Source organism: Rhyacophila brunnea, unplaced genomic scaffold (assembly GCF_057557595.1).
Source record: "Rhyacophila brunnea isolate RB1 unplaced genomic scaffold, BYU_Rbru_1.0 scaffold_7, whole genome shotgun sequence".
Lineage (NCBI taxonomy): Eukaryota > Metazoa > Arthropoda > Insecta > Trichoptera > Rhyacophilidae > Rhyacophila > Rhyacophila brunnea.
The window spans coordinates 41,981,737-42,224,168 of record NW_028233339.1 but is presented as its reverse complement, the minus strand read 5'-3'; the positions used below and the strand labels follow the sequence as shown (position 1 = coordinate 42,224,168).

At 34.2% G+C, this 242,432-nt stretch overlaps 4 protein-coding genes across 13 annotated transcripts; 3 read left to right on the top strand and 1 right to left on the bottom strand.

The window, feature by feature from the left end:
* Positions 1 to 24,953: 24,953 nt before the first annotated feature.
* Positions 24,954 to 38,194, top strand: mEFTu1 (mitochondrial translation elongation factor Tu 1). The gene is made up of 7 exons (XM_085957437.1): positions 24,954 to 25,092; positions 28,698 to 28,889; positions 31,392 to 31,558; positions 32,470 to 32,713; positions 35,703 to 35,894; positions 36,628 to 36,994; positions 37,829 to 38,194. Exons 1-7 carry the CDS (start codon positions 25,053 to 25,055, stop codon positions 38,019 to 38,021), a joined length of 1,395 nt encoding a protein of 464 aa, XP_085813563.1. The 5' UTR covers positions 24,954 to 25,052; the 3' UTR covers positions 38,022 to 38,194.
* A 4,984-nt stretch (positions 38,195 to 43,178) lies between these two features.
* Ran (RAN, member RAS oncogene family) lies at positions 43,179 to 51,650 on the bottom strand. 2 transcript variants are annotated; one of them, XM_085958267.1, is made up of 3 exons: positions 51,545 to 51,650; positions 50,765 to 51,222; positions 43,179 to 43,760 (listed from the first exon to the last, which is right to left on the bottom strand). In XM_085958267.1, the coding sequence occupies exons 2-3, from the start codon at positions 51,194 to 51,196 to the stop codon at positions 43,545 to 43,547; spliced, it is 648 nt and encodes a 215-aa protein (XP_085814393.1). In that variant the 5' UTR covers positions 51,197 to 51,222; positions 51,545 to 51,650; the 3' UTR covers positions 43,179 to 43,544. The 2 variants fall into 2 exon arrangements, with proteins under 2 accessions (XP_085814393.1, XP_085814394.1); XM_085958268.1 differs by lacking the exon at positions 43,179 to 43,760 and adding an exon at positions 47,509 to 49,996 and having other exon boundaries at positions 50,644 to 51,222.
* A 231-nt stretch (positions 51,651 to 51,881) lies between these two features.
* Syx1A (Syntaxin 1A) lies at positions 51,882 to 239,267 on the top strand. Of its 9 annotated transcripts, none has more exons than XR_015071947.1 (9): positions 51,882 to 52,063; positions 64,835 to 64,924; positions 116,528 to 116,627; positions 204,732 to 204,806; positions 207,475 to 207,731; positions 209,142 to 209,279; positions 213,743 to 213,853; positions 219,434 to 221,193; positions 221,973 to 222,369. XR_015071947.1 is itself a non-coding variant. In XM_085958258.1 (9 exons), the coding sequence occupies exons 1-8, from the start codon at positions 52,031 to 52,033 to the stop codon at positions 231,198 to 231,200; spliced, it is 882 nt and encodes a 293-aa protein (XP_085814384.1). In that variant the 5' UTR covers positions 51,882 to 52,030; the 3' UTR covers positions 231,201 to 231,223; positions 239,131 to 239,267. The 9 variants fall into 9 exon arrangements, 7 of the variants coding, with proteins under 7 accessions (XP_085814384.1, XP_085814383.1, XP_085814386.1 ...); XR_015071946.1 differs by lacking the exon at positions 213,743 to 213,853 and adding an exon at positions 212,569 to 212,679; XM_085958258.1 differs by lacking the exons at positions 213,743 to 213,853; positions 219,434 to 221,193; positions 221,973 to 222,369 and adding exons at positions 212,569 to 212,679; positions 231,123 to 231,223; positions 239,131 to 239,267.
* LOC147064913 (uncharacterized) lies at positions 166,105 to 168,703 on the top strand. Its single transcript, XM_085957629.1, has one exon. The coding sequence runs from the start codon at positions 166,751 to 166,753 to the stop codon at positions 168,701 to 168,703; it is 1,953 nt and encodes a 650-aa protein (XP_085813755.1). The 5' UTR covers positions 166,105 to 166,750.
* Positions 239,268 to 242,432: the final 3,165 nt, after the last annotated feature.

Genomic DNA, 242,432 nt, shown 5'->3' with positions numbered 1-242,432 from the left:
CAATATCAAAAACGGTCAAGTCAGAGGCATCTTGTTATCAAAGCGGCCAAGTCATCAAGGAGCCAATCAGATTCCAGCATTTCAATCAGCTGTTTGCAATCAGGCAATCTTTTGTATGGAGTTATTTTTTCCTGATGTTTAGCAAATTGAAATTTGGTGCCTGCTTGTTTCATAATTATTAAAGTTAATTAATATTAAAATGCAACAAGATGTTGCAGAAGTTACTCTCGATAAAGCACGGAAGTGATTACTAAACCCATCTCAGTGGAAAAGAACATTGGAATAGCAAAAAAAGTGAATTATTTAACACTACAATTTTAGTGTAAATGTTAAACCATGCTTCTTCTAACATAATTTCGCCGAAATAACATTAATCAAAAGTACCTAATTAAATCTTTGTATTTATTTTACAATATAAATGATAATTGTTACATTTATGAGTTAAATTAAATACATATGAAAACGTACAAAGTTTTTTAATGCCATTTTAATAGTTTATTATGGCAATCCATTTACTTGCAACTTCTTATGTAGTTGAGATAATATTTACCAATTTAATTGACGTGGTATAAAGATGTCTTCGATAAAAATTCTGCTTTACCCGAGGTAAATGATAACCTCCCGGAGTGTTTTACGAATAGTCATATCCGCGTATTTTATTATGTTTAGCCTTAACTATCCAATTCCATTCTTTGCTCAATAAATAATAATTTTATTATAAGGATAATAAAAATCAAGCATTTGAATATATATTTTTTTTTTAATTAATAAGAATAAAGGAATGATTGATAATTAGCTAAAATAACTACTGTAAGACTGAATTCCCTATGTAAATTTTAATTTTAAATGCCATTCCAACCTATTTTAGTTTCAAAAGCGGCCAAGTCAACACTTTAGTATCAAACACGGCGAAGTCATGTATTCATCCTGATTTTCTGACAAAACTAAGCATCTTCAATAAAATTTTATCTTTTCAATTGTCTTATTGGGAGTATAGGAAGCTGTATAGATTGCATAAAAACATAAAATGTCATGAAAAGGTAATCAAATAAACTTTCGCCTCTCCTGAAAAACAAAGTGAACATGACTTGGCCGTGTTTGATAATGAGCTCCTCAATTATAAGGTACATAAAACAATACGGACAAACAAAACTATGTGACGAGAACTTCACGTCCTCAATAAGACGCCGCAAATTTTTTAAATGTAATATAATTGGCCTTTGTGGCAACAAGTGAGTCTATTCTATACCTATCGACCGCTAAAGTGATAAAGTGATAAATACTATCAAAATTAGGGTAGGTTTGTATCAAAGTATGATATAATAGTATTTTGTAGTTGTGATCATTCTCGTCACAACTACAAAATAAAAGGAAGTTTCTAAAATAGGGCTTAGAATAGAGTAAAGTGTCAAGTTAAAGAGAGCATGAGACATAAGCAAACAAGGAAGGGCCATGGGTTACCTGCATCCCTTTCAAGCTGAACAATAATTACTTCCGCAACCTCGCAACTGACAACTGTAAAATTTAATTAGAATACAAGAAGGAATTACACGGCTGAAGGCACGTGCAATCTTTAGTTAAAAATGTAAATAATAAAGTCCTGGGCGCCACACGATCTTGAAACCGTGAAAGATAATAATTTTATAACAGTGTGGAATAAAGTGGGAACAATAAATAAAAGATCAATTTATATATTTGACAGAAACTATATTATCGTCAAAGCAAGAAATTAGAATTACATTAAAAGGTTATTAAGCGGCTTGATATTGAAATTTGGAATTACTAAAAGAAATACGAGCAGCTAAGTTAGAAAAGAAACATTGAAAGAGTAGTGAATCAAATAATAATAGTTTTAAAATACCAAAATGGAACGACAAGAGGCCTCCAGCACTGCGACCGCAATCGTGCTCCTTTAAGTGACGTCCATTATAAATGTTGGGTAAAACTAAAGCGGAGCACGACTTCATACTGAATGACAGACAGAATCAAAAAGCCCTGTTGCTTGTCTCACACCTCGCGACGTCCGTTGCGGCCTGAAATTCTATCAGCGACATCTCTCAAATTGCGAACGCTCCATCGACGTGACCATAGATATTCGTTGGGGTTGCCAGAGGTATGAATGTTAGTTATGTTCATTTTGAACATAACAAGTATTAGCATTTATTCTAACAATTATTTATTATATGTTGGTTGTAATTGTTGCTTTAGCTTGCTGGATCGACTTGAGCAACTCTTCCCTCTCAGAGCACATTCTCGGACATTTCCAGAGGATGCTGCGTGCATCCTGTAGTTCTCCGCCCCATAGATATGTTGGCTGGGTAACAAGTCCAAACTCGTAGAGCTTGGCAGCGAATCGAACATGGCCAGTCAAAAACTGACAGGTGTAGTGGTCAGGAGTCAATTTGGTTATCTCCAATCGCCATTATATATTCAGAAAGAAAAAATATGTGCGCCTCTCCTTGGTAGCAGCATCCCACTTTTACTGCCAGGTATTTTGACGCCGCATCTAGCATCATAAGACGTATTGTCCGTTTCCTCAAGGATACTTTTCCAATATCAAGGTTTGGAGGTAGGGCAAGATGAACGTCACCAACGACGGCCTTCTCACCTTTGAGGAGCATTGTGGATGCACAGCGTACCTGAATGTGCAGGTCAAAAGGAAAGATTTCAGCCATGACAAGGAATGTGTCCATGGAAGTTGTGCAATAGGCCCTTGTGATAGATAACAGGTTATTGCAATAACAGGGTGGATGGTGTGTACCTATATCAATTATTTAAAGAATGTCAGTGTATTTGTTTGTTTAAGAGCATAGATAGATAAGTGAAATGGCAAATAATTTCCAACAATAGGTGGGACGAAATTTCGCATCGTCGCCAATCGCCGAGGGACATTCGAGGTGGGAGCACGTCGATTCTTTTTGTGATGGCGTCGTAAGAATATATTTTTATAATGTGTCAAGAAGACTAAAAAGCGTTATGCCTGCACTCGAAAAAGCTAACAGTCAATGAATATATTATTATTGTTACTAATATAACAATAAACATAACACTAAATGGACGCATGTTGAATTTTTATGAAAAATTATGTTCCGTTCAGCACGTGTCATTAGCACAATCCGCGCGTCGAAAAGTTACGATCTTTTTTAGCCAAAAATAAATAATAAAAAAGGTCTAACGAATTTTCAGACAAATTGAAACAAGAAATGAATAGGACGGCATTGTAAATCTGCTTAAGGGCGGCACTTTGTTTAGGGACATCATTGACTGCAGCTTTATAAACCTAGCATGTGTTTGATTTTGGTTGATGGTTTTGGTAAAAAGCGTATACCTACATTCAGTTGTAATAAAATAATATGATTTCATTGAGATTTTGAAGGAAAGACATTAATCACTCGTCGTATAACTTAATTCGTATTACATGTTACAGGAGTGGGAGAAAGAGAAGTTATTAATCCCTACGCTCTAAGCTGATGGGTAGTTTCCTTTTACCGTTTAGAATGTGGATAAATTATCTCATATTGTACCGAAATCATTCGTCAGTGCTTTAAATATATAAGTATTTATTAAATTGTCTAGTGTTTTCGTAGATTGCATTTAAAAAAAATCATTCCCGAGTTTGACGTTTCTTCAAAAATTAAAAATTATCAAAGCTTGACCTTTCTAAGGGTTTCATTTAGATTTGAATACAGCAAAAAAACTTATATTAGACATTTTCACAACAATTTATATAATAAATATTCATTTTTAACTGGCCGTTATACATTAAACAAACTTTTTTGTTGGCCATGCGTATTGTTTGCTAAAGAAAAGTGGAATTCTACTGCCATAAGTGATTTAAATAATTTGACAAATTCAGCGGTGAAACCTATGACCAGTGTGTTGTTGTCATTAGTGTGCACCCATTCATCAGTAGTAAAATCGTAATTATTATCTTCTTATTTCTCGTAAGTTACCTGACAAGTGTGCTCTTTTTCTCTGATCTCCACAGCTTACCTCTTTCCAAAAGTCACCCTTCGCCACTGCTCCCTAGAGATGTAAATATTTTTGGCGATGCATTGTGTATTCTGTTTTTGAAATTCTACTTTACCGTTTTTTTGAATTATTGTTATATAATTTTATCTCTTTTGTATAAAACTATTTTTTACTTTGTTTTTTTTTTCTCTAACGTGTTTTTCTGATTACTTGTACTTTTTATTCTAAATGTCATGTTATGAATTAATACTTTGTTGTGTACCCATCATGTCTTTTTTAAATAAATAAAATAAAATGATCTATGCAGCCTGAATCTCGGTAAAATATCTGAGGATTCATTACTTGAGTTGATACGCACCGATTAACAACTTTTCTATTTCTATTTTAACGATTACAAATGAATCATTTGTGAAGGCTGCCATCCCATTGTCCGGCCGCACATTGCTAATAAGGATGCAGGGCCACTGATTGGTAGTGTTGTGTACCCTAATAACATAAATAAAAAAGGTTTAAATTTTTATCACTTACTATGTAGATAATAAATTATACATTATCCTTTTATTGGAAATAATTTTGCTGTGTAAATGAAAATGGTATTAATCTGTGTGTCCAGAAACTTGTACGTATGCAGTTTGCCGTGAAATGTTCTATCGGAAATATATGGCCGTATATTAAAGACAGTCAAACCTCTTCGGGTCGCAGACATAAAATAAAATTCATGTCTAAATAAAGCACGGTTCTTGTCGGTTTACACTCTACAGGAAGCCAGCACCAAACAAATTTTGAAAATTGCTGATATACTGGATTATATTTGTTAGGTTAGGTTTTCATTCTTGAATTGTGTCGCTTTTCAGTTTCAAAACCCGCTATAACACTTTTTTGAAATAATTAAGATGTATATATCGATGGATTCATTATTAAAATCTCTACATGAAAATTTTATCGCCTCTTTCAAAATCCGCTACGATTATCTGTCATTTATGAAACAAAATCAATGTGTCTATCAATACCCGCTATAACACTACTGAAACATTCAAAAACCTTTTTAGTTCAAAAAGTTTTTATTGATTTTCTCAACATAGTGAAAGTGTTATAGCAGGTTTTGAAACTCAGCGACACAATTCATGAATTTTGTGAAAATATGAAAATTGAATTATGTTCATATTGAATCTAAAATTGGAGACAATAGTAGTTGTCTCTTCCCGATAAGAAGGCGAACTGTGCCACGGTGAAATGTTTTATTTCTATTGTCAAGGTATCTCTGCACGAATAATAAAAGAAAAACAATAGAAATTTGTGTAAAGGGTTTCTTTATTTAAAAATCATTTTTCTTCACAAAACAAGACATATTTTTAAAAACATTTACAAATAAATAAATTTCAAACCATACAAAACAAAACTTGGTTCAAATCATCAATTTTATTTAAGATACAAACTGTTTCGGTCAAAAAGTTTTTTAATGTGTTTTCAGATGTGATATCAAGATTTACAAGAATCAAAGTCCAAAGATTTTCATTTATTATTTAAAAAAAAAAAAAAAAACTATCAATGTAATTTTGGAAACAACTTGAAAATTATCTTTCATAATAACCTTTTCTACATATATTTCGTTATGGTGAGTCATCGATCATACAATTGCTACCAAAATTATGTTAAATCGGTACTGTGATGGCAGACGGTTGTAACTGCAGTTTTTTCACTTTGTAAGTTTTCTTCCATAATATGTTACAAATTGTATATTCTATGTTGCATTTGACCAAATGTGAAAAAAGTTGATATGACAAAAAGATATATCTGCTTAAAATGCAAGATAAAACTTCAATCTTTTCAAGTTGGTGTTGAATTCTGCTTATTACTGCTATACTAACTTTTGTCAGACTGATTTAAAAACTTTGTTTTTGCTCTCCTGTAAAATTGTGTAAATAGCAGTAATCACCGTTTGCCATCACAGTACCGTAATATTAAAAACACATTAAGAATTGTTTAAAAAATATCGAAACTACTGAGGAACATGTTCAAAAATTGAGGTACAAATAAAACTATTATAAACTTGTTCCAAATTGGGCCTAAATGATGTTTTCAAAATGGTAGTTACATACAATAATTTTGTTTTACAAATGGGTACACATAGGAAAAATTTCAGATTACACCAATACATAATATCGACTGTGTTTAGGAAAAGGGCGTAACCCTCACAGAACAAATTTTACAGGAGGTATGAATATAATTATTAAGTATAATTCTTAAAACAATATAAAAATAACACATCCAAGCCAGATTTACATTTGGCAAAGGATCCACCTGTTCAAATTAACAAAAAGAAAACATAAGATATGAGTTATCCCTTTATTGCAATAAAGTTTAGAGAGTACCAGCCAAATGGCTTTTTCAACATGATACATGGAATTCAGCCAGTCATTGCATGCATGGATCCTGTGGCAATAGCTAGCATTTCAATTATACATAATAAATTAATGAAAGGTGTTTCGTTTACAATTCAGTAAAATTTTTGATATGTGAAAAATAACATAATACCTTCGCAGATTAAACAAAACATTAAAATATTTAGGCGCTATCGATCTTAAAACACTAATTTTCTGCAGTCTCATTTAAATATTGTCCCGCTAAAAATGTCAATCTACCTAATAAAAATGTGGGAATTTTGATATATTTTTTATAACCATTCCAAATAAACAATGTTGATTTTACCCAAGATGTCATTATAATACATTGCAGCCATTGGATTGAAACCCATGGCCTGTTTAGCAGAAACAAGAGAACCATTACGCGCATGACACAACATCAAACCGGTTTGAATGATAAATGCACCATTCAGACCCCGACCACATGAACATTGGACAAACATTTGCAGCTTACAAAAATTTAAAGTTTATGCATGGTCAAGAAGTGAAATGAATCATGACCCCTAATTCTATAGAACAGCGTATAGCTGGGAGAATGAAGAAGAAAAATATTAGTTATCTAATAAAGAATAAACAAAAACTATTAGAAGTCCCCAGGTACCTTCTTAACGGCTTCTTGAGTATTTCAAAAATGTACCGAATGTATGTTGATTTTTGTAAGGAGAAAAACAGTGACGTCCCGTGGGGGTAGGCAGACTGAGCGTCGCTTGGGGGTGGCAGATACTCGAAGGGCGGCAAATTGAGGAGAATCATTAGGTATTATATAGAAATAGGTACCTAAACTTAGTTATATTATAGCCAGAGCGTTGGAGCCGAGCTCAGAACAGGAGCTCAAGAGCAGTGGAGCAATGAGGTTTTACCCGGAACAGGAACGGAGCCGAAGCACCGAATATTTGTAGTGCTCCACTGCTCTGGATGTTTTTTTTTATTATTACCCAGTAGTTACTCGCGGCGATTATAGTATGATGTCACCATTCTCAGCGAGTGATTTTTTCTTTTATTTTTAACTGCTCCGTTTCGTAATACAAATGCCAATAAAAAATATTTTTTATGAATCTTTTGGCACCTCGACACATTATGAATATTATAATAATGTTACAGGTACAACACAAAAAATCCATAATAAATCAGTCATAATAATATAATGTCATTTACGCAGATTAAAGAGTTCCTTTCATAACAGTGATATTACGTAGGTATACTGAGCAAAAGCCAATTATGTGGCGCCGAATGAGCGATGATTGACGGCTGGTAGAAGTAGGTCAAACACCGAAGTTATTGAAACAAAATAATATTATATAGATGTCAACGTTGGTAACGAAACAACGACAATTATGGTGGAGATTTATAGGTAGGTACATACTTCCGTATTTTTTAATTTATCCAAGTCTCGCGAGTTTTAAAAGTTGCCGGATGTACCTATTGCAAAATCGATATTCATAATGATTATTAATCCTTATTGACATTTGACAAATCAATTAGAATTCATGCATATAATAGGTATTTACATTAAGTACCAGCTAATTGTAATAATAATTAACACTAGTAGGTACCGACCTAGATTATATCATATTTTAATTTGACTTTACTACTATTTGTTAGTAATCGTGCTGTGAATAACAATACCTTCTTTTAAGTCGTTTTTTTTGTAAACATATTTTTTGCTGATTGTGTGAATTTGTGGTTTATTTCAATCATCAACATGAGTGCAAGACAGCGATTTTCAGGAGCAGCGTATAAAAAGATAAGACAACGAAAGGAGGCAAATGCTACAAATCATACAGGTACCTACACAACAACTATATTATCAAGAGTGAAGAGCAAAATCTGAAAGTCAGCAAGGAATATCTATCGTCTAAAACTAAACAACCAATTCAAGAATCAGGTGTTACAACGCTAAGTTCTTTTTTTTTTCTAATCGAAACTGAGAATTATTAAAAATTATCTGCGATCTAGGATGACGGAAGAAAGGCTAAATGGACTTGCAATATTGTCTATTGAAGCAGAGATGACATTTAAATTAGATTTGGATGATGTAGTTACTGACTTTGCAACAAAAAAAGCCAGGAAAGTTCGTTTATTGTAATAGTTGAGTGTTGAGACTATTAATTAACCCATCGCGCCCTAGCGGCGTCAATTTGACGCCGCTGTTGACAAAGTACTTCTGGACAATCGGCGCCAATTTGATGCCGCTGCGACAGACCGCAGTAAATGATAATTTTTAACCATATACTACCATCTATCGAAAAATTCTTAAACCAAAATAGTTCAATAGATAATGTATCCAAAAATTAAGACTGTCGGTAATACAGTGATCGATATATATTTTCGGAATAATATTGTTTGTAAGTCGATTCGTACGCGTCATATTTAGAAATAATCAAGATGGCAAGTGGTTCGGTTATCGATAAATTGTTGCGTAACAGTGGCGGTAAATCATTATCTATCGATGAGATTCGCGATATATTGAACCAATCTGATAATGACAGTCTTTGTGACAGTGATAGTGAGCCAGACATTGATATTTGCAACGAAGATCTTCATATTTCGTCGGATGAAGAGGGGGCCCGAAGAAGAAATAACCACGCCGTCCGTAATTACATTGGATAATCCTAAAACCTATAAATCCATTGTCATATATAAAACACAATAATTTGAAAGAATAATTCAATACCTACACAATATCACAAAAATAATTTGAATCGAGTATATAATATAAAAGTTATAGCAATTTTAGTATAACATATACTCTTGTAAAATTTAACTACAAAATTAAATCTGGCTGTTGGTCCAAAGTATTTCCCATTTTAATCTGTCTTGGATGGGTTAATAGTGTATTTATGATTAAAAGTAGGTTTATATCAAATAAATAATGAGGAAAATTATTTTGTTTACATGTTGTAGGGTACAATAATAGCATAGAAAAAACGGTGTGAAAATAATACATCTGCGTAGGTATTACTAAATGGTACAAACCAAATGTGTTAGACATATCATCCAAGTGACATCTCAGATCATCTCTTCTTGCCTCAACGAAGTGATCACGGAATTCCGCGGCAAACAGGTAGGCGCCAAAGAACGGATCACTTACGCCCTTCTGAACCTGTCAGAGGCACAGGGCCTGGCAATGGCCAAACTGGAGAGGAAGAGCATTGTCCAGGAAGCCCGCATTAAACACCTAGAGGAACTGCTGAAGGACAGAACTATCGGCCTCAAAATACAAAAAAGGGCAATAAAAGACCTGCACACCCAAACAAAAACTGTTAAAACCATCCAGACGCTACCACAACAGGCGCCGACAAACGTCCACACCACAACCGCTACGACGACACCTGCACCCATATCATGGGCCACAGCTCTCGGCAGAACAAGCCGCCCTCCCACTGCCACCACCGCAACGCTCGCCCTACCCCCAACCACCGTCAACCAACATTTCCCGTCCCTCCTTCCTCTCACCCCCAGACCGGGCGTTCTTTTCTTCCCGACCGGCTCCGGGGAGAAAAAATCAGAGTCTACCAAGGAGATCATTAAGAAGGCCTTCGACTCCAGGTCTCTTGGGGTTCAAATTACGGGGATCCGCAACGTAAGGAATGGGGGCACCCTCGTTCCGAAGTCGAGAATGAAGAAGTTGATGGACCAATATTACGACAAGGTCAATATCGCGTGTCATACACATATCGACTACCTCATAGAATAACACACCAATTCAAAATAGTGTGTTTTATGTTTTTCGAGTTATTGTTGCATAGAAAAAAATACCACACCAGTTATTTTTTTTTGGATTTCTTTCTTGAAAAACACCCAAAATACTGTTTAAAATAATACTCGTAAGTAGAGTTATGATTATATAAATTTTTTTGTAAAATCCTAAATAACATGGAATAATAATCCACCTGTAGTTGGTATCACAAATTATTGTTATTAATTTTTATGTGACACTGAATATGACACTATGGCGAGTTGGTGTGATATTACTCGGAAAAAATATACATGTTCCCTACACAAATCATTTTAGTGTATCATTTAACTATGATTTCACCATGGAATATGACACTAATTCAACTTTCACCTTCAACTCTCGCCTCTATCAACATAGAACAACACTGTATTGAAAAATCATTATCCTTTGTAATGAATCGCACCTACTTTCATTATCGCAAATTGCTTTTGTGACAGTAAAGTTGTATTATTTTTGTTATTGTGAACAAGTGACTAATTATAATATTAGTATTAATACTATCCACCGATGGTAGGTTTATTTTATCTCTTATTTTGTCTATTTTTCATCTCCAACTAGATGTCGGCGAATATTACAATTAGCTCAAGAGGCTAATAAAATAAAGGATGGAAACAATAAAGGTAAATAATATGTAGCTTTAATAATCTCTCTCTACTTCAGACAACACATTTATAGGTTATAATTATAAATGATTCAACTGTAAATATTCTGTCGGTACTATTGACTCCTACACGATTTTCAACGTTTATAATATTCTGTATCTCGTTATATAAACTATAACGTGTTTCTATCATTAGTAAGCATCGTATAAATGCATATTTGCACAATTAGTTTATAATTTACAATCTACATTAATTATTCTTCTTGTATCGATTGTATGACGACTTGTGATAAGTAGGTAAGGTAATGGGATGGAAAATTATACCACCGCCATGTTAATGAAGGGAATAATTTCGAGGGAGACTGCGTGCCCATGGCAAAGGAATGTCTTACGTTTTTAATTTAATATAAATGTAATAATAAATGTGGAAACCCATTATTGGTCCTTGTATATTATGTAAAATGTTGTAATATGTACTTGCAATGTCGACTGTGAGGTTTCCCAAATAAAATAAAAATAAAATAACATTGTATCCCTAAGGAACATCCACAGGTATAAAACCTTTTAAAATTAATTGTGCACTAAAGGTAGGGACCTTCAAGAGGAAACCACCACACTAGTGATCATCTGGCTTATGGGAATATGGGAAATATTGGATAAATTTCAGCAAGATACGTTTAAAACGAAGGAAATGAAATTAAAAGACGTGTGCAAGACCAACAGCACTTTGCTTCGGGAGACGTTGGACACACAATCCCGTAGTACTATTGCGCTTGAGTCAGCTCTAAACATGGCTCAAGGTGTCATAAATGGCGATAGAACAGCATCTCGCAAACTGATCGCATCAAATTTACATATAGCTACAGCATTAGAATTGATAAAAAATAGTCCCGAAGATTGATGTATTCATGCATAATAATAAATGTTTCTCTTAAGATTGATAAATATAAAATATATCAACCTTTCTCTAACAGATCATTCAGAGAGGGCTAGAATGCTTTACGAACTGGGATATAATGATGGGGCTGAAGAGGAATGAATGCTTAATACAAATTGTCCAGGACTCGTCACACATAAGATACTCTAATGCTGATTGCAACGATTCATTGTTTTATACGCCACAAATATGGTGAAACTACTGCCTACGTCTTGGCGGTAGTAAACAGAAATCCACTTCTTCAAGAAAATAGGTATTCGGCAATTGTAATTGCAAATTTTGTTGAAATTCGATTCGAGTGATGAATCAGAATATTTGAAATTTTTTGTCAATGAAATAATATCACACATAGTATAGAAAACAAGCATGCAGCCTTTTCAACTACGCCAGTTCTTCCATCTCCTCATCAAACACACCTTCGGACAATACCACCCCCATCCTGGAAGGGATCAGTGAATAAACGCAGCGATCGATGTCACTGCAACGTTTCCAAGCCCAGGAAATTTATTTGGATAACTTTCTATAAATTATAGTGTAGCCTCAACTGTCAACAGTGACCGCACACTGACGTGCTCTACCAACTTAATCCCTTCAAATGACCCACAGGCTAATGTTGAGAAATCATTGAGAAAAATAGACTAAAAATTATTTGCATCTTTAAACACAAAAATATGTTAAATTAATATTTGTCTAAATAATTTCAAAATCCAGGAAATTTATTTGGATAACTTTCTATAAATTATAGTGTAGCATCAACTGTCTGTCAATAGTGACCGCACACTGACGTGCTCTACCAACTTAATCCCTTCAAATGACCCACAGGATTAGCCTGTACTTGGCGTCGAGAAATCAGAAAAGGGGAGAGACACTTACAACATACAATTGCTATTCAACCTTCGCATCAAAGTTGAACAACTCAACAGAAAACCCGCTTTATCGTTATCGTTTGGGTGGGAATTAATCGTGAGGTTTTCGCGGAGGTGTCAGACATGTCAGTCAGGGTCACTCCGTGATAGCGCCGGTTCCAAGAATAGACGTCTGGTGTTGGAAGTGGGACCTTGAGTTCTTGACCGTCGTCTTCGCGCACGTCCAAGGCGTCGAAGCGGTTTGGCCATCGGTGTCGTGGTTTTAAGGCGGGAGTGACAACCTCGCTGGTGTCGGATGTTTGTCTTGTTGGTCGATTAATGCTGGGGGTCTTGCTGCGTCACTGGAATCTTGGCTTCCGCTTCAGTCTTCTTGGTCCCTCAGGTTGCAGATCCGATGTAGCCTTGGGCCGTCGGCGATTGAGGCGGTGTCTGATGTATCTGCTGGTCACCGCCGGTTGGGCAGAGAAGTTAAAGTCCCTCCACAAAACCCACCCCGTACCACCCTCGGTCTTAATCGAGAGTATCACGGGACCCGTCAATTGGTGATGTGAAGCATCTAAGAATTGGCCTGGGAGTGTCCTGGGAGAAGATGCCCAAGACTTAGATTGCTACGCTCAAAGTGAGCTCTGACTGAGTTTACTCTAATGCAAAGTACCAGGGAGAGAAAAAGCACATGGAAATTACTAAAAAGTAAATGAAGCTTCTTGTTTATTAAATTAAAGAACGAAGCGAATCATACAGGCAGCAAAATTTATGTGAAGAGATCTACACGCCCGTAGTAAGACGCCGCAAATTTTTTGAAAGCAAGATAATTGGCCTTAGTAGCAACCAAGTCGGACGGGCCGATGGGTCCAACAGCTGGTTGGACCGACCTGAGCATTTCCTCCCGTTCGGAGCACATACTCAGACACTCCCATAGGAAATGGTTGGCATCCTGTATTTCCCCTCCGCATGGACATGTCGGACGGCTTGCAAGTCCAAGCTCGAAGAGCTTGCCAGCGAATCCACCATGACCAGTCACAAATTGACTGGTATAATGGTCTGGAGTCAGGTATTTGGTTATCTCCATTCGCCACTGTATGTCTGGAAAAAACGTATATGTGTGCCGGCCCTTGGTCGATTCGTCCCACTTTCGCTGCCAGGTCTTAATGGCCGCATCGAGCGACATGAGTCTAATTTTGCGCCTCAATAATGCTACTCCTTAGCCAGCTAGCCGAGGGGTGGGGGGGACGAGGTGAAAATCACCAACGTCAGCCTCCTCGCCCTTGAGGAGCAATATTGAAGCGCCGCTGACCTGAATGTGCAGGTCAAGTGTGAGAATGCCGGCCAGGACCGGGAGCGCGTCAGTTGAGGTAGTACGGTAGGCCATGGTAATGGACAGGCGCGCGATGCGCTGTCCTCTTAAAAGAGAGATTCTAAGTTTGACACTTTTGAGAATGCGCGGGCACCAAGCACTGGCGGCATAAGCCGCGATTCCCATAAAAATGGCGCCGTAGGCGATCTTGAGCGCCCTTACTTTTAAGCCCCATCCTTCACCAGCCATGCGGCCGATCCTCTGGAAGGCCACCCCAGCCTTGTGGACTTGGGTTTCGGCATGGTGTAGGAAATTTAACATTGTGTCCATTTTGACGCCTAGATAGGTGACGATCTTCGACACTTTCACTCTCGTGTCACCGAATCGGACTGTGGGTAGTCTCGAACAGCTAAGAAGTCTCGGTCCTTTGAGGACAATGGCTTCTGTCTTGGAAGGTGCGAATGATAGTCTAGTTAATCTACCCCAAGCCTCAATTGATGCTAAGGCTTCGCCAACGGTGCTCTCAATCTTCGCCCTGCTGTCGGCCTGGACCAGCAGCAGCGCATCGTCTGCATAAGCGATGACAGTCCAGTCGGTTGGAAGCGGAATTCTAAGGAGATCGTCGAAGAGTACGTTCCAGAGAAGGGGCCCGAGGACTGAGCCCTAGGAACATCCCATGCTGGTGTTCCTCTCTATTGTGGTTCAGCAATGGTAATCACATTCCTTATGGCGTCGACTGTTGATTTGCCTCTTCTGAATCCAAATTGTTTATCGGAAAGCGGCGAGTGTGTCTCCAGGTGGGCTTCAATCCTGCAGCACAGTAGCTTCTCCAGCACTTTGCCCAGAGCGGGCAGAAGTGTTAGAGGGCGGTAGGCTTTGGGGTTAGACGGTTCCCGGCTGCCAGCTTTGGGGATTACCTTAAGTAAGCCCCTCTTCCAGCAGTCGGGGAACGTGCCGCTCCTGATGCAGTCACTGAAGAGGGCTGTAATCTCTGGCGCGGTGATGGCCCATGTGCGTTTGACAAGTAAATTGTCAATGCAGTCCGGGCCTGGGGCTTTGCCAACAATCAACGTGCGTACGATGTGGTTGATCTCCTGTTCGGAAGGCAATGATGAGTGATCCGTGTCGATGGGAAGAGAAACCTCGAAGCGGGCCATCCTCATGGCGTCATCATCCCTGGATACATCATCCGGGGGGATGAGAGCCTCGAGTAGGACCACTGGTGAATCCGCCACCCGGTTTCTCGATACCGCACAAGAGGCTCGTCGGTCTGAGTCCCAGCCTCAATGCGCGGTATGGAGGACCCCAGGGGTCCGAACTTCCCTCGACGGTGACTAAGTTACGCCATTAGTCTTTCTTGGCTTGAGTGATTGCTTTCTTGTATTCCATTCGGGTGGATTTGGCCATGGTTGCAAGGGGATCGATGGAGGCAGGTGGTTGCTTACCTAGGCGTGCACGTTGATGGGCCTTGCATGCTTTTCTGAAAAGGTCACGCAGGCGCGAAACATGCTGCGTCCACCACGGCGACTGGCTTGGCGGCTTGGGCTTGCAGCGTCCGAGTGAAGCTTCGACTGATCTGGTGATGTCTGCAGTCAGTCGTGAGGCGGCCGAGTGTAGGTCCGGAAAACGGGTTCTAGATGTCCTGTCAAGCTTTTTGGAAATCACCTCTTCAAACTTTTCCCAATTCCCGTCACGCGTTCTAAATCGCGTAGGCGGGGGTAGGGATACCTCAGAGACGCCATCGTGTGAGGAGTCAGCGGCCAGCTCAAAAGTGATCAACCGGTGATCACTCATGGAAGCGCTCTCATGGACTCTCCAGCCGCTGATTCGTCTCGCGACGGACTCAGTGGCCAGGGTGGTGTCGATGTGGGTGCTTCCGCGGTTTGCGTGCGACACAAAAGTCGGCATGCTGTTGGCGTCGTTAAGGACGACCAGGTTGTGCTGGTGCACCAGCTCCTCGATGACGTCCGCGTCGCACATGGGGATATCCACGGGCGCCCAGAGGGGGGATTGCGAGTTGGCATCCGCACAGATGATGACATCCCTGTCACCAACTGCGCGTAGAATGCCGTCGAGCAACCAGAGACCAGGCGACCTACCTCGGTCTGCCGTAAGGTATATCACGAAGGTGCCAGGCATCGCGCCGGGGCACTCCGTGATAACGCCGGTGCCAAATGGTAAGCGGCTGGTTATGGGGTTCGGTACTGAAGCTTGACCTTGAGTCTTTGCGAGGAGCGACGTAAGGCTCGCTAGGCTTGATAAGGCTGGTGGTTATGCTAGGCGAGACATCCGCACTGGTGGCAGATGTTTCGCCAGGGTTGGAGGTACGAGCGCCATTGGCTGGCACCTCGCTGTGCTGGGTGACGTCGGTCACGAAGAGCGTCGGCGTCGGTAGCCGGGGCATCTCCGTGTAGCGTCGCGACGCCGTTGGCCATGACATCTTATGTATTCCTCCGTGGGCCAGGGTCGAGGGATGATACAGCTGGTTGGAGGAACATAGCGATGCTGCTGATTCATGGTGCTTTCACGTCTTGTGATGGAGCCGATGTCCATGCTGATTTGCTATCCAGGCTGTTGCTTCTGTCAGGCGCCACTGGTGTGCTGAATTCCAGGTTTCGGGACCACGCGGTTTTTTGCGCGGCCCCCAGCATTGTCTGGCTATGCTTTCTACATCGAATGAACTCGCGGGAGTACGTTCCGCGCGATCTCGTGTGTCATTTCCGCTGCGAGGAACGTATCGCCGCGTGTCTCGATGTCGCGATTGCACGCGCGAAACAAGGTCAATTTGACACTGTAAATACTGGCCGTGTGTTTCTCCCCCGGTAGAGTGAGTACTCGCAAATGTCACTGTTTGACTCACTCTGCTGGCGTATCTCAGGGTCGATGCTGGCTCCGGTGGACACAATTCTGCCCACAAGCCCCACGTTGACGGGCGATCAACTTATCACCTCCGAAAGGGGGGGTGTGTAGGATGATGCGCTGGATCCCCCTGATGATGATGTAATGTCACGGTGATATCGTCTGCTGGCTTCTTTCGGGGACATGCTTATGTTGATTGACAACGCGGAATTATAGGCGAAAACAGGGCGTTTATTTGTCGGAATACATTTACAGTCAAGTAGTACAGCGTAGAAAATATTTAAAAAAAAAGATAATTAAATTTAAAATGGCGGGTGACGCCAGTGGCCGCGACCGACGTCTGCAGAGAGTAGAGACCAAAAACCGAATGAATCAACCTTTTTGTAGAGCAGGTCAACTCTAGGCAAGAATAAAATTAAACCTCCAAATTCTGTCACTGAAAAATGACAAAAACACTCTGCATAATATGTACCTGGCTTGTAGGTAGGTACCTTGGATCTCCTATTTCTGAGAATTTCTGCTCACCACAGAAATAGTCAACCCAACCTTTTTTGGGTACCTACCTGCTTTGAAAAGGGACTGTATTTCTTTGCTAGGTAGATACATATTTTGAAATATTTGAACTAGGTACAAATACATGTTATGTTTTTCAAAATAATCTCAAATCAGATATACTAGGTATTCTAGGTATTAGGTACATTGTATGGCTGGGAACTTTGCTTCCAATATTTATATCGGTAAGTGTACGAATTGAATACCTATTGGTCAAAATTGGATGAAATGTAGGTAATAATATTACTAAATGATAGGTATTAATAATTACTATTTTTGGCATCTAAAATATTGTGCTGACATTGTTTTAAATTATATAGGTAACTACAAAATCGTTTGCTATTGATTGGCTTTAAAATTACAGCTTGCTTCTAAGTATTTTTTTTTAAATTGACTAAGTATAGAATTTATAATGACGCTAGGTTTTACTTGGCTGGCTTATAGAATTAATGTAGGTATAAAAAAAATGCAGGATTTTATTTATATTAAGGGCTAGACTGATTCTATTACATTTTGTAGAACTTGCAAAAGGGTGACTATAAATTTTCATACATCTAAGCTTACGGGCTAGAAATTTGTTTCGCAGTCGATCTGTTCATGTTTGCATGAATCAGCCCAATGATGATTCAGGCCTCATGGCCTTGGATCCTCTGAGGATGCCATGGTTTAGGCGGTATCAACCCCCCTGAGAAAGAACATCTCATGCTCTACGCCATAAGGTGGCAATAAGGTGGGTGGATTGATGAGCAAGGTCCAAGAGCAATAATATCTCCCTAAGTCTATGGTGTGTAGATAAAGGTTAGGTAAATGATATCTCACAAAGTCAAACATTTTTTTTATTACAATATATCAAACTATGTGCTCAACAATCATTATCAATTTCAGCATACAAATTTACAAAGATAAAAATAGGTACACAAGCATTTTCAAAATACAAATAACAATATGTAAAAAGATTACCATAAATTCCAACATGTATTCCATGTTGCACTGTGAGATTAGACTGTAAGCCATTCAATCTACGAAATTAGAGGTAGAAAATGCATAGAACTATCTCATCAATGGCGAACTTTTATTAGACAGTCACACAAATATGTTTCAAAAATCACTATATTTTACATATTATTTACAATTTCATAAAATATTTGCCAGCGAGATGTTTAAAAGAAGCTCTTTCAACTGTAAATAATGAATAAAAATGTAATAAAAGCACACTTACCCAAGCAAAAATGATTCATAATAAAGACGTACCTAGGATTGATTTGCACTGTTATTGGATAGTTTTTTTTATACAACTTATAATATTACATGTTCTAAAAATAATCAAATTTAATCATATTTTTTCTTTGTATGATACGATTGGAAACATTTACCAACATGAAGCGGAATTTTACATTGTTTGCACATGAATGCACTTGGTTTCCGTATTTTGAGTTTTGCACAAACTCGACAATTACGTCTCACTAATTTTTTTGATTTTTCATTCATAATTTTAACCAATTCGTGGTTTTTTAAAATACCAGACAGTCTATCACTCGGGTCAAAAAAAGGAGCCGCGACAGAAGTAGAAGGTATCGACGAATCTTGCGTAACTGATGAGGACGGTGTGGCTGGTACAGAAGAACCATCTTCGAGCCAGGTCTCTGCAACTTGTAATAAGAAGTTGTGGAATGGAAGTTTACTTGGTACATTAAGTTTTTTAAAAATTAGAAAAGCATTGAAAATTCTTTACTTTAAAGATTTTCTGTATATTAAATTGTAAGATAGATATTGATCTGCAAGATCAACGCCATTCATATAATTATTGAAATCCACAATACATTTTGGTTTTTTGATAGGTAACCCAGTTCTTCTGTCAATTTTTCCGGTATCCACTATATCTGCTTGATGTATCGTAGAGATCATCCTTACATCTCTCTTCTTGTTGGTTTTCCACATTTGAAGAAGTACATCCCCATTTCGTCGATATGTGGTTTCCTGGATTTTAAGGCGTATATTTTTCAGTATTGGCGGTATACCTCGATTTTTTCTAATTGTGCCACAGATACGAGTTTTTAACCCCATTAGATAATTAGCTAAACGCACGCTATTATAGTAATTATCTGCGTATACGTTATGCCATTGATTTAGGTATGGTGACAGCAATTGAGTTATTGTGGAATCTAAAGTAGCGCATATACCTGAATATAATTTAAAATTGCAGATATATCCTCTCTTTGACTCACAAATCATTCTATTCAGAATGCCATATTTTATTATTTTCATCGGATTGTATACTCGACATTTCAGACGACCTCTCCACGGAATCATCCCTTCGTCTAGAGACAGGTTTTGATTCAGCTTATACACTTCCTGAAATTTCTTCGTGAAGTAATCGATTATGTTTTGAATCTTGATTAGGTGGTTTGTGCTGGAGGCCGGAATTTCATCATTGTTTCAAAAATGGAGATATCGCAAAATTTCTTAAAATCTATCGCGGCTCATTGTTTTTCTAAAACATGGTGTCTCTATCCGAGCATTTGTGGACCAATAATGGTATTTTTCCTAACTAGCGCCATTATGAGAACCAAGCCAAACCATTGTCCAGTTCTTGGATCGTCACATCTTTCCATTTGAGTGCGTGAGCTGATCTCGGATTGTTGTGGTAATTTCTTTCACGATATGCGTTCGTTTCTTTGGCAATTGTATCAAATAAATCGTCCCCGACAAATAGAGATGTGACATCCCCCACACTTGATTGGTCTTCAGGAAAAACTTTAAGACCCGGTACACCTTCGAAATCAGGCAAATTCCTGGGAGGATCAAATTCTGACTAATCCAAGGTTGTATCAGGGATGTCTTCTGAGGATTCTTCAGAGGATGATATGTGTATGACACGCGATCTTGACCTTGTACGTAATATTGGTACATCAACTTGTTCATTTTCTTCAGCGTCACTAGGTAAGTCGGAAAGGTGGTCTTCTAAATTGTCTTCGACTAAAGTATCTCTCTCCCTCTCTCCCTCTCTCCCATCCATTTTGGGTTAATAAAAAAAATCACAATCACAAAAGAAAAAAATTGAAAAACAAATTGTATTATTACACAATAATGCCGAGGTCAAACTTGAAAAATATACAAATACAGTTAAATAGAGTTAAATGGATTTAAAATGGAAGTCATTTCACATTACAGATTCATTTGTAGCGATCTTCATACCATGTATTATCGAATTGCGAAGTAGTCAAATATCTTTGTTTATTATTAGTTCCATAATATTATGACATCTATGGTATATTGTTTTTTTTTTTATGATATATTTGCATATTTTAAATGAAGAACATAAACATAAATTTATTTTCTGTCTTCCTTGTTTGCAATATTTTATATCTATCATCGATCTGTGGTAATTAGGTAAGTATACCTATTTAAAAATAATAAAGTGTTCTCTATAAGGCATCTAATTTTGCCCTACTTATTTTATAGTTATTTCCACATTTATCTTTTACTGTAATGGTTTGCTGCTTTGATCTTGATTTACTGATTTGCATTAGGATAGAACAAGGCTTTGTCCGGAAGAAGATTAAAAATCTTTAGTTTTGGCCAATTTTGACATTTCAACTGGTATGTCATGGCAACAGAATCATTGTATTGAAGCATTTTTCATTATAAAAAATATATAAGTAAGTATATAATATTTTATTTAATTTAAGCAGGCTTGCACATTCAAACCCGACACAACCGTACATAATTTAGTTTATAGAATACATGTAACTTAATGCACTAATGTACAGAGATTTGAATCATCATTGTTGACACAAAATAATAGATTGTCTGTGTAGTTTAATAGCGCCCGTAATTGTGCATGGATTTACTGACAGCAATAGTGCGTATATTGCGGACATAACAAGAAAATGTACGTGACTGTAGCATGTATTATCCTGCAGTAGGCAAGATTGCATGCATGAATCTAATAAGTTCGGAAGCAGTAAATCCATGCACGTGTAAAGGGGGTATAATTATTCATTGCTTTCGAATGCAATAATTATTGGCACTACATATTACCATTTGTTAAATACACAAAAAAATATGCGTCTGCATGTAATATCGTGATGTTAATCAATTAGGTTGGCTTTTATGAATTCATAATTTTACACTGTGTTGAGTTTTTGTGTGCGAACTGCCCACCAGTATTAATATGTACTAGCTGAGCCAGCTGGCGGTCGCCAGTCTGTCTCGCTAGGTCTTGCAGACGGCTTGGCGGTGTTGAATTTTAATATAATTGTGAAGTATGGATAGATGGCGCCATAGTTTTCCCTTCAGACAGTTTGATATGCTTCGCTAATTTGTCAGTTTTACGATTTGCATATCGTCACTGCCAATATAAATTTGGGCTCATATGCGTAGTCTATTCAGGAGTCTGGCCTTCACAATATCGTCTTACACCACCTTAGGCTGCTATGCCTAGCAGAACAGCTGGCAATTGCCGATTGCTACCACTGACATTTTAATTTTAATACAATATAATATGTGTAGGTATGTGCAGTTAAATATGATAAATAATTATTATACATCTCAATCATTCGAATATGTATAAAGCAATAAATTATGTGATTATCATAAATAGCGATCCAATATAACGTGATATTAATCTCCTTCGGGTCCCATTCAGATAATAGAAGAAGGTTAGCAGTGTAAAAAATAAATTTAAATATTATTTTGTTTCATTGTCTATAAAAAAATAAGTGCTTGCAGCCATAGAATAATATTTAAAAAATCAAAATTTGAATTAAAAATTAACATTAAACAATATAGTTTCCCGGTACGGGACATTCATACCGAGACAAAAAATGTTGATAAATAATGGAGCAATACATATTATATCTGATAAGAATAGGAATTTATAAGACCTAAAGATGTGGAATCAGTTTAAAGAGGCCTTCATCCAGCAGTGGATTGATACAGGTTGATGACGATATAAATGGGTAAAATCACAAATTTAAAAAAATATAGCAGTTTATATGACCAAGATGAGTAGAATTAGGTTGGGATAACCTTCATCCAGCAGTGGATTGATCTTGGTTGATGATGATAATGACGATATTATGAATGGGTAAATATAATATCAGCAATTTTGATAAATATAGCAATTCATATGACCGACAGAAATTCAAACAACTTAGAGAGGCCTTCATCCACCGGTGGATTGATTCAGGCTCATGATGATAATGGAAATATAAATAGATATAATATAATATCACTGATTTTGATAAATACAGCAATTCAAATGATAGAAAGGAGTAGAATCAGGCATGCGAGGCCTTTATCCAGCAGCGGATGAGTTCAGGTAAATGATGATAAGGACGATAGAAATAGGTATAATATAGTAGTTGAATCAGGTTGCGGAACCCTTCATCCAGCAGTGGATTAATCCTGGTTGATGATGATGACGATATGAATATGTAGATAAATGTAATATCACCGATTTTGATAAATACAGACAGAAAGGTACTCGTACATAAATAGATTTTACGTATTTTCGCATAAATTTGGATTTACGGCGAATTTTGAATTAACGGTGTTCTTATTAATTGGGTTTTACTATATTAATAATATTATAAAACATTCTCCTTATCTACATAGATAAATAAATTACATTTAATATAACAAATTGTATGTATTAAATCAAATAATATATTAATAAACTATTTTTTATTCAACGAATAATTCACAAATTTAATAATATTACATACTTTTATTAAACATGCACAAATATCATTATATGCACAAGGCGGTAATCGACGGTAGTTTATCATATTTATGTATTTAGGAGTTAAAAAGTGCTGTTTTAACAGCTCTTGGCTGTGTTAACTTTTAGAGCGAGGTAGATAGTTTTGGCAGTTTAGACGGTTAACCTATCGTAACAATTAACCGCCTCAATACATAAATATGATAAAGTGATAATATTTATCACTTTAGCCATCGATAGCCACCTTGTGACCCACTGAGAAATATATAAGACACCCAGCAAGATTTTTCTAGTGGTTATAAGTTAAAGTGTTTTCAAATTACTTATGTATGTTTGATAAAATTATAATTTTATAATATATTATACAGATGCTTTTTAATTATAGATTAAAATACTACTATATACTATTATATACCTACCATTATATTAGTAGCTACCAATATAATAGTTGTCAGATTTTCACAAATTAATTTATATATCGATGTGCATCTAATTGTAGAATGTGACATTATTACAACATGATAATATAAATTATATTCAATTTTACAGGATATTTTTTAAGTCGATAGCTATTTCGTTTGTAAATCCATTATCATGACCATCTTCTTATGTTATAAAATAACGTAATGCGACCTTCCACTAAGAAAATTTTATACATTCTTGTAGTAGACTTTTAGTAGATTTTCATCTAGATTCATGCTATCTCAAAAAAAACTTCTCGAAAATAATGCACTTGCTACAATATGAGGTGAGCTGTCGGTAGAATCAGTATATTATTTTTTCATTTCGTGTGTCGTGAGTCGTGAACGCCCGCCAGTTGTTAATAGACCGTAAAGCCTTTAACATTTTTTTCATCATATAATCCGCAGGGATGACAACTCGTAATATTTGGTCGGAAGTTGAATGTCGGTCCAAACGAGGAACTGTTTCTTCCAGATGGATGGATCAAATCAACAATGCCACGAGTTTCCACTGATACAGGATCTGCGTGCTGCTTAATAATGGATAGGATGGATCCAAGTCGTGGATAAGGCTGTCAGATAGCAAAATGATCTCACGATCGTCAGTATTGAGGTGTCAATGAAGAAGAAGAATATGTAAGAAACGAAAGAAAGTTATATTAAAAGATTTTTTTTCTTTTAGATTTCTTTTTGTCCAACCATGGAAGTGAACCTGCGACCCATACTTCGTAAACGGCCGCTCTACTTGAACGATCATCTACAGTTATAACTTGTTTTGTTTAAGCACACTAATAATAATAATATATGAGTGTTACAACATATCATACATAAATGTATCAATAAAGTTATTTTTTAGAAGGGCTGTTTGTTTGTTAGTCATTGAATTTGCAGAAAGTTGATGTTTTATGAAGAAGTATATCACATTGTCCAAGGCTGAAATAAAATATATAGGGACTGATATACGTATCGACACATAATAATAATGAACATAAACTAAAAATAACAGAATGTCTTCAACTTTCTGACATATTATTATTAATCAGTATTCAGAAAATAAAATAATACACAAATCAAATTTGGCGCACATTATTTGATAGATACCATAGATATCGGTAAAACAAGAATCCTACATTATGTAATAATAATTGAATAGTAATGCTATTTCTGACTAAATTCCATTTGATCCGGCCAAATAAGTTACATAATATTACTATTCTGAATAATATATAAAGTAGAAAGTTATGCGACAAAATTAAAATTTTAAAAATACTTTCGTCAAACGTTGTAACATGTAAAAAGAGGCCAAAGATTGGCATAATATTAACATAGTAATTGTATTATTCAACTGATTTTAATATTCCAGTGTATTTATGAGAATTTTTCGGTGGCTTTTATTTGATTTTACATGTCATTTATATTTTCATCTGCCTGTTTTCTCATTTTTCGATTTAAATCGGGCTATTTAACGCTCATATTACGTAATAATTATCATTCACCTACATACCATAGACATTATAAATGCTCAAAAGCCAAACCACATCATTTGTCTATTGGTCTATAAATTCGATCCGGAGGCCGACAAACTTCTTTTTATATTAAAAACGTAGTATTATTCTTATAAGCATGTCTACATTTTTTTCAATACGGAAGATTTTCTTCCCCAGTAAGTATTTAATACATTTCGTGAATTTAGTCCTCTAGAATATCTAATTGACAATTTTTAGGTTATCTTTTTATCTTCCGTCTATAAGCTGGAGAATCACTTATTATTCAACAAAGTTCCGCGCCGATGGCCTGGGCGGTCGAATATAAAAATGTATACAATATCAGACTTCGTTCAATTGGAATTTGATATAATTTAATTAGTATTTTCCATCGTTATCATTTTGCGCAATATTTTTTTCTGTTGTCAATTTTTATTTCATCCCTGTTTAAATTGCGTACACTGAATAACAATGTATTTGACAGAACGCTGGAAGAATTCCGTGTAATAACTGTTATCTATGTCTAGACATAATCACTTTTCTTTATATTTCCTCAATGTGATTAGTAACATGTACTTAAATGACACCCCACAGCAGTGATGCCAACCGTACTATAATTATAGTACAATACTATAATTTTAATTCCGCGAAAAATGTAAAATACTATAATTTTACACCAAATATACCAAAATACTATAATTTTAAAGAATTCAAGGCGAAAAATGTTCCTGTACTATATATTTTTCAGAAATACTATAATTTTTACGCCTTTGTACTATAATCAGCATTGAAAAATATGGCAACACTGCCCCACAGCGTAACCCTTTGGCTGCTACGATGTTGTGCAAAATCCGGTCGAAGATTGCTACCAATAATTGTCTATAAATTAAAGGATTGTATTATTTTTAGACACCTTACCACTCTTATTGATTCTGCGAAATCGGAATATTTTGAAAACACGTTTTGTAATTAGTTTATCGTTTTGAATAGATAATGAGGCTATTAGATATCCCCCGCTTCGTCTGCCTTTAAAATTAATTGAAATTCTCTTTCTCGCTCTATCATACTGACGACCACATGTGCGAGCGAAACGAACTATCGAGTTTTTATTTTTAACAGCTATTGAAAACAATCGGTTACTTCAAAATATTATTTCAATTCCATTCGATTGCGTTAGCTAACAACACGTACTCCCCATAACATCTTATTGAGAAAATAATTCCTCATTTGGATTATAATTTGAATTCCTGCAAAATGATTAAGGACAGCGAAAGTGATATAGAAATAATGGCAGCTTTTCGAGGGACTAGAAGAATTAGCAGCTCTACCGATTCTGATAGTGAATTTGTGGATAATAATCAACTTATGGGTGATAGTGACAACACTTTATATGACTCTGATAGTGAACCTGAAATCGAAGAAGCATTTTCTGAAGTGTTTTTAGATGACGATTTTGCCTATAATACTCATATACCACCATTTGAAGAAATTCCGGGCCCAAAACATCCACCACCGACTGATGCGTTGCCAATATCATACTTTGAGTTATTTTTTACGGAAGAGTTGTGGGAACTTATTGTCTTGGAAACTAATCGATATGCTCAACAATATATAACTTCTACATCCGTATCTACTCATTCAAGAGTAAAAAAATGGCGTCCGACAACAGTAGGAGAAATGAAAGCTTTTGTGGCTATTATCATGGAGATGGGGTTAACAATACGACCAAATATTTTAGCATACTGTTCCACAAACTCCAGGTGCATTCCGTGGTTTAGGAAAATGATGCCTAGAGATAGGTTTTTACTGTTATTAAAATTTCTGCATCTCACAAATAATGATATCTTATATCCTCGAAATCATCAAAAACATGACCCTTGTGCAAAATTTGATGCAATGAAAAAAAATACAATAGTTATAAGTTCTAACCCTACCCAGTCACAAAACATAATATATAAATTAAGTTATATTACACAACAATAAAACTAAATATATCAAAAATGTTTCATACCGCTGAAGCAGTAGTATGTTCCAAAATTAACTTAACATTTCAGGCATCAAATGCAAAACGACGATCGTTGTGGCTAATATCAAAAACAACGATATATCGTTGCGTAGCATTCTAAGGGTTAAATTCAGTAAAAATGACACTGGTATATTAACAATGAATTGGACAAATCTAGTGATAAACAAAAGGTAGAAAACGTCGTAGTAATAAACGAGGTGGTTAATTTCTGCAGACATGTGGCAACAGGGAATGTTTGGAGGACACAGGACAGAGGAATGCATGGAGAGGTTTTCATCCAGTAGATTAATCCGGGCTGGACGTGATGACAATGTTTTATTTATTGAATTTTGGTTGCCAAGCGCCTTTACCGGTTCTGTGCCAAAGCGAACATGTTCGCGGATATGGCCGGGCGTACAGTGCCAACCATACAAAAACGCGGACTTATTCGCCTGTCTTTAAAGACAGAATGGCAGTCTCAGGCGTTTGTTTTGAATAATTGAAAATTCGGAAAAATACTGGTCCAATAATGAGACATTTAGCATATGATTGGTAAGTAAGTGTTTATGATAAACTTTCAATAGGTATATTTCAAAAAAAATAAAATAAGATTTATTTTTGCTAAAAAATTCGCATCCTCACTTGCCGCCATACAAAACCTCCCGGCACAGATCAGGTTAAACATTGGCTGGCCTTACAAATATATTACCTTTTAACAAATCATTAATAATTATGGCACTACAACCTGTGGTGGATCTTGGCCTCCTTTAAAAACTTCTTCCATCCTGGAGGTTCCATCCTGGCACTCTCCAGTTGCTTTGACATATAGCACAATAAACCAGTACTGAATACGTGGTTCCTCATAACAGCTGCAGTATAGTGTGGCTTGTTTTTCGAGTGTTGCTTCTTCTAGCCATTTCATTTCTTGCACAGCAGTGATGTCTTTTGTTGTATTTATTCAACTCAAGTAGCAGTTTAAGTGCTCCTAAGTCTATATAGAGAGAGAACATTCCACGTATATCGTTTAAGTTTAGATTCATTCATGAATCAGCCTGAGGCTGTTTCTGGTAGGTTTCGTAGCAATGGTTTTACAGGGTGAGGTTTTCTGCCTGACGCCTACTTCCTAATATTGGAGAGCCATTTCTACCTCCGCCGTTGGCCTGGACTACCCTATGCACCGGTGTTGGTTACCTGATCTCCAGGGCTGCTACCGGGTTTCACCACGTGGAGGTGAAGGCAAGAATTGGGTGAAAGAGGCTAGACGATAGCAGATGATACTGCATCATAACTTGCGAATGCATCACACCCTTAAAAAAAAAAAATATTTTTTACCAAAATGCTTTTTGCACAAAATACTGAATGTATAGGAGCTGTTCTAATATAGCGTCTATGTAAGCCGCTAACAACGGTCAATACCGCGGAAGAACCATTTGTCAAAATGTTCAGGAGGGACACAAAACTTTGCAATTTCGTCAATGAAAAAAATTTATATTTAGTTTATTGTGTCTTTTTGTTTTATATTAGAAAATATATTTTTACTATCGTATGCATCTGTGGAAATTAAGTTGGGGCACATATGCAGTATTGCCATAGGATTATTTTGTAAACCAGTTGGACCTTATGCGGTACTGCCGCAACTCTCCGCTCGTCTCTTGCTCCGATATTATATTTTGACTTCTAAGATACTTAATCTGACTTGGTTGTCTAATATGGAAATTATTGTTTGCATTGCCAGCAATTTCTTGAAAAGCTGTATAAGATTTTTTTATTTTATTTCAGCTTCACAGATTCTATTGAAGCAGAACTTCTTTCTTCCTCATTCTGTGAAGGCGTTGGCACCGTTTAATGGCGTCATTTCGAGAACATTCGCCGAGAAGAAAATATTTGAGAGGAATAAGCCTCACTGCAACGTCGGCACAATCGGCCATGTTGATCATGGAAAAACCACATTGACTGCAGCTATAACAAAAGGTAAATTAGCTTTTGTAAAGGCCTGAAATCATATTTCACCTGAATTTAATAATAAGATGATTATTGATTTTTTTTACACACTGACTGGATATGGATTCGTATCAAAGTTGTACGACTTCATCTAAAAGCTTTTACAACTATGGTGAGAATACGACGTTGGACTTGGCTACTTGCTATGGATGCCTCAAGAGTCTCATCTCCTCGTTTCTAATAAAGTCACATACCTGTTGTCCGCTGAAAGGATTTGTTATTGAAGCTCAGCATACAGTTATCCCGAGTCTTCGTAAGGTGTCACATAAAGCAGTACCATCAGAATACAACCATTGAACAAGTATCTAAAGATATCGACACTCCTATCCGTTGCTGGTTTTATGCATGCATGTGAAACATGGACCCTTAATATAAGATGCAGAGACTGCAATATGTCGATGTTGTCTATGGGATTTAACACATAATAATAACGCATGTAAATGTAACTTGAATGTTCTAACGCACATAAGTCAATGCAATATTATTTGTTGGAAAAACAGCCATTCCAGCTTGCGACAAAGTTAGATGAAGCTCAGCAGGAAAGTCACTTTCGGATAACTCAAAAATCGTTGCGTCAAAAAGCACAAACTTTTTAAAAATCGAGGAAATTTACTTAGATAACCTTTCTATAAAAATAGTGTAGCCGTGCGATCACTACGAATAAAAATATAAATGAATGAAATTTAATTAATGTGCGATCACTACGAATAAAAATATAAATGAATGAAATTTAATTCATATTCTGCGTAGTGATCAGGCGTCATTTTTGTAGTTCAGATAATGGAGACACTAGCATAATAACAACTTTTTTGTACAAGAGGTGAGAAAAATCATTTAACAATTGAAACCAAAGATGTTGCAATAAATCTTCTTCTATAGAGATGGAGTCTAAACGATAGCGAAGCAAAGAAGGACCTCTGCAAGGCCTATTCGTAAGCGGGGTACTCATTAGTGAGCCGTAACTGTGGCCGTTGCAGATACAGTAATAAACACCAAATAATAAGTTTGCAAGCCTGCACGCGCAATTTTATTGGATTCAATATGAACATTTAATTCAATTTTCATAACTGATTTTGGCAAAATTCATGAATTCAAAAATGATAACCTAACCTAACCTATCCAGTATATTGGCTATTTTCAAAATTTGTTTGTCTTGGCTTCCTGTGAAGCTTTCCCAACAAGAACTGTGTTTTATTTAGACATTTTATTTGAGATATGACCCAAAGAGAGGTTGGACGGTCTTTAATATACAACCATATTATATTTCCGATACAACATTTCACGGTGAAGTGTGATACGGCGAACTGCATACATACAAATTTCCGGACACCGTTAGAATAGCCCTGCTGGTCTACTGATTAAGTTAGCTAGCTACAAGTGACATTGTATTGCAGGTTCATTTGAAGAAAACTTCACACTTCTACTATGACATTCCACTATAATGTCAGATTCACCCATTTAGTGGCTGTTTTAATGTGTAAAACAAGGTTAAAATCCAGAAGAAGCTTTATGACGACAACCATACCTCTGACCGTCCCATCCGAAGAATATAGACTATATGCATGGGAAGCAAAACCTAGCCTTTGAGGGTCTCGAAGACTGGGTAAAGCTAGCAGAGCATCTCCCGCCCGGAGCCAGTCTCGGGTACTGTACATGGAAAGCCCTAAACAGACTGAGAACCATGGTAGGGCGCACTCGAGACAACATGGTGAAGTAGGGGTTCTCTGATGACCAAACCTGCGAGTGCGGTGAAATACAAATCATGGAGCACGTCTTTTCATGGAAGGCTTGCCCAGTAAACTGCAATTTCGACGAGATCCTACAAGCTGAGGAAAATGGTGTTTCCTTCGCCAACTTCTGGAGAGACACGTTGTAGCTATTGAAGACCCGACATGACGAAGAAAAAGACCTATTTAGTTTTACAAACGTAGATATTGCCAAAATAAGCCTTGAATTCTCAAATTCACAAGGTTAGAATGATATTGTATAATTAAAGTCAACTTCATTCACATTCATTTTTTAAGATGAATCATGTAAAAAACTAAGATATGTGTACATACATAGTTAAACAAAGCAACAAACTTCAAACCAGAACACGAGATGTCAATAGAAGAAGATAATAGTGAACTTATTACCAATATACAACACATTATAATCGTTTGATTCGAAAATCGCACTGCCTTCAAAATTCCTAATACAACATAAGACGCCTTCTATCTAGAGTTCAAATTATTTGATTAAGACACGTCAATATAATTCTAATTGATGGATGCACCCAATATTTCCGCCTATTTCTTATTTTTCTGACGTGCAATACAGAACCAATGTATGTATCTTTTTCTGATAACTGTTGGTTTGAATATTTGGCGGTTTAATTTTTTCATGTTTTGCTTTGAATGAGAAAACTTGGTATGTTTTATGAAGCATATTTTATGTAACTGTAAATCAATTGTGGTTTTTGATTTGTTACAGTACTATCAGATTTGGACTTGGCGACACAGAAAGAATATGCTGAAATTGACAATGCCCCCGAAGAGAGAGCAAGAGGAATCACAATTAACGTCGCACACATAGAATACCAAACAGAAAATAGACATTATGGACACACAGACTGCCCCGGCCATGCTGATTACATTAAGGTATACTTTCTTGCTTCATTACTCATGAGGCTTCATGGTCTGCTGTCTACAGTGAAACCCTGATTTTAGGTTTTTGACAGAACTGACAAAAATAAATGTTAATAGAAACATACGAATTGATTTAGTGTTCGAATTTGAATTTTTTGAATTATATTGTAAACATGTCAGGCTTTTGTACCTATAGCCTCAGGTTTTGACATTGTGTGAGTGTATTTTTTACAATACCTGTGTAATCGTTTGTAGACTGCGAAAATTATAACTTGAAGTGTCATGGCCGCCGTCGTGGCACTGCGATATATTATGAAAGGATTGCGAGTGTTTGGAAACTTTTTTTCCTTACTTTGGTTCAAAATGTTAATATCGAATACAATACCAGACGACAATATTTTTCCAATCTGTCAGGATATTTTTAGTTATGTGGTAACACTGAAATGTCAAAGAATATACCTGTCATTGCAGCGTATTGTGGATAGTGGAATTCCTCCGTGCTGTCTGGTTGACCAAAATGATGATCAAATTATAATACATACTTACAGCATATCATTAGAAGATTATATTTTTTTTCTAGAATATAAAATAATGGATGTTATTATAATATTAATATGTATTAATCCTTTCCACGTGGACGGTACACCTGTTGTACACTAATTAATTGGCCATTCGATATAATTAGCATGTTATTTAAATGCGGTAATTAAATAGTAATGAAATGCTCCGCGGTCAACAAGTTATGGCAATTGAAAATTATTTATATTAGAATGTAGGCTTTAAATAATCGCCTAGTATGGAGTCTTCGCTACTAGGCACTATTTTTATTATTTTGGAGTAGTGAATCGGCGAGTGGGTTTTTCGAGGGTTGATTCGGGTAATCTTTTGTCTTACTATTTAAATGTTATTCTGTTGCTTTTCAGAACATGATAACGGGCACAGCGCAGATGGACGGAGCCATTTTAGTCGTGGCCGCAACAGACGGTGCTATGCCACAGACCAGGGAGCATTTATTATTGTCCAAACAAATTGGAATTACCCATTTAGTTGTATTTATTAACAAAGTTGATGCCGCCGACGAAGAGATGGTCGAACTAGTCGAGATGGAAATCAGAGAACTTTTGACCGAAATGGGATACGATGGGGAAGCTATTCCGATCATCAAAGGTATGCCGACTACTTTGTTTTGTCAACAAATACATCCTCCGTCCTTATGACTGCCAGATCACACAATTCGATCACCTTTATATGCTTTCAAGTTTCATTTTCGCGAAACTGAAATAATTGGTTTTAAAGTTTTGTCATTTGCCATTTAAATTTAAAACTACATGTATTCAACAACTTCATGAATAATTGGACATAACAATGATAGTACAGTCGAACTCGGTTATTACGATCTCTAATGTACCGAGAAATACCGTTGACATTCTAGTTTATGATTTTCTCTATACCTTTATTCATTTTTATAACGAGCTACTTAACGGGTATCCCGAGCTAAAATATTGCCAAAAATTTTCTTAAAACTATTAATGTGTCGATCGTTTCGACCATTTCGACCCTAAGCAATAATATCCAACCGGACAGGATGCTGCCGGGATCGGATTACGTTTATGACACTAGCTAAGTGTCTTAATACCTACCTAATTGGTGTTTTCACCAACAATATTGAAAAAGTGTCCACGCATATGGTTGAAATTGCATGTAAAAAATCCAAAGTTTGTGAAGTCAGTAGGTACCTACCAGCGTTCATTACAATAAAAAACTTCTTTTGTATCCATGAATGCCATGCTTGTTTCGGGGAAAAATTCTAATTGTGTATTTTTGTTTGAATTGCAACTTTTTATGTGATTTCATGTGACCGCTTATTTATTAACCTTTCAGGGAGTACCTTTATTAGTACTGGTCATGCTATGGGGAGTGAGTTTTTTTTGCATGAATATTATTTTTTTTTAAATCAAATCAGTGTAATATGAAGATAGAAATGTTTTAAAAATAGTAAAAAAAAAAAACTCACGTTTTAAAGGTTTTATCATATAAAAACCGGTTGCGTATTCCAGGTGTAACCAACCATTGACACCAAAACATTCGAATTTTTTTCACAATAACTGTTTATAACTTAACACTATTATCAAACTTAAAATAAAATGGTGATTCGATAATGGCATTATTTGTCTAGTATATTTTTACGGATTTTTTTTAAACCAAGCTCATTAAAATAATGGTGGCCAGAAAAACATACATTTCTTCTTCCGCCGTCTTCACCCACTTTTTCATTTTCGACATCGCAGATGATTTCTGGGACGCAGCCGTGACATAAATATTTGTTTCAGAAACTATTGTGTTGACAATATCTTCCGTAAAAAAGAGCTGAAAAAGGTCCAGCTCAAGGTAATCCCCTTCTACATTTATATTCTCTTTTATACCGGACTGAAAATCACCAAAATCGTGAGGTGTTGGAGTGAAGGTTGAGTTATTCCAGGTCCTTGGTTCTTCCCGCCTGTATTTAGCACTTGGTTGGATGTCTGGATCCTCGTCATCAGAAGAAGAAGATTCATAAAATTCCATCGATATATCATCAATGTTTTTGATGTTCTCCTCTTCATTGTCACTGTTCATCAAAATTTCGTCAATGTCTTTGCCTCTTTGGAAATCCATTTTAGGAATATAGATCGACACAAATAAATCACGGCAATAAAAACACCACTAAGTCCCTATATCAAATGTCAACACAGAAAAACATCTAAAAATCGCGGAAAAAGTATGAGAAAACCCAATATAAAAACTTCCAACGCATTAAAATACCGTAAAACACAGTAAAACATCTAAAAATCGCGGGAATAGGTAGTATGAGAAAACACAATATAAAAACTTCAAATCACAATAAAATACGGTTATAAACTTCGAAAAATTGCGAGAAAGGTATAAAAACACAATATAAAAACTTCAAATCACAATAGAATACGGTTAAAAACTTCGAAAAATCGCGAGAAAAGTATAAAAACACAATATAAAAACTTGAGATCGCATTAAAATATCGTAAAACACAGTAAAACTTCTAAAAATCGCGGGAATAGTATGAGAAAACACAATATAAAAACTTCAAATCACAATAGAATACGGTTAAAAACTTCGAAAAATCGCATGAAAAGTATGATAAATCGCGCGCGCGGAAATCGATTGTTTGCGATTTATGTACTTGTCCGAACTGGTAGGTATGACGTCATATTGGTGTCATGTGACATACGAAAAAGTAGAATTCTGCAGTTTGTTAAGTTGAAATCTGTTTTGAAATGGTATAAAAATACACCCAAGTGTCTATAGATGGCGTTGCAATTCATACTTGAAGCATAGACACACCAATAAACCCATACTACTAGAAAACGTACATGTACGTCCATACTCCTGCATGCGACAATCGCGCCGACGTACATGTACGTCCATACTCCCGGAAAGGTTAATACCTATTCTCTGATATAACGAGCAAATTCAGTCTGTCTCATCTTTCTCATAATAACCAAGTTCAACTGTATAGAATTACTATTTCAATTAATCTAAAATTGTTTTGAAATGTTGGAAGTTATTGACTGATCCGAACGAAACTAATGAATTTTGCTGCAAATGAATCCGTAATATGACAAATAGCAGTTAATTTAAACAGTAAACTATGAATTCTTTTTTTAGCATCAGTCCACTAATATATTTAAACTTGTGTACTAGAGGTTTTCTTCAATGTATCTGAGTTCTTTACGAATTTAGAATTAACCGTGTTCATAATGAGGTTTACTGTAATCTATAAATGATTGATATGGTCTAATTAATTATTGTTCTAATCATAATTTACAAATAATTTCAATTTTATTAATTATTATTAGTAAAATCGAATCGGTCAATAAATAATATGATGCTAAATAATGACAACTATAACTTGATGCTTTAGGCGGCAGTGCTATTGTCACATGTATTGTGCGAGCTATTAATTATCCAAACTGCAGCACCCCAAGTTATAGTTGTCAGCATATTCATTTAATTATACTCTTTCCTACAAAGTCTATGTGATTGCACATTATAGGCACATTTTTTTTACTGTGAACGCAAGCCTTAAGCCTGTCAATATATTTTATTTAAGGTTAATTATTTCTCGTTCGTTTTATTTCAGGTTCCGCTCTGTGCGCATTGGAAGATAAGAACCCCGAAATCGGGTCTCAGTCAATCTTGAAGTTACTTGCCGAGGTGGACCGATATATTCCAACACCCACAAGAGAACTGGACAAACCTTTCTTGATGCCTGTCGAGAGCGTTTATTCTATTCCCGGCAGAGGAACTGTAGTTACAGGAAGATTAGAACGAGGTAATAAATATTTAAATTGAAAACGGGTAATAATTATTGTAATACAGATAATATTATCAAAATTATTTATTCAATTATCATTTTCATTCCAATACTGAGTATAAACACCTACACGCTGTGCACACACACTTATTTTTGTGAGAATTGTTTAACTACACTATAACCCCTTTAAAATACAAACACGGTTGATTTGAATGAACAAGGAAACACTACATTTTATCCGGATTTCGAAATATGAAATAGTTTATGACTACTAAATAAATTCGTAAATCGAAATATGTTCATATATTTTTCACATAAGTTAGTGATTGTACCTATTGTTTATTTTATTACGGGAATAAAAATATCGTCGATAAGGTTGGTGATAATAGGTATGTTTTGTATTTCGTAATTCCAAATTTTTGCGTATTCCAGTCCCGTCAATTTCAAGTTAACGGGGTTTACTGTAGTCGCATAATCAATTTTGTTGATGGCCAGTTTCAAAATAGATATACAATCAGCCTGAATCTATCCACTGCTGGAGGAGGGCCTCTCCAAGCTGATTCCACTTTTCTCGGTCCTGTGCGTTGCGTTGCCACGTACTTCCGCAGAACTTGATCATTTCATCGATCAAGTTTGCCATAATGTCTATTTGTAGGTGACAGCTTCATCTATGACATCTAGATAGCATTGTCTCTTTCAATTTTTGTGGTTTCTTTGTATTCATTTGTTTGAATGCATTATATTTTTTCAGGTGTGCTCAAAAAGGGAACAGAATGTGAATTTGTCGGCCATAACAAACAATTGAAAACTACAGTTACCGGAGTTGAGATGTTCCACCAGATTCTAGAAGAAGCTCAGGCTGGCGATCAGCTGGGAGCGTTAATCAGAGGAATCAAGCGAGACGAGATCAAGAGAGGAATGGTCATGGCGAAACCAGGAACGGTCACCGCTGAAGATTCCATTGAAGCGCAAGTTTATATTTTAAGCAAAGAGGAGGGCGGCCGGAGCAAACCTTTCACCTCGTACTTCCAATTGCAAATGTTCTCTAAGACTTGGGATTGCGCCACACAGGTCCATATTCCAGACAAAGAAATGGTCATGCCCGGAGAAGACACCAAGTAAGCAATGAAAATTTATAAACTAATCTTAATTTCCCTCGTTTTCAGGCCAATGATAAGGCAGGTGTTTCTGTTGATTTGCTTGAAGCTTGTAGCAACCGTTGATAATTATCTTTTTAAAACATGAAAATGAAAAAAATATAATTCAAGGATAAAGTTATACAGTGCAACCCCAATTTTACGTGCCTGGAATTCACGGTTTCCTGCTTTTTATTTGTGTATTTTCTGCAATCACATTTTAATTCCTGAATTTATGTTTTTGTTTCCCGCAATTTACGTTTGAAATATTTAAAATTCAATTAAAATTACATATTAAAAATTCAATTATTTATTTGAACACATTCAATTCAATGAATGCATGGCAAATCATTGAAATGAATTCTAGACACAGGAATTCATTTCTATTTATAGCCATGTCTGCAGTGCCCAAGACCAAGATTACACAATGCAATTGTACAATTTTTTTTGTTTACACCCATTCAAATGTCTCTGCAATGCGAATTGTCAGTCCAAGAGAAAAAGAACATTATCAAAAGGGTGAAAGAACATGTTGACATAAATATGCTACAAACCAATTTGTATGATATTTTTGTCAGTCCCTTCAAAAGTGTAAAATCGGGGCTTCACTGTAATTAATGATTTCATTGAACACTTTCATCTAATTATTCCATATTAATAAGTTACTTTTTAGTTAGTTAGTTTTTAGAATAATTCATAATTTTAATATATTAAATTTATTATATTAAATGAAAAAATAATTCATATCAAATCGAGCTTCGCTATTGTGGCTATCAGGTGTGTCAATGATTAATTTCAATGTTATTTAATTTGCAGATTATGCTTGAAACTGTTCAGACCTATGGTTTTAGAGTTAGGCCAGAGATTTACCCTGCGTACTGGCGTACTCACCTTGGGTACAGGCGTTGTCACGAAAATCTTGCCACGACTCCAGGAGACTGCCCGCTTGTCGCTCACCGACGGCAAGAAGAAGAGGGAGAAGAACGAACAGAAAGAAAAGAAAGAGTAAAAGATGTGACATGAAATTTATGTGCATTTTATTGTCTACTAATCTAATAGTCAGTCGTGTGTCTGTTTATACGAAGCAGAAATGTTGATAATATGTAAGATAGTTTTAGTTATACAGAATAATAACGTTATGTAATATTAATTTAAAATAGATTAAACGATATAAAATTAAAATATATTGCCTTCTTATTCCCAGACGCACTTTTACCATTACGGTAGGGGGGGATTCTCAACCGCTTTCAAAGGGTAATTTTAAAAGCAATATACATATTAGATATTTATAAACCACATATGTACCTATGAAACAAAATATATAAAATAAAACAGAACAATAATAATAATACAAAATCATAGAAAATTAGTTATGTTAAAATTTCATTTGTTTTCTAGCGAAACGGGGTGAATAGAACCACCAAATAAATAAAAATGCAAATTTGAATAAAAATTGTGATTAAATAAAGAAACATTTATTTAATTTTTTAGGCTTTCACATGTTATGTTTACCTATCTGTCTGATAAAATTTTCAATACCAAGTACAACATTACATATTTTTTGCCCATGGCATGAGCTTACCATGAGGTGATCGTAATGTGTTTCTAGCATAAGGAGTTGAATTGTCCTACTCACTGTAAAATAAAGCAGAAATTTTGTAAGGGCATCACTAGCAAATGAGAGTAAAGACTATCCACAAACAAGAGAGTGAGGGGCGCCAAGGCGATACGACAGGAATCATCTATAGAAAACCAGCAATAACAAACAAACACACTGCCTACTTCTGCGTATGGGAAGAAATCACACTGCATAACATAAGTGGTTTCATCGTATTTGTATTTTCAAATTTTGCAATAAAATTGGACATTCTCTAGATGTCTTCTGCATGTCATTACTCATTAGGTATGTTTAAAAACAAGTTTTGTTTTTAATGCAGAAAAATATTTTCTTTATACATGTTCAAACACGGGCAATAACATGATCTTAAAGGCCGGCCACACGCTCATGCTTCACTACAGTATTGCCTGCGCAAACCGGTTTGCACAGGCAAACCCGTGCGTGTGGACGGCAAAACTGTACACCGCGCAAAACAAAAACTTGCTTGAAATTTTAACTGCGCAAACCGAGTCTAACAAGCCGCGCTTAGTTCGTCGACGGTTACGGTCTTTTTTCATTCATACTTATTTGTTTTCGTTGGATTAAGAATACCTAATATTACACATATTATTGTTGGAACGTTTTTTAAATTCATTAAACTGTGCCTAAACAAAATCACAATAGATAAAATATATCGATAGATCGATTATAGATATAATAATATTATATCTATAAAATATTCATATTTATGTATGATTTAATTGCAAAATTTCAGATATTTTATAGACTAGTATTTTTTGACTATTATCTATTATGGCTTGGTTTTCGCAGGGTTTAATTGAATTTTAAAAACTAACCAACACCATCTGTAAATTGTAGTCTTATGTCAATGAAAACAAATACGTATGACTGACCAAGTTTAGTGTGCACCATTTATGACGGATCTTAACAGTGTACCTCCACCCTTCACCACTAGTCAGTGACGTCCCTAGACATAATGCCGACCCTGGGCAGTGCCAAAATCTCGCCCCATTTTTTCTACAGTATTTTGTGCCATCCGTGCACGGTGTCGTTTCTTGTCACCATGGACATCGAAGGGCAGCGGAAGTAAACTAGACATCGCGAACTCGACAAAAAATACAGTCATTAATTAATACATTTTGTTTCCAGTCAGTGAGCTGAATTTATTAATGGAAAGATATTTTCGTTATTACAAAGTTTAAGTAGCTATTTCTATATAAACGAAATGATTCTCCTCGATTTGCCGCCCTTCGAGAAACTGTTGCCTCCAAGCAACGCTCTATCTGCCTACCTCCATGGGACGTCACTGTTCTTATTCCAATAATTGTTGAATATTTCTAATGCGGTGGTATTTAGTTATTCATGGTGGGGTTTATTGGCTTAAGATACTTTTAAAAATTTGCCGAGAAAAATCAATGAAATACATATTTCTTTTTATTTAGATTTTTTATGTAAATCTTACAATTTTCAGTTTTTTATTAATTATTTTGATTTATTAATAAAGCAATAATATTATCCACCGCTGTATATTCGAAAATTAATATATCGATTCAGCGAACAGTCATACTTGCGCTCTGATACTAGTAAATAATTCCGATACAATTCCGCCACCCTCGCCGATTCGATTTTAATACGATCCCGCGACCTTCGTTGAAACGATTTCGCCATTTTCGCCGTTTCAACCTGCCACCTATAGACACTGCATCACCGTTATTATCGCCCATCCGGAGGGTTCCTGACGAACTTCTTCCCCCACTAATAGTCTTTTTTAAGATAGTTATCGACGGCCGAATGATTTAGAACTCTTCTGAAGCCGTAGCACAGCGCCAATAATCACATTCAGTTATTGTTACCGGTATTTGTGCACCAGTTCGTCAAAGCAAGCCAAGATGAGCAGGATCCCCTCGCTCGCCAGTTTGCTGAACCCGGACTATTTTATAAAGTCTCTGTTTTCTGTCCATCTCATTTAGCTAGTCGCCACACCGGGCCCCCAGGCTAAAGCCCTATCAGCCCCCCCCACTTGTGGGGGCCATGACGTAGTATATGTAGGTAACTGCAATTACATATTACTAATATTATCATATCGTTACAGGTTGAACCAGATGCTCATAGAGACATGGTGATAAAAAAAATTAGCTCTGCGAAGCTCATACCGCAAAGAAATGAAAAAGGTGAAAGAATCTGAAAGATCAGGCGCTGGCACTGACGACATATATACACCATCGTTGTGGTACTTTAACCTGAAATGATATGATATGATTAAAAACCTATACATTTTCAACCGAAAATAATGAGTAGGTAGCTAACTACTATTTTATTTTTGGACAAAATACTATAATTTTTGGGACCACGTACCTACTATAATTTTGGTCCGCGTACTATACTATATACACGCATCAAAAATTTGCTCTAATAGTAAAAAAAGTCGCCTGTTTACTTCAAGATTATTAAAAGTGTAAAATACTTATATGGTTGTGGAATACCTACAAATTTTTGATTATAGTTTGTCGATATTAAATACTTCGAGTAGATGTAGGTAGGTACTCAATAATACGCTGAATACTAATTTTTACCTCGCGGAACAACATTTGGGAAACTTTATGGGTAGGAGGACCCACCAACGATCTTGGCCTGGGGGCTCCGCTTCAGGATGTGGAGGCCATGGCCTACCCCCCACGGGACGTCACTGCCACTAGTATATATTATATTTAAGCAAAAAATGCTGATTTATATGCGAGTGTATGTTTCTTCTAAATAGCCATTGTTTGGTCCACTTGGATCTGGAGGATTATTTCTCTTTTATTAACCAATAAACAATAGAAAAGCGCTTGTGACAAAAACAAATCGTCACTTGACACGACATTGCTGCGATTCCGAAAAACAGTGTTTTCACGATGACGACTTCTGTTGTAACGTAATGAGGTTTGCGCAGTTTCACTTGTGCCGTGTGGCCACGTGAGAGTGTTCCGTCTTTTTTGCACAAGCAAGACCGTGCAGGCAAGCCGCTGCCGTGTAGCCGGCGCATTACTCCCCACTTCAGTTGTCGTAGGCGCAACACATCTCACGTCTTGGGTCTTGGAAACATTTAAAAGTGCATCACTCAGAGCTGAACCGAAAACCCTAATTTTTTTCAGAGCGATAACCAGAAACCAATATATTAATATTTTTACTTAGGCACATCCGATTTTATTTTTCATGGTTAATGGAAATATGTATATTATTCTAGTCTGAAAATAATTTATGATGGAAAAATGAAACTAACATTAAAACAAATAGTTTATGCCTGACGCACAAAAATACAATTTCCTATGTACTACAGTATAACCTCGTTTTTACGTGCCCGGAATTCACGTTTTCTCGGCAATTGCGTGTAATTTTTTCAGTCCCGATGTATTTCAGTACATTTAATACCCGCATTTACGTTTTTCTTTCCCGCGATTTACGTCGGAAATATTAAAAATATGCGAGTTACGCGCGCTTGACAATGATTGGGTCGTGACATTTGAACGGCGTAAGGTGTTTGGAGGGAAAGCTCCGTGTCTTTAGAATGGCGCACGGTGATTGGTCGGCGAGCGACGCTGTGATTGGCCCGAGTTCGGCGCATAACGAGGTGATTGGTCGCCATCTTTTCTTTTGGCATCGTGTTTGTGTTTTGTATACACCCGTCTGTCAGTCTTACAAGTTCGCGGTTTATTTATTTCATATTGCTTTCGGTTCGATTATTATTCATTTTTACGTCCTCATTCTTTCAAACACATAATGTCTAACCAAAGGAAAGATTTGTCAGTGCAAGAGAAAAGGAACATTCTCGAAAAAGTAATAATTTTGAACAAAATTTAATAAAACGTTATTTTTTTAGAAACATAAAATTTTTTTTCAATACTTACATTTTCCCTCAAATTAAGTTTTTTTTTTCAGTCCCTTAAAAAACGTAAAATAGGGGTTATACTGTATTTTGTATTAACTTGGTTTTTGTTATTAGACATATCACACCCACGATGGCCGCACAGCTCTTTTATATTTTTTAAAGAATATTATATTCTTAAATCTTGTGAATTATTCGTTGAATAAAAAAAGTTATTAAAATTATTAGCAAGTTCAAGTTACAACACAAAAATATCTTGGGAGTAATCCGTGACGTCGGTTAGTAATCAAAGTAATGCCTAATTTGATTTAAAATACAAAAGTCGATTGCCAATCCTAGCTCAATTTGGGAAGCGCTTGAAGAGCCAATAGTTAAATTTATCGTAATTAGTATGACAGCTTTAGCATAGTGGTCTATGTGCGGTGGGCGCGATACCTGGAGAGATGCAGGTTCGATTCCTGCGGGTTGTCTTACTTTTTTCAATTGGTTATAATACATTTTTTCAGAAGTGTTTTCAAAATGATGTATGTTGTTCAAAAAGACACCTTATATAAAACCAAAGTTGTTGAATCTTTTTCCAGCTAGATATGCTGTCTGTGTTTTCATGTTTCCTGAGAGTTAGTGATACTTTTTTGCCATCACAAAGAATGGCGGAGGACTATGGGCGAAAATAATAAAATATATCGGGTTTTCAAGTTTATTACATTCTTCAAATACAAATTTTACATCAAGCTTAAGAATTACAGTTTAAAACTAATTAAAATTAAAAAAAAAATACCAATGTTGGAATTGAGAATGTTGACCTCAAGTCGTTTTTAGACTTTACTGAATAATAACTGAACTGGGCTGTCATCAATTAAAATTCTAAGATTCAATCTGAAATGTGCAGTTTCCAGAATAAATTACAAAACATGTTTTTATTTTATTATCGGCATCAGGCTGACATGACAATACAGCGGAATTATGTATTGCAGATACCAATGGAGAACGATACAATTCGAAAATGAACAAATAAGGTATGGTATGTCTTAAGGCTGTTGGATTGTTTCCTAGAGATCTTCGTCTTCTTCTGGGAGGGCTGTTTCCTGGGCTTCTTTGAGGTCCTTCTCGAGCTGTCTCTGCCATTGTGGGTCCATTTGAACTTCTGGGGGTACGAGGGCGGGTGTGGCGACGAATTCCAGGTTGGGGTCTCCGATGAGCTTCCTTGCGAGCCAAAGGAATGGCTTTTCGAAGTTGTAGTTGGATTTAGCTGATATGTCGTAATACTGGAAAAAAATTGAACAAAATTATTATATGACGATCGATCCATTTTGCTACTTGGATGAGAAACAAAATTTACCATTACCAAAGGGGATTAAAAGTGCTTTTAAACCATCAGTTTTGCTATCCAATCAGTATCCGTTTCTGTCGAACTGTCAGATAAACTGACGTGTGAATATAAATGCAAAACTGAAGCGGCCAACTGAAACCAAAACGAAGACGAGATAGGATGGACATTGTATCTGTATTTAGAGTTGCCAGTTAAATTGACGTGTAAATTACTATGTATGTTGCCATATTTTTCATACTACTTTTCTAATTTTGATTGAAATATTATAATATATTTAAATATGGGTACTGCATTACAACAACCAATATGTTTAGAAAGTAATTATAAAAATTATATTCATTTTTAGTAGATAAAAAATACGTAAATATACACCGCCGATTCTGAACTGACTTGGCAACTGAAACGTCGACTGAATGGGCAACTGATCGTCTAAATACACCGCCGTTTCAAAACTGAACGGACGACTGAATGGACAACAAAACTGACGTTTAAAAGGACCTTCAGATATACTTGTCGAGTGTGACTTCTATACTGTAACTGATGTCAAATCTGCCATCTAGGGAACATCCCTATCCTCTACTTCCATCTTTTATACTGCATAAATCTCTCTGATGCGTGCCATAATGGAAAAGTCACATTGTACAGGTAACCTCCCAATGATCATGGGGAATAAGTTTTGGGCATGTGTCGTGTTACATTTCAACATGTCTACAGTCATCTTCAATACACCTTTTTACCAAATACCGTTAGTTAATCAACTAAAAATAATAATTATTATTTGACACATCGTTGTTAATAATGAGTATCAACCCTGCATAAACATTATCCGTTATTTTGAATAAACCAATAAGAAATCTTCCCGCCCGTTCCGGCTGATGCAATAAAGCTGTAAGTGGAAAGGGTCACGGCCAGTTACTTGCTTCCGCCCAAATAATACGTACTCATTAATTAGTATTCAGACAGAACTGACGTCAATCGGATAATTTTAAACAACAGTACTACCATGACGCCATTAACATTCCCTTTCGGACAGGGGAGAGTTTTATCAAGATTAGAGTTTCCAGCCCAGCTGAGAGTAAGCAGAATTCAACCGACATTAAAGTTAAGTAACATTTAAACCATTTTAGTCTCAGTGTAACATTGTGCCAACCAAACGTATTTCATCGCTTTATTAATTTTCATTTCTATATTACAATTGGTACATTTTCATGTACCAATTGTAAAATTTAAATATTGTAATTGTGTTGTATTAACAAACAACCACATTATTATCATTTCTATTTCTAAAAAAATACACTTTCTAAAGGCGCTCAAATATAATATTTTTATATAACAATCGAGGTTACGATGGGCAATTATTAAAGTCAATTAAAAAATGAAGCATTCTACATGGAAAATTTAAGTTCACCGAAAGCCGAATCTATACACTCTGAGATTTAAAAGTACTATTTCTTTCGAGTTCTATCGACAAACTAGCAGGCATTTCTTTTTAACTTTATAGCATTTTAACACTAAATTTATTACAAATTTACACTAACTATATCATTATTTTCCTAAATATAACACATGGTCGTGATCTTAATAAACTAAATAACAAAATAACTTCGCAATTAAAAAAAATTACATTTTGCAAATTTCAATGTTACAAAAATTACAAAAAAGAATCTAGTTTACCTTGCCCGTATTGTCGGTTTACTTTTGTTTCAATGGTGTTTAACTTTATTATATGTGAGCGAGATTTATTATGAGTTATGACGATTCCTGGCGCATGTCAGATGCCAAAACAAGTGCAGGACAAAAAACCAAAATATTAAAAATCAATCGCGATATTATGAATTCGCAGTCACCAGTGTTGCAATGAACTAGGGTTACCCCTTACTAGTAAGCATAACATAACTTTGAAATTTACCTGAAAATATAAGAAGACTACGAATGTCACCGCAAACTATTGGATATTATATGTTTGGGAACAGCTAATAGGTAATAGCGCCTGTACACATGCAAGGATTTATTGTCAACAATAGTGTGTATTTTAAACTATCGTGACAATAACTGTTTACACGTAAAAGTCCTGACTGTCTCTCCAATCTCATTCTTCAAGAGTGAGACGCGATGTTGTCATTTTATGGTACTATTTTGACAGTTAGTGAAAATAGGGTAACCTCAAAATTCGTTCGTAGTTCATTTTTTTGCTGGCAGGTTCGCCACTGTCGTTCTATTGCGCAGGCGCAGATCAAAAAATTCTCAACTGTCGCATGAAAATTCAGAAGTTTCCGAACTTTTTTGATCCTTGCATGCTATCTTGCAACTGCAGGATAATACATGTTTACACATACATTTTCTTGTTATGGCTGCGATAATACGTACTGTCAGCAGTAAATCCATGCACGTGTAGATGGGGTGTTATAAATGATTATATTTAGTAAATTGCCTGTTCAAGTAATTAATAATGTCAAGTGAAAGTGGTGCCAAAATCGCGTGTAGTGATCGGTGTTAATCCTAGTAACGACAGTGTTGAGTCGGGTCAGGTAAGAAAATATAATTTATTGCATCGCTGACGTGCTGTGACATTTTTTGATAAAACGGTCAACGGGTCATTGCTTCGTGTAATTTGAGAATTAGTAAAAATAAATATTACTATGCTCCACCAGTGTAAGTTGTCAGCTGAGTGAGGGCGCCACATGCCAACATAACATTCAATACTTTTACACTGTGATAAGCTTAGTTCTAAATTCCAATATGGGACAATGTATGGTGGTATAGTACAAAAATGCTATGAAATTGTGATGTGACTTTGTAAAGAGAAATAATAGGTGTTTACATAATACACATTCAAAGAATTAACATAATGTATGATATTGGGGTTAAAAAATTTCATTTAGTCAAGAAAAATATAGTTTCTGAAGTCAGATGACAATATTTGGTAAATGAGTACACCTTGCATTTTTGCACATAATTTGGTATTGTTTAGAAATAACATTTGATGTTTAGGTATATTGTTAAATAAATCCCACGACCCATTGCGCTTAGAGGCCAGAGCAAATATAAAATATGTCGGTATGTCACGAGTATTATTTTTTCAATATTCGATGCATGGCAGAGTTCTTTTGAGAATACCGTTTGTAAGGGATCTTGGCATTGCGTTAGTGAGTAAGCTGTCATTTAGTGGCCATAAGGCTACCATTTGCAAAAAAGGGGCTTCATCTTACGTACTGCCCGGGTCTTTACATATGTTACGGTATTAAAAATCCTTTATAACCCCTTAGTTGGAGGCCGGCTTGATTGTTTGGGGCCCGCATCAGTTGAAATATGACCTTATGGTGGAGCGAGTTTATATTTATCTATATATCGCCATGTTTTTTTTTTTTACTTAAACGCGGTATAAATGAAAACTCTGCAGTCTTGGTAGTATTGACCTGTGTGTCCCTGATAACTATCGTGAGCATCGTTTGTTCTCCCAACGTGCAGAACTAACCTGCCATAGGTGATTCCAATTAGGAGTGCAATAACTCTGTTTAACCAAATCGCTTTGGATGTTGCCATATTCCACCCACGTGAGGATGAGTAGGCATAGGTGGGCATTATTTTATAATTTTTAAAATGCTATTATTTAGCTCATTCGGTGTATTTCCTTGTATCTACTTTATACTTTTTGTATTTACTCTTTCTATTTTTTTGTTTTTAAATGTCATGTGAATGTCTTAAATTTATAATTTGTAAAGTTCACTATAATGTAAAATAAATTTGAACCTATCATCGACGCACTTGTCTGGCAATTGTCATTGCCACTGAAAGGCACTCGGAGGTGAGAATGCAATGTTTTGTATGACGCAATCATCATTCGTGGTTTCATATCGTAACCCTGATCTATCCAACCTGAGATAGATGACGACCAGTTTTGCTCTGATGACAGAAATGCATGATGGACAATGTATTTTCACTACATCCGACATTGGAAAACCAATAACAATAGACTAATCAGTTTCCTTATCGATGGCTTATCGAATTGAAACATTAATAATATGAAAAAAGGGGTAATTTCGTGGGCAAGTCATTTTATCACATGGCATTATGTACTGAGCTACAAATTCATCTGGAGAATGGCCAAAAATAGAACTACGAACTACCATAGGACGCCATATTGAAAAACATCATTCGAATGTCAGATTTTGCCAGTTACGAGTCGTGATTGGGTAGTTTTCAACAGTGGCTCTCCCATCTCATTCTCTAGATAAGTTTGTAGGTCTGTACTGAAAAATAGTTAATTTGAAAATGGCATGTTGGAAATTTTTTGTGAAATTGTCCTGAGCCCTGTCCACATACGGGCTTCTCCCTTTTCGTTTCATGAATTCATCACAGTGCATGCGTCGTCTGCACATTGCGTGCCTCAAACCGGTATCAAAATGGTCATTATTTGCACGCAGGCAGATCTGACAGGCTTGAATTTCTGTTTAACACTCCAGCAACTTTGTATTTTTTCGAGAAGGTTGGGATATTGATAGTATTTTATTCTGACAGATGACGTTTACGGTGGTGAATATTAATTCATACAAGAATATTTACCACTCATGTAACGCAAAGTACAATAACTAAATGGCAGTAAACTTTTGTCATTAGGACACACACAATTATCATTTAATGTGATCGCGCGGCCTAAGAGTCGGCCTATCGCGTCGTGGGTCCCAGGTTCAAATCCTGGGTCTGGCAAGTACACATATTTTTTTTCAATTTATGTACGAGTCAGAGTATGGACCTGACATGCATTTCTCGTAAAAACAAAATCTGTTAATATAAACCTTCACTTTTATTAGGATCGGAGATGGTCGGATCGGATTGTGTAAAGTAAAATAAAAATAACAGTACAAGTCAGTTATGGGGAAGTTAGGCGGGAACCGCGCTAATTATCATAGCCGATTTTGGCAAAATTCGTGAATTCAAGAATGAAAACCTAACCTAACACATAATCCAGTATATCGGCTATTTTCAATGTGTTTGCTGGCTTCTCCATAACCGACTTGTACCAAAATAACTAATATAATTAAGTGTTTGTTGTTTCGAACGTTACTGTTTAACTTTTTCAGTAGTTTTACAAGTAAAGGCATTGCATTACCTACCTACCGAAAATAAATATGTGTGTCACATGCGAATCGATTTACGTGTACATATTATCTATGACTTGACGAAGTGAAAACTTTGATGAAGAATGCAGAAAGCGAGACGAATGTCTCCACTTGAGGCATGCACAAAACTACTCAGTGTAAAACCATAATAAGACAAAGTGGATGATGAAGTGATTAGATGTAGATCCATATAATACGGATGAATTACAGTCAAAGTAGGTTATTATTATCGTGGATATAGTGAGATCTCGGATGTAATGAGGTAACATTCGTTGACATTTTAGTTTATGATTTTCTCCATACATTTACTCACTTTTATAACGTGCTACTTATCGGGTATACCAAGATAAAATATTGTCAAAATTTTTCTAAAAACTGTTATGTCGATCGTTTAAAAAGATTTTCACCCTAAGCAATAAAATCCGACCGGACAGGATGCAGCCAGGATCGGATTACGTTTAGTACACTAGTTAAGTGTCTAAGTACGTACCTAATTGGTGTTTTCGCCGACAAGATTGAAAAAGTATCTATGCATATATTTGAAAAAAAAATCGAAGGTTTGTGAAGCAGCGGTCATTACAATAAACAACTTCTTTTGTAGTTTATGAATGCCATGCTTGTTACGGGGATTTTTGCGATGGTTTTCAGATTTTTTATGTTCTATAACTACATAATTATGCTTACTCTGGACAATGTATAATACAATGGACAATAATAAACATTACAAGGTGGGGAATGTCAGATCAGTTAAAAACTAACCCGCAAATTAGAAACATGAGATTGAAAACAATGAAACAAGAATCAATTTTAAATTTTATAAGAAAAGTGGATTGACAGAAAAATGTAATATGTGTGTAACGGGTGTGTAAATAAATTCTAATTGTGTATTTTTGTTTGAATTGCGATTTTTTGTGTTATGTGACCGCTCATTTAAAAATACCTATTCTCTGATATAACGAGTAACGCTTATAATGAACAAATTCAATTGGTCCCATCTTCCTCGTAATAACCAAGTTCGACTATATTTAAAAAAATAACTGTCATTATGTACCTACCAATGACATATTAAATGGACAACTCACTTCATACCGGCGCGCACGAGAAATTGTGCATGAAAGTCATTCACAGATGTATAGGTAGATGTCACGTGACCATATGACGTATCCATTTCCATTATGCGATACAAGCTTCGAGAATTTATAGTAATATAACCTTTATTGTAATGGCGTATGACTCATGACTCATTGCGTTAGAAACAAATTCTCGGTTACTTACGACTTCTCGGAGATTAGACGCAAGTGAGCCAGCGCATCACAGGCGACTATCCAATGGTTTCTGTCATTCAATTGCATTGAATGAACATTATCTTAAAATGGCATTTTATAAATAATAAATAATACTAACACATGAAAAGTGATATCCCATCTTTCTTGGAGTGTTAAGTAGATTTTTTTTACAATTTTTAACTAGGCACATTGGCATTTTGTAACACAATAATAACGGTCGAGTCGAAACCTGACAGTCAGAAATTTTGTATGGGCAGACCCAGCGGTGTCGCCAGACCGCTTGCAAGCAGAATGTTCATTTGAGCGTAGGATACCGATATTAAAATATGAATTTCGCCATCCGGCAGACCCGACACAAAGTGAGTGTCATTTTATTTTCTAGATGCTTCGTCCATATTAATGTCATTGGTACCTACCTATAAAAATATTAATAGTGAGTATTGTATAAGTTTGGTGTAGGACAAAAGGTTTTCTTTGAAGCATTCGGTAAGCATAGTAAATCTATAGAAAAGAAAATAGCCCAACAGACATACCTGTAAGTTCTTTTTCCGGTGGAAAACAATGGCCTTGGCTTTCACTTTCCTATCCTTAATGTCAACTTTGTTTCCGCAGAGGACGATTGGAATGTTTTCACACACTCTGACGAGATCCCTGTGCCAGTTGGGAACATTTTTGTACGTGACTCTTGAGGTGACGTCGAACATTAAAATAGCGCAATGGCCTTGGATGTAATAACCATCACGTAGTCCGCCGAACTTCTCTTGGCCGGCCGTGTCCCACACATTGAACCTTATGGGGCCTCGGTTGGTGTGGAATACCAATGGATGTACTTCGACTCCGAGGGTGGCCACATATTTCTTCTCGAATTCACCCGTGAGATGTCTTTTCACGAATGTCGTCTTTCCAGTTCCTCCGTCTCCGACGAGCACACACTTAAAGTTAGGCATATCTAGTTCGTTTGCCATTTTAGTGATTTCGAATTATACGCCAACTGAAAAAAGAAGTGTTTGGGTACAGTAAACTGTCATCGGCTGCACTGTCAATATTTCGCAACAGAAGATATAAACAGCATAATATATGAAAGCGAAAACTTTAAATGCTAACAAATAATTGTTATTTTGAAGTTTGAAAGGCCCGATGAAAACAACTGAGAAAAGCTTTATTCAATTTCCTATTGAATGGCGCTCTAAATGCGTCTCATAGGAATTTCGTACAAAAGAGCCGCCTTTGCAAGCTCATATTACGGTATATACGAAATAATTTACTGAAATATTGAAGATGTTTAACAATAAATATATACAAGTTTCAAATACCTGAGCAAAACTGTCAAAATCCAAAGGATTGGAACGAAAATAGACGATTATATGCAGAGCCACAGATAGTCGTTAGGGCTCACAATGGCGTTTCTTTGCTGAGATCGGCTAACGGACATATGAGTCAGAGGTCAAATCATGTTTGTAATATTTTAAAAATATATTAATAAATTATTTTGGAAATCTAATAAATCCCCATACACTGTTTAATTTTTGTAGTAATTATGACATTAGAATATGTTACTTTATAAATTTATTTTCGAATTAAAAAAAATAAAGATTTTATTTTGATCGACAGGGTTTGACGTCATATGAGCATGCGCAGCGCCATCTGCATGACTGCATAAGTAGTGTGTTTCAAGGAATCGTATCGATTTTTGCGAACGTAGTGACCGTGTACTTAGTTTAGTGCTGTTCGATGGAAAATTTAGTGAATGGGACTATTTTATAAACTAAAACGTTTTCACATTGAGTGATCGCACCAATATGACGAAGGATCGATTAGAAGCGCTGCGGGCAGTAAGTATTACGCTATTCATACTATTCCTTTTGTCATTTTAATTTCACATAATCCTCACAGAAAGTAACCAATTACTGACATTTCGTTGATACTGTTCAAAGTTTGAACATAATAGAGTAATGCCACAACACGGTGAGAAAGTCACCACCTATTCTTGTCATTCTATCTTTATCAGGAAGTAATTGTGCCAACTTCCTTTTCTTGTGACATTCGACCGAGTTTTACGTCCGCCCCACCCCTTAACTCAGTTAGGCGGTACAAAATAAAATCCCATTCATAATGCCTGTTTTTAAAACACATCATTTCATGTATTAAACGTTATATGAATTTATAGCATTAGATTTCCTGTGTGTTTTGTACATTGTCAAACCTTGAAGTTTTTGCCCGCTGTACTAGATTAACGATTTACCATACAGTTTTTTCTATACCTGTATACTTCGATGCTTACCTATGTTTTACGATGAATAATTCTTTATCTATCCCAAAACAATGAATGCATCATTCATATGTTGTGAAAATTACCAATTAATACGATGTGTTTTACAGTATTACTAAACTACACTTATTTCGACAAAATGACAGTTCTCACATAAAGGTATCTGTCACCTTTACCGTAAGATCGGATGTAATAGCATGATAATATCGAATGCCAGTAATGAATCATAGGAAATGAATGTTATTAACATTATTTACAAACATTGTTGCATCGGTAATCTTTGGTTTGAAGTTTGGTGTCGATATTGTACTTGTAATAAATTTGTAATCTCATATCAATCTAATCTGTCAAGTAAGTGTGTAGTGGTGTGTATTCATAAATTTTATTGTCAATCTTCATTATTTGCAACTTGCAACCCAGACGAATAGTTGTGGGTTTCATTTTTAATTTCAATATGGCTATAAAATATGTTTATTTTTAAAACCTTCAAACTTAATTTTTTGTAAGTACCTAGGTACCTATGTACCTAGTTGAAAGGTGTACAAGTTTGAACAATAATATTTTTTAAATTAAATTTTCGAGTATAATCAATACAATAATAATTACTAGGTACCTTGGTGTTAAAAAAAAATCATAAGATACCTATCTAATCTTTATCAATAATTATTTATCAACATACTCACTCTTATGATTGTACTATTTAAAAATCATTTACCTCTATGGCAATTTCTGTAGGTTTTTTGACGTTTTCTATGTACCTGCCTATCATTAATAGCTTCTCGAAATTCTTGACCATTTCCAGGATAGAGAAGTGAAATTTCTCACCTATGCATGGAATTTAATTTCTTAGTCTAAAGTCATTAGAAATTAAATTCTAATTCCATCAATTACCTTCGGTCGATAATATTTAATATTAATTAATATCCATAGAATCTAAAAATATACCCTCTTTACCCTCTAAATATTTTGATTCCATAGTGTGAATATTGTCTAATATTACCATATATTTATTTATATATCTAATTAAGTAGGTAACTTGTCACTCTGTCATATTTTCAGTAGCTTCAGCATTTAAGGACTTAATTGATGATATTATGTAATTTAGGTATACCTACATCTTATTTTATCTCTTGGTTACATTGCCAATTTGCAAAAATTAAAACATTACCGTGACAGAGACATTATATTTTCCAAAAACGTATCAATACGTAACATATTAATTACTTAATAATATATCCACCACATACTTATTCACACACGACATGTGTTTCGTTCACATAGTAAAATTTATCAAGTAGTTATGTATGTATATTCAACTAGGTACCTAGGTACTTGAAAATGTTGATTGTGTGAACGAAATACGTTTCATGTGTAAATAATTTCATAATACTTATATAATGGGTAAACACCAAAATTAAAATATATTAATTTCTATCAATTAAAAGCTAAATCTTTGAAAGAGTTCAACCTTTTTTATTGTTTGTGCATTCATTGTTCTGGATTAAACCAACGTATATTATATTATATAATCTAATTAGATAGGTAGATATCGAGATTGCTAAGCTGAAAGGGCAACTTTACAAGAGAGCAATCAAGGTTTTATTGATTTAGTTATAAGTATATTTTTCGTTGACTGCAAAACCAAAAATAGTTGTAACTTCGTCGTGGTATAGATCTTTTTTAACATATTGTGCCCAGACCAGTGCCCATTGTGACAATTAGAAATCATCAGGCTTTATAATGTTTGAGGCTTTCACGGTTGTTTTTTATCGTAGTATATTCTTGGGTTTTCACCGTGTCTCCTTCTTCCTTCTTTACTCGACGTTTCGGGCTCGTTGCAGAGGCCATTATCAAGAGATACACTACATTTCATCATAAAACATATCTCTTGATAATGGCCTCTGCAACGAGCCCGAAACGTCGAGTAAAGAAGGAAGAAGGAGACACGGTGAAAACCCAAGAATATACTACGATCATCAGGCTTTGTTAGGGATGAGTGTAAACCATTCACCAACGTAATGGCTCTGGATCAAATAAAAATATATATGAATTTTGCCAGACGCGGGATTCGAATCCGCGTTTCACAGCTTACGAGCTCTGTCCATTATACCGTGGGTGTTGGATGATAATAAATGAGTCTATTCTTCTAAATATGCTCCTATTAAAAAAAAAAAAAGTGTAAATGGCTAATTACTAACAATTTATTATAGGGTCTGTCATGGTTTCAAATTGCAGCATGAAAAATTTCACGTGTAATCTAGGTTTCAAACTAAACGGTAACCCGTCATGTTATCCAGAGCATTTCAACAGGCTTCACGACATTGGTTGTTATCCATTCGCTCTATTCAGGACCAGTATTTTTAAATGTATTTTGTGCATATAATGTTCTTCTCTATCTTCCTTCAATATTCGTAACATTCACCACCATATTGTAGGCTCTATGATAATATCGTCACCTCAATACTACAACTAGATAACTCTGATTTGGTCATTGTTGGGGAAATGATATTTAAACTTTACGTGATTAACATACATCTAGGCTATAACTATTATTTATAATAAAAGTGGAAAATTGTGCTTATCTAATTGGGAACAATTAATATAATATTCAATTGTATGAAAAAATATTGTAGTTAGTATAATATGTATATTTATGGTTTTAATTTTATCTAATATTTTCAAACACAAAATTAACACAGTTCCCATTAACTTCTGGCTTATCTAAAAAAAATCTTTTTTTTTTAAACGGTACATGTTCAAACACGCGCGTTATCATGATCTTACTCCCTACTTCAGTTTTAGTTTGTCAATTTATGGCTACGGCCGTATGTTGTAGCTTAACCACTGGGGAATGGCAAAAGAAATGGCGTATTTCAAAAAACACTACCTTATTCTTAGGTCAATAATTATTATAAAGCAATCATTATTCGTATGATGTTTATCACATTTGAATGGTCAAAAACATAGTTTATAATCAGCATCTTTAGAATTATCTTCAAATGTGTTAATCTTGCCGATTTTTTGAATAATAAAATGCCTAATTCTTTTCAAATATGGGATCACAGAGATTATCAGTATAATTTTTTATCGTAAATATTTCACTATAATAATGTCGACAAATTATACTAATGGTTTTATAAATGCGTTTAAAAATTAATAAATGTAAAAAATCCTAACACCACTGCACATGCATGTACTGAAATATGACTATATTCTAAAACATTAGAGCGAGAGGTTTAAAAGAATACTATTTTATGTAATAAATATACTTTATGCAGTCATCAAATGTTTAAAATAAATATAAAGGATAATAAGGCTTCAAAATTATATAAATATATTATCTACAACGTTTAAGGAATGTCCAGGATCATGCTTTCAAAATGCAATAAAAGCTCCATTTTGACCTACGCTGAGCATGTCCCCCCTTAAGCCCTGTCTAATCCAAGCTATGTAGATAATAGTCAAAAATATTCTTCTATCTATGATGTATATCTAAAACTATGTAGGGTTTAATAGCATAATTTTAGATATTTTATAGATAAACGAATATTTTTTTGACTATTATCTACTATAGTTTGGATTAGGCAGGGTTTAATTCAATTTTAAAAACTAACAAACACTATATTACTATAATAAAGTACAAATTGTAGCATTAGTTCAATGAAAACAAATAGTTTGACTGGCAAAGTTTATGCATTAGATATTTATGTCGGTCCTTAGTAGCCTACCTCCACCCTTCGCTACTGGTATATGAATATTATATTTTATGGTGGTTCCTTAAATTGGATTGTTTTAGAAGACATTCAGGATATTTGGATGACTTCCTTATTCATTGTGTACATCAGGATTTCCCAAACTATGTTCCGCGGAACACCAGTGTTCCGTCGAACCTGAATAGGTGTTCCGCGACACTTTGGAAAGATTTTATACACTGCAACACATTTAAAGATCTTATAGGTACTAAGTAGAAGTAAAATAAGTAAAGAATCTACTTCATATTGAAAGGCGAGTGATGATCAGTGATGTCAGAGTGCTATCAAGAAGATATGCAATTCAAGGACTCAAAATCATCAAAGTCATTAAGTGCTTTATTTATTCATATTTTTATGTTCATATTAATATAATATCATAGTTTTATATTTAAAAATAATTACTAAAGAAGTAAGGTGTTATAATAACATTTTTTTAAAATTGTTACTAGTAGGTATCTATTACCCAACCTAAAAAATAAGTGAAGTGTTCCGTTAAAATTTCCGGGTTTGCAAAATGTTCCATTTCAGAAAAAGTTTGGCAAATCCTGGTGTACATAATACTTTTACATACTTACGCAAGACATTTTATTTGTTAGTGGTAAAAATGTAATGGCAGTAGGTACCAACCACAGAACAGATACTGAGAGAAATGAGTGGTACCAACGGTATATGGGCACTTTAGTTTAGTTTAGACAATCCTGTTCTGTTATTTTACATAATATGCGTGTTCCTAAATTATAGAGATTACTGTAGGTACATATTATAAAGATCACAAGAATTAACAAGAAATTAGATATTGTTATTTACATCCTTGAATGGGATTTCCACTTAGTTTATAATAATTTACTAAAAACATGAATAAGCTCGTCATTAAATTAATATAATCTATTTTACTACACAATATATTCACTTTAGTTTATGAAGACTACTCCCCAGTTTTCTGTTATAATTAGCCCTACACTGAAGATCTGTGGTTCGATAATTTTCTATGTTTATGCCTATTATATCACCTGTATTATATTTCTCGATCACTTGGTTTAGTTACGTCTACAATAGTATATTTTTTTTTTTTACGAAAATGTCTGATTTAATTTATTATTAAAATATTTTTTTAAAACACTATCTATTTACTACATTTAAAATATACACTACACACGGACACAGTTTCAATGTTATAAATTTTTCAACATTTCGTGTAATTACATATCTGTGGTCTTGCATAAATTACGTCATTTTGAACCTTTCATTTTTCCATGTAAACCGAGAATACAAGCTGTTCTGGTAAATTTTATAAAACTTTCGATCGAATACCTACTGTCATTGTTTAACATAAGTAATTTGGAATGACCAAACAAAAGAACTTACAAATATGGTAAAATAGTATACTTACAAAAATTACCAGTTTTGCATACATACATACATAATATATATTATATTATGAATTGGCCAAAGAACAGATAGGTATATTATCGTGGAATAATGACTCAATGCTCTGAATTTGAGAAACGTTTCACTTTTCGATTCAAACTGCCAATAATATTTAATTAATTCGTTGAATACAAAAATAGTTAATTAAAGATTATTAGCAAGTTCAAGTAAGTTACAACAAAAAATCTCGGAGTGATCCGCGACGTCGGTTGGTAATTAAAGTAATACCTACCTACTTTGATTTAAAACACAAACGCCGATCGCCAATAGTAACTCAATTTGGAAAGCGCTTCAGAGAGTATTTATTAACCGATTCGCTGCGGACCTTTTAGTTAATATTTATTTACCACATTTAAATGACATGCTAATTATATCTAATGGCCACCTAATGGGGAACGCACCAATTGCATTGGACGCAGTGAATGGGGAGCCATTAGTTAAAATTTGTCGCAGTTAATTATGGCGACTATAGCATAGTGGTATAATATACCACATATTATGTGCATAGGCGCGAAACCCGAGAGATGCGGATTTGATTCCTGCTGGGTGTCTTACTTTTTTCATAAAAAGATTTTTTCTATTGAATATATTTTCTCAGAAGTGTTTTCGGAATTATGTATGTTTGACAATAATATCCTGATTACAAAAAATACTTTTAGCTTATTATTGTATTGTTTTTTTGGCTTGCTTAGGTGAATTTACGTTTTTAATGGAGTATTCGATGTAGGTACACGTGTAGTGAAAATTTTTCGAATTTTTGAGAATGTTATTTAAAATTTTTTCGAGAAATGAGAATCTCAAATAATCTAAAGAAATGAGAATGAACAAGGCTTCGATTGAGACCTCTAGTTCCCATCTTACAGAAAACCAATTCGAAACCTGTGCAATATTAGCGGTGGTTGGTACCTAATTATACTAATTCACCGAGCTATTCAAAATTAGTGGACAGTGTTTATCGACGGTTTAGTGTACCCACCTACGTTCATGATTTCATTTAGAATTCATATTTGATAGCCAACAGTTACCTATGCAAATTTTAATCATATACTGTTGTAGTTATTATTAGAATGTACATGTACCAGTGGCGAAGGGTGGAGGTAGGCTGTTAAGATCCGACATAAATAGTGCACACTAAACTTTGTCAGTCATATGTGTTTGTTTTCATTGAAATAAAATAAAAATTTACAGATGGCGTTTGTTAGTTTATAAAATTCAATCAAACCCTACGAAAACCAAGCCATAATGGATAATAGTAAAAAAAAGACTTGTCTATAAAATATCTAAAATTTTGCAATTAAATCAAACACAACTTCGGATATTTTATAGATAGAACGTTTTTTTTTATATATTATAGTTTGGTTTAGACAGGGGTTCATACATTTAAAAAAATGAACCAACGATATGTGTAATATGTATTCTTAATCCAACAAAAACAAATATGTATGAATAAAAAAGTGTGCACAATTTAGTCGTATCGCCCAAAGTATACCAAAACTATTATGATTTGGGATAGGCAGGGTTGGATTGATTTCTAAAACTAACGAACACCATTTTTGTAAATTGTAGTCTTAGTTCAATAAAAAAACAATGACTAACAAAAACGGCGGAACTTAACAGCCTACCCCCACCCTTCGCTACTTACATGTACACAAAGTATTTGACGAACTGCAGCAGAAAATTTCCTGCAAAAGTCTGCCTTACATTGAAAAAACCTTCTTCTATAGCAGTGCTCCGCAACCTTTTCTCAGCCACGGCACACTACAGGTCTTCCCAGAATTCCGCGGCACACCACACGTAAAACAATTTATACACCAAAACATTGACCCCAGGCCAGAATATTCGGCGCCCCCCTACCTATCGCTAGGGTTAAACACAATGTGATACTTTAAAATAGCGTTTTTTTCAAATGATGTTCGATGTAAAATTAATCGTATTGATTCTATTTTTAGCGACTTTTTGTATTTATTAATACATCCACTTGAATTACGGTTAGTTGTCGTTTTAACAATAATTATATGTCGAGTATTGACATAATTTGTATCTAACAATCGTATGTGCGAAAATAGTAACGGTGGCGAAGTAACTTTTTTTGCTATTAGAGCAAACATGTAATTTGTGTTTATCTCACTTATCTGCTTGACCTGCCACGCCGCCCTCCTGAGCTTAGGCGCCACAATACCTACATATTCCCATGTATTTGTGTTAGCAATAGAATAACTAATTAATATGATACCTGAGTTTGTTTCAATGAACGTAAAAGTTGTTAGCCTTACTTACTTAGTTTGGTAGCCTTGTCAATAATACGAGGATATTCTTTATTAACCGAAATCCATAAAATAGCATAAGCGCTTCTATAGAACTTTCGGCATTGGTTGCAAAAGGGTTTCGAATGCAGTCGTATTGATTGTATGAAAGTTATGATGAAATTTCTTTTAAAGCGAAGTTAAATGTTTTGGAGACGGATCCAAAATTAATTACTTGTTTTCATTGGTGGTCTGGTAGGTCCTTTGGTACATTTGTAGAGATCCTTGTCTTAAATCCTTCTAATTTGTCAGATCACGTCAATATATTTTCATTCTGACCTTGCATTGTTTTATTAAGTTTATGCAGGTGCTCAAATTTATTTATCACCAGTCATGTATGCAATTTTGGCTACCAAGTAATTATTGTATAATATACAAAATCATTTGTGTTTTTTAAGCAATGCTCCGCGGCACACCTAGCAATGTCTCGCGGCACACCAGTGTGCCGTGGCACACTGGTTGCGGAGCACTGTTCTATAGTACATAATATTATTACAGATGGTGTTGGGTTAGTTTTTTTTTTAGTTATTTTTTAAAATTTATTAAGCCCTGCCTAAACTAAACCACAATCGATAAAAAATATTCTTGTATGTCATTAAATCATACTTATATAATTTTCGATATTTTATAGATAGACAAATATTTTGTTGACTATTATTTATTATGGTCCGGTTGCTCAGAGTTTAATTGAATTTTAAAAAGTAACACTATCTGCAATGTGTAATCTTAGTTAATGACAACCATTAGGTTGTATGACTGACAAAGCTTAGTGTTGCACTATTTTTGTCGGATCTTAACCGTTTATACAATTTCACATAACATGCTGATATAATAACACATATTTTTTTTAAATTAATTATGATCATATTTTTAAATGAAACAAATCATCGCTCAGCAATCAAATTCTTTAAATTAGATAAAAAGTTTTTTCAAACATTGGCCTTGCGATATGAAATTGAGTTTATTTTTCATACAAGCAAACTTTACAGTAAGAAAAATGCATAATATAATGTCTTTATCTTATGATTTTATATTAATTAAAGTACTTACATAAATATTCAAAATATGTTTTGACATACTTACCCTTTTCTTTGTGTAAATTCCAATAGACCAGTTCAAATCACTTGTCAATATACACAAATGACAGAATGCGCACAGGATACAGATATAGCCGGCAGCGTCAATATGGTTACGTTTATGCTCTGCGCGCAATTCCCGCAGTCATTTTAAGCAATACGGGTGACGTTTCATACAGATTTGGTTTAAATATGACTCATAATGCAGGAGGCTACATATGTAACCAGAATTGGCTTATGCCCGCTAAAGGGCAGTCTACCTCCACTCTTCGCCACTGAGTAATACATTCTTAATATTCGAACTTCTTCCCTTTCACACGTGATATAATTTAAATTTAAATTAATTCATTATTTAAATTTATCTGAACATTTCATTGCATTGATTGTTTAGATATCGACGGTAGAGCGTGTTATAAAAAGCTAATGAAGCTTGCACAGTGAGTGGTACAACAGTAATATCGAATATCAAACTAATGTATATTGCTATAGCCGTAGAAATTTAGTGAGTTGAACATTACCCTCCGAATTAGCATCACTAATGGGCAGGTTGGTTCTACACTTTGGGGTACGTAAGAAACAACTAATGCTCCCGGTTTCTTAGATAGTTATCACTCGTTATCAGTGACACTCAGATTAACATTACCCAGAATAAGAGAGTTCTCAGTTACATCACGCATATGTCGGAAAAACGGTAAAGGTTTATGGCTGTTCTGTATTAATTGAACTGCCATTGACGTGGGAGAGCGCTGTTACTAAAGTAAAGTTTTTGTCATTCTACATTTTTTTAGTTTAACCGTTAACCAAACCGACTGTTAACACAAATGTCTATTTTTTTATCGATCAATTATAGTTCTGGGTGCAAACAAATACTCAACGATTTCTGAAAATCTATCTTCATGCTTTCGCAAATTCGTGTTATTTTATGTATATGGTTAGGTGTTAGGTACATATACATTGTACGTAAAACATTTCACCGTGGCACAGTTCGCCGTGAGCTTTCTTATCGGAAAGAGATGACCGTTTGTCCGTTTACTATACGGTCTCCAATATTATTAGATTCAACATGAACATTAATTCAATAATTGTCATAGCTGATTTTGGCAAAAATCATGAATTCAAGAATGAAAACCTAACCTAACAAATAATAATAATCCAGTATATCGGCTATTTTCAAAATTTGTTTGCTGTTTGCTTCCTGTAAAGTGTAAACCGACAAGAACCGTGTTTTATTTAGACATGAATTTTATCTCAGTACTATACGACCCAAAGAGGTTGGACGGTCTTTAATATATAGCCATATTATATTTCCGATATAACACGGTGAACTGTGATACGGCGAACTGCAGACGTACAAGTTTCCGGACACGTATGGGACATAGTAAAGAAAGATATTGTTGTAAATAAAATGGCGTGTTTAAATTATGAAAAAAATATTTATTAAATTTAACCAAATTAACATTTGCATTAAACACAGAAAAAATAAGCTAAAAAGCATAATTAGAATAAAAGTTAAAAATAGCATTAAAAATAATTCTAATAAGAAGGATGAACCTAGTTCCTTGCTACCAATTTATGAACGACTGTTCTGCTCTTTTTTTGTCAGCAGCATTCTTAAATCGCCGTGATTTATTTTCTGTCAGTTTCTTTATTTAGTTAAACTAGTAGTAACTATTGCAAGTATTCCATTTTGTGTGTCTATTTGGAAAATATAATAAGTAGGTAATAACTGGGAATTTAACTGTATGTTACATGAAACATGTGCGGACAGTTTTTCAAATAACTCTTCTGTTTTCTTCTTGCCCCTGAGTCGCTCCAGCACCCGATGGGAGGCGATATCGCTCAATTTAGAAAACACTGTTGTAAAACATCAATATTTATCGTTAAATAAACGAATAACGGGGAGAGTTTGGTTGTGTTGTATCGGTTAGAGATGCGTTTTTAGCCAGCCACCTTATATCGGATCCAGGCGTTTTGCGCCATTATTAGCACCTCTCTCGATCCTCTGCTAGATGAAGACGTCTCCTTGCTGTCACGACTCTTATTCGTCCTTAGTGTAAAGTCTCAGTGGCAAAGTTGAGCGGGGCGGGCGTACGGCGTGCATGTTAACCAGCACACTGCACGCTCCTCACTGCAAAACGCTGCCACGGAGGCCTTACGCTTAGTAGGTATTTAAGCCTTCTTCTGTTTAACACGTAATTTCACTAAACTTGATTATCTCATCGATCCAGTGTGGTCTTGGTTCCCATGCATGTGTTTTAATATCCCTTGGGTACAGTTGGATGATCTTTTTTTATGTTTTTACCAAGGCTTCGACTGCGACTCCTTGTCATGTCGCCTCTTCTCATCTAGAAGAGGATCCGCCGATTAGGCCCTCACTCCAATTCTGTTAAAGAACTTTACAATTCTGCCCTTTCAATTCGTCGACACTCTCTAAGATATCCGCAATTTGCAGCTGTACTCTGTGTCATTCATATGTACTGCTATATGTACAATGTCCCCCAAAACATTACATTCATCGCAGAGCTGCGAATCGCTTCTTCCCATGAAGACATCAGATCTTTTAACCATTCTGTGTCCTGTTCTTAGCCTCAATATCAGCTTAAGTTCATTTCTCTTCAAATAAGACTACTAACCAGGGTACCGAACGTGGGGATGGAAAATTGACTTTTATCCATTCTTCGAGTGTTGTCCCATATCCTCTACAGCAGTGGTCTCCAAACTCAATAAGGATGTGAGCTACTTTCAGAAATTGAAATTGTCTGGCGAGCTACTTATACATATCCCTCCTTTATATTTTGTTATCGTCGTCCTTTATCTTACCATACATAATATTAGTACCTATATTACTTGAAATAAATTAGGACATCGAACTTACAATAAAACATAAAATGCGTACTTTAATTATTTATTCATAAACTAAATAATAATTGAAAAATATCTTGAAATAAGTGAGTAAAAGTAAAAATAATTAATGAACAGTTTCTATATTTACTATCAACTACCTCCATAGTGGAAAACGTCTGTTCACATTAGTAGGTAGAACAAAACAATGCCTTCATTTTGAGCGCTATTCGAATTAAAATTTGATAATTTTCTGTTGGGACGAAGTGCCATACAGATTCTACAGTTGAGGTAACACAATCACTGCTAACATTTTAATTACCTTTTAATTACTTACCACATTTAAATAACACGTTAATTACATCTAGTAGCCAACGACTCCAAACGCGCCAGTCACGGTGTTAGCACTTAATGAGTTAAGCGACAAATCACATTGAAATTCTATAAATTCCATTTCTGATGAAGGGCCATCTTCTTAAAAATTTTTGACGATACATCTGAAGATAACTGTTTTTCATGTCGGAGTCCAATAATAAAATTTGAGAGGAACATTTATAAATGATAAAATACCCTTCGCGAGCTACCGAAAATGCCACCGCGAGCTACCTGTAGCTCGCGAGCGACCGTGTGGCGATCACTGCTCTACAGTCTACAAGGTCTGAACGCTTTGAATAATGCCAAACATTATAGTTTGCTCCATCACCAGTTTATTTATTATCCGATTTATGTGGATTATGCCCAACATCCCAACATCTTTCCATACCGTGTTGTGTTGTTTCGCTTAGTTTGTTGTTTTTTTAAATCTTTTTTGAATGTAAGATCAGTAGTGAATGTTAGTACCTACCTACTGAAAAATTGGACACTGTGCTTTAAGGATTGTACTTGAAAATGTGTATGAACTCGATTAACGTGTGTATTCGTCCAACTATTGCAGGCGCAGAGCGACGAGGATGACGTCGGTCCGGACGATGTGGCGGTCAACGTCGAGGGCCGCGATGGCTTCATGGACGAATTCTTCAGCGAGGTAAGTCTATTTTACCAAAACATATTTCAACGCACGTACCAGTTTGGGAAATACTGATCTAAATCAAATCTTTCTCGTTACACAGTTTGGGAAACACTGAATTCTAAATCTAATAATGAACGTTGAATCGTTGAAAATAAATGAATAAAGTTTTTATTTAAACTGCGGTTTAATATATTTTATTGACAACTTTTCATAATATTAATTACGTACCTAATCATAAATACGCAGATGAGAACATAACAATATAATATTTTATAAGTTAAAAAATAACCTTTAAAAAGTCTGATTCTTATTGGTTCGTATTTTATGAATATTTTTATAATTAAAATGCACTTTGATAAGTTCTTTAGAAGACAAAACTATTTTTAAATTCATGGTTTTAACGTGTTTTAAAAAATATACAATATCGATTTTTATATAAAAAAGCAAATGAACAAAAATCTATATCGAATCGTCCTTTGATGCGGTCACAATACCCATCAATGCTCATACTGCTATAAAAGTCTAAATATAAATGATTTCAATTAACTATTTCTCTCATGAAAAAACAATACCTCGTATACCATAAAATATGAGATGAAAAAAACTCTCTATAGTCACTATTAATGCATTACAATTCATAATTTGTTGTATCTCACTCACTATTAAGATTAATAGTACAATACGAAAAATACGTGATAAATTTGATGTAATTTTTTTTTATGTACTTTTATGTAATTTGATTTCGTTTATTCAACGAATAATTCACGAGATTTTAAGAATGTACCATTTTAATTATTGAACATAGAAAAAATCTTTTTGAAAAAAGTAAGACCCGGCAGGAATCGAACCTTCGTCTATTAGGTATCGTGCCCTGTGCATTACCACTATGCACCATGCCTAATTGCGACAGATTTTAACTGTTAGCCTTTTTTATACCTGCTCATAAGCGCTTTCCAAATTGAGTTACGATTGGCTATATTTTCTCATGAGTGTTTTCAGATTAATTATGTATCTTCAATAAATGATTTCAGTGTATATTTTCTAGAAATCGTTTTGTCATCTTCTGGAGAACTTGTCAAACTACATTTTAATAATACAAACGTTCATAATGATATGTACTAATAAAATTCTCACTTAAAAAACGCATATTTTATATACTTACTTAAGTAGTTTATTTTTTAATTTAAATATAAAAGTGAAGTAATATTTTTTAACATTTTAGATGATACGTGTTGATTATTTAAAATGAAAATTATCAACGAAATGTATTTATTAAATTGCAGTTTTAAACTTTGCTCGCAGATGCAACAATTTGTTGTTTCGCGCCGACCGAAAAACACCCTTCGCCTCTCGAGTGCAGATTTTACATGTACCTAAACGCCGACTTATTGAATTCTCGATTCGTTATAAACGGTATCAATGGTGACAGCCCGTGTCAGCAGTAGCATTTCTAGAATTGGCAGTATTTCTATTCACCTGTACCCGACTATGGCGTTCGCATGTATCGGGCGTGCAGGGCCGTCCCCAGACAGTAGACATCGACCACAGCTGTTGTCCCAGGGCGTCGTGTCGTGTAGGCGCCGTTATCCCGCTATCGATTCCGAACGGCGTCGCTCGTGGGAAATTCTAGAAAATAGCTCCGGATGATCCGACCGACCACGCACCATTCGGAAAATAACGCCCTTGATTTAATTGGCAATAGAAAAGCGTTATTTAAACTAATATTTATTTAAAATATATCGTTCACGAGAAAACAATACCTCGTATGCCAGAAAACTCGAGATAAAGAAAACTCTCTATAGTCACTATTATTAACTTAAAGCGAGAAAAGTTACTGTGATTTTCCTCTCAATTAAAGTTAGTAATATGGATTTACCATAAATTTACACTCGCATAGAGACATTCTGTCCAAGAACAAATGAACTAATATTGTAGGTATATGTGTATATGAATTGCCTTGTGACATAACACACATTTTTCAATTTTCTCATTTTTACAACGTTTTTATTAGCTCGTATTCTCATTTGTCCGGTGGTTGTTTATCCAGTAAAAATCTTGCAATCGATTTTTAACTAACTTCCCGACTAGCTAGACATTTGAAACTTTTAGAATATATCAGAACACGATGCCAATGCATTCTTTTAATACTTTTAGCCATCTTTAAGTAGAATTGAATTCATTTTCATTTAATTTTTGTTTTGTATGAAAAGTTATTTCGACACCATTATTGGTTGCTAGGGGTCCTATCAACTAAATTATTAATATATACGTGCATTACTATGGAAATCAATATGTCTTGTCAAAATGACATTTCAGTATTATTTCTATAAGTACATTTTTTTGATCGTTTAAGCTAGTCAAGTCAAGTTTATATGGTTCAACAGAAAATTTAAAGACGTTGTAAGTATATAAAAAGTTCTTTTTATCTTGTAATTATTTGTATTTCACTATTAAGATTAGTTGAATACGAAAAATACGTGATAACTTTGATGGAATCATAAGAGATAATATAGATTTTTTTCATCTCATGTACAAATAGTGTCATGTGGCATACAAGGTATTAATTGTATTCTCATGAGCGATATGGACAATATACAAATTATTAATAAACTATTTTTTCAACGAATTTATTATAACCAATAGAAAAACCATTTTTGATACAAATACGACGCTCAGCAGGAATCAAACCTGCATCCCTCGGGTATCGCGTCCGTGCACATATACCACTGTGCTATAGGTACCATACTTAATTGCGACAAATTTTAACTATTGGCCTTTTTAATACCTGCTCATAAGCGCTCTCCAAATTGAGTTACTTTAAATTATTCGTTGAGTAAAATAAATAGTTGATCAGATTATTAGCAAGTTCAAGTAAGTTACAACAACAATCTTGGAGTGATCCGTGACCTCGGTTGGTAATTAAAGTAATACCTACTTTGACTTAAAAATACAAAAGCCGATCGCCAATAGTAACTCAATTTAGAAAGCGCTGGGAAAAGTTTATAATTCGACACTTACCAATATATTAAGTTAAAATTTTTGAACTTCTAATGACTTTACGGTATTTCTTATATTTGTGATACTATATGTCAAAATAAGTTATGGCAAAAGTTTGCAACTATACTTAGAGTGTTTTATGTAATACCTAAATGCTATTTTTAATGCATTTTGTCATCCCTGGAAGACATGACTTTCTAGTTGCATTATAGTTGTGGATAAATTGAACGGTTGATGTGTACTTACCTAATTTTGACTGACACGACTTACGGTGCACAGAAAACTATCAAAATGTATAAAAAAATGTTTGCCAAAGATTGGTAAGTGTTACCGTTTGTGTGTATAATTCTTAGATAATGTGGATTATTTAATGATAATGAAATAATCGAATATACTACAATGTGTTTAAAAAAGCCTAAAATCAATTAGTGTTAGGTAGGGATTCCAATCCCGGGATCCCGAATCCCGGGATCCCGGGATCCCGAGCTATTTTCGATACCTATGTATCCCGGGATTGATAAACATGATCCCGGGATTTCGGGATTGATTTTTTTTATCAATTTTTATGGAAAATAAAAGCGAAAATGAAACAAAAAAAAATACTTGTAATAAAAAATAACTACATTAGAAATAAACTGAGTTTGAATGAAGTTTCATTTATACCCATGTGTAGGTAGCCGATTCATTTTATTTTTTCACATGAATTATTAAAAATGAGAAAGATTGGAAAAAAACAATGCTTCGCACTTTTAACAAAGTAATTCTACCATGATATCATACGTTTTACGGCAGTTTCATATTTGGCTGACTAATTAGTTTTTGCAGGTTGGTCGGACATGGTCGAAAAATTAGATTTATGATGCGGAAAGGCCATAAGTACGCCATGATTATTTGCTTTACTATTTTAAATCTCGCTAATCCATTCATTATGTCTTTACTATCAGAAACAGCATTCTCATATTAAATTCACATTATTATTTATATTTCAATATTATTTACTCCATTAAACTTGTGTATTTCCAAGATTGAACGTATACAATATTAACAATAAATGTCTTAAATAGTATAAATTATACTAGATTTATTTTTGACCGATTTTATCAATGTTATTTGTAAATATAAACATTTTATATTAACAATGGAAAAAATGCCAATCCCGGGACCAGTCCCGGGATCCCGGGATTGTCAAATTGTAATCCCGAAATCCCGGGATCAGAATTTTGGCTCGGGATTGGATTCCCTAGTGTTAGGCACTGGTTTTATAGAATATGTCAAACTTTAAAATATCCATAATAACATGTTTTTTAAACTTTTGGCAGTAATTTCACTATTATTATTGTCAATCGATAAAGTGGCCCTGGTCAAGTCATGGGTTGTTATCCACCGATGATAATATTGTCGCCCCAAAAGCAAAAGGGCACATGTGCAATTTTGACGGTTTTGAGTTATGAATGCAGTTTTCTTCGTATTTTTTTTCTCTACATTATGGGCAAAACGGCATTTGTGAAACAAAACCGATGAATCACAATTGAGCAAAGAAAATAAAGGTTACTTGTGTATTTGTAAACTGATCTTCATTTAATGTATAGGAAAAAGGTAACATGTACACGATTTTAGGAACTACGTGCAATGTTTACAAAAATAATATAGGAAAAAGGTAACAAGTGTAATTATTTAAAAGTGAATAAGGGCCTTTGTACAAAAAGAATAATTTCGTTGCAGAAAAAGGGCACTTGTGAAATTTGTGAAAGATTTAAAAATATTTTGGCAGTGGACGAAGAGGCCCAAATAAATATTTTGGAAGATCACAATAAGCGTAAAGCGGACGCTCGCAAATCAAACGATGAAGATAAAGCTATTCATAAATGAAAATGGAAAAAGGTAACATGTGACTTAACCCTTTATAGGTCATAAGCGAAAAACGGATAGTTTTGAGACCGGCAACATTAAGGTCTATATTTCTATAATTTTACAAGTTATAAACACCCTTATGGGTTTTAATCATTCTCAGATAATGCACAGAGGTCTTGAATCTGACCAATCGCCCTGAAGTTCGCACATATTGAGTATATTACGAAAAATGTGTCCCGGTCAGTTATCTGACCGGTGTCCATTTAGCGACATGATAGCTGCCAGTTTTTCAACAACAGTGTTTTTAAGTTCTTGTTTTTTGAAAATTGTGACTTGTTTACTGAAAACAAAGTATGCACATTTATACTATACACACAAATATATAGTTTTTTGTATTTCACCTATAAATTGTATGTGTTATAGTAAAATAATATCAAATTATTGAGTGGCATGTCGAAAATCTAACCTCAAATTGTATAATTTGGATCCTTTTTGATTTACATAATATAAACACTAAAAATAATTTCTAAACCACAATACATCTAATTTCATATAACAATATAGTGAACTTTTACAATTACTAGTTAGTTTTTGTGGATAATTAGTCGCTATCGAGTTATTTGATGATATGTGTCATTCTTTGAAAAAATGTTTTCCATAAAAATCGCGGGTAAAAATAATTGTTTTTGTTTTCATTCAAACTGTAATAATTTTTTGAAATACATATCTCAGAATGAAATAAAATAGTTATGGAATGTTATATGTATAAGTAGAAGCCTATATTGCCAAACAAAATTTTGTTTTTATTGTCTGAGGATGGAAAATGGGAGAAGCGGAGGTTTTAGTGCGAAAGACCTTGAAGACATGGATAAAGACGCATCCCTGAGATTATTTGAAGGAATAACAGAATACCAATGTGTGTTGGATAATGAAAAAAAAACCTATTACACATCTTCACTTTAGAAACAAGTTGGCTGATCAGCTGATAGGATCTTTTACTTCACGAAAAAGGGTTGGTCGATCTCCATTTCCTGACGATATCAATTCAAATCATTATCCAGAAAAATGTACACTTCGTAGATGTGGTTATTGCAGCACTATGCTGAAAGTGATACGAAGCTCAGTGACAAATTGCAAAGTATCCCTTTGCATACCGTGTTTTATGCCGTATCAATTATCTGAACAAAAGAAAAAGCCAACAAGGCCTTAGAAATGTTTATTATTTTGAGAAATTTCTATAAAATTGATAAAGTAATTATTATTGTTACAGAAATAAATGAAATTATAATTTTTTCCTAAAAAAAAATATTAAAAAAAAATTTTGTGAACAAATATTTTTTTTACCTAAATGGACACCGGTCAGAAAACTGACCGCTGGGAAATCGATAATTACGAAAAAACTATATACATTTCAAAAAAAAAAATATTTTTTCTGTTCATCAAAATGAATATAGAATACATAAAAAAAATAATTAAGCACATATCTTAAAAAAAAAAGTTGTCCTATAAAGGGTTAAAACCTCTTAAAAATAAAAAAAATAACGAATTATAAAAAAAATTAAAAATTGCATATCAATCTTGAGTAATTAGGTCACACGTATTCTAAATTTCATTAAAAAATATTAAGTATTAACCACTCCACGATTTTTTTTCACTCCAAAAACACTTAAAATTAGTTTTTCTCAAAACTCAATTTATGCACATGTGCCCTTTTGCTTTTGGGGCGACGGTATTATGAAGATTCATTATTCCATGAATATTGTCTATTAAAAAACCATTCAATTTAGTTTACCTCGCTTCACAGAATACTTAAATATAAGTGAGTAGTTACTAGTAGTAGTGATTGAATACAAAATGAATAAAGTCATGTAAATAAATCTGAGTTATAATATCATTACAACGAAATCAATCAATCAAAACTAATAGCATAAAATACTCAGGGTTATTAACATAGAATTCATGGACAAACCGATATTATATCATGTCCAATTTCTATATTGGTCTGTATTCCGTGTTCCACTATTGCTTACTTGGCAATCGATAGTACTGGCACGGTAAACTTACACGTCCAATGCTAAAATAAATATAAATTATTAGTGATGTCTACTAAAATGTAGTGAATCCACCAGTGTTAATTTTGTCAATATAGGGATTATCATTTCGTTCACTGGATGATTGGAATATAACGTTTACATGTAAATTGTACGTATTACATTTTATCGTAGCACAGTTCGCCTTGAACTTTCTTATCAGAAAAAATGACCGTATAATATACGGTCATCTCTACAGCACCGAGATGAAAAAAAATACGTGTTGTTCGTGGAGCATTGCAGATAATAATGTTCCAAGTTTACCTAAACTGACCTAATAAATAAACCAATATATCCGATATTTTCAAAATTTGTTTGTCGCTGGCTTCCTGTAAATAAAAGAAATTTAGACATGCATTTCATCTCTGTACTATACGACCCAAAGAGGTTGGATGGTCTTTAATATACGACCATATATTTCACAACATTTCACGGTGAAGTGTGATACGGCAAGCTGCATACGTACAAATTTCCGGACACGGAATATAACATGCCTTTTAGAAAATACATACATTTGAAAAGGTCTTCACACATATTAAAAAATATATAAAATAAAATCTTAAACGTGAGTCGTTTGGTCACATGTCGTTAGCTTGCCGGGCGAGTGCTCTTGTCACTGAGTTAGCCGCAAGAAAGGCAGAAGGGTTGATGGTTCAGTAGCTAGAACACTCCTCTGGTAGTGAAACATGTGTATTCGAATATCACTCAGGCCCAGATGTTTTCTAATTAAAGTTTTCTGAGGCCTTTTCAAAGTGTTGTATTGTTATTTCTGTTTTCCATGTCACGTGCTTGAGTACGGTAAGCTAGCGAGGTACAATCTACAATAATTAATTATTGTGTCTGATTTATAATTGTAATAAAATAAGTCTAGACATTTCCTGAGTATTTTGGGGATTATTGCATTATTAAAGTTATAACAATAAACGATTTTAAGATACTATTTGTCATAGGACAAAGTCTTTGACTGTTGAGTATTAAAATGTATAATGCAGTGGCATGCGGTGACTTTTGCTTGAGGGATGCTGTCAAAGATAAATCATATATTATCACTAGTATTAATTGTCTACTTAGGGTTTTCTAACTAATCGAATTTTAGTGGGTGACTGATGTAATAATATGAATTTTGGTATTGCAACAAGGTCTGCTATAATATTCTAAATATATTTATGTTCTTGATATATTTTTCACTTTAGAAGAAGTAAAGTTAAGTCACATTTGTCGATTACTTAATGGGTACTTACCCATTGCTTTATTGATTATTTCTGGGGATGCTGTGCACTTACAGCATCTATGAAACGCACGTCACTGGCATAATGGACAGTATAAAAACAGAACTAGTCCGTTCACTTTACATTCACTGATTTGCAGAAATGAAGAGGAAATTTTATTCATTAAAATAAAACACAGTATGTAGCAGGTATTCTACATAGTTTAATAATAATTAGGACCAGTTTTCTCCTTTTCAATGGGATCATCATTCATCAGTAATTGACAATTATTATTTAAATTAAGTAATACAACATCTTTCCATCATGAATTGACAGTTAAGAAACAGCATTAAAGACAAATTAGCTTTAGTAATCCAATTAATTCAACTGGCGTTTATGTGATAGAGATAAATAAGTAAAATGGTTTTCTAACTCGGTTATGGTTCATTATAATGTAATGGTTTAACAATAAAAAAATGATGACCCTCTTTTTGATGAAGGGTTTGTAGCATGTTATTAACCCAAAAATTGCATATATTTCGATTTAAGAAACACTAATTATTTTGATGGTCTTAAACAAAGCAATAGACTTCAGATTCAGTAAATTCAACGTACACCGTCATTTTGATTTTAGGGCTGCCAATAGAAAGATAAAAAATAATGAACTTGTTACCAATACAACCACGCGTACAATTGTCCGATTCGAAAATCAAACTTCCTTCAGATTTTCTAATGCGGAATGCGTATAAAGCTGTAATCAAATTGAGTTGCATGTCACGTCACTTTCACGCTGTCACGGCGGCAAAATTAGTCAATGGTTTCGTCATTTTGCAGAATATTTTGAACGATCACCACCTCTAAATTTAATTATAGAGAGTGCCAACTCTAATGTATTAGTATTTTTAATTATTATTAATTATTCATGCTAATTTCAATTAATTTAACGGTTTCTACGTGTGCGTACGTTGAAATTACTTGCAATATTATATCCATAGATAATATTTTGAACAGAACCCAAACTGCAGACCATAGATAATAAATAGACAATATTCTTATAAAAAAAACATAGAGCCAACCACTAAAAAAATGTGATTTTGACATGATTAGAAAAAGTGTAGACATCTAGAATATGATGAAAACGTTCAAAACGTCATGCATGTGTCGATGCAGTGTGTTTCAACGTGGGGTGATCTCATTGTTGTTTTGGTGACTTCGGCAGATTTTGCCAACTGACAATGTTCGTTTAAAGGTTCAAAATGTGCCACGAGATGCAACCATCAGTCTGATAACATTTTCCAAGAAAAACGACATTACACACTTTTTCCCCCGTAGCGGCAGCTTACTGTGACATCACATGAACCGCACTGAATCGACACCTGCACGACGTTTTGAACGTTTTTTTTTTATCACTTTCACATACGTACACGTTTTCGAATCATGTCAAAATCGCGTGTTTCTTGTTTTTAGCGGTTGCCACTTTGTATTTTCTATTCGAATGTTGTCTATCATCTATAGTCTGCGCATTGGGTTCCGTTCAAAATATTATTGAATTTACAGGGACTCGTTACTAGGTTACTCCATCATTGAACACAGAGATCGTGTTCGTTGAAAATATTCTGCAAAATGACAAAACCATAGACTAAATTTGTCGCTGTGACAGTACGCGACATGCATCTCAATTTGATCACAGCTTAAGTTTCCTTTTATATAATATAGTCCAATATTTGGGTTTTCACCACGAAGACCTTCATTATTTTGACAACACCCGTGAAAGTTATTTCGCGCGTTAACACAATAAATGCGTCTGAGACTGTAACGGAAGTAACGATGCTGTCACTTCTTTGTTTTCTTTTATGATCCTCAAAGAGTGGGAAAATATGGGGCAATAAAACGGATATAAACATTAAAATGGTCTGCGAGTGGCACAGGGGAAGCATTTCGGTGGGATTTTATTCGTTTTGGCGGCGCATTTCTTTCCCGTTTTATTAAATTTTCCGCCAACACGCGCAGAGTTCCCTCGTTAGCGGTAACTGACTTTTTTAGGCGACCCGCAACACACCTACTCATTAACAGAACCTCGACAAATTGACAAGTTAAAACTCACTCGGCCTAGTAATGAGATGGGGACGTTGTGATTTTATTTTAAAGTTTCGGCTATATTTAGACGGGGAAAATAGATTTTCAATAATATGAGATTTAAAACGAAGCATAATAACGCCTGTACACGTTCATGGAATTACTGTCGGCAATTGTGCTTATTTTAAACTATCATGACAATAACTGTTTACACGTAAAAGTGAAGACTGTCTCTCCAGTCGCATTCTTCAAGAGTAAGCGAGGCGCGATGTTATCATTTTATAGTAGTATATGACAGGTCGTATTGAAAATCGGTTAAGCTCAAAACAACGGGTATTAATACCCCGTGTACACGTGCATAGCTTTACTGTGCACAGTAAGAAAATGTATGGGGAAACATGTATTATCCTGCAGTTGGCAAGATTGCGTGCATGAATCAAACGAGTTTGGAAGGTTTCGAATTAAATGCCCCAGTAAGATTGTGCAAATTCATCTTTCAGTTCCAAAATGTTTTATTTTCAAACTATCATCAAATTCTGTCATCGATGTTTAAAAATTATACAAAAGTTTCAAAATTAAAAAAATATTTGAAACTTGTTTATTATTTTCCAGATGGTACTAACTTATTCCAAAATTTCACTTTATATTTTAAGGATCGGGATTTAATTGAATTTTAAAGACTAACCAACACCGTCTGCAATTGGTATCTATTATTAGTTTAGTGAACACAGAATGTCTGACAAAGTTGACTGTGCACTATTTATGTCAGATGTCCCAGCCTACCTCTGTCACTGCTATTTGCAGTATACGAAAAGCTTAAATATGCTTAGTTCTTTAATAAAATTATTAGTTGTATTATACTGCATAACTTATTGTGTGTGTTTATATCTCATTTTTTCAGAGCCTAACTTTGTGACAATCGTTCAACTTCGTTCTCGCCCGAACTACGCGTTAATTCGATGCCATATCATACTAGTCACATCTACTACATAATAAAATATACCTACTATTTCATTATAATATTTAATAAAAATCATTTACGGCTTTTTGTGTGAGGTAAATTAAATATCAACTGTGATAAATTTTACGTTATCCTTTGTGAAATCCGCCCCTGCCGGCAACTTTTCCCGATTGTAACAATTGCCATGGCACGCATACACGCACACAATGGAAATTTATTGCAGAGAGGTTTTTCGCGATTTGACGGTGTCTGGTGTCGTTCGGTATTGCCAGATCGCAGGAAATGGGAATACGAGATTCGCGGGTGACACGAATTATTATGATAATTCAACCGTAAAAGGATGCTGTATTCTAAATATAATAATAATATAAAATACATTTTTTCACATCATCCGATTTAAGTGTAGTATATTATACTCAACATATTGACATATTTATATGACCTGATAGACCATATTAAATTGAATTTGCTTTTGGAATTGTAGGAGTGGTCGATGGTGTTGTAGATGAAAGACGATCGTGTTTATTCGCAATGATGGAGAAGTGAGAGTTTATTTATGGTTACATAACGTACAAGGGTACAATCGGTACAATAATATAAATAACGTGACAGTACATAATTATACTGAGATAGTAACGGTCCAGGTACTTAGATTCGAGTGACCCTTTTGATGAATTATTCGCTATTTATACATCAAAATAATATCTAAACATTATAATTTAGTAAATAATTATATTGATCGTGTCAGCGAATAAATGGTATTTGCGTCAATGGACATACGAGTAGCTGGGAATTTATTATTGCGTTCATATGATTTGATACTATGGGAATGGATATTAAAATAATTTGTCATTGCGATACAGTATTTAATATCGTCGATCAATCTGCTGACACAGGTAATGGGTTGATTATCGCCATAGAATTATTATTGTTTTGTTGCAATTATGAACTACAAAATTAATCTGATAACAAAACAAGCATTTAGACCACTAAACCAACAAACAAAAAATAAGAAAAGTCGATTCTTGTTTTTTAAAAAAACCGCGCGCTAAGATTAGCGAATCTGGATTTTGAAATTTGAAAAAAATAAGGTCGTGTAATGTTCGTCTTTAATTCCGGATGGAAATCTAATTTTAGAATCGGAAAATCTAATTTTCGAAAATCATATTTTTTAAATCGAAAATTATCGAAATCTCAAAAATAATGATAGCAGGAATCGCTTCGCATAAAATAAATAAAAGTCCTGATTGCCACCTGGAATATTTATGTTGTCCTATCTGGCAACACGAGTCAGGTGAACTATTGTCAAAGTCGATTGCGCGAATCGAAGCGCCCGCAAAAAATGTCTATCCATCCGCGGCGAAACGAAAAAGTTAAACACACTTTCAATATAGCGAAAGTTGCGATGGAAAACATCGACATTTTTTTTCTCTCTCGATTGCAATAGTTTTCGATCATATAACATGAAAGTTAGGGTGAATTGTAGATATTTGTTGGCAGGTTTTTGTCACTGGAAGTTATTATTGCCGCCGTAGGGATATTTGACGCTGAATTTTCTTCGAATTTCATATTGTGGCAGTGTTTCTCAAAAAAAAAAAATTGCGATGTCTAAATTTATATATAGAGTTAAGATGATGGCTACATGCTGTTTTTATTTTGCTTTGTTGAAAGAAGTTTTGTGAATAGTTGTGAACAGTTTAAAATTAAAATGTCATTAAATGTTGTAAAATGGATTTTTATCAAGGAATGAAATTAAATACTGAACAAAGGCAATACACGCTAAAAAAATATGAACGCGCCAAAAAGTGTCAATGATTCTTGGCATTTTCTCTAAATGCCAAGAATATAATATAATCTAAATGTGCAATCATGAATCAAAACAAAACGTGACATTGTGCCAATCTTTTAAAAGAGATAATATGTTAACCTCATGACCAATGTGTCGTATGTTATCATTTTGCAGAAAATTAGTGGAATAGAGATTTTAGAAGTTACCAATTATGGTTACCAATTATGAAATGATACATATTAATGTATCATTTCATTTACAGCCGGCCCAACCTGTCTTTACATAGTCTTTAACATATATCAACATAAAATAGAACCAACGATCTCTGACGACCATTAAGTTACTTGTTACTCGAGCTTATCATATAATGATTGGTCGCTATCAAACCTTTCAGTCAAGCAGTTGACAATTAATCTCTCAATTGAATAGTCGTTCCACACATTCTGTGTTTGTCCGAGAATGACGTAAAACTATTAACACTAAATTCATAGAGATACCTAACTAAATTAATATTATCTAAATCATATAATATAGGTACATCCTCAAAATGTAATACAGTGTACAAGTGCATACTATCATGTTTTATTAAAATGGATATGAAACAATAAATAACTATTAAAATAGTTCTGTCTTTATTAATCAAATGTGTATTCATGTAAAATTAAACTTAGTGGTTGGACATCATATCAAAATACTACAGATGTGATCCCGAGGAACGTGATGAACAAGTACACTCTATTAGAAACCTAAAATTCTTGAAATCAACAACCCGCAAGGCTAAAAAATCTTAAATTGCGTTTTCCCTAAAGTGTTTTTTTGACATACCATACATACACTGTGTCTCAGATGGGTACATAATATATACTGCCCCCTGCTAAGTAAAAATACAGTATTTTGGCTTTAGTGAAGTCGGAGAACCCAAGTTTTAAACTACACTTTCTCTTAAATTATGTAAAATTATTGAATTGTTTTAACATAATCTCTAAATATAAACGTCTTTTTAGAGATTATGTCAAAATAATCCAATAATTTTACATAATATAAGAGAAAAAGTAGTTTAAAACTCTGGTTCTCTGACTTCACTAAAACCAAAATACTGTATTCTTGCTTAGCAGGGTATATAGTTATATTATGTTTTTTGAAAGGCAGTGTTTTTCAGTAAAGGTGGTGAAACCATTTAGTACCCACCTAAGCGAGACACCCTTCTGTAAAATAAGAAAACTTGCGAACTGTTTAATTTAACTATTTTTTTTTATTTAAATCATAATATCCGCACGATTTTAGAATTTGGAATATTTTCATTAAAAACATATATTTAAAAAAAAAATTGACCGAATGAAACTCGAACACATATTGCTTTCTGAGTCAGTGACATTATCCAAATTATCTACTAAATAAAGTATATTTAAAAAAAAAAATTACCGAATGAAACTCGAACACTTATTGCTTTCTGAGTCAGTGACATTATCCAAATTATCTACTAAATAAAGTATCCTTGTGAATATTTTCTAATAACTGTGCTATCTGAGGTATCTCCAAATTCCCAGAAGAATTACCATCATCGTAATTTTAATTCAAAGCAATGACATTGATGGCGTCAGGAGTAAATCAAAATTTTAGTTTTGACGTCCGTTCAATTGGTAATATTTTTCTAATGTCACATTATTATTATTCAAAAATACATTTTTTATTTTATGCAAACATCCATCCCATCAGTGGGCGGCGCACTTTGAGGAACACTGTAATATACCTACAAATCGTTCGGCACCATTTCACCTGCCGTTGGGGATTTTTTTTGTCCTACGACGTTTCCGCTTCCTGTCGATTGTAAGAAATTTCTTTTTAGGAAATTTTACATTTCTAAAAAAGGGTCACTACCTTAACATACCCGTTGCCGTTTATTAATTGGAATTCCCACGGAAGAAGAATAAAGAAAGTAATGCAGTAGGCTACTTACGTATTTTCTTTGAAAAATATATCATTAGCTCTAATTGCCTGTAACTATATTGTGAAAGGCTGGTCTACGCCAATGGGAGGTACAATGGCAATGTTTTCACTACACTTCTTTGTTGTTTATTACGTAAGTGAACCCTTTTCGCGCGCGAAGGTTTTTCCGGCGAACCGCTATGCAGGCAGACGGTTTTGGAGAGAACTGGAAAAACATCGCAGACATGGATGTTGCGGATACAGTAACAATTATGATTAAAATTTTTACATAATATTGTCATCGAATCGTTTACTCAGTAGGGAATCCAAAACCTATAAAGTTTTTGCACGCCAAGGCACTCCATGGATCGTAGACTATCCGCACGTACTGAACGTTGGGTTGCCAACCATATTATTTTACATACTTACATAATTTTATAATAACCAATAGAAAAAATCTTTTTGAAAAAAGTAAGCCACCCCGGCAGGGAATTGAACCCTGCATCTCCTGGGTTTACGTCCCGTCCGTCGCATTTACCTCTATGATACAAGGCGACGTACTAATTGCGACAAATTTTAACCATAGGCCTTTTTAATACCTACTCATCAGCGTTCTTCTAAATCAAGCTACTTTGGCAATCGGTTTTTGTTATATTAAATCAAAGTAGATACCTATTACTTCTTATGATGTCACTTGATTTATAATTAACTATTTCTTTTATTCAACGAATAATTCACAAGATTTAAGAATGTACAATTCTGATTATTGAACATACGTAATTTTGTAAAACACTTTCTGAGAAGATATATTATAATCAATAGAAAAAATCTTGAAAAAAGTAAGCCACCCCGGCAGGGAATCGAACCCTGCATCCCCTGGGTTTATATTATTTTAATTGAGTACAATTTCTTTTATTCAACGAATAATTCACGAGATTTTAAGAATGTACCATTCTAATTATTGAACATACATTATAATCCGTAACTCGATTTAGACAGCGCTTATGAGCAGGTATTAAAAAGGCCAATAGTTAAAATGTGTTGCAATTAAGCATGGCAGTCGTAGCATAGTGGTAATGCGCAGGGCACGATACCCAAGAGACGCAGGTTCTATCCTGCCGGGTGTCTTACCTTTTTCAAAAAAGATTTTTTCTATTGGCTATATTTTCTCATGAGTGTTTTCAGAATTATGTAATATATCTGCCAACTTTATAGGCAATCTTATATTATTTTACATGAGGTATGTTGCCAAATTACAGATGCCGGCATCGCATACCTGTGTATCCGTTTTATTAAAAATATATTAAATACAAATGGTCTCCATTTGTGATTACACAAATTGGATACGATTGGTTTTTCTATTTTATATTCCATAATACAATGTCTTTTTAATTTACCATATTTTGCTGTATCTACATTTATAATCACACGGGGTTTTCGCTTATATAATTCATTGTTCTTGTCTTAAGGGTGGAGTGGGATGGAAATGGAGGAAACGGATAATGACTAGGAGGAACGCGAGGGCTTGTGTGCGACAGAAAAAATCTTTTAAAGAGTGGGATGATATTAGTCGGTGTGTTTCTCTAACGTTTTCTGTCCCGATAACCGTTTCAACCCGGTTGCTGTACAGGGTCTTCCATTACGGGACGATTTTCGTTGGTCCGTCACCAACAAAATAAACGTTTGAAATTGGTTCATTGAAATTACGATATATTAGAGCTTGCGACCTTCTTTTCTATTAATTTCAGTGTCCAACTCACGTGTTGCCGCAATTTTACAAGTAGACCTTCGAAGTATCCACTGACGACAAGCATATCAAAATAAATTATTATTTATTTATTCTGGTTTTTAAATAAATGCCACTTTAAATCGTTCATGATACCGCTTCGGGAAAGTGGTGGTCAATGAAAATGCCATTCGGCTTAAATGCTTTTGTAATGTTATTACGCTGTTCTTTGCTAATGGTTTCGTTTCAATTTCCGTCAAACACATTACGTAGGTACCTAAAACTATTTTCCTCATAGTGATGTAAAACATAATATTATGAAGTCAATATATCCCAGTTATAAGTGTGACCAGCCGTGGTTTTCTTTGACGCAGAGGACGCAATCGATTCGTTAGAAGGTTTAAAAATTGGGCCCGAAACAGTTCATACCGGTCATACAATAATAATTATTAAATCCATTAAAATTCAAATTCCATCAAGTACCTTCGGTCGATAGTATTAATAATACAATTATTAAATTATACCAAAATCTTAAAACGATACTTGTCACAAATGGTGTAGATATCTGTACAATCCAAACAGTTATCATCCCTGTAACTGACATGAAAAGGGTTTATAAGACAACCACTTGTATTATTACGGGTTGTTAATGTCACCTTCAATAATAATTGGACATATAAAAAAAAACAATGATTCGGTAGGTCGATGGTGTGCGTGCAGGTGTCCGAGCCCTACTAATGGTACTAATTACCTGGCAGCCGATGCGCCCGTAGCGCTGACAACGGTACACGTATTCGTACGCATACAATCCACGAACCGAATCTTTGTTTTGTTTTTACTGTACATTGTTGTTTTTTACTAAATACGTTGCTAGTTGAAATTTATGGTTTTTATTTTCTCTTGGGATCGAGTGGGGGGGTCAAAATCAGTAAATGCCTTTCTGCTTCACAAGTCCCTGAACCCTCCACTGAGTGTGACTCCGTAAGACCAGCTTTCCGTGCCGCCGGGTTTCTTTTCAAGTGTCTAAAAAGTAAAAATACATTGGCATCCCTTGCGGAGTGAGATGCGTCACCTTTTCCCCGCCGGTTTATCCCCGTGATTCACTGACGCCGAATAATAGAACCTCCCCCGCTGGAGTGGCGATAAGTGGCGCCGCGGTTGGGGGCGGGGGCAGGCGGCCACGCCGGGCGCCCGCATCTGAATAAACCGATGACTCGGCAGGATTTCTCGTTTTTTTCTCTTTTCGTTCCTCCGTCATCCTTCAAGCATCGCGACTTTGCCTCCAGCCAGCGCCATCTTTAGATTAATAAAGCCTGAGCATATCGTTTTGCACAAGCAACGGGTGGTCCACTGTTCAGCTGTCAAATCAGATCCCAGATTGCTTGACATATAGATTCGCCCTTTCTTGTTTCAAATTGAATTATAAAAAAATTCTCAAATCAAATATATCGTCTCTGTTCTGGCAGAGCACACTAACTGGAGAATACTAGTTTTGAGTAATTTGAAGTTGTTAAAATGTTTGAAATGGTCTATCATGTGAGTTTAAAGTAATCGTAAAAAGGATGACTTTAAAATAAAGACTTTATTTAGAAGGTTTCCAGACGGTAATGTTTAAAATAAGAAACATTTTGGTATAACTAACTCAATATGTAATTTTTTTCGAATTAGTGTCTTCTGCCAGAACAGTGACGATATTAACTATCAGTGTGATTTATAAATACTATACATTCCTGTTATTCATCAGCTGTCAAATCAATCTGACTAGTCATTCACACAAAAACCGGTGGTAATATCGATTTCCAAAAAATATGTAGCATTGATCTATGCATTACATTATAGTAGAAGGTGTGTTAATGCTAGTGTATTATTTATCATGTAACTCATCTATCCAAATCAAACAATTCCCTGTGTGAACACGACAGACGCGTCAGTATGAGCGCTCTATAGAACAATGGCAGGCAATGGCATGTCATCCATAGACAACAACGGGAGGGGCGGAAAAGGTAGGACCAGTCTTTGTGAATGTATCGGCTTTCTACGTGAGTCGGCAATGCTCCAGCCGATACACTCATGTGACACTTGACGCGACGTAACGATCGACCTACTGCCGGTGGGTCGTCTCCGGCCGCGTGGGGGTCACCTCCCGCCCGGGGAGAGCAGCTTGTCCCCCCCCCGGGGGTCGCGTTTTGTAGGATTTGCATGGATTATGTTGTCGACTCTTTTAACATTATCGAGTCATAATATTATATTTAGTCTCTTCACCAATATAAGACCCGTAAGAACTACCTTATCGATTACATAGCATGTATATAAATTTAGGTTCCATTAATAAATAGAACAGCGATAAACAGAACTATGAATTTTCAGAACAGAAAAAATAACAGAATAAATATATAGGTATCATTAAATATTAGAATTATCGTAGGTAATTCTATAATATTATGTCGTATAGATTTTGAACAACACAGATTTTCAATACGCCGTAAAAATCAAATTATATAGTTTGTGCATTCCTATTTACTGGAAAGCCCTAATTAAACGGGACTCATCTCGGTATTGCCGGAAAGCTAGGTAGGTATATCTGACAAGCTATATCTCGTTCAAAATGCTTGGGTGACGAAATAATGTGTTTAATAATTCTATGTAGATAAAAAATGGAAATTAGCTATTTGAATATGTATTGTATAACAACATAATAATATTTATTTATTTGGCACACGGTTGTCTTTTTTCAGCAATCACGCTTGAATTGAAATGTTTCATTTTCTCCCTGTTCTAAATTTCCACAGTTCCGAATTTACATAGTTCTGTTTCTTCGTGTTATGTTTTGTCCGGTTAATGTTCTAATTTTATTAGACTCAATAAGAACATTAATTTGGTATTGATTGATAACAAATATCCGATAATAACGCTGTCATTATTATCAAGGTACAACTTGATGCTCGGGAGCACCTTCCATAAATAGGTATATACGATATGATTGTATTTCTAATTTACCTATCTATTTTCTTGCCTTTCCCCTGTTTTCTGGTGGTTTTTATTACGTGTTTTCTTTAGACAGAATTTTATCTCAATACTATTTCCGATACAAAATCTCGCGGTGATACGGAACTGCACAAGTATCTACAGATTTCCAGACACGCCTCGGTGTTTTGGGCTCGTGTTATATTTTAATGTGTTTTTTTTTTCTGTCGATACCATACAGACGTAATCGCCCTTATATTTATCGCGTATATAGAGGCTTTGCTTGAGTTTGAGGAGTACAACCAGGGTGGCCGCAAAGATAATAAATCATCACACCAAACTCCCACACGTCGGTTTATCTCTTATTCCAGGCAATGAGGCAATACTTGTAGTTGGCAAAGCAGCCCTGTGCACAGTGTACCAGTACAAAGTACTAGTACAAACAGAACCGTGGCGCCCTGTACAAGTCTAGCCACTGGTGAGGCTAGACCAGTGGTGGCGAACCTATGGCACGCGAATGTTTTATTTTTAAGAGAATAATCTATAATTAGACTTATCATAATTATTATGTAACTCTAAACCGGGACAGGAACGGGATATATGACGAAGAAACAAATTTAACCACCAAAAATTGTTTTATGATTAAAAGTATGTACAGAAGCAGAATGCAGAACGGCTGCTGCAGCACAAATAAAATTATTTTATTTATTTATTGTCGCTGGAATGAACTTTTTCGCACCCGTCCCCGTCGACAACGCGGAACAGCCGGGACAAAATGCCAAACCGGCCAGGACGCCGGTATCAATGTGTGAAAACGGGACAATCCCGGTCAAACCGGGACGTATGGTAAGCCTACCAATAATAATAATGAATGACAGATCACATTGTATAAAAAATAGCAGGCAAATACTTTTCAAGAATAAGCATTACGTTTAATGTAAATATATAATTGCATAGGTCGGTGCTTAGGCTTTTTGCGTCACAAATAATATTATCGCACTAACCTTATCAGGCGGCCGGGAAAACAACGCTGCAAACCTCTGATTTTGATCGATTTACAATGCCCGAGTTGAGACCACTGTAGCGAGAGAATGTTTCATCTATCGGAGTAATTCTTATGTCAATTTGGGCGTAAATAACCAAATTAATTAATACATTAGCAAACAATTACATTTCTACCCATAAAAAATGAATGCACCAAATAAGAAACAAAAACTAGTAGGTAGTAGGAATTCTGGCAGACAGTTTTAAAATTGGTGGATCGAAATGTATGGCGTAATTGAAAAAAGTGATAAAGTTATAATATGTGTGCTATTTTTTGTGAGTAGTATCTAGAATATCATTATTTTTTTTATAGAGTTTCTAAAAAACTATTTTTTTTCTCCATGAAAAACTGCTTGGCACGTCAGGTAGTCGAATAATAATATTTGGGACATGTTGGCACGCGTACGTGAAAAGGTTCGCCATCCCTGGGCTAGACGTTTTATTATTGAGAAAATTCACTAAATAATTATTGTAGAAGTTTTCGTTTTCGTGAGATACGCAAATAGACGTTGGAAACTGATTTGATCGCTGCTTGAAGTATCAGAAAATGATTGTACATTATTTATTACGAACTTTTCTGTTGTTTTGGAAAACTCAAGTACCCAAAATAAATTTCTCATATTCATTGTGTTTACACTATTGACGACTTTTCTGTATTTAACAACTAAATAATAATGCCGAATTGTTGTAAATAATTAAGGGTGTCCACCTATTTGTTATTGCGAGATATGAACTGTCAATAATTATTAGGATCATTGATGTATATTTGATATGATGCTGTATTTGAATATTAAAGTAAGCGTTTGATGTCCCAAGATAGTCGCACCGATTTATAGGTACCAGAGGTATACCAGTGGCCTTATAAGCCTTGCATGTCGTATAATGCCGAGAGTAGGGGACAACTCGTTGAGAAGTCTGATCGACAGCCAAATCCTGAGGTCCTGATACAGACTAATATTCCATTTACCTCAATAATTAGAGTAGATTAGCAGCTTATAGGTAATACTACACGTCGGCATTATTATTTAGTTGAAAAATCCCGTAAAAATTGTGTAAACCCGTTTATAACTGCAGTCAAGTAAGTAATCACAATGAACATAAAAAGTGGTAGCCATTGCAGTGTGTCAGAAAATTGGAATACCAACTGAGCGATGTTAATATTTGTGTAGTTCACCAGTTCAACCATGCTTGATGCGTCTGTTAAAATAATTTCAAATGTCGTAATCATAAAACAGAAATAAAGTATTAGGCTCCGTCTATTTATACGATAACCCATTTCATAAACTACTATGAAGAAAATGCTGAATATCTTTAAAAAAAATCAAGATATTACTTACTTAGTGTTAGTACGGTACGTGTACCAAGGGAAAAGGTGTCGCTTTTTCTATATATATATAAATATTTACAACTATTTATTTTTCTTTTATTCAACTGTGTCATAAATTCATTTTTAATACAATGGTGTTATTCATAAAATCCAACCGGAATAGATTTGTTTTTCAATTAGCTTGCGTGCGTATGATATTGAGCAATTACTGTGCTTTTGTATTGTAAATAAATAATATAAAAATAAACATATCGTCGATATAATCAATACCAATTGAGTTGTTCAATAACACAGGTTAAACCTCCATAAACACTATTTGGGGAAATTCAAACTATTTTTCTAACTGCCGAATATATTATTAATTTGTGTGTACATATATATTTTTTAAATACAGGAAGTTGAAGATGTATCTATCTACATTCACTGGTGATAGTTGATAATATGACGGGGTGGGGGTTACTTGTAGTATAACAGAAAAAAATATCTTTGATTGTTTTATAGACTATGAAAAAGGTTTTGACAATAATATTAAACATGCCATACCCGAGCAATATGCTTCCGTCGAAATTTATTATTATCTGTCTGTCTTTTGCATCATCCAATCCAATTATTTTTAATAAAGCTAAAAATTATCTTGTTTAATTAAACTATTTCTTTTATTCAACGAATAATTCACAAGATTTGAGAATGTAACATTGTTTATATTGAACGTCTCTTCTTCGTCATCCCTTCTCGGCTAGGGATCGTGACCACCTACCACCAACTCGATCCTCTGCTTCTCTTAGGGCAGAGTGAATGCTGCCCTCTTCCTCCGCTTCGAATTACGTGGAGGTTACCCACAACCACCAGCCTCTTCTCCAGGTTATTCGGTCCGCGCCGAACAACGTGTTCAAAAAGCTGCAGAATGCGTCTCAAACATATTGTTGAGAGCCGTTCCTTTATCTGTAGTCTCTGAATAATTGACTGATTTGTCCTATGTTGGGTCCTAGAAATACGAAGTATTCAAGCATCAATTGCCTTCCGCTACCTTTGCACATACATAATTTGAAACACCCCAAATACCTACTAGAAAAAATACTACGCCCGACAGTACTTCAACCCGTATTGACTGAATTCGCGGCAATGTGTTTTACGAATTAAGTTACGGGCGTCCTATCTAATTACGGCTAAATTAGCTATTAGTTGTTACATGAATAATGTTTATCAAATTGCGTTAATTGTTGTCTATCGGTTTTTGTGTTTTACTTGAATTAATGAAGTGCCCTAATTACTAACCGGATCACTCCTAATTTTGGTTATAACGTACTTGCTCTTGCTGATAATTTAATAGACTATTTATTTTTATAGGAAACTAGCTGAAGTACCCGGCTTCGCACAGGGTCGCTTCGTGGTTATATTTATCTTAGATATTTGAAAAATAATAAGAGGTAATTATTTTTTTTATTATTAAAATATCTGTGTAATAAAATATGGCAATATGTAAATAATTCTAATAGGAGTAAAGGTCAAACATAAGAACACTAAATTAAAATCGAATCCAAAATATGAAAACGTTATTAATGTTATTAATATGTAGTAAAAAAAAAATCAAAATTGGATGGGACAAACAAACTACAAACTTTGTATGTTATATAATAATAATTTAGAAACCTTCGTAGGTGTGCGCACACAACTGACAAAAGTTTCATCGCAATCGGATGAATGGTATAGGAACGCATACGAATAGTAGAAGAAGATGATTTTCTAATTCAGAAATCTTCGTGGGCATGCGCATGACAACTCACCAAAGTTTCATTGCAATCGGATTAATGGTATAGGAACGCATACAAATAGAAGAAGAAGAAGATGGTTGTACTAATTCAAAAACCTTCGCGGGCGTGCGCACAACAACTGGTCAAAATTTCATCACAATCGGATGAATGGCATAAGAACGCATACAAATAGAAGAAGAAAAAGATGGTTGTACTAATTCAGAAACCTTTGCGGGCGTGTGCACAACAACTGGTCAAAATTTCATCACAATCGGATGAATGGCATAAGAATGCATACAAATAGAAGAAGAAAAAGATGATTGTACTAATTCAGAAACCTTTGCAGGCAAGGGCACAACACTTGATCAAAATGTCATTGCAATCGGATGAATGGTATAGGAACGCATACGAATAGAAGTAGAAGATGATTTTCTAATTCAGAAATCTTCGTGGGCATACGCACGACAACTAACCAAAGTTTCATTGCAATCGGATGAATGGTGTAGGTAGGCATTCGAATAGAAGAAGAAGATGATGGTTGTACTAATTCAGAAACCTTCGCAGGCGTGCGCACGACAACTCACCAAAGTTTCATTGCAATCGGATCAATGGTATAGAAACGCATACGAATAGAAGAAGAAGAAGACGGTTGTACTAATTCAGAAACCTTCGCGGGCTTGCGCACAACAACTGGTCAAAATTTCATCGCAATTGGATGAATGGTATAAGAACGCATACGAATAGAAGAAGATAGAATAGAAGAAAAAGAAGATGGAAATGGTTGTATCAATTCAGAAACCTTTGCGGGCGTGAACACAACACATAATCAAATTTTCATTGCAATCGGATGAATGGTATAGGAACGCATACGAATAGAAGAAGAAGAAGATGGTTGTACTAATTCAGAACTCTTCGCGGGCGTGCTCACAACAACTGTTCAAAATTTCATCGCATCGGATGAATGGTATAAGAACGCATACAAACAGAAGAAAAAGAAAATAGTTGTAACAATTCAGAAACCTTTGCGGCGTGAGCACAACACTTGATCAAAATTTCATTGCAATCGGATGAATGGTATAGGAACGCATACGAATAGAAGATAGAATAGAAGAAGAAGACGGTTGTACTAATTCAGAAACCACAACAACTGACGAAGGTTTCATCGCAATCGGATGAATGGTATAGGGACCATACGAATAAAAGAAGATAGAATGAAGAAGAAGAAGAAGAAGATCGTTGTACTAATTCAGAAACCTTCGCGGGTGTTGGCACAATTACTGACGAAAATTTTATTGCAATCGGATCAATGGAATAGGAACGCATACGAATAGAAGAAGAAGAAGAAGAAGGTGGTTGTACTAATTCAAAAACCATTGCGGGTGTTACCACAACAACTGACGAAGGTTTCATTGCAATCGGATCAATGGAATAGGGACCATACGAATGAAAGAAGATAGAATGAAGAAGAAGAAGAAGACGATGATAATTTTTCTAATTCAGAAACCTTCATGGGTGTGCATACAACCACTTACCAAAATTTCATTGGAATCGGATGAATGGTATAGGAACCATACGAATAAAAGAAAATATAATAAAGAAGAAGAAGAAGATGATGATTTTTCTAATTCAGAAACCTTCATGGGTGTGCATGCAACCACTTACCAAAATTTCATTGCAATCGGATGAATGGTATAGGAACGCATGCGGGACAGATACACAGACAGACAGACATACAGACAGACAGACATTCATTTTTATATATTAGTATAGCCTATACTCTTCCCGCAAGTGCAAGCAATAAGTTTACAAAGTTTTATCGCAATCGGATGAACGGTATGGCTGCGCATTAAATACGAACAAACAAACACACAAATATTAATTTTTATATATTAGATTATAGGTTCAAGTCCCGTCGGTAGTCGTATTTTCAAAAAAAGATGTTTTTAGTAAATCTGAGGTGTTTTCGAATTATGTACCTATGTTGAATGATTATCTATTTTTTGTTGTTGTAAAAGTATTCTCGATTAGCGGACAAAATTCGAGCAATCGATCGTCGTTGGAAGATATTATAAGCATGTTGACTTCTTTGATAGACACAATCATGGCCCCCACATCCTGAAGTAGGCCCCAGGCTAGGATCTTTGTAGGGCCTCCGTACCTATCGCTAAGGATAAAGGCACTGTGATGCTCTACAGTAGCGTTTTTCAAATGGTGTACATGGGAAAATTAATGTGTATATCTAGTGTTTTTTTTTTTAGTATAATACATCTATTTGAATTATAGAGTGGTCGAATATAGATACACAATTAATAATTGTATCGTACTAGCACATAATTTTAAATTATAACAGTAATGAATTTTTTTTTACTATTAGAGCAAATTTTTAATGTGTGTTTATCTCACTTATCTGGTCGACTCGCCACGCCGGGCCCCCAGGCTAGAGCCCTGTCAGCCCCCCTTTGTGGGGGCCATGGACACAATACATTGGTCAAATAGGCAGTGCCATTAGAAAACCTCTCTTAAATGACCAACGCAGTTTAAGTGAAACAACTGTGTAGGTAGTTTTGCATAAATTCCACGTGCTCATTTATTGAAATTTCCCCCTAGGTTTGGACACAGACCTTATCTAGGCTGGAGAGATTTTCCGATTACGTAATGTTATTTATTGAGAGGCCGAACACGGCGCGGCGTTCTCGCCAGGGACGTATTTTTCACCGGCTGTGCGAAACGGCAATTCCGGTATTTCGACACGCTTTCGTGTGATACCGGTGTTACAAACATTATTTAAAACCATATAGGAAAATAGTAAACATTCGTTTATGCCACAATGGTAGTTATTGACCTGTGTCTTTGATAACTATTTTAGAAAAGCTCTTAATGGCCCGGCCCGATGACATTAATGTAGTGGAACAGTAGTTGACTTAGTGGTGACGCTTTTGTAATTTTAAGGATGATGTAGATTCCTGATCTAGGGGTGGGGGCGATTTTACAGAATGCCTAGAATACACTGATCTTTATGATGGCTCTGTGGTCTGGTTGCACTGTCACTCGCGATGTATTGTTTGTTTGGGTTACCCGGTGTGCGGCACTTGACGGTACACTGTTTATGGATGATATAATATAGGGTTGATGAATGATAATGAGTTCTATGATTGATGAGGATGCGACGTTCACCCAAGCCGTAACAGACTTAGTGCAACGAAGGTCGAACAGATATGTTTTGAGTCACGCTTTAGGTAGGAAGAGACGGTGAAGTATAACAACTTGCCCACGTCCGCTTGCTGGATGTCATTCGAGCTAAATCTTAAATCACTATATCTAACACGTATCGTATCAGATATAGCTCGGCAGCTTTAGCAAGTCTTACGTGCTTGGCGGTTTTGGAGTAACTGAACTGTTGTTCGCAATTACATTCTTCTTTGATCCGTAATTGCTCATCGTCCATTTTTTTAACAATACTAAATAAGGGGATTTGAGTACGGGGGACTAAGGATGAATGCTACCACAATATGACTCAACCACTTAGTGAATAAGAGAAACAATCACAAACATGCAAGGTTTTGAGAAAATCACATAAATATATTGTGACTTCACCGAGAATCGATGTACGGACATCGTCTTATGTACTGGGCTACGGCCGACGAGGGCCGCTGCCTCAACATAATTAACCTGCCAATGGTGATGCTAATTGGGAGGGTAATAACTCTGTTCAATCAAATCGTTTCGGATGTTGATATATTTCACCTACATGAGAATGAGTATAGGTGGGCGTTGTCTATAAAATCTTAAATTACGACTTAGCTCATTCAGTGTTCTTATATGTTCCTACTTTATAATATTTACTCTTTATTCTGTTTTTTTTGATACTGCATCTGTCTTTGTTTTTAAACTTTATATTGTGAAAGTCTTGAATTTTTTATTTGTAAAGTTCGCTATGCATAAATAAATTTGCCAGATGGCGGTGCCACCTGCCAAAAATCTTGGATATGGCTTAGTTCTGTAACATAAATTATTTTGATGAACACCACTAATCAGACACCATATTAATTTATACCATTCCGTCAATCTGTCACAAATTAATTTTCTGTAAAGACTTTCTATATAGATACTCGATACGATAGTATTGCACCGTTAGCATCTGTCAAACTATGTAGAGAGTATCCTATCATTTGTTTTTTTTTTCACGGCTCAATTAAAAGATTAATTAATTTGGGTACCAGTTTCTTTTTCAAATTTAGAATTTCCGTTTACGTCTATGTTTTCTGTCAACTTTTTTAATACGTCTTCTCTCTGTGTCGCTCTTTCCTACACATCTATATACACTTTCTCTCATGCGTTACAGATAACTCGAGACAAATATATTAGGTAATACTAGATACTAGATGTTTTTCCACCAAGTTATCGCCACTAAAATAATTAAACTTTTTTATTAGCTCGTATTCTTGTTTGTCCGGTGGTTGTTTGTCCAGTACAAATCTTGCAATCGATTTTTAACTAACTTACCGACTAGCTAGACATTTAAAACTTTTAGAATATAATATCAGAACACGATGCCATTACATTCTTTTAATACTTTTAGCCATCTTTAAGCAGAATTGAATTCATTTTCAGTTAATTCTGTTTTCTATGGAAAGTTATTTCAGAAAAATCCGTAAAAAGTAAAAGACTATTATTGGTTGCTAAGGGGCTAGTTGTCCTAGCAACTAAATTATTTATATATACGTGCGTCACTATGGAAATCAAAATGAAATGTCGAAATGACATTTCAGTATTCTATTGTTGTTTGTTTTTTATTTACTTCATACCTATCTAGTACAAGTTTGGGCATAATAATTCAACAGAAAATTTAAAAACGTTGTATATAAAAAGTTCTTTTTATCTTGTAATCATTTTATTTGTACTTAAATGAATGAGTTAATATTGAAATACGTAGATGTAGGTATATTATATTAGTTATTTTTTTCCGAATTCCATATTATAATATTATATCGTAAACAAACCAGTAAGTATTGCAAAAGTTCACTCCCTAACCCTTCTCAACTTTCTCGTTGGCCTATGTGATGACTGATGATACATTTTCAAATTAAACCGAAGTGTTTATTTACCCTGGGTGTCTGGTGCTTCGGTACACTCCGGTGTGATCTCGTCGATTGCCTGTATAATTATTTTATCAATTTAGTTGCTTTTAGTGGAATACTCACCTTGCTTCGTGCAAATTAAATATCTCTCCAGATTCGAGTTCAGTTCTTATTTGAACCGGCGTTTAAGTCGTAGAAGTATATATTATAAGTCGGATACATAAAAATATATATGGTTGAGGTTTTTAAGTGGACTGTAATTATTCTGAGGGATGATGAGGAGATCGGATCTAGGGGTGGGGGCGATGGAATAGAATGCCAGGCACTGACCTTTTTCCTCGAATTCCTCGAATGAAATAAATAGACGTTCGTTATGATTTTATACAGAAAGTAGACGAGGAATTTTAATCATTTTCTATCTACTACTTGGTAGTTTTAATTCATTTTGCTCTTAAACATGTTTTTTTATTACAGATTGACAATAATTATCATGCCTGAGGCTTTATATAAAAATAATTACAAGATGAAAAGAACTTTTTATATACCACGTTTTTCAAGTGTTGAATCATAATATAAACTTGACAATTCTATGTATTAATAAATACTTTTTTTTGTACTTGATAGAAATACTGAATAAATATAGAATACTGAAATGTCATTTTGACATTTCATATTGATGTCCATAGTAACGCACGTATATATTAATAATTTAGTTGCTGGGACCCCTTAGCAACCAATAATAGTGTTTTACTTTTTACGATTTTTTTCCGAAATAACTTTCCATAAAAAACAGAATTAACTGAAAATGAATTCAATTCTGCTTAAAGATGGCTAAAAGTATTAAAAGAATGCATTGTCATCGTGTTCTGATATATTCTAAAAGTTTCAAATGTCTATCTAGTCGGGAAGTTAGTTAAAAATCGATTGCAAGATTTGGACATACAAGAAAAAAATTGTACTGGACAAATAAGAATACGAGCTAATAAAAACGTGGTAATAAAAGAACTCTCTTTTCGTTGGAATTTAGACATAATATGCACAATTGAATCATTATTTACCTGCTAATGTTTAAATTCTCACCAAGTATTAATATTATTAAATATATATTATAAAAGTTCCTATAATTCACGAACGTCTATTTATTTTCGAATTTAATTCGATTGCGTGGCGCCCAGTTGTCCCGGCGCCGAATCATCCTAGTAGACCCTGTAGACGCGACTGGTGGTTGAATATAAAGTCGGTACATATACTGACGCCCACGGTGGCCGCGCGGCATAAGCGTTGGACTATCATGCCGTGGGTCCCAGGTACGAATCCTGGGTCTGGCAAGTGCACATATTATTTTTCAAAATGTGTGTGAGTCAGGGTATGGACCTAATAGGTTGAGCAAGTAGCTGACACCCATTTCTCGTAAAAAAAATCTGTTAATACAAACCTCTACTCTGTGGAGGCCCATATGATCCTATTAGGATCGGACATGGTTAAAAAAAAAAAAAAAAACATACTGAAAACTGAATTATCAATACAATATACAATGCAGTACATTTTCTTTACTAATGATGCCAGAAAAGGTTACAAAAATGTCAAAGAATTGTATGACTACTTAAATAGATATTCCTCAAAACTGTCGTGTGAGGATAATCACAAAGAAACATTCTTCTACCAACCCTCTCGGAATGGTTTAAACATAACATCGATGTAATATTATTATTATTTCCATTCAAAAGATTGCCTCTGCGAGCTTAACCGTCTGTGGATATTTTTGGCTGCGAGACGTGATATTGAACGTAAAAGAAATCGATCCCCTCTCTTTATTTTCTCATTAAGTAAATATGTGTAGGTATTGTATGGCCTAAAGGGAAAATTATTATTTTCATAGATATTCAGTTGGAAATTTCAAGAAAACACATTGAATATTGAAAATATTATTTATGATACGCGTTTGGTTCAAATCTCAGCGTACATGCACTACGTTCATCAGTTTCATATTATGGTTATAAGAACAATACATACATGATTATGATTTATTATTCTTCGATGGTACCAAGGCCAGAACAAAAACGAACCATACGTGCGAGTGAGTAAGTATTCGGCACGCTTATATCTCCGCACTATGCGTTTAGAGTTAGATAAAATTTCTATGGCTGAATTAAACATTTGTTGTAAACGTCGCCGGAAAAAATGGATTGCTGTTGCTGAAATTTATTATTTTTGTGTTAAATATAAAGTTAGTGGTAATTATTTTTAGTTATTTTAGTAGAACATATTATGGTTAACTATGTTGTGTTTAAATTTAGTAGCCGTACTCGGAAGCAACACGATTTTGTAACATTCCATAGTTAAGTTGATAATAATTAAAAATCGGACTCTCAGAATCATCTTTGGTATCTTAGTCCCTACTCTACCGTTTTATTATTGAGAATTCATATTTTTTCATGTTGTTAGCAATTTAATCGTTAGTATTAACAATGCATCATCATCACACCGCGTATAGTCTGACAATATCCTCAAACTATTCTTATTCTTGCTTCGAGGTACAATCATGACCCCCACATCCTGATGCGAGTCCCCAGGCTAGGATGATTGGCGGGCCCCCCTACCTATCTCTAAGGGTAAAGTCAGTGTGACGCGCCATTATCCAAATATTGTATTACTAGCGATTTTTTTTAAATATTTTTAATATCGAGTACATCCATTTGAATTATGGAGCTGTCGAATATCGGCATACAGTAAAATTGCATCGTATAACCAAATAGTTGTATTATTAATATCATACAAGTAAAATAGCGCCAGGCGACCTTTTTTTTACTATTAGAGCAAATTTGTGATCTGTGTTTATCTCACTTATCTGGTCGGCTCATCATGCCGAGCCCTTTCTGAGCCCGGGCCCCCAGAATAGAGCCCTGTCAGCCCCCCCCCCCCCCCCTTGTGGGGGCCATGTGTACAATCATATACATTTATAATGGACATACATTTAGCAATCTCGTTTTTGCATTTCCCGAAAATTTTACCTGTTTATCGCAGTCGTGTAATAATAATTATAATATGTATCCAGATAGGCATGCACGTCATCGTATAAATTCATCGTGAATACTCATTTATTTTTGACAACTTTACTGTGGTTTGTTATTATTAGGGTGACGCAGTCTTTGCAAGTGATGATGTTATGCTATCTTGCAACAATGTATACTGTCTAGTATGTTGATAATCGCTAACCAAATAGTGAATGCTGATTTGACGTTTAAAAATAAACCAAAAACCAATGTATCAACGATTTTTTACACAGTGTAAATAACTACTTAGTTATGTAAATTTCTTATCTGTCAGTCATCACGTATTTATCTCATAACAAAAAAATTCCTAACTTGCTATCAATCCATAAAAATATCGTTGAAAAAAGAAAAGATAATGTGTATTCCTTTTATTTGTTTATTTATTTATTTATCAGTGAGAATGCCATAGGTACCTAAATACTAAAAAATCAGTGGAATAATAATAAAATATTACAGTAGATAGATAAGTAGGTTCCATGAATAAACATAACATGAAGAAACAGAACGGTGACAAAACAGAACACCGATATTTCAGGAAAAATATAATATTTAATATTGAAATTGTCGTATCTCTATATTATGTTGTATAGATTTTTAATAACACAGGTTTTCAATACGCTGTCAAAAATCAAATTATATCATTTCTGCATTTATAATCGCTGGAAAGCCTCAATTAAACGGGACTCAACTCGGTGTTGCCGGCAAAGATATGTATATCTTGTCTTAATCATGTTCAAAATGCTTAAGTGACTAGGTACAACGAAATAATGAGTTTAATAATTCTGTGTTATCAAAATCAAGCAGATAAATTGAGGGTTTTGCGCCGAATAGCCAACGTGCAGTGATTATCTATAGTGAATTATATATATTAAATATTTATTAAGATACTTAAGATAATAATGTATGTTTTATTTTTCTACTGGCTGTTCTTTTTGTCACTGTTCTATTAATTTCTTCATGTTCTGTTTTGTCACCGTTCTGTTTCTTCATGTTTAGTTATATCATGTGTTATTTTGTCCGGTTACCACCTGAATGTACACGCTTTTGCATTTGAACGATTACATATAACATACAGGCCTATGGTGCGAACTGTTACGTCCCTCGGGGAGGAAAGCAAAGGAAACAGGTAGCTTGGGTTGACAGGCACCTGATTTGGCGTGATGGTATTACCCTTCCTTCATCTCCTTACCAAAGACAAGACTTCTGTGCAACTCCTGATGTAATATTCACAGGTGTTACGTTTAGAGACCGTCGTCTTGAAGGTGACCGTTAGGTAATTTACCTTCAAGGATTTATTTAGACTAGATGGCGAGAGAATGATCGGGAAACAATAAACTTTCACGAAAGTTAAAAACATTAAAGTTTATTCAACGGAAATGCAAGTACATAAAACAGCGGACAGATATACGTGCTACGAAGACCGCGAAGTGCTTGGCCCTTTTTATACATTTTTGGTGATAATATTTTTATTAGTTTATTGACGTCTCGTGTGTGAGATCCGGCGTCGGTACATTGACTGTCTGATGTCATTTACATTTGTGTTTTTCAAGTTAGAATATTATGTAAGTGAAGCGCGAATCAAATTGAGGTGCATATCGCCTACTGTCACGCCGTCGTGGAAATTTAGTCTGGTTTCGACATTTTGCAAAATATTTTGAACGAGCACCATCTCCGTAAATTCACTGAAGAATGACACTGATGAAGAGTGCCAATTATAATGTATTAGTAATTTGAATTATTATTAGTTATTCATGCTAATTTCAATTAATTTTAACAGTTTCTATGCGTGCGTACGTTAAAATGACTTCCGACATGACATCCATAGACAATATTTTGAACAGAAGCCAACCTGCAGAACATAGATTTTATACATCATTCTTATAGAAAATACATAGTGCCAACCGCTAAAAACAAAAACGTGATTTTGACATGGCAGTTGAAATGTGTAGGCATGTGATGATAAAAACGTTCATTGAGTCATACAGATGTCGATGCGGTGCAGTTCAACGTGAGGTGACCTCATTGTTGTTCTGGTGATTTCGGCAGATTTTGCCAACTGACAACGTTAGTTTAAAGGTTCAAAATGAGCTAAGGGATGGCAGCATCAGTTCGATAATATTTTAAACACTAAGAAAAACGACATTACACACTTTTTTCCCAAGCGGCAGCCCGTGACAGTAGACGACATGCATCTCAATGTGGGTCGCGCTTATTTGTATCATATTACATGGTTATAGTAATATAGTTTAACTTGCAAAGCTTGGTAGGTATAATATACTCGTATAACAGAACAACCAAAATCTATCCCACGATCGTTGCGTTGGACATCTCTACTCTACGGCGTAGACTGGCGTAGAGGTTTCGTAGCCATATTCACATTATTATATTATTATTTATTATATTAGATTTATTGATGACTCGATGATATGGCGGCCCCCGTTTTATTGGTATTTTATTAGTAAGTATATGGGAAGATGCTACGGAAGGGAAGCCGCCGTAAAATTCGTGAAAATTTTATACGCTGAGGCGTATAAACGCTACGCATCTTTCAGTTGTGAATTTTTTAACAGATTCGCTCACAACCGCGTGCGGAAAAGTAACCCTTTCATTTCAAATGGCTATTACTTTTTCGAATTTTCGCTTTGTACGGCAAGTCTGACGACCTTTATGCGGCCTGCAGTCGTATTATTAAATGTATTTTTGATACTTCGGCGTTCACGGCGGCATGTCGCCCAAATATCTGACAGTGACGTCCCCAGTTCAGTGTTGCCAATTGTCATTCATGTAAATGTGCAGGTAACCCTCATTCATCGTGATCCCGAGGAGTGCGTATTCATGATGTCGTGATCGATTGTTAACCCATTGCAGACAGAATTATTTTTTCAGGATCACTTAAAAATGCACACTTATTACTAAAATTGATATAACTCATGTATTATTCTTTCAATTCAAATAAATCTTTTAAATATTTATAGGTTTTGAGTTTTTTTTATTAAGTATTTACATTTTAAGTAAACATTGTGTATAAGTGGAATGAAAAAACATGTCAAATATAGTTTTTTGGGTTTTTTAAGCCTTTTTTTATACAAAATGACATAGATAAAAAATCCATGATATAAATAAATAATAAAAGGAAGATAAACTAAAACTGGAGCTAAATATAATACTCTTCAAGATATTTAGAAGATGGAGGGCCATTTTATGTTTATTACTGTCTCAAACACCCCATACCTAACGAACTGATCATTATTTTGACAAATTTAAATAAAGATAGATTTTATAAATCAAATGTTTCTTTAAAAATATATAGGACTGTATATAACTAACATCATACAATGATAGCTACATCTATTATTAATTTATTTCAACTGAAAAAAAAATCAAAATGTGATTATTTTTTTGATTTTCATCATGTCTTGCATCCTGTAACATCGGCGCGATGGGCGCGATGACATTTCTTTTTATCCCCGCCTTATTTTAACATGGCCATGTTCCAATAATCAGTATAATGTCTGAAATTACACTCGTACGATCGGATTATTTGACAGTGTTATTGATATTTTTTCATATCAAATGGCGAATGGAGATCACCGCTTTGACTCCAGATATCACACCAGTCGATTCTTGACTGGTCATGGTGGTTTCGCTGGCAGGCTCTTTAAGCTTGGTCTTGTTACCCCACCAACATGTCTTTCTGGCGGAGAAATACAGGACGTAAACCACATTCTCTGGGAATGTCCTAAAATGCCTACGGAAAGGCAAGAGCTGCTCAAGTCGGTTGCGCAGCTGTTGGGCCCATTGGACCGTCCGACCTGATCGTCGTAAAGGCCAATTTTGTTGCATTTAAAAAATTTACGACGTCTATTGCCAACTTGAAGATCTCTTCACTCAGATTGTTCAGCAGTTTTATATTAGTTTTTGTTACTTATTTATACTTACTATAATTTTTAATTTTACCTCTACGTGCTCCTCTCTCCCGTGGGTACTCCTAATTTAAAGTATTGTAAATTCAGTCAAAGCACATTTGAGTGCATGGCCTTCTCTTGTCTTGGGTAACTGCTCCTGAGATATTCCCAGGCCCAGTCCAATACCGATGCTTTACACCAAGCGTGTAAACAAGGCCACGTGATACGGCCGGGGTGCGGGGCGGGTGTAGTTTGGTCGGGCCATTAATTTAAATGCCATTTTTTATAATAAATGCAGGCAGGCCAAGAAGGGATACATTCTTTTTTATACGTTTATCTATTATATCTAATTATAATTGTTTCATTTTATGTATGACGTTTATTTTGTTATTTTAAATTGCTTTGTTGCGAAATTTCGCTTATCGCGACCGTGTCCATAACGTATCTATCACCCATCATGGTGTTATGACCGAAGAACTATCGACTTTAAAAACAACCTGTAGAATTTAACTTAATAATATTTTTTTTTTTGACCGTGTCCGATCCCAATAAGAGTAATAAGATAATATGGGCCTCCACAGGGTGGAGGTTTGTATTGACAGATTTTGTTTTTACGAGAAATAAATGTCAGCCACTTGCTAAACCTATTAGGTCCATACTCTGACTCAAACACAAATTGAAAAACAATATGTGTATTTGTCAGACCGAGGATTCGAACCTGGGACCCACGACACCATAGGGATAGGCCAACGCTTAAGCCGCGCGGCCATCGTGGGCATAATATATTATTATTTTATTTCATAGTTTCCGCAACACATACATAATAACACGAATACAATTAAAATAATATACTTAGGTTTATTATTTATAGCTTGCAACCAATGACATTAATTATTGGACGACGCACTCAATACAGTAGCTAGCAAGTAAATTCGCGCATTCGCATGTATAGATAGACGTCACGCAATTCCAGTATGCGATATCACGCATCGGGAATTTATAGCAATATGACCTTTATTGTAATGGCGTTAGAGCAGTGTTTCTAATGTCAATGTTCATTTGAGCGAACCCGTTCGAACCGAACCATCCGGCAGACTCAACAAAAAGCATCAGGAATTTATAGCAATATCACCTTTATTGTAATGGCGTTAGAACAGATTATGCCATTCGGCAGACCCGACAATAAAGTGAGTGTCATTTTCTTTTCCACATGATTCGTCCATATTAAATGTCATTGCTTGCAACACACACAATAAGTATATCCATAGATTTTGAAATGATACTCTCAATTATAGATATACCATCTCAGGTGTTCGAATTTAGAACCAAGCACATTACAATATAAAAAAGTATGTAAAATGTTGGCACGTGGCGCCCTTACTCAACTGATGACTTATACTGGTGAATCTAATTATGAAAATAGATTGTTACCGATAATTAGGGTATTTACCTAAATACGGGAACGCTCTGAACGGTCAGCTTTATTGGGAAAGCGAGACAAAAAGTTCTGTAAATTCGGGACGTCTGATAACCCACCCTTAATTATATTGGCTCACTGCTCTGTGATACGGTAGGAATAGGTTGAGGAAGGTGGATCCAACATGACATTAATTGGCTTAATAAACAACAGTATTATTATGTTAAATCCTAAGAATGCGAGACCAGTTAATTAATTAGGCATTGTTTGCTGGGCTGTATCGCACTAAATAGATAGAGGCGAGGGGGGGAACCTATTCTTAACTAATCCAGACGAAACAATTTGAAAACTTTGCGTTTATATCTGTTGTTTAAAGTTGAAGTTTCTTGGCTTTGGCAATTTCGTGAAATTATACATAACCAACGATTTAAACAACCCCGGGGAAGGATAAGAAACGGCATTAGTTAGTTCCTCGGTTAGTAAACTATTGTATTACTACTTGAATAATATTGCACCAATTTTCTTCTTCTTTCACCCTGTCATGTCCCAGCATTGGGGCTAGAGCAAGCATAAGTTTGCGCCACTTCCCTCGGTACATCGCCAACTCTCGCGTATCCCTCCATGCCAGACCTGCAGCACGTAGATCGCTTTTGTAGTATCGCTGCAGGGTGAGGCAGAGCCGGCCACGGCGACGAAACCCATGAGGCCGTGTCACAAGGGTACGAAGTGTCACATGAACACATGTCCCAATCACTAAGGCGTCTTTTCATGATTACCTCAATTATCGAGGGCTGCCGTGTCCGCTCACGAACTCGAGTGTTTGTAACGCGTTCGTACCGGTGTACCCCTTAGATTTGACGGAGACATCGATTCTCCTCAAAAGCTGAGACCTTTAAAGCTTTGTAAAATGCCACTTGTCACAGCCATACAGCTGGATATCCATGCCCTCCATACCCATGCGGTTTCCAAGTTCACCAGAAATACCAACATTTTATTAAATTTACTTAAGGCACACAATGATATAAAATGTTTAGGAAGGTTTGTAAGACTTTTTTAATGCCACTATCTCTGAATTTTGCAGGTGTGGGATACGTCCATTCACTGCCAAGGCGACAATAATATATGAATGGATAGGGTTTCTTCTGTAAGTTTTGACGAAACTTTTAGTAGCCTACATAATCCTTAAAATTGCGTATGCACACAGGCTTATTTGAATCCGATCGGATCAAAATCTCTCCCTTAATCTGACCCAAAACTCGGTCAGGTCAAATTCGGATATTCTTGGATTTATCCAAAGCCGCCGGTCCTTAAAATGAAATAGGCATCTCACTGTATTTGACACAGCTGTGCGTGTCACGAATGCCAAACGACCGCGGTGAAAGTTTTGATTCCCTGACTATTTCACGTAAGAAATCGCTCCATTAATTATTACACTAATCGGACTACATGTTACAATTAGTAGGTATATATAACCATCTTATTGTTACGTATTAAAATACGTGTATGTCACAAGTCACAACAACGTTTCGGGAGAACAATGTCTAACTTTATAACTTGTGATATAATATATTATTGATTAATTTAATACTGGGTGTTTGTTTGGAGTTTTGTTTTTCAAATAGGCAACACTTTTTCCAGCGACAGCCAATTTGACAACTGACAGCTGGTTTGTGGTCAATTTGGTTTGCCATTGTACCATGAATAGACTTACGCGAGAACAACGGTTGTAAATTGTGCAGATTTATTTCGAAAATCGTGGTTCAGTTCATTTAGACCACAACATTTTGTTCATCGATTAGGCTCATTTTTGATTGAATGGCTACGTCAATAAGCAAGATTGCCACATTTGCAGTGAAGAAAAACCACAAGCCATTATTGAGACGCCGTTACATCCACAAAAAGTCACTGTTTTGTGTACTTCATGGGCAGGTGGAATCATTGGTCCATATTTCTTCAAAAATGATGCCAAAGGCCAGAACGTGACAGTCAATGGAGAGGACTATAGATAAATGATTACTGTCTTTTTCTTTCCCCAATTGAATGGCATTGATGTGGAAGAGCTGTGGTTTCAAAAAGACGAAGCAACATGCCACACAACGCGCGCCACAATCAATTTAAGGAAACATTCGATGAGCACATAATTTCGCTTTATGGACCTGTGAATTGGCCTCCAAGATCGTGTGATTTAACACCTTTAGATTATTTTCTATGGCGATATGTGAAGTCGTTAGTCTACCCTGATAAATCAGAGACGATACACTAGTTGCCGCGTTATTGCCGATATACGGCCCCAGATGGTCGAAAATTGGACTTCCAGATTGCGCTATCTTCGAGCCAGCCGCGCGGCTCTAAATGGCTTTAAACACTAATGGCATAAAATTATCTTTCGAATAAATCCAATAACATGTCTATCACCACAATTTTTATGCGTTTTATTTCATTTTAAAGTTCTACACCTAAAAAAACATCCTATATGATGAAATAAATTTTGTTTAATATTGAACATAAAAACATGCATGGCTTCAAATGTGGTTACCGAATGAGACTCGACCTGCATATTCTGTTGTATTCCAGTCAATGTGCTCTGACAATAAATTATTAAGCAATCTGTACCTACCATACAAATCACGCCAAAATTTACTAACAACTAGGAATGTAATTAAATTAAATTTAATAAAACGCAAAATTTTTATAGTACTTTTTCCACTTTTAATAAATAAATCTGCGCATCTATTCTATACACAAGACTGCTATCGGCGGTTATCGAGGGTAGTTTATGATAACGTTTGTATTGAAGTATTATAATTGTTACAGTCAATAAGTTAGCCGTCTAAACAGTCACAACTGTCTATCTCGCTCTATAAAACAGCGAAGAGAGGTGCCGTTAAAATACAGCACTTAATGTAACAATTACAACAAACTTATTGTAAAAATTATAATACTTCGATACAAAAGTATGAAACACTACCCTCGATAGCAGTTTTGTGTATAGAATAGATGCGCTGGACCGGTTTCGTCCACCTCAGAGGGACATTGTCAACCCCTTTCCGGTCCAGATTTATTTATTAAAAGTTGAAAAAGTACTGTAAAAATTTTGTGTTTTAATTAAATTAAATTAATAAAACTTACAATGCATTTCCACCATGAATTGACAGTTAACACTATAAAAGAAAATAACAACTATGTGTCCATTGTTTAGCATCATTGCATCAGTAATACATCCAGGACAAGTGCCTATGTGCATATATCTCAGTTTTACCAAAACGTCGATTGGTGTACAAATGCACAACACAGTCATTTTTAAACTTATATGTTCAAAAATTTATTTCGTTACAATGTTCACTGTCTCATAAAACACATACAAAAAGCCGATTGAATCCCTGCCAAGTTTTTACTTAAATGTTGCATTCAGATTCGCCTTCGTTTCCCACAACGTTGGATTGTAATGCAAATGTATTTCCAGCAGTCGGGGGAACGATTTCTTCAGACTACTTGTCGGGATTATGTAAATTTATAAAGCGGTGAGTGTTTACTGGACGAAGACGCTTGTGCAGTGGAAAATAAAGTCTTTTAAATGGGGTCAACGAATAATCTCAACGGCTACATTGTTAAGCTTAGTCCAGACCAAGAATATCTTTGACATAGCTTTCGTATAATTTGTAATATGCAATGTTCACCAAATTGCGTATATCGGACAAGGGTAGCTGAATAGTGGATAGAAATGTGAAGGGTTTCGGTAAACCAAAAAACCCTAAACGCCCTTAGGTTACCTCAATTTTCAGGGTTTCGGTAACCTAAAAAATCTAACCTAACCTAAACGCCCCTAGCTTAGAGTATACGTTTTATGACTGCACTTTTTTTGCACTTTTTACTACACTGATTCGCCTCTTTGCCTAATTACCTCGCATTAAATTAGATCAAATGATATTCACTTGTATTAATAAATTTAATGTAGTAATAAGAAAATAAATAAATAAATAGTAGGTATTATGTAAATAGGTTGAGCAAGTGGCCGACAACCATTTCTCGTAAAAAAACAAAATCTGATAATACAAACCTCTACTCTGTGGAGGCCCATATGATCTTATTAGGATCGGACATGGTCGAAAATAAATGTAAAAAAATGTTTTTAGAATATATTACATCATTTTCATCCTACAGCCGGGAGTGCTAAGTTATGAAGAAGGAACTCTACCTCAATTTTCAGGGTTCCGGTAACTTCAAAAATGTAGATTTTTCTGTTTGTAAACGACTAGTCGAGGGAATGTCTGCATATTAAATCTTAACTTCATTCAAATCTTGACATCGAGTGATGACCGCAATACAGATTGTACCTCCATTTTCACATCAACCAATTTCCAATCAAGGTCACTCCTGGGGCATTTCCGGTTCAGATTTGAAGGGCGCCTAACTTCATAACTACGGTATACGTCGGAATAGCGATGAAGTTCGAAATTATTATTAAGCTGTGCGTTGGAGCGGAGCACGGGGCAATGGGTTTTACCTGTAGCAGGAGCGGAGGCGGAGCACTGTAAATTTGTAGAGCTCCACTGCTCCGGATGTTTTTAATATTATTATTAAATTTTCGTCCTAATTCCCAATGAAAATATAATATTATTTGACACTTCGCAACACTGGAATTATTTGAAATACGGCAACACTGCTGAGTGATAAATAACCTCACGTTTTTTTATAATGAAAATGGCGAATTGTTTTAAAACTACTTATTTTTTTAACATTTGTCTACATAATATAATACCTATTAAATCTTTCGGTGCGGACCAGACCATGGAGCGGAGCTTGAGCAAGTATTAGACCCCGTAGCGGAGAAACTCGAAAAAGGGCCCGCTCCAACCGTCTGGTAAATAGGACCTTGACTTTGAAATGTTCAAGTGGTTTTGGGTTTGGTGGGTTTGGTGAGTTGATTAGAGTTAATCCCAGCGACTATCATCATCATGAAGAAATTTTATACCACATGTCATTAATTAAATTAACAAAAATGACCTACTTATACAATCTCTTTTTGAAATTCTAAAATAATTTATTCTATGCCGCTATTAGTCAGGGTTACCGACGTCGTGTGTAAACCGATTCACGTATAACATGGCAATATTTTTACCTTTAGTATGGCAACATTGTTGCGTTTCACGAAAAGAATCCTGTGCAACAGTTACAAAAAAACCGCTCTCTCCTTTTTACGTGATATATTATCCATTTGGTAGCTACTTGTTGCTGCACTATCTATTGGTGAGAAGGCGGCATTACGACCGTATTACACCTGCTGTCTCAATTCTCTTTGACCCGACTGGGCATTAAGAATCATGGATATTGCCTGTTACGCCTTACGATTCATATATAAATCAGATCGTTCGGGACCCTTGTTTCGATTCGTTATCCGTTGTGTTGTCAGAGTTTAAGCATGTGTAAACCAAACATCTTTATATTATCGTACTGCTGGCTGCAACAAATAGTTTTACATCACTGTATTTACTAAGTTTACTGGTAGCATACCGATGTACTGTTTGCAGACAATTAAGATAATTTTTCACAAAGTTCTAATCAAATAATTTGAAAATGTCCGGGGATTAGCTACAAAATGGGATGATGTATTCATGTCAGTTCAATCGGCTAAACTGCTTGCTATGCTATGACATGCTTGATAATGCTAATTACCGGGGCATAAGAGTTTGGAGTCATGGTCAGCATTTTTTATCGGATTCCAATCATAAAAATCGACTCATTTTTTAAAACGATTTTAATAAATAATATGTAACAAATTTAATGGACGAAAGGTCAATGTCGGACATTTTTATCATTTATTTTTGAAGTTATACTTCTTTAGGCGCGTTTGGGAAATCAGATCAGAGTGTATTTTTGACGTGTGACATTTAACACATAATTTATTTTTCACACGAAAAAAAACGTTTTAACACATAATTTATTTTTCACACGAAAAAAAACGTACTCGATTGGTTTCGAACCACCGGTTGTTCGGTTATCAGCCGAACGCACTACCTTTACGCCACAGTATGATAACGCAATCGTGACGATTATACAGTATAATATTATAGTTAAGAATTGTTCCGATGCCTAGGCATCGAAGTTATTATTGTCGGCCATTTGCAATTCCTTACGTAAACAAACGATTAAACGTCAGTTAGTAATATAAGAAGTGTATAGAAATAAACCTAAGGCGTTCCAATAAGCGGTCCTTTCTCTTGAGTGTGTAATTTAACAAGATAATTAAGAGCTAGTCAAAGAATCTAGTTTATCACAAGTTTTGTTTTTGTTTTGTTACGCCAAAGAAGTATAACTTCTAACGCGCGTACATAAATACACACCGATTTTTTTTTTAATCCTTGTTCGTATTGTTTTAATTAACGGCCCAACAGTACTACTAATTATTGCACTGTTCATATATTTTGCTCCGATATAATGTAAAATGTAAAGCGAGTGGATTAATTATTATGAACATATAATTATTGACCTGCAATTGAAAAAAATCAATCAGTGTAATGGATCCAAATAGATTATTGGTATTTGGAGAAATTCCACGAATGCAATGTCTTCTTCGTCATTGAAATGAATGGTTTTACCAAACCGCATGCTGTCAGGCGCATCATAGGACTTTATGTTTGGATGTGAAGCATGTGATGTAACTGGGAATATCTCGGTAGCAGTCCACCCAATACCGAGATCGTTACGCAATCGAGTGTGCTAACTCATTCAGTGCACCGCGACTGGCGCGTTTGGAGTCGTTGGCCATTAGATATAATTAATGTGTTATTTAAATGTGGTAATTAAAAGGTTAACAGTGATTGTGCTAAGTTCACGTGGTTAATTTAAGAGTGCCCATGTAAGACAGGAGCACAGATAGGCAACAATGAAAAAATGTAAAGTTTATAATGTATGCCGAACAATCTACGTGGACTTCACGTTCGTATTATCACTGCAACAAGATCAAAAATGCTCTTTGGATTGTCTTCTTTGTCAGTTCAATTCTTTCCTTTCGATTAATTTCTTGTCTTCTTCGGATGGTCGTACGAGGTTACATGTAAATTGTACGTAAAACATTTCACCGTGGCACAGTTCGCCGTGAATTTTCTTATCGGAAAGAGATGACCGTATACTATACGGTCTCCAATTTTATTAGATTCAATATCAGCATTAATTCAATTTTCATTGATGATTTGATTGATTTGATGATTGCAACATTCATGAATTCAAGAATAAAAACCTAACCTAACAAATAATCCAGTATATATAGGCTATTTTCAAAATTTGTTTAAGTGTAAACTTACAAGAACCGTGTTTTATTTAGATATTAATTTTATGACAGTACTATACGACCCAAAGAGGTTGGACGGTCTTTAATATACAGCCATAGTATACCTATTTTCGATACAACACGTTGAAGTGTGATACGGCGAAATGCATACGTACAAGTTTCCGGACACGGTCTTATGATATGGTCGGAGGTCATCGAATTCATTTCGCACATGTAATAATTATTGACAGGTTGTTGTTCTACCATAATAAAAAATACTCCATTTTGACTTGTTTTAGTAATAAACTACAACTTTACAAACAATTTTACGACACCTTTCATCGTCCGGTTGCGTCGAAGAGAGGTAGGATTAGAGGTCTAATACGGCCATTAGGCGCATCGGCCGTAGTGATGTCATTCCGGTCCCGACGCGTTCGTACTGCTAGGCGCTAATACTCAGTTGACCTTTCGGTATTACATCGAGTTAACCTTTTGGAAAGGGGGAAGCAGGTGTGCCCGGGAATTGGCCGGCAGATTAGAGAAGAAACTATTGTTTCAAGCCCGCTATTATATTTTGTCAGACTGAAGTTATATTTGGTTTGAGATCTTAGTTACCTACAACTTAAATTACAACACGGGTGGGTATAATAGACCTCTCTAGAAACGTCGCAGACATTACCTTTATGATCAAATTCTTCTGAATGTTCTGCTATAAATAACTATGTCATGTTAATAATAATATGTATTTACATATTTAACTAACAATGTAATAGGTTAGCGAATAATATTATACCTATCAATATAATATATAATACTTATTATATTCTTTAAACACTGCAATATGTATAAGGATTGCCATACCGGTATTTTAAAACTAGTATCACAATATTTTTGAATACCGAAATACCGGTATTGAAAGTATGAAATACACAATAAAGTAAGAAGGACACAATGTAATAACGTAAAAGGTTTAACAGGACTGTAATTGTTTTGTCGGCTTTTACGCGATGTCTAGCTTACTTCCGTTGCCCTTCGATGTCCTTGGTAAACAGCAAAGACGCATGCAGATTAGCGAAATACATTATAGGCAATATCTCAAAACTGGGCAAACATCACGTCCTGTATAGGTAGATACCTATCTACTCCCATCGATGCACACTATTGCACGTGCATAATGCGTGCTTCATTTTCGTAGGACACTCACATTCAAAAACCCTGCATTAATATGCGGCGTATTGAATATAGCCTATCGGTATTCTATTTTTTATCAAAATTTCTTCTGTGGTTCTATGACACGGGTATACAAAAATGTTACACCGCATGCAAGAATGCATAAATCGCAATGGGGATTATGTAGAAAAATATTATTAGGTTCAAGCTTTCCAACAATGTAGAATTCATTGCAAATAAACTTGTTTTTCTTTGTGAAAAAAAATTGAAGACCTTATTTTACGGACAACCCTAGGAGGTGGATGTAATTAATATTAACGGATTTATGTATTTGTGAAGTAGCAGAATGATTGTTAGCTTTTCGACCAACTTATTGGATACTTGCTCTGGATGAAACACACATTGAAAAATAAACCAATTATATTTTTTTGTTTGCCAAACGCGGGATGAAACCCGAAACCACGGCTTTAGAGACTTGTGACATCTATGACGTCATGGCATCATTAAACTATACATGAAAGTTGATCATATGAAATATTCTAAGAATAATTAAAAAGTTAAGATAAGTTAAGTTATTCAATTTACTTCGCAATTTCGTCGCTCTAGGATTGGTTTGTTGAATGGCAAATGTTCAGGAGACGAAAAACAAATTTCATTATCCTATATTTAAATACTTGTAGGTATTTAATTCGTTGTTTTTATAGCATTTGAATGATGTATTCATTACAAAGTAATTTAAAGAAAAGGATGGTTCTGATTCACTTAGATACAAAAATCATTATGCATTTAAAGGTCGATTTCGACAAACCAATCCTATAGCGACGATATGTCACCCGAATACATAGGTACATATCCCGAGTCACAATTTATATAGGAGGGTTTTTTCGGAAAGGTAACACAATAATAGTATGTAATTATCTGTCTTTCAAAACCACCCTCCAAATTTATGCAGGAAAAAAAGGTTTATACCGAAGAACGTTGACTATAAATAGAAGAAGCCTTCTACGTTATTTCGTTTGAAATTATTAAGCAAACGCAGAGCATGGTTAAGTTGGCAATCTCCACAAATAATATCATCGCTCAGTTGCCATTCCGATTATAATTAAAAAAACACATACTTATATATTCTTTATAACACCACAACAAGCCAAGATGCCCAATGACAGTAGTGTAGTGACTACAGTAGTGCATTTACTAATAAGTGAAACAATCCCAAACACCTAGGCTTTGATAAAAGTCACATAAATATACTTTGACCTCACAGGGATCGAACCTGGAGCTCCCGGATGAAAGGCCAGCGCCTTACGCATTGCACCACGATGTTCTTATTCACGTAATATGGCGGTCATTTTTTATTTCATTGTGATTACTTACTGGAGTTCAGTTGTTATAAATGGTTTTACACAAATTTTACCGGATTTTTTAACTATATTATAATGATGCCGATGTGTACATAGTATTTCAAGCTCATCTAGGCGGATTATCTCTTTATATGTCATAGAAATAGTGTGAAGTTCTTCGCAAATAAATTTGGGATGCGAAGTCATTTGTAGATAAATTAATCAGTGGACCACCTTCCTTGTTTTTGCTTCAATTTCATACATTTAGGTTCCATCTCTAAAGAAGGGGGTTTTCAATATCTTTGGTTTAAACCAGTGGTTCTCAATCGGTGCACCGCTAGCTTGTTGCAAGTGCACCGCGAGAAAAGGATAAAAGCAGAAAAATCCGCAAAATAGTGAAAAACGAGAAAATCCTTCGCGAAATTATGAAAATGTACGAAGAAGAAAAAGAATTGGTCACTTTGTCAACAAATCGTACTCTAAAAATTATTTTTTCTGAAATAACTATGGAGAATATTGGATTTCTGTACAGCTATCTACTTGAAGGCTCTGAAAATCTTGTTAGAGTTTTCAACATCATATTTGTGTGAGCTCGGTTTTTCAACAATAAGTGACTAATATAAAAAACTAAAAAACGAGAAAGACTTAAGAATTTAGACGAAGAAATTGAGGGTAGCTCTATTTGGTATCAAATATTCGACCTAAAATTTCTCAAATCTGCAAAATTCGACAAGATCGGGTATCACATTAATTGAATTTCACATCAAATAAATTCCATTTAGTTAAGGTTAATTATAGTTACAGTTTTCCATCCTATGTATGCCGGTGGCTTAAGCGTCGGCCTATAGCGTCGTTGGTCCCAGGTTCGAATCCTGGGTCCGGCAAATACACATATTGTTTTTCAGAGTATGGACCTAATAGGTTGAGCAAATGGCTGACATTCATTTCTCGTAAAAACAAAATCTGTCAATACAAACCTCCACTCCGTGGAGGTCCATGTGATCTTATTAGGATCGGACATGGTCGATTAAATAATAATGTATATCTACTTATATCTTTTTCATTGACTGTTATGTAATCTGTTTAATTTGTAATAATAGTTATATCCGCATATTTTTCTTTGTTATCTGACCGTGGTGCACCCCGATCGTAAAATTTTCCATTTCTAGCGCTGCTAGCAGTAGACACCGATGGTTTTTATAAAATAATTAGGTTTCTTGTCATATTTTTTAAGTATTAACCTGGGAGCATAATGTATGGCGGAATACTGACTAAGATTTATGGCAAAAGATGAATGTCGGGATGCGGCCTCCTGCCTAAAATTTGTTGCCAGAAACGTTAAAGTCCATTTCAGGCCGTCGGCGAAGATTTAGTGTGAGCCGTTAAATTACCATAAACATAATATTAAGATAAATCCGGAGGAACGCTAGGGATATTATTTAGCAGGCATTTCACTCGGCTTATTATGAACGAGAGAAAAGTCTTATCCCCCTCCAGTTTCAATTGGCGGAGTCGTCGGGTTGTTTAACCAAATTTAGTTAGTTAAAAAATTAACTCCTTATGTTGTAATTACACTAGTAATTAAAACTGGATAATTTTACATATCTACTGGATTAGTTAATTATACAAAGTATTAAACTTCCTTGAAATAAATTACTATATGCCCAGATGTATTAATTAATCGTTGTATGACATTGCAATAGTTCTAGATAGCCGTAGCGACTAGCGGGGGTCGGGTGTTAATATCCGACACATTAGTGCACATTAAACATATCAGTCAAACGTATTTGTTTTCATTGAACGACCACAATGTATAGATAGTGTTTGTTAGTTTATAATATTCAATTAAACCCTGCCCAATCCAAGCCATATTACTATAGTAGATAATAGTCAAAAAATATTCGTTTATATATAAAATATGTAGAATTACGCCATTAAACCTTAGATAAATTTAGATATGTTGTAGATAGAAGAATATTTTTTATCGATTATAGTTTGCTATTATAGGCAGGGTCATGGCCCCCACAAGGGTGGGGCTGACAGGGCTCTAGCCTGGGGGCCCGGGCATAGAAGGGGCCCGGCGAGGCCAGTCGACCAGATAAGTGAGATAAACACACAACACAAATTTGCTTCAATAGTAAAAAAAAGTCGCCTGCTAATAATAAATAAATAAAAAGGATTTCAAGTTGTACACATTTATATTTTTTATAAAAAACGATGTTTTTTAAAATAGATGTAAAAAATATTAAAACTATGAATTAGTCAAAAATCTCTTTGGTGATGCTTAGAAAACTTAATAAACTAAATTTTAATAATAAACATGACCATAAAATATATGTAATAATAGGGTGCGGTCCGATTCAACAAATTCACATTTCATTACATTTTTTACAATTGTAAGTTTATCTTTGACTTAAAATAAAAAATATTTTTTTTTAATGTTTTCAGATACATATTTATTCATTAATACAGTTGAAATTGTAAATTATCAAAAAAATGTCTCAAATTGCAAGCTTCGTATTTTTCCGCTAGGTGCCTCTTTAAAAAAGGCTCAGTGAAGACTTCGCCTTAATGTGATCAACATTGTACCAATCTAAAATATAATGCTAGTAAGAAAATGCATCTCAATAATTAATAGTCAGTCTTTCTTTGCGTTACTTATGTCCTTCTTGAATTTTTCATTTTCGCGCCATTTTGCGGGAAACCCTCACCGTGAGAACGGCATTGACGTCAACGGAGGCGGTGTCAAGTACTCGCCAGGTATAATGGCGTTTTGTGCGAAATCCCCAGGATAATAGCGTTTACTTTTCACTCTCAACAAGTGACTGACGTTGCCCGAGCAACAGTTCGAACCCAGGCTACACAGATACCCGCCCCTCCCCCCACCCGACGGAAAATGGGTTTGATCGCATGACTCAGCAGTTTTCCCATTATTATTATTATTATTATTTACTCGGGTCTTTCCGTGCATATCTCACGGTATTGTAATGATAGTACCATTACGCCGAGCGATGTAGCCCGGTCAAACCCTACCGGACGACGATATGACTTGTAATAGGTTTTAAATTAAAATTACACTTATATTATAATATGGATGAATTACAGTATTTCCATATTTCTATAGTTACGCGAAATAACTCTTACAAAAAAAAATCGTCGTTCATAAGAATACGAATTTGTGTGTAGGTGGGCTCGCACATCAGAACTCGCCGCATGCGTCTTACGACGAATTCGTCGATGTGACGTCATCGTAAACCAAGAAACAAACGTTATTAAATGGAGCTTCGCAGATTGGCCGATGCAACTGCGACTCTGTGACGCTGCGACATGCGTCGAGTTGCGTTGGCCAAAGCCTGCATGTCGATGTCCGGCCAATATCGACTCCGCGCATGCACACAGCTGCACAATCGGCCATTTCTCTCCAGACTGTCGCCGCGTTTGGCAGAGCTAGAGCTAGCAGCGCTAGGCAGATGTGCGAGGTTGTGATCATGCAACATTCGCCGGCAGTCTCGGAAGTTTTGATGTATGGCCCTCAGGCACACAAGGCGAGTTGTGATGTGCGAGCCGGCTAAAGTCACCAATCATCGTCCCCTGTCCTAATACCGCCGCGCCACCCCCTTCTATTTCGGAAAGTATGAGTCGCCATCCTGCGGCGAACATTTTAACTAATGATAACAAGTGGTTTCATCACTGAATACCCACTGTTAATCAATTATTATTATATGCCAAGATAAGTACATACTATAATATATGTGTATTTAAGAAAAAAAAACTCACCGTTGCCAATTTTTTTAATATTTTAATTGTCGACTAGTGCGATCGTTGTTGGTCAATATGTTGTTCGCAGGTGTATGAAACCCATAGACTAAATTTGTCGCCGTACTAGCTAGCATGTGACAGAACATGATGTGATCATAATGTAATAACAGCATAACACACTTATTCCATTCGAAGTCTATTGATGTCACACAGTGTCAGCTATCTCACTAGCGCTGACATTGTGTCTCATCTTGTAAGTACTACACGTTATATTGTACGTATTTAATTAAAATTTAATAATATGTATAGGCGATTATCAGTGGGGTGTGTCCGTGTGGTGACTTGAGGTTTTGGGGATGCTGTTGAAAAATATAATATGTACCCAGTACCTACTATTTGCTATTGACGGATTATCGATGCTGTTGTGTAGTGTGTGCTATTACGGGGAGCTAATTTTAATAATGTAGTCTGTAGAAAAAGTACATACAGTTATATAAAATTTATCATATAATTTTATAATACGTATGTACATAATTAATAGTATGTATTATGTATAATATGGTACTTGATCGATTGTTTCTATGGACCGCATGTCACGGGTGACAATATATTAGTATCATCGACACCTGGACAAACGACCCGTGAATAATTAGAATAATAATATAATGGCCATACTTACATAAAGTTTGTGTATTTACGTCATAAAAAAGTGGTATCATGGCGATGATAATATCTGACTCGTTATTTAAAAAAAAATATTAAAAATTCTTAATAACAATAAATCTATAGATATTAATTATATGGTGTAATTGTGAAAATCTCGTCGTCGTCCAAAAACCCTAAATCCTCGGTCTAGTGTTGTAATATGGTTGCCGTAACGAATGATTAATGGACGTGTCCGTTTGTTTGTTTTTGACAGGTGGAGGAAATTCGGGCGATGATCGACAAGATCCAGGAGAACGTCGAAGAAGTGAAGAAGAAGCACAGCGCCATTCTCTCGGCGCCCCAGTCCGATGAAAGTGAGTCAATATTTTATTTGTATACATTGTCGACGTGAGGGGTTCGTAACACTTCGTAACATTGTAAAGTGCGTTTTTATGGATGTTTACTTAGCTCGGCGTTTCGCAACATACGTATCACGGCATAAAATAAAAGCAATGCGAATATATTTATATGTATATTCGAAAAAAGCAAGCGTTACACAAACTTTTTACATTAACCAAACTATTCTTGAAAGTAGGTAACAGAAGGAAATTAATAAATTGTTCGCACCCAAGCATAGCATGGCCCCCGCATGACCAAGATGTTTGGACTGCCCCCTACCTATCTCTGAGGTCAAGGGCGGTAGAATATTCTACAGTAGTGTTCCCCGAAGGGTATTCCGTGTATTTTTAGCGGTTTTTTTTGTATTCAAAGTTCATTTGAATGATTAAATGGACGCATGTTGGATTTATATGACAAATTATATTTCGTTCGGCATGCGTCATTTGCACCCGCGACCCGCAATCCGCGCATCGCCTAGCCACGATCTTTTTATACCATGCCTCAACTGAGGTATAGCCTTAAATAATTGAATTATCAGCTGTCTATCAATATAAAATTTTCTGACATTTTACACATAGGTAATTTTGAAATTTGAAATTCGCAGAAAGCTCCCCTTATTCCAGAAATTACTCACCTACAAATTGGCGTATCGTATTAAAAATTCAACGAACGGGCTTTCTGATTTTACCACGATTTCTGAAAACCGAAATTATTGGCAAAATTTTCGTGAAACCCTTTCATGTTATTATTATGAAATAAATTTACCCAAATACCTCGGTAATTTTTAGCAGGTTTTTTTATAAATTTCAAAACATTTAACCATTTTTACGCTGCGTGTGTGTTTATTATTGTTTTTTTTCTTCAAATAATTTTGCTGATAATAATTGAGTACATACATTCTCCTCAAACGCGCCAGTCTGAAGTTTACGGTCACGCGACTTGCCACGCTTATAGTCAAATCATTTATTTACCTTCTTCCATATTTATTTGTCTCTAGGCATAAATACCTAGCTTTTCTGATCGAAATCTACCCAGTCGCCTGGCCGAATCGATTCAATGTTACATTATCATGCAGCAGCCAGCGTTAAGTTTCATAAAGCATCTTGCAGGTTTCCATTAGCATGGGTGTCCGGCAAGTCTACACGATCTCACCTAAATTATTCACCGCCACTTTAGAAAATATCCTCAGGCGAAACCTCAGTTACATGCGACCCATTAAACTAACTAAACCCTCAGAAAAGGGTGTAAGACCTTGCAAATGTTAATACAGTGGAATTTAAATTGGTGGTATTTTCCCTTGCCTTGTCCAGATGGCGCGATTTGACGGTGTGACGTCTGTCGCGCGACAAGCGCAATCGAAAGCGAGACTCTCGAGAACGCGACGTTTATAGCCATTCCGAAATGAATTACGACCGCCAGCTACTCCAAAATAAATTACATCACCTATCTTGTAAAGTGCCATGAAATACATGTTTCAAGTTATCGCGAAATGCAAAATCTCATAGAAACCGAGTATCACAATTGAGTTGTCGGAATTTTTCTTGCACTCGCGTTTGTTTTCTATGCCGATTCAAAAATGAATTACGTCACCTTGCTTATTCACTGTCAAATGGAACGCGCTATATGGACAATGAATCCATCTAAAATGATCTCGTAATATTAAAAAAAAAAACTTGAATTAATAGCTTATACTTAATGATACTAACGAATTGAGAATCATAGTATAAATAGGCGAAATAATCTCATTCTACCTTTTGGTCGGGTTCTCTTGACTGAAGAACTTGACCCACTTAATTAGTTTTTCGGTTCGTCTTATCTTATCTATGGGTTGCACGACTTTGACGACAGTCCGCTTCTGATGAAATGCACAGTCGACAGTCGATAATAAATAAAGGGGATAACTTTATATCCGCTTGCGTTTTTATAGTGTTGACAATGAATACAATCCGATGAACAAATACTGATGCCTGTAATGAAAAGATTCTTATACAAAATTTAAAAACATGATTCCATCGACGATATGTATTTTTTCGTGGGAATTGGTTATTTCTCCCCTCCCAGTGTTATAATGGTAAAGGCAAACAATACTAGTAACTTCGCTTGGCCTGATTTGAATTTATGCATTTACTCACGAACGCCGTTCAACTCGACGACATTCGTACAATAGAATTATTTTAAGATACGCGATAATCACATAACTTTATTGACTTTGTGAACTCTTGGTTAACTAAATGACGGTGGCGAAGACTCAAGGAGTGTAATGCAGAGTTGTCGACGTTAAGCAGCCGTTTTAACAATACTAATATTAAGAAACACGTCGCTTGTTCTTTCTCTCTTCTACTAAGAATAATATAATATGTTTTTCTTACTGAACTTAGGTCACCGAAATTTGTCTTTCAAATTTAGGCATATATCTTAGGGACTTGCGCGTATAATTGTGGTTCTGCATCGCGCTCTGAGACTAAGTGAATATTCAACGATTTCCCCGACTCACAAAACAAAAATAAGAGATTATTCTAAGCATTTTTTACTCAATAAAAAATAAAATTACAATGCCACCTTTAAATGCTAAAAAAATCTTAATTTCTTAATTGTAACATTTTACCTTTCTTGGAAATAATTCTCTTAAAGCGAAGACTGCATATGCATAGTGCTCGTGTACCAAAAATCAGCACTTGTATAATATGATGTGCTCCGGCCGCCATATTGGAAAAATGTGGACGTTTTTATTTTTTCGGCTACATGGCTAAAATATTGAAAAATATTTCAAAATAAAAGTTTATGAATATTTTAAGAATACACACATTTGAAAAAATATATTATTTTTTATATATGCAACGGTTACCGAGCTGTATGCAGGGAAGCGATAAATAAAAAAAAACATATTTTGAATTTGAATTTTGAAATTTTAAATTATTAAAGTGACGATTACGTTAAGACATTTTTTAATTCACTATAAATCTCAGGAACGTTTTAAAGAAATTACTCAACATTTAATATCAGCTGCTGTTTTTCAAGATGGCGGCTATGGGAATTTTTGTAAAAATTGACATTTCACGGGACATTAATTTTATTAAAAACAGAAGAATCCCAAGAAATCCAACACAAATGTCACGTTCTATCAGACCCCTTTCCTCTTAAGGCCGTACATCAGTTGAGGCACGGTCTAAAAATATCGTTGCTAGGCGATGCGCGGATTGCGAGTCGCGGGTGCAAATGACGCCTGTCAAACGAAATATTATTTGTCATATAAATCCAACATACGTCCATTTTATGTTCTGTTTATTGTTCTATTAGTAACAATAATAATATATTCATTGACATGTTTTCTTTTTAAATTAATGGGTAACGTTTTTAGTCATCTTTACACGATTTAAGAATTAATTGGCCCGTCGCAATCACGAAGCAAAGTGACGTGTTTCTAGCTCGACGTTCTCTCACTGAATGCGAGCGAGTCCAAAATTTCGTCGCGCCTACAGTTGAAAATTATTTGCCTTTTCACTGATGCGTCACCTTAAGTGTTATAGCACGGCTTAACCAGGCTGCTATAATTATCCAAAATTGGTAATTAACTAGTTTATCTAATTAAAATAGTTTATTGGATTCAATTAATTGATAATTGTAAATCATGTATTTAACATAACTTAGCGATATGGATTCTGATACAAGAGTCCTCCTTACATTGACTATATGCTCAATATATAGATTGAATACTGCACATTGGTTTACTTGCGATATTGCTATGGACAAGGGTCACAGTGAGAATATCTAGATCGCTTATAAGCAAGTGTCCACAAAAACATTATAACTATAGATTTTATGATGTGAACATTACAATTCACGATATTACACTCTATACAATATTTTATTTCTAAAGGGATTGATTTAAAAACAATACCATCGATAATATAGCTAGTTCTTAAATTTACGCAATAAATTTTAAATTAGTCTATTCAGTACTTATTCTAAAGTTATCTCTTATTTATTTATATAAAAAACATTCCTTGCAATAATATTTAAAAATTTAACAATACTGTGGGAAGTGAGTAATTCTTACATATTGATTCATGTATTAAATATATCTAATAATATTTTATAACATAGGGGGGTGACATATTCTATTTACGATCCCTCCACCAGACTTTGTTTTGACAGTTGATATGGAATGATGGTGAAATTCGGCTGTATTCTGGAGTCACTACGATCCTCAGTCAGGAAAGTGGTGACGGGGAGGATAATAATTAAATTTCATGATCTTAGTTCGTCAATGATTTATTTGTTAATTGTTATAATCTCTCTGTCACCGGCGAATTGCCCGAACAGTGTCTCTCCGCACACCCATTGTCTTATTACTGAATTCGACTGAAATTTTACAATAGCTATTCGAGGCGACATTGGAATTACTAATTTTACCCTCCATTCAATCTACTTACATTGTCACCGTACCCCTATTCTGTGCGACGTCTTAAAATACGCCTTATTGCACAAGCCAGTGAATGCCTCAGTTTCCCGCGCTTTATTATTATTTCGTCATTTCCTTATAAAGTAAATCCTCCGTGTAGATTTTCATTAATCAAAACGTTATAATATTAAGTTTTCTCATTTTGGAGAAAATAGAAATTACCTACACAACAATATAATATATATATCAGTATATTTGAGATCACACGACATAATCTCAACCAAATTATTCACTGCTATTCTGGGAGATCTATTCAGGTGACTCGAATAGGAGAACAGTGCAATCACCACGGCGAATACATCAGTCACCTGCGGTTTGCAGACGACATTGTTGTCTTTGCGAACGACCCAGAATACCTCCAGAACAGGATGCAGAAGCTTACAAATGAAAGGTTTAATGATAAATGTCCTGTAGACAAAAGTAATGATACATCACTAAATCAAAAGTAATCATCATGAGTTAGTTTCAGTCAGTTATCTTCTCGTGTCATCCTTTATCGGAAATCGGCTACCATCAGGGCGGTGTTCGCTCTGCAATTGTATCGATTTCAGATGCTCGTAATCCACGAAATGCAGCATTGTCTGCTACGTTTACCGTCTACCTTTCCTTGGATAAGAGTTGGGAAATGCTGTACCCATGTCCTCTCATATTTTTTTCTAAAAATCTTTAGTTTTCTGGTTTTATTACTACGCAGAACATCTCGGTGTTTTCCCATTCGTTTGAGTACGTCAAAGTTTGAGATTACACCTCGAAAGCATCTACTTTCCCTGATATATCCAAATTTCGCATCCATACTTGAATGTCATGTAAAATATAATGGATTTAAGTTTTGTAGTATTCCATTTGAGTCCATCCTCCATCCATCCTCAAATGGAATAATACAAAACTTAAAATCCATTAGAATTTTAATTCAAATTCCATCAAGTAGCGTCGGTCGACAGTATTGATATCATATAAAATGATTGCGAGAACTTAAAGAGGTTTAAAATAGGGAGAATATAACAGCGAACTGTACAGTCTCAGGTCTTGATTAAAGCCTCGATTGTCAAGAGGATATCTCTTTTTGACAAAGGTTAGGTTAGTACTCACTATCTCAAGCCTTGTTTTTATATCTTGGACTGGTCCGATTACTCATTGACTCATGCCACATGTTGAATTACAAAACATGGGTTTGATGTCGCTATTTTTCGCAACTGTTTATAATTTTGTTTTTTTTTTAGATTAGTCAAAAGTGCCTTTTTCTATACATCATCAAAACTCCTATAACTCTTCACAGTTTGTATGAAAATTATCGTTTGATTTTATATATTTAGCCTGCATCTCTATATAAGAAGTTTTTCCTCAACATATTTGATTGTAATGAATAGTTTTATTAAGTACACGTGTAGGTAATTTAAAAAATTACGTGCCAAAAGCAGTGCAGTGCGATTTTTGTGATTTGCTCTCTCTAGAATGTTATGCCTAAATAGCTCCATCTTCGTCTAATGAAGTCTGAATACCCCGTGTATGAACAACCGCAGTGACGTGCATGCCGACAATACGGCCGATTAGACCGGGCACAGTAATAATGAAAATGCTATGAAAATAATAAAGTTTTGATTTAATTTCTAATAACGTCAGAATCGGGAATTTAAATCGCGAGGGGCTGACGACCGACGGCTCACGGACCGCCGATCAATCTCCGCGCTAGGAATTCGACCGAATAGGGGTGGCCGGATGAATTGATTTAGGAGAAATAATAACTTTAGATTTTTTAATCGCGCCACTGCATGTATAATGTAGTTGTAGATCATTGCAGTGTTATCTCAACGTGTAGTGTAGTGCGTTAAGGCGCTTGCCTTTCATCCGGGTTCGATCCTCGGTGAGGACACAATATATTTATGTGATTTTCTCAAAACTTGGTTTGTTTCACTTCTATTAGTAAATACACCCACATTACACTACTGTCATTGGGTCTCTATTCCTTTTGCAATCTCCCGTTTCCAAATGTCACCTTGTCCATTTTGTTTTGAGATATTCACAAAAAAGTGTATGGAATGTCTACATAAAAAAATCACCATTTTTTTCTTGGGCCATTGGGCGGGTTTTTGAAATATTTTAACTACAGAGTATTTCCAATCAAACACTTGAAAGTTTTGAGGAACATCATATACTTTCCTCTATTGAGCGAAAGATTCGAAATACTCACTCTGTAACAATGGACAAGATGATATGTATTTGAAAATGGCCACAAGACGGATAGGATGTTATGGTTGTAATTATACGATATTTAACATGGAACATGTTTTACTCATGATCTCCGACGCAAAAGCGTTACGAAAAATAGACATAGAATAACTATAGACGCGCAGCCCGCCCGCGGCCCGTGCCCCGCCCCGATTACTTACGCGCGCCGATTATTTTCATTTTACGTTCAGTAGCCTACATTCTATGCGACGTATTGTTCGTCTGTTATTACTTATTTATTTTTATTATTGTAATTACATAATCTTCAGAACGTACAATTGTTTGAATCCTTTAGATTTGGTTACTTTTACAAATAAATGTTCTTTCGAATTTGGACAACCAGCATTCAGAGAATGAGTAGGCAAAGCATGTTCCATGTTTAATAATTTTAGCCGTCAGCGTTTAAGTAACCATAATCAACGGTTATACTGACTGTAAACGACTAGTTTTGGAAATGTTTATAGAATGTTGTGTGCCCCTTTGAATAGGGAATACAATTGTATATTCAGTTAATTTTCGGTCAAAACTGCACAAGATGATTTTTGGACAAATGCACATAATATATATTTTAATAATCGGATACAATATAAATAGTTGACGATATTGTTATTAAGTATAATCATTTGTTGTTTACTAATGACGAAAACCTTTTTTCTTATGAAATCATTGAATCTCTTGTGTTTGTGAAATAGAACATAAAACAATTTTTATTATTTTTATTTTTAAACATTGTGTACTTTCTAAATCGGAGAGTTGTGTATTATGTTTAAATATTATTTATCTACAATACACACATAACTATTCTTTAGTTTAAACCTACCTGTTGGGTGGGATACCTACTTGTTATTATGTTTGTGAATATACATTTTCTATATTTATTACGAAATAGTTCGTAGCCTCTTATTATTTTCTTTCTCGCAAATATTAACGCGTGAAAAACACGACATTTTCTTCTCCTCGCCGTGATGGACATTGATTCGATAATAATTGATTCTAATATGGCGTGCGTGTGAGCAAATTACACGATTCTCGTATGCATCGCCATACTGGTGTTTTGTCGATAGGCATTCACTATCGACCAGATCTGTTTGGCCACTTTCTGTAAAAGTAATCACCAACACCACTATCGCTGCCAAGAAGTTTTATTCTGTCGGTGCCAACATCACAAAATTTATTCCGAGGGTCTGTTGCAAATTACTTTGTAAATATTACGTGATATCTCATCGAATTCCGGTCAAAACATGGCTATTCCTCAGCCATCAGGTTAATCATCTGTCAACACAAACACGCCTTCCAAACCAAACCCGCCCCGCGCCACACTCGGTCTTAATCGAGCGTATTACGTTTGACGTGAAGCATCTGTACATTTGTTTACGCCTGGTAATGTCCCAGGAGCAGTACTCGAGACTGAGGTCGCCACGCTCTCAAGTGAGCTTTGACTGAGTTTACTAGTTTTACTCTAATGCTAAGTGCCGAGTAGAGAAAAGGCACAACGAAATTAACAAAAGAAAAAGGAATTTAATAAATATAACAAAAAAACGAAGCTAATCATACGGACAGCAAAAATTATGTGAAGAGATCTTCACGTCCGCAGTAAGGCGCCGAAAATCTCACTTATCTGGTCGACTCGCCATGCCGGGCCCATCCTGAGCCCGGGCCCCCAAGTTAGAGTCCTGTCAGCCAGGATCCCATGTATATGGTGTATAAAATATCGTCCTTTATATATTAATAAAATACATAAAGAGATATTCATATTTTATCACGGATTTACAAAATATTGAAAACACTTTGTTTAAATACCATGGATGTTGCCAGACATTTTTATCCAATTCATAATATCGGCGATACAACACCTGCCTGTTATTTACCGTAATAACGTAAACCAGCTAATATTCATAGGGTCGTTGGTTGCGCGACCCCTGTGCATAGCGAGGGTGGTTTTGATTACGCCTAGTTTGCATGACGCTGCGTATGCCTAATGATATAATGAAAAATACCACAAGACTCAGCCGGGAATATAGCATTTACGAAAAGAGATCAGCGAATTTTTGTTTTTAAACGGAAGCTAACGGAATTTGTTTGTAGGTATTATTGGTAGATATTATATTCTTTGGGGTTGGTCCTAATTAGGGAATCAAATCCCGAGCCAAAATCTTGATCCCGAGATTTCGGGATTACAATTTGACGATCCCGGGATTGGCATTTTTTCAATAGTCAATATAAAATTTTTATATATACAAATACCGTTGATAAAATCGGTCAAAAATAAATCTACTATAATTTATACTATGTAAGACATTTATTGTTAGTATTGTGTACGTTCAATCTTGGAAATACATAGGTTTAATGCTTCCGCTTCATAAATCTAATTAGTCAGCCAAATATGAAACTGTCGTAAAACGTATGAGATCATCATCATTAATTTATGTGGCAACACTTAGGTACCTAATTAATCAAACTTCATTCAAACTCATTTATTTCCAATGTAGTTATTAAAAGTATTTTTTCTGTTAAATTTTCGTTTTAATTTGATTTTCCATAAAAATTGATAAAAAAAATGAATCCCGAAAGTTTCGGGATTATGTTTACCAATCCCGAGATTTATAAGTATCGAAAATAGTTCGGGATCCCGGGATTGGAATGCCTAGTCCTAATTATATTTTGATATTACTATCTAATTAAGCCGAATTACACAACGATGAATATTCATTGTAGTTGTTGTCGTCAGTATTTTTTGTCCTGTAAATATATGAAATTTTGTATGTGTTTTATTCCATTATATTTAAATATGAATTATTTATTTTCACATGTTATAATATAATATGAAATTTATCATTACAATAAATTTAGGGGGTCACCAATTTGTAGTTTGGTTTTAATAACGTTTACGTTTTTTGAGATGTGGAGTCAGAATTAATTAATAGATAGAACCGTTTTTAATAAATATTATTAATTGTTTGACTTCTGTGACGTGACTGAGATAACATTACGTGATCTTTTTTAGTCTTTACTGATGAGCATGACCCCCATGCTGATGGCTGCTACATTATCATTATTTACAGTGTTTGTCGACAGAGGTTATTATACTATCTAGTCCAACATGTAGATACTAGCCATAATTTCCTGAAAAGCTCCGTTGATTGTCAACCTAACCACTATAAAGGTTCAAATAGACTATGACGATCGGGCACATATATGCTAAGAGCGATTTAGTGTCTATGATCATATCTATGCCATTCCGACATAATATTATACATACATATTGTATGACAGCTATGACATCGTATTTACACTCTGTGACACCCTGTGACACAGGACGCCAACATAAGAAACGGGTTTTTCGGCATTTATATGACCGATCGTCATAAAGTCTATTTGAGCCATAATACACACTAAGAAGAACCAGTGTTATTGTCATAGCTAGGTTTACCATACGCCCCAATTTGACCGGGATTGGCCGGTTTGTCATTTTGTCCCTGTTTATAATGTTATAGTAATTGCGTATTTTCTGATTCCCACGCAATATACAAATAATTATGCACCCCTAAAACATCATACTTATATTGTATTTTTTATATATAAACAAAAACTATACAAATAGTAGGTAGTTACTTATACATATTTAGTGACAAGATCTTTTATAGATGGCGTCCCATCATATCGCATGAATTGTATGTGTTTTTTAATATTGTTATGTTAGTCATGAATCATGATACTCATTGCCAGACAGCATTAACGAGGTTCTCTAAAAGTTTTGTTTTGTTTTTAAGACATCTATCTAGTTTGAGCTAATAGGTTGAGCAAGAGGCTGACATCCATTTCTCGTAAAAACAAAATCTGTTAATACAAACCTCCACCCTGTGGAAGCCCATATGATGCTATTAGGATCGGACATGGTCGAAAGAAGACAAATAAGTTTTCAACAATTAGACCGTAAAATGTCAAAAAGAAAATATTAGCTATTTATACTTTAATAAAAGAATATCCGTTTGAAAAAAATAATAAGCCGTTCCTTATAGAACGTTAACAAATTAATAGATAGGGAATCAAAATCAAATGATTAATGTCTGATTTAGACCGTTCGTAATTTATTGTTTTCAATAAAAAATATTATAATCTTTGGATACATATTTTTTGTCCTGGTTTGGAAAAAAATTATAATTACAGTAAGCCCTAGACTCGTTGCGACTTAGTAACTTATGCATATTGCTTGATTTTTCAACCCTGCCGTAAAATTAATCAATATTTATAGCATGTTTATTATCTACATATTTTAATTACAAACGATCTGCTATCTTAGAATTTATGACTGAATTGTTGAAAGTATTTTTAAACTGTCGTTCGAAATACGTTCAATTTTCACCGGGCAACAGCATTTTAGAGAGTATTTTTCTTCTTCAATTAAGTTAATTGGATTTCCCAGATATTAAAATCTAATTTTTAACCTGAAGGAAGCAAAGTTGTGTTTTATCGACTTATTTTATTATACTGTAATAAATATTACATGTAATAAATATTAGCTATCGGCTGGCTATCACTTACCTAGTTCACCGCGTCACGATTCCGCATCTAAAGCTGCATTTAGACCAAGCGAGCGAATGTTTGTTCTTCCCCCACTCCAACGAAATTCTCTCTCTTTATGTTGAGCGAGCATAAGAATTTCGCTGGAGTGGGGGAAGAACAAACATGCGCTCGCTTGATTTAAATGCGGCTGAAGAATTGCGTAATTTGCCTGCGTGCAAACTGCCGGTATGGCAGGCAGTGCATAGATCGATCGTGTAGCATTTGTTGCGGGGTGAGAGATGGTCAGCCATGACGATGGACCCCGTGCGGATGTTGCCACAAGTATGCGTTCAGTGCCGCTCTTTTGTGCGGCTTCTCTCGAAACAACCTTTTTTGATCACATCTGTCACCAAATGACGGATTAGTGTACTCGCAAGATTCAACGGGACATCGATTCTTAAAAAATTGTAAGCCGTTACTTATACAAACGCAGGTGTATTATATTGTTTTCGTGACGTCACTCTAAAATAATTACAAGATAAAAAGAACTTTTTATATACCACGTTTTAAATTTTCTGTTGAATCATATAAACTTGGCCCACTTTTTTCTCCTTTTAAATGGAAATGTTTTCAATGTGTTAATAGAAAATCGGAATGCGAATCTATTTAGTCGATGAAAAAGCTTTATTTAGTAAATCTTAATAATATAATATAAAATCGTGTATTTTTACATCTACCTATAGTTTATACGTTTGCAACGTTGTATCATTCCATGACTAATATAGAGCCTAAAGTCTCCTGCGTGTGTTTATCTCTGGCTTTTCTATCTCATAAGTTTGCTGGTACCTGGCATATGTTATAGGGCGGTATATTCTACGTAGACTTATGAATAATTCATATTTATTTTGAGCTTTTATGAACGATGTTTCCTACCAGGAGATTTAAAAACATAGTTGAGAATGAATCGTATGCAATGTTTCGCGAATTATTATTGCATGCGACGACGCACTTAGCATCTAGGCATAGCGTGACCGTATACACACTGGAAGATATTATGATTATTTTTTTTATGAGATTTCAGAGATATCGCAGACGTATTTGTATACAATTGTGTTTGCCAAACTTTTGTATCTGACGGGCACACTGGGAAGGGGAATTTATTTCGAAAAACAAACACCAAATAAAAATCGAAATACATGTAATAATTTATTTAATTATTGAGAATGATCCTATCCATCTAGTATCACTCTGTAATAGTTCCCGTATTTTAAATTCTATTTCCATGAGCGTTGTGAAAGCTAATTCGCTAAAATGCAAACGGCAATATAGATTTAAGGCTATACCTCAGTTGAGGCATGGTCTAAAAAGATCGTGGCTAGGCCATGCGCGCATTGTGAAAATGACGCGTGCCGAACGAAATATAATATGTTATATAAATCCAACATGCGTCAATTTAATGTTCTGCTTATTGTTTTATTAGTAACAATAATAATATAGTCTTATAGTATATAGTAAATGGCTAACGGTTATTGGTCATCTTTACACGATTTAAAAATTAATACCCCTGTCGCCATCACGAAACAAATTGACGTGTTCACATTTCGACGTTCGCTCTCCGATTGCCAGCGAGTCCAAAATTTCGTCGGACCTATAGTTGAAAATTATTCGCCGTTTCACTGAAGTACCCTCTTAACGGCTGTAATAGTAGTGAACCGAATCCAAAATGTAGACAACTCTAGCTCAGAAAATGAGGCTGTGTATAAATAAACACAGAATAATTTTTCATGTGTTCTAAATTATCTTCCACTGTTAATATTACGTGTATACCATCCTATCTTGCGAAAGAATTGATGACCCACTTGTACACTTGTGGCGGCTACCGAGGGTAGTTTATCATATTATATATGTATTGAAGTATTATCATTGTTACAATGAGTTAGCCGACCAAACTGTTCAACTGTTAAAACATAGTTTTGTATTAGCTTTAATTTGTTACTTACTACAATTTTTAATATTACCTCTACGTGCTCATGGTACCTTAACTGGACATAGTTATATAGTCGCCAGTCCACAAAAAATAAAAAAATGAGATGTATAGATCAGATGCGAGAAGGTTTTCTCTACATTCTGCTGAAAATAGCCAAGCCGCAAAAAAAATATTCTTGAAATAAAATACTATTTACAATTTGACATTTTACATACATTTTTAACAATCATGTTGTTACTAAAGTGCCATTATCTCAGCTCGACATTATTGTGGACTGGCTACATTCTGCATAACTACGTTCAACTTAAAGTCTTGTTAATTCAGTCAAAGCTCATTTGAGTGCATGGCGACCTTAGTCTTGGGTAACTGGTCCTAGATATTCCCAGTCATAAAAAATGATGCTTCACATCAAACGTAGGGTCCGGTCTCGTGGTACCCCCGATTAAGACCAGGTGTGGTGCGAGGCGAGTGTGGTTTGGTGGGGCCATTAGCTTAAATGTTAAAATAAAGCACCCTTGACAGTTTATATGGTATATTATATTAGATAAATAATATTATGATAAACTACCCTGGATAGCCGCCGATAGCAGCCTTGTGTATGGAATAAATACGATAATATAATATAATTGATGGAAAATACTTACAATATGATATAAAGAGGCTTTCTACCATCTTCTCCACTTCTGATAAAATTTGTTTGAGGAAATGTCTATGTATGGGAAGGAATCAAGGTGTGAGTTTTTATTTTTCCTGGTTCACAGTTATAATATTTTGTAATACAGGGTTCTTTTTTCACGGCACCCAATTTGGCAGACACTGTTAATATAAGAAAAGATTTATATACACCCATACCTGTTTTTTGAGAATTGTGAGCCGCTGATTACCACACTTACACTATTAAAGCATATTATGAATTTTAGACGAAGACAATACTTTATAATGCATCCCACTTCGTAGATGGTGCACAGCTTAATACAGCGATGGTGAACTTTTCTCCACAGGTTGATCAAAATTGAATTCGATATTTTATACCTCTTAATCGCGTCTCAAATATTTAATTTGAGTGGGGATACCAAGTGCTAAAGTAACACGTGGTAGTTGTAACAATTATTATACTACTGGACACAAATGGTGTCACCTGAACCTGACTTTTATACCTTGGACGTTCATTAATAACATTCGAAGCGATCTGTTGTGTTTAGGGCTGATACATTATTGTATTCGATGTTGTTTTTCAGACAACAATTATTATCGTCAAACTAAATTTAAAGAAATAATAATTTTCAAATGTTTCACACACAAATGATTTAAGTACCTATTTGTAAAAAACAATAATTTACATATTATCTGAGGTAATTTTCAAAAAAAAAAAAGATGTAGGATTAACTAGGTTTGATATTCGCAGGTTTAATAGAATTTTAAAAATTAACCAACACTATCTGCAATTTGTAGTCTTAGTTCAATGAAAACAAATACGTATGACTGACAAAACTTAGTGTGTAATATTTATGTCGGATCTTAACAGCCTACCTCCATCCTTCGCCACTGCTATTTTCTATGCGTTATTACAACGACAGCACCGACAACAAGTACTACTGCAGTGTAGAAAGGAACCGAAATTCGGTAGTCTATTTTCCCCTGAAAATCACCGAATTTATGAAAAATTCAGTGGCCACTATCTTTAGCAATGGGACACAGGATATGAACAGCAGCAATGGCTTTCTTTGACGCAGATGACGCAATCGACGATTTGTCAGAATATTTTAAAGGGGGCCTCGAAACAGGTCAACTGAGTCATACAATAATTATTAAATTATACCAGCAATGTATATTTCTCACAAATTAAGTATACAATATTACCTACCCACAAAGCATACTAAAATTACTGCATATTATTAATTGAGTTAGCATTTACTTGGTAGAATTCCATTTTACAAGAAATGAAAATATAATTAATATTAAATTCTACAGGTTTTTAAAAAGGTTTGTCGATAGCTATTTCGGTTGTAGTCTATAGATACTATAATAACTATATAACTGTTATTATAAATTACTGCAGTTAACTTCAAAAGGGCCTATCACATAATCACTCAAACAGATACGTACTTGTACATAAAAAAATAAACCCCCAATACTAGTGTCATCAACCACGGTCGTCTTTGAATAATTGTATGGGGAATATAGATATATTGTTAATTTTATTAGGTATGTGCGTGGGTATTCGTAATTTATGGTTTTTATTTTATTTTTTATTGTGGAGGGCCTCAAAATCAGGCAGTGCCTCGAGCCTCCAAATTTACCACTGATGGAGAGAGATTCATGAACAGAAACCCAAAAATTACGGTTATGTTTTGTAATTAAATTCAAACCAATGGGCACACCATCTTTGTCATTACGTATGTAGGTACTATATTATTATATTCGTGCTGGTGACTATCGGAAGTTTACTATCACTAGCGCCTTTCCCCCTTTGTTTAACTTCAACTAGGAACATTGTCTCATGCCTTGATTAAACCACTGCCCGAGTTTTCCATCTACTTAACTTCTTCGTGGTTTTCTTACATCTTAAATTATTTCTCTTGTATTATTACTTGGAGGGTTCGAACTAAAAAGGTGCTGAAGGAAAGCCTTGTTTCAAAAAGTTCGTACTTAGGCCCTTATTTTTTTTTGGTTTTATCAGTGATATCGTGCATTAAATTACAGATGTTTTCAGTATAGTGGATATGTTATAGACGTTTATTTATCATTGACTCAACATTACTGTAGGGCTGCCCATACACGATTAGTACTACTTAACTGTCAGTATCACAAAACGTCGACTGTAATATTGATCGTGTAAACGTAAAGGGTGGAATGATTGAGTGATCGAATGGACCGAAGAATATTTTGATAATTGATTATCTGTATGACATAGATTAAGATCATAGACAATATAATATTGACAAGGTTTTTCCCTCGCTTTCTAGGATTAATCTGTCTATTTATTTATACCTATACTTATTCTCGATTCAAGGGATAATATTTTTCTTGAAAAAAAAATCAGTTTGATTTGTTTCCTGTGACTGTCACGTCGTTGGTAGACAGACGAAAGAAACATTTTGACAAATTCTAAAATCACTGTTTCTACACCGACATTAAATTGTCAGAAAATGAATTCCCCATTTTCTCGCTAAGCTTACTGCTTCTAAAAACTTGCGAGTAATATGTAAAACGTGATGTAAATATTGTTATGCTCGTGCGTCCGCTCATGTGCATAAATAAAGACGTCGGCGGCGCCGATAGCGTCGGTCTTATTCCGAATGACTGATCTAAAAACATAATATTGTCACAATATTCGTGTAACATCTTCAAAAGTCTACTCTTTGCTGTTCAAAAGAGCGCAATTTTTGTTTTGAAGTTATTTATTTTTTAACATAATATAATATCATATCACAAATTGATACCAATTCAATTCGAAGCTACTATAATTTATATTATGCAGTCTATCGAATAAGTCCAACTGTTCTTTATCAAGAATATACTACCAACACATTCTCTTGAGTCGAGAATATTATAGTTATTTTAATACAAATACATCCTAATTCGAATTTATAAAAGTTTTATCTTTTTCCATATGAGTATTTTTTTGAGACACAGGTTTCGACTTTCGGCATTTTAGGCATGGTGCACACTCAAAATAATTACATGATAAAAATAAATTTCTATATACTTTAATTTTCTGTTGAATCATCTTGACTAGCTTAAACGATAAAAAAAATGTACTTGATAGAAATACTGAAATGTCATTTTGACATTTCATATTGATTTCCATAGTAGCGCACGTATATATTAATAATTTAGTTGCTAGGACCCCAGATCCCTAGCAACCAATAATTGTGTTTTATTTTTTACGGATTTCTTCCGAAATAACTTTTCATACAAAACAGAATTAACTGAAAATGAATTCAATTCTACTTAAAGATGGCTAAAAGTATTAAAAAAATGCACTGGCATCGTGTTCTGATATATTCTAAAAGTTTCAAATGTCTAGCTAGTCGGGAAGTTAGTTAAAAGTCGATTGCAAGATTTGTACTGGATAAACAAGAATACGACCTAATAAAAACGTTGTAAATAGCAAATACGCAACTGGCAATAGAAAAGATGTATCGCTCTTCGAAAATACCTATTAGAAAAGAACGTTTTAATGCAATTTAGAAAGCGCTACAGAGAGTATTGTAAAAACATTAGTTAACTTCGTCACAATTCGATAAGACACGTATAGCTTAGTTACCAGGGCATATGGGCGTGAATCCCGTGGGGGTGCAAGTTCAAATTTGGCTGGGTGTCGTATTTTTTCATTTTTTTTTTCTAATGGGTGTATTATTTCTCAGGATTGATTTCAAATTATGTATGTTCAATAAAATAATGGTAAATTCTTAAATTTTGTGAATTATTCGTTGAATAATTTTCAGTCAGTTCGATCACGATTTCGGCATACATGGCTAACAAACCCGGACTTACAGTGTGATAATATTCTATCACAATGTGTGTCGAAAGTGCTGTGCCGAATAGTGGCTACATCGTCTGTAATAATGGCCTGGCATGGCCGTCGGTTTTGCGCGAAATTTCCCCGCCAGAAATATTACGTTCGTGCCAGTGGCGCGGGGTGGTAAATAGATTTTTATGAAAATTCATATCCCGACACTTACGGCGTAAGCTCCCGCCGTACGTGTGCTTACAGTCCGACGAAATTGAGTCTGCCGCTTGCTCTTTTTTATTTCGTGGCGTTAGATAAGTATTATTCATTCATTCACACGCCTGCTTTTTGGTGGTATTTTTATTTTATTTTATTTAGCTAGAGTTGAAGCCTGGTTATGCGTGAATTAATGTCATGCGAAATCACGTTTACACAGTTATCATGGAGATACTTATGTGTAAATAAAAGACTACGTTAATTCACTTGTTCTTTTATATAGAATAAAATTATACAAAGTAAAACATAATTGAGTACAGGCAAACTGCTGTATTTTTACCTCGTTTTTATTAGCTCGTATTCTTGTTTGTCCAGTACTTACATTTTTTTTTTGTTTGTCCAAGATTTGTATTAGATGATTGAAGATTTTTAACTAACTTCCCGACTAGCTAGACATTTGAAACTTTTAGAATATACCAGAACACGACGACAATCCATTATTTTAATACTTTTAGCCATCTTTAAGCAGAATTGAATTCATTTTCAGTTAATTCTGTTTTGTATGGAAAGTTATTTCGGAAAAAAATCGTAAAAAGTAAAACACTATTATTGGTTGCTAAGGGGGTCCTAGCAACTAAATTATTAATATATACGTGCATTACTATGATAATCAATATGAAATGTCAAAATGACATTTCAGTATTTTATATTTATTCAGTATTTCTATCAGGTACAAAAAAAAGTATTTATTATTACACAGAATTGTCGAGTTTATATGATTCAACAGAAAATTTAAAAACGTGGTATATGAAAAAGTTCTTTTTATCTTGTAATTATATTGTGTAGGCTGCTGCATAATAACTTAAGACATTTTCTTCCTGCTCAAACCAGTCTCTTGAGGTTTTGGATGTTCTTCTTCTACTAGGACCTTGCTTACTGGAGATCTTTCTTCCCTTGCATGATAAGATGCAGAAATAAATATCTCTCGCGATGCCGCATTATATGGTCAAAGTTATTTCTTTGGTCTTTCTTTTCCATCCTCGTAATTTCCTCAACATTCGTAACTTTGTTTTTCAGCTGATACGGATCATGCGTCTGTACACTTGCATTTCGAAAGTTTCAATGTTTCGCAATGTTTCTGTGGTTGTCTATGCGTACACTCTATAATATGACTGAAAAGACATACTGTCGAACGAGATCTTTTTGGCTACGTGTTAAAACTGTGAACTAACAAGATCCTCCCATTTTAACCGCACTTCGATTATAGCGCCTTCCGGTTAGCGATGAGTTGTTCACGTGTTAAACTTGTGAACTACTAAGACTCCTCCTATTTAGTCGACTACAGCGATTTCCGGCGTGTGCCTAAATCTTGTTGGACAGTAGCATCTAACATTCTAACCATTCTTATTCAGAATCCCAAGTTTAGATCACGGCTACATTAGCCATTTAGTAGACAAAAATAATAACATTTTTGACTTCGACAGTCATATCAGTATGTGTTTACAATACAGTGATTCCTAACCTTGTCACGACACATTTTTCCAATTTTTAAATGTTAGTGACACACTGATGAATTTAAATACCCATCGTTTTTTTCGACAATGTTACCATGTTTTGCTCATTTAAATTTAAAAAAATAAGAGTTTGCGATTTCACAACATTTTTCGTGTGGGTGAATCGATATCAGTGGGAAACGGTGGAGGTAGGCTGTTACAATCCGACATAAATAGTGCACACTAAGCTTTCTCGGTCATAGGTATAAGTTTTCATTGAACTAATACTACAAATTGCAGATAGTGTTGGTTACTTTTTAAAATTCAATTAAACCCTGCGGAAACCAGGTCATAAAAATTATGTATGATTTAATGGCATAAGAGAGATATTTTATAGATAGATGAAGATTTTTTATGTATTGTGGTTTGGATTAGGAAGGGCTTAATGAATTAAGCCTAATTAATCAATTAATTAAAACTAATCAACACCATCTGTAATATGTATTCTTAATTCAACGAAAACAAATAAGTATCTCTGAAAAACTGTGCACTATTTTTGTCGGATCGCCCATAGCATACTTAAACTATTATGGTTTGTTCTAGACAGGGTTTAATTGAATTAAACTAATCGGCACCATCTGCAAATTGTAGTATTAGCTCAATGAAAACCAATAAGTACGACTGATAAAGTTTACTGTGAACTATTTATGTCGGATCTTAACAGCCTACCTTCACCCCTCGTCACTGATCGATAGCCGTAGTGAAATTAATATTTTGGCTACTATAAGGTCTTGTCTACAATCGTCATTCTTGATGGCATATTATACTAACGTTGTGTTATATACAGAATTTGTTATTTTGAGATTATTCAATCAAAAATGATACCCAGCAATACACTCCGGCAATCACTGGGAAACCAGTGTTGCCAAATAAGGCTTATATAATAATATTCTTCAAAAACTTTAATTGACGATTTTAGAAAGTATTTAGGTATCTACTATCGCGCATGCACGACCTTTTCCACTTTGATTACATACGAGTAGAATACATTTATGAGAAAAGTGTACGAAAGTATTACTTTTTATCAGATTTTTTGTGATCAAGAAAATGGAATGAAATCATGCGACCCGCCAGTTGGGAATCACTGAATTGAAATGATATACTGTGATGCCGTGCCATATGTATCAACTGAGATGTCGATCGACTGCTGGATGAAAGCCTCTCCTAGTTGCTTCCATTCTTATCGGTCCCTAGTTCTTCACTGGTACGTTCGTCAAACTTGCCGCCACTATTGGGTATCACTTTATTACGGCTCTTGTGGGTCACAATACATTTATGTGATTGGTACTGTTCGGTTATCAGGAATACAGCGGAAAACACATTTTGAAAATAGCCGATAAACTGGATTATTTGTTAGGTTAATCTAACCGAACCTAACCTAACCCAACCTAACCTAAACTAACAAATAATCCAGTATATCGGGTATTTTCAAAATGTGTTTTCCGTTGTATTCCTGATAACCGAACAGTACCTCATTAGACCTCTCAGGAGTATTGTTATAAAATAATATATGTGTATACTTATATTATTATACTGCTTTACCTACTCTATGAGTTAGCATATGGGATGTGCATAATATTATGTCGCCAGACTGTTGAAATGAAACTTGTTGGCCAGCATATTCGGTTTAACTCGAAAATTTCATTATTAATGAATATGCCCAGTTATATACTTAACTGTTCTTTTACAACGTTTTTCTTAGCTCGTATTCTTATTTGTCCGGTACAAATCGTGCAATCGATTTTTAACTAACTTCCCGACTAGCTAAACATTTGAAACTTTTAGAATATATCAGAACACGATGCCAATGCATTTTTTTGATACTTTTAGCCATCTTTAAGTAGAATTGAATTCATTTTCAGTTAATTCTGTTTTGTATGAAAAGTTATTTCGACACCATTATTGGTTGCTAGGGGTCTGGGGTCTTAGCAACTAAATTATTAATATATACGTGCGTTACTATGGAAATCAATATGACATGTCAAAATGACATTTCAGTATTATTTCTATCAAGTACAAATTTTTTTGATCGTTTAAGCTAGTCAAGTTAAGTTTATATGATTCAACAGAAAATTTAAAAACGTTCTATTTAACAAGTTCTTTTTATCTTGCAATTATTTGTAAACATTCTGTATATATTACAAAGTGCGACATTAGGTATGCATTCTTCGAGACCCCCGGGGCTTGATTATCTTCTCTCTCGGCCCTCTTCGGGTAGAACGGTAGTTGGCATTAACTATAAAGCTTCTCCTGGGTTTAAGCCTTGTTTTGTTCATGAAATTATCGTCAATCAACACTATTTCGTTTAAATCTACAAGTAATACTATTACGTAGCTACCTCGGTGTTTAAGAATAATTTAGAAACGACCAAACTCTGTGCAATAGGTATCCGCAATCTGATTTGATAAGATTTCTAGAATTTTAGTAAAATGTGTAAGTCTAAGAATTAATACGTAATTATCTATCAATCAAGGAAATCACCGGGTGTTTCTTAATAAGTACATGTACTTAGTCATTATCAATATATAAGTATTTATAATATGATCTACATCCAGCAGTATAGACTACTATTCAATATAGTAATAAGTTTCAGTTAAACGTTTTAGTCGGTGATAATTCACCTGTTTCATTTAAACGCGCTATCTCCAAAATTTGTATAAATATATATATATATACCTATATATTTTTATGTTACCTTTTTTTGTATATAATTTAATCATTCATTATTCTTCATCATTTTTCTCATGTAATTTTTCTTATGTAATTTCTTTATATTTATGTTATTCTTACTCTCTATCTTGTTAGGCTTAACTGTATTATAATGTATATATGGAAACTTTGCTGGTTGCAATAACTTTTCATTATTATATTTTAAATTTTTGTAATCAATATTATGTAACTGTTTGTTTCCTTAATAAATAAATAATAAAAAAAAAACAAATTTATCGGGAACGTAGGAAACAAAGGGAGATGTTCTCACCTAGTAATCAATATTATTGTGTATCATTATAAAATACCATTATATTATTCAGTAGGTATATTATGCTACTGCAGTGGCGAAGGGTGGAGGTAGACTATGAATGTCAGCCAATAGTGCACACTATACTTAATCCGCCATACGTATTTGTTTTCATTGAAATAAGACTACAATTTACATAATTATGGTATTGGTTAGTTTTTGAAATTCAATTAAACCTTACGAAACCAAGCCATAATAGATAATAGTCAAAAAATACTCGTCTATCTATAAAATATCTAAAATTATACAATTAAATCATACATAACTTTGGACATTTTATAGCTAGAATAATGTTTTTTTATCTATTATAGTTTGGTTACGCAGGGCTTTAATTTCTAAATTTAAAAAAAACTAACCAACAATACCTGTAATATGTATTCTTAATTGAACAAAAACAAATAAGTGTGAATGAAAAAGTGTGCATAATTTTGTCGTATCACCCAAAGTTCACCAAAACTAACATGGTTTGGTTTAGGCATTGTCTAATTGATTTTTTAAAGCTAACCCAACACCATCCGTTAATTGTACCTTAGTTCAATAAAAACAAATACGTATGACTAACAAAATTTAATGTGTACTATTTATGGCTGATCTTAACAACCTACCTCTACCCTTCGCTACTGTGCTAATGTTATTTATTGCTCAATTTTCGCACAATTTTCTCACCAGAGCAAAATCATAAGTCTTAAAACACATTGATCATCAGCCTGGATTAATCCTCTGCTTGATGAAGACCTCTTCAAGCTGATGCCATCCCTGCAGGTTTTACGCATTCTATGCGTATTACAGCTGCCTTTATGTATACCTTTCAGATGTTTTCATCAAATCAAATTTATTTATTTTACATAATTGAATACGTGTATTAAATAAGGCTCTAAGTACCAAAAAGTAGTACTGCCTGTAGTTACAAAATACCGAGTCATTGCAGTAAAATTTCATGAAGCAGACCTTTTGAAAAATGTAGTTTTACAGTGTGAAGCAATCACGGCAGCTTCTATAATTTTAGGTACCTATTAAGAACTCGCAAGTGTCAACACACCATCGTCAGCTATTTTATATTGAATGCCGTTGATCACTGCAGTGCTACTTACACCATTATAAATAAAACACGCCAACGGACTTACAACGTCGACAGGTTTAATTATTTTGCTGTATTTTTTTGACTTGCTTGAGGCACTTAGACTATAGTTGAAGTTATTGGCGTTGGTATGTAGAACATTTTTCTATAAAAATGTCAGTTTTTATTTTTTTGGTACTTAGCGCCTTAATTAATACACGAATTCATATAATGAACTTTCAATTTAAAATGATACAAAAACTGTATGTGATACATTGCATACCCACCTTTTATGTTAACCGTTCTCTGAAAACGTGAATTTTGTAAGATACGATACTATTTAACGGAGACAATATCAAACAGTTCGAATTTCAAAAAGATCATAATCCATATACAATATTTTTTGCATTTGTTATTTGAACACTGGCGCAATTTTAATGGCATTGTCGAAGCACTCGCACCCTACAGTGTACATGTCGCGAAACATGGAAAACGCGACGCCTTTCCCTGTCACCTACACATTGTATAATAATGTTTTGTATATCGTATTCGCTTGCTTGCTCGCTTCTCAATACTACATACCTACTACATTACGCCGGTGTTGCCAGCACGATGTATCTCTCCAGTTTTGTGTTTTCATTCATTCTGGACTAGGGATTCCAATCCCGGGATCCCGAGCTATTTTCGATACCTATGAATCCCGGGATTGATAAACATAATCCCGGGATTTCGGGATTGATTTTTATCAATCTTTATGGAAAGTAAAATAAAAGCGAAAATATAACAGAAAAAATACTTTTAATAAAATTAATAATAATATTTTTAATAATAACTTCTTCTTTTTCTTTCGACCATGTCCGATCCTAATAGGATCATATGGGCCTCCACAGAGTGGAGGTTTGTATTGACAGATTTTTGTTTTTACGAGAAATGGATGTCAGCCACTTGCTCAACCTATTAGGTCCATACTCTGACTCATACACAAATTGAAAAACAATATGTGTACTAGCCAGACCCAGGATTCGAACCTGGGACCCTCGACTCTATAGGCCGGCATTTAAGCCACTCGGCCATCGTAACTACATTAGAAATAAACTGAGTTTGAATGAAGATTGATTTATACCCATGTGTAAGTTGCCGATTCATTTTTATTTTATCACATAAATTATTAAAAATGGAAAGATTGGAAAAAACAATGCTTCGCACTTTTAACAAAGTAATTCCACCATGATATCATACGTTTTACGGCAGTTTCATATTTGGCTGACTAATTAGATTTATGAAGCGGAAAGGCCATAAGTACGCCATGATTATTTGCTTTACAATACTGTATGTCGCTAATCCATTCATTATGTCTTTACTATCAGAAGCAGCAATCTCCTATTAAATTCACATTATTATTTTTATTACAATATTATTTACTCCGTTAAACTTGTGTATTTCCAAGATTGAACGTATACAATATTAACAATAAATGTCTTAAATAGTATAAATTATACTAGATTTATTTTTGACCGATTTTATCAATATTATTTGTAAATATGAAAATTTTGTATTAATTATGGAAAAAATGCCAATCTTGGGACCAGTCCCGGGATCCCGGGATTGTCAAATTGTAATCCCGTAATCCCGGGATTGGATTCCCTATTATGGACTATATGTAACAAAGAACGTTTGATTATCTATAATCTTCTTTTAAGTCATGTTAGGTTTTCAACGACTACAAAGTCGCTCTAGAAGTTATCAACGGCAATCATTTTATTGTAAATTATCTTTTAAAATTACATTTTAGTGGCCTTGCATTAAAACGGGTATTCACCATATTGTTTCGAGTTCGTTCTACCTATCACTGTTCTTTTTAACACTACAATTGGCCATGTGACCCAATGACAGTCGTGTAGCAAAACAGCACTGTTGTTTAGTTAGTAATAAAATTCAAATAATCTCAAACACCCAGGCACTGAGAAAATCAGACAACTATTATTGTGACCTCACCGGTCGAACACGGGCCCCCCGGATGAAAGGCGAGTGTCTTACACACTAGATTACGAGGTCCAACTCTCAACTATTGAAGGATTTCTTACCTGGTGTAGTTTTTTTCCGAGTGTAATACTTGTTCAGCACATTTCACCCCTGCCTGACATGTTGAAGATCCCTCAAAGGAAGGGCGAACTTCAGAAATCGCGCATACTTTGCTGATTATGCTTAGACTTCAGGCACCCATCGACATCAAAAAATCTTCAAACCTACCTGGTGCAAAGAAAACTCCTCATCTATGACGGTGACTTATTTCCGATGCAATTATCTATTTATCACAATTTTAAATTCAAGGCGTATCAACGTAAGCAACTCCCATTTTTCTAATCTATTAGTTCCCTTATAAAGTTTAACCAATGTGGCCTAGTTTGTACAGCGTTTGTCCCTATAATGGCGGGTCGTGGGTTCGGTTTAGTCCTCATAAAAAGTCATAACCTCCACTCTGCGTCGGACAATATGCTCTGTTTAGAAACGAACATGATAATTTACTTTTTTAGTAGATACTTTAATACATTCAGTTTTTTGGAAATTATTATTTAAAAATTGACACTGAAAAATCTTAACCATTTGTTCATGCTTTCGTTTTATTACTTCGGGGGTTTGTGTTTCTGTATTCTTTCTTGTCACTGAAAAATAGAAAATCTTTGCAGTTTTTTGTTTTATTGCTTCGGGGGGTTCCACAACAAACTTGGCAACACCGCGTATTTAGCTGTTATGTTACTAGGCACCGACCCCGATACATTTTCATTGTTGCGATTAATCTTTAAAGTCTACATAACAACTCCACCCCTGCTCTTTCCATGTTCGCCATAATTCTTTTTTGGGCGAAACAGTGCTCGGGAAAGCGCGCACAATACCTCGTATCTCGCACTATCACGATATAACAATATGTATGTAGGCACTTCTTTGAACGTATTTGTGATCGAAAGGTGATCTATTGTGGCGATTCTCATAAGATTTCTCATGCCATGGGTTGGTTACGTTCTTGGTTTCCGGTGAGGTCACAATATATTATTATATACAGCCCGAGTATTTCTGTGATTGTTTCAATTGGGCCTTGTGGACTGTTGTATTCAAAATATATTTTCAATATATAATTGAATCATAAATATTTACTGTGCCAAGTTTGCCAATTTATCAATACATAGGCAAGAATTAGTTAAATGAACAATCACGAATATGTCATTCGTATTGTAAATCGAAAACGAAGATAGCGATTTTTTTCTGTATAAAATTGTATGTTTTTTTGTTTTCAAAATTTTGTTTTTCTGTATAAATTTGTACTTATGTTTTATTATTAATATTATTATTATAATTCACTTCCTCTCTCTTGTGAGGGTAATATTTCGTCATCTGAATGCAGAACTATTCACATTTGAAATATTTTGCAGAAGAGTTTTTTGAAACAGCCTACTTCAGTTATTTATTATTTATATGGACAAGTGTATGCACCATTTTTTTGATCAATAATCCTACTAAAATATGATGCATCCATTTATCCATAAAGATAATAAATAATTTCAGTAAGTTGTTTCAAAAAAACTCTCCTCAAAAATTTCAAATGTAAGTTAGAATAGTTCTGCATTCAGCTGACGAAAATTTGTTATAATGCAAATCTCATGTGGCGAACGTCTTCGATTTAGATTTGTTATGTCCACAATGTTTTGTTTTCTTTTAAATAAATAAACAAGCCGCTATGATAGATTTTTTTCTACTAGGTATGTTTCTGACGTGTTTCGAATTATTTATGTTTTTATTTTATTTAAAGGTTTCAAAAATTATTTTTTTTACCACCAGTTGTCATTTACAACTATTTTTTTTTGTCGATACGTTATCTTATCACTTAATCTAATTAAACGCGTCTACTTCCGGCGGTATTATGTTATTCGTGCATGTGTTTTCGGTGTATTGTTATTTCCGAATAATCGAATGATATCCGTTGTTTCACACGTTGTACCTATATTCGGTGGGCAATATAAATAAGTGCCCGCTAATAAACATATGTAGAATAGCAGTCCACGGACCGCGACTCGTAATCCCGCCATTAGGGCACAAAGCACACAGTCGACAAACAACATTGTTACCCACTGTCACGCAGTCCATTGTGTCGCTTATCAATATGAAATTCAATTTGGACGGACAGTCTAAATCTGGACATCAGGGGATAGTGAAAATTATGAACAATTTCCGTGAAATTTTATTTGGTAGATAATATGCTTTTCATTTTCTACATCAGTGGGTCTATTCTATACTAATCGACCGCTAAACTGCCTTTCTAGGGAAGAAGGCAGTAGCTGACTCACACACTTTCGAAATAAATGACATAATGTGTTTTTTCTCAAACTTTAGTACTGTGAATTAATAAAAAACGGTGGTAATTTTTATTAGTGGGATGTTAAAATACAAAGTAATAATAAACAAGCAGTAACTGCAATGAATAGGTGCAATTACTGCCTTTTTGCTAAAAAAATGTATTATTTTAGAAGATGTCCATTTTTTCACTAAGGATTTTAACGGTATTTTAGTGATAATACTGATTTTAAAGTGAACAGAATATATAGCTTTCAAAATTACCTAACGGATGGCATTCATAACTCAATTTCACATATTTTGCGAGTAAAGTTAAGTTCTTCCTTAGAAGGGCAGTAAAAGTGATAAAGTGATAAATATTATCAAACTGAGGGTAGGTTTGTATCTAAGTATTAGCACGTACTGTAACAATTACAATAAGTTGTTCGTAATTGTTGCAATACGTGCTATATTTCAGCCCTGTAATACATTTGAACTTAACCTTTGATTTTTTTTTAAATGTTTGCTTTACAAGCAAGTAAATGAAATGTACTATTATTTTAATAAAAATGTACCTATAATAATGATTATTAATGGTAAATAAAGTACTGGTGGTCACTAAAGACTAAAATGTTTGGAGGGAGCTTTGCATTTTTTTTTCTGATTTGGAGGCCGTGGTATCAAAAAGTTTGAGAAGCACTGCTCTAGATCCCTCCCATCTAACAACATGATCGGCACATCTGAGTATTCGCACCATCAAGACATTTACTATGTTGAGTTTAAATTGTTCGAAGAACTCAGCATTCGTACGGACGTGGCCACCTTTGGATTTCTTTAATCGGTCCAAGTATTCTTCGGAGAATTTTGCCTTCTCTTGTTTATCCATTTCATACACAAACAGAGCAATCGGTTTCCCGGTCACTTTTTGATAGTAGCTTGCAACTGAATACTCCATCAATCTCCATCTTACTTTGCGTCGGCTTGTGCTTTGGTTATTAGGGGTCGTCCATATATGAGTCGCTTGGAGTCATAACTCATATATTGCAATTTTGACATTTTTTAGTTAAATATGCCAAGTGATTCTAAATGCATTAATCTATGTACAGAAAAATAGTTGGGTATCACAAGTCACTTTAAACCATGTGAAAATCGTTGACAAAGTTCACTGTTGGTGTTAAAACTCACATATTTCAAAGAATAATGTGAGTTTTGTCACCAATGCCTTTCTAACCAATCGGGGCAGCTTTATTTCTCATAGTATGCCGTATGTCTGCAGCGTTAGGAGTAGTACGTATATATATTTAAAAAAAAATAATGTGCATCGACTCACTCACTCATTAATATTTAAGGGAGTTCAATACTTTTCTTCTAATTACAAAAATAAATGCTCTGGTGGTTTTTTGCGATTATCTCAAAACTTGATTTTTGGAATATGTGAGTTATGATTCTAAGCTACTCATATAACGTCATAATGTAATGAGGTGTCTGATATAATGTGATGAACGGGATTGTAGGGGGTTGTATAAAATGTGACAGTCATTGCAAATGGAATAGTAGGTATTATCTCATTTTTAATCGATCTATGCTCCGGGTTTGGTAGATGTCTTATCTATTATTAACCTGACTAAATCGTGTTTTACTTTCTCACCCATTCATTCATTTATCCCTTTACACGTCATCGCGAGAGGAAGATAACAATAGCATGAAAACGTGAACGGTCTATAAAACAATATCAAATCTATCGCAATTCTCTGGTGTAGGCAGTGATTGCAAATCAGGTGTCCGCGTAGGTCTGGGGTGCCGCGGAAACTATACCGCCTACATAAGGAAAAAGGCAGCTTTTCGACAAAAATCACAAACGGAGTTACGGATAATGCTCTGCGTGCAATTCTGGACCATTTGACATAAAGTCAAAAGCAGTATAAAATTTATTTCAGTATAAAAATCAATATATTTTTTTTTTATTTTTTTCGTGAAAACGGCGATTATTCTAAAAAGACAGTGAAAAGAGATTCATAAGAAAAAACACAGCTTCGATTGAAAATATGCTGGTTTTTGCTTATAGGTACCATAAATCAAAATATTCATTAATATTATTTGAACAATTGAACTAAGGCAGAACATATAAGTAAGCGCTTGAAAGTGATGAAGACATGAAGACATACATTGACAGGTGGCACTGCTACCTGATAATATTTCCGAGTTATAATATAAAAAACAACGTTTGTCTGCAACTAATAATCCAAACGTAAAGTGAAAATGTCAAATGTCGACATCACGTCAAAACCGACATTGAGATCAACCTATTCGATTAGGTCCATGCTCTGGGCCTAATCAATCACACATATCATTCGGACACATAGTCAGCACTCGAAATGGAAAATTTTACGAACCGGAGCGCTCGACAATTTTATGAAGATATTAACATAGTTATCAAATTGTATATGTATTTTATAAAAATAAATGTATTAGGTTTTTTGTTGTATGCCTTATCAGTTCAGATGGTCAAATTATTTTTTCAACGAGACGGAACGATAATTTTACCGTTTTCATGAACCGGAACGGAGCTCCGGTCCGGTCCATTTCCAGCCCTGCATACGCTACCACTCGTCCATCGCGAGCACTTTTTTTACCACCCCCCCCCCTAAAACTCACCACGTGTCGGCCAGACAGGAATTCCCTGAAATTTTACAAAATATTTGTGTTCCTGCAAGAAAAAGGTTAGGAACCACCGCTCAGGCGTCTGAAGTGAGAACGCATCAGTCGACGACCATTTTTAATTGTTTCCGTTGTGAGCGTTTACGAAATTTAAATACACGTCATGAATAATATAATTGATCGTCTCAGGTATTAAAACAATATGGCGTCGTCGCGGATTTTACCTCCCGGGAGGTTTAATTTCGCGGCGGAGGTGAAATTTTCTTTTGTCGTTCTCTGGGGATGATAAGGCTTCAGCAAAAATAGGCACTCAAACCTCGTAACGTAACGTCTTCAAAGTTTTCCATTGCTTTTTAATGAATTCGAAGGTTTTTTTTTCTACCTGCACTCTGTTATAAAAATAGCTTGTGTTTTATTATTTGGTGAGTATTTTTAGAATACCTCGTCTGTGTTTATTTATAATTTTTATGAAAAAAATATTACTCTTTATTCAGGTTATTAAAAAGACGTTTCAGTGTAAATAAGTTGCTAACATGCGATGGCACGTCTTAACACGATATGAAAAGATCAAGGCACTCATACTACGGCACCTAGCGGAAAAATACGAAGCTTGAGACATTTGTTTGATAAGTTAGATTAATTAATATATAATATTGGCTCTACAATCCGTTGTGGATCTTGGCCGCCTCGAAGAGGTTTCGTAACATTTTTTTCTTCAAGAAATGGATGCTAGCCACTTACTCAACATTTTATTATTTAGGTCCATGCTCTGGATTCAAAAACACATTGAAAAGTTTGTGAATTATGCGATAGATTGGAATCCGAAACTATCCTGAAAATTATTATTCTTAAAATAGGGTCTGCTTAGCTTATTCGAGTATACTTCCTTGTATTAATTAATATTTTTTGTATTTACGCTTTTCTACTGTTAATTAACTTAATACTGCTCCAATTATTTTTTTATATATATATAATACCTTTATAATATTTCTTTATTTATAAAGCTCATGTTGTGAACGTCTTAAATTAATAGTTTGTAATGTTTACTGTATCTATAAAAAAAAATGAAAATATTTTTATTCAAAGTCAAATGTTATACTTAAGCAACATTAAAATGTAGTGTATTAAGTTTTCTCTGATATTTTATAATGATATTTGACTAATTCATAGTTTTAATGTTTTTTTTATGTAATATGAAAATGTGTATAACTTGAAATCCTTTTTATTTGAATGGAATCAGGCGCCAATTAATAGATTAGTGACCATACCGAAATTAGATTTGATATAAATAAAAATGATTTCAGGTTATACATGTTTTTTTATATAAAAATCGATGAACCGATCCGGATAGTTTATTTACAATATGACAGTCTCTAGGCTGAGACTCTTAGGGGAAATAAATAATTAACATTAATGAGTAATAAAATTAATGATTGTGTAACATTTTACACCTACGAGTGACCTTTTATCTGTATTCGAAAAACAATAAAGTAATTCAGGTGAAAGTCTATGTTTCCATCTCGTTTGATATCATTAATTCGTTTAAAAAACCGAAAAGAATATTTAAAGAAGTTGACCTTTCACCCACATCAGTGTCCAAATGCAATCACAGCTGTCAGACTATTTTGATCAATTGAAGATTGCCTCCTGTCATATGATGGAGACGTCACTATGATAGATTGTCGTAGCTTGACATATTATTTTTTTACGTCGTCTCCTCACTAGTAGATAAATGAAAGCGTAAAAGAGACTGACGCGATCAAAAGAATTCATGTTTATTCTATTATAGGAATCGACGTACGTTTTTATATCTTTATGATAATGTGTATCCTGGATGAGCTTATTCCAAAGACGTTATATAGATCTACATTACGCAGGTCACGATACATATGAGTCGCTTAGAATCATAACTCACATATTCCAAAAATCAAGTTTTGAGATAATCGCTAAAAACCAACAGAGCACTATTTTTTGTAATTAGAAGAACAGTATTGAACTCCCTAGAATATTAATGAGTGAGAGAGTCGAATAACTTTTTTTTTTTTTTTTTTTAAATATATATACCTAATACTCCTAACGTTGCAGACATACAGCATACTATGAGAAATAGAGCTCCCCGATTGGTTAGGAAGGCGTTGGTGACAAAACTCTATTCTTTGAAATATACGACATATTACACCAACAGTGAACTTTGTCAACGATTTTCACATGGTTTAAATTGACTTTTAATACTCAACTATTTTTCGGTATATAGATTAATTCATTTAGAATCACTTGGCATATTTAACTAAAAAACGACAAAATTGCAATATGTGAGTTATGATTCTAAGCGACTCATATGCTTCATTTCCTCAAGTGTTTCTGTGATTGTTTCACTTCTGCTACTTTACCAGTGGCGAAGGGTAGAGGTAGGCTGCTAAGATTTGACATAAATAGTGCACATTAAACTTTGTCAGTCATACGTATTTGTTTTTATTGAACTAAGACTACAATTTACTGATGGAGTTAGTTAATTTAAAAAAATATCAATATTAAACCCTGCCTAAACGAAACCATAATAGTTTTGGTATGCTTTGGGCGATCCGACAAAATTGTGCAGACTATTTCATTCATACTCATTTGTTTTCGTTGAATTAATAAAACATATTACACATGTTGTTGGTCAGTTTTTAAAATTCATAAAGCCCTGCTTTTAAGCAATATATAAAAAAAATATTTTATCTAAGTATAAAATATCCAAAATTATGTATGATTTAATGTCATAATTATAGATATTGTATAGATAGACGAGTATTTTTTGACTATTAATAATAGATACTAGTTGGTTTTAGGCTTAGTTTCGCAGGGTATAATTGAATTTTAAAACCTAACCAACAAGTATGCACTATTTATATCGGATCTTAGCAGCCTACCTCCACCCTTCGCCACGTTCTATACTATTGTAATAATTGGACTTCGTGGCCTATTAATTGTACCCACTGCTAAAAACTTTTTGAAAAAAGTTTTTGGCTGACAAGTAGCTTAGTGCCCCTTTGGCATCACTATATAGCCGCAGTCAGCTGAGTGAGTTTTGCATAATAAAAATATTAGTTACATGTAAATTGTACGTAATATGCAGTTCGCCATGAGCTTTTGTACCGTAACAGGTGGCAGTATGTTTTTGTAAAATACGTACAAATTACTTCGGATACATGTAAATTGTACGTAAAACATTTCACCGTGGCACAGTTCGCCGTGAGCTTTCTTATCGGAGCGAAAAGACCATATATTATACAGCCTCTAATTTTATTAGATGCAATATGAACATTAATTCAATTGTCATAGCTGATTTTGGTTGATTTCATGAATTCAAGCCAGGATATCGGGTATTTTAAAATTTTGTTTGCTGCTGGCTTCCTGTAAAGTGTAAACCGACAAAAGCCGTGTTTTATTTATACATGAATCCATATATCGCACCCTCGCAACTAAAATCCAAAAAATGTCAAATAGACAAAATCAACTTTGAAGTTTTTACCTTTTGCATTTTTGTACTGTGTTTTTGAAATATGTTCAGATATTGAATGAAGTTTTGACTTGAATTTGATGACTTAGAGATATGAAATTTTTGGTACATATACTATGAACGATAGACAATGAAACGTTGTAATTAACACAAAACACTTAAATATGGACTTGTGGCGGTTTAGTTGCGAGGGTGCGATATTTCCGATAGAAAATTTCACGGTGAAGTATGATACGGCGAACTGCATACGTACAAGTTTCCGGATACGAATTACTTCACCGTGAATTGCTATACTGCGATTTGTTTCCGTTACAAAAGCACACAGAGAAAATGTATATGGCGAAATAAATTCACAAATTTTCCGGACGCGTACAAAATTAGGTAGATTTTCTTAAATCATTGTATTCATATACAATGTATTATTAAAATATATTTATAATGGCGTTACGTTAATAATTAGTGTGCCAACATTTTATGTGCGTAAAAGATGCACTTTTGACTCGAATACGCCGGTTATCTACCGCTGGTTCAACAGTCTAACTAAGCTGTTCTATTTCATTCTGTGTGTATAAATTAATATTTTTATCAAAGATATTCGGTTCGAAGTACCTGCGTCACGTACGGTTGATTAACGTCACCTGTAACGTGTCTCGATATGACACCTTTGCCAATGACGGCAGTCACAATCTGGGATTTAGGAAGGTATTAGTTGAAAAGGACAGTGATTATAAAAATAACAATGCGTATTTATCTACTTATCTTTTTGATCGTTGCAACGGGATGTTTTACTACAATACTTAGAAACACGGTACCTAGTAGCATTTATGTAAATATTACGTTTTTTTATTAGAAACTAGCGGCCCCGTGACTACGTCCGCGTGAAATAAGGAAATACGATATTTATATAGTATCGAGTTGTGGACCGATATATAGAATGAAGAGATAGGTATATTGTATAAATGTACATGACTACACCCGCACCCCACACTCCATCGCTGTTATATAATATATATATTTTTATTTAGGTCAACCAACAGGATCAATGACAGAGGATAAATATATGTAGTTGTTATAATAATATTATATTCGACCATGTCCTATCCTAATATCATCATATGGGCCTACACAGGGTAGAGGTTTGTATTAACAGATTTTGTTTTTTTTTTACTAGAAATGGATGTCAGCCACTTGCTCAACGTATTAGGTCCATACCCTGACTCACAGACAAATTGAACCACATTATGTGTACTTGCCAGACCCAGGATTCGAACCTGAGACCCACGGCGTGATAGTCCAACGCTTAAGCCGTGCGGCCACCGTGGGTGTTATAATAATACATATATAAAAAATAATATGTGATGGTCCCAATAACAGTTCGCCGTATCACACTTCATCACCGTGAAATGTTGTATCGGAAATATATGGCCGTATAATTAAAGACCGTCCAGCCTCTTTGGGTCGTATAGTACTGACATAAAATTCATGTCTAAATAAAACACGGTTCTTGTCGGTTTACACTTCACAGGAAGCCAGCGGCAAACAAATTTTGAAAATAGCCGATATACTGGATTATTTGTTGGGTTAGGTAAGGTTTTCATTCTTGAATTCATGAATTTTGCCAAAATCAGCTATGAAAATTGAATTAATGTTCATATTTAATCTAATAAAATTGGAGACCGTATAGTACCTATACGCCATACGGTCATATTTTTCCTATAAGAACGCCCACGGCGAACTGTGCCACGGTGAAATGTTGTATGTACAATTTACATGTAACCTAACAGGCGGACACAAAAAGCATAATAAATCAAATTAAATTAGATCAAATATTATGTACAACTTGTAATGAATATAATTGGAGATTTATAATTGGAAAACACATTAGTAATGATAATAAGAAAAATAGAGTTAAAAAACAAAAAAAAAATAAAAGAGTATTTTTATTATATAGATAAGACAGGCAATATAGGAAAAGAAAAATATAATTTATTACAATTAATCTTATCTGACCAATTTACCTACTCGTGAAGAATATTGTTGCATAGCGCTATTTTTGAGAAGTTATTATCTGAATTTAGGAAAATTTTGAGATATCTGAAGCGGCGTTTCTTAACCTTTTTGATCTGCGACCCAATTTTAATAACAGCACGTACTGACAAAAATTTATTTTATTTTAATAATACTAAATACACTTTTGGTAAACAACATTTCATCCTATTAATGTGAACTTTGGCTTTGGATAAGCTTTGAGAGCTCATCAAAGTTTGGTGTTATATTAGTCAGGTTGCATCCGCGATCATTAATGCAGGTGAAACCTATCCTTAAAAAATCGGTGTGTGTGTACCTACTGTACGTGCGTTAGAAATTATACTTCTTTGGCGTAACAAAACAATACAAAACTTGTGATAAACTAGATTCTTCGACTAGCTCTTAATTATCTTGTTAAATTACACACTCCTGACCTGTGATATGGTACCACAAAATGACAAACATCGCGTCCCGCTTACTCTTGCAAAATGAGATTGGAGAGACAGTCAGGACTTGTGTAAACAGTTATTGTCACGATAGTTTGAAATACACTATTGCTGCCAGTAAATCCATGCACATGTACAGACGTTATTAAGGTAGCTAATTTAATATTGTGCGTCAGTATCGTTTTTCACATAAATCAGCTTACGTCTCGGGTCCAGATAATGTGTTGTTTAGTCTGATGTGTCATACATAAAATGATTACTTACTATCTATACAATAGTGTTATACCAGGAACACCCACGATTTTCTATTGCTGGTGTTTTTCATGACTGTCTATAAACAGCTGTTCGGGTGGGTGAATGTGCGCAAGACCTTATCCGGGCGTTTCAACTGCCGCCCACATGTCTGTCGATTATGCAATCTTTCTGTACATTTTATTCTCACCGTTGCCCAGCGGTCAGAGTATTCGATTGTCATTCTAGCGTTGTCGATTCAAATTTCTATTGTTACAATGTAATGGTGTGAGTAGGATCGTCATAACAAAAATAAGGCTTAGCACTAATAGTTAGATTCAAATAGTTTTGAAATAGCATGTGTCTAATCTCTGACCGTTTTACGGTACCTGCGCATCTATTCTATACACAAGACTGCTTTCAGCTGCTACGGCAGCTATCTAGGCTAGGTTTGTATATACGTATTAGCACTTATTATAACAATTACAATAAGTTAGCCGTCTAAACAGTCAAAACTGTCTATCTCGCTCTAAAATGTAGCATAGCCAAGAGAGGTGCTGTTAAAGTTAAAACATAGCACTTATTGTAACAATTACAATTAACTTATTGTAATTGTTACAATAAGTGCTAATTCTTCGATATAAACCTACCCTTTACATAGCGGCCCAAAGCAGCCTTGTGTATAGAATAGATGAGCTGAATTTACTTACACGGTGCTTGGTTAAATAAAAGGTTGGATGTATTTGACACATTGAATAAAAAAAACTCACAAGTGTGTTATTCATCCGATATTATTTATGTCAAAGTTTCAAATGATATTGATAAAATACTAGTATATCGAAATATCGATACGTTTTTTACGGCTATATGTTAACTCTATTGAACATACATAACTTGAAAACACCTCAGATATACGCACTAGAAAAAACAAATTTGAAAAAAATACCATGCTTGACGGTTTTAATACGTATATTTTACTGGTATCGCGCCATTATGATTTATCCAATTAAGCTACGAGCCTCCTACCTAATAGTGATTATTTAAACTAGTAGGTCCTACACGAAATGCTTATCAAATTGAGTTATTGCTGACTATTGGTTTTTGTGTTTTAAATTAAGGAATATTATTACTAACCGACGTCTCCGGTTCTCGCCAAATATTTAGTTATTACGTCTACTTAAACTTGGTAACAATTTTTAATAAACCATTTCTTTTTTTCAACAAATAATTCATAAGATTTGAGAATATAAAATTCCATATTATATTGAACATACATAACTTGAAAACATCTCAGATATATACGCACTAGAAAAATCACATTTGAAAACTCTATTGTGTATTGTTTTTTTTTTTTTTTTTTTTGGATTGATTATGTTTTTTGAATGGCCAGATAGTCTTCTTTTTACCCTCTTTCTTTCACTCTTTGTATGTAGTAGGATAACTACAGACAATTAATGTGATATAAGGGTGACCATCTGATTTTATTTATCCCATGATTTTTGCGTTGAAAATATTGGAATCTGTTAATATCCGGGTTAGTTCTCGTGAAATAAAGATATAAACATAAAAAAAGGCACGAAATATTAAAAAATGAACATGTTTTAGACATTGTTATTTATATTTTAATAATTTCCTCAAACTATGGTGGTCGACCTTGCCATTTTTTCAGATTACATGAGAGAATTTTGTCTTGTTATTTTAAACCGTCGTGCGTGTGCATGGCAAAAATCATAATGAGGGAGTTTGCCATGGACGTGATGATATGCATTTGCGAAACAGGCAGATTTAATCATCCTCTGTCAAATTATTTGACATCTTTTATTTTGAGTAGGCAGGACTACTAGTATTCTAAATCAGTGCTTCCTAATCTTTTTCACAGCACACTATTGAAGTTACACAATATTCGCGGCACACTGAAGAATAGCCTTCATGGTTTTTGCGTAAAAAAATACTGCTAGTAATTCCTGGCCAAGGATGTTTAAAGATTACCAACCCTTTGTATTTTTGTTAGTGACCTACGGCGAGAAATATTGGTTACAAAATTTAGTTTATAATATCGCACCAAACGCAACGAAGCGCGCTACGCTGAGTTTACGTATACATTGTTATGTACTCAACGATATCTCAGTTGGGAAGTCCTGCTTCAAATGAACAGTTTTGTCGCCGTCATCAAATCCGCTAAACACGCGGCCCTATTTGAAACAAGACTCTCGATAATTTACCATCAAATTTCTACTGTTACATATCACCATTTCAGGCGGCGGCAATAATGGGTATCTACTTGCTTAGGGCGGAATCCCACGACTGGTTACTTGATAAATAATAGTTTCTTAAATGTTGAGACTTAGTCAAACAAGGACAGCGAATATCTTCATGACTTGATCATGTATTTTCCCAAATACATACAACAGTCTTGGGAAAAGTTACCAATTTTTCACCTGCGAAATTTTAAAAGTAGATCTTCGAATTAGTTCATTTGTCACAAATCACGACATGATGGCCTAGCATGGTTAATTGTCGGCTTACAATGTCGTGGTTTGAATCCCGGGCCTGAAAAATTCATATGTTGTTTTTGTACGTGTGTTGGGGAGTCAGAATAGACATAATAGGTTGAGCAAGTAGCGTATGTCCATCTTTCGTAAAAAGAAAAATCTATCACCACCACTCTGGTCTCGTGACCCATATGATCTTCTATGTAATGGCAAGTACAGCAGTCGTGGGATTCCGCCTTTAGAAAAGCGACTGATTACACCTTGCTGAAGCGACAACTTTGATTGTACTTGTCAGGTAATGTTTTTACAGCAAGATTAATCCAATTGCTGTAAGTATTTCCGGCGATTCGTTTCGCTCCAGTTTTAATAGATGTCGTCACAATTCGCCGGGAGCGGCGGCAGCCGGGGGTGCGCGGTGGAATGATGGAAATGCAATCAGGCTGCGGACAGTAAAGAAAAACTTTCCCGTACTTTTAAATTAAGGTTTATGTCGCCGCGCGGGGCTTACCTTGGATCGAATAACAGGGCTGCCAATTGAGTTAGGAAGTAGGTATTCGAATTATGTATGGGATTTTATTCATTGGCGATACGACTGTTTTATCTAATATGACTTGGAATTAGGGTTCATTTGAATTTTAAAAAGTAACAAAACACTATCTACATTAGTAGTCGGTAACCTTTTGAGAGACTGGGTAAAAAATCAATTTTGAAAAAAATATTTGGTTAATGGGTAAATTCTGAGTACCTCCGCTACATGAAAGTAGGTACATTGGAATGTGGATATGTGTCTTCAATTGCTCTCAGACATTTACATGTTCCAATGTACTTCCATGTAGCGGAGGTACTCAGCATCAGGCTACTGATGCATTAAAGTTTATATATTTTTCAAATATTAAAACCATAAATAAATAAAATAAAAAACATTTTTTAATTTACAGTTGGATATTTTAAAATCACCAATACTTATTACGGTGTAGATAGACATTGGAAAAACAAATTATAGTCCTCACACCAAGACTTGAACCAGCATTCAGCATTAAGCGACCTGCGCAAAACAAATTCGTTGGAATCGGGTGGATACTGGGTCAAGTCCAGTTAAATTAACTGTGTTTTAATAAAGTATGTTGAATTCCCAAATTTTGTGAAATAAAAAAACTAAGCAGCTTATCAAATTTACTTAAATTTCAATCTTACACATAGGTATTGTTTTCAACATTTATTTATTATCCAAAATATGTCCATCATCTCAATGCGATTTCGCATCTGACTAATAGAGCAGGTGATCACCCGTTTCACACGCAGCAAATTTTCTGAATATTTTCTAGGAATTTCTTGAAGAAGATATTCACATCTTAGAATTTTTAGGTATGTTTTGATATACAAGGGTTTTGTGACCAAAATTAATTGGGAAATACTGTATCATTAGACTCGCTGGCAATGCTGAAAATGATATATATATATATATAGAGCTCAACTTTGTCGATATTTTTTTTCATAATTTATCATAGAAATGTAAGATTTTATTAAACACATTCAAAAACAAAACTCCAGAGGTTTTTAATTATTTTCCAAATTACATAATAGTATATTATGTACCTATCTACATAATAACATTTTGATAGCAATTCTTAAAAAATACAATCTTTTGACCTTTTAACTCCTACAGTATCAGAAATTAATGTATTTATACGGAAGTAGGCGAGAGAGTATGCGATGTGATAAATGTAAAAAAAAAAAACAAAACAGTTTATCAAATACATTTTAATTTGAATCATACACATTGTTTTTTGATGTCTCTAATGTCTCTAACACCCCATTTCCCCATTGCAATTTCGAATCTCAGCTGTAGGTATCTATAGCAGATTAACCCCGTTTTACATGTAGCATTTTTGTGAATATTTTTGTTAACACTTTCAAGAATTTTCCGGATTGTTTTTTTTAATTAACTACCCGACCATGTCCGATCCCAATAAGATCATATATTATATGAGGTTTGTATTGACAGATTTTATTTTTACGAGAAATGGATGTCAGCCACTTGCTCAACCTATTAGGTCCATACTCTGACAGAAAATATGTGTACTTGCCAGACCCATGATTCGAACCTGGGACCCATGGCGTTATAGGTCGACATCGTGGGTCACAAGAACACGTTTCTAAAATCATTAAAATGTGCATTCATTAAAGGATTCTATTTTCTACTTAACATATTATTTTATGGTAATGTTCATTATTACAATTCAGTTAATTATTTTTCTCTAATATATAGAGACTTCTGACTATTTCATGGTTTTACTAAGTATAAGTAAGTATGTGCTAAAATAAATTTATTCAAAATAAAAATGTGTATAATTTGAAATTCTCTATTATCAATTTTAAATTATCGTGAATCAGTAAAATTTTATATTTTTCATTAGCAAAGTCGTAATAATTATTTATTTCTCCCAATACACCGATAATAGAGACAGAATGATACATTTTATAAAGCTACCCTGCCTATATTTTTTAATAGTCAAACGAAAGAGCCCAAAAAACATAGCAAAGCTGTACACCTACATATAAATATCTCATTGTGTTTAATTAACAATAACTAATCGTCTTTTCATCGATGGCTGTTTCTCATCGTCATTATACCAGCAACGATTTTACTTGATCGGCTTGTAGTTTTTCCCCGTGTTTTGTTTTCGTTTAACAGGGTTCACGGCTATAAATGTTGGCAACCCTGTATCAATGATTGATTAGTGTTAACTCTCAACCGAGGAGTGATATTACCATTACGCGATCGCTGTCGGTGAAATACCTCGTAAGTCGCTATATCTTCAGATAGCTACTGTAAATAATTACAAGATAAAAAGAACTTTTTATATACAACGTTTTTAAATTTTCTGTTGAATTATTATGCTCAATATGCTCAAACTTGTACTTGATATGAAGTAAATAAAAAACAAACAAATATAGAATACTGAAATGTCATTTTGACATTTCATTTTGATTTCCATAGTAACGCTCGTATATATTAATAATTTAGTTGCTAGAACCCCCTTAGCAACCAATAATAGTCTTTTACTTTTTACGGATTTTTCTGAAATAACTTTCCATACAAAACAGAATTAACTGAACATTAATTCAATTCTGCTTAAAGATTGCTAAAAGTATTAAAATAATGCATTGGCATCGTGTTCTGATATATTCTAAAAGTTTCAAATGTCTAGCTAGCCGGGAAGTTAGTTAAAAGTCGATTGCAAGATTTGTACTGGACAAACAACCACCGGACAAACAAGGATACGAGGTAATAAAAACGTTGTAAAAAAGAATGATGTAATGCTTCTCCACACAGAGCAATGGTCACGTTAATTTCTTCTTGTGATATCCCCCTATAGGGGCGATTATCATTCTGCTGTCTGCTATCAATCACAGAGGTTCCTCTACTACTGGAGAGCTGGGGAATACTGTTCCCAGCAGCAGCGAAGGGTAGAGGTAGACTTTTAAGATCCATCAATAGTGCACATTAAACTTTGTTAGTCATTCGTATTTGTTTTTATTGAACCAAGACTAAAATTTACAGATGGTGTTGGTTAGTTTTTACAATTCAATTACACCCTGTCTAAACCAAACCATAATAGTTTTAGTATATTTTTGGCGATACGACAAAATTTTCCACACTTTTTCATTCATATTTATCTGTTTTCGTTGGATAAGGAATGTATATTACAATATTGTTGGTTCATTTTTTTAAATTCATTAGGCCCCGCCTTTATTTATAAATATATATTTTTGACTATTATCTATTATGGCTTGGAGTTCGCAGGGTTTAATAGAATTTTAAAAACTAACCGACACCATCTGTAAATTGTAGTCTTATTTCAATGAAAACAAATACGTATAAATGACAAAGTTCAATGTGCACTGTTTATGGCGGATCTTAACAGCCTACCTCCACCCTTCGTCAATGGTACCCAGTATGCCAGATAGGGCAAGAAAATGAGGTAGATCTAGACTGAAAAAAATGGTAGATTTTCTCAAAATTAAAATAATCTGTAGAAAATAGCATTTTAAAACAAGTCATCACTATTACGTAATATTGTTTTTACCACAACAAAGATTGTAGAACAATTTATTATTTCATAACTAATTAATGAATAATATTATCATACCTAACTAAGAGCGCGATGCAGAACCGTACATAGTAGCTTAAGGCCCTAAGAGACCCGTCTATCATTGAGAGGCCAATATCGACAAGTTAGATTGCGTCGCCATCTACAGTACCCATACATAATAATACGTCATACAGCAGGTAGTAAATCCAAAGGATTGGAGCGTAGCAACTCAAAAAAGGGTCCTGTTCCGGGACCTAATACTTGCTCGAGCGCCGCTCCAAGGTCTGTTCCGCTCTGGGTAAAAAGGGTATTGTATGTGATTTAATTTAAAAAATATATATAAATAATAGTTTTAAATCATCATTTTCATTATTAATTCTATTAAACAAAACCGACAGCAAATCATCTTTCATTATTTGCATCTTCTGGCAGTGTTGCCGGATTTCAATTAATTCCAGTGTTGCAAATATAATATTTTCATTGGATTTTAGGACAAAAAATTAATAATAAAAAAATTCATCCGGGGCAGTGGAGCACCACAAATTATTCGGTGCTCCGGCTCCGCTCTTGCTCCGGGTAAAACCCCATTGCTCCGTACTCCTGCTCCGAGCTCCGCTCCAACGCTCTGAGTAAATCTACGCAAAAAGGCAGTAGCCCACTTTAGTAGCCCCAATTTAAATTTCTTGACTAAGTCGAGGTAAATTAGCAACTCTGGATGGTGTTTATTGCCAAGATAATCCAGATGCAGATTTAAAGCAGTTATGAAACGTGGTCATCAGTTAAATTAAATATTGCAAATAACATTTTATTTTATTACTAAGGTATAGGTACAGAAGGCTTGCTTCGATTTTCAAACAAATCTAGTGTAGGTAATACCTATTTTTGTTTTTTTGTGCGAAGTTTTAAGTTGTGTTGGGTGGTTTTATATATTTTTTTAACCATAATATTAGTAGTGGTAGGCTATGGAGATTCGGCAAAAACAATGCACACTTTGTCAGCCATACCTATTTCATTTAATCAAAATTAATAGTTACAGATAGCAGATGGCTATGTTTAGTTTTTTTAATTCACTTAATATACACAATATTAGTTATTTATAGATTCATAATTTTAATTTTAATTGTATGTTTATAAACGAGTTGTACATAAGCCGCACGAAGCAAGAGATTTAATATAGATATAAATTAATTAACTTTTATGAAAATCAAATAATTTTTAAGCCTAAACCAAATGGTGATTGATAAAAGTTATTCTTCATTCATTAAGTCCTGCCAAATCCAAATCATGATGGATAAAAAATATTCTTCGAACTGTAAAATATCTAACGTTTCATATGATTTAATGGCATATTTTTAGATATTTTATAGATCGAAGAATACTTTTTATCCATTAAATCTTTTTTAAAGGCGGAATCCCACGACTGCTGTACTTAACATTACGTAGAGTATAGAGGATCATATGGGTCACCAGACCAGAGTGGTGGTAACAGATTTTAATTTGTACGAAAGATGGATATAAGCCACTTGCTCAACCTAGTAAGTTCCACTCTGACTCCCCCAACACACGTACAAAAACAACATAATACATATGAATTTTTCCAGACCCGGGATTCAAACTACGACATTGTAGGCCGACAAGTAACACCCCGCTCGGCCGTCGTGATTCGTGTTAAATGTACTAATTCGAAGGTCTATTTTAAAAAGTCCGCAGGTAAAGAATTGCTAAACTTTCCCTTTCCCACACTGCTGTATTTTTTTTGACAAATATTTTTTTAACTACCATCTATTATGACTCGGTTTACGCAGAGTTTAATTGAATTTTATACACCAATATGAAATTTTTATTCTTAGTTCAATGAATAGACTGCCAAAGTTTAGTGTGCACTATTTATGTCAGATCTCTGTGGCGAAGGGTGAGTTTTGGAAAGAGGCAGGCTGTGGAGATCTGATAAAAGGAACACACTTGTCAGGTATACTTACGAGAAATAAGAAGATAATACTACTAATGAATAGGTACACACTAATGACAACGACACACCAATTTAATGAAACTGCAAAAACTCACTGACGACATAAAATTAAGCGATCAGTTTAAATTAAGTACTTACGTATTTTTTCAAAACATTTATACACATCAAAAATCATTAGATAAAAGATCTTTTTATTTTTAAAAACAGTTTATATTTATTAATATTCGATTAAACACCATAGAAATTATCTAATTATTAATATTTAGGTTTAGGCTCTGCGATCGGAGCTTATCTTAGTTCATACAATTCGATAGACTGGGCGGGGGGCTACATGACGTAAAGTCCATATGAAAAAAATTGAGAATTATTTGAAACATAATCCGACCTTTATTTACTTCAAGACAGATGGCGCGCTGTGGTATATATTTTAAAACCTTTGCAGATTGTTTTGTAATTATCTGTGTAATACATTTCTACACATACGGCATCTCTCGTTGGCAAAATAAATTATTTTATAAAATATATAATCAACTGATTATAAATAAGTCAATATGCAATTAAAAAATATTTTTCTTAAGAAGGTAGGCTTCAAATAATTGCCTAGTATGGAGTCTTCACCACTGTCAGATCTAGCCTACCTCCACCCTTATCCTCTCCTCGATGTAACGCATCCATAAACCTTTTCTCTTCCACAAAGCCTTGCCTTCCGTCAATGTTATCAAATCGGAGACATCTTTTGTATTCGGTACATTTTTTTTCGTAAATCTCCGATCGCATTTTCTCTGCGAGATTTCGCGATTAGCACATAGCCGGTATTGCCATTCCGCCAATATGCCAGGCCCGCTGACCCAGTGAACCGAGTGATCCTAATGTCACGGCTAACCGACCAAACACGCTCGATTCGAATAATACTCAAATTTATAACTCCGTAATTGATACCGATAATCTTATTGATTGAAATTTATTATTTTGTTATGTAACCTGCCACTCTGAAAACCGACTATGTACAAATTGCCAAACAATTTTCGTAAATCAAAAACCCGTAAGTGTTTTTTCTATGCTAAGTCCAGAGCAGTAGCGAGGGGGTAGGCTATTATGATCCGCCATAAATAGTGCACATTAAACTTTGTTAGTCACACGTATTTGTTTTTGTTGAACTAAGACTACAATTTGCAGATGGTGGTAAACCTTGCCTAAACCAAATTTTAGTTTTAGTATACCTATTTTGAGCGATACGACAAAATTGTGCACACTTTTTCATTCATACTTATTTGTTTTCGTTGAATTAAGAATACATAATATATATTGATGGTTATTTTTTTTTAAATTCATTAAACCTTGCCTAAACCAAACTATAATGGATAAAAAAATATTATATCTATAAAATATCAAAAGTTACATATGATTTAATTGCATAATTTAAGTTATTTTATAGATAGACGAGATTTTTTTGATTATTATTTATGGTAGCTTGGTTTTCGCAAGGTTTAATTGATTTAAAAACTAACTACCTAATACCATCTGTAAATATTGTAGTCTTATTTCAATGAAAACAAATACGTATGACTGACAAAGTTTAGTGTTCACCATTTATGCCGGATCTTAACAGCCTACCTCCACCCTTCGCCACTGGTCCAGAGTGACCAAACCATGGTACATATTATCTGCATGCGACAGGTAAAATGGTAAAATTGAGCCCAGGCTCGAATCCTAGGTCTGGAAAATACCTACACCTTTTTTCAAATATCTGTCTGTAGTCAGTGTGGACCCAATGATTTTTACGTAATTAAAAGTGATTTTTGATTTTTTTTTATAGATTGATTCATTTACATTCTTGGCATTATTAACATAAATAATTACAAGATAAAAAGAACTTTTTATATACAACGTTTTAAAATTTTCTGTTGAATTATTATTCTCAGTATGCTCAAATTTGTACTTGATATGAAGTAAATAAAAAACAAACAAATATAGAATACTGAAATGTCATTTTGACATTTCAGTTTGATTTCCATAGTAACGCTCGTATATATTAATAATTTAGTTGCTAGGACCACCCCCTTAGCAACCAATAATAGTCTTTTACTTTTTACGGATTTTTCTGAAATAACTTTCCATACAAAACAGAATTAACTGAACATTAATTCAATTCTGCTTAAAAATTGCTAAAAGTATTTAAAGAATGCATTGGCATCGTGTTATGATATATTCTAAAAGTTTCAAATGTCTTGCTAGTCGGAAAGTTAGTTAAAAATCGATTGCAAGATTTGTACTGGACAAACAACCACCGGACAAGCAATAATATGAGGTAATAAAAACGTTGTAAAATGAGAAAATTGAAAAATGTGTGAGGCAATTCATATACTCGTATATATACAATATTAGTTCATTTGTTCATGGACAGAATGTCTCTGTGCGAGATACTAACTTTACATGAGAGGCAAATCACAGTAACTTTTCTCGCTTTAAGTTTGTGAGTTGATGTAAAGTTGGTACCTACCTATTTACATTTTCTTTCCTGAATTATATTTTTTGAAACGTGTTTTTCTTAGTTTTAAAACGGCTTTTTAAAATATATTTTTGATAAGATGTTAAAAGTTACTGCTATTTGTCATTTTTTTTACCTATGTCCGATCATATCGGCCTCCATAGTTTGTATTGACAGATTTTTGTTTTTACGATAAATCGGTGTTTAACCACTTGCTCAACCGTAACAAACAAACCGTGACAAATACACACATTGTAAAGCAATATGTGTATTTGTCAGACCCATGATGCGAACCTGGGACCCATGACATTATAAGCTGACGCGTTAGCCGCTGGGCATCTGTTATAATATTATAAAATTACTATTTAAATATTTTTTGTGTTGGTAAGCTGGTTTGCACATCTAAACTCGTCTCGGCTGCAACGTGTCGAATACGTCGATGTGACGTCACCGTTATTTACAAAACACACGTTGTCAAATGGAGCTCAGCACATTGGTGGAATGCGATTTTTTAGTTTGAAAAATACATCTAGTGTTGCTAGCAACAAATCGCATACGTCTCGGGCTGCGAGTCGAAGCCGCCAGTACCTACGCATACTGCATACGCACACACTACGAATTGGTTATTCATATACCTACCGGCTCGCCGGTCGCCGCATCCCATACATATCCACGTTTCGAGAGGTTACGTGAGACTTTCGCTAGGTAGATGAGCGCGGTCTTCATATGCAGCATCGGTGCTTCGTTCCCAAAAGGTTTAATTTATGGCTTTGCGGCAGACGAGGCAAGTTTCGATATGCGATCTGGGTAAAGGGGTTGGGAAAAAATGATGTTGAATGTTAAAACTAATTTTGATTTGATAGCAAAGATTGCAGGCGTTAAGCCCGTTTCAGACGGGACACCGGTTTCGCGTTCGATATCATATTATATGAGGCCTTTATATTCAACGCATAATTTCGCGTTATAAATTAGAACCTAAAACTGGCTGCGGTAATAAAAACAAGTGTAGCGCGGCTTGAGTATGTAGCGGCTGACGGAAAAGTGTACCGGATACGCGTTGTATCATTAGCTCTGGGGCGTTCATAAACATAATACAAAGGCATCCTTATTATATACGAGCGCGACACCGGTGTCCCGTCTGAAACGGGCCTTAGTTCCAAGCAAAATGATCCTGTATGGACGTGTTGTGTTGGGACAGATACCCTATTGACAGAACATTAATTGTGTAATTTGTCATGGACCCATATAAATCCAGGTTTAGACTCGGCATAAGTCCAACGCACCGTTGAATCTAATAAAATAATACTAGGTATATACATAGATACTATGCAGGCTTCTTTTATAATGACACACCGACTTCGTTTGCAGAACTTGTCACGTACATAATTAATTTATTTCTATGAAGCCGAAGTATCGCCTCACCGGTGATATATTTTTTCACGCGAGATGAGATCATAATATTTTTCACCGTTGACGCAGAAAATACAGACGATGCACCTATTAATAATAAAACTAAAAAAAAAATACAACACGATGATAACGTCTGTTCCAACATTACAAATTGCTTTTTCTCCTCGCTTCGTTACTATGCATATTCTCCCTTTTTTGGACTCCAAAAAGTGTATATATATATCTACCTACATAACGACCTACTAAATCGCATCTTTTCCTGCGATGTGCTTCATTGTTACATAAGGCCTTTTAGGAGTACATCACGCGTAGCGATTCCAATCCCGGGATCCCGGGATCCCGATCTATTTTCGATACATATGAATCCCGGGATTGGTAAACATAATCCCGAAACTTTCGGGATTGGTTTTTTATCAATTTTTATGGAAAATAAAATAAAATACTTACTTACTAATAAATAATAATACTTTTAATAACATAACTACATTAGAAATTAGGAATAAAAACATTTTCGCGACAAAGCCATCAAAACAAGCGGATCGGGTGACCAAAGTGCGGCGACGTATTTTCGACAGAAATCTTCGCCCTTAGTATTTGTTTATTAGCAAGGCGCGTTAATGTTATTGTTATTATTATAATATGTTGTCCTTTGTCGGCTCTTATTCATTCGCTTGCGATTCATGATAATAATAATAATGAAATAATACAATATTTCATTATCTATCATTCTATCTGAATCATTTCTTTGGCGGCACATACCTACTTACATTCTAAAATAATAATTATTTTAATATTATTATTACTAATTTGCAAAGACTGAAAATATTGTAAGCGCACATGTTTTTTATGGATGCAAAAAGCATTATTGTCGGAACTCTATCATAACATCCGGAAGTTAATGCATTTAAAAAAACAGCATCAATAAAAACGTTATTTATTATCTCTCTTTTTAAAATAATAACAATTGAAATTATGACGAATCAACAAAAAATCACTCCTTTCAGATACTATATAAATAATCTGGCATCATTTTTTATTTCAATCAGTTCTAAGATCGCACTTCAACAGGACACCTACAGAAAAATGAATGAACAATTAAAATATCGCATTCACAAGAAAGATGGTGATATCAATTCAATATGGAAATACTATTTGACATCAGTTGATGGAGCTACAGCTAAGTGTAAAACATGTAATGTGGTGTTAAAAACTGGCGGAGGAAGTACCAAAGGACTGCACACACATTTGTTTTCAATACACAAGATGAAAATTTATGATCCAACTTCTGTCAATAATTCTCTTCCATCAAGTACATTCAATCCTATTACGAAAACCACCGAAACTCCTGAACGACCGCTGAAGAGAAAATTTATATCCGATTATTTTTTAACCAAAGAAGATCAATCACTTGACGCTGTGCTGGCACGGATGACATCGCGAGATGATTTGCCATTCAGTGTTTTTACTACATCGATTGATTTGAGATCAGCTCTGTTGGCTAAAGGATACCAGTCCCTCCCTTCTTCTGCTACTTCAATAAGAAACCGTGTAGTAGATTACAGCAAGAAAATTCGAAATAAAATTATCGAAGAAATTTATGAATATAAGAAAAACGGAAAGCGTTTTAGTTTGACATTGGATGAGTGGACATCGGGGGCCAATAAACGCTACATGAACATTAATGTGCACAGTGAAAATGGTAAATTTTGGAATATTGGTTTATCCAGAGTGTATGGATCAATGCCAGCCGATGCTTGTGTAGAATTAATAAAGAAACGCCTAGAAAAACACCGTATTTCATTGGATAATGATATAGTTTCCATAGTAACCGACGGTGCAAGCGTTATGGTGCGCGTTGGAAAGCTTGTCATCTCAGAACACCAATTATGTATCGCTCATGGAATTCACCTTGCTATTTCTGAAGTCCTTTATAAAAAGATTCCAGCTCAATCCACAGAATCATGCTCTGAAGAAAATGACGAATTTACTGATGGCTATGAAGAAGGAGTATTTACCATAGCTCACTGTGAACCGGAAAATATTATTTTATCGGAAGAACACTCTATCAGCGATATAGTAAATAGAGTCCGAAAATTTGTAGTATTATTTAGAAGATCACCCTCTAAAAATGATGCTCATTTACAAAAATTCGTTAGAGATGAACACGGGAAAGAACTTTCACTTATATTAGACTGTAAAACAAGGTGGAATAGTCTTTATAATATGCTGGAGCGATTTATATATTTGAAATCAAGTATACAAAAAACACTAATAGATTTGAGGAATTTCCCCGTGACATTTCATGAAAATGACTGGATGAAAATTGCAGAAATTATAGAAGTCTTGAAACCCTTAAAATTAGCTGTCGAAGCACTCTGCCGACGTGACTCCAACTTGTCCGCAGCCGACGCAATTTTAAATTTCAGTTTCAAGCAATTGACCGAGCTTAAATCTGCATTAAGCAAAGATATGTCAATTTCTCTAAAAAAACACATTCAAAAACGAAGACGAACCGATTTAACTGATACACTTAAATATCTAATAAATCCTCAATCATTCGATGATAATGAAAATGACAAAATGTTTTCGACAGCAACTCCTAAAACTATGAGGGAAACAATTAAAAAATTAATTGAAAGATTAGCTGAAAAAAAGGAACAAGGTATGCTGCAAATACCAGAGCCACTCGATCGTACAGCATCTATTGAACCCTCTTCAACACAGTCATCTCGTATAGAATCTTTATCAAGTGAACAAATAACGATGAAAGAACAGTTACAAGACGCAATAACAAAAAGCATGATGACGTGCGAACCGAAAGTTCAAAATGATACTGGCCTCATGTCTGTAATAAAAAAGAAATGGTATTATTTGAAAATGGGGGTTCACGTGGTCATCACCTTGAATTGGTATATAAATATCTGATGACGATACCCCCAACGAGTGTGGAAGCTGAACGTGCTTTTTCAGCAGCAGGCTGCCTGGGTACCAAAATTAGATCCAGATTAAATGACGAAACAATTGATGCGTTGGTATTATTGCGGGCATATTATCGGGAATAATGTTTAATTTCTTAAATCTTTAATTTTTTTAAATTGTTATTGTCGACACAATATGTTATTTTAATTGAACTTGTATTTCTATTTGTTATCTTTTCATAAATAAATACAATTTTTTTACTATGACATTATTATATTATTACAATATTATTTACTCCATTAAACCTATGTATTTCCAAGATTGAACCTACACAATATTAACAATACAAATGTCTTATTAAATAGTATAATTTATACTAGATTTATTTTTGACCGATTTTATCAATGTTATTTGTACATATAAACATTTAATATTAACTATCGAAAAAAATGCCAATCCCGGGACCAGTCCCGGGATCCCGGGATCGTCAAATTGTAATCCCGAAATCCCGGGATCAAGATTTTGGCTCGGGATTGGATTCCCTAATCACGCGACAATACAGTCAGTAACTATTATCACAAAATGAACATATCACCGCCTACGATACAATTTTAGCTTCAGCCTGTTTAAATACCTACCTAGTAAAATTTTGTAATGTGTTTCAATGCAATTTGTTGTTTATAAAAGGGCATGTAGTTTATAAAGTCACGCCTTTCCCTCCAAGCACTACGGCATACGGCCATCGTTTGTTTAATATGGAAGAGACTGAATTTCTTTTAGATGACTGTCGTGCATCCCTTATAGCGCTTGTACACGTGCATGGATTTACTAGCAGCAATAGTGTGTATTTTAAACTATCGTGACAATAACTGTTTACACGTAAAAGTGCTGACTTTCTCTCCAATCTCATTCTTCGAAAGTAAGCGAAACGCGATGTTGTCATTTTATGGTACTACTTGACGGGTCGTAAAAATCGGTTAACCTCAAAATGAGTCTCCGCGGTGCAGTTCGTTTTTTTGCCGGTAGGTTCGCCACTGTCGTTCTATAGCGCAAGTCGAAAAAATCACGACTGTCGCATGAAAATTCAGAAGCTTCAGAACTTCTTTGATTCATGCATGCAATCTTGCAACTACATGAGAATACATGTTTACACGTACATTTTCTTGTTATGGCCGCGATAATACGTACTGTCAGCAGTAAATCAATGCACGTGTAAACGGTATTTCTGGCGGACTAAACCGCGGGTGGGTATCTGTCATAATTTGTGTAACTCAATAGTTTTTATATCTTTTATCACGTCAAGTGACTTAATAAACCAACAGGACGCCACCAAATATAAAGTTTTCATCATATAATCCGCCTTCTCCCATCATTTTTAGGAGTGACTGGAATTAGAAGTATCATTATTCCAAGGGTTTTTCTTCTTTACCTCTACAAAGCCATGTATGATTTATTCCAGTTCATAATGCTCTGGACAGTATTAGGTCAGGAAAACGTTGGCGGATGAAGATTCTCTTGTAGTCTACGCAATCTCTTATACGTCTGGCACAAAATTGGGAAATGTGACAATTGGAAGGATTTTCCAGTTGGTTTTTGCGAGTCAAAATTAATAGTTCCGCCATGGATGTACAATTGGTTAAAGAAAAACAATATTAAGTACTTAATTGTTGTGGTATTTACATCAACAGTGAGCAATAACTCGAACAGTTGAATCTCCTTTCCACGACCTCAGATTGACCTTTGAAGTGGGCAATCTTTAGATATATTGTCGAACAAGAACTTCTTGTCTACGTGTTAAAACTGTGAACTAACATGCCTGTCATATGCAGTTAATCGTATTTCCGTTTCAAATGAGTATCTCCCATAAATTTATCATTTCATTTTACGCCTCCGTTGTGTACGGATCTATCAATTTACGTAATTTGATGCTTTTTATAATAAAAATATGTATAAAACGATCAGGAGTGATATTAAAATTATTATTAGTAAATTTTTGGTTTATTGCGAAGAAGAAATGGAGTCGCATCTAAAAAGAGAACTGATACATTATTTTAACACGCGTTGCCGCCATGAAAAGACGTCACTGAGAAAAGTCTTCCATATGCGACTACAGCGACTTCCGGTTATCGACAAGATCGGACAGTGTATCACCCAATTTAGTCATTCTCGTCACTTTCACGTGGATAAACGATAAAACGTGGTAAAACGCTTTCCGAGTAGGTACCTATTTTTCTAGAGTTTTATTCTAGTTCAACTGGGAGTGTATATATTTATCTGTTTCGCTTTTTGAGTCGCTTTTCGCTTCTCTTTCGGTTTCCACATTGCAACGAAATATGGAGGACACGTTGAACCTGCGGATTTGATTTTTTTTAGAATTTCAATGTTGCACATTTTATATCGTGATGCAGTGACTTATCTTTCTTGTCGCATGCATCCAAGTACCGACCTGCATTCCACAAATTAGTAACCATTCTTATTCGTCTGATTCACGAGTGTTTGTTCACGTGAAATCAGATGGCTGTAACGTTTGTCTTGTTGTGACTTCACTTTTATTATGAAAATACAACGAACCGATGTCAAAAGTGATTGGGCAATTCAACCGTGGTGACGTCACCCGTTCTGCTACGGCCACAGTTTCGCAGAGTTTGAAATAAGTATTGTATTTTGGCTTGGTACAATTTCACATTGCAAATGATTTGTATTTGTATATAGTTTTCAACACACGAGAAAATGGCTACCAATTTTGCTTCGTAAATATTTGATTTTAATTTTCTTTAGAAGTTTATATTATAACAAGCCAGTCGTTCGGAATATCGATAGCCTTTGGAAGATGGATATCTGAACAAAAAGCAGTGATTTCAAACCGCGAGTCGTGTAAGGAGTTCCGCGAAAATTCTCAAAGGATTGTTAAAAATGTTAAAAGCATTTTCAATCATAAGAGTATTTTACTGTACCTACTTAAAGGTAATTTATATACCTAGGTATATTACTTGAGACTTAGACCTATATTGTAATTTTAATTTTCTTCGCGTGTATCCAGAAATAATAAAATTCAATATAGCAAGTATGTAATGCAGTGGTGAAGGGTGGATGTAGGCTGTGGAGAATCGACACAAATATTGCGCATTAAACTTTGTCAGTCATACCTAATTATTTGTTTTTATTGAACTAAGAATACAGATTGCTTGATGGTTTTGCTTAATTGTTAAAATTCAATATAACCCAATCTAAACACACCATAATAGATATTACATATTAAGATAAAAAATATACTTATATCTTTTATTTTTCTTCGACCATGTCCGATCCTAATATCATATGAGCGTCCACATGTTGGAGGTATGTGTTCACATATTTTGTTTTTTACGAGAAATGGATGTCAGCGACTTGCTCAATCTATTAGGTCTATATCATGACTCGGCACAAACAGAAAAACAATATAATATTGTGTATTTTTCAAACCCAGGATTCGAACCTATAAATTATCTAAAATTATGCCATAGTGATTAAATTTAATCATAGTTAATTATAAATATTTTATAGATTGAATTAAAAAAAAACCAACGAATACCATCTGCAATTTGTATTCTAAGTTCAATGAAATCAAATATTATGTATGACTGACAAAAATTTAGTCTGCACTATTTATGTCAATAATCTCCACACCCTGCCTCCACCCTTCGCCACCGATGTAATGAATATATAATGAATTCAATATGATACTAAAATAGTATGTCATAATGGGGTTGTATTTTGTGTCTGTTAATGGTTGCAAGTTACTAATGTATGTCAAGGTCTACTGTTTTACACGTCTTTTTTGTAATTTACCCATCCGTACCGTAATATTATAATATCGATTGCCTAACATTGACACCTCGTATCTGACATTTAATATGTTCGATAGGTAGTGTGAATTAAAACGTTGTAAAAAATCAGGTAAGTAGTCAAATGAAATAAAAACGAAAATTCAGTGACGACTATTAAACTAAATTATATTTGCACCAAGCGTATTTTACCACGTTTTTTTTTAGCTCGTATTCTTGTTTTTCCAGTACTAATTTTTTCTTGTTTGTCCAAGATTTGTATTGGACGATTGAAGATTTTTAACCAACTTCCCGACTAGCTAGACATTTGAAACTTTAAAAATATATCAGAACACGACGACAATGCATTCTTTTAATGCTTTTAGCCATTTTTAAGCAGAATTGAATTCAATAAATATACAATGCAATTTTTCTATAAATATGTAAGGTGCATTGGGGTAATTCCGAATATGGGTATATTCCGAAAGTTTAAAAATTCTACCAATCGAAGCGATATTTTCCTATTGACAACATTTAGTCTAGAAGCCATTTTCATTGTGATCGCCTCGTAAGTCGTCGCTAGTCGCTAGTGTCAACAATGCGTGCATACCATCAAGTTTTTTCGGAGAAGTGTTTTTCGCGCCATTTTTTGCTGATTCGTAATTACCCCAACTTACATATCTCGGAATTCTGGTAAGTTGTTTGAATAAGTGATTGCTTTTACGATAGATTATCGTTTTTTACGAATTTGTGAGAGGAGCACAACGTCCTAGCTGTGTTTTTAATTTTTTTTCGGAAATACCCCTTTGGGGTTATTTCGATATATATTCATTCCGAAATAGCCCACTTAACTTTTCCATAGTAATTGGCAGTGATTCTCAATCTGTAAAGAAACTAAAATTATATCCAATTTAGATGTACATAATATACTTAATTAAATTAATATTAAAGTAAGTAAATTTAGCGTCGTCCTAATAAGAAGTTATCGCACGCCTTATTATAATTTTGGGTAAGTGCGGTAACGTCAGCCTTCACTTAACAGCATAACTAGTGTATCCGACATCATGAGCGAATATAGCAATGCTGATATTATAGATTATCTTGATTTTGGAGAATTGATGGATGAATACTCTGAATATGATTGAAAAATATACAAGGAAGAACCAAGGTCACAAAAAAAACAAAAGATGTAAAATATGGTGAAAGTTTAACTGACGAAAAGATACTCACCAACAACGATTCAAATTCTCTCTGTACTAAGAGTAAAGGTGTTGGCAAAAAAAGTAAAGGTAAAGAAAATCAAACGGATAAAACAGACAAAAAAAACGAAGAGAAAAGACACATTGAAAGAGATGATAAAGACAACGTTGATGTTTTTATAAAAGGAAAAAATATGACAACCAGAATAGACTCAAAAGAAAAAGACAAAGATGAACAACTGCTACTAAAACTGAAAAATAAAGATATAAGTAGTATACAAAACTCAAGATAAAGACCCTGGCATGAAGGAAAATGACAAATTAAATGATTCAGTGCTTGTCAGATATTCAATCAGAAAAAATCGAGGTACTATATTGGGTTCATAGAAGAAATAATAAAACATGAGGAAACATACTTCTCTATCAACTTCTTAAAAAACTATGAGACCACAGCAGCAGCTAACCTTTATTACGACCAAAAGAAAAGATAGTGACAACGTTCCAGAGTCATTAATAGTGAAGAGGATAGATATACAAAAAAAGTGCTGATGAAAAAGAATATTACTTATGTAATGATAAAGATAGAATTTATTTTGACTGATTGCGTATCAAACTAATAGATCATTATTATGTATATGTGAGGCTTTCAGACCATGTCGTAAGCAATTCTGTTATATTTTTTTAACAGTGTAGCCCGCATTTTAGTTTTAAGATTTCTAGCAGGAATAAATTATAAGATTATGCCATAAAAGTAGATGAAAATGATTAAAAAGACAAGTTCCGACTTTGATTTAACATTTTTAATGTTGACTAATTTAATTGTATGGGTATGAAGAAAGTTTATTTTGCTATGTAAAAAGCAGTAAGTAAACAAAATATATCTTTATAAAAAATATTGTTCTATCAAGGTAGTCAAATAAGAATGTAGACTCAAATAAAAATTGATTTTTAAAATTATCACTTTCTTTGATTTTCTTCGTCTTTATTTTATTGATTTAAGGTGGTAGGTACTTGTGTCATATTGGGATATTTTTCTCATTATTTGTCACCGGTGGGAACAAAACTGGTAGTAACAGGGAATAAACCTGCTCTGCTCCATCCCGTTCCACAATCCCTTTAATCCTAAGTTCTTAACTGAAATGTTGAGAACCACTATCTTTTTTTGGGGTAATTCCGAACTAATAGTATCAAAAGTTAGGGATTATGGATACTATTAACAAAATTGATGATATTTTGTGTTCGGAGTAATTACTGTCGAAAAAGAAAGGTAAACCTTCCGTCAAAGTGCAATAAAATCAACTTTTGAATAATTTCGGAATTACCCCAAGATATTTCGTAATTTCCCCAATGTAAAAAAAAATGACTCAATATTTCAAATTCTCAATTTAAAGAACCCAACTATATATTCCAGAATCTAATATATATTTATCATACATCTTTTCTTTAAGTACACAGAGGTAAAACAATAATGGCAGTAAATATAAAACACTTTGAATAATTAACCAAAATATATAACCTCTAGTCATCTCATAGAAATTCCTGTCGGAATTACCCCAATGCACCTTACATGCATATGTATTTTTATTCTTTTTAGTTTTTTTAAACGGTATTAAAGCAAAAAAAACAAAACAGTGTAATTAAAAAATAATCGGTCCTTGTTTTAAACCGTGTTATTTCGAAACCGTGCAAAAAAAAGCCATGCAAAAAGAGGATCGGGTGTACATTATACCTACATAACAGATCGAACATCTCACTGTGAACAATTTTCCGGACATAGGCAGTACATAATATAGAAAATGTCGACATTTCGTGGTTAAGGTGACGCATCAGTGAAACGCCAAATAATTTTCAACTGTACGCGCGACGAAATTTTGGACTCGCTGCCATTCACTGAGAGAATGTTGACCCAGGAACACGTCACTTTGCTGCGTGATGGCGACGGGTCAATTAATTCTAAAATCGTGTAAAGATGACTAAAAACGTTACCCATTTACTTTAAAAAGAAAACATGTCAATGAATATATTATTATTGTTACTAATAGAACAATAAACAGAACATAAAATGGACGTATGTTGGATTTATATGACAATTAATATTTCGTTTGACAGGCGTCATTTTCACCCGCCACCCGCAATCCGCGCATCGCCTAGCGACGATCTTTTTAGACCGTGCCTCAACTAATGCATGGCCTTAACACCGATGACTGTGTTTAGTGGGTGTGTCTGCGCGCCTCGGAAGTCAGGAAAATACGTCGCTGTACCCGGCACGTTTTTAAATTCATGTGCCGCCCTCCTGATTAATTGTATTTTTCGTAAGGCTGTGTATATTGACGTATCGTACGTCGAATGCGCTTTCCCCGTCGTCGCCCGTACTACGAAAGTATGTATTTCATGAAATTACATAATTTGCTTCTCCTTCGCACGTTTCGTCCGAAGGCAGTAAAACTAAATATAGTCCCCAAGAGCCATACGAACACGCCAAAAGAAATCTCCAACTTACTACACCAGCCCGGCAGCGTTGCCATGTCTACTGAAATTTCAATGGATCTACTGATATTTTGTGTTTGTAATAATAATAAACTTGAAAAATGATTAACGCACGCCTTTTTACCACGTTAGCTCGTGTTCTTGTTCGTCCGGTACAGATTTTTTCTTGTTTGTCCGAGATTTGTATTGGACGATTGAAGATGTTTAACTAACTTCCCGACTAGCTAGACATTTGAAACTTTTAGAATATATCAGAACACGACGACAATGCATTATTTTAATACTTTTAGCCATTTTTAAGCAGAATTGAATTCATTTTCAGTTGATTGTGTCTTGTATGGCAAGTTATTATTGTTGGTTGCAAAGGGGGTCCTGGCAACTAAATTATTAATATATACCTGCGTTACTATGGAAATCGATATGAAATGTCAAAATAACATTTCAGTATTCTATATTTATTCAGTATGTCTATCAAGTACAATAAAAAGTTTTTATTAATACATAGAATTGTCAAGTTTATATGATTCAACAGAGAATTAAAAAACGTGGTATATAAAAAGTTCTTTTTATCTTGTTATTATTTATATATAACGCTTCGAAATGGGCAAAGATAGCATTGTAACTTTACTCAAGAGTGCTATTTTACCCACTGACACCATCATTGCTTATAATAAAATAATCTTATTTGAATACCGGAAACTTAAAAGGCTGTAAGCGCCAGAAATTATGAAAACGGTTTTATTTAGGAAATGGATAGCATGTGCCAAGGCCAATATCCTACTGAAGGGTACAAGTGCCACTGATGCCCGGAAATAATTCTTAAAAATTCCAGAAGATGGCGTTAGTTGTACGAATTGTATGGTTGGTGTATGAATTGAATGTTGAGTGTATTTTTAAATTTCCTCTACCTTATTTTTTGAAAATTGAACTTATACCCTTTTAAGTTTTCGGTATTCATTTTTTAGGTATTGTTTTACATATATGTAGGTACCTACTTACAAATCTATGACATCAACAAATAGAATTTAACGAAGATGAACAATTATAACAAGAGGCATTATTCAAAGATTTACAAAGGGCTCATGTCTACTGAATGGTTTTATTATTGTTATTTTTCGTAATTATTATACGAGCATATTATGAAGTGCATGAAAGTCGTTATCTGCACAATGTGAGTTCTCTACATATTTTTAAATCATATCTAATATGTTGCATTTTCCAAAATCTACTGATATTTTAAATTTTGACTTGGCAACACTGCTGAGCCCGGGCCGTCGCTGTGTTATTTTACTAGCATTTTGCTTATATTTTAACGAGGCGCAAACGCTTTGCGACCCCTGTCACCCCACCCCCTTCATTTTGTCAAAGCGCATAAAATTATTTTTAAGTCCCCTTAAAAATTCAATATTGCGTGCTTAGTACTAAATTTACGTTCCGTTGGACGTTAGATCCGAGATTGCAAACACCGGTACAATATTAGCTATTTTATTTTTATATTCTCCCCCCCTCCCCAAAGATTGATTGTGCGGCAGCATTCTTTTGGAATAAAATTACAATATTTATTGGGTCTTTTAAAATTATAATATTTTTATAATAGGCCGCTCTTTGCTCGTTCCGCATCTAATTTAGAAATATAGATACCTACCTGAAAAATCAATGTTTCAATTGAGCGTACAAAGTCAGAAAGTATCCTACCAACAAAAATAACCAAATATGCTACAGGTCAGAGAAATAATAATAATAATATTGTAGTCTGTCAGGAAACGTCCAACCCGCAAACTACACAGAATTCCACTGGTCTGAGAAAATGATTTTAATTTAGCAATCACTACGAATGGTTGTTAAGGTGAAGCCTTTACTGGGCCTTTTTTAAAGAGGCACCCAGCGGAAAAATACGAAGCTTGCAATTTGAGACATTTTTTTGACAATTTACAATTTCAACTGTATTAATTAATAAATATTTTGTATATCAAAACATTAAAAAGAAAAATATTTTTTATTTTAAGTCAAAGATAAACCTACAATTTAAGAAAAATGTTATAAAATGCGAACTTGGTGCAAGGGTCCCACGTTATTATTACATATTATTTTAGTCATATTTATTATTAAATTTAGTTTATTAAGTTTTCTATGTTTTGACGTAGAGATTTTTGACTAATTCATAGTTTTAATATATTTTATATTCATTTTAAAAAACATCGATTTTTATAAAAATATAAATGTGTATAACTTGAAATCCTTTTTATTTATATCGAATCGAGCTTCAATATTGGGACCATACCTAAATAAGATTTTTCCTCTAGGTGCCTCTTTAAAAAAGGCATCACCTTAACGCGAATCCTATACCTACCAGAGGCACCTAACGGAAAAAAATACGAAGCTTGCAATTTGAGATATTTTTTTGCCAGATGCCTTCGGTACCTTAAATCCAGGAAGGTCAACCCTTTAACCACGGATTAATTGATTAACGAGTTTGCTACAGTTTGTTGTTTTCTATATAGATGGGAATTTATTTGCATCAAGTGGATTTTAAAATTATAGCAGACATTGACAGCTGTGAAGGACGCTTCATCTTGGTTGCACCACGGTGTACCTACATCGAACTACCGTATGTACCATTAGCGAAGGGCAGAGGTAGGCTGTTACGATCTGCCATAAATAGTGCGCAATAAACTTTGTCAGTCATACGTATTTGTTTTCATTGAAATAAGACTACAATTTACAGATGGTGTTGGTTGGTTTTTAAAATTCAATTAAACCTTGCGAAAACCAAACCATAATAGATAGTAGTCAACTATCTAAAATTATGCAATTAAATCATACATAACATTGAATATTTTATAGATAGAATAATAATTTTTTCTATTATAGTTTGGTTAGGCAGGGCTTAGTGAATTAAAAAAAATCACTAACAATATGTGTAATAATATGTATTCTTAATCCAACGAATTTAGATAAGATGAATGAAAAAGTGTGCACAATTTTGTTGTATCGCCCTAAATATACTAAAAATATTATGCTTTGGTTTTCGCAGGGTTTAATTGATTTTTAAAAACTAACCAATTCCATCTGTAAATTGTAGTCTTAGTTCAATAAGAACAGATACGTACGACTAACAAAGTTTTATGTGCATTATTTATGGCGGAACTTGACAGTCTACCTCCACCCTTCGTTACTGGTAAGTAGTAAAAGGAAAATCAAGCGTGAATGACTTCGCCGATATCTTAAAGTGCGGCCACACCGAAAACAAGTCGCGCGACAACTCGTGAAATTTTACGATAAGCATGATAATTATCGTAAAATTTCTTAAGCAATTATGATAATAATCGTAAAATTTAACGAGTTGTCGCGCGACTTGTTGCCGGTGTGGACCAGGCATTAGCGTGACTTGTCGAAACATAATATTATTATTTATTATCATTGTTTTGAATTGATAGCGAAATTCTTGTAAATATACTGTTATGAGTTGTATACCTACATACAATTAATAATAACAGATTCCAAGTAAGATTATTCAAAAGCTAAAGCTCTATCACAATCAATTATTTGTTACCTGTCGCGATAAATCGCAAAATTTGGCGCCATTAATCTTTCATATCGCGGATACACTCTCAGTAGGTAGGTACCGTATGAATAAAATTATCCACCTGAAGAAAATTGCTTCTCAACGTTTTTTTGGTTGCAGGTGTCTTTCAAATATTTTGTAAAACCTAAGGGAACTCCATCCTAGCTGACATGTTATTAGTTTTAACTAGGTTAAAAAAAGACAATCACTTTCACTTTAACTTTGGTTTAATAATGGTGACAACAAGCAAACCTTATTGTATGTATTTTGTAATGTGTTTATGTGAATATGTTGTAATATTTAATTCTTATCTCCGTGAATATTTAATCCGTGCTCACGTATGGCTGCGAGACGTGGACCCTCAATACGAGAGATGTCCAAAGGCTAAGAGTCGCACAGCGAGGTGTATGTTGGGCATCACGCGAACGGACGGTAAGAGAAGCGAATGGGTTAGGAAGCAGACAGGAGTGCGCGATGTAATAGACGTTGCCAAACAGCTGAGATGGAGATGGGCGGGGCACATTGCTCGCCGAAAGGACGGCCGCTGGACAAATGCCGTCATCCAGTGGTACCCAAGGGGCACGAAACGGCCACAGGGTCGCCCTAAAAGCCGCTGGATTGACAAACTGGTAAAGTTCGGCGGTCCTACGTGGCAGCAAACGACACAGGACCGAGAGAGTTGGAAGAAGCTTGGGGAGGCCTTCATCCAGCAGTGGATTGACCCCGGCTGATGATGATGATTTAATTGTCACATAATTATATATTGTTTAATAATAATCATCTTCAGGATTTTTTCCTGAATAGATGCTGTATGTGTTGAGAGTAATGGACCTCGTCTCTTTCTGTAAAATTTACAGAAAGAGGGAGAGGATGGGGATCGAAAATCTGAAACATATTATTAAATACTTTATATAATTGATTTAGGTAATATATTTACACATTGACAAAATATAAAATTAAGTTCATTTGGTATTCACGTATTTAATAAATGTCTAGGTTAGGTATATTGATATGTTTGTTATACAATAAATATATTTTTTCCGACCATATCCGATCCTAATATGATCATAATATGGGCCTCCACAGAGTGGAGGTTTGTATTAACAGATTTTGTTTTTACGAGAAACGGAAGTCAGCTACTTGCTCAACCTATTAGGTCCATTACTCTGACTCATACACAAATTGAAAAAAATACGTTTACTTGTCAGACCCAGAATTCGAACCTGGGACCCATGACGGTAAATGCCGACGCTTAAGCCGCGCGGTTAACCCGGTTAAAAATATATCCTTTAAGTAAAAAATAAAAACCGCTGATACTCATTCGCTGCTGACTAGATAATGATTTTTTAATTACCACCTTTAAAATGCACGTTAATTACATCGATCGGCCGCCTGGTCATTACGCGCCAGGTGCGTCTTCAGCGTCCAAAGTTTTAAATTGTTACCGGGTATCCTCCCCTTGGGTCTTTACGGTAGAGTCGCCACTACTGTAACGTAAACACTTACGCGGAGACGAATCGTTTCTATTGTGTATTGTCATGTGACAGAAGAAATTGCCATCAACCAATAAACTAACCTGTAGAATCTAATATCATTATTTTTATTTAAAATCATTGTTGTTAAAAAATGCAGCAAGGCTTTTTTCGCTTCCACGGGCGCAATTTTAATAGCCTAAACTAAATCCTGATTACATTCTATTTTTGAATTATATTCTTTTTGGGCCTTTTGTTGAATATTGATACTAAGTAAATTACACCTGTCCTTACTGTACAGTGTAGATTAATATTGTATGAGAGTAGATACTGAAATAAAGGTCATACGTATAAATAATTGAAATAAATTATACACTTACGTACTACATAGTTATACCGTATCACGTTTAAAGGTGGTAATAATAATATTATTATCTAATTAAGTTTCATTCACGCCATTGACGGTCAATACTTAGCTTTAGTTAAATGCCACTAATTAATACTTAACAATTAATACCTTGAGCAAGCAGTAATTACGATTTCACGAAGTACCTGGCTATTATGTCACCCAGCGAGCGCCGAGTTCTCGTGGCACACTGAATGGCCCAAAACGCGTTTTCAATTAAAATTGTGTTTATTTTTACTTTCAGTCAAGTTTACAAATTATATACCAATATATCGTCACCGTTTTAGCAAAACCATCTATGTGTCACTTTTATCAAAAATGACTTTTAAATACCAAGTCATTCCTTATTTTTTTCTCTATAGGCCAGTAAAATGATCTATGTGTTGGGTAAACTCGCTCCGAAGTTATTTCAAAAAATAAAAAACAGCTATGTGTAAGGTTCAAAAACCACGGTTCACAAAAACAACTATGTGTATATTATAGTAACATATAGATGGTATTTTGATATCGAGAGTGTAATGTTTTTTTACAGTTTGGCTAAACATAGTTTGTTTCTATGCTATATGCTATGCATTATGGTCTTGCACGACGGTTTGAAAGATGCTTCCTCAAAAAAAGAGACAGGAAATATTCAATAATTTCTGGAAGATGCCTACATGGTCAATAGGGTATAGGCGAGAATTAATTTAAAAGTTGGATAAACAACTACAAACGTCTCGATGACAGTGGCCAATTGAAAGCAACAATGACAGGTAATAAGAATCTGACTGAAGATAAATAATTGGTAGTGCAACCAAAAATCAAAACGGAGAGATTTGTGGAAAAATGTTACATTATGGTTGGATCTAATTCCAAAGTTCCCAGCCATTATTGCAGAGAAAATACCTCCAGGGTATATGTGGAATCGTGTTTCCGATCCAAAATACAAATGCATGATGAATATAAAAAATGGTCTCTGGAAAATGGTCATAAAGCAGCAGAATATACTCCAGTATATTTACCACCAAAAAATCAGTATCCACCAACCACGTAAAGATCAGTGTGCCATCACTGCCATCTGCTGTAGTTATAAAATGAAGAATGTTTCAGAAATGGAATACAATAGCCACATTATTAAAAAAAAAAAGATGCTAGAAGACCAAAAATGAAATGAAGGAGAGTACCAGAACGTGGACGGTTAGTAATCACAATGGATCTCCAAAGTGTGCTGCTATGTCCAAAACACAGGCACAAATTTATTATAAACAAAAGCTGCAACTACACAATTTCACCATATACATTCTTCATAATGTATCTTCTAATGAATTTGTCTCATCTCATCGAAAGCAGGACAATACAATGAAATAATTCTAATATCGGATGGGTGTGGATATCAAAACCGAAATAAATTATTCGCTACTGCTCTAAGTTATATCTTTAGAGAGAAAAAACATCGAGATTCAACAGCTTTTTCTGGAAAAAGGCCACACCATGATAGAGGCCGATAGTGCACATGCCACCTAAGACAAGTATTTTAAGCCTCCAATATATTCACCATCTGATTATATAGCACATATGCGGCTAGCAAGACCAACACAACCTTATAAAATTAATGTCATTGATTTTTAATTTTTAAGAATTATGGATAAGATTAAATCTGGATTAAGTTCAATCAGACCAGGAAAACGAACCGGAGATCCTGTTGTATATGATATTAAAATGTTACAGTATCTACCAGATGGAACAATCTTTTACAAACTCAACTTTATCAGTGCAACCGTTTGACTGCCTTTGTAATATATATAATGAATCATTGCCAATATCGCAGTCGAAATACATACATCTTCAGGAATTAAAAAGTGTAATAGAGAAAGATCACCACTATTTCTACGATAACCTAACATTTAAACCTGCTAATAGAAAGTAAACGAACTTATAAATATAATATCATCTCAGTATTGCATTAATAATTAATAAAATGATATTGCAATTTATCACTAACGCACTATGTATATTTCAACTATTATTTATGTAACAGTTTTTCATGAATTTATTATTATTCACATTTTGATGAATAAATTAAACTATGTGTATTTACAAAACGGTCAAAACAACTTATGTGACATCACAAACTGTATTTTTATTATTTTAGTATTAAAAATAAAAGATTTTTGTAAACAAAATAATAATCTTAGACCATTTTCTGATTATAATAAAGCATTCTTCATAATTTTAATGTTTAAATGTAACATTATTTTTTTATTCAGTTTTATCCTTCTCCTGCACAATTTGAGAAAGTGCACATAGATGGATTTGCTAAAACGGTGACGATATTCAAAGCATGACATGTAAAAAAAAACAAATAAATATTGGTAACAATAAGATTAGCAATGAAGACAATTAAGAATTTTGAGAACAACATCTATACTAACCTCACACGTGCATTCGCAAGTCTAATATATCAATATCCGAAGCCATTTGGTTGACCACAGTTATTGCCATCCCAATTGACATTGCCAATGGATTGTTAGTTCTGCACCTTGCAAGAACATAAACTGTTGCTTCCGATTCTAAGATAGTTACTCATCAGGCACACAGTCAACCAATACTACTAAGAAAGGCAGATTTATCGTGTACAGTGTACACCGTGTAATTACATATAAGGCATGGACAATTCATAGGTGTGTTTTAACTTTTGGACTGCAGTATGTAAGCAGTACCTACTTAAGAGAACGTCAGTCGGATAAATTCACACATATTATCCATACAGCTTCAAGTAAATTAATATCGAAAAAATCTTTGGACCCTCTTCAGTCTTCACCATAAGACAGTACTTCAACTGATGCGGTCCTATGCAGTATAGGCCTCACATGGTGGAGGTTTGTGTATGGATTGCAATACCGGTATTTCAAAACTGGTATTCCAGTATTTTACGATACTGAAATACCTGTTTTAAAAATCAGACAATACATATATATTCGGTAAGTGAAAGTGAAAACAAAATGTATTAATTAGCACAAAAGGCTTGACAGGAGTGTAATTTTTTGTCGGGTTGCGCAATGATTGGTTTACTTCCGTGTACCTCCATCTGCTTTGGTGACCAACAATGACACATGCTATACAATATTAATATTTTAAAAAGATTTTCACATATATTATATTTATTGATAGATACTTCTGTTTTTTTTTTTATTTAATTATTTTACAAATACCGGTTTTCAATAGGAAATACCGAAATACCGGTCTAGGTATTTTCATTCGGTAATGCAATCCCCTGGTTTGTGTTAACATATTTTTGTTTTTTTTAGAAATTGATGTTAGCCACTTGCTAAACCTGTTGAGTCCACACACACTTTGAAAGACAACATGCGGATTTGCCAGACCCCGGATTCGAATCCGGGATCCATGACATTATAAGCCGACGCGTTAGTTGAAATGAAGCGCCTAGTTTCAAAACCCCCTAAAACTATTATAGGTAGTTTTGAGATAAATGAGAAAAACTCATGTCTATTAAATCTGTGAACATTATGTATTTATTATTTAATTCGTACATTCGAGTATTTTAGCTTATCCATTTTGGGGGTATTTGAAAATCACACCCAACTATTTTAGCGGGTTTTGAAATTTACCCTAATTTTTAATCATACGTATTGACGGTTTTTGGCGTTTTTTTTAAGTTTAATCTTTGGCCATCATATAGGTAACATAAATATCCATATAAATACATATCTATCTAACTCAAAAAAAAAATCAAAAACCGTTTTAGAGGGATTTGAAACTAAGCGCTTAAAATTTCTGTAACGACGCGCAACAGCTCGGTCAACGTGGGCAATCCTGCTTAGAACTAATGAATAATTATAAAGATCTTTTAATACCATACCATCCGAACATGCATGTAGCGTGATGCAACATGCCTTGAGCTAGGCAAATCACGATTTTCGAGCCGCACCGTGCAATATTGATTAGGTACATCTCGTAATTATTTTTTTCTTTTGTTTTCGTTTTGTATAGTATAATTAGTAGGTACCTACGTCATATAAGAAACAATTGACCTTTTTACGCCATCTTGCATCTTTCGTGTTTAAAAATTGTCAGTGCTGACTAGTCCAGACCATGAAAATTTGTACCTATGTGAAAATGTTGTCATATCGTGACGGAATAAAAGAAAACATCGTCATTTATATCGAACTTTCAAACAGCTGTTTATAAATAATCCAGTGGCGAAGATTGAGGTAGGCGTGGAGATTTGACATAAATATAGCACACTTAACTTTGTCAGTCATACTTATTTGTTTTCATGGAACTAAGAATATTAAATTTCAGAAATATAGTTTTTAGAATTCGATTAAACCCTGCGAAATCAAACCATAATAGATATAAAATGTTCTTCAACCTTTAAGTATCTAAGATTATGCATGATTTAATATGGCATCTCTCCATACCACGTTGTGCTACTCTAAGTTTCTGGATCTCTCTTTTACTTAGGGTCCATGTTTCACACGCATATGTGATCACGGGAAGCACACACTGGTTGAACTCTTTGCGATTTAGGCACAGTGAAAGGTCACTTTTGAAGATATTATTCAGGCGGCCAAAAGCACTCCAGCCTAGCTTTACTCTGCGAACAATTTCATCAAATATACATCCATCTATAGACACTTGTTGTCCCAGATAGATGTAGCTTTTCACCTGTTCGAGCCGAGTGCCATTGATGAGGATCTCTTTTTGGCCTGCAAAGCATGCTGGGCATAACGCGAAAGGACAAAAAGAGGAATGAGTGGATAAGGAAGCAGACAAGGGTTTGCGATGTAATAGAGTTACCGATGTAACCGAGAGAAGTGGAAGAAGCTTGAAGAGGCCTTCATCCAGCAGTGGATAGATTCAGGCTGATGATGATGAATATGGCATATTTTATATATATGTACATATAGTTAATAAACAGGTATAATTTTTATTTTTAATGTCTGTTATGGTTTGCTTTAGGTAAGGTTGAATTGTATTTTACAACTTCCTAATACTATCTGCAATGTTCAATGAAAACAAATATATATTAGTGACAAAGTTTAGTATGCACTATTTATCTCAGATCTCCACAGCCAGGGGACGCGTCGAGGATTGCTGCCGCCTGGGTGCCAGCTCAAAATCCCACCCCCCCAAACTTTTATATTGGAAATTTGAAATTTTTATTGCCATCAAAATGTTATGTTACCTATTAAACAATTACAGTTGAAAATGTCCCTCTGAGGCGGACGAAACTGGTCCTAAACTCTTGATTAAAAGTGGAATAAGTACTACAAAAAAATTGCGTTTTATTAAATAAAAACAACAATACAATGCAGTTCCACCATGAATTGACAGTTAACAAAATAAAAGAAAATAATATAACATTCTGAATTATAATATAAATCATCATAAATGGATATATATGGAGCAGGAAGCATATAGATTTATGATTAAGCACGGAAGTACTTATTTATAAATGAACATTCGCTGTTACGAAAGACCCGACGACTTCTTTTATAGTAGAGCTCATTTCGAGTGCTTAAAGTCAGACAACGTTATCTACAAAAAAGTGTTTTTTTTTTTTTTTTTGAGATAACGTTATTTTACATATACGGCTACATGATAGTCAAACAACGTTATGTCAATCTTTTCTAATTTCTTATTAAATCGTCAGTAAAGTTTAACGCTAACTACATAAGTTACCCTTGTTTTCATATTTTTTTAAAACTATCCCTATAAATTTTAACATCATTATAAGCAAGATAAATGTACAATACACAATAAATTATAAAATATTAACACTAGGTTTTAAATAAACATTTCCCTTGTTGAGTTACAAGAATCTAAAATAACGATTTTTGGCTCTCCTGTAAAGTTGCACTTTTGTAGATAGTGTTGTTTGACACTAAGCCCTCGATTTTATATAATTGAATAACAATAATATCATTAAAAATGTCTTATTGGAATTTGGCCGCCCGGGTGTTTCGCACCCTTAACACCCCTGATTGGCGCGTCCCAGTCCACGACCTATCTCCACTGATAAATACAATGTGCATTATTCACGCACATGTGTATCTTAGTCCGGGCTAGACTAGGCATAAGCATAACATGTCATAACCAACATGAAGTATAATAAATATGACGTAGAATGAGCAAGTTTGCGTGTGAAAAAATAAAAGATAAAATATCTCCAATATCAGTTGCCTTATTTATTACCCTTATTTCTTTTAAAAGTTACCTACTGACATACGCAAAAACCCTTCCCACCTCAATTTATACTTTCGCAGTTTCCCTGTACAAACACTGGTAGATATAATAGTAATACGAGTATTATTGAAGTTATACTTCTTTTGGGGCGTTTGGTAGAGAGTGAAATTGAGAGCTGCACGCGTACACCGTTACGAATGTGCGCGACAGTATGAAGTTAGCTGCGAATCAGTCAGCTGTATACAAACGCAAGTTTGATAGTATTATTGTCGGGCATTTGCAATTCCTTACGTAAACAGACGATTAAATGTCATAGTGACAGTTACTTTAAAAATAAAAACAACGATAAATAATTATATAATTTAGTAATTTAAGTTAAAGTGTATAGAAATAAAGCAACGGCGCTCCAATAAGTGGTCCTTTTTCTTGAGTGTGTAATTTAACAAGATAATTAAGAGCTAGTCGAAGAATCTAGGTTATTACAAGTTCTGTTTTTGTTTTGTTACGCCAAAGAAATATAACTTCTAACGCGCGTACATAAGTAGGTACACGCACCGATTTACTTTAGTCTTTCGGCAGTCACCGTGTATTTTGCCTCATTTCTCGACATTTTGGACTCGTAGGGAATGGCGTTTGCAACGAGCCCGAAGCGTAGGGTGAGGAGTAGGGTTTCCAATTAACCGGAGGACCAATTAACCCGGTTAGCGGTTATTTTGCGAATAACTCACCAGGTAACCGGTTATAACCGTCGTATTTAAAAATTGAATTTTCAAGTATTTTCGATATTTTTTTTTGAAGAATAACAAAGGTAGAGTGTGGTAGATCACTGCATTCTGATACTGTAATTAATAGAAGAGATGGCGTTGGCATACATCAAAACAATATCTTTGCCACGACACGGTACGGCATGCATGGTGATGTAATATACGAGGGTGGGTCAATAATTCCTTAGAAAAAAGCATTAAAACAGTTTTTATTTTTGTATTTTTTTTTTATTTCTCAACATAATCTCCTTGGAGCTCAATACACTTGGTTAGACGTTTCTCAATTTTTTTAAACCGTCAGAAAAATAAGTTTTCGGAAGGTCCTCAAAATAAGCATTTGTCCAATCGATGACTTCTTCATTTGAAAAAAAACGTTGTCCACTTAGCCATTTTTTTAAGTTTGGGAAAAGGAAAAAGTCACTGGGGGCTAAATCTGGCGAATACGGTGGGTGGTCGACCAATTCGAACTTCAATTCTTCAATTTTAGCCATTGATCGTAAACATGTGTGAACACGGGCATTGTCCTGATGAAAGAGGATTTTTTTCCTGTTTAAATGAGGCCGATTTTCTTCAATTTTGTTTTTTAGCTGGTCCAATAAAGATGCATAATAATCCCCTGTTATTGTTTTTCCTTTTTTCCAAATAGTCAACGAAAATAATTTCACGTGCATCCCAAAATACAGTAGCCATAACCTTACCAGCTGATTTTACGGTTTTCACCTTCTTTGGACATGGTTTGCCTTCGCAATCCACTGCTTTGACTGTTCTTTCGTCTCGGGAGTATAGTGGTGTATCCATGTTTCATCTACAGTCACAAAGCGACGAAAAAATTCATCCGGATTGCGTTGCATGAGCGACAACAGGGCTTTAGAGGCCACCACCTTATTGCGTTTATTGTCGACTGTGAGCAAACGCGGCACCCATCTTGCAGAAATATTTTTCATGCCCAATTTGTCATGTAAAATAGAAATGACGCTACCTTTTGAGATCCCTGTAACCTCAATTATCTCACTCAACTTTAATCTTCGGTCACTTAACACCATATCGTGGATTTTATTGATCATTTCTGGTGTAGTCACCTCTACAAGACGTCCTGAGCGTGGTTCATCCTTTGTTGATGTACGACCACGTTTAAATTCATTTAACCAGTTATAAATAGTTGCAAGTGAAGGAGCAGATATGCCGTGAACTAAATCCAACTCATTTTTTATTTCCTTTGCTGTTAACCCTTTTATATTAAAATGTTTAATAACAGCTCTAAACTCAATTTTCTCCATTTTCCATTTTTCCATTTTCCACAAGCATTTTTTTTTAAATGTACGAGAAACACACAACAACCCGACCAATCTGATTGAAACTTCGCAGCATACTGAATCGGTAGTGCCGCTGCATGAAAACAAACCGCTTACAGTACTAGTCGCGCCACCTGTCGGCTTTTCTAAGGACTTATTGACCCACCCTCGTACCTACTTTATATGTTGCCATTTTATTTTGATGTTTGTCATTTAGATTATTTACATATTTACAATATATTTTTATAAAGGCAAAATTATTTACGGGCAAGACAAATGTACTGAATTTGGGGGATTAAGCAAAACACCCGAGGAAGATATGGTTATTATCCCACAGCTCTCTCTCTGCAGCCGGTAGCAACCGTGGGACACTTCGTCAGATAGGTACCTACATGCAGCTGAAACACACTTATTTATTCTAGGAAATAGTAAAGTATGCCATTTAAACGGTAGGTAATAAAGTAATTTATTCCACCCTGTCACGACCTAACATTGGGGCATAGGGCAAGCACAAGTTCGCGTCACTTCCCTCGGTCCATCGCCAACTCCAACATCGCGCCTCCCGCCATGTCAGACCTGCAGCACGTAGGTCGCTCCTGTAGCACCGCTGCAGGGCGAGGGAGGGCCTGCCACGACGATGGAACCCTTGAGGCTGTGCCACAAGGGTACGAAGTGTCGCACTCTTTGGCGGCATCCGTAATATGTGTCCCAGAACGTAAAGCGTCTCTTCCTGGTTACGGTTATCACGAAGAGACGCCGATTGAGGTTATCACAAAGAGACGCTCGATTGAGGTTATCACGAAAAGAAAGTAATTTAGGCAGGCAATTTTACTACTATTAGTGTAACCGTTGATTTCTTGTTACGATGCGAAGTTTGTCTCTTTGTTTAGTTCATATACTTAGACACCTACTAATAATTTTAACCGGCTAACCGCATGAAATTACCCGGTTTTCGGTTAGTTCAGAAACCCGCGGTTACCCGGTTAGCTGGTTTCGGTCATGGTGACACCCTAAAACTCAAATACAATGACTGACAACCGTCAAAGTCTTAACCAATATGTTTGGGACGAAGTTTGGAGGTAGGCTGTTTAAATCCGGCGTAAATAATGCACGCTAAACTTTTTCAGTCAAACGTATTTGTTTTCAAGACTGCAATGTGTAGACTGTAGATAATGTTTGTTATTTTTTTTAATTAAATCATATCCTGCCTATACTAAGTTTTTCTATAAAATATTTAAAATTATACCATAAACCATACATCATTTTAGATATTTTATAGATCGAAGAATATTTTTTATCGATTATGGTTTGGATTTGGCAGGGTCTAATGAATTTAAGAAAAAACTAACCAGCACCATCTGTTATGTGTTGTTAATTCAACGAACACAAATAAGTTTGCACTATTTTTATCGGATCGCCCATATCATACGAGTACGCAAACCATGTGTTAGGGTTTTGTTTAGGCAATGTTTGATTGAAGCTTAAAAACTAACCAGCACTAGGTATCTGCAAATTGTCTTCTTACTGCAGTGAAAACAAATAAGTATGAATGACAAAGTTTTGTGTGCACTGTTTATTTCGAATCTTAACAGCCTTCCTCCATCCCTCGCCGTTGCTATATGTGCGCAGATTGTCTAAACAGAACTTTTGTACATCCCCAGGTTATATTAGCAGACCTTTTACGAGGAATGTTTGTTAGTCATTCCTCTAATCTACTAATTAATGTCCTCGTTATAGAATCTAGATCAGTAACATTCGAGCTGTGCTGCATTATATTTTGTACTGGAGTTTCAAAGAAATGACATTATTTTAAAGTGTTGGGGTCCCACCAGTGTTGGAAAATTTGAAGATACACATGGGTACTTATTGAAATGACAAGATATAATTTTAGCCAGTTGCGTGGCATGATCAGAGACGTGTCCTCTCTACTAGAGTGCAACCCATGTAAGAACGCTTACAACAAGGGAGAGTATAAATTATTGTACCTTCTTCTTGTGCCACCCTTGTGAGAGGTCGGCCATCATCAGGGCGATAGTTCGGTGGAGCTCTCTGGTACATTTACCGACCACTTGGTGAATACTGTATTTTGGTCTTATAATATGGCCGAGGTACTAAAGTTTTCTGGTTTTGATACTACGCAGTACTTCTTGGTCCTTTCCTATTCGTTTTAGAACCTTTATACATCACAGCCTCGTCTTGAAAACCTCATCTCCCCAAGACATATCCTGATTTAGCTTACATAACTCTACGTCATAGAAAGGTATTGGGAGAATGTTACAATGAACCATGGGCAGTCTCATGTGAAACGTAAGGGCAATTCTTATTTTATTATTACAACGTTTTTCTTAGCTCGTATTCTTATTTGTCCGGTAGTTCTATGTCCGGTGGTTCTTTGTCCGGTACAAATCTTGCAATCGATTTTTAACTAACTTCCCGACTAGCTAGACATTTGAAACTTTGAGAATATATCAGAACACGATGCCAATGCATTTTTTAATACTTTTAGTCATCTTTAAGTCGAATTGAATTCATTTTCAGTTAATTCTGTTTTGTATGAAAGGTTATTTCGACACCATTATTGGTTCTAGGTCCTAGCAACTAAATTATTAATATATACGTGCGTTACTATGGAAATCAATATGACATGTCAAAATGACATTTCAGTATTATTTCTATCAAGTACAATTTTTTTTGATCGTTTAAGCTAGTCAAATCAAGTTTATATGATTCTACAGAAAATTTAAAAACGTTGTATATAAAAAGTTCTGTTTATCTTGTAATTATTTATTTTTTTAGACAGGTCAGATTTCTCATTGACCTCAGGTGACCTACTATATTTTAAATACATTAAGGGTACAAGTTTGTTTACTGGAAACCAGGCGGGTTCAGCAGCAATTTTCATAGGCGATTTCGGCAAAATTCATGAATTCAAGAATGATAACCTAACCCAACATAACCTAGCCTAAACTAACAATAATCCAGTTATCGGCTATTTTCAAAATTTGTCTGCCGATGGCTTCCACTAAACAGACAAGAAGCATATTTAGTTACCTATTTAAATAGTTAATCTTCTATCTTAACTAGATTCTTTAGTATAAATAAGATTGCCATATTCTAATTTCAATTGCCCAATTTCTTCCTAAAAGGTGTTGCGAAAACTACCCCACCATATGGTTTTTGTATTAAAAAAATTCACAAACAAACATAAAAATTTGGAAACAATATGGAAAAAAATCTCGTACATATGTTTTCATCAATACGTTATTGTTATTAGAATGCTGGCCTTTGTCTAAAAAATCGTTTATGGTATCAAAAATTGTGAGAACAATGTAAAACCGCCCAACTGATTGTATGCCTCGCGCGACCGAATTTTCGTTCGCAGCGGCAAGTCGCCACAAATCGCGTGCAGGCGCGCTGTCAGTGTTGCCGTTTACGTGAATTCGCAAATTAATTTTAAATGACAGCCCCCTGGCCCATAGATAACATTTTCGCGCCGTTTCATTAGGTATAGATAAATAATATGAGCATTTCTCAATTTCACGCCTCCTTATTTTATCCCGTTTTTAGTAGGGAGGTTATTTGAACTTTCAACTTGCGCTATAACGGTGTTATATCCAGGGCATAATCGAGAGATTTAATTAAATGTATTAATGACAGAACGATTTCAATGCTACCTTGGTTTTTATATATTAAGAAACCGTCTCATAATATTAAGATTCTTATAGGATGGGATAGTAGTAGTTCGACGTTTAGTGGTCATATAGATACCATTTGTAAAAAGGCGCTAAAGATGTTGGGCCTTGTCTTGCGTACTTCCCGGGTCTTTTCGGATGTTACGGTACTAAAAATTCTCTATAACTCCTTAGTTAGAAGCATACTTGAGAGTGGGTCTATCGTTTGGGCCCCGCATCACTTGAATTACGGCCTTATGGTGGAGAGAGTCCAAAAGAAATTTTTAAGACTCCTTTACTTTCGGCTGTATGGATATTATCCGTGGCTCTATCCGACTGATTTTCTCTTAGGGATGCTTACATACTGTAGCTTAAAATTTAGAAGGGATCTTTATTTAGATACATATTTTTTCGACTTATACGCGGCGTAAATGTGAACTCTGCCATTCTTGGTGGTATTGGCTTCTGTGTCTCTGATAATTACCTTAGGAATCGAGGGCATCCGTTGTTTGTTCTCCCACGGTGCAGAACTAACCTGCCATTAGTAATGCCAATTGGGAGGGCAGTAACCATGTTTAATGAAATCGCTTCGGATATTGAAATATTCCACTTACGTGAGGGTGAATTTAGGTGGACGTTGTTTTATAAGTTTTTAAGATAGGGTCTATCAAAGTTTACTCTGTGTGCTTCCATCTACTTTTATTTTGTTACTTATTTTATTTTCTTATTTTATTTCTTATTTTATTACTTATTCTCTGTATTTTTATTTTTAAAAATTCTTAACACTTTATTTTATGTCATGTCGTGAACGCTTTGAATTTATAATTTGTTATGTTCATTATATGTAAAATAAATAAATTTGATTTGATTTGATTTGATTCACAGTGCAACAAGTGATAATAGCAACCTTATTGTTAGTGGCGATGCTTATGAAACTGAGGATGCACTTGTTTATATAGGGTCCCTTGTCACAAACAGTAATGATACAATCAACGAAATAAATCGACGGATCAACTTCGCCATCAAGCATGTGTTATGATGGCTCCAAAAGCAAGGCACTCTCGAGGAAAACTAAAACAACCCTATATTAAACTCCTGCGCCCAGTATTAACATATGGATCAGAATGCTGGGCACTTAGAAAACAGGATGAAATATCTTAGAGAGGAGAGTATTTAAGAAGAATCTTTGGAGGTGTTAAGGAAGAAGGCATTCAGCGGTCAAGGTATAATGAGGAAAATGGGTAAAATATGAAAGTGTTACATGTCGAATTTTATAAAATAACCAAAACCATCTTGTATTCTTAATTCAATGAAAAATAAGTATGACTGACAAAGTTTAGTGTGCACTATTTATCTCATATATCCATGCCTACCTCCACCCTTCGCCACTGGTCTATAATATGGACGTCACGTTTAAGCTAATGCCGTATTGCACCGATCATATTAAGACAGACCATTATTAGGAACCAATAAATAAATTAATATATATATCGTACAATGACAACAAAATTCAGTAGAGGTACATGCGTTTATATTATTTATGAACTTTCGTCTGTAAGTACCACTAGAGTTTGAACCTTCTTCTGGTTCAGGTTCCGAGTTTTCTGAATTATTATCAACTGGCGTCTACCTTCTAGAACTCCATTATAATGGTTTTGAAAAAACGTAATTCTTGTTACTTTATTCGGTTTCAAAGCCATTATTTTCTTAATCATTTTTCGACTTAGCGTCATTGATCTTTGCCTATAGTCAATCTGGTCCCTACCGCCCACTAGTGGGCATTCCAGCTTTCATGGTGGGCGGTAAGGGTTTGAAAACCTATGGCAAAATAAAAAAATGCCTGTCTTATATCCAAATATTGAATTAATTAAATATAATTTCATAAGACTTCGTGCTTATGTGTATGCAAAGTATAAATAAAAAAATAGATTTAACTACAGTTAGTTATTTTATAAAGATTTATTCTGCCAAACTTAGTGAAAGTCTGTCAAAGTATTTGAGACGTAATCATTATTATATGATTTAACTTGCTGTAACTCTGCTTTATAAATATTATAAAGTAAAGTTACTTCCCTACTTTATTAATCACCTTTACTGTGGATTGGTGGTTAGAAAATTTTACTACTGACAGAGTTACAAAAGTGGGCGGTAGGTATAAAAAGGTTGACCACACCTGCCTTATACCATAAAATATAGTTTTTAACGGCTATCGTAAGACGCTATCGATTGATTATGATGCACCCCGTTTTCATAGACACTAAAATACTAAATAAACATGCGTCTAATATTCGATGCGAACACGGTACATAGAGATTGAGATGTAAAATTTTATTTAATTATATTCGCTAACATTTTAAAAGGATTTTAAAGAACGCCATTATTCTGAGAAACATGTATTCGACAGAAGTCAAGAGTCAGACCAATGGAAAATGTGTAGGTATAACACGATTTTTCTTCAAACCTCTTTGGTATTAACATGTTTACTACCTTTTTGTATGCCGTTGTGTATGGGCTGTTCGGAATTAACTTAGCTAGGTATATTAGATTGACATTTTCTCGGCCGCCAACGTATCTTGTGCCTGTATATCGTTGCTATAGCAACGGGATGACGTATTATTATCAAAGTTACGTGATAGCTCGTGATCGTATCCCCTTTATCATTGCAAAGAATAGAATTGCATCCAAACTATGGTATGCAAAATTATCGAGAAAATGCTTTACCGGTAAATCGGTAAACATAATATGAAATTAATAACGGTTTACCGGTAGTTATTAAGATATTAAAAAACTCTTAATACCTACAACTAAGTTTCACAACGCGATTTTAATGATATGTTTAATATTACAATGACATGCATTGTATTTTGTATATATTTATTCTTTTTCGGGAGAGGAATTTAAGTAGGCAAGCTAGCATATTTAACGGCATACTTCAGTGGAACGGCAAATAATCTTCAGCATTAGATGGGATGTAATTTTGCATGCGTTGCCAGTCGGAGAGCGATAGTCGACATGTTCGGACGTCAATTTATTTTGTGATGGCGTCAGATGAATTAATTCTTAAACCGTGTAAAAATTACTAAAAAATGTTATGTATTTACTCGAAAAACAAAACATGTCAATGAATATTTATTATTATCATTACTTAAATAACAATAAACATATAAATGGACGCATGTTGAATTTTTATGACAAATTATGTTTTGTTCGTCACGCGTTGTTTGCACAGTCTGCGCGTCGCGTAGTCACGATCGTTTTAAGACCGTGCCTCAGCTGAAGTATAGCCTTAAAGTTTCATCATTTAATCTTCTTCTTATTGTGCCATCTCCTAGAGGAGGTTGGCCACCATAAACGTTGGCGAACATAACAACGTACCATACGCAGTCTCTGACCCAGGTTAAGATCTCTATTGCTAAGGACGCTTCTCATTTTGAGAAAGGCGCACCTTGCGATCTCAATTCTAATTTTTATTTCCTGAGACTTCTCATTGACCCATGTACCTAAATATTTATAATGGGTCACACGTTCGATTGGTTCGCTGTTAATGACAAAATTTGTGTTGGATCTGGATTATTATAATCATATTCCTTAAGTGAAAAAAAGTTTTCTTGCTTTGCCAATATACCGGTTTTTATAAATATTATACATATACCTATACCGGTAATTCGATAATTATTTTTATGTATACTATAGGTAGGGATTCCAATCCCGGGATCCCGAATCCCGGGATCCCGGGATCCCGAGCTATTTTCGATACCTATGAATCCCGGGATTGATAAACATAATTCCGGGATTTCGGGATTGATTTTTTTTATCCATTTTTATGGAAAATAAAATAAAAGCGAAAATATAACAGAAAAAATACTTTTAATAAAAAATAACTACATCAGAAATAAACTGAGTTTGAATGAAGTTTGATTTATACCCATGTGTAGGTTGCCGATTCATTTTATTTTTTCACATAAATTATTAAAAATTGAAAGATTGAAAAAAAAAACAATGCTTCGCACTATTAACAAAGTTATTCCACCATGATATCATACGTTTTACGGCAGTTTCAGATTTGGATGACTAATTAGATTTATGAAGCGGAAAGGCCATAAGTACGCCATGATTATTTGCTATACTATTTTAAATCTCGCTAATCCATTCATTAAGTCTTTACTATCAGAAACAGCAATCTCCTATTAAATTCACATTATTATTTATATTACAATATTATTTACTCCGTTAAACTTGTGTATTTCCAAGATTGAACGTATACAATATTAACAATAAATGTCTTAAATAGTATAAATTATACTAGATTTATTTTTGACCGATTTTATCAATGTTATTTGTAAATATAAAAATTTTATATAAACAATGGAAAAAATGCCAATCCCGGGACCAGTCTCGGGATCCCGGGATTGTCAAATTGTAATCCCGAAATCCCGGGATCAGAATTTTGGCTCGGGATTGGATTCCCTAACTATAGGTACCGGTAAAACGTTTTACCGAAAACGAGTAGTGTTATGCTCTAATCCTAACCAAGTGATCCCGTGATAATGTATTTACATTTGCGCATGTAATTAAATAAGATAGGCGCCCGATTCATTACACCAGTGGTTTTCAAACTTTTTCGCTTATCTGCCCTCTCAGCCGATAACTCGGCTTCGCAAATAAATGTTGTAGCAAATGCAACCGGGATTCGGTAAGCTTTAGCACTCGGCAAAGAGTATGCATTACGTACGGCTAACCTATCCTAACCACCTCTATAACGATAAATTGTGTTTTAATGTACTATCGCAAGACATCTAGATTGGTCATCGTATGCAGAAGAAAAGTTAATTGAATATTGGTCCCTGAATGGGTGAGTCTTTAATATATAATAGTATCTTTTTAGAAGAACAATAACCATATACTTAATAGTAAAATAATAATATTATATGCCTTTGTTTGAAGGCTATCGGAAAAGTAATGAATGTAATGATACTGCAGAATATATGGTAGTGCTCGAAAGCCAGTCACCGTAGATCAAGACATTGTATCCAGTTTTGATTTATGACCTAATGACTAAGAAACGCAAGAAATACAAAACCCACTGAATGTTCTCAAATATTCACAATATTGAATGCGCACTTCGTTTACGTGATAAACTATTGAAAGTAGCATATTCTTTAATACGTGTTTAAGTTTATCCCGTATTTCTCCACACTCGGGAATTATACCTTCTTACATCCACACCACACCTATGCATCTATGCTATACTTATCGACCGCTAAAGTGGTAAATATTATCACATTTAGGGTAGGTTTGTATCAAAGTATTAGTACTTATTGTAACAATTACAATAAGTTGGTTGTAATTGTTACAATAAGTGCTATATTTTAACAGCACCTCTCTTGGCTGTGATAAAATTTAGAGCGAGATAGACAGTTTTTACTGTTTATACGGCTAACGTATTGTAACAATTATAATACTTCAATATTAATATGTAATAAATACTGTCATTTTAGCGGTCGATAATCGCCTTGTGTATAGAATAGACCCGCTAGAACCAACTTCCTTTATTTCTGTAAAAAAAAAACTGTTGTTTTCGTCCATTGATAATGGGGAAGAGAATTTAAGCCGTAGCCGATTTGACTCCGTGCGCCGTGCGATCTGCGATATGGGAAGAGCAGTATTTCGCGTTGAAATGTTTCTGTCGTGCATCTGCTCGTTCAATTAAGGTTATCCGGAAATATTGAATCGGTTATTATTATATCCTGTTCCGTCGAGGTGCACGCTTTGTAAACCTCTGCATTTCGCCAGTCTCATCATTGGGCTTGCGTCGCGTCGCTCGAAATCGCCGCCTCGCTGCATGAGGCATTACATATAGTGCAGGGTCCCATAGACTTGTCGTATACATAATATGCGGAACGCATTCTGACAATTGGAATAGGTTCTAGGGGTCACCAAGATATATAATGTCGATGTTGCCAGGCGATATTAGTGGTCAATTTTTTTTTATTGAGGTTTTAATTTTTTTTCTTATAACCCACCAAAAATTGTTCTGAGTTCTTCAATAAAACCATGACCGAATCAGTAATTGATTGAAAATGCAATAATTGTACCATGCCATCGGCATGGTCGTAGAACGGTTCGTCCCATTTGAAAAAATAAAAATAGCGGGTACTGCAATGTGTTCAAAATTATCGATTCTTAGGATCCTCCTTGGCTTAAATTATTTTATTTAGTAGTATTTTTGTATAGAATCACCCATATTGCTTTTTTACCATATTATATGCATATGACATTAGTTTTAGTATTATGGTTAATACAGAAACTCTGTAGGTTGCACATATAGGTAGGTGAATAAATGAAATAACGATAACCACTTACCACACTAAGTAGACACTTAATAAAAAAAAGAAACAAGTCAAGTGTTCAAACTGCTTTAAGTATCATGATCACAGTTTTTACAAACACTACTTACACATTTGCACAATGATATACATGTCAAAGCCGATTTCTTATAACTACATGATAATGTACGGCAGTTAGAATTACATTTGCATGGCCTAACTAAATAATTTGGTAGAGGTTCATTCGTCATTTTTCTTGGATACGAATTATTTTCTCGTAACTCAAGCCAAGTTGTAGGAAATCAGTAGGCTCAATAGTGTATCAGATGAGCTTTTCCATAAATAAACTTGTGTTGAAGCCCTTAAACAGCGTTAAAGATAAAGAAAGATCCTTGAAGATTTTCCCTTAGATGTTGTGGATTAATTGCAAAGATTATTTTGTGAGCCCTCAAAATAAATTACAGCTTGTTAAATTTATTTGCGAAAATGCTCCCACATTTGCAAAAATCAACGAAGAAAGTGAGCTGTAGATTTGTGGTGGATTTGACGACCCCACACAATTGTTTAAATTGTAGTGATGAATTTTTAATGACGCCATTGATTTAAAATCAAAATCATTAGATTCTAGAATGAACTCTAGATTCTAGAATGTTCTGTTATATATTTCATGCTGTAAAAAATGCAAAATTTGGAGATTAACACACTCCCGATACAGATGTTTTAATCTTAGGCATTTATTTCTGAAATAAACTTGCATCGATTGGTTGCCGTGGATTATGGTTTGAGGGATCTCAAAAGAAATCCCGTGTTTTAGGATGCCATTTGGCAGCTGAATCTCTTGGTGAAAATATTTGTAATATTTTGCCAGTATTACATTCTTTAACCGGCTACTACACCACTAGTTGCATAGGTACAAAAAAACAAGCTTTAACCATCTCGTCAAAGAGTTTTGTTCAGGATGCACTTTCAGCTTTAGGAAATGGTTTGTTGGAGACCACAGCAGTTTCAAGACCTGGAAAAAGCTTGCACTTACTTATTATGTAAACAAAAAACAACAGCGGATGAACTTCGATATAAATTTATTTCCCAAAATATTGGATTTAGTTTAAATTTGTCAAGAGTGATATGCACATATGATTCATTGTATTTACACTGTTAGGCTTCAGCACAGGTTAATTTATGGAAAAGCTCATCTGATCCACTATTTGTAATTCTAACTGCCGTACACTATCATGTAGCTATAAGAAATCGGCTTTGACATGCATTTATCATTGTGCAAATGTGTAAGTAGTGTTGGAAAAACTGTGATCATGATACTTAAAGCAGTTTGAACACTTGACTTGTTTCTTTTTTTTATTAAGTGTCTACTTAGTGTGGTTAGTCGTTATCGTTATTTCATTTATTCACCAACCTATATGTGCAACCTACACTATTTCTGTATTAACCATAATACTAAAACAATGTCATATGCATATAACATGGTAAAGAAAGCAATCTGGGTGATTCTATACACGAATGCTACTAAAAAATATAATTTAAGCAAAGGAGGATCCTAAGAATCGATAATTTTGAACACATTGCAGTACCCGCTATTTTTATTTTTTCAAATGGGACGAACCGTTCTACGACCATGCCGATGGAATGGTACAATTATTGCATTTTCAATCAATTACTGATTCGGTCATGGTTTTATTGAAGAACTCAGAACAATTTTTGGTGGGTTATAAGAAAAAAAATTAAAACCTCAATAAAAAAAAATTGACCACTAATATCGCCTGGCAACATCGACATTATATATCTTGGTGACCCCTAGAACCTATTCCAATTGTCAGAATGCGTTCCGCATATTATGTATACGACAAGTCTATGGGATCCTGCACTAATAAATCAAAAACCGAATACAGACTTGTTAATAATAATTATTACGGTAGGTGTATTATTCCGCAAGGACGTTCGCGATAGCGCGAGCGGCAAAGACAGGAAATGTGTTCATAAAATGTATGTTATCTGCTAAATTCCATTTTCGTTACCTATTTATTTATGCCACTGACACCGTGCGCCTTAACTAACTAGGTATTGCATCGCGTAGGTACACAAAAAGTGGTATTTTTTTCGTGACAACTAACGTACTTGGATCTAATTCTTACTTTGAGAATTATTTTGACTTATATTCTAAGCTAAACCCTTACAACAGATAATAAATAGAATTCCGATGGGCTATATAGGTACATACCAATACAGTAAATTTTGACGCAGGGTTTTGAATCTGTGAGTGTCCTACGAAAATGAACCACGCATTATAGCCGTGCAATAGTGTGTGTAATACACCAATATTAAATAAGCGTCAATGCATAAACCGAGAGCAGTTGTCAGTATTCGACGTATGACGTATTCTTGACACTTGTTTACATTTATCCCGTATTCTTCCTTACTCGAGATCGGTTGCTGGCTTCTCCTTACCCGTTAGGTAAACCAATTGAGATGCCAATGACTAAACATGTACAGGTGTCGACAATTATAATTTACAAAATTATTTTCGTATGCAGAAACATACATACGCGCGTAATTCCCTAAGATACACGCCTAACTTTAAAGTTTAAAGGGCCGATTTCGACGACGTAAGTTCGGTGAGAAAAACATATATACGTATTATAATTCTTATTAGAACGCCTAAGTGGAAGAGAGAAAGAGAGTGTCACCATTTGGTAGAAGAAGGCTTTCTTCAATATCTTTGTGTAAAGCATTTCGCATTTCGTTGCACGTTTTTCTTTGATAATTTGGTTTACAAGAAGTATTATAACCATGATTTCTTTCGTTCGCGTAGGTAATCTTAAAGTTATAAGATTATTGATATTTTGTTTATATATGAGTATATTTTTATAATATATAGTACTTACTACACTTTTTTTAGTTGACAAAAAGATGTAAGTATTATATATGAAAACACTATTTCCGAAATCCCAGCATTCTAACGATCCCGGGATTTATGGGCTCAAGAAATTAAGTGGAATTCTGGGAGTGCAAAGCTTAGTGTACATTTATAACTATCTACCCAACCTTACGCGGTGTTTACATTAATAAATACTATTTGTACATCTCAAAAATAAGTTAAATGAATATTTATGCTAATAGTAATTAAAAAACTGACTGCCAAATTTAACAAAAAAAAACAAATGAACACAACCGATATTTTTTCTTTCTAGCAATTTGTTTTTCAAAGGATCGAGATTGAAAAATCGCCGTTTCAATTAATATTTTCGCGGGAAAAATAAACAGCTGTTAACACCCACAGATTATTGGCAATGAAAGCCTTCGCATTGGATTAGGGGAGGCTTTTATGAAATAATACACGTTCGGTATTACCCTTTGCCATTTCAGCAGTGACCTTTTCATCTTGTGTATTGTGATTTCTCTCCCGAAATAGAACCATTAAAAATTTTGCGATGTAAAACACACACAGAGTGTCTATTTGTTCCCACTCTCTCCCCACACTGGCCATAGATAAATGATAAGTGGCGCGTAAACCTATACGGGGGATGAAAATGGTGTTCATGCTTTTTTAAGTGCAAAGCCTGTGGATTCATAATTATTAATAATCCCCCTTTATATTGGCAACACTGAATTGAATGTTTAAAAGTGTTTATGGAATCAAAAATAGAAGTATCCACCTTCGGAATTGTTAATATTGATATTATATGAATCGTAATGAATCAAAAATAGATAAATGTCTTTTGTTTTTGGTTATTGATTATTATTACGATAATATAATATGTTGGTAATTTTAAAAATTGGATAATCTATAATTAGATATTCATTTTGGTCAGGATTAATTTGTAAATTTGCTAATATTTCGTAATAATTGATTACCTTCTTAAAAGATACATATCGTTTTTATAGATAGCTCCACATATTGAATTATGGATAGTTCTTCTTTTGTTAGATAGATAGTTTATTTCTCACATCGTCACTTTAGTACTGCTACTAGATAACTTAGATTTTGCTAATAATTGCATTGCTTATGTTGAGATGGAAATAATTTATCAGACTCAAAATCAGCATAAATCAATTTACCTAGTATTGGGTTGCATGTAAATTGTACGTAAAACATTTCACCATGGGACAGTTCGCAGTGAGCTTTCTTATCGCAAAGAGATGACCTTATACGGTCTCAGATTCAATATGAACATTAATTCAATTTTCATAGCTGATTTTGGCAAAATTCATGAATTCAAGAATGAAACCCCAACCTAACCTAACAAATAATCCAGTATATCGGCTATTTTCAAAATTTGTTTGCTGCTGGCATCCTGGTAAAGTGTAAACCGACAAGAACCGTGTTTTATTTAGACATGAATTTTATGTCAGTATTATACAGCCCACGGTAGCCGCGCGGCTGGCAAGTACACATATTGTTTTTCAATTTGTGTCTGTCAGGGTATGGACCTAATAGGTTGAGCAAATGGCTGACATCCATTTCTCGTAAAAAACAAAATCTGTTAATACACACTTCTACTCTGTGGAGGCCCGTATGATCCTATTAGGATCGGACATGGTCGAAAAAAAAAATTATACGACCCAAAAAGGTTGGACGGTCTTTAATATACGGCCATATATTTTTGATACAACATTTCACGGTGAAGTATGATACGCGCGAACTGCATACCTACAAGTTTCCGGACACAGTAGTATTGTGGTGAAGAAGATATGTTTCAGGGATGGCGAACCATTTTCTACAAGTGTGTCAGATTTTAAAGAAAAATCTTGAAAAAAATAGTCGCATGTCAGAATTTAAAATTACATTGTTGCATTTACTGTGTTATTGGGTGATTTTTTCTAATATATCTTTTCTCTTTTTTCCAGAAACAAAACAGGAGTTAGAAGATCTTATGGCTGATATTAAGAAGACTGCCAACAAAGTCCGAGCAAAGTTAAAAGGTCCGTTTTCATATTTCTATCTATTTACATATATTAATATCTTCTGTAGTGCCCGAATTATACAAACAGTTGCGATCATTTACGAGACCGCCTGGCACGGTAATTGGTGTCTTAAAATGTCAGACACTATTCATCCGCTTGGACTGTGGATATAATTGAACATTTTCTATAGTCTGATTGCTTGTGATGGCCATAATCAAATTTTAAATATTAAAACCCATCAATATTATCTAATAGTGAAAATTTAGTTTATGTAAGCCGTCTCTCACATCAAAACTCGTCTCGCCTGCAACGTGTTGAATACGTCGATGTGACGTCATCGTTATTCACAATACACACGTTGCCAAATGGATCTACGCAGATTGGTTGAATGCGACTGTTTAGTTTGAATAAAACATCTGCTGTTGCAATTGACAAGTTGCATGCTTCTCGGGCTGCGAGTCGAAGACGCCAGGACGCATACAAACACCTACGAATTGGTCATGTGTATATACATTTCGAAGGCTACGTGCGACTGTCGCTAGGTAAATCGTCGCGGTCTTCATATGCAACACCGGATCAATGTTCTAGGAAGGTTTGATTTATGACTGTGCGGCAGACAAGGCAAGTTTAGATGTGAGAGCCGGCTTAGATTCATATGGTACCACTTCAGATGATTTCAATTTAAAATATTGATAATCATTATGTGTGATAAGCTCAAACTGTCATCACCTAGAAGATTGATCGTTAGTCAGTGAGTGTGGTAGTCTAATGTTGCCATAAAACAAAAATATCGATGGTTGAAGTATCAATCATTAATATTAATTGGCTTTTGCAAAAATGATTTTAGAACACACTTTTTTTTGTTAATTCTATGATAATTGAGTTATTTATGTTGACAGCTGTTTCTTAACAAAGATAACTAATTTTTTAAACTTAAAACGTATGTAGTCCTTAAGACATGACAGAAAGATTGTGTTAATCTTTGTTTACTCTTGTGGGGTAGTTGTTGCATTTATTTTAATTTATTTTTGAAATTATCATTGGGTGTTAAGGACCCACATGCTCAGCGTAGGTCAAAAAGGAGCTTTTATGGTATTTTCAGAGCATAACCCTGGACATTCCTTAAACGTTGTAGATAATCTATTTATATAATTTTGAAGCCTGATTATCCTTTATATTTATTTTAAACATTTGATGACTGCATAAAGTATTTTTAATACATAAAATAATAGTATTCTTTTAAACCTCTCGCTCTAATATTTTAGAATATAGTCATATTTCAGTACGTCCATGTGCAGTGGTGTTAAGATTTTTTAGATTTATTAATTTTTAAACGCATTTACAAAACCATTAGTAAAATTAATGTTAATATTATATAGATTTACGATAAAAAATTATATTTTATGATCCCAAATTTGACAAGAATTAGGCATTTTATTATTCAAAAATGGGCACGATTAACACATTTGAAGATATTTATTATAAGCTATGTCTTTGACCATTCAAATGTGATAAACATCCTTCGAATAATGATTGCTTTATAATAATTATTGACCTAAGAGTATTAGTAGTATTTTTTTTAAATACGCCATTTCTATTGGCATTGGGAAAGATGTTTATGTCATGTCTTCTCTAATAAATTCTTAATGATCATAAAAATATATGAATACTGTAAAAGTGCATTATTGTTAACATTGTGCATTTAAATTGAAAATACAATCTTATTTTTACGATGGTTCTTGAGATAATAATTAAATGCATGATGGCAACCCTTTAATGTAACCCTTTGTAATCAATCACATTTAATGTTCATTAAATTAAATTAATAGTGTCACCTATTAATAAAACTATAACCATTTTGTCTACTGCAGAAAACTACAAGTTTTAAAATAAGATTTCATTCACAAAAAATATAAAGAATACTACAGTTTGTTACTGAAGGCAGCACCATGCAATTAAAGGTTAAACTACGAACCATTTTTAATGGTTTCCCGGAGTTGTAGTCACACTAGAATTATTCCTATTTTTCACACAATACCCAGGTAATCAGGATAACAGTTGAGTCCAAGAATGTAAGAAAATATCAGAAGCATTAGCTTCCAATTAAAGCCTCATGCGGGCAAGCCTGTCATTGGCTTTGACAGAATGCGAGTTTGATGTTTATGTGAAGCTTGCCCGACTAATCATTGTTCTATATCAATATGCTAGTACTATTAGCAACTTGTCCAAATGCAATCTCCAACAGTTTCCGCTAGTATAAGTATGAACATATGGGGGAATACTGTTTAGTGTTGCCACTAATCTGATCGATAAATGTTTTTTTTTTTGAATAACTTTAATTGTTAACATTAACAACACAACATATGTTATGAACCAATCAAAACAAACATCAATACGATCAAGTTGACGGTTGAATCGTTCCATATAATTGCTATTTAAGTTTGACAATTGCACTTCAACAAATCGATGAGTGTGCTCGTATAATTACACTTATAGAAATAATGTATTGAATGCTGCGAATACAATATTAACTTTTCTATACGTGCTAATTTGATCATATCAAAAATGATCTGAAATTTTTAAAATCAATATTGCATTATATTTATTTTACATTCAGCTTTGCTTTGAAGCTATCGATAGTTCTAATATAAGTCCATTGATTGAAGTTTTCTGTTCGCGTATCCAGTGATAGAGCAAAACATCGACCAGGAGGAGCAGACCAACAAGTCGTCGGCAGACCTTCGGATACGGAAAACGCAGCACTCAACGCTGAGTCGTAAGTTCGTGGAGGTGATGACGGAGTATAACCGCACGCAAACAGACTACAGGGAGCGATGCAAGGGCAGGATACAGCGCCAGCTCGAGATCACCGGCCGCACCACCACCAGCGAGGAACTCGAGGAGATGCTCGAGCAGGGGAACCCCGCGGTCTTCACGCAGGGGGTAAATCATTTACTACCTTATATATTTAATATGTGAAACATATTTACAGTAGGTACTGAAATGAACATATGGCTTTCTTAATTTTGATAAAATAACAAAACATAAACCGTAGATGTCAGTTTTGGCATTGTTGAAATTTCCACAGATTGCGGTGCGTTGGCCGCCGAATTGTCACATGGTTGGTCGGCCGACTCGAATAAGGCAAGAAATTAATGAAACTGTTGTATTGTTCCATAAAATTATCGCTCAAACAGTAGGCTCTGCGATGCAATGGCAGTGTATTTGGCTGTTGACCGGAAGGTTGATAGTTCAAGCTGACTTGACAGTTATATTATTGCCAATCTGAGCCTAAGGATATAGGTCAGTGGTAAGATAAACTACAGACCTAAAGATTAGTAGTTCGAGATTATTTGACTGCTCACATAACATACATCGCAGGTTATTCTGGATAATAAAAAAATACATCAGGTCTACTGATTAACTTAGAATGCTTACATAAGTTATGTAAACAAACCGACGGATTTCAAAGCAGAGCCTCCATTTTATTGTCGGGGCTGCCAATAGAAGAGGAAAATAATGAACTTGTTACCAATGCAACCACAAGCAGTGACGTCCCTAGGCAAAGTGCCGCCCTTAAACTGACTTAGAATAACACCCCCTTTTATTTAGGTACCTACCCACTTATCTATTTTATTATTTATTTTCGACTATCTTCAACAAGCAAATATTTACACCAAATTGACATACACACCTTCTACTGATGACTGTAGCATTTTCACGAAACCTACTCTCAAACAGTGGTGAACCCTGTGAACCTCTCAAACAGTGATCACCCTTGTGAAAATTTTGTAATTAACCGCCATTACAATACAACAATAGTTATGTTGTCAGGATTTTTTATGCCTGGATTATATTTAAAGTAAAATGTCGATGCTTCATGAAAAAACCGCTTCTCTCGGAAACTATAATATTTGTATTCGTGCCTTCAATCGCTGCCCTTTATAATGTGCCGCCCCTATACAAACCACAGGATGTCACTGACCACAAGCACGGTTTGTTTGATTTGAGAATGAATTGCTTTCAAAATTCCTGTACAAAATGTATATTAGACGCTTGTCTAGAGACCAAATTCTTTGGTATATCCTAATAGGATGTTTAAAAAGTTATTGTCACATTCAAATACATAATAATATGTCCATTTCGATTTTCGTTTTATGTGAATCTTTTAAATTCAAATTTGTCAAAATATACAAAAATGAACATACATCATCTGTGCTTAACTGTGCAAACTTAACAAATATGTTTGTACATTAAATATAAGGCAACGATTTAACTGTAGACAGATTTTATCAGGAGATAAGTGTGCGCTATTTATGAATACCTAAAAATGTATTGGTTAATAAATTCCAGATCATAATGGAGACTCAGCAGGCAAAACAAACACTAGCAGACATCGAAGCTCGCCACGCGGATATCATCAAACTGGAAAACTCCATCAGGGAACTCCACGACATGTTCATGGACATGGCCATGCTCGTCGAGAGCCAGGTCAGAATACTTCCACAGGGGGGCATCCGTGTCCACAAATCATTTTCCATAAGTATCTATTGACCATTTAAATGTCTATTTAGGGAGAAAACCTTACATTTAGCTAAAGAAATTAACAAATTGTGATTAAATATATTAGTGCTTCTGTGCTAATATGTTTTAAGTCCCGCGCCGGGCAAGTAAATATGACTAAACGAATCGAATCTGTGTTATGATGGGCATTTGGATATGCCCGAAATCAATTAAAATCATATTTTTTCGCAGTTATGGCATCTGTACACGTGTGTGGATTTACTGGCACCAATAGTGTATAAATTAAATTATCACGATAATAACTGTCTACACGTAATAGTGCTGACTGTCTTGCTAATCTTATTCTTTAAACGTATGGAAGGTGCGTTGTCATCATTGTATGGTGCTATTTGATGATTGATACAATCCGCTGCAAGTGTAATTTGTATTTTTTCCGACAGTTCCAACATTCTAACGTTTAGAAGCTTCTGAATTTTTTTGATCCATACATGCAATCTTGCAACTGGCACGATAATAATTGTTTACACATTCATTTTCTTGCTATGGCCGTGATAATTCATACTGTCAGCAGTAAATCCATGCACATGTAAACGGTGTATTAATTATTAGATTATAAATAATTGGCTCGCATCGAAAAGATTAATATTGATCTAATCGTGGAGTCGAGGTGGACTGGCTCACCTCTTGATCGTTGCATCGTGAGCTCTAATTCAAAAGTAATTTTTCTTTTATCACTATATTTGGATTAATGAGTAAAATAAATAACTTAGAATATTTACATACTATGAATATATCTATCCTAATAATATGGTGATTCATCTTTTTTGATGTTTTAAAGTTTTAAAACGTACTGTCATTTGCTAATTCTAAAAATGGAATAAACTATTTTTTTTATTCAAAGAATAATTTAAGTACGTAACATTCAACACAATTATATAGGACACGCATAGCTTAGTGGTCAGCGCACGTGGGCGCGAATTTTAATCCCATTTGTTCTTGTACTTTTTATTTCCAAAAAGATTTTTTCTAGTGGTTATAATATATTTCTCACAGGTGTTTTGAAATTATGTATGTTCTTAAAAGGTGGTTTAACATCCATCCGATTAGGATACCATTTTAGCTAAATAACTTATTCTATAATATCGTCGGTGTTTTGTAAAAAGGGCGAATCAACCGTTTTGGTTTAATGAAAAAACAATATGTACCTCACTAACTTTGTTGTGTAAAAACGGTGAATTTGTATCTCCACAGGAAAGTACTTAAAACGATAATCGTAAGGGGGAATATCCAGTTAGTGTTACGGATATAAAGCGAATGTGACATATTAGGCCTTTTAAAATATTATATTATAATGCCTATTATAAAGACATTATTCTTTCTAATCTTTATTAACTTATTAGACATTAATAATCATCGACGTGTAATTAATAAATAAATGTCAAAAGTTAAAAATCTTCCCCCTGTAAAATAGCATTTTGGTTAATTCGCCCTTTTTACGAAACACCGACGATATATCGATGCATTATCATCGCAGTTTCAGCCCAACATTAGTCATGTATTTCAGAGAATATTATCTATGAATCATTATATTAACATCAGTATTTATAAATATGATTCATTATCATATGGAACTGATGAAAATTAATTATTCCAAAGCAATCAAGTCTAAGGTAATTGCCACGTAGATTTTACTGACTACTAACTACTAACTAAAACTTGCTTATATGCCGTCGGTTTTCTCGTGCAAGAAGGCTGTTGATCCTTATACAGTGGTGGACTTTTAAGTTACTAAGTACCAGTGACGAAGGGTGGAAGTAGGCTGTTAAGATTTGACATAAATACTACACACTAAACTTTGTCAGTCATACTATTGTTTGAACTAAGAATACAATTTTCAGATGGTGCTTGTTAGTCTTTAAAATTCAATTAAAACCTGCCTAAACCGAACCATAATAGTTTCGGTGTGCTATGGGCGATCCGACAAAAATAGTGCACACTTTTTCAGTCAAACTTATTTGTTTTCGATGAACTATGACTACATATTACAAATGGTGTTGGTTAATTTTTTTGAAATTCATTAAGCCCTGCCTAACCTAACCATAATCGATAAAAAAGTTCCTTCTATTTTTATAAAACATCTAAAATTCTGTATAAACCATGGCATAGTTTTAGATATTATATAGATAAACGAATATTTTTTGACTATTTTCCACTATGGCTTGACATAGGCAGGGTTTAATTGAATTTTAAAAACTAACAAACACCATCTACACATTGTATTCTTAGTTCAATAAAAAAAAATGATTTACTGACAAAGTTTAGCATGCACTATTTATGTCAGATCTTAACAGCCTACCTCCACCCTTCGCCACTGCTAAGCACATATGCACACCTTTTCTATATTCAATATAAAATTATTTCATAAAATAGGCAGTGCACAGTAAATTGTCAGTTTATTATTGTTTTATCTTTACTGTTTCTCTATAATCTTGCTAGTGAAAATAAATATTCACAAACAATCATTTGTAATAATATTACTTCACAACATGAATTGTCTGGAAAGATGCCAGATAATTTGAAATTGTAATGACGTAACATAATATAATAAATGGCAGCATAATTTTTAATATACAATCTCCATAAATAGATTATATTCCATGTGAATGAAATGAGATGATTAATGTGAATGAAACGAAAGATTTATAGAATTATATTGAATCTTGTTTGTTATGAGTTTTCAAGTTCATTGACGAAGCGATTAAACTTTGTATTGTCTAAGAAAAATCAATCATTAATATTTATAGCCAATATGAGTGTCACAATTCTTCTATTTTGTACTATTGTCATTAGAGTAACTTTGCTGATTTCAATTAAACTGTTTTGTTGAATTATGATAATAATATTCAAGTAAAAACCTTGCTATTAGCTTTTGTCATTATGCGGCTTGTCTTGGAAGTATACAAATAATCCTGGGTTCGATTCCCGGTTAGATTGAAGCTGTTCGTTGACACAAACCACCAGTCACCGCGTTTGACCCCATCACATGCCTATTGACCCTTACGCCATAGGAAACGTAAGACCCAGCCGCCGGGGTACACCTATGTGTTGGGGCAGAGAGGGAAAAACGTCTAAAACTAGTGGTTACGTCAGCATAATATTTTTCTTTACAATGTAATGTAATATTAGAACCTGACGAAAAAAAAATGTACTGTGGAAGTGGAGTCAAATGAAATTGTTTTGTGCATGTTGGGCACAGGGCGAGATGATAGACCGCATAGAGTATCACGTTGAGCACGCCGTGGATTACGTCCAGACAGCCACACAGGAGACTAAGAAGGCGCTCAAATACCAGAGCAAAGCCCGCCGGGTGAGTGTCCCAACAACAAACACAAATGCCAATACACGCATTGCTAATTTGCCTTTTTTTTGTTTTGTCCCGTTCACCCGCCTCTGTCCCACCCTTCACATCTGTTTTTTCGTTTCTTAACAATCTGTATTGCTATTTAACAATATGATTGTCAACTTTGTTGCATTTTTTTTTAAATACTACTTATTTTTTATCTAATGGGTTTTCATCCTTCCTTGTCTCCTTTTTAATATTTTTATTTAGAGCTTTTTATTTATTTGTCTTTTTGGTGATTGTTTTATTTATATTATTTAATTTATATTATTTATTATATTATTTCTAACACTGGTAACACTGATAACATGCAATATGACTTCTTTTTTCTAATAATTAACATTATTTTATTTTAGCATTTCATTTTACATGTCTACTATTATTCTGTACCACTATAATTGTCGGCTTTTATATGTGTAAATTTACTTACAAAAATATAATGGTTTTAATACTTATATTATTATATTATTCCGTATTTTGCCTTTGTCATTTTTGGATATTTTTTAACACGGGGGGGGGGGCCTTTTCACCAAACATTAACTATTCTTTATATTTTAAAAAAATGTGTGAACTGACTGTCTCACTGTTACTCGTATGGAAAGAAAAATGTTTTTTTTTTTCACATCTGTGTTGTAAAATATCGCTTGTCTTCCTGCCTTGAGAAGATACTTGAAATCTTCGTTTCGTGTTCTGCATACCTGATCTTACTAACGACGCCTTCCACCTTACTCTTCACACCTGACGTGATATAAAAAATAAACTTTCAATCTATGTGCGCGCATGTCTGTGTGTATGAATTACTTTGAACGTTGTGCGTGTGCAATTATTGTATGTGTGTCTGTAACACTTTGAATCATTTGAAAATAACAACTAAAATATTCATCATCTATTACCGCAAATACATCTGTAACATCTTTACCCGAAAACTCTGCTTGTAATAACGACGTAACACGACGGTAGATATGTTCCTCTTGCGTGGGTGTCCGTTTCCCTGTGCCTCTCTGTTGTTTCCCGTCCCGTCCAAACGCAGGGTGAGTTGGTGAACCGTGTGGAGTATCACGTCATGCAGACCACGGAGCACGTTGAAGACGCGCGGGGACAGCTCACGCGGGCCGAGCACTACCAGAATAAGGCCAGAAAGGTAAATTTCGACCGCACCACGCCAACTTGTGACGAATGTCACCACATACTGAATGGCGGAAGTCCAAATATCCACTGTGTTACGACGGCATAAAAGTAGTAGTATTCATAAAAAGATAGCAATTACTTTGAAACGCAACAAACCATTAATTGTTTCCAGAATAGATTTGTCTTAATTTAACAATGCAAACTTTGTAGATGTCATTTTATATAATTATCTACTTTATTTAACATCTTTTAAATTATATAATAGAGAATATTTCCCATATGATATTATTATGTTGTCATTTTCTCATGGACTGTAAAATTTTACAAAATACCGTTGGTATTGTACAAATATTTTCATTTAAAAGTAGAAACTCAATGTAGGTTTCTTGTGTTACATGTTGGGCTTAATTTTTGTCACGGAAGTCTCCATTGGTCCTTGGATTTTGTGATGTTAAAATTATAATTATGCTTAAATTAATTTAGGTTAGAAAATAAATTGTCAGCTTTGCTCAAAATATTTTAACCCATAGACAAAATATTAATAAACATTCTCACACATATACATACACGAGACACACATGCTAGTTGTTTGGATGAATGATGAAAAAATATGTATGTGTATTATACAATGTTAGTTTATGTTTTTTTTATTCAATTTATAGCTGATATACAATATATGGTTGTGTTCGATGGGTAAGCACTTTTTCCAAACACATTTATTTTATTGGTAATTTGTATTCTATTCTTGATGTATGCAACAAACACCTCTTGATAGAATTCGCAAATTTAAAAAGAATAGAACATGTTTTTCATGTTCTGTAATGCATCGTAAAATGCTTTATAGAAATAAAAGAAGTACCTACATTTATCATCATTTAACTGTTTTGGTTTTGCTGTAGAACAGCTGGTTCATTATGATTAAATAATATGTGATTAGATTTAATTGAGTAAATGATGGTAATTTATTGACTTAATACACAATGTATAGGTACTGTAAAATTATTGTAAATCATATTTCACACATCAGTGTACTTCAATAATTATTACGGTGCCTAGTTTAAAATAAAAATCATAGCCCATAGACACCTAGAACGAGGGTTTCAGATTTAAATATTTTTATTATGTTCCATTCGAGAACATAAGCCGTGTTGTGCAATTTTATTGGAGGGGGTATTGCACAGACCCTACTCCCACGTCCCATCATATTGATTGAGCTTTAATCGAAGTTGAATGATATCATTTTGAAGAGAGTAGTGCATGGTGTTTTCTTGAGCATAGTATTCATAATGCACACGAATGCCTCTTATTTGGTGTTTTCATTTTTGGTTTTACCGATTTCATAAAAATATTTTAAATAACAAAACCTCCATAAAACAAACTATCTTTTGTTTCATTGCATGCTTTTTAATTGCAGATTCCCGTGGTTTCCTGGATCTTCTGACAATACTGTTTATGTTTTTTTATTTCCTAATAAAATTAGATGTATTATTTCAGTCATTTACCTACCTATACTATATTAAATCTCAGTATGCATAAAGGCATATATGTCCAAATCTCATAAAAATAGAAAGATTAGATTAATATTATTAGGTATATATTTAATTTATCATTAATAGAAAAATACTATTACCTACCCCACTAGTCATAAATTTTATTTCAAAATATTTTCAGTAATAAAGTTAAATGCTGTATTTATCTTATGATACTGCAGCATAAAAATCATCTTTTTTTGTTATATGGAGGTTTTGTTATGTTTGTATCCAATTACTAATACATACTACAATCATAAAATTTATTATTTTGGCAAACCTTTGTTGCACATGTACAGACCTACAAACTTATCTGTAGAATGGCCAAAAATGGATCTACGAACTACCGTAGGACGCCATTTTGAGAATTTCATGATTGTCAGATTTTGTCCAGTTATGAGTCTTGATTGGGTAATTTTCGACAGTGGCTTCCCATCCCATTCTTCAGATAAGTTTGTAGGTTTGTATTTAAATTTCACTCCTTATTATTATCACGACTACGGATTAAACCTATGATTCCCATAGAGAAGATTCAGAAAAACATTTATATTAAAATTGGACAATAATAAATTATGGATATGTCTGGAAATGAAAACAGCAGTATACATTTTCAAAAATGTTATTTGTAATTCGTATATGAACAACAATTATTCAATTTTTCCTAATAATAGTTTTTTCAGAAACTATATCTGTTAGAAAGAAATACGACATTTTTATTGACCTACCAACATTTTACAAAAATTGAAACTGCTATTTTTGTTTCCAGAGTCCTCATTTGTATTATGTGTAGCGACATATACAAATTAAAAAAAATGGTTTATGAACGCCAAGTTCTTTTTATCATAATGTAGATCAATTTTACTTTGATAAGATATTTGAATTATTGTATGACATAGCGTAGCTTGCATATATATTAAAAAAAAGACGAAAAAGAAACATTAATAATGGACGCCCAACGAATTTTTCACCGCACAACATAAAATGAACTTTCTTTATAAACTATAGTAAGTAATAATGCACCAACATATTTGACAACCGATTTATTAAATGCATCTGCCGTTTATATATTTGAAATAATAGATCAACAAAGATTTTAATTTCATAGTAGGGTAGCAACTACTAGACAAGACCAAACCATGTATTCACTTATTTATACACATAAAGAAGTGTATTGAGTACGAAATTTTTCAGTAATGTGCAAAACAAGCCATGTTAGCATTTTTGCTCAGTTAAACAGTCAAAAATGTTGCCACATTGATTGAAGTATGTATTAATATGTAGCATCATATTATATTTTTGCTTGCATGATCTATAGCTCGACTTTATTACTATTGCTTGGAACTTTTGAATGTAATTATTTTAGATAAATAATTATATTAATATTTTGTAATGTTTACAATTATTATTAGTTTTATTGACAGCTAAATAAATATAAAAATTTCTTTTCACCTATTCTGCTTTCTTATTTAACCCTTTAACTCAGTCTGTTCAAAAATGAATTCGCGAATTCGTTCAATTCTGTATAATACACATAAAAACGTCTGCTTTCTGTTTTAATATTCATACAATTTATATTTTTTACAAAATCACCTTTCTAATTAATACTGAATCTCAATATTTGATGTAAATATTCCCGGTCTGGATTTTGGACACTCATTTTGAAGACTTGCTACATGTATTTGCTAGCAGTTGAGAGAGTCACATGGTGCAACTTTTTTCTTTGACTAGATTTTAAAAAGTTTAATATTAATAGAAATGAAATAAATAATTTGCTTCCTTAGACAATAATACAGATTTTAATAAGCCTACCCAAAACTTACTAAATCTAACCCAAGTAATCATAACTATTGGAAAGCAGTCGCACCATTTCAATAATCCGAACGGATTATAAAGTTTGATTTATATTGTAATTAACTCCTTCACAGTATACTATAAATACTATTGCACAATCAAACCTTCTAATAATTAATCAGTTCAGGCAACATAACAAAACTTATCAACTGGATGCTTAATGGAACATAATTTGACAGATTGAGTACACATTCTGTATTCTTTTTATGATACCCTTCATAAAAATTATATTAAAACTACCCATAGGAGTTAACCGATTCATTTTACATATTTTCCTAATCCAGCTCCTTTATCTAACTAGATCTCCATCACAAGCAATTATTACATGTGATAAAATATTAATACCTAGCCATGATACTTTTATTTACACAATGATAAAATTAATATGGCTGTAAAAAAGTCATTCTTTTGTCTATGGACATCTTTTTCACAGACAACCTTTTAATTTTTCAAGTATCACCAACGTTGTAGTTAAAAATACTGTAATTAAAACAAAAATACTTTAATTGATAAACTAGATAATTCCTTGTTTCACTTTTATCCTGTGACGTAGATAATTTTATTTCGTGTTTGTTTCCTATTAAAATAATTATTATTCGTTTTTCTAATACAAAATTATTTATGTCTGAAAAACAGTTGACATATTCTATTTTCAAATTTGTTTATATTTATTACAACAACCCATATAACGATCAAATAATATTTAAGCGATTTAATAAAATAAATGTCTGTATTACTTATATATATTTATTTTTTTGACAAACTTGATTTAAAGGGTTAAATAACTTTTCTGTTTCTTGTATCTTATGATTTTTGTTTATTTATATTTAGGGACCGTCCATTTACTAGGTAATGCAACATTTTCAATTTTAAGACCCCCCCACATGTAGTATTTATATTAAAATCATGTACCCAATATTAAATGTATTGTCCAAGAATTGATTTATAGTAAATTAATATCTACTGCAGTTTCTGAAATATTTTCTGATAATTAAATGTTTTGTTAAGTTGTAAAACCTTAACCAGGTGAGTTAAACATAAGAAATGAAAATATCTTGCTGTTTATATATCTACAAATATGAGTTGTCGACTGCGAGGGTGCTACATGCTAACATTTTGCATATTATTCAGTATTTTTTATACTTGTTGAGATTAGTTCCAAATTCAAACACCGGACGATTTATGTTGATGTCTTTATGAAATTATAAATCCACAATGACATTAATTCGGTATTTGTTTTGACTTATCCAATTGTGTGGTTCAAATTAGCTTGGTTTAACTAAAAAAATTAAATTAATATTGACTTGAAATTTTATTTTGATGCTTGAAATGTCTATATATATGTATTTAATTAGCAACCAAAGTAATTGCGCCGTAGATAGAACCGACCACCTCTAAATCTCGTAGCTGGACATAATTACCATTGTCATTTTTTGCAATGTGTGTTATCCTGAGCATAGACCCAATTGCTGACAACCATTTCTCTTCTTTTGTCTGTAGAGGCTCAAATCCTGAAGCAAAAATGGTAATTTACCATTTTCAGAGCAGGTTTTCAACTTAACAATCCATCTAACCACGCATACAAATAGAGAAAAGTCGCTATCAACAAAAACACAGCTTTGACATAATAGTCTTTGAAAGTTCATATTTTTGTCTGGTGTCTTTCTGATGTGTCAAGTTCAGTATTCTTTGACCGATCAAAGTCTTTGACTGTTTAAAGAATATGGTTTTCTGAATCCAACGACGTATTTATTTATTTCAAATCTGCCATTTCTATTGATAGCGACTTATGCGGTCGTCAACGACCAAGGCCATCTAAAGTCAGGTCACCGCACTAATTAAATGTGAATTTCGATCGTAGTGCTTGTTATTGCTTATACTTTGAAGATGAGTAAATGAAGATTATTGATTACTTACATATTTTGTTCTTATTAATAAAAACATTACCATTTCATTTTAAATATGAAATAATAATCATTCCGTATAAACAATTTACTATATTACATTCGAAGTCCGTATATGATTTGATTGAATTTCACATTTTCATGCAGCGGCCTTATTATAGAGGGCCTTGGTCAACAACCTATCGTGACACCCTTCTAAGAAACTATATTTAAAATTCGAAAAAGTCTACCCCTTTATGTGTTATGTACTAAATGGACGGCCCCTCAAGCGATGACACCATTATTATTCGATTTCATTTTTGTTTTCAGAAAAAAATTTTCATCATTATCTGCCTATCCGTAACACTGGTTATTTTAATAATCATCTTGGCCTCTACCCTAAGTTGAGTGACATGCTGCTTTTACTAGTGAATGCAATAGGATCCACCCGGCCAGCAAGCACTGCACACTCTAGATAATATTATAGGCGATGTTGTCCTCTTTTTTTGTGAATTTCACCCGTCCCAAAGGAAAATCATACACATAACCTGACCTTTAGTTGAAATTTTGAATTATTTTATGACATTCAATAGAGTAGCGATTATTACACTTGAAAGGAATGTAATGTATGCAATAAACAATGTATATAATATGTGGACAAACGTATTACATACAATAAAATTGACAATATTCCAAGCATAGAACATTAAAATAATACACGGTATTATGTAGTACTAATTCCACTTAGTTTAATATTAATCAGGACCAATTTCGTCCACTTCAAAGGGACATTGTCAACTGGCGAAGAATATAATAATGAAGCATCAAAAATAAAAACTGATATGTCCACGTATGATCATAATCTTACAAAAGATAAGTCCATATTCTGGTTACATGTAAATTGTACGTAAAACAATTCACCGTGGCACAGTTCGCCGTGAGCTCTCTATCAGAAAGAGATGACCATATACAGTCTCCAATTTTATTAGATTTAATATGAACATTAATTCAATTTTCATAGCTGATTTTGGCAAAATTCAAGAATGAAAACCTAACCTAACCTAACAAATAATCCAGTATATCTTGCTGCTGGCATCCTGTAAAGTGTAAACCGACAAGAACCGTGTTTTTATTTAGACATGGATTTTATGTCAGTAATATACAACCCAAAGAGGTTGGACGGTCTTTAATATACGGTCATATATTTCCGATACAACATTTCACGGTGAAGTGTGATACGGCGAACTGCATACGTACAAGTTTCCGGACATGCCATATTCTATAGTGTGACTATTGTGAGTATACGATAAGTTGTTTTGAAGTCTCATACATTACACTCCTATCAAGATAAATAAATACATCACTGCTTTAAAATTTAAGTTATCATTTCTATAGTTTTATTTTATGTAATTATTTCGCTATTTAAAGTGACTTAAATGACAATAAAATGTATGCAATTAGAATCTCCTTTTAATATATTATTCTTTTATGGCAATCCTTTAACTGTATCCATTCGTAATACTATTTAATTTAAAAACAAAATGGATATGGTTTTTTTTCTAATTAATTAATTATTTACACCTTTAGGGTATTGACTACTGTATAATTGATTTAATACTATATACATAAATGTAATGAGCCAGTATTTTTTTCAGTTTTGAATGTATTACTTGTTAGTATGGTAAATAATATAATATAATCAGAAGCATTTATCTAAGTTACATCTATCTAATTATACCAAAGTCATCTAAAATATTGATTACATATAATCATCTTTCTCTAAGTTCATTTCATATCATTATTGCATATATGCTTGAAAATTATTTTGTTGCTTACTGTCAAAAATAAAAGATTATTCATGAGTACTGCGTGGGGAGCATTAAGGCTTGTTTACACGGGTTTAAAGCTAATCAAATTGCATGCTAATTATATCTAATGGCCACCTGATGGGCAACGCACCAGTTGCATTGGACGCAGCGAATGGGTTAATGTGTAATGTCGTATTTTGCTTACGACTCCGTGAAAAGATTTAAAGTGTCATTTCTCGATAAGACCAGACGATCAGTGGGACGGTCGTCGAACAAACATGGGCAAGAATATCAAATAATATATACAGTAAAACCTCGTTAATATGACTTCCAAGGGACCGAAAATCAAAATATGAAATGTATGGGAGGAAAATATTAAAATCGTTTTTTTTTTTTTTCATTAATTTTGTTTCCGATCATAGATGTGCCTACCAAATTTCCGATACAAATCTTTCAAATTAAAATCTGTGCATATACCATGTGTCACTAATCCACTAATTGAAATTACCAAGTTGCTTAAATATAGAAAAATACGAAATATTTTTTATTTTTCCAATTTGAAGACACAATTTTCAATGAATGGCTAATGAAATAGTGTACTGTATTACGATTTATTGGATATTTTTATATGCCAGGACTCTGAAATCATTACGAAATTCGAATTAAAGGTATGGTTTTATATGAAAATAATGTTCAAGGAACTTTCTTTTTGCGAAAATTTCGAATTATCTGTATTCTTATTAACGAGGTTTTACTGTACATACCATTTCCAACCACATAAACTCATATCACAGCAAATGTGGATTTTTTAAAATACAATAGGCATTTCATATTATACTAATATCTAATAACAACAAACTTCTCAAAAAGCGTCCAATATCTGTATGAGATGTAGTTACTTTTGAGAAAAGTTGGTAACATTATTTATGAAAGCATTTTGATGATCATACGTTGATGAATCTACTACCTATTGTACGACAACATCTTCTTGGCTACGTGAAGGAAGGCGCTGTTGTCGACTAAATGGGAGGAGCATGTTAGTTCACAGTTTTAACACGTAGCCAAGAAGATGTTGTCATTGAGTTAATGTATTTGATTACAATTTTATTGTCATATGTTCAATTAGTAAAAAATAAAAACGAACAGATGGTAAAGACCTCTAAAACTGTTATGCATTCGTTGAAATTGAATTCAATACAGCAGACAGTATCCAAACTGAGTGCACTTCTCGTCAAACAAGGGCGCACTAATTCAATTTGAAACTGATTAGATTTTTTGAAGTATTGAAATGTTTATTGATTTTTATTGATTATTGATTAAATATAAGCGATTAAACGTGTCTAATGTTTTTGGATATTATGAACTATAACTATGCGCCATTCTATCTAGCGGTTCGCAAATTTGTTTTATCGAATTGGTAAATAGTAAAGGTATATACTCGGGGCGGCAATTGTAAGGAAGAAAAGAAAATAAAACAATTTTTGAGAGCAGTTTTCGTGGAAAGGTTTTTTCCGTTTATGGCGCTGACAGAGTATTCCTTATTAAACCAGAGCTTCGTACGAGAACTGTATCGAAAACCAGAAAAACCATAATTTTTGTCGGAACGAAAACTGAAACCTAATCGGGAAAAAGTCTGTTTTTTCGATTTCGGATTTTTGCTCTAAAAGTTAACACAACCAAGAGAGGGGGTGTTAAAAGATAGCACTTTTTGACAGTTCAGACGGTTAACTTACTGTAATAATTAACTGCCTGAATACATAAAGTGATAAATGTGATGTATATTCACTGCTGACCAGATAATTACTAATTATTTACCACATTTAAATATATCTAATGGCCAACTAATGCAATCGCGCCAGTCGCGTTATTAGCACTAAATGAGTCAGACCGAATTTGTGGTCAGTCTGAACAGTGGTGCAAGTATTGAATACTAATGATTAGTACTAAGCCCGTGTAAACAAGCCCTTACAGCACTTGAAGCAATTACAATTTCAATGGCTGTACTTTTTTTTTTAAATTGGATCAATTTTTATAAAATTTTAATATATTTTTTTCTTTAATTTAGAAATTTTGTAATTATTGAAATGTTTTTACAGGAAAATGACACTTTCTTTTGATACTTGAGTATGAATGGTATTGTTTTATCTAAATTGTTAGTTTTATTTAACATTTATCATTGTCACAAATACGGTTTAATTAATTTTACAATGCGACGGGTGAATATTTGCATTTTATTTGTATAACACTGAAATCAAATGTTTACGAACAAAGATCCCTAATTCACTAATACCACACACCCACACACTCACACAATATTATGAGGTGTGCAGAATCAAACAGTGCACAAACCCACTAAACGTTTTGCCAGGTTTTCTTCTGCACACCTCATTTACAAATATTATTTATAAATTTACCTATATTATTAAAGTGTTAGACGTGTTGTAAAAAAAGTGTTAGATATTTATTTACCCAAAGTTAACAGATCTGTTGTAGAAAAAAGTTGAAAATAAGAATTTTATTTGAAAATTTTAATATATTATAGTTATCATTACAATCTGTTGAAATATTCCACTGCAGAAAACAGTAGTTTGTAGATAATAAAAGGCTGGAGAATTCTCTAATATAAATCTATACTCACATTTTAGTATGTGTAATAATTAAATTGACTCTGGCTTATCTCGATGTGCTGAAAGAAAATACATTTATTTTCACTCCTTTAAAGTAGATTTAACTAAATAAATACCTACTTTATTTTGAAATGCATTTATCATGCGCTAGTCCGAGGGTAAATTTCAATGCCTGTACAGAATTAATGTTGCTATAATAAAGATATATTGGAATTTGCCACCATACGTTTGCAAATTCGCTTTTCCCAATTTTGACTCGGTAATACGGTTCTGCAGTGAGATATAATTGTTTATCAACTGAATTGCAACATATCAGCTGACGAGTCCTATGGCCATGTTTATGTCTCCAATAATCGTGTGCAATGTTGGAAGAATATATTTTGAATAATTCGTCACCTCAATACTACAACTAGATAACTCTGATTTGGTCATTGTTGGGAAAATGAAATTTTCAACTTTACTTGACTAACATAAATCTAGGTTATAATTATTATTTTTTATAAAAATGGAAATTTGTGCTTGTCTAATTGGAAACAATTAAATAATGTTCAATTGTATGAAAAAATATTGTAGATATATTATTTTATTTTTTTAGTGCATTTATGGTTTTAAAGTTATCTAATATTTTCAAACACAATTAATACATTTCCCATTAACTTCTGACTTGCCTAGTTTTATCATTTTGTATAGAAGTAAATGTAGATTCATATTTAATATCTATCTAAAAAACAGTGAAGATCAAGTTATCTAGTTGTAGTATTGAGGTGAAGATATACCTATTTACAATATAGCAGTGGAGTATGACTGAGCTTAATTTTCTGTTTTAAACATTTTTGACAAACATTGGTCATACCGCATAACAAATGTACAATGCTTGTCTCTTGATCAATAGGTCACGGACTTGAATCCTGGATCAAATTTACATGTTAAATAATTTGCAGTAACAAAACTTAATAACGGTATGTTGTATTTCTTAACGCGCAACAATTGAATATTATCAGCATAATACTTTAATCCTGGAAATGCTATTAAAATAATAATATATGGAGCTTAGATTTTGATTTTGACTGAAATAAATATGTTTCACTGTTTACCTATAGTAAATTGCATTTATCTATAAATAAATTAACATTTATTGGAGGCACATTATATCTACCATGTTTAAATAAATCTGGCCATTAGTCATTCTTAATAATATTATAATATAGAAAGAATTTCCTTTTATTATTAACATAAATCCAATACCGTATTGCTAAGTACCCACCCACGTTCTTGCTCGATGGTTTTACGCTCATTTGAACATGTCTCAATGTATGTACCATTTTGCTCGATGCTTTTTTGTTCGATATCGAGCAAACGACTCAATGCGAAAATGATTCAAATGCCGTAATTCTTGCTCGATGTTCGATAGAAATTCGCTTGAACATGTCTCAACGTGTAGCGCTTTGCCTGAGCGTCGAGCTGCTCTAGTGTGTTGACGCAACGACGAGCATGCTTCCAAGACAACAAATTCAATTGAGCAAGAACGAGCGTGGGTACTCAGCATATTGTTTTTATCGTGTATACATATAATTAATATTCGTAATTGGTAATATATTACATATTATATAATGTTATGTAAGAATATCCCGTGAAAATTTATTTTATTAATCTTAAAGTATTATTTGTTAATTTTATGATAGGATGGAACAATGAAGCAATATTACCTCGGAAGGCTATTAAGTTGTGGTACGATATTTTGGCATATAAAACTATGCATATTGCCAAATTACCTGTTTGTGGAAATTGTACTGTGTCAAATTTAGACTTTGCATTATTTATTATATAGTGACATCATGACAGGAGGATAATGTAAGATGATTTTTGTTTACTCTTTATTAGTGTGTTTCAATTGATTTTAAAATTATTTTGTAACATGTTATGGGCATTACAAATTATTAATTTAAGATATTCGCAACACCCGTTCACAGATATTTCTGAAATAATTAAAAAAAAAACATTGGTATACTTATAGTAAATTTTCTTATGTGAATCTATTTAAAGAATTTCTAAAACAACGTCCGTTGAAACTCACCTCGCGTAAGTTTAACATTTTGAATATATTTAGTTGTATATAATCGAATGCATTTCAAATTGACATCAATGGCTAGATACAACACATAATATTCTATATAGTAGATGTATTAAAGAAATATTGCCGTTCTAGAACCAGACTTTAGTATTTTTATCACTATTTAATCCTCTATCTAATGGTAAAACGGTTGTATCTGATCCACTATAGTAGAATGTAGTAAAATACTTATTACAGATTAGCCGAAGCTCGAATTATATTACTTTTAACTTGCTACATCTACAAAACTGTCAGACGTTGGTTCTATCAGCTTCTGGGCTCTATGTTTTTCTTTTAACATATCTTAAAATCTGCCAAATACTAGGTATATACAGTCAATTCTGCTAAATTGGCATACCTACATGGGGATTGGGCCTTTTGGCCCAATTAAGTAAATTCTTGAATATTTTTTTTTCAAAAAAAATTTGATTTATTTCTATACAATAGCCAGGAGAATACAGTCTTCATTTTCATTGTAACATGGTAGATTGTTATCTATTGTTAAAAATTCTTGACAAATAGAAATTGGAACTTGTAACATGTTTTGCTCATTGCACGAAAATAGAGGCCGGTTTCATCAGCATTGTAAATGTCATCTGTAGAAAAGCGATTAAGCAATGTAAATTACTGTTGATTCCTTAGTTTCGTTTCTTCTCTTATATTCTTATCTTAAAACTACGATTATTCACATAGATACTACAGTCTGGTTCCAAAATAGCAATATTACTGTTGATCTTTTCTGTCAATGTTACCAGTAAATGACACCTTTCTTATAGAATGCTCTTCAATTTTTTCTTAAGAATTATTGCAAAATGCGTATACCGCTGAAATAATTTCATTTTACATTATCGTGTATCGAATATCGTTGATTACGTCTTCAATAAGGATGTTGTCGAGTGTCGGGAAATATTGTTTTATTTTAAAAGTATTTCTGTTGAAAATTTCATCTTCAAATCTTGCCTGTATTATAAACTTGTTGCAAAATATTGTTTTGTTTAAAATAATACTACTTATATATAATAATGTTGATGTTATATCTAAAATAATACCTACCAACTGATTGTTGGCGCTCTGTAAACATAAATGAATAACAACTATTAGATGCTAATAAATTTTTCATTTTCAATGCAATTTGATTCAGATTTAAGTCAATAAATTGTTATTTCGTATCTTTTTTGATAGATGACACTGACTAAGACTTCAGCTAGTAATTGGAATATGTAGATTACATTATATTCAAGAATACATTTAGTAATTGCTGAACGACATGAACAATCTCGACAACTTGTAGATTCATACCAATGATCGTGTGCATTAAATTTGTCAATCACAAATAACAATTATACACAATTATTCAGATACTAATGTCTTGATGCGTGTTGTGATTAGATTATAACATACGTTTATATTACAAGTATAAGTAGACAAAAAAAAAAAAACTTTTAGGTCAGATCAGTGCCTACACAAAACGGTCTTTTCTTTCTTTCAAGCCACACATGAAATTATTGGATTATTGTGTTCGAACAATTACTAAGTTACTGGTCATATATACCTACTATATTTTGGTTCGCATTTTTATATTGCCCGTGATGGATGAGAGGTAAAGTGTCAGCTTATAAAGTAATGAGTTTGTTTGGATCCAGAGTATGGAGGGGATAGTTTGGGCATGTGCCCAACAGGCATCTCTAATTTTAGAATAAATTCATAATTTGAATAATGTCCTAGTAACGATTTTGTAGCCAACCCTTAATATGGGAGTCGTAGTGGTGTGTGGCTTTCGAAAGAAGTCATTGGCCATTAGTTGTCGAGTCAGATGAGGCAAAAATAGAACTAAGAACTGTCCAAACAGATTGAAAATGATAATTTCATAATGCAGATGGTCAGCAGAGATCACTTGTTTAGTGTAATTTAAGCATACATACAAGAAAATAAATTTTATTGTATAGAGATATTATAATTATCTGTATTTTGCAACTTATGCAATCTGATGTAGCAACAAAGATGGTCTCATCTATCAAGAAAGAAAAGAAAATTTTCGAATATCTGATGTATTATTAATAATATATTGTTAAGTAATGTCGATTTATTTTATAATCCTTTTAAGTTTTTTTTTTAATATTCTATTGTAAATGCACATAATTTTCTCCATTTAAAATATTTTATTGTTTACTCATGTTGTAAATACATTTTTCATAATTATATTTATTTTATTTAAATCGGTTTTTTCTTTTGTTTTATTTATTTTCTCATGTTTTTTTTGTTATCCAGGAAAATGACAAAGGCAAATGTTTTAATGAACAGTTTGTTCTAAAATCAGGATGCGTACATACATGGATATTAGTCTTTTTCAGCATTATTTTCATATAAACATTTTTAACAATGCTTCACATTATGTCATGAAATAATTATGTCATATAGGACTATTAAAATTGTTTTCATAGTTACATTATTTGTGTAGTATGTAAATTGTTAATTTAAAAAAATTATAACTATACTTATGGCTTTAAAGCAGTTAATTAAATAGCTTATAAATAAATACCATAGATAAAAATGTTTTAATTTAAAGTTTTCTCTTTTAATATTTAGGAGGTTTTTCTGATAAAACTTCATTAATCAAATTCAAATAATCAACAATACGAAGCGTCTGAAAGCAAAAACCAATATGTCCAATATGCAATGTTAGTAGTAAATGACGTTCTTGTGTTTTACTATTAAATTATTAGTTTTAACGATAATTTAGTTCATCCATCATATTGTATTTCCAATTAAGAACAATATGCATATTTTTATTAGAGAGTAAACCGATAATTGCAATAAATATAAGCGAAATAAAATTGGAGATACCGGCATTTGCATGTAACTATTTAACTTGTCGGTTTCTGCATGTCATTTATGTGACATGCGGAAAGCGTTGTCACTGGCGTAGTAGCTACTGCAGGGTGGTTAGGAAATATGTGTTGAAAATTTAATTATCTTATACATATAATGAAATTATATATAATTTCTTTATTATAAGATTTATGTTATAAAAAAGATAAAATTGTTTATGGTAGAAATACTATTTATACGAATATCTGTGATTCGGTGTATTAACAGATTTTTTAAAGGGAGTATGCGTAAGCCATTCGCACAACAAATACAGGAGGGAATGTTGAAAAGGAAAATAATGATTACACCAATTGAAAATACCACACTCTGGTATCAATGAAACAAATTATCAAAATAAAAATATTTATTTTACATAGTCGACATACCAAATTGTACTCAACTGAAACATAATTATACCAAAACAATACAACTCACGTGAATGGAATTATCAAATTACAAATGTTATAATATACCTAATACGTATATTTGAAATTTTGCAATTAGGATAATACGTTGATTTTCGTTTATCTATAATGAATTTAAATATAAAAATTGGTACCTACTTATACAAGATAAAAATAAAATACACTCCATGTTTCTTGTTCCAGTGATAATAGTTTATAAAATTAAAATAACAAAATGTTGGTATGTGTTTTTACGGTTACACTGTACTTTGCCTGTCATACAAAATTCTATCACCTTATATGGCACTCCTTTACTATTTTCCACGAATCTTTCACTTTCTAGATACTCCATTAGTCGATTTTGATATATTTTGGACTAAGTCAGATATTATTAATTGTAATAATACAGCAAGTTATCAATACTAACAACTGTCACTCTTAGAATAATTAAAATTAGCGACCGACGCCATTTGTAATTTTTATGCGCATCCAGGATTTGAATAATCAATGCATGGGACTTATCGGATTCTGCATGTCATTAGGGTTTAAACATTTTTTTTGCCGGGTTTTGCAAGATATATATCATTACTCTCCAACAAGAAGATTTAGGCAAAAGCCGGAAGGCGCTGTTGTCGACTAAATGGGAGGAGCTTCTTAGTTTATAATGGAATTGCGATTAAAAATGGGAAGAGCTTTAACAGCTTCACAGTTTTAACATGTAGCCAAGAAGATGTTGTTCGACTATACATATTGTGTGAAATGACTTATAGTACATGTACGTATTTTTTGTACGATTTCGACAAAATGTGGACTTCGGGATTTGCTTTTAGACGCTTTTTTTGGGGGTGTCATCTTTCTGCCAGCAGCCATTTTGAAATCATTAAATAGTCAAAATGGCGAAAAAAGATCTATGAATATTTTATTATAGTCACATTGTGTATCAATTTTATTAGCTGTCACTAAAATTCAAAAGACAAAACGTACAAACATTATTTTTCACTTAACGGTGGACTAGTGCCAGAGTATCAAAGTGTGCGGGTTCGAATCTCGGTTCTGGTAAAATCACATGTTGTTTCTTCAACGTGTGTTTTACCCAGATCAAGGACCCCAATGTGTTTGAATGGTTAGCAACTATTCTGGTATGTTTTAATCATTGAGATCTTTGGTGTATGATGCGAATACACTACCTTTTATGGACTAGTGTACGTAAACTATGGTAAATGAAAAATTAAGATTCTGCATAAGTCTTAAACTCGGTCAGCGCTATATTGTAGCACTGCGATGAAATAATATTTTCTGTTATACTGACACATAAGTTAAAGGTTGCTTGAAAAATATATTACAAATAAACATACCTAATCACCTGTGAAAAAAAACACACTAGTCAAACTTATGTAACTATGTATAAAATGTCGTTGGATTGCGACAACACTGGATGAAAATGATTATTGGTCACCAATCATTGATAACTGATTTCATTGCATTTAATTTGCAACATTCTGGTGTTTGCACTCTTTCTGTGGTGTTATAGCTATTATTGAAAAATATTGGTTGTACCTAGTTGACATTATTTAGTATATCGAATAATCAAATGTCAGATAATCAGGGCTCTACTAACTGTATATTATTTAAAATATTCTACTTTTTACCCTGGAATTTAACAAATCTTTTAAAATATTTATATATGGTAGCCCTCTTAGTCCAATACGCAAGGTACTGGCTTCTCATACCGAAGGTTTCGGGATCGATTCCCGAGAAGGTCACGACACATCTATGTGAGTTTCTCAAGCCAGGGTGATTTCTGTGATGTGTTTTACGAATGTAATTGTAATTTTAAAAATAACACGCTAGTTGAATAAATTCCCTGCTGCTCTCCGAGTAGATTGAAAATAGTTACAGTAAAACCCCGTTAATTCGAAATTCGCTCTAAATCGAAATAATCATCAAATTTTATAAAATCTATTATTTTCACTTATTCGATCAAATAATCTGATGGGAATTGTATTGGAAATGGAAACAATGTTATGTAATTTTACCGTTTTGCCAGACATTTTGTATTTTGTTCAAATTATCGGTTTTGTCGGTTTCAAATTAACGGGTTTGACTGTAATAGTAAATATGTGATGCATTCTGTACGCTATTGCTAATAAAGGTTTTAAGTTGTTACATTTGTACATGACACGTAATTATTGCCCTACGCAGAAGAAGATAATGATCCTAATCTGCCTGACTGTTCTGGGCATCATGGTGGCCAGTTATGTATCCAGCTACTTCATTTAAGACACCACCCCTTTCATTTCCAGGTAACTAAAACACCATTACTACCATAATATAATTTAATGTTGTTTATTTCTTTGTTGACGAGCAGAAGAAAATCATGATATTGATCTGCCTGGCCATATTAGCAGTGGTACTGGCCTCTACGCTCGCCGGTTACTTCGGGATGTGAACGTTTTAAGGTTTGACTCGGTCGCCAAGAGTATTTTGTATTCCCCACCGTTAGCACCCTTCGGCTTCACGGTCACCGGGCCAAGTGAAAAAAAATCTATTTACATTTACTTGTATTTTTTTTAAAACATTAATTTGACTGCGCCGAGTAAAAACACTGTATATGCCGATAGATAAAATGTGACATGCAGTGTTATGCCACATATTAATATTGGCTTAGAGAAAAGATATTGATAATCCAATTCAATAAAAGTAATAATTTTAGTATTCAAATTTAAGACAAACGAATTTTGTACATGGTGAAATTCGATTCCATGATTGTATAAATGCTAATTATATTAAATTCTATATAATATTAGTTTTTTTTAGACAATAGCTAATTTGGTTGTCACCTCATTATCAGGACAATAAAAATAAATGATTTGTCTCTTCTAAAATATAAGATGCGATTTATAATGATTCTTACTCACTAAATCAGTTATTTCAGAATTAAAACTCTTCTTCTTTGTGTCCCGTTGCCTGATATCAGCAATGATTTTGGTGGATGATCAGGAATGGAGAGCTAAACACACAAAAGACTCTTGACCCAGGACATTTTGTTTCTGCCATGTCCTCGTTCTTTGTTTACCAGAAATATTTCCTTGAATACTATGATATTAAAATTAATCACGATATGTCGCAGCATGTGGTCAAAGTATCTTAGCTTTCCAGTATTAACATAATTAGCTTTAAAATGGGTTATAATGATATTGTTTGCCAGAATTTTTGAGTCTTAATATGTATTATCAGGCCACCTGATATGCATTACGAGATCATTGTTTACATACAGTAACATTTTTTTAAAGTTACTTGCGTAAACACAGTTACCAACATACTTTTTGTATTATAGATACTGTATTAGTTTTGAAATAATTACTAAAGTCAATAAGAAATAAAATCTCATTTCTTTACATACAAACTAAGCAATGACAATTTTTTTTGTTTACGTTGATAATGATGTGAAAACTGAAATAACCATAGTCCATGCATGTCCAACTTCAAGTAGACAATCTACTATCGAAACTGGTCGTAATCTACCATATTTTCAACAATTTAAACAAATATATTATTATATTTGGATTAGGATACAAGTTTTGGGCAAGCATTGTACTCATCCTTAAACTACTGTGCAAAGAGCCTATTGCGTGAAGGTAAGGGGAAACTATGCCTAAATTTAGAGCACGAGGATTCACATAATATTCTCTTTCTTTCATAACTGCGGGAGACGGTGAGTGATGCAATACGAATTAAGTGATTCAACGAGGTCACATGGGGTTTATCATAGTTTGAAAAAAACTTTCAATTAAGCTGGTTAAAGAAATGCAGGAATGGAATGATTCCTCTTTCAAATTTCAATGAAATTAAATTATGTCAACGGTTATTACATTTGTCTATTCATTTCTAAACTATCCTAAATGCTAATTTTTCGAAATATGTTTTTTTACATCAATCGATTCTCTATGTAATTTCCAACATTTCTGTATTAAACCTAAATGCTTAGGATTATATTGAATTTAAGAAACAATTATTTTCGTACCATTTCTTAAGTATCCTAAGTGACATTACTTGCCAATGTATTGAATTTTTCATAAATTTGAAATTGGAAAAAATTCCGTAAAATTAATTGTAATTTGAAACACAAAAAATGTTTTTTTAATATTTTGATATTACAGAACTAAAATTGATTCGTAATTTCTGTAGTTTAGAATTGAATAGACGATTTTCATGATTCAATTCCTATATGGCCTGTCCCCTATGGTGCGATCGACCAAAATCTATCCCGCAATCGAGGCGTTGGACATGGCTGCTATAGACTAAAAAATTAATTTGTGGAATTTAATATAATTAATATGCATAAATACATGCAATTATCACAATATTTTTTTAAGCATTTACTGAAAAAAAATACAAGTAAAAGCGAATACTTATTTTTATATAGCAAACACTTGACCGATTGACTACTTTCCATTACAATACAACATCACCTGAATAAAAAAAAAAAACTATATTAGTCATCCGGTAAGTTTTGGTTTTGTATGCTAATTTGATATGATTCCAATTGTGTTCCTTCCGTCGATATCATGTTAGTAATATGATACTATTTCTCAATACAACATGTAGAGCATGCGACACAAGTTTGCCCCCTCCCCCGTTGTTGAAAGTTCCCTGGATACTACCACGTCAAAAAATATAACTGCATAAAAATAAACGCACTGGTAACCCAAAATAATATTTCCATATCGGATAGGATATAATTAATATGGAATAAAATTCCTGCTGAGTTTTCTCATGAGCCGTGATTGATGGTCGCTTTCACCTACCTATTGATGTCAATATATTTTTTTTATTACATTGTTAATTCTGGTTGTCGGGGTTGATTCTTGGAGGTACCGTTTGATGTCCGTAACACTTTAAATTTAAAGTAATTATTGACAGTGAAGAGTTTTTAATGTAGACTGTGAAAGTATTTATTAATCATTCATTTGACCAGAAGACATTTATTTTTACTTACTGTATTTTATCAAAGCAATTATTAGTAATATATTTAGCATTATAATATGTATTTACGTATATATTCAACGATATTTCAAATCAGAATAAAATTCGTCATAAGCTTCGAGATATTTGTGTATATATTATTTCAACGTAAAGTTAAAAAATAAATGATAATACCTAAGGATAATTTTAATCGTTTAAAATATTAATATACTTACGCAAGTTTACTAAAAGTAAACTTGTATAGTCATCACGTTCATTAATGAGTGCTCAATTTCTTTTTTTATCCAGCTACAATAATTATGTTTCCAAGTGATGCATCAGTATTCTAAGTAATGAGTGAAATTTACTGTGCAGTGTTGCCAACTGCCATTGACAAAAATATGCCAGATAGGATAAAAAAGTATGCTAACTGGCAGGAAAAAATGCTTGATTTTCTTTAATTAAAAGAAAGGTTAGGACTGTTTTTACGAGGAAAAAGATTAAAAAGAATTTATTGTTTCGCAACGACAAAATAAACAACTAAAATTTAACACAGATACGAAATTTGATCATATCTAAAGACAAACTATTGATACTTGCGTATTTACTCTAATCTCTACATCTAATGTATGTATTGAGGCGGTTAATTGTTATAATAAGTTAACCATCTGAACTATCAAAAAATGCTATGTTTTAACAGCACCTTTCTTGGCTGTGTTAACTTTTAGAGCGAAATAGACAGTTTTGTCGGCCAACTTATTGTAACAATTATTATAATACCTCAATACATAAGATAAATTACCTTCGATAGCAGCCTCGTCTATAGAATAAATGCGCTGGTATTCGTATTGATGGTAGTTTGCAGCGGATTTTTTTCCCATGAAAGAAAAGTATCCATATTTTTTTCTCAGCCCCTAGCTACTTATTTATTGGTGGCATATGCCAGCATATTGGTTTTCAAGCAAATCTGGTACAATTGTATAAACTTTTTGCTGTATTAAAAAACACTAAATTTAACATCATACGCCAGATATTTATTTTGCTAACCTGACTAGCCTATTCAAAAATGCTAATTCTAGCATGACAAACACTATTACTGAGCATGTAAAAATGTTGGTATAAAACAACAAAATACTATTATTTTTATTTGTAACTACGTAGAAATGAGCACTTAATTATGATCGTGAACTTACTTAGACATTAAAAGTAATGAAAGGAAATAGAAATTATAAAATAAAATATTCCCACTTTTTGGTTAGTATCGCGTACGATGGAAGCTTATTGAAATTTCAGCAGGTTTTTAACGAGCCCTTACAATAAGCATGGTTTTGCAAAATGTTGGAATGAAGTCACCTTATCACCGCACTCTTCGATATCGTTCTATTTATCAAAAGAAATAATATGAGAAGACTTCCTGATAAATGTGTTTTAAAAAATATTACTGCGTTTTCAAATATTCACTTTCGGCATGTGCAAATAATTGTATCGGCACATTGCAATTAATATCGTCATTAAATTGATATTAAACAAACTTTCATATCGAGAAAAGAATACATATCGGTGGTATACTGCGCACATTAACACTGAAATTAAAAATACCGAAATACTCTCTAATTTCTGTTTATTTATACATGGTCATACTTATAATACTGTCTTTTAGCGTAATTTGTGGTTATATATCCATATTTTAAATATATTCCACGGAGCATTGATCTGTGAAAGTGGTGTCCGGCATTATCAAATATTTTGATATCCAAAATATCTACATTTCATAAAACATTACAGAAAGATGTTTCAGGCTTCCATTGTTATAAATGAAAAACTTCAATTTAACAAAATAAATATAGACTTTAAATCAAATATCTTCAATGTTTCAATTATTGATTCACTTCAATACATAATATTGACCAGAAACTATGGATGTCTTTCTAACATGTCCATTATCTTATGTCATTTGGATTTCGTTATGCATGTTTAGAAGCAACCTATTGACGAAAATAAATCCTCTATCTTTCCGTAAATATTTATCGAAGTTCTACAATTTCACTTAATTCAATCCTCTCATCAGTGGCGGTTCTAGGCTGGTATTAGACTGACTATAAAAGATCTTTTATGAAGAATATTTTATAAAATCTTTTACGGTGTAACAATCTATATTTTATAAAAGGTAATAATGGCACAACATTATCTTTTGTCAAGGATTAGTATATGGTAAATACGATAGCCGCGCGGCTTAAGCGTCATGGGTCCCAGGTTCGAATCCTGGGTCTGGCAAGTACACATATTATTTTTCAATTTGTGTATGAATCAGAATATGGATCTTGAGCAAGAGGCTGACATCCATTTCTCGTAAAAACAAAATCTGTTAATACAAACCTCCATTCTGTGAAGGCCCATATATGATCCTATTAGGATCAGACATGGCCGGAAAAAAGAGTTTCTGCAGTGTTGCCAAATGAAATTTTCAAAATTCAGTTGATTTCCAAAAATGTATAAAAATCAGCAATTTTACTTGATGAAAATTAGATTACTAGCTTTCAAAGCGTGGTATTATTATAATTTCACAATTAGTATCTTTGTCTTAATTAATATTAAATATCAGTAGATCTATTGACATTTCAGTAGATATGGCAATATTAGGGGAAGGGAGGGAGACATGATCCCCTGGGAGACTTGTTCACCCACCAAGAACTCGTTATTGTGTAAAAAAAATCTTTTAATATTGGTAACACTGGCTGCCCGCCATATACTATAGACGTCAGAGTATATTCAGAGCTGTCGAAATCAATGGAGTAAAGAACACGTCTGACTGAACTCTTTTTGACAATTTTCTAAATCTTTGGACTTCAATATCTGATTTTTACATAACGTTGAGTGATTGCTGTATTTATTCAGTCTATATGTATATATTCAAGATTTATTTGCTGTTAGTAGTTGTTTTAATTTAGTTTGTAGTTACCGTTTTAAATAAATAATTTTGATTTTACTGGTATTGGGGACACTTGATCACGTTTACTATGGGACACTAGATCCCTAGGGTCCGCATCTCCTATAGTTAGTTTCTATAGGCTATTTAGGCAGAATAAAGGGGACAAAGAAAATAGAATGGAAATCAGAAAAGCAAAAATAAGTTTAAAAACTAAGAAAAATTTGAAACAAATTCAAAATTCTTCGAGTTCATCGGAAGATGATGTTTCCGTTCCTCCATCGCCTGATTCTCTTTACAACCTAAATGACAAGTCCTCGAAGCTTATTTTTTAACAGAGTGCGAATCAGACGGCGATGATGACTTTGAGCTTACGGTAGATGATTGGATAATTAATTGACAACTTTATTTCACACAAAAAGAAGCTACATCGTTACGTTGGGCAGATTCAGCAACAGACAGCAAATAGATTTAAAGTGAAATTTGCCATAAAACGTGACCACAAGACATTTAAATGGCCTGCAGTCGAAGACATAGGTGATGTAGCTAGATATCAGATTGCAAAGAATCTACTTAAACCAATTTTGAAGTCTATGAGCAAGCGAATTCATTTTTCCGCAAGTCTCTTCGCAATTTTAGTGTTGAATGATGTGGTTTGATTTAATTATTAAAAGCATAAATTATTATGTAGAGTTTAAGGTCAATAAAATATTTTCTTTTAATAACTAGAGGTATTATTTATGATTATGACTATCATACATATGTGGGATCCCCCCTAATCAAATCTCCCATATGTAGTGATCAAGTCACCCTCATTGGGGGTGACTTGATCACTTTTCCCTTACCTGACAATTTGTTAAATATATATTTTTTTAAATCAGTTATCAACATTTTGTGAATTATAAACGAATACCTAGATAAATTTTGCAAATAATAGGTTATAAAGAATTACTACAATCACAGTAGGAGAAAAGTTATAACAACAAATATAAAACGGGGATCAAGTCTCCCTCCCTTCCCCTAAGTCACTATTTGACAGCTCGTTTTAAAATGGAAAATGGTAATAAATTAATTAAGTAGTGTAATAATTAATAATATGTCTCATGTTTTTTTAAAACATTGCTCTTAAAAAGATTTTTGACAAAAATCTTTTATACCAGTCTATACAAGTCCCGAGGTGCTGTCAGGTTTGGAATAGCTATGTTGCCAATATTTTTTTACACTTTGATTTTTTAGACTTTCTAACGAAGCGAACGTTTCTGCTGCTTCCTCTACTATCTACTACTCAACTACTAACTTTTGTGTTCTTTTTAAATGCATAACGTTATCCATTATGATTGACATATTTTCAGAAATCAATAGATTTCATGTCATGAGTATGTAGTTTTCTAATAATATAATATATGATAAAATAAGTAGGTTAATACTTAAGAAAAAGCATCCTAAACTGCAATAAATAAGTAATTAATTACGATCCTGGGAACGCTATGCACTTATAATTGTTATGTTATGGAAAACTGTAATAATATACTGTAATGACCCAAATATACGATGATTCCAAATATTAATCAGATCCACCTTTTTATCATTATCAATATTGGCTCGATCCAATGTGGATCTTAGCCGCCTGGATTTAATCCTTTTTGATTAAAAGTAAAAAAGTTTATTAGATATGTAATAAATACACAAAAATGTATCATCTTTTATTTGAGTCACCCCAAGACTTTCTATAGTCAGGCCGCGGCACTTAATGACGATTTAATGCTTAACTTCTAAAATGCAATGCGGTAACCTGTGTACGGTAAATGAAGTCCTCGATTGCTTCATTCATATTAACATATTATCGAACAATCATCATTTTGTACAAAGAGTTATTTATTGCATTCAATGAATAAACAATAACCAGCACCACGATCGAAATTTACAGTTTCGTGCCTCGGCCTAAATGTAGTTTGGGGTCACACCTAAAGATGTTGAAGAAAATCTTTTTGTATAGAGATGATAAAAAGTGATGGCAAAAAAAGTACCACTAATTTTCATACAAACCCTGATAAGATACTATCTTTTGCATTTATAAAAGTGGTGCTTACATCAAACTGAAACTTCCTTCAGTGATTTTCATAGAAAACTCTATCTGGAAGAAAATTCAACATCTTAGGTCATGGCAGTATTATTTAATTGTTGACCATTCCTTCTACGACTGTCTATCCATGATTGTTTAAGTGACGACACTTAGTTAAGTGATTGAGTCTACGTGTATTGTTTGTGTAGTGATAAAATGAGTGAGAAAGAAGATCCTGATGTTGATTTGTGTTGTAGGCACACCATGTACTGCCGGCGCCCAACCGATCCGCCATCACCTCTGTGTTTTGTCTCTGTCTATCACACACACCAATGACCCACGACCCAGTATTGCGCTGGTTCCACCCGGTATTGCTATCGTGTCATTCAGTGGTTTCACTTCATTTGTGTTCTGGACTCGTGCACTCCCGGTAATACATATCGTTGATTAAGTCTGTTTGGATTTAGTGATTATTCCATGTATAAAAGAAATTACAATAGCAAATATGTACGTAGATCATCACAGTCTTGATTCCAATGTGTAGTCGGACGTCCGGGATTCGTTAGTCAGTTTGCCGAGTTTTTCGTTTGCCGATGTTTCCGAAAGCGCTTTGTCTCCGTCTCTGCCTCATCCCATTGTAATGAAGTTATCACTGTTTCCGCTCAACCGTTAGAAAGATTTTGTTTAATAGCTTTCGAAATGTCCGCAATGTAAACCGCCACATCTGACATGAATCCGTAAGAGTCGGCTATTCATTTAGCACTGTCTTATTTCCATAGCAGCAGAGATTCCATTGCGATATATACACCATTCCCATAATGTTAAATCAATATTATTTTACGTTAGCTCTAATTAAGTAATTAATATAATTAATATATTGTGGAGCCAATGATGTGCATCTCTGAGAAAAATATCTAATTCTCATTGGACAGGTTCAGCAGACGTCCGATGCGTTTCATTCTATAAAACCTCCTCGTAAACTTAAACAAATCTTCAGTATAACTGATAGAAAACACTTGGGGCGAAGCAATAATTTTACTGATATGTATGAGGATTTGTATACAATTTACTTCAACGTGTGATATATAGAAGTTGTTAAAAATCATTTATTTACGTATATCAATGTATATTTGTATCTATGTATGCATATATAGATATATGTGAATAAATATATTTATATATGTGTATATAATTAATATAAAGTGCTTTTTATGCCGGAGCGCGCCCCGCGGCACGCCGGTACCTCTTAATGCATATTAGAGTAACGACTGGAAAGGTTGTAGAAAATACAGAAGAGTTCCAGTACCTTGATAGAGAATATCGAAGACTTTCGATACTTTTTCCATAACATAAAATTAAGGCACTGTGCATGTATATATCATAACATATATGTGTGCGCGCTCGTGCCGAATGATGGCTACCGACAATTTCAAACAGAAAAGTCAACAAACGGCAGCCGTCGACTCGACGAATTAATAATTCCACCACCGTAATGTTCGGCCTAAACGCTGTCTGTCAGACAAGTAACACATAATAAGTATAATGATCTTCAAAATGTGTTCTGAAATTCATTTTCATAAAGGCGTATAAATCCGCTGAAGATGAAATCTTTTTATTGTCTTATTTCTGTGTTGTCTGCTTTAAAAATAAATAGAATGTTCAATTGGCATTCTCAAAGTGTGTTCCACATATAAGCAAAAGCTGAAAGCAATCGCATTCGCATAGAAGTGTTTAACATTTTGAATATAAATTTAAATTTTTCTCTAGATGCCTTTATATATTTATATACATATAAGTAGACTTAAGTATAGCGACGAACGGGGGCGAGTTGTTGTTTATTTACTTGTATATGTATATGTTGGAAGAAGTATAATGAAATCTGCCTATGTTGCCATTACTGTTGCCATGTCAATTTTCGTCCCGCCGCGTCTCACCTTCCACGCATGCGGTGTCCGCCGCTTTACGATCGGTCGGTCAGCCGCGCCCCGAGCCGTCGGAGACGCCATTTTTTCCGCTTTAACTGGACGGCTGACCGGCTTCTCATGACCGGCGGCCTCCGCCGCGCGGGACATCTTACAACTATGCGCAACTTTTAACATTGTGTTATTTAATAATTATATTGTATTATTATTGTACAAAATTGACTAAATTGTTACTTAATTGCAAATGGAAATTTTATTAGGTAAATAGAATTTTAGGTTTGTACATAAATTATCGATAAAATGTTCTAGTCAGCTTTCAAAAATCTCTTCACATTTCTATATTATAAAATAGATTATTAACATATGTACTAAAATCAATTATTACATTAATAATAAATAGTCGAAAGAATATATTATTTCTTTTCCGCACTTGTTTCAATCTGACTTTCATCCGAGTAACACGATTGCCTTCTATTTCAAAATGTGTAAATGAGAAAATTGCTACTGTATACAGCAAACTGAATTAATAATTAACACTTTGGTAGCCTCAGATATATGGACGGGTTATTGTCACCGATAAATACATCAGAAGAGAATGAAGAGTCTTTTAAAAATTGTATTAGTCTATTCCAGATTCTTATGTGTCAATTTTGTAGCATTTTACTGCATTCAATAGAAGATAAGTTGTTAAAATGTATTATGGCAGGTTGCCCGGAGGCGTTGCGCAATGTGTGGAACAGTAATATACGATGCCATAATTAAATCAAACAGTTGTCTGTAAAGTTAAAATATTTATCTTGTGGTCTATCTATAACAATTAATATGTATCTCATTCACAAAGAGTTTGAATACACTGCGGTGTAAGATAGTTGATTTTTATAGGAAAGTTAAATTATGTATGTAGTAAGAAATACTTCGAAAAGTTCTCATTAATAATCATAATAAACGGTGTTTTCTGATTATATCTCTCTACTACCGTGTTTTAATTTCTCCTTCCCTCAATCTGCATGCCACATACCACACATACCGGCATGGAACTGACACAAAATTTGCCACAATCGTAATGTCAATAACGGGAGTGGATAAATGATTGTCATTGGATGGGATAGCACAGATGAGGTAAGACCAAATTTACTACATATAGGAGGAGTTCTTTATTAAAAAACAAATGTATGAATTGGAGAAATCTCGACCCCTATATTGTTCTATTGGGGTGTATATTATGATTAATTCATAATAGATTTCCAATTCGATACGCTATCTTTTTGGCACGGATTTTAAGTGAGAAAATTTTTTAACTACATAAAAAAAATTTAAATGGCGGCTGAGCCCTCCCTCTGCCCTCCATATTTAAATTTTAAAACGCATGTTTACTAATATAAAATCAGTTATGACAAACTATTCCTAATCAGATCAACTTATACACATACAGTAGGCACTCGGTAATCTTGCACCCATATTTTTTCACCTATGCTGGATTGTCAAAATGCCGGAGTATTGGATTTCTCTAGGAAATAAGAAATAATCTGTCAAGGTCGGGCACGGAACTGCCGAGCGAATGGCTCACCGCTCTGTAATCCAGCAGTTTAATGTGAAACCTGCCGGATTATAGAGCAGGAGAGCTGAGTTGCAAAATG

Bases quoted from the DNA above. Each gene is read 5' to 3' on its own strand.
- mEFTu1 (XM_085957437.1), top strand. From the start codon at position 25,053: ATGTCTACATTTTTTTCAATACGGAAGATTTTCTTCCCCA. The intron at 32,714-35,702 runs GTATGCCGACTA...GTTTTATTTCAG, and splicing joins AGCTATTCCGATCATCAAAG to GTTCCGCTCTGTGCGCATTG. The intron at 36,995-37,828 runs GTAAGCAATGAA...TTTAATTTGCAG, and splicing joins ATGCCCGGAGAAGACACCAA to ATTATGCTTGAAACTGTTCA.
- Ran (XM_085958267.1), bottom strand. From the start codon at position 51,196: ATGGCAAACGAACTAGATATGCCTAACTTTAAGTGTGTGCTCGTCGGA. The intron at 43,761-50,764 runs GTATGTCTGTTG...ATTTTTTTCCAG, and splicing joins ACCGGAAAAAGAACTTACAG to TATTACGACATATCAGCTAA.
- Syx1A (XM_085958257.1), top strand. From the start codon at position 52,031: ATGACGAAGGATCGATTAGAAGCGCTGCGGGCA. The intron at 64,925-116,527 runs GTAAGTCTATTT...TGTTTTTGACAG, and splicing joins TGGACGAATTCTTCAGCGAG to GTGGAGGAAATTCGGGCGAT. The intron at 212,680-231,122 runs GTGAGTGTCCCA...TGCCCTACGCAG, and splicing joins ACCAGAGCAAAGCCCGCCGG to AAGAAGATAATGATCCTAAT.
- LOC147064913 (XM_085957629.1), top strand. From the start codon at position 166,751: ATGACGAATCAACAAAAAATCACTCCTTTCAGATACTATATAAATAAT.